Consider the following 288,358-nt stretch of genomic DNA (forward strand, 5'->3'; position numbering starts at 1 on the left):
AGATTTTACAAATGACTTCTAAAACTATGGATAACTGTAAAGAAAAGTTTACATGAATGAAAGTTGCACTTTCTGTGTTATGAATGAGGTTTTTTATGAATATGATGAATGCATGTACAAGGAAGTAGGGATAATGTTTATGGTGCAAAAAATGTACTTGCTTTAAACTGCGTTATGAAAATAAAGCATTACATGAATGAAGCTATTTGCCTCTGAACCATTTTTTCTCCTTTAAAAGTAGTCTTTAATATTTAAATACTGAACTAGCATCCTTATTCAATGCACCAGAACAAACATTGCCATTGATGTGAAGTCACTTAGTTGCAAATAAGGCAGATTTGGTATGGTTCAAGCAGCTGCTCCTTTTTGACTCATGGATTTTGGAGATCTTCTTAATGGGCCAGCATGGTTGCTTTTTGCTCTTTTGGGGGGTTTTCGTAGGGTTTTTTTTTCTCTGTTTGGCCATAAGGGCAGAAGTACACAATTGTGTTATTTTGCCCCTCTAGCAGGGCCTCTAATTGGCTGATTTTATCTGGACTTTCTGGTGGCCAGAGCATTCCTTAATAGCCAGCCGACAAGTGGGCTTCTGCTGCTGGGGATGGTGGGTGGGGCAAAGGTCTGCAACTGCCACCCACCTGAGAAGGGTGAGTGGCCATTATAATCTCTCTCCTCCCCTCCCCCCAGCCCACACTTTCATTTAAATCCATGCAAAATAGCACTTGGTTATTTCTGGTTGATTTTGAACAGACAAATTGACTGAGACAGAAACAGTTAAGCAAACCTCTCTCCTGGTTCATCTTGACCCATAAGGCATGCACATGAGTAACGTAACTGTTTACTGAAGAAATCTCTCAGGTAACAGAGATAAACAGGCTCTTCTCTCTTTACCAATTATATGGACCGTCCAGTATATCTGAAGGAGCATCTCCACCCCCATCATTCTACCCGGACACTGAGGTCCAGCACCAAGGGCCTTCTGGTGGTTCCCTCACTGCAAGAAGTCAAGTTACAGGGAACCAGGCAGAGGGCCTTCACGGTAGTGGCGCCCGCCCTGTGGAACACCCTCCCACTAGATGTCAAAGAGAACAACAACTACCAGACTTTTAGAAGACATCTGAAGGCAGCCCTGTTTAGGGAAGCTTTTAATGTTTGATGCATTACGGTATTTTAATATTTTGTTGGAAGCTGCCCAGAGTGGCTGGGGAAACCCAGCCAGATGGGAGGGGTATTAATAAATTATTATTATTATTATTATTATTATTTATTATCCATCCCATCTCACTTTCATTTATCTTCAATAGTTAGAGATGAGGCTGAAATATGAAGCAAAAGGGTGTGGCTATGGTAACCTAGGTCTATATAAACTGACACAAAATTGTAAGAATATAAGAATTTACTATCCAGCAGGGTAAGCCCTGCTTAACACAACACACACACACACAGCGGTTAAAAGCCATCTTTGGGGAACTTCCCAAGTGTCCTCCATCAACCTAGGTTGTTTGAGGAGCCAGTACTTCCACAGGGCGGCACATGAGGAGTTAAAGCATGCAGCGGGGAGGCAACAAGGAAGGTTGTCACCTGCAGAGGGTTGGGCTGGTTGAGACAACAGAGGGGTGGGGCAGGCTGCAGGGAGAACTGCATGGGGCTTTCAAGGCAGAGCCAGCCCCTGGGTGACTCATCCCCACCCCAGCGCACCTGTCTAGGGGTCTCTCATAAAGAGGAAGAGGTAAAGCTGGCTGAGGTAAGTAAGTGCCTTTCTCTTCTACTCTGGGATTGCGTATGTTTTGCTTTCCTTCCTCTGTGGTTGCCCTGAGGTGCAAACTGCTCAAGTCTCCTCTTTCTCCAACTTCCTCTTCATTGCCCGAGGGAGGGAGCGAGCGAGCGAGCTGAGGTTAGGCAGCCAGGTACTTTCCAAAGAGAGCAAACGAGTTGAATTCCGCTTTGATAAATTGCCCTTCCTGTGCACCTGAAATTGAAGTGCTCCTTCCCTCTTCTCATCTGCTTCTCCTGCATGAAGTGTTTAAAGTCCACTGACTTTCCCCCTCCTTTTGCAATCACACACAGAACTTTCTTAGATTATTCCACTTCCCACGTTCCATAACAAATAATTCTGCAGCTGTAGACTCTGAAATATCTAAACACTTTAAAAACAAAAAAACAGAAGGATTTCTCACAAACTTAGCTTTTGATGGTGGTGGTGGGGACTTTCTGTAAGAGAGATCAGCAATAACAGTCTCCTACTATGCAACACACAATTCATCCTTCGAGTGTGGAGCTGCCCTTTCTCCTGGCAAGTTTCACATCCCAGTGCCAAAACAACAGTCTTGTGGCAACTTGGAGACTAATGGATATATTATGGTACAAGCTTTTGCAGACCTAAGTCCACTTCATCAGATGCATGAAGTGTTCTCCTAAATTGGCAGGAATAGGTATATTTTTTATATACGTGCATGGTGGAGGAGGGAAAACTGTGAGACAGGTTAAAATGGGAAATGAAATGGCAAAAAATACACACTATGACAAGATTAATGCTGGAAACATATATAAAATGGTTAGATACAAAGTAGTCCTTATGACAAGTTAGTTGTGCTATAATGTTTGCTTTAATTGACACTTGAAGAAGAATAAAAGCCCATTAGTTCAAATCAAGCCACATGTGGGGAAATTGGACTTCTTGGTCAATTAGGTAATACTTAAGGTGTCAGAAGGCTCTTGTGTTTCCTGCAACAGACTAACAGAGATATTTCCATTGCCAGTAGCTCACTTGTGTGGGGCGGGAGCAGGAAGATAAGTACAGCTGCTTTACTTTCCTTAGATCAATGACTATTCCTCAAAATTGATAATGGCACTGCACTTCCCAGAGTGGCAGTGGTGCCCTTGGGACAAGACTTTATCTAACTGCACCACTGCTGCGTGGTGAGAAGTGTTGGTGCAAGGAAAAAATACATATATGTGAATGGAGAATTGCTGGATGCCAAGATAAAGTTTAGGGCAAATACTCTTTGGTGAGAGAACCCCAGCAGATTTAAAATAACAAAATATGCTGCTAAGTAAAACGTGGAAATATAGACTGTTAAACCTTTAAAATAGGTGATTGGGAGTTCTAAAACGCCCCTCTTCTCCTAGCATAGAAAACTACCACATGTTTGGTAAGTTAAAATGGTTTACTTACAAACTCTCCAAAGGTCAGATTCATGTGCTTTTCCATACAGCATTTAGAAAAGGTTGCACAGGCAGTAAAACTTGGCTTAGTTGCAGTGGTGAAAGTTCCTAAATTATTAATATGTGAATATGAGTGTCTTGAAAGAGCCATGCGGCTGAGCGGGACCAGCGCAAGCTCTTCACATAGTGAGCTTCTCAAGTAGACTGCAGGGAAACAAAAGTTTGATTACCTAGTCGCTTCTAAGGTGAGCTAAGCCCTCCATGCATTAATTAGACTTAAGCATGTCGATTATATGAGATTGGTTATCCCACAAAAAAGTATCAAGGATATGGCTACAGTGCCTGGGTTTGTTGGGACAGGAGAGTTCTGGAGGGTGCCCTCATAATATTTAGCTTATTTACAAAGCTAAAAGCAAAGCAGAAATGAAGGCAAACAGGTGCTCTCTCATAGCATTATCCATTATCTTACATCAAATCTCCCATGAGAGTCTGTACTTCAAGATTCTTCAGCCAACTCACAGTGCTCTCTGACCTTTCAGCTGCAAATCTGTTTCCAGCCATTCTCTAGCAAGAACACACAGCAAGCACAGAACTATTTCTTCTTGACAGTCTTGTATCGGCAGATTCTCTCATTTTTGAAAACTCTAATGTATTTTTCTGGTGATATCTATTGCATATAATGGAAATGTGAAGATAAGGAAGAAATCTGTATTATTTGGAATTTTGTTTGCTTGTGTCTTTTGTTATTTGGAAACATGGGCACAAATGAACAATTTGAAATTTGCATCAGTATATTTTAAACCTGAAAGTTCCATGTTTTCTATATTGATATCAAATATAGGGATCTCCTAAATATATAAATATGTCTTTGTTTTTTAAAAAATGCCACCATCCCAGTCCATTTAAGTTTTTGTTTTTGTTTTCTAAATACATATTTACTGGATAAAGTTGTCCAGCTCTCTCCATATGCAGAGAATCCAAAGCTTAATGCGTCTGGATATTGGAAGATTGTCCATACTATTAATGGAATGGCATGTGAACAATTTGTCAGATGATGCTTGTTGAAGTGCTTGTGAGTTTTCTTGCATCTTCTGTTCAGGAAAAACCACAAGGGCAGCCTTTTCTTGAACAGCCTCCGTGCTTCTTCCCAGTTTGAACAGACGTGGCAATTGATGGATTAGCTGAAATGGATCGCTACAGATATTTCATCTTCAATCAGAAAAGTATGGTTCTGTTGGGGCTCCTCCAGATAGCTTGTGCTACAGTTTGTATCATCGGTGGATTAATCGATGGTGCTTTCAGAAGAGACTCGGCACTGAGCAAATCTAGGATACCCATCTGGGCTGGAGTGGTAAGCTATATAAATTCTACCCCCCATACCCCTTTTTATTAACAATGTATAAACTATAAAGCTATAAAATGAAACTTCAATTGAAATGCCTGCTGCAATAAAAAAAAGTATTCAGTAGATGTCGGAAGTACAGCAGGGAGGGTTGTACAATTTGGTATAATACAGGGAATTTGTTCACTGTTCTAGAGAACTTGTGGTTCTATATTCCACAAGCCAGCAGATCTCCCTGCTCTGCTGGACAGTGTGGTGGGGCTTTGCCCAGCTGCTGGGAGACCCCTGTTGCTAAGAAGAAGCACTTAAAGAGTCTCGCCCCCATAGCAGGGGTGACAGCAGGGCATTTCGTCTCAGGTGCTGAAACACCTTGGGCTGTCCCTGAGTGCTGGCCTAGTTGTTTTGTGGTAAGAGCCTAGAGCAGGCTTCCTCAACCTCGGCCCTCCAGATGTTTTGAGACTACAATTCCCATCATCCTCGACCACTGGTCCTGCTAGCTAGGGATCATGGGAGTTGTAGGCAAAAAACATCTGGAAGGCTGAGGTTGAGGAAGCCTAGCCTAGAGAGCAAGTGTGACTGCAGCTGCCTTTGATTTCTGACTTGCATCTCCTTAATTTGGAAGTGGGGGAGCTAAGGATCAGGCTCACAGAAGGAATGCTCTGGACTGGTCTGGATGAGAGAGGAATGAGGACTTTTCTTTCTCCTGGGAAGCATAGGAGAATTTAATGTTTTTTTGGAGGTAAATTAACTGGAAGGGGGGATTGATTTATGGTGTTTGCACTTCATATGGCTTGTGGTCTTAGGCTAGTTGCTTATCTCCATCTTCTCCAGCACTCTATTTCCAGCTGCGGCCAGTCAAATGCCAATGGGAAGTTTTTTCTGTTTATGTATTTAAACTATTTCCCACCTGTTCTTCAAGGCCAAGGCAATCCCTAAGCAGGTTACATTAAAACCAACAGAAATCCAAATCAACAGTGTAGTAGATGCCTCCAAAAGTCTGGGCAAATAAGTGATTCTTCACCTGGGGCTGAAAACTCAAATTGTGAGTTAGAAGAAATTCCATAATTGTGGGGCTGATAACAAGAAGGCCCTGTCTTACACTGTTGCCTGCAGGAACTTACAAGGGGGACATGTTTGTTTTCCACATTTGATATTCAGAAATATATTGCTTTTGAACATGGAGATTTCATTTAGCTAGGAGGGGGCATCCATAGGTAAAGCTGGTGTTTTGAGTGGGTGGGGCTAATTGGGAGAGTGGATGATATTTGTAGGACCTATACTTTACTTCAGGAGGGGAGAACAGGACTGAGAAAAGTGAATGATTTCCAGGAGAAAATTGCATTGCAGAAGCTGAACTGTTCTGATTCTACTAGCTGATTGTAGTAATTACAAACACTATTTGGGGGTACATGGGAGCTGTGGTGGTGAAGCTGCAAGCAAGAAGCAGCTGGGACTGTTAGTAGTGACTTCGAATAATTTAGTGGCAGCATTTTACTATGGTACAATCACTTTGCTGTAATAATTTTTTTACTTTTTCTTTTCTTGGGTCCCAAGCTAATGTTAGAAATGCAATGGGTGAAAGTATGATTTACACTTAGAAAGGCGCATGTCTAATATGCCTCCTTTGTGTGTTTCACATACCCAACTCCTTGCCCTTGCCTAGTGATCTGATAGCCGTCGATTACATTACTATCCTCATGTGTCAATCACATTTTCACCTGTATAAGAAAAAGCATCTGGTGAAATTGACCAAGAATCTTGAGCCCACATTTAACAGCCAGCTGAACATTTACGTTCCCTCTCTGGTATCAAAATGACCTTCTCTGAAATCATGCCTAAAGGAAAGATGTTTACTTATTATGGAATAAACCACGTTCAGCCTTTGTGCTTCATAGATCTGCTGGTTGTTGATCGGGAGCTGGTGTCTTAGAAACCACTTGCCAACCAGTGTATTTATATTTATACGCTGCTTAAGTACAATCATATCTATGTGGTTTACAAGGATGTAACAAAAAAGTAAAAATCAGTTAAAACTATAAAATAAAACCTGTAGTTTGTTTTCATCTTCCTGAAGTTAATGTTTTTTCACTTCTTTTTATATGCTAAATTTGGGCATTCCCCAATTTAATCACCTTTACCTTTTGTTTTGTAGTTTATGGCTATTCCTGGAATTATGGCTTTGTTTTCTTCACTGAGAAAGAATCCTGTTTTGGTATGTTTCTATTGTATTTTGTTTAAAGTGGATGGGGACAAATCATACAGCCGACTTTCTATAAGTAATAAATACATACACCTTTTATTTACACAACTTTTACTTCACGTCTGAGGGGCAGATGGGGCTCGTCAATGTGGGAAGGTAGCCCATCTAGGAGAAGGAAATCTCTGATCCTAAATGCCTGCTGCCTTGCAGGGTATATTTGGGAAAAGAAAAGGCTAAAGAGTAAACCCTACAAAAATCTGGAGTGGAGTCCCTAAGATGGTTGGATGGCACCTTGTATGCCTCCTCCCAGCAACTCCTGCAGCCAAGCTGGTGCCAAACATATTGCTCTACTTTCCTTTGGGACCACATCAACAAGGCCGAGATGGAGGTTCTTATCATATGGGTAGCCCAGGACCCCTATACACACTGCCTAGGCTTGTACCCCTGGGAGGTCACTTTGGTGCTGCATGGTGGTTTGACTTCACCCCCCAGAGGCGCACTCCATTGTCCCTCAAGACAGATGGATGCCAACAAAAAGCAACAACAAACTTTAACCTCTCCCCTGAAGTGTTTGGAGATATATATCATAGGCTACAATTAAAGTGATCATACATGTATGATTTTGGGGTTTAGAGTTTAAAATCCACAACAGATTAAAAGTCTCAAGGACTTTAACAGCAGTTCAAAATTTCTTCAGTCTGTCTCTAAATTCATCAGTCATTCTCTCTGTGTTGCTCCAAATGGCTGGATTGCAGTAACACATTACAGTTGAAAGGTAAGAATATACACGTTTTAGAATACACGGCATAAATTTAATCTATACATATATAAAATTATTACTTATGTTAAAGGGGAGGGAATAAAATTCCTAACCACCTTTTCCACCTTTGGCCTTCAATGCCCTTTACATAGCAAGCACAATGGTTGTTTTTGGGCATTCTTTTTAAACACCCATAATTGGAGTTCCCAGACATGGATGTTTAAAAGATCCATGCACATCATCCATACTTTGAGCATTAACTGACCTTGGGTGATGAGTGTAATGGCTGAAGTAGAAATGGGTCTTAGTTAAGCCTAAAACCTGCTGGGAAAACACAGCAGCTGACCATCTTTTTTCTGCTGCAACTGGTCACCATCACCTTCTCAAATCTAGACTAGATGGTAATGTCAAATTGTGTGATTTTGTGTGATTCCTTTTTTAAAAAAATAATCTTTATTGCTTTTAAAACTTACAAGAAAAGAAGAAAGAAGAAAATAGGCGAAAGAACAAGACAAAATAGAGCAGAGAAGAAAAAAAGAGAAAAAAAACACACAATACAATACAATACAATACAATACAATAAACAATACAAAACACAACCTTAACACACTAAACTAAACAAAGCAGAAGAACAACAATTTAAAAACATATATCATACCATTTCATTACTCTATCTTTCATTCCCTTATTTCATCGACCTCCTCTCACCTCCCTTTTTGTATTCCACTTCTATTACTTGTTTCAGCAATTCCTTTCCATCTTTCTCTATTTTTATCATTATGAATATCTTAACATATTTTGTACCTTATTTTCCATGAATACTGAAATACTTATTTATACCTAACTCCTTATAACATTTCTGCTAAAGCCATAAAATTTCATTCCAACAATTTTCTAACACTCATTAAATTTACAATATTTCTATATATAAACTTTAAACTTTCCCAATCTTCTACCACCATCTCTTCTCCCTGGTCTCGGATTCTGCCAGTCATTTCCGTCCATTCCATATAGTTCATCAACCTGGAGATCTTCTGTCCGAGGCTCTTAAATCTTTTCCAAGTCCCTTCTGCAGTCTTTCTTCATATTCTTTGATGCTGAGGGTGCTGAAGCGCAGGTCTTGGGGGGGCCCCGACCCAACCATGCCCCCATTCCCTCTCGACAGACCAACCAACTCTCCACAGCTAAAACCAGTGTCCATACAATATCTCAAATCATGTTTCAAGGCTCCCCCAGATCCAAAGGCCCCCACAACTCCAATCACCTCCTGACCCAGATTCAAGACCCAAAGGTCAGTAAATCTCTGCATGAAAGAGTCTATCCAACCTTCCTTCTTCAATCCAAACAGGGCTCCAATCTTCAAATTCTGACTTTTTCTATATTCATAAAAGGCCTCCACTTATAGTCCTCAGTTTGCCTCTGTAAAACTGGGGCTTCCGCTTGTATTATTTTAGGTTTAACAACACCAACATTCTCCTTCGTCTTCTCCCCAGTTTGTCCTGTCAAAGTAGGTTCCTGTGTCAAATCCTAAACGATTTCTGTATTAATGGTCACTTTTTGTTCCAAATTAGTCACTTTTTGTCCCAAGTTCTCAAGTTTGGTATTCATAGCGTCCGTCTTCTTGTGGAGCTGTTCCAACGAATAGCTTATCTTACATAATACAGTCACTAAGGCTCCTTCTGTCAACATTCTTAAAGTCCAAAGTCGATCTCTATTTCACACAGTTCTTATCTTGCAACTGGAAAAACCCCAGCTCCACTCTTGTAACTGTTTCAAAAGCTCTCTCTAGAGGGAAACAGTCTCCACTTGTATCAATCCTTTCAAACACAGTTTAAACTATAAAGATAGTTTCTTTTACTACTTTTTAAACGCAGATGAGTACAATGGAAACAATATATTTTTCTTATTGCTAGCTGTCAAAAAACGTCACTCTTTCTGGCAGCCCGTTTCCAGGTTCGGAGCAGTGGTAATTTGGTTTTTCACTCTCTCCTGCAGGCTCACTAGGTCCAAAATTTCCCCCCTCTTCTCTTGCTTCCAAGGGGGGTTTAATAGTTTTAACCAATGGAGATTTAATCCTTTACAAAAATAAACTTTCCAAGGCTTTAACTTGCAACTTCTTTGCTTCAATCTGTTTACAAAAAAGGAAGGCGGACTTCCTGTTTAGAACCTTCCCGTTTCGATGCCAAATTAATGAATTTAAGGATCTAATTTTCCGTTCTACTCACGGGTAGTTGTTTAAAATCCAATTGTCCACAGGAAAAAGTCAGCGCTCTCCGGCAACAGCGATGCGGCTTCACTCCGTGAAAGAAGCAGTCAATTCGAAGCACCGCGCCACTCACCCCACTTCACTCCGGATCCCCAAATCAGGGTTTCCCTGCAAGTAGGGGAGGCGCAAAGGGTGCCAGCCGAATCCCAAGTTCATAGGCTTCTCCCGCCTGTGATTTCAGTGGGTCTCCGCCTTCGCCGTGGCGGTCAGACCCTAATTTCCGCGGAGCAAATTCCTCCCAATCGGAGGAACTCCGCCATTGCCTGGAGGCGCCAACCTGGAAGTCTGATTTTGTGTGATTCCTGGAGGGGTCCTTTGCTCACTCAGTAGCGGAACAGACCAGACCAGCAGCTGGGTCAGCCAATCTCTTTCTAATGAATGCAGCACAACATTCCCCACTTAACTTATTTTGATCCACTATGCTGCTTTCCTAGAAAATCTAAAAGGTTTCTACCTATCTGGTTTCTTGGCTGCCTTGGTAACATCTCTTCTGTTGATTGCCCAAAGCCACAGATATCTTTGCTCAGTACTTTTTGCTCAAACGTATTCTTTCTGGCAGCTTTATTGCTTCTAAGAAAGTCCCATACATTTAAATGGATCTTGCTTCCAAGAAAGGCATGTGTGGGAATGGGCTTAAAACAGCAAACACCTGCACACACTCCCTAAAAACACAGGATGAAATATAACACAGTTAAGTATGCTGATTTCCATTTACAGCATTTAATTAGGAAAGGAAAGGTTTGATTTTCACTGATTCGTACCCACATTTCGGAAATTGTATTGTGAATGCATGTTCCCCCAAAGACACTCTGGAAAATAAATTACTGTAGTGTACAAAGATTGCATAAGAGGCATATGTGGAACTATTTTTCCTCCTTTGACTTGAAGCCCAAATTTAACTCTGGTCTTCTCTATCCCCATACCTTTTGTACAGGTGAATGCAATGATAATTGCTTCTGTATTTTCCTGCTTCGTCACTCTACTTGTAATCATCTATACGTCTATAACATTAGAGTATGGTGAAAAATATGAAGAGTTTGACAATGTGTCCTCTTACCATCACCCAGCCGTTGTAAGTATCAAACTATCTAGTTTCTGCCCTTTTGAATACATTGCACACAGTTTAGGAGCGACAGAGTAACTAGCACACCCAAAGGTCTGTCACTCACATCAGTTAGGGCAGAAGATGGTGCAGGAAAATCTCTCTGTGTGTTTCTTTACTGAACAAGGTCCAGGCTGGCACAGCAGAGGCAAAATCATTGGATGGCTCAACTCTGCCCCCTTCTAGGTCCTGAAATGCCTTTTATGGCAGGTATTGTTGGGAGTTCCATAGTAAAGGATGCCTCCCACAGGCACAGGCACTGGGGCAGATCAGGGTTGGGCCTGCCTTTTATATATTACTTTCATTTTATCCATCCAATTTGAGGATATTAATTGACACCATCAGTTTGTATACATGCATAGATCATATATGTGGTTGCTCAACTATTTATCAGTTACTATTTATTGTTGTTTTTCACTTGTTATTCCTTTTCATGTAAAATAATTAAAATATAAAGAAGAGAATTTACAGGTGCTTTAAAAACAATACCCACACCGCTCCTAAGGTTGAATTGCATTTTTTTGGATAAAGGGTGTGTGTGTGCTCATTTTCTGTGTTGCAGGCATTTGTGCTTGGTAAACTTGTAGAAGGAGCCAACATCACACTACTGATTGCATCGCTTTTCAGTGCTTTTATTGTGCTGATTATTGCTTATTTGAGTTGCCGAAGTCTTCCATGTTGTTCATGCTATGACAGTGTCACTGGACTTGTAAGTAGCAACATTGCCATTAAATATGGTGGGTTTACTTGTCTTGTACTGGGAAGGAAAGCCTTTTGTGATTCTGCAAAAACATTTTTGGACAGTTTGATATGAGGTTGCCATATTTCCTTAACTCCCCCTCCCCTTCAACTAGTTAAGCCCAAAATGCCCACAAAACTAATTTTTTGAATTGTCATTTGGAAACAAATGATTTGTGGACACCTCTTATTATAGCATTGTATACACTAAACAGCTATGAACCTCATCAGTGCTGTGATGGTAAATAACTGCCATCCTTATATAAGCTTCTGTGCACTTCCTAAAGGAAGGGGTATAAATTGTATATAACTGCCCCTTCTGCATGTTTTTCTTGACAGGTGTGTGCATAAAATGTTTTTTACTAGGTTCACAGTTCTATGGGTGGTATTCAGCTAAGTTTAATTCAGAGTAGATCCTTTGAAATTAATGAACATGACTAAATAAGTTCCATGAATTTCAGTCAGTGTAACCTGAGTGAATACCACCCCTTGTGTTTAAGGTTTGCCAATTATGTAGCACTTACCACTTCTAACGTTGACTTCTCATTGTTTGATAACTGCCTTATTTATGCATCTCTTAGATAGATATGTTTGTTCAGCTTCTTATCTGGGTTATTGAATGTGAATGGTTTGAAATAAATCTCTTAATTATGATAATGGTAGCTGCAAAAAAATTAAGAAATACTTTTGTAAAGGAAAATATGGTAAACTGTGGTGGGCATTATATGATGAATAGCTTCTTTTTCTTGAACTCCAGAACTTTTTATTTTTAGTCTTGTTTGTTATTATACCATTGCAATTACTTTTGGTTAACCAAATTACAAAATGAAACCGTGTTTGTCTCGAAGACTGCACATTCTAAGATCAGTGCTATTCTCAGGTGAACCTTTTTAGCAATCTCATGCTCTCATTCTTAGGAACGGCTAGAACCTAATGAAGACCAGCTACAAATTGCAGAATTAGTTTGCATTCCATCTGGTATGTAGGTGTTCTCACTGTTTTACTTGAAAATTAATTTCAGATTTACTAAATATGTAAGTCAAATAATGAATATGTAAGGAAGACATTTGGGCTATATAAATATTATTTAAAATCATAATAATTAAAATCCATTTCCATAAAAGCAATCTAACTACAATTACAATAACTAGGCAGTAGTGGTTAAAAATAAAATCCAGCACATTACTTTACTGCTGGTTTTAGTTTAATTTGTTCTTATTAATATTGAACTGTAAAACCCAACATAGCTCTTTTAATCAATAGTGGGTTAGAACAGAAAAAATTAAAAGATAATAAAGAAGCCCTGGTAATATTCCTTGGGAGGAAGAAAAAAAAATCTGTGTCATTGGTGCCCACAATAATAGATATTGATGGTAGACCAAGGCCAGGCCTCTGAAGCCAATGTTCCATCCTGGGCAGATTTCTGAGAGTGTAGGCTGTCCTTCAAATAAAGCCCTACATTGTCTAGGGCTAGGTTAAGTGTCAAAACCAGTCCTTTAAATGGGGCCCAGAAACGAAATGGCAGATAATGCATTTGGTAAAATATGGGTATTATGTGTTCCCAATGCTTGATCCCTGCAAGAATCTGGGCAGCTACCTTCTGCACCAGTGAAAGTTTCTAAACCATTTTCAAAGGCAGCCCCATATATAACCAGGGTATTACAACAGTCTAGTCTGCATGTAGCCAGCACACATAATCAAGGCAAAGTTTGCTTTCTGCAGCTACATATGCTCACTGTGTGTGTTTTCTATTCTAGGTCAAGTGGATACAATTTTTAATTCTCCTGTAAAACTTTCAGATTTAGATATGGAAGCTGATGATGACATGCCCAAACCACCTCCATATATCAGGATGACTTAAATATAAATTCTAGGAGAATTTTTTTTTTAAAGCTCTTTATAACTTAATAATTTTACTGAAAAGTTTGTACAATTCTTAAAAGAAATGACTGACCACTCTGAAGAGATCCTCAGAATTTCAAGACTGGTGACCTATTTTCTGTACAGTTAATAAACTTAATTCTATTTTCATAAATTTTAATTTAGCCCCATAGTGTTTATTTGACTCCTGCTGTGTAATAGAATCTTCAATAATAGCAAGCATCCTTTGAACCAGAAAAATTGTCATGGGCAAATGAGTCTTCCAAATGCAAATTTGCTTGTTCAAATGGGAATGGTCTGCAGAAATCATACGATTCCGTGTGAAATCTGCTAGCACAGAAAGCAAAGAGTGGGCAGACAAATACTGTGAATATTAGCCAATGCACTCCACTCCAATGATTTCACCAATGCCCCATGTTAGAATTGATGGATTGCATTTTGTATGAAGTTGTTGTTGTTTAGTCGTTTAGTCGTGTCCGACTCTTCGTGGCCCCATGGACCAGAGCATGCCAGGCACTCCTGTCTTCCACTGCCTCCCGCAGTTTGGTCAAACTCATGCTGGTAGCTTTGTGAACACTATCCATCCATCTCGTCCTCTATCGTCCCCTTCTCTTTGTGCCCTCCATCTTTCCCAACATCAGGGTCTTTTCCAGGGAGTCTTCTCTTCTCATGAGGTGTCCAAAGTATTGGAGTCTCAGCTTCAGGATCTGTCCTTCCAGTGAGCACTCAGGGCTGATTTCCTTAAGAATGGATAGGTTTGATCTTCTTGCAGTCCATGGGACTCTCAAGAGTCTCCTCCAGCACCATAATTCAAAATTTCATCAAAGAGGCATCAGCTTTCATATCATATGCTTCATCTGGCCTAAACTAAAGAAATCAATTTGAACATATCCAATCTTGCCCATTGGTCTTCTTCCACAGATTCATTTTTAAAAGCCAAATACATATATAACTCCAGCAATAAAACACTTTTTAAATAGCCATAGGTGTAGCTGCCTGAGGCAAGCAAGAATCTTTCAGGACATGGAAGCTTCACAGCACTCATAACAATGTGAATGTTTCTAACTGACAGGCAATTACAGTGGGGAAAAATGAGACGAAAGCAGAATTTTACTTGCTAGCATTTATTAGTTTAAGACAGTGGCACGTACTTGTGGTAATTTAAATAAATCTTTCCTTTTGCTTTTAGAAAGAACAATTGACATTTTGTAGGTAAAGCATTATTAAATGGGGAAGCATTTTGGATTAACAACACTCTGTTTAAGATACTATCAACGTAACTGATGCCGATAAGATGACAATGCTCAATGTTATTTTGCAATAATAAGATAGAACAATTCTATACTATACTATAGCAGTTTAAACAGTTTCAAAATAACCATTTCATCAGTATTTATGGGTGAAATCCAACATTAGTTACCAGACCTATCCTGGGAGCAATACAGGGATGTTGTCCTATGTGTTGTGGCCACATGATTAATTCTTCAAAACTCTCTTCCTTCTGTATATAGAACCCTGGTTTTTATTTTTTACTTTCTTTAGGATATGATTTAATGCACACATTATAATTACATTTGCATTAAAAGCTATCTTTTACTTAAATGGGTTAAGAAAATGAAGTAAACAGGTGAGTCCTCTAAAGAGGAGTGTAAACTATATTTGAGAAATATTTTAGAAATATACATTTATGAACATTTTTTCATTAAAAATCACTGAAGAGTCTTCGTATTAAATAAATGGTTTCTAGAAAGTGCGTAAACCAAAAGTAAAGACACAAAACAGAGTAAAAAGAACTTCCCTTTTTCAAGTGTTGTAGAAAAACTAAACAAGAAAAACCCTGTCACTTCTGGTTCTAAGCAAAATAATAATAATCCTATATAAACTTGGACACAATCCTCTCACACATTTGGCCCACAATGCAAGTGGATTGTGTTCCTTGCATTTTACTGATTAAGGTGCAATCAATAGATTTTCCTAAACATAAAAGCTAGTGTTTTATACTTCACTATGCTAATGTACGACAGAATAGCACCTAGTATTTGGCAATTACAATTACAGTAATTGTACTAATATGTCTGCCTTCAATAGCATTACAGTAAAGGTTAAAACTTAGTAAGACATTTAATAAGCAGCACACAGTAGATATAAGCAAATTGGATTTGGAATATTAAGTAAATTGTTCTTTAAGTGTTAGCCTATAATACTGATACTCCATTCTCTTAGAATAATATGTAACGGTATCTTGAATTTCATTGCTTTCCCTTTTTATGTAACCAAAACTTATATGCAAGCTAACACGAAATGTGAAATGTAGGACACATGTAAAATAAATGAAGAATGAGGATCAAAAAGGTTACAATATGGTACTGAACAACAGAGTTAAGATCAACTCCTACACAAGGTTCACTTATACTAAGGTTTGTAATGCTTACTTCCAAAACAGCCAATGTGGTAGCCTCCAGATGTTTTGGACTACAAGTACCATCATCCCTGTTCACTGGCCAAGCTGACTAGGACTGAGGGCAGTTGTAGTCCACAACATCTAGAGGGAACCATGTTGTCTCCTGCTGTCCTAGTTGATTAACATTGATTGATTTGTAAAATATTTTTTAATACTTAAGAAACACCAGGTGGCAGCCAATGCTAACAGGATTCTAACAACACGTTACTGTTAGCAGCTTGAGCTTTCCGAGTGGAGGGAAGAGCAAGAGAACAAAGATTAAACATAATTAAAATCAATCCCCATTATCTGTCATTCACACAAATTATGCCATTTTCTACAGAACTGTTTTATCCCTTCCTCAATATTTGTAGCTTTAATATTTTATTAGTCAATAAAAGCTCAAATTTCTTTCTTTAATGGGTGATGGTCCTAATTAGCAACAATAGATATACAAGGCTGGAGCTATATTTGTGCAAGGAGATGAAGATAGGCACCAGGATTTCTCCACTTGCCAATTACTCAGTACTGGAAGGCTGAATCGGGCGCTTGTGCCGGTAGTGCATGTTATACAATGAACACAGGAAAGCCCACCTATCCCTTACACCTTTAGCTTGAGCTGCCCAGAGGTGGAGGCAGTTATTATAGCAGAAATGTCTACGCAAAATCAAGCAAGAAATCTTGTAAGTTCAGCTCTAAACACTCTGTGCTGCAAATAGATTTGAAGATACCTCTTAACTGTTACTAAAAACAAGCTGCTAATATTACTAATGGAAAACAGCCACTTTCATATTTTATGTATTTATTTTTGATACTATGGGATGATACAGACCGCCCCTTCCATATGTTCATAGCTAAGGCACACAAGTAGTTATTTTTTTACAAATTGTAGATTCTGAAGTTCAGTTGCTCCTACTTTATGCTATTTCAAAAGCAAAACATAGCGAGTCAACTACACAGAATAGCATATGATTTTCCCTATATTATTTGCAGTCCACATTTGAATTCATTGTTTGTTTTTAGTAGGATAAACCATGCATTCCTAAGACTTTTACCTTGGCCATTTGCTTCATAGTATTCCATTGGGGTACTAAAAATACCCCAATCAAGTCTCACGTTTTGGCATTTTGTATGTTGTGTAGGTTATAACCACTGCTAATAATGAAAGTCAAACAATACACCTTAAGTTACATCATAATGTTATGAATATAAATGATACATTTTTAGAATTTTGTTAGAGCTTTTTAAAAAGTGTTACAATATTTAGGGAGAATCTGAACTACAAGATCTGGCGTTCCTATTGATGGCTTCACCTCCAGAGCAATGCCACAATTGAGTGGATACTTTCTGATCTCCTGCGGTTACATCAGAAATAAACAATCCACTACAGCTTCAGTTTTCAATGCAATTTCCAATGTTCCATGAGATTCACATGATTTCATTTTATTGGGCAAAAGATAACCCTAGATATTTTTCCAATGTCATTTCTGTCTCACATATAAAGAAGAATACAAAACTATGAGGGCCATCAAACATAACTTTTACACAGAAAGTAAACTCCGTAGAGCTTCACTTGCTTTCAAAATTAACTAACCTAGAGTTTAGATAAAGTAATGAGATGAAGGCAAGAGGTGACTTAACACTTGTGCTCAAGTCGAGTCTTCATTCCATTGCATGATTAAGACATGTGATAGAAGTACAATTCACAAATCAATTTACCAAATTATCTAAAAGTAATTCACTTAAAATTAGCAAGTCATACTACTCTTTGGGTTTCTATAGAACCGTGATCTGCTCAAATTGAATGCTAAAGGCATCAGTGATTTGACCTAACCTACACATTTCTATTTTAGTGGAGAAAAGATCTCAGAACTAAGCTACTTCAATGGAACCAGAGTCAAGCTTCACAAATCTAACTTCCATAAATCTTCAGTAATTTAGATGATACAGTTAACAAAGTGCAGAGATAAGAGTGGCACACATCCAGATGTGAGGACATACAATAAAGTGCCCAGCAGATTCAATGTAATTTCTACTAAACTGGAACATTACCAATACCATACTCTCAAAGCACTGGCAAACAGACCAAAGTGATGACTGCAAAAATACTGTGAGCTAACACCAACATGGCATGGCGGGTTTTACTGCAGGTTCTAGGTGAATTGTGTTATCGGGTAGCTGACTAAGCATGAGTGGCTTGTGACTCTTGAGCTTATGAGCCAGCGTCATAAATATGGCTTCCACATGATCATTGTCATTAGGGTTTTTAGCAGATGTTTCAAACAGTGGCATGCTATGAGTGTCAGCAAATTTCTGAGCCATGTCCGTAGGGACCTGAATTGCACTTCTCAGATCGCATTTATTTCCAACCAAAATCCGGGGTATATCATTGGTGAGCAAGTGTTGTTTGCATTCCTCGATCCACAGTGGCAAACTATGGAAACTGGCAATATTTGTCATATCATATACAAAAACGACTGCGTGTACATTCCTGTAATAGTGCTGTACCATGCTCTTCCTGAATCGCTCCTGCCCTGCTGTATCCCAGAGCTGAATCTAGATGTACCGAGAAGGGAGAGAAACAAGAAAAAAAATGATTTCACTCATGCTGGTGGAAAGGCATAATTTCAACTTTAACTCAACAGTACTTTTATATTGCTATGATTTCTGTTCATGAGGGTCTTTGAGGTCAGTGGTTTTATATCTCAGCAACAGCAACAAAACATAAATGCAAACTTTTGCAGTGAAGCTTCCTGCAAATACCTTTTTATACATCAGCTTTTCAAAAACAGTTATACTAAATATTAGTAATTGTGTGTCTTTCACTGTAGATGAAGGTATTACAGGAATTAAGAGCTTGCCAAGAAATTGACATTGCAACATGAGTATTAAGTTTAATTAGGATCTACGTGATTTAAAAATCAGCATGCTTACATTTCAATTAAAAAGCAGAGTTGTCATTGCTTAACATAACTGTACATGTATAAGGATGACACAACTTTCCATTTAAGCACTAGCTGGTACCCAAAGGTAACCAGGAATTCCATGCAGCTGGGTTCATGGAAGCACTGCCTCTCTGCACCCAGCACAGAAACCACATGTTGCTAGAGGTGGGATGAAGAATTCTGCAAGGCCCTAGCAATCTAGCGTTATGTGTTTGCAAACTTTTGTGAGCTTATTTAAACACCGGAATAAAGAGATACAATAGGCCATAAGTTTGACTAAATATGAGCACATCTTCAAAACTGTGTGATGTTAATACATGTTCAGCACTCAGCACATGAACAACAGATAGACCAAGGGGCTCAGAGGTGCAACTAACAGCATGTTTACAGGTGCAACTATAGGGCTCAGCGATGAAGCTCACCGGGGGACTTCCTCAAGTTACCGCACTCAGATTGTTGCAAACACAAATCTTGATTCAGGGGAAGCAGCTGAGATACAAGTATAACAAATGACCTCCATATTTTTGGCCTTGTGTCAGCTCCAGGCAGCATAGATGAGCAACAGGACTGGAGTTGCCCACTCCAGTCCTGCCAGGTGGCCTGGTGTAAAAGAGGTCATAGATCATAGAGTTAGAAGGGACCACGAGGGTCATCTAGTCCAATGCGGCAATGCAGGAATCTTTCACCACCTGCACCTATAACAGTATTGCAGCAGAGGAAATCTCAGCAGATGTCGCTTGCCGAGGCAAAGCACCTGCCTTTTCTGCACACACCTGTTAAAGGACTCCCTGCCACTTTGCATCTACTACGCGCCAGCTGCAAGGCAGCCGGCAGAACAGCCCTGAGCCTAGCAGAGGAAAAGCAGCCCGAGGAGGCGACCTCGGCTTTCCGCACCTTGATGCGCTCCCCGTCGATGTCGACGGCGCGTTCTCGGAAATCCACCCCGATGGTGGCCTCGGTGCGCTCCGGGAAGCGGCCCGCGCAAAAGCGGAAAGTGAGGCACGTTTTCCCCACGTTCGAGTCCCCGATGACGATGATCTTGAAGATGCGGGAGCGCGCGGGGGGCAACGTCCCCGGCCCCGCGTAGCTGCTCGACAGGCTCAGCTCCAGCGACGACTCCACCTCGGCCGCCGCCGCCGCCATCGCCTCCGGGCCCGCCAAGGCGCCTTCCGCTGCGTCGAGTCACTCGCGGCTTAGTCGCTCAGGCCCAACCTGGCGGAGGGATTCGCGTCGCGGCGTGGAGGCGAAAAAGGCCCGCGCGCCCCCGTCGCTCGCTCGCGCGCGCTCATTTCCCCCCTCCCGGACAAGCCGCTTCGCTTCCGCACCTGAGGGCGGCGGCTGCCGCTTCACGCGTGTTAAGCCACGTAGGAGGAACAGCTCCGCCCCTTTCGCGGCATAGGCCGGGCCTGATAGGCGAAGAAGGCGAGGCCATGGAAGGGGGCGTTTCCGCTCGTCTCAGCGGGGGAAAACAGGGACGACGGGAACACGAAAGCTCGCGAGAAGTGGGATGTTATGGACGCGTCTTTAAATGGCGGGTTGGGGCGGCAGCGGCCATCTGGCTGTCATTGTTCGCCAGCGCTAAGCTCGTGCTAGTCTCCTCAGTACAGGAGCGTCTCACACCCCTGGCTCTCTCTCTCGTCCCCACACGACAAGCGGGAGTCACCCGGCGAGACTGATGGGCAGGAAGTTCCCAGGAAAGACAATCCCCCTCCCCAGACCAAGTCTTCAAACTTTCAGCGCCTCTGGCAGTAGCTGTGGGGAAAGCCGTGAACATCAGCTTCCGGCTGGGCACTGGACCAACAGGGCTCTTCCTAGCCAAGATCTGTTGCTCCCACAACAGATGGGAAAGGGTGAAAAAGTAAACCGCGCTCTTGCGCCTTTAAACAGCTGGGTAGATAGAAGACTGAATTTCGGTACTGGTAGGCAGCTGCCAAAAAGGAAACTTCAGGCCAACCTGCTGAAACGCCCTTCTACAGTTAGCAAAGATGCAGGAACAGTGTCTTTATTTTTTACCTGCAGTTCCAGTTCATGGCAAAGATCAGCTGTCCTGGGCAATACATGAGCCTTTGAGCAGTAGCTTCTATTTATATATTGTTCTCTACTTTCCTGCTGGAGCCAGTGCTTTTCAGCAGAAACCCTCCTCCAAACACCTCATATTCCTTTTTCTAAAAACCCAGCAACTTTGTCCATCGTCACTTGTTTTGCATAATTAATTTTGCTTCTCAGGGGGTGCAAAGTGCAATGGAGCACCACCCCTTGCTCAGCTCCTCTGCCTGCTTAAGTGGACAATATATTTTAAAAAACCTAACACAACCCTATATTTGCTTACAACGGAGCAAGTACCACCAAAATCAGTGAAATGTGTTTCCAAGTAGACCAGCATATGATTATTATGCCTCTGGGCTGCCTTGGTTTTGCCTTCCTATAGGTTACACTGATCATTTTTTAACGACCCACTACGAAAGGTGTGCATGCGTGCTGCTTAAATAGTAATGACCAGATTACTGTGTGAGTTTTTATGTGTATATGATGCCCACTATATACCTACCTCCAAAATGTATGTCACTGCAAGATCACACAGTTGTAACTATAATGAAACATACTATCCTTGCTAAAAACAAAAGCCACAAATGAGTGATCTATGTTGTAGGATCTCAGCACTTAAGAGAGTTTTAGTTGACCAACTATCACTGGAAGAGGAAAAAGAAAGGTGTAAATTATTAACCCAAGCCCATCTCCTCTTAGCAGAGCACTCTAGAAATAATGTGGCATCCTGAAAGACAATAGGGCTAATTCTAGAGTAGTTTCCATGGAACATCATGACTACAGCAAGTATTTCCTGAAGGGTTGCTGGATAATAAAGTGGCTAAGTTAAGGGGAAGAAAAACAAGCACGTAGGATACTAAGGTTTCCAGATAGATAACACTGAATATTTGCAGACTAGGTGTGATGTTCAGCTCTTGGTTTGAATGTAATGTAGCAGAGTGTCTCAGTAGCAGACAGCAAAATTATTTTCTTGGAAATATTAGTCCATGAAAATATTGTAGTACATTTAACACAAAGTTATGACAAACTTCTTTTGTTCAGAGATGTATATATGCCAAAAGGGCAAGGCTCTGGATGAATGACAAGTCAATATTTCCTTTAACATTTTTTTCTTATCACAGAAAGAGTAATGATCTCTCTAAAGAGATGTACAACAGTGAAAACCATGAAGTGTCAACTGTCAAGTTTCTCATAATGCAAATTATTTTTATCATTTTCTACACTGTGCCTTAGATTTCTTATCCCAAACTTCATAGCTTATAAAAGTTCTCATTTAAATTTGTAGTCTTCATAAAGATGTTGTATTTTGCAGAGATATTTACTATTAACTCTAGGAACGGAACCATTACTGCCAAGTTGCAAATTACTGTTCACAACAGCAGCCATTGTGGGTTAGCTTTATTGGAGAAGAGGGGCAGGAAGGGGAAATAGTGTCTCCAAGCACTGCTGCATTATGCATTGTGGGATTTCACCAACACTAACAAAAAGCTATTATAAGTAATTCATGTTACACTGATCTTGCACTACATCTCTTTTGACAGCAGTTTGCAAATTCTATAGCCACACAGCTCTTTTTCAAAACATTTTATTGCATTATATTTGGTACCTTATGTTTGACAAAGGAAATTACATCTGTAACTGCAGGAATAAGAAGCTTGTCTGTTATTGAAAAAAAATCTCGGGCCCGTTAAAAGTTACAAAGTCATGGGCTTGCCTGAAACAACTGAGCAAGAAATATATTCTTAGAAATGTAGGGCTTCAAGTATTACAAACCTGTGACACTGTGGAAAAGTTCCAGAGGTATCTAAACTGCAGCACTTTTTTCTGCATAACATGAACAAGGCCTGCTGAGGTTTTAAACAATTAGTCTCTCGATCAGTCACAAATTGGAAGTCAGGAGTTCCACTCTTTGAATTTTCAAGCCATAGTTATGTTCATTTATATTTTCACTGTACGTGAAAAATACATGCTGTCTTTTTAATGAGTTGGTGCCACATCACAGTGCATAATTTCATTTGGTTCTTGCATTACAGTTTTAACATGTACAGCCAAATGATGCTGTCATCATGCTCATCTCCTGAACAGCAGTGTTGATTTCTTTTCAAATTTTAATAAAAACAAAGTATGTTCTAACTGGTTCCTTCATTTAAAAACTGTGGTGCAAGAACACCAAACTGATCACGTGCAGTGAATTTCGGAGACACAACAAGCTAATTGAACACCTTATGTTTCGTTATTTTGCTTCATATTTTAAATCCCAGTCTCTACAACAGCATTATATGTGTATTGCAGGTTTGTCTGCAAATAGTGATTCACATTGCATACTTCCAAAGGGTAGAATCATCTCTGTATCAAAATCAGTCAGATGTTAAAGCCCCAACAACTCTTTGTGCTCAGTGAAAAGGATCCAGTGCTAAAACAGCGTTTTTGCTGTCTGAGATAGTCATCTCAACAAGACAAATTTAAAGTAATATTTCTGCCACACACCTGCTCCAATGGGTGTTAAGCCTTCAGATTCCATATAAATTAGTTTAAAATGGGGTATGTAGATAAAGGATACTTTTCAATTTTAGCAGTGCTTAGTTTTTCTTTTAACTGAGCCACCTATATCCAGTAATACGTTACTTTATATTATATACTCGTCAGCAGGATAAAAAAAGTAAAACTTTGAAGGCAACCATTTTTACTCCTTCCATTCTGTGTAGGTTAGAACAATTCAGCAGGTGCGTGACAAAAATATTATACACCAGATACGGTCCAAAATCATTCCACTCCTTTAAAAAAGTTCATATTTCATTGGCCAGTTCTTCAGTTTCTGCAGATATATCTCCATTAATTGTGATCTTCATATCCTCTTCATATCCAGGGGGCATAAAAGCCAAAGCATAAGGGAAAAGCTTATGACAATTTGCTCTGTACATTTCAGCTGCTTCTTTACAGTCTCCAAGGCTACCATCAGTCAATGCTTCCAATACCTCGATACAAGTCTAAAATGTGAAAACACGGTGTTAATCCTTTTAAAAGATCCTGTGTATCAATTCACATTACTGCTAGTTCTGTTTTCATTATTTTAAAATATTATTTTCTTACTTGAATGTTTAATATTTACATGTTTCTTACCTTACATTAGAATACTATGAAAAGGATGCTTTTTCTGCTCCCTAGAGATTTACAAGTTCCACTAACTGCGGAGCTCTTTTAACCAAGGGTTTGTTGTATCATTTGGAAAAGGTACACCTGATGCCAAGATAACAAATCATTCTGTATATCAGACATATTTACCTGAAGATTTCTGTTTGTGAGGGATTCATCAAGGCAAGTTGCCAGCTCCACAGCTCTTTTCTGGCTAGTAGAATCCAAATAATACACCATTTTGGCAGCTAGGAGAGAGGGGAAGTCATTCAGTTAATCATAAAACTGAAACAAAAAGGCTGCGATCTCTTAAAGTTACTTTCAGATGTGGCCATTTTTTGCAAGTGGGCATTTCCATTTTGTAAACTAGATGTGCCCTTTGGGTAGAATAAGCCCTGAGTATGTGGGTACCGTATTTTTTGCACCATAGGGCGCACGGGACCATAGGGCGCACCCAGTTTTTAGGGGGGGAAATCAAGGGAAAAAATATTTTCCCCCCCCAGCCCCAAAGAGCAGCGTACAGGCTGCACACAACCTCTCCCTGCCAGAGGGGTTGTGCGCAGCTATGGAAGAAGGCAAGGCAGCGAGCGGGATGGATCCTGCTCGCTGTTTTGGCTTCCCCTTTAGCCCCGTACAGCCTCTCCTTGCCGGGAGAGGCTGCGTGAGGCTAAAGAATCCATAGCCCCGTGCAGCCTCTCCTTGCCCGAGGGGTTGCGCGCAGCTATGGAAGCAGGCAAGGCAGCGAGCGGGATCCATCCCGCTCGCTGTTTTGGCTTCCCCTTTAGCCCCGTGCAGCCTCTCCTTGCTGGGAGACACTGCGCAGGGCTAAAGAAGCCATAGCCCCGTGCAGCCTCTCCCTGCCGGAGGGGTTGCGCGCGGCTATGGCACAAGCCTGCATTCGCTCTATAGGACGCACACACATTTCCCCTCAATTTTTGGAGAGGAAAAACTGCGTCCAATAGAGCGAAAAATACGGTAATTGCAGCAAGGCCAATGAGTTTAGGATCAAGATAGGAATCTTATACCCTGGTCTGGCATATGGAATGGGAAATGAAGTGCTTACTAACTCTCCCTCTCACTTTGCTCTATAAACCCTGACTTGTATCTGAAGTGTTCTATGAATGAAATGGCTTTCAATTGAGCAGGAGCAACCACTGACTGAAGTGGCAGAAGTTTCCGCAGAAGGATCCCGCAGGTGAAGGGTTTTAACTCAATGGCAGAGCAACTGCTTAGATGGACCAATAGTATATGACAGTTTCCTACGTCCTAACTTTGCACGAAGTCTTCGTAGCACAAGGGACTCCATGGGCTGGGGTGCACTTCTGCCAACTGGATTTGTCTGTTTTGAGAAATTCAGGATCCAAGCCTCTATTTGTAAATATGGAAATGTGCATGCAGCATTGCGAGATCACAACCTAGAAAGGTTACATTTTAACTACAATTTCTTACTTGACAGTAAGAGATAAGCTAATCTATCAAAGAAATCTATCAAAGTTGCTAATTTTGCCTTGTTGTTGTTTGGAAAATTTATAAATGGGACTAACTGTAATATCATCAATCACAGATTGCTACCCAGGGCTTAATGTCAAGTAATAGAAAAGGTTAAGGCAGCCTTTTTAAACAATGGTAAACTGTTACCATTACACAGTCTAAGAATCCACCCTGTACGATGCTTTCAAAGCCTCCTTTACATATGTTATGAAAGAATCATCAACCTGCTACTGGGTAAGACTATATAACTTATCTTAGTAAAACTAGTATCATAATACCAATATCCCATTACTTTGATAACTGCCTACTACAAAACACTCCTCTCATTAACTAGTTATGCTTAACTACTAAAGGTAGGATTTTAATAGCATTACTTTAAGGTCTAGCTTGTCTTTCTGCTACTTTTGCTGAGCCTGTGACAGCAACTGTGAAAGTCATTTGTTTATGCCACCTCCTTTGCTCAGCTACCTCATTACGAAGAATTAGTTCAAAAAATCTGAAACACTAGAATCATAATATTATGAGTCTGTATATCTGTTATGCAACGGAACAGTCAAGACATCCCAGCTCTAAGATGGAAATAAGCAGCAGTGTAATACTGGGTTTCAAATGTCTAAACTTGATTAAAAAGAAAAACATTGCACAGGGATGTTTATTTTTAATATGAGAGAGCATTCAAACATTTGATCCCTCTCACAAAACTGAACATGTACCTTGTCTCTAGTATCCTGACTCTTGACTTTTGAAAGAAATACATTCTAATGTTTTTGGATTGATCAGAGCCATCTTGCCATAAACTGGCATGAATGCAATTGGTATGGTAGACAAGATCTCATGTGTACGACCAAGAGTGGTACATTACTAGGCAGCAAAATTAAAAACTGCCAAGATAAACTTGGAATATGCAGCAAATTACATACCGGATAATCTGTGTGGTAGTGAATCATAGTTCTGTTTAAGGAAAGTTTCATTGAAGTTCTTTGGATTAGTTGCACCAAAAAGCCGATTCATTTCTTGATTCAACACTGTTCTGACTGTTTCTGGTAGATCTTTGCTTTCAGAAACTGTAATGTTAGAAAACACAGTTAACTGCTGCAGAATACGTTACGCTTTAATACACTTATTAAAGATTGTAGTTGCTTCTTCTATTAAAGCCCCAAGATGGCCTGTGTGAGTTAAATGAATAGTAGTTTTGAATTTAAAGCAGAATAAAAAAGGTAAAGGGACCCTTGACCATTAGGTCCAGTCGTGGCCGACTCTGGGGTTGCGGAGTTCATCTCGCTTAATTCAATATGCTTGCTTTATTTTATTTTTTTAAAAAATCAATCATTTAAACTCATGAACTACAGTGGTACCTTGGTATACAAACTTAATCTGTTCCGGAAGTCCGTTCTTAATCCAAAGGTTCTTAAACCAAGGCATGTTTTCCCATAGCAGCGGGGGATTCAATTTACAAATGGAATACACTCAACAGGAAGCGAAACATGTTCTGCTTCCAAGGCAAAGTTCACAAACCAAAACACCTACTTCTGGGTTTGCAGCATTCTTAATCCAAGTTGTTCATAAACTAAGCGGTTCTTAAACCAAGGTACCACTGTACTTTATACTGAGTGACAGAAATGGTCTGTCTAGTTCAGTGCTGTTTATTCTTACAAGTTTTGGTTCTCCAGGGTGAAATTTGATAATCACTTGGAAGTAGATAAGCCCTGCTTTACAATGAGAAACCAAACAGGGTTGTGGGCAGAGCTTTCCTGCATTTTGTCTATCTCCAAGAACACTGCCCCACCCCAATCCCAGCCATTCTTTTCTTTACTGCTCATGTTATTTCATCAACATATTGATTCTAAAAAAACACCAACACTCTAGTATTGTGCAATTTCCTCCCTTTTCTGAAGAGGACCATAATGATAAAAGGTAGCATACTGAACCAGGCATTTTAAACTTGCAAGTATTATGCAGTAACTGAAAGATTAAACTGAGGGAGGAGAGAAAGAAACTGGACAGATCCATGCACTCCTTTTAAAGAAGTATCAAAACAAATAAGAAAATATAATGAATTTTGCTGTTTGTATTTGAGTAAACTGCTCATAGTCCTTATCAGGTATAAGGTATGACTGACTATAACAGCGTCTGGAATTATGATTGCTAGGTTCATACCACTGCTGAAGAGGTGAATCATACACTCATGGAGCCATGGATGACTAGGGTCAATAGCAAATGCTCTCTTCACAGACTGCAGCATAAGGAGGAATTTTTCTGCAGGAGACAAAATAAATTGGCACCACATTACAAGATGTTCTAATGTACTAGGGAATTAGACTCAGCAAAAAAAATACAACAGAAAGCCTCATTATACTTTAGATGTTATGATCAAGAGAATTACATTTGAAATTATAATGATTAGAATAAATGAGATGAAGGTCATTATGTTTATATGTTCTACATTTTCAGCAGAGGGGTATGCCATGGTCATGCAACCTATATACCAATATAACAAGTTTTATTCAACTTAAATGCAGTGAGTTCTGGGAACTACGAAACGAAATAAGCTGGCTTGGACCTAAAGAGCCTCTTGTGCAAGTGGAAAACATTTCTGCTAGTGAGCTGAAGATTTTCTAGCACAGCACTCCTGCCTTCTAAAGGTTTCTCCTAGAAGTTGGGAGACCATTATAAGCAGTGTCTGATAATGCAGATAGTGCTGTTGCACTTAGATCCTGCTTGGAGGCTTCCCGAAGGCATTTGTTTAGCGACTGTGAGAAGCTGCTGGACTGGAAAGCTATGTAGGGGGGGAAATGTTCTATTATTATTATTATTAATTATTGTTTATACCCTGCCCATCTGGCTGGGCGTCCCCATGTGTACAGGGCCTTTGGATCAAGACTTAGCTTCGTGAAATATTTTAACTATGCTACGGTATATTTAGGAAATTCTTTTTTTTATTTATATGGCTAATACTGGAAAGTTATTGGTTTTATAAAGATTACTATTTTATTCTCATAAACCTGACATACTGCAAGAGGCAGCAATGCCTTTTAGCTTGCATACCAAATGCCAAGCAGTGAGAGAGTTAGATTTTTTAAAAATGTAATCTAAATACCGGACGTCAACATTTCTTCCAGACTGTCAGTTCTGACAATCAATATTTGTTGATATAGACCACGGAGTCCTCAAGTCTTGGCAATCACAAACAATGCATAAAACAATTCTGCAAGAGAAAAAATTTGTAATCTTCTGAAACACGTGTTTCCTTTTGTGCAGGGTTCTCAACTTACTTACAAGAGGATTCTTTGTTTATAAAAAGAACTCCTAAGAAAATAATAGCAACTCAATACAACTGATACCCAAGTGGGGAAGGTGTCTGAACACTCCATCCTAAGGCCCAGTCTGGAATGGAAGAAAACAGGAAGATTCCTGATCCTTCTAACATCTGTATGAGTCTTGCTTTTGTACACTGGTGTATTTCCACTTCATTCTACCTTCCACTTACCTTTCCTGAAGTAAATTTCAAAGGCAAAAAGATGGGTTTCTATTTTGTTCTTCACCAAGTTCTTCAACGGAGTTAAAAACTTAATAGCTTCCTCCAAAGGAGCTTCAACCTAAACATGCATTTTTTTTGGTGACAAAACAGAAAAAGTTGCAAGAGGACTTTTCAGAAAAACACTTGTCAGACAGAAACACTGCTTTTCCTGACAAACACCAATGAAGAAACTAGAACTCTTTCATTCTTAGTGCCCAATGTCAGTAGAGGCAAGGAGCAGATTTACTCCTGGCCACAAATACAGTCCATATCCCCTATAAGTGGCTGCTATTCATTTCTACAGGCAAAAGTAAAGCATTGCATACAAATCTTGTGGTTTTAAGCAAAATCTGGCCTCCTGGTACTAGATATCCCTGTCACTAAGGTCTGGGCTACACAGGTGGAGCAAATGTGCATTATCTCTATACTGAGTTCCTTGCAATATATAAGGCCTTCATTCATACATCCCAGATAAAACAGGTGTATGTGTCCTTATATGGACCCAATTCAAATGCTGATAAAGCACAACATTTGGCCCTCAAACTCATCTTCACAGAGGCATGCCCACTTACATGATGCTATATATGAGGCAGGTAAAGTCGAAGCTGAGCCAAAAAGGAGTTTACAGACAACACCAATCAGCTGACAGCTGCTGCCTGCAATACCCTTTGAAAGGAGCTTTGAAGTCCCGCTGCTTGGAGCACACCATGCACAGCCCAACATCAGTTCCCTTTGGGAACTTCCTAACGCAGTTGAAGGGGCTGAATAAAGTGATTTGGGTTTTGTCAAAGCGAGTCTCACCTGCCCCAAGAAGCGGTTCAAATTCAAAGCCCTTGAAGAAGCACAAATGATTCCGTTGTTTCTGGTTTCATTCTTCAGTGCAACAGAACAACAACTGTGAAAATGCCCTGACAGAAGCTGCTACTTGTGATTGAGTCAGCATGCAAGAGTCACTTTTAGAGTGATATGCTTTTGCGTGGGAGTCTCTTTAAATAGTTCTGTGTAAATGGTTGCTCAAACACAATTTACATTCCCAAGTTTCAATACCTTTGCTAGTTTTTCAGGAATAAGCTCTTCCTTTGGTCCTCCAATTTCTTCATCGTCGTCATCTTTCTTCTTTTTCTGGTTTCGTTGCTGCTTCTCTTTTTCAGCGTTCTTTTTCTCCTCCTCCAACTGAGCCTTTTTCTGAGCCCTCCTCTGCTTATTACGTAGCTTCTTTAGCTCCTTATCTGACATATTTGCTATACAGAAAAAATACTTTGTTGATTATGAATAGAACGATTCCTTAAAAATAACAAACCCTAGATTCTTGCAGCTCAGGTTATTAATACCATTTCCTAAACAAGTCTTCTCAAATTCCAAATCATGGACCAAACCTGGATGACTTCCGTTAGAAAAGGCATAGTGGCTTATCTATAATGCAGCCTCACCCATAACTACTTGGATTGCTACAATATACATTTTGTAACTTATCCCAGAAGATCAAGAAAATAAGCAGAACCCTTAATTTGTACATTTTCAGAATATGAGGTCCATGTGAATGTATAGTTAGGATGTTTTTAAAAAGTTATTGGATGGCCAATATATAACACTGCAACTCCTTAAACTGTAAACTATATATTTAAATTTTGGACCTGGTTTATTTTATTAAAAAAAATACAAAAAACAAGCAAGCATAGCACAGCATTCACCTTTTACAGCATCACAACTCCCCCCACCAATTTTGTGTCTCATGGCAATGGAAATGACACAAAAGGACAATATGGCTCAGTATATACAAAAAGCATAGTTTAGAATAAACTATGGTTCAACTTGCAAAAGCCCTTTACTCCTCATTTGCTCCTGGCTATGCTGCTCTGTGAAGGAAACAAGCTGGGAAACAAGACCGCTTTGCAATGTGCAGACTTGGTCTCATGGTTTGTTTCTCTCCAACAAACCATGAGCAAAGGCCAATCTTTGTTCCTCCAAACAAACCACAAGCATTATGACCGGCCAGATTCTGGCTTGTTTCCTTTCCGACATGGCACAGTGAGGAGCAGGGAAGGAGCACAGAGCTTGAGTGTGTTAAACCATAGTTTATTTTAAAGTGTGGTTTAACATTGCGTGAGAAATGAGCCATAAAATACTAGAAGCAGCTTCTACCTGTGTCAGCCTCATGCTCTTTGTTCTCATCTGTCAGAGGGTTATCATGAAGCTTCAAGTATATTTCTATGGCAATTCTTGCTGCCTTAAAATAAAATGGGTGCTGTCGAAGTACATCTTCTAGCTTCAACAAGTCCACATATGATCGAAGCGTGATTTTCCTCATACAGTATGTGTGGAAGTCAAATTGGTCATCTGTGATTTCTACAAAATGCTAACAAAATATCATGTTATTTAGTAAGCATGGGAAGTACAAAGAGAAAAGTTCCAAAACTAAACTTCAGAACCATAAACAGAAGCACTGATAACACAATCAAGCAGAACCCAAAATTTAGCATAAAGAGGCCATAATTCAGTGATAAATCATGCACAACAACCAGACAGAAAGTCATGATTCAGTCTTTGGTATCTCTAGTTCAAAAGGCTCTCGTAGCAAGCCAGGATTGAACCTTTGCAACTCTGAAGGCCAAATTAGATATGGCATTATGCAAGCACTGCATACAGCAGTCTTACATTGGAACATATTTCAAAAACTAGTGTCAAATCAGAGGCAATTCCGAGTAACAGTTTGGCAAATGAGGAACATTCTCTATAGGCTCACATGCTCTCCTCTTCTTTTCTGTAGTTTTCCATGCTATCTAAATGATGTCTTTGATTCCAAACAAGGTTTGAAGTGGGTCTGCAAACTGTGGTAACCGTACTTTGCTAATTCAAATGCCATGGTAAGCTAGGGTTAGCGAAACCAAAAAAATGGGGAAGGAAACCTGAATGTGACAGGGGAATAGGGAAATGGAACGTACGGCCCCACAGATTATTCTCCATCATCAAACTATGTTTTGGTGTTATGTCGGAATTGAACACATTATAAATTATGGCCTTAAGCAGTATAATGAGAGATAAAGCACAGCCCATGTTTAGATACTCTTGAGGTTCAGAACAATACACTTAAGAGATTCGTCAGACTTGATTCCTGAGAACGGACCACTAAGAAATATTAAATTGGTCATCAGGTACATACTCTCTCAATTTCATGGCATTTTTTAAGTGCTTCTCCAAATTTATTCATTGCTTTATAAGCTTGGGCACATTCTGTCTGGAACCACATGCACTGCATTTCATTCAAGTTTTCCACTGCTGAAGTCCCTTCCTAGAAAGGAAAAATTAGAAAAAATAAATAAATACAAGATAGCTGCTACAAATATTCAGCTTATACATATACAGTTAATTAAGAAGGAGATGCAATATTTTGACTCTGAAAGTTATTTCTAAAAAACTTTTAAGTTTTTCTTACAGCAAGAAAAACATGCCTACGTAGTACGGCCAACATTGCAGACAAGTGCAACAGACAAGAAACAACACATCAATACTGTGTCCAAATGCGAGTTTCAAAAATTTGAATGTGCAAAAAAGTCAAAAGGGGCATTCTAATACACGCTGACTGCTTTGTTGCTGTGACTGGGGGACAGGTAGGAAAGCCAACGTGCATAAAAGGGAAAACCTCATCTAGAAACTGTAATGCTTTACTTTAATGACAATAACAGCTTCCTTCAGACCAGGAGTAGTCAACTGTGGTGACCTCGGGATGCTGTGAACTACAGCTCCCATCAGCCTTGACTGTTGGCCATGAGAGCTTGGGCTGACGGGAGTTGCAGTCTAAACCACCTGGAGCGGGCTAGTTACCCCCAATTCAGGCACTGATTTACTTACATACTTTTATCCTATGCTTTGGCATCCACGTAACCCCTAAAACTCTTTTTAATAACTGAATATGCAGGACTGTTCAAAGCAATGGCCTACGAAGAGCACAGTAAGCTAAAAAGTAGAGTAAGTCAAACAAACCCTTGTAAATTTGGAACACATTTCTTCTGCTTCTTTTATCAAGTTGGCTTTCAACATGTACTTTGCACATTTGGAGTTAATAAACCTGTCCGCTGTGTCCAGAGCTTGAGCCTCATCCATCCATCTTGCAGCTTCTTTTATGTTTCCAGCATGCTTGAGAAGACAAGACAAAAGTAAGCTGGATAATGCAGTAAACTCTAGTTTGCCAGGTTCAATTCAGTGCAAAGATAAAAGTATGAAAGGGGCAAGTAACATACTCAGTACTGCTTCTCATTCTCAACAGGCCGAAAACAAATCCCAACCCTAACAATACAATTACGTTTACTCTGAAACAAAGGTCACAATGCTCAAGGGAGTTTATTTCCAAGTAACTGTGCAGGGTTAGCCAACATGGCGTCCTCCAGATGCTCTGGACTTCAACCATTATCATGCACAACCAGCCATGCTGGCTGAAGGCGGCAGCAGTTGTATTCTAAAACATCTGGAGGGCACCACACAGGCTACCCTTGGTTGAGATCAGGGCTTCCCAAACTTTGGTCTCCAGCTATTTTTGGACTACAACTCCCACCATCCCTAGCTAGCAGGACCAGTGGTCAGGGATGATGGGAACTGTAGTCCAACAACAACTGGAGACCCAAGTTTGGGAAACCCTGGTCTAGATCATCTAAGCTATCCTTTCTTATTTAATAACCAGTTATCCTTCTCCCCCCCCCCTTTTTTTTTGAGAAATGCATCCAGATCCTCTAAAATTGGTATCTGAATGCATGGCTTAAGTACCAGGAGACTGGGTATCATTGGCCAATAGAGCAAAAGAGTAATAGAAAGATAGCATGCTGTATGATACACTGAAGTCCCAGTCTATAACAAAGAGCAGCCAAGTTCTCTTCTGACTTGCAATCCCTGTCAGGCACATTTCCAAGTTCTTCTCTACAACCATGATGAGTAGAACAACTGGTGCTAGCAGCAGCTGTACGGATGGTAGCAGAGACTGGATTTTTAAAAAAGGGAAAAAAACAACAACCCAGATATCCTGATACTGAAGTTCTGTGCCAGACACTGCTATGATGATTATATACTACCTCCAGGAGCAGAGGTAACATGCCCCTGATTTTCAAGTGCTGAGAAACAGAAACAGGAGAGGAATTTTGCCCAATTGTCCAGCTTGTGGGCTTCCCAGAGGCATCAGGTTGGGAAACCAAAAAAAAGCTGGACTAGAGAGGCTTTGGGACTGATCCAGCAGGGTTCTTTATGCTCTTATGAGCCCTGACCGACAGCCAAATCATCTGTTCATTCTCCAAATACAAGGATGAAAAAGAATCAAGAAGGGTAGTGCTACGTGGCAAAAGCCTGCTGCAATAATAAAAAGAGTTACCTTATAGATTTTAGCTTTCACAAGGAAGAGTTCTATCAAGGTGGGTGTGCTTTCTATTGCAGCATTTATATATTCCAGAGCTATGGATGGCTGCCCAATTTTGTCATAGTGTTGTGCCAAGTAGTACTGGACCCAGAGTAAAGTCGTTGGAGGTTCTTCTTTACCGTCATCTATTTGGAGGAAATTTCACAGGGTTTTTTTTTCCTTTCCATTTTATAGTAAGCTGCACAAGGAAAAACCCAATGGCATGCTATTTGCTACTGACTGCTGAGAAGCTATTATATAGAAAGGGGGTGGACTGGTCTGTGAAGCTTATTAAGACACAGATGGTTTAAACTGTTCCATTTCGTGCTCATGCTCCTATTTTTACCTTTAAGAGTATCGCATATCAGGTTATATAACTTAACTAGAGGTGTTCTACAAAGTACCCAGGTATTCTACAAAGTACACTTCACATCTTAATGTGAGCTGGGCTGAGGACTCTGTGCTGAAGCTGCAGCTCTAACAAAGGAATGAAGGGCAGGCCCAAGTCACCAGGTGCAGCTCCACGGCTCAGCTGCATCACGGCAGCATGGAGAAAGGGTGCTGAATGTGAGTATATGTGAGTGATACAACCCTTCATTTAAGCCACTGCCGTCTAAGCATGGAGCAGAATGAGCTTGGCTGCCCAAATATGGCTCTACCCGTATGATGCAAGGCTGTCGGCTATGGCACACCCTGAGTTCAATTGATCCTAAGACTAGATAAGCCTGTGATAAAGGAAACTATGGGCAGGAACAGGTATGGGAGGTACAGGTGAAAACCAGTCTACATGGATTGTTTGATGCCTATTCTCCACCCCAACCGTTTTCTTGAGGAGCATATTCCTAGCTACAGAATAATAATATAACATGTGGCACTCACCATTTGGGTTAAATAATCTGCAACTTTTCAGAGAGGTTTCATAACCTACCACTAGCTCTTCTATGATTGCCACCTATAGACACAAGACAACAAATAAATAAAGTACCTATTAGTAGTTTAATTCAGCAGACTGCAAATTCAGAATCAAACCCATCTCCATGAAGTCCTACTTCATAAATACAGTGGTACCTCTGGATGCGAACGGGATCCGTTCCGCAGCCCCGTTCCAGAAGCGAACGCAACCCATGTCCGCACGTGCCGCCGCTTCTGTGCATGCGCGTGACGTCATTTTGACGATCTGCGCATGCACGAGCGGTGAAACCCGGAAGTAACGCGCTCCGTTACTTCCAGGTCGCCGCAGCGAGCAACCCGAAAATACTTATCTCGAAGCTACTTCAACCCGAGGTATGACTGTAGAAGTATAAATCAGAACTGGAAGAATGAAGTGTTCTGTCCACATAAGAGTCTGGTCAGTAACTACTTTTACAGGAGGGTTGCTTTACTTCCTACTCAAGAAGTGATGGATGGGCTAGGTTGCAGCCAAACATCCCACAAAGTGGACTAGATTCTTCTAAATCATTCTATTGCCACTAGGCTAACAACTAGGGCCCCATATTTGACAAAGGAGCTTCCAGATCCTGAACCTAATTCTAGAAAATACTTCATGGTTTAATTGCAGCCAATAGGTTAACAGCAGTTACTTTATATAACATTACACTGCACTTTTCAAGGTATGACATTAATCAATAGTTTACCACAGACCCTCAACAGAAGCCTAACTTGTAACCCAAGAATAAATTACCTAGACCTACAAAACACATATAGCTTTGCGAAACTAGCCCATCATAATCATCATTTAAGTTTCAGCATGTAAGAGGTCTGTTTTATAGCTCATATTCTACTTCCCTATACATAGGGGCTCAGTCAGTTCACAAGGACTCATATTTCAGATGCACACATATACTGCCTGATTACATCCCAGACTGGGAATGCATTCAGGGACCTCTGGGGAAGCTGCAAACACACTGGCAGGAAAGAGATTTTAGCCCATGAATATTGTAGGGATCCTGGAACGAAATTGTTGTATCTGTTCTTGCTTCACCCAGTTTTTCCATCCCCAACAAATTTACATCCTTAACCTGGTTCTATGAAAATTAACATTCATAAAGGACATTATTGTGAATCTCTACAGAAGTTTTTAAGGTTCCAGATAGGCCTGTTCAGCATAAGAAAACATAATGATACACACTTAGTGTCTGATGGACTTTTCTAAAAGAACATTAAAAAGCAAAGCACACAGATGTTATAATGACCTTTTCTTTATCTTTGTATAGTGATCTCAAAGTATTGAAGACCGGTGGGCAGCCTTTGCTGAAATTCATCCTCAGAAATTTATCCAAACATTCCGTAAATTTTTCACCTACAAGAAAAATGTCACAAATGTTACTTTGTATGCTGGCAAATAAAAAAAGTTTAAGTCAAATGAAGTGCTACATTAATCACTCTCTTTCTTAGGCTAAATTAGGGTGAAGTTTAATATCTCCTGCAGTGCATGGACTTCCCTCTTTGCCTCTACGTTTTTATGGGGTGGAGAACCGGAACACAACTCTGCCAATCACTTCAACAATGCCCCAATTGAAGCACCTGTGACTCTAACAACAGATCAGTCTTCTCCAACCTGGTATGCTCCAGAAGTTTTGGACTACAACTCCCATCATGCTAGACCCTGGGTGAGAACCCAGAGGCCGAGAAGGACGGTGTGTAAGAAGGAAAATGAGCTGGCATTGATTTCTATACATTGGTAACTCTGTATTAATGTAACATTTTTATATGTAAACATTTTGTAACCGTGTATTTTTGCAATATTTTGTTTGGGTTATATGTTGTTGCTTCATTTTTTTGTACACCGCTTAGAGATATTTTTAATATATTAAGTGGTAGAGAAATTAAATAATCAAATCACCATGACTTATGGCAGTGCTGGCTCAGGCTCTGGCTCAAGTAACCAGGAATTAGGAACTATGCTTTCTAATGTTTAAAGCTGGCTAAAAGAAAGCAAAAATTTGATGCAATTTCTAGGTGGCTAATAACAAGGTGATGCAGCAAGAAAAGGAAGCACTCTAATCTTGTAACTCATTCTCCTAATTGCCAAAATGCAACTCACCGGACAAAAAGTTCAATGGTAGTCTTCTTGGAACTAGTCCCCTTGGGTACTTAGTCCAGGCTTCTTCGTAGATCTTGAACCGTTCTAACATGTTGGCTAAAAGAACAAAAACATGTCATTTGGGATTTAAGGTGGCCAATAATTTTCATGATTCCAAACGTAACTGAAACTACATTCACTTGGGTAACTTCCATGGACAAAATCCAGAGTGTCCCTTTTCATACGCCTGGTGTTTGAGTAGTAGCATTTTTCCCCCTTTACACAGGTTTCACATGCTGAATTGTAAACCACTCTTGCAATATTTAAAAAACAGGTTCCTACACTGCATGAGAGTATTGGGGGGGAGGGGAACATTCTCACATGAATTTGTCTTAACCCCCCTTCAAAGCAGTCCAAGTTGGCAGCCATTACTACATATTGTACAAGTGACAGATGGCATACTGAAAAGAAGAAACCAAAATAATTTTTGGCTTGCATGCCATCATGGAGGGATTGTGGATTGTGCTGCCTTCAAGTTATTCCTCTGACACAAATGGTACATCAACAGTACATTAACAGTGCAACCTTATTCTGAGGAATAACGTCCCTTGACACAAACATCGTTCATCCGCAGGCATGGACCCCCCCCCCCATGGTATTGAAAGGTGCTTAGGAGTTCCAAAAGAACTGACAGGATCACACTTGCTCCCTACATTTGCAATGGGAAAAGGCTGCTTCTGTTCCAAAACCAGGCCTGAAGTTTGACTGGAAATGATCTGAATAGGATCTTCCAACACTGACTGGAGTTATTCCATCACCACTTGCTCTGCCGCCTTGCCAAAGAATACAATAATCTCTCAGGCCAAAAGATCTAAATTAGGCTTCTCAACAAGTCCCGCTTTAAGGGCAGTAGAGACAACTGCATCCCTCAAGGAGGCATTCACAACCTCCAAGGCCCACATGGACAGGTCCATTCTGACAGAGTTCAACAGCCAGGATGGGCAGGGATCCAGACAAAAGCCTTACCCCACAGATCACCTTTTCCCAGTCCAATGAAGAAAACCAGTCCACTATGTGTCTTGCCATGTGTGCTGGTCCAAATACAATTGAAAGAGGCCCAAAATTGTCATGGAGGCCATCAAATCCTGAGCTACCTCCTAATGATGTATCTTCAGTGTGAATGCTAAAGTCTCTGAAAATAATCAGCCTTGGGGTCCTTTATACTACACTCAGAGCTGAAGCAGGAAGTGTTTTTGGTAGTGGCCATGTTTCGAGTTCCCAACACCAGCTGCAGAAACTTTATCCTGGCTACCTGCTCAATAGGGTACCTGAGCAGGGGAGCAAATCATTAAGGATCAAACAACCTTGCTGTCCCTCAAGTGTACACTGGTGTCTTGAAACCTAGAGAATATATCTGGGAAAAGTAACTTACACCCCACTTCATCCAACCAGGTTTCATTGGCACAAGCGTGATTGATCTATTCTTGCACAAGGGGGCCAGTAACAACTGACTCCTCGTCTTGACTGACTTGGCATTCAGCAATGGAATGCTTGAGGGTAAAGCAGGTAAACCTTCCTGATTACCAAGATTGGAGGGTGGGCAAGATGGAGAGCAAGTGCAGAACTGTCTTGTTCACCATCCGCTCCAGTAACTCTGCCCTCCACTATCTCCGCTACTGCAAATTTTAGAAAAAGATCTTAAATTCATAACACACTAGCATATGAATACCCCCTTCCAAAGAATGACAAATCTATGAGCTTAAAAAGCAGTGGTGGATTTTGAGTCTGGGATAGCACAGTTGGTAAAACATGAGACTCTTAATCTCAAGGTCATGGGTTCTAGCCCCACGCTGGGCAAGAGATTCCTGCATTGCAGGGGGTTGGACTGGATGACCCTCATAGTCCCTTCCAACTCTACAATTCTATGAATACAATCATCACATTGTGCATAGACTGAATTGTTCCAAGTGCTCCCCTCATCATCAACGTACACAAGAACCAACCTGATCACACCTGAAGAACTCAAATATGCAATGTTGAAAAAGTTGTGTTGACCTCAGTTTTATACTACTATGAACTTCTTAGAAAAGTGAGACATAAATGGATAAAGAAAGAAATGTACATTAACTCACTTTTACTGAAATTCAAAATACACTGCAATTCTTGAAGCATAGCCTACATAAAATGAATTCGTCTCCCATCACTAATTTGTGTGTACGCTTACACATAGAGCACTTCTCAGCCATCATACACAAGTTTTCTTCAAAAAGGAAAGTAAATTCACCGCAATTCAGCTTGCTGTGAAAAGTAACTGAGGATTATGACAAAATATATGCTCCTATCACATATAAAAATCAAATAAGGGCTTTGTTATTTACAGGTTCGCACCTAACTTGGTGCAAGCTATATTGTTACCTGGTTTGAGTGCCTTTTCTAAACCTTTGTAATAAGCCCAGTTTTCAGGATTTCTTTCTTGCAATCCTCTATATATCTCAGTGGCTTCTTCCAGCCTGCAGAGTTGTAACAGAAGTTCGCCTGTTAAAAATGCAGAGTTATAAATCAATCGTGAGAGGGTATTTAATATATACATATTTATATATATTGTGCCAATGAAACAATGTTTTTCTAAGTATCATGGAGCTAACCTTCAACGAGCTACATTTCCTACTTGTGTAGGGCCCTTTTCTATCAAGCAAAGCCTATATACTGCCACAGGCAAGGGATTTACTTGTCTGAAGCTACTACAGATCATATGCGTTAAGATACAACAGTTGTCACTAACAAAAAAAGAGAGTCTTCACAAAGTTGCTGGGTAATATCTAACAGACTTCTGAGTGTCCAAACAGAACAGACCTTTTCCCCCTCACCCCCTGCATGCCCCCAAGATTTGCTATCATATTTTGCACCAATGTAACCTAATATACTTTTGTGTGAAGGGCACACAGACTACCAATATGTTCCAAATTTTTATTCAAAGCAAGAAAGGCCTGAAATACGCTTTAAAAAGAAATAAAAATACAACCAAGGAATATGAAGATGCTGAATTCTGTACTTTTGAGGACTGGAGGAGATGAAAGTAACAGCAACAATATATAATATAGTCCTGCTAAGGTTTAAGCCAATTATTATTAAATTTCATTTATGAATCATTTCCATTGGGGCATCTCAAAGCAAATTACAATAAAACGACACATTACATATATAAAACCAGTTAACAGCAAAACATTAAAAAATATAGAAAGTTTAAATCACCACCACATATGGAAAATCAATTCACATTCAGGACAGGTACCAGCTGGGATAAAGATTTTAGAAAGCTTGTTGAAAGAGCAATGTCTTTAGCAGGCACCAAAAAATAAACAGATAAGACGCCTGTCTGATATGCAAATAGGAGAGTTCCAAAGAGCAGGCACTGCCACACTGAAAGTCTCAATGCCTGTAGCATGTGGAATGGACCTCCTGATAAGATGGTTATCTGCAGGATGGCCTCTGCTGCAAAATATAGCTATTGTTTGTGTATGTTATCTGTGAGAAGTGCACTTGTATGAGAACATCTGCCCTTTGTTGTTGAGACTCAGCTCTTTCATCAAGAATTCTACGGAAGATAGTCAACATAGAGTTAGCAAATCATTCCAGCAGTGCAAGCATTTCTGTTCTCTCTTCACCCCTGTCCCTCCCACTACTTAACCCAAGGTACCACTGTATAATATATTCAATTAAGTTCAAGACTTAAGGCCAGCTTGCCTCCAACTTTTCTTGCTTCCTGGTTACAATACAAAGTCACACCCACTTACCAGATTGTTGACAGCCTTTAAAAGAATCAACTCTGTTATTAATTTAACATGTAGAAAAATATATAGCACTACCAAATTAATATATAGTACACTTTGAACTTACCAATTATGTAGTAATTGTAAGGCAACTTATTTCTTATTCATTTAATATTTCTCGTTGAGAACAGGCTTAGGAACAAAAGAATCCTATTGGCTCATTTACCTTTAGTTTCTTCAACTGCTAATTTGTCACAGATTTGCTTTTCATAGGTACTAAGATGGTCCAAAGCTTCCTTATATAGTCCTGCTTCCCGGAGGACTTGATTTTGATACAAGAGTAGCTCACTATACTCGTAGTCTACTTTATCAGGAGATGTCTGCATAGGTAAGAAAACACTTCAGTATTCATCCTTTTAATGTTAACATTGCAACCAAAACCCCACATAAACTGATCAGGGTGACCTGTATGAGAGAAAAGGGCTGACCATCTGGACTGTCAGATGTGACCCATGTATGTATAGAAAAAAGAGGGAGATTTTGAACTGGTAATGCCACCTGTATGTGGCTCTTCAATCTCCCAAACATTGCCCTTTGCTGAATCAAGATAGCACATGTACCAGCCAAACACATGGTTGACATTGGTAGTTCTGAAAGAAATGATCACTTATGGAAGGATGGGAATACTCAACCCATGCATGTTTTCTACTTTTGGATGATAGATGACATCAACCATCAGCTCCATAGGGAGAGTCTGATAAGTAAATGTTTTTACTTAGCCCCTTAGACACACAAAATATTATATTTTATTCTTCCATTTCGATTCTGATTATTTTAGTTATATACAAACTTGGTTTTGTTTTTTTCATGATACCTGTTGAGTCTTCCTAAATTCCTCCAAAATCTTTGCTGCCATTTCATAGTCTTCCAGAAGATGATAAGCAATCGCATAGCCAATCCATGATGCTCGCTGTGCAGGTCTAAGTTGAAGTAACTGATACCTAGTTTCCTGCATAAATGTAATAAAATGGTAGCTTTCACATTCCAGTCTACTAGATTCAAAACTAAATCAACAGTATTAATCAAGAAATCAATGACAAGAGTTCAAAATTTAAGGTTTCAACATATAAAAACCTTCATATACATGTTGTACAGAATCTCTGAAAAACAGTTTGATCAATGTGACTATTCCAGACTGTGTTTTTAAAGAAACCTGAATGGTGCTGATATAGAACTAGTATATTTTTGTAGTAAATCCTGAGCACTATCAACTATGGCATCAACACACTTAAGGATAATAATGACTAAATCCGTGTGGAACTCAGCAATGAGATGAGTTAATTGCAGCTTGCACAAAATACTAATACTTGACAACTTCACTACCATCTCAGGTTTCTAAGAAGAAAGACACTAGGAAGAACAGCTGTTGAACTACAACACAGAAATGTAACTCAGAAACCAGTTTAGAAATCAAACAATCCAGACAAAATAAGGCCATCACTATTTTAGGATTGCATTATAAAGAGAGAAGGTGGACAATTCTTTCTGCAGAACCAGTGCAACTATCTTGATCTTCCAGATCAAGAGATGTAATAGTATTACTCTATTCTGCCTTGGCCAGACCACAGCTGGAGTACTGTGTCCAGTTCTGGCTGACACAATTTCAGAAGGATATTGAGAAGCTGGTACGTGTGCAGAGGAGGGCAACAAAGATGATCAAGGGTCTAGAAACCAAGCCTTATGAGGGATGATTGAAAAAGTTGGATATGTTTAGCCTGGGTAAGAGAAGACTGAGGGGGAATGTGATAGCCATCTTCAAATATCTCAAGGGCTGCCACATGGAAGATGGAGCAAGCTTGTTTTCTCCTGCTCAGGAGGGCAGGACCTGAGGTTAGGCTTCAAGTTACAAAAAAGGAGATTCCAACTAAACATCAGGAAGAACTTTCTGACAGTGGAAGACTCCCACAAGAGATGGTAGACTCCCCTACTTTGGATTTTTTTTAAGCAGAAGTTAGATGGCCATCTGTCATGGATGCTGTAGCTGACATTCCTGCATTGCATGGAATGACCCTCAGTATCCCTTCCAACTCTACAGTTTTATGAATCTGTCTTTGATAATCTGAACCTAGTTCTTCTACAAGTCAGCAAGCAGAAATGTGCATTATTCTAAGCACTTAAGAAAGCACTATATGTGAAATCATTTTGTACTCAACTAAATCCCTACCACATGCTCTGGTCCATGGGGTCACGAAGAGTCAGACACAACTAAACAACAACAACCAAATTATTATGGTAGAAAGCAAGGCAAAAAGGTTTTGCTCTCTCATACTTTTCATAGTTTAAGAACTATTTAGAGTTACTGCGCTTGTAAAACCTTCCTGAGGCTTGTTCTTGACTTACCCTGTAGCCTTCAAGATCCCTCATTTGAATTTGTAGCAGAGAAAGGTCCCTCAAAATTTGGAGATTGTCCTTATCCCATTTCAGTGCATTTCTATAACATTTGATGGCTTCATCATATTTCTTGTCTGATCGCTGGAGGAGGCCATAGACATGCCAACCTGGAAACCTCAGTTAAGGTCATCCATTTTGCAACAATTGAAAATGAGAAACAACTCATTCAACTATTTCCATGAAAGAAGTCTGTAAATGCTCCCCCCCCCCTCAGGTAGAGAAACCTTTAACTAGTATACCAATACAAACTAGCATAATACAATGAAATATGTGTAAGTGTGTAAGGCTCCTCGGAGTATTAGAAGTCAGCCCTTAAATACAGTTAATTATGTGGCCCAGATATTTCTAAGACTCTGCTGTTCAGGCACTCACTTGAATCTGGTCTGTAAATAGAATCAGTAAGGTACATTACGGACTAAAAGCTAGGATGGTTGCTCCAAAGGCAGTAATATAACTGTTCAAAAAGTTTCAAGAAATGCCTTTTAGAAGGTACATAATACGAAGGGAGAGGCTACATTTATGTTCTAGTTTATATATAATGTTTTCTATTTATTTTTTATCATTTTCTTTGTTTGTCAATCTAATGTGCACGTTGAAAAGGATACAGACATGACTCTTCAAGTCATTTCGTAGGCCCCTTCGCACCAATTCATATGCCTCTTCTTTTTTACCTAGGCAGTTTAGCGTTAGTCCTTTCATAGCCAGGGTTTCTAAAAAGAAAAAGAAAAAAATCATTACCAGCTGTGCCAAGCCATAGTAATAGTGATGCATATTTTGAAGTTTTATGAACAGAAAAACTGGTAGCAGAGACTTCTATCAGTAGATTTTGTTTTAAATTCCAAGCAGCATGTCTATAAATCTGAAAGCAGGGATATGCCTATTACACAGAAGTGCTTCTGCATCTTTAAGAGCAAATCCCTTTTCTGTTGGAAGATGCCCTTAATTTTGGTTCAAACAAATAATTCCTTACTGATTGAACATTTATTTGTAGTAGATTCCCAGAAGGGTAACTGTATGTACTATGACTGGCAGGTTTCAGTGGATCTTAATTGTTTCAAATGTACAGGATCTCAGGACCAATTTATCTCTCCGCAAGAGATCTGTGACTGGATGTCGTGCCATACCTTTCTTTTATTAAAAGCAGTGGGATATGGGATGGGGCATGTTTTGTGTGGAAGAGAAGAATGGGATAAGATTATTTATGGTCCAATCTTTTTAGGATGAAAACAACAAAGTGTCCATCCGCAGGTAGAACCATACACCCCAAAGTCGGCTTTGAAAGGTTGGGAGACTAGCTAGAGCAGATGTTGGGAAAACAGCGGATAATAGAGAAAGGAGAAATCCTATGCCTGATCAGAGTCTATTTGTGCAACTCTGGATATCACCCATAGGTTTTTAAATCTGTATTTTAATTGTGCTTTTAATTTTTAATTGCTTTTATTGTTCTATATTACATTTTAATTGTTGTATCTGTTTTGTGAGCCACCAAGAGAACTTATTTCATGAGATGGTAAATTCAGTTAATAAATAAAGTTAGTGCTCCTCGGCATAGATTCCCAATACAATTCCCTCCATCCCTAAACCTGCTGTGCTTAATTAGTTAGTGCCCATTTTCTTCTCTGCAGCTAATAACAACTTGGGGCAAAGGGTCAATTTGTATCATGGAATCGACATTAGGGATGGGGAGTGGGGGAGAGGACTCCTTCTTCAGGTAGTGCCAGATAGGCAACAGCATTTGTATAAGCTGATTCATTAAGTTTAAGATAACTCCTGAAGAACGAACTTATTCCAAACCTTGTTGCGCTACAATAAACATTCAAAGCTGGCACTGAGAATTTCTGCATTCTTTTTGTTTCTTCTGCCTCCCTCCTGGCTTTGTGTGTGTTCAAACACACACAAAGATTGCGTGGGGCAATCTTAAGCCAGAAGAGCTTTAAGCACAGTGGTACACCATGACCTGTTGCATGCAGAAGGCCTCAGGTTCAATCCCTGGAATCTTCAGTTAGGGCCAGAAGAGACCCCTGCCCATACTACTGGACAGCCACTACCAGTCAGTGTTGACAATACTGAGCATAATGGACCAATGGTCTCTGACTCAGTATAAGGCAGCTTCCTATATTCCTAAGCTAAGAAAGTGGGGTGTTCTACCTTAGCATACCGCCTCTTCCCAAAGTCACCCTCCCCAACCCCACAAGCCTTGAAAACAGAAATGAGTTCATTTAGAATAGCAGCCAGGGAGAAGGGATTGTGATTGTGGGGATGTAGGCAAGACTGAAGAAGGGTTCAGGGCCTGTCTCTTCTCCATATGCAATCACCCACTCCACTTTCTGTATTTCAGTGCCGAATGCTGTTTCAAGGCAGTTCTGTCACCATCACATCTACTACCACTTTCAGTTTTTCTTAGCGGTTTACAAGTCTAAGAAATGTTCCAACATATCATGAATGTGGATACACAGGAGAATAATTGCCCTTCAATTACAGACCTTTGTATACTTGCCAAAATCATTTTGGCCATTTTTCAAAAGGTCTTTTCATTTGGGCTTTGTTTTCATGACTGGAATGAGGCTGAAGTTTTTTAAAAATTCAATTTCATAATTCAAACTGAATTGTAGACATATATTGCTACCCAATCCAAACCATAAGGAAGAGGCAAACTATAAATATAAGCCAATTTTAAAACTTAACATGTTCAGAACCGGTACTTGTTTATGTAGAAGTCTGAAGACTCACCTCCATGTTCTGCAAACTTTGGATTGGAAAGAATTTGTTTGCAAAATTTCAAACCATTTCTGTACTGTTTATGTTCATAACACCTCTGTAAAGACAAAAAAAATCCAAAGAAACTGTAACAAATGTGATAGAAATAAGCTACACTCATAAACCCCTAACCTTATCAAGCAAGAATGAATCCAACCAACCAAGTCATTGCATGAGCAGAGCAATTTTTGCTCACGCAGCAGAACTTCCCCTCCATCCCCTGTGCACCTCTACATCCAGCCAATTTGCTCTTGGGGAGTGGGCTAAGAAAACCAGATTTGGGGTTGTTCACAGGGACAGGAGAGGGAGGGAAGTGGCTTTGTGTGAGCTAAAATTGTCAACTCATGGAAATATTTTGTTGGCTATAACTTAGTTTTGAAGGGATATGTGGGTGGCAAGTTTAAACATGAGGGATCCCATTAGTCGCATGTGTTAACAGTTCCTAGCACAAGTGTTCTGTATACAATTAAAGGTTGGGAGAAACAAATTTCAGGAGTAAAGAACATGATTCTTCCAAACTCTTCAGCAAAATGATAAATAGATATTAGTAAGAAGAAAGTTATTCCTAGTCTATTCCTGAAAATGACTTGCCCCATTGCAATTCACTGTTAAAAGCCCAATGATTTATTACACAGGTGGTATATCATAAAGTTCTTGACAGTTACATCACAAGTTTTGCTTTCATCGCAGAATGTGATTGAAGATTTCATTTTTCTGAAAACTAAGGAGAATTAAAATAAGCAAAGTATCTTCTAGAGCATTAGTGTTCACCATTCAAAGTCCAAATCAGAAACCTGGGAATTGAGGGGGGGGGGGAATGAGTCACCGCCAGAATCCTAACATCCTAACTTCTTGTTATTTGCCCTCCTGGCCCCCAATTTTTTGCAAGTTTTAACCCCTTCCGTACAAATTTTTGTTCATTGTTCACAATATAGTTAAGTGAAAAATCATTTCTTGTTGAAATAAATTCCCTATTGCTATTGAAATGCAAATTATACAAAGAAATCAAGTATTTTCTCATTTATAATTTCTATCTGTTGATTTACAGATAAGAAGCCATCTCATTTTAAGTGAGACCACTGGTCAGTGCATCCAGCACAGCAACATCTAATTGAAGAGCCCATGTCAGTCCAAAGTCTCAGGTACTCAAGATTCTTTGGCCACATTTGTACATCACAGAAAATCAGAGTCTGAAGTTAGTGTGTTTCAGACAAAGCATTGTTACTATTAGCAACAGTTTGTCAGTTCAGGTGGAATGACAAACAGCATTTCCGCAGAAATGAAGCTTCTGAGCTTATCCTCCCAGCTATATAACAGGAGGGTAGGGTAGAAGCAAGTGAGCCTGAAATTCACATCACATCAAATTATGGTTTAAAGTGTGAACTCAGCCAGTCTCTGGAGATGGCATGGGGAAAACTGGGACTTATATATGGCAAAGCACATGCCCTGAGTTATGGCTCATCCCAATTGTATAAGTTTCACAGTAAAAATAAAACTGTCCACATAAGAGTGATAAAACAGCCATAAAGGCTGCATGCTAAGTAGTATGCAGTCATATTGAATGTTAACTAACTTATCTTAAGAACCAACTTTCTTTTTTTTAAACAACAACCCTCAAAACTAATTTACTCTTGGGGAGGATGCTATTAAAGATCTTAGGTTATTCTACATACACATGCTTGGGAAAGTATGTTCGTTAACATTCATTTCTGACTACATTAAGAGACCCATAAGTAATTTCAAAATCATTCTGAAGCTCCACATTTTCTGAATCAATCGAAGTCCATCTGTGGCACTATCAATAGTTCTTCAGCCCAAAAGGAACATTATTGTCTATGTATTATAAAAATTAGAATTAATTTATAAAAGATCTACAGTGCTCAGTGCTCAACAGTTTGGCACAGTAGGTTTCTTCCATCACAAGCTGCCTTTGAAATTTGGGAAATGGTGTGTTGTGATTTCTCTCCCATACTCAATTTTGTCTTTTTAGATATAAGGGCAGAAAAAGAAAAAGAAATAATAACACCCCATGGAGCATCATCTCTCTAATAAGCTGTCTTTAATAAGGAATTTATTGCTGGGGCAAGTCATTTATTCTTCACATTGCTAAATTAAGAACAGCCCATTAGCTGCTCCTGTAGCTTAGCTATAAACTTGTTTACACAATCAGAATTCAGAAGGTCACTTTCCCAAGAGAGTACCCTTTGAACCACCTCTCTGCATCCTTATTAAGAACTTCTGGCTGCAGCAGCACAAATCATCTGGGCTATTATCAATGCAATAGTGAACTGATGCTGCAGCTGAAGCCAAACCTGCAGTTTAGGTTGCATATACAGATACTCTGTGGCTGAATTCCATGTACTTTCACTCCTATTGACCTATATAATAATTACATCCATAAACATTTAATGTCTTGCCTATGACTGATCTTGCTTTGCCAAAACAGCAATAACTTGAATCTAGTTAAGATGCTTCATTACTCTGTTGAGTAGGGAGCTATCCTACAGATTCTATCAGTGACTCTCCAGGGTGTGTCCTAAAGTGTCATGCTGAGCTGGAAAAACAGCCCCGTGTTTCCAAATGTCTACACAAGATAACAACCACATTGAGACTACTGTCTTCTTAACTCACTTCAGATATACCAAGGAGCAATATGAACACTGAGAAGCGAACAGTCACCTTTATTTGGGCTAGTGATAACTGTGGTCATCAACTTAATTTGCTCTCCATATATATAAATAGCCCTTCAATTCAATAATTAACTCCAAAAGTCATTCAGACCACCAGGCATTTAATGTACTAGCACAATGTTGCACAACCAGGTTTATGCAGCATAGTCTATGGCTAGCTTATATATACCGTATTTTTCGTTCTATAACACGCACCCGACCATAACACGCACGTAGTTTTTAGAGGAGGAAAATCTGTAGGCATGCCACCCGCAGGCATTCCCCCCATAACACGCACAGACATTTCCCCTTACTTTTTAGGAGGAAAAAAGTGAGTGTTATGGTGCAAAAAAATACGGTATATATTGTATGTAGGGCATTTTACTTCTAACTCCAGGGTTCAAAACCATTCTGCAAATAAACAAACTACTAAATAAACAAATAGTGCTGATTCTCCCTATGGTTATTGTTACCTCTGAATGCGAGTAAACATTTTAATTTAATTATTGCATTTTTACCGTATTTCACCTTTCCTCCAAGGAGCTCAAGGTAGTGTCATAGTTTTACACTCTAAACACTACATCACACACCACTGTGCCACACTCCCTTTTACATATATGCACTGGGAAGCATGTTTTAAATTCTACATTTTTTCATGCAGTGACCAAGTGACTGTAGCTTATTTCTGCTAAATTGTTTAAGTTATCAGCGCTATTATGAAAGGAAGGATGCTACAGGCAATATTTGAAAACAAGACATTCAAAGTTTACTTAGTAATTAGTGCAAATTTCCACAGTGCATAGGCTCACTATACTGGTTGCTTACCAGTTTGATTCTAGCTAATCTAAACTTATTTAAAGCATTAATCTACCAACTGGTGGCTTGAGGATTTGGTTACATCCAAGTTGAAGTGGGTTGTACCAGTTGCAGCACTACTACCTTTTTTGTTTTGCATGCTATTATCTCAGAAGGAGAAAGAAGAGAACAGGGAGCATGGAGAAGTGGGGAGAACAAGAAAAGAATAGAGAAGGAGAAAATCCAAGAGAAAGATGGACATCTATCAGAAAAATGAGAAGCAGAACATATGTTGCATGCTGGGTCTGAAAAACCGAAGACTACTGGCGGAAGGGGTACAGGGATAAGCAAGTAATAGAGTACAGATATAATTCCTTGCAATAAAAATGAAATGTTAATGCAGATGATCAGTTATAGAGAATGCTAACCATGAACCTATTGGCAAATTCATGATCTATAGTGACACACAATACGTTTCTTGCAGTAGGCATATAATCATGCATCCACAGTAACACCGATAAAGGATTTATGCAAAATCAGTGGAAAGCTATGCAGGAGTTTATTTGTGTAGTTTTGTATCTTGATGACAAAGTTTTTAGAGAAAAACTGAAAAGAGAGATACTGTATTCTGAAGGCCAAATGTCTCAATCATTCTTTCCAAAGTTTTCCAATCACAGTAAGTTTTCATTGGCCAGGTTCACATGTAATGCTAAATCACAGTTCAGTTTAACAATGAAGCCTTAAAATCATATCCACCACCCTTTCTTCAGAACAGCTTCAAGGATATTAGAAGCTTCTGCTCTAGACTAACCACAGTTTAGTTTATCTCTTAACCAAAGCTAATCTCAACTATGGTTTGTGGAAACAGAGCAGAAAGAAAGCAGGAGTCTTCCATCTCCTCTAGGGAGGCAGACGGAAGTTGCTAAAGATTATTAATCAGTTTGTAAGCTGCAGAACAGCCTCTTCAGCTTCTGAATGTGTAAGGCAACCCTACCAATGCCCACACAGTCTCTTCTTACACTGGAAATTCTCCAGAGGATGCTAACTGGTGATATACTACTTTAGAAGTGATATCTGATGGCAAGGAATTATAACTGAGATTTGAGCCTTGGTTTAATTAATGATACATAAATGGTATGATACAGAGCTCTAAAAGCAATAAGGCTTCTTAAACTACAGATGACCCAAAGGTGAAATTCCTATATAATCCTTACTTATCTATGGGAAATGAATAGTTAGTATCTAATTAACTTATCACCATTCAAGCAGGTAAGTTTAGAGAGACCCCAAATACCAGAGTTTTCATTTAAGATTTAAAAAATTGAAAATATGCCTACCAAAAGAAAATTATGAGGACACTAGGGGGATATTTGCCTTTCCTATTAAAGGTCACCCACCTGCCTTAGGTTTCTACCATTGGCCTGGTTCACACATCATGGTAAGCCACAGTCTGAAACAAACTTTGGTTTACTGTGAATGAGCCATTGGCATATGCTTCACTCCTCCCTTTGATGAGCTGAAAGGCAATAAACCACAGCTCTGTTTTAGGTTTATGTGCAAACAAGAGCTTGTGATTTATTTCTCCTCAAACCATGGCTTCTTCTCATGGAGTGTTTTGAGAAACAGAAACAAAAGTAGTGCTATGCCTTCCTTCCCCCCCAACTGGCAAAAGCCAGAGTTGGGCAGGTGCAATTTAAGAAACTTGTTTAAACACACTGCACATTTACAGTAAGTCATAGTTTATTTCTAACTATGGCTTACTGTGACACGCAAATGGGGACATGTATAAAATTTCCAAAGCTAACACGGCCCTTTTTATTTTGTAAATAGCCTGCATACTTTTCAAAACCCATTTAAACCTTCATTAGTAATCTGCAGTGGGCCCTGCTAGACCACTTTACCTTTGCTTTAATGCCTACTCGTGGCAATAGCAAGTGCATCTCAACACGCATGCATGTGAAATATGCAGTGCTTACTTTATGAAAATATGAAGTGGTAAAGATTACACATACCAAGCATACATGCTATGGGGTGTGTGCTGATCATAATTAGGTATGCCAAAGTTTTGGAGGTGGGGTAAGCATACTATGCCACACATCCCACACGCACAGCATGCTCCACTTTCTAGCAGACCACTTGGATTGGCTAACATCAGTTTCTTGAAGCTGAGCACACATGCATTTTCATCCCAGTTAACTACACATTGCACTGATAAAAGAAAGTCCTAGAAAGCAAAGCTACAGGTTCAGTAATCTAGATGGGAAAAAGCAACTGGCATTAGCTGGCTGTAAACTGGAATGGTGGCAACTGTTCTAAAGATGTAGCTGCATAGCTGCATTTATTTGATTTGCCATGCATCTGAAAACCTCAGCATAAGAAAGTAGACAAGTTTAGCACTTTCTGAGGATAACAACTAATCTGGGTGAGTCCCTTAAATGTGCTTGATAAAAGCATTTTACAGACCTGTTCATTTGCATAACAGTGTTAAAATGTACACAAGCAAGCTGGGGCAAGCAAGGAACATTGAATTAAATTCCTCATCTTATGCTGAACTGGTTGTTCCAAAAGCATGCGTCCAATTGCAACAATGAAGCAATAATCACTCCATGCTTTACTATGGCTCAAAGCCCCATGTTAGTCATGGTAATGTCTAGGTTCTACACTTCTGGAGTACTTGACCTCATTACTGAAATTAAGCAGGTGCGGATCTGGATCGGTGCCTGAAAAGAAACCACTGGAAGCACTCAAACTAAGCCACTCTAAACAATTCAGAGAAGAGTAGGATAAAAACAAATAAATAAAATTGCTACTTTGTATACGTATAACATATTAAGTACTGTCATACCTCTTGTTACGTTTAGTTCAGGATACGTCTTTTCAGGTTGCGTCCCGCAGTGACCCAGAAGTACCAGAAAGGGTTACTTCTGGGTTTCGCCGCTCACACATGCGCAGACGCTCAAAATGACGTCACACACAGGTGCAGAAGCGGTGAATCACGACCCACGCAGACGTGCATTGCGTTCTGCTCATGTTGCGAGCGGGGCTCCGGAACGGATCCCATTCGCAACCAGAGGTATTCCATAAAAGTTTTCACCTGCATAACTTATGAGACCACATAGATAACACAATCCTTTTCCTTATCAGTTTTCATGTTGTCCATAATATAATTGTACCCCAATTACTTTCAGTGAGGCTATAGTGTGCTACTCATGCAAGTCCGCAGGCTCAGCAACCACACAATTTGAACACAACAATACTCTGGACACAATCTAGCAGGTGTTCAACTGTATTCTGCCCTAGTCAATGGGACTTAAAACACTTTAATCAATGGCTAGATTGCACCCTGTATTATTTACAATTATCATTTTAATATCAAGGCCTTATAACTACTTGGGAACAATTCAATATTTCTTTTTCCTAAGTTGTTTCTTGAGCACAGATTGTTCCACAGAGGGTATTATTAACAGAGAGCCATCAAAGACAATCAAATAATTTAGGAATGCAAAGCATACCAGATAACCAACCAACACGTTGATTAACATTCTCAAGAAAGAAATCCATTTGCTTTTAAGTTTTAATAGATAAAATGTAGGGCACCCTTAACTACAGTTTCTTAATAAACAATGTTTTCAGTTGCCCACTTCACCAGTTGTTTCAATTAAGAGTACAATCCTAATCTCACTTGCCTGGGAGTAAGCCCCAATGAATTTAATAGAATTTATATCTGAACAGACATTAGTGTTGCGTTGTAAAGCATCTGATCTATAAAAGATTGGTGGAGGTATTCCCCCCCCCTTACTTATTGATTTAATAATAGGATTAAACAGACTAAAAGAACTATACAAATCAGCTTTGTTTTATTTTGGAATTGTAGTATGGACTACATTATTATGACAACTTGGCTTAGCATCCTAGGTATCCTTAAATGAATGCAATGAGACTTACTTCAAAGTAGCCCTTAGTAGGATTGTTTCTGCCTACCACTACTTCGTTGAATGCACATTCTAACTCTGCACTTTTTAAAGTACACAAACACACAGGATTATTTTCAGTGGCGTGTGGCACAACTGAGTCCCCTGAGCCTATTCTACATTAGGAGGCATGAACTAGCAGAGCGCGCACGAGCTGCTGCTCTCTCCCTGTTCCTCACCGGTCTATTCTCAACCCTCTTAAAGGAGCGTGCAGTTCCCCGGGAATCTGAAGTCGATCGCCGAGAGACGCTGCGCGGATCACTTTTCAGAAGCCCCACGCGCTCAGGAGGGCAAGGGCAGAACAAAACCTTAGCGCGCGTCCCAAGTTGGAGAAACTCTCCCCAACTTAAATGATAAACGCTGCCTTTCCAGCTTCCCCGCAGATCCGCTGGATAAAGGCCCCTTCCCAGCCGCGCGCCTTTCCTCCCCCACCCACCACGGTCGCCAATGCTATTTTTAGGACACCCTGCTGGCGCACGCGACCCCCGCCCCCGCCGCCACCCAGCCCCCGCCAGACAAGAATCTCTTCCCGGCCGCGCCTGGAGCGGGGGATGCCCGGCGCGTTCCACAGGCGGCTCTGGAACGAGGAATCCCTCGAGCTCCAGGGGGCACCTGTCAGCGGCGCCCGGCGCGGGGGGCACCCGGGGCCCGAGCCAGAGGCGGGCAGGCAGGCGGCCTGGGGCAACGCCGCCGGGGCCCGCTTCCGAGGGGCAGCGAGCGAGGCGCCGCCGCCTCCCAAGCCCGTGAGGGAAGGAGCCGGGCGGCCTTTCTCCGCCTGTCCCCCCCACCCCGACTCACCAAGATGCGCTTGAACAGCGCGTTCTCCTTCGGCGGGAGGCTCACGGACGGCATCGTCTCCGCCGCTGCTGCCGCCACCACCGCCGCCGCCCTTCTTGCTGCTACCGGGCCGGTGAACCAGCTCCCTCCTCCTGCCGAGGCTTGAGCGCTGCCGCTGCTTCCGCCGCCACCTCCCGGGAGGGACTGCCCGCCAGGCCGCCGCGGCTACCAGAAGCAGCAGCACCGCCGTCGCCTGTTGCTGCTGCTCCTCCTCCTCCTGGCGCTTCCTTCCCAAGCGGCCTCCGCAGCCGCCGTGCCCGCGCCCACTTTACCCCTGGCCCCGCAGCGAGCCCGAGGCGGCGGGCGGTTCACGTGGTTAACTGAACAGGCCGGAGAGAGGAGGCGCCGCCAAAATGGCCGCCGCCGAGGGCTTCCCCAGCCGGGTCACCGAGCCCCGCGCGCATGCGCCACGACCCCGGCCGCCGCCACCACCTCCTCCTCCTCCTCTGCCTCACGTCTTCGCCCTCTTTTCTCTATGTAGGCTTAATAGCCCCTACAAGGTAAGTTGGGAAATGAGAACACCCTCCCGCTGGGAACTGTTGGAGGAGTGCGCCTGCGCGGGCTGGGGGGCGGGGGGCGGGCGCGTGAGCGGGATGCTTACTAAGCTTGCCAGTCGCGTGCAGCTCAGCAGGTAGGTGAGCGCAGGAGCGCAGCAGCCCGGGCTGGTGTCCTGCAGCCACTTACCGTAGCTGAGAACTCGGCGGGACTTACTGTCAGTGTACGTCCCCCATGAGCTTCTCCATAGACATGGGTAGTGCTGTGAATTGTTCAGGAGGGGCGAAGGGAATGGTCTCTAGAGTGGCGCGAGGCAGATTTCTGGGCACCACTACAGAAATCCGAATACCTGCTGGCATAGTATTAGTCCAAAAATCCACAGTGGCAGTAATTGTATAGTCATTTAAACTTTTATCATTTGTTTTACTTTGGTGGTTACATGGTGGTGGTTGTAACCCAAGGGGGTTTCTTTATAAACAAAAATACTCTACATTTATTCTTATAAACAAGTATACTGTTCATTTATTTTGTTTGTGTTGGCTTTAAGTACGTTTGGAAGTGGTTTGGAAATATTGTATCCAAAAAGCTGTGCCTTGTAACTTGGCTTTGTGTATCAGCCCATTAAAACCAAAATAGTCACAAGCGTTGTAATGTTGTTGACATCATCGCACTATGATTGAGATTCCTGAGTTGGACTAGATGACCCTTGGGATCCCTTCCATTTCTACAACTCTATGGTTCTATGATTCTATGAAATAAATATCATTCATGATCTATACTCTGTATATTTGTTTCTGCACTAAGTGCCAATTTTCATGTTCATCCAGGATATGCTACACAAATGAAAACCACAATGGCAAGCTTAATGTTAGGATTAAATTATGCTTAACACAAGGAGAACAAAGTCCCATAGAGCCCACTGCCCTGTTTCCACCAGTAGCCAGCCCAGATGCTTCTGGGAAGTCCTGAAAACGTATGGTACATCAAAAGCAAACACAAGGACCTGTACTTCTACTGTAAACAGTTCTAGAATATTATTTAAAACATAATCAAGGATGGGGAATAAGTGGCCCTTCAGATGCTACCGGACTCCAACTCTGCCCACTAGTATGTTCAGTGGTCAGAGGTAATGGGTATTGTAGTTCAGCAACATCTGGAGGTCCTCAGATTCCTCCTCCTGTTATATTTTCTGAAAATATAGTAATGAGTTCTGCATCCTGGAGAAAAGTTGCCCCAAGTAGCTACATAAATACAAGGAAGGTCCATAGTTGTATACCTTTAGAGGTATAAAGATTTTGTGTAGCTGTCAATGTTAAAAGCCGTTTGATGTTTAATCCCCTTTTGAAGCCATCTTCACATCCTGTGGCAGTGAATTCCATAACTTAATTATGTGTTGCTGTACACTTCTTTTCTTTCTCACCTCTGTCTGCTTACTTCCTCTTTTGTCATCCCTGCAAGAGCCAAGTTCTGCTTCCACACCTACACACACTTCTTGATGGACCTCTTGCAATGTTAAACTCAACACACTGGAAGAACCAGTTTGTGATACTGCCTTCCTGCAACAATGGCAATGCCTCATTAGCCTTTGGCACATTATTGCAATTATTAAGAAACAGTAAATTGGTCTGAGGATGACAGACAATTTTCAGATTGTAAGGAACCGCCTTTTCATAGACATGAAACTTTGCATGTAATGCTGACAAATGGCTTTTCTGTCTTTGCTGTTTAATTAGAAATTAAGTGTGGCCAATGTTATTCAATGTAAGTCCTATTGTGGGGCTTTTTCCAAAGATAAATGTGCATATAATTGCATGTAGCCTTGCAGCGCAACCCTGTGCATGTTCAGTCAGAGTTCCCACTGAGTTCAATGTGGGCTTATTGTCAGGCAAGTGTGCATAATACAGCATAAATAGCAATAGCACTCCAGGCAGTTGGACTGTCTCAGACTGCAATCCTGTACATGCTTACCTGATAGTAAGTCCCATTGAACTCAATGGAACATAACACTTCTAAGTAGACCTGTATGGATTACACTCTTAAGGTATGAAGCACAACAGTAAGATCTAAGACAGTAATACTGAAAGTGGGCTGTTGAGTACCCTCATGTCAGTTGCAGTACTTTCCAAAACTTCTGACAGAAACATTCATCTTTAGCGGGTTTCACTGGAAGTATTGTATATTTGAGATATGGACTACTTGTTTGCATAGTCTACAGCACTTGTTCTGAAACAATCACCTATTAAAGTTCATAACCTATTATACAATTTTGCTTCTGTCGAAATTCTCACAAGTGGCCGATTGGCACAGCCTTCCTGCTGTTAATTACAATATGTATCCTACATAAGGAATGCTATGATAAAGGCAGAATAATATCTACTTTTATTTATGAAAATTCTAACGTTAGCATGCTGCTTCCGCAGTGTGTGTTCTAAAGTCACGGAAACACAAAACCACGAAGTTTTTTATGTTCTACTATCTCCTCACAACTCTCATGACTGATTGATGTAAAGGCAGTTTCGTAGCTGCTGAGCCAGCGTCTGGCTTAATACTGTATGTTTATAGGGGAGAGCGTTCCGAAGCAGCCACTACCTACGGCCATGTGACCAGGAGGGGGCGCCCTCCCTGCCTGAGTTCTCTCCTTCCGGATCAGTTAAGAAGCCCCGCCCCTAGCGCTGTTTGATTGGCGTGTTCGCACTGTTGCTCAGGGAACCTGCGTGGAGGAGGAGGAAGCAAAACAACATGGCGGCGCCCTTGCAGGTTGCGCGGAGGTTTTTGCGGTTATCTGGGAACCCGATCCGAGGTGAGTCACCGGGGCCCCAGTGGACCTCCCTCTCTTTTCCTAACCTGGGCAGGACAGAGGAATGAGCTATTTCCCCATCTGCCCTTCCTCAATACCACCCTCGTTGAACGACCGTGGGAGCGCTTCATCCGAGTCTCCTACGTGTAACCTTCAGGGTCTGCTGGTTTTTCCTGCCCCATCTGTTTCCCACTCTCCGTTCTTTGCTGTGAGTTTGGATGGCCTGGGCCTTTCGTGCCCAAACTGCTAGTGGCGCCCCATAGCAGCGGGCTAGAGCATCGCCTTGCAGCATCGGCGATATCGCTGTGCGGGAAGGAGAAGGGTTGCTGTGGATGAGCTGAATGGACATCAGTTACCATTTTCCTTCCCTAAACTTTCACACCCTGCCCAATTTTCAGTTTCTTACAAGTTCCTTGTAAGAAGCTTGTACAGTATGTTATTTCTTTAGTAGCTGGTTCAATGCACGCGTTGTTTCATTTTACTCATTTTTTTTCCCGACTCCCGAGAGTCTCCTTCGAAGAGTAGGGCTGAGAAAGATGTATGCCAGAGATCCTAGAGCAGTGGTTCCCAACCTTTTTTTTTTTTTTTTTGCCATGCCCCATCTAAGCATCTCTAAAATCCTGATTTCCCCTCCCCCATATAATTCTTATTCAACAAGTGAATTCCTATTCATGTGGAGGAAGCCTAAAAGGCCATTAACTGTTTATAACTCATTCTCAAATCCCCCCTCCCCTTAAAAATCAAATTGCCTCCCTGTGGGGCATGTGCCCCACGTTGGGAACCGTGGTCCAAGAGAGTCGGCATAGGGCAGAATGGGTAGAAGGTAGATTGGGATCTACTGGTAATTGTCTGGGTGACCTGCAGTATTTGACAAGGCTTTCTACCTGTCAACTGTCTTAAAAATAGTAATAGCAAAACACTTTTTGCATCTAAACTAGACTGCTAAAATTAAGGCGGCTAACCAGGAGCAGAATTCTGTGTGAAAGGACTCTTAGCTCAGTTTAGTCTCTTACTGAAAACAAATTCCTAACCTCGGAATGTGCTCAAGTGGCACCCTTTTGTAACTCTATAGATACATCATTTGTTTCTGGCTGTATTTGGTATGTATTTGGGTTCCAGTAAACAAAGAAAGTGTATCTGACCTGTCTGAAATCTGGTGATCCTTGAAGTAACTAATGATACAGCAGTAGCAGAGGCTGTTGGGAGTGTAGTCCAAAACAGCTGGAGAGCACCAGGTTGGAGAAGGCTGGGCTAGATGGTCTGATGCTAAAAAGCAGTTCTTGTGTGTTGCATTTGCATGTGCTATTTCTTTGTATCAAAATGAACTCAGTTCTTTACCTCTCCTCTCTTATAATTAGACAGCCATTTAAAAATACAATAAACTATCTTAGTCACATCTTCCCTGCACCTGCTCCCAAGTACCATGGACCGTTTTTACTCTGATCTTCCCTAATCCTCTCCATGGATGTTTCTTCTTCCTTGCCATGTTTACTTTTCCTCTAGATTATGATTTGTGTGGAGATAAGAAGTGACTGGAACAAAGCATGTATTGGTGCTTTGTCTATAAAAGAACTTAAAGCTTAGAAAAAAATCTTTTCAGGGTTTGGGTGAATTAAGTGGGAACAAAGTAGCATAATACTGAAACTGTCAGAATAGCAGTAGATTGTTTTTGAAAACATAGCCTAGATTAGAACAAAAAATAATTTTTGCAAGCAAGCCATAACGGAGTCAAAAAGAACAGTGACTTGTTCTATATTGACTGAAGCAGAGACATTAGGGAACAACTAGAGTTGTCTCCTGAAATACTGAATATTAAAATATCAGCGCTTAATACTGTCTCTTTCGTTGCCCTGATATTGCTAAAAGAACTCTTTCCTATTACCTCTTCCATCCCCATTAGACAAAATCCATTCTAAAAACCCTGTTATGTATTCTTTCCTTTAACGCAAAATGTTACCACATTGCTGTGTGATTCTTTACAAATATTAATTCATACAGTAACTGCTATGTCAATTCATCATACGGAATAAACATTTCCAATTTGTACAGTTTCTGCCATTGTTCTTATAAGTCAAGGTGATCAGTGACTGACTGAAGAATTATTCCAACAGAATGCAGTGAAACCCCTTTTCATAAGTAAACTGCTCGCTCTCTCCTCTAAAATTTTGTCTCAGAACTAACATGTTTCTAAACTCCTTTATTTCAGAACCATCTCGTTCTGCATTCAGGGCACAGCCTGATGATATAAGCAGACCGAACTGGGTTAAAGTTGGCCTGACTTTTGGTGCCTCCGTAGCAATATGGGTGCTGGTAAGAATTACACTGTGGATGTGATTAGCAGTGTTTTCAAAGTAACTGTTCCTTAGTCAGTTACTTTTGTCAATAAAGGAAATGTGATAATATGTTATGCTTAGTTTGGGTCCACTAATTACTAGTCATTTGAAAAATTACAGTTCCACATTCAAGGCACATTGGCTTGGTTTGCACATATACCAAGTCATTGTTTGTTTAACAAATCACAAGTTAACCACAAGTTGTTCCATGAATGATCAGTCAAACCATTACTTTTTTCTTCTAAAGTTTGGTTTGTTTTCCCGCTATTCTTGTTTGGTGAGCGGCCAGGCAAACCATAGTGCTGAAATCTCAAGCCATAATTAAAACAAGATGAGTGTTATAAACCAATAAATCATGTCTTCAGATCTTGTTTTCTTGGCAAACTATAGTTAAACCTGGGCAAGGTTTGCACAGTAATCATAAGCCATAGTTTAATAAAGTGTGGTTTAGCTTTATGATGTGCAAATTAGACCACTGAAAGTGTTTATATGAGTGGAAATGCATTATTTAGCAGCATTTTAAAGTATAAGAATGAGTAAACTGTTCTTGCTACAGCTTTACAAATTGGGAACTAAAATTTACACCCACTCTGTTCCCACTCAGCCTCCAGAAGGTTCCCCACAAAGGAATGTATTCTTCCAGCTGAAAAAGGTTGCCTACCCCTGCAATAATAAATATTTAATTTTGAATGTATAATTAATCAAATGGTTTCAGATCAGCCCTTAACACTGATCACTTAATGCCTGTCCACACTAAAATAATCATTTTGACTCTGCGTGTCTCATGCTCTTAAACCATGTGTATTTATTTTTTAGCTCCTAAAGCAGCATAATGAACATCAAGCAGAATATGAAAGGCGAAAAGCAGAGAGAGGTTCATAATGGAGGTGCTAAAATTATGGTGAGATCTGAATAAAGCTATAAACCTCACTTTTTTCTGGAAATTGTTGCTCTTCTTTACATAATAATCCAACTTGTAAGATTGTTGCCTGTAATGAACAGCAGAGATCACAAATGTTGCAGTTTTGTCATTAATACTCTATTGCTGTTTTCTTCAGTTTTTTAATGTCCTAGTTGACTCGTTTCTTTAAAAGTATTACATTTCTGCTATATTTCAAAATAAGTGCCTTGGTCTGCTTATTGTGTTGCTGTTTTTAAGTTAAGTGATCTGTCCAAGTTACTTCTTATGGTGCCAACTAATGGCTGACTTCCCCATCTGCCCTGCACTCTTCAGTTCCACATCCATTGTCCTTACAGTAAAATATAATGACTGCATTCCAACATAATGGTAAACCATGCTAATGGTTTATAATTATGAAAATGAGCCTAGGGAAGCCTCAGGCTCCTCTACTCTTCCTTTCACCCTTCTTTGTCATGTGAGATGGAGGAGTTTGGAAGCTTTCACTTCTGATTTTGGTTAATCACAGCTTAGCGATATGTCTAAACCATGGCAAATTGTAGTTAGTTGAAGCAGACCAGTTTTAAACCACGGGGTATGAACCTGGCTTGATTCAATTAACCAGAGTTAAGATTAACCATGTTTCAGGATTTTCTAACCTATGATTAGTCAAAATTATAAGTCGAAGCTAGATTTTGCCAACTGTGCCTGTGGGAGAACACATGAGCCTGAGGCTCACCTGCACTCATTCTTAGAATAAAAAGTAATTGTGTATCATTATATCCAAATGTAGGCTACAGTATATTCTCAATTGTTGCTCAGAGCTCCTGTTCCCCATTATTTTAAATAACAGGACAGTAGAAGACAGAAAGTGAGTCTCTTCTTCATTGTATTATTAGCAGCCATGCAGCTGCTAATTATAGATGTGTAAATATGTATTCTTGGCCTTGTCTTCTGTCATCTCCCACTAAAGAGCAGAAAGCAGGACAGCTATGATGATTGCTGCACCTTTGGGAGATGCAAATGATTGATTTTGTGATATGGTTTGCATTCTGCAAATTCTCAAACACACTGCTATTTTCATTAAAGATTGCCTACTGGACATTCACATAGCACTGTCCCTGTGCTGTACTCTGCTGACAGCATGGAATGGATGGAGGCATAGCATGCTGCTCAGTTCAGCATTACACTGTTTCTATAGCAAACTCATTAATCCTGGTATTTTGTCCATTGTTTCCCTATTAGTATGTTCCTGGCTTTTAAACTGGAGTAATCACATTCTACTTTAGCAGCTTGTGATTATTTAACAGACTAAATATTGATTAAAATACTGTTTATCTGATTAACTATCATCAGTCACTTAGTCACATTAGGCACTTAGTTATTAGTTTTCTGTGACAAAAGAGACAGACCAAGAGTACAAAGAGTACTCAGGCAGGGTTAGGCAATCACTTTCCCCATTGTTAATTTTGCATCAAAATCCGTAAGACTGTCATGTTTCCTGACTTTGAAAATACCCTGTGGGCCATGTAAAGACTGCACTTGTACAGTCTTATAGTATGACTTAATTACCTCCTCTCTTTTCTAGGTTGAAGATGGTCTCCATAGAAACTGTTACAGCCAATGCATAGTCTACAAGGATATTTTTGTGTTAGTAGATAACCCATTGGTTGTTGGATTAACTCCAAACTAAATCTAATTTTCTTGAAATAAAGCAAAGAAAGCATGGAAGGTGGTTGAAATCTCTATGCTTCACATGGTTGCTTCTAAAGTCTATGAATAAAATATATTCCATCAGAAAAAAAGTTTCTGACCCTATTTTGTATAGAAAAATAACGTATGACAGTGCAATCTTGTATGTTGAACTCAGTAGGACTTTGTCTCACAGGTGTGTAGGATTGCAACATGATTTACTGACTTCACTTGTGCATATTAGCATTTGCATTTCTTCTCAGCATTTTTTGTTCATTAACACCAACCCTAATTATATTTACTATCAAAACTTTGAGGCTACTGCCACTGTAGCTATGGCTTAATTGCAGATCATATGAGAAGATGCTGCTGTGTTTACATTGTTTACTTGGAGTAACAGTGCAGTAATAAAGAGCATAAGGAGAATATATGGGATATATTGGAATTTGGTTCAACTCTTCAGCTTTGCATTATTTAACAGTTTCCGTGTTCATTTCATGTCAACCGCAGTGGGACTCCTCTGTTCCTCTTTAAAAAATGTATAAGAATCTTATGAGGGTATTCCTAAATATTTCCTCAACATGTAATACTTTCACAGCAAGTGGATGATTCATTTCCCTTATGGATCATCCACACTACTCTTTCATATTCTCAAGAGTTGTTTCTAGAATTAGAGTGGATTCTTGAATTAAGTTATATTTCAAGGTTGATTCACCTACAGCACATTTCTGCGCCTCTTCTTTTCAAGCTGAAGATAATTGGCTGTGTCACACTACTATATTTTCAAAGACTGCAAGGCAAACTGGCATTGTAATTTAAAATAAATTGGCTAGATTTCACTTGTGTATTTCCAAATTTATTTAACAGCCCTTCCTAATGTGATGCTTCCTTTTCTTTATTTGTCCTTTGTTAGGTTATTTTTAAAAATATTTTGCTTCCCATTGATCCCAAGGGGAGAGAAAATAAGTATTCCAGCTCTAGGGTAGGAATACTTTCCCACTCCCTCTGTTCTGAAGGCATGTCAATTCTAGCAGACGGGGATCCACAGCATTCTGTGTCCACCAGAACCTCCCCAGAGACCATAAGATTGCAGCCCTAGTCACATTATTCAGTTGTAACTTCATTTATATTCATTAATCTGCAGCATTGTGTGTGGCTTCTTGTACATGTCATGCCATCCTGTAGAAGCTATGCAAAACAATCTTATGCATGTTTATGCAAAATTAAATCTTCAGTTAATTGAGGCCCAGATTACCATACATAGGATGGCAACTTAATGCAAACACTCAATACTTTAAAGAATATATTTTGATTCATTTGAAGGTTTCCTAGAAGGTTTATAGGCACATGTTATTTTACAGGCATTTAGCAGATTTTTTTGCAATGTTTTTTGTTCTCTTCCCATTTCCTACTTCTTGTAGTATGACTGTTCAAATTCTATATTTTTGAGTGTGAAAAAATCATAAATAAGAGATGCTTTCATATTATTAAAGTAAGAGAATTATTATAAATAATAATAAATAAATAAATAATTTATTTATACTCCACATTTTTCCCCTGATGGGACTTGAGGCCACTTAGATAAAAATAAGAACCACTGAAAACATAGATAAAACAACTAGCCTCTGAAGAAGTGGAGGGAACGAAAGCTAACTAAATGAAAAATGTCATTATGTGAAATGTGTTTCTTTTATAGCTCATCTGGAAACTGGATAAATGGTTGTGGGTTCTACACTCACCATTCTACTGACTGGCAACAACAGAACACATTCAAGCCTAATTTCAGTGGGGGAAGGGGTCCAGGAAAGCTGCTGCAGGCAGACACGTGTACCTGGGAAAGTTGGCTTGGAATTTAAGGCCATGCACATAAGTGACATTTCATAGTATCATCTAATCCAACCCACTGCAATGCAGGGATATTTTGCCCAACCCCAGGGCTTGAATCCATGACCCTGAGACAAAGAATCTCATTTACTATGAAATTCTGTTATAAGCCATTGGCATTTTAAAACAGAACAGAGGTACTCTGGTCACACAGAGAACTTTGCAGCAAGGTTGCAAGCTTCCCCCTATTTTTAGTGACAAGAAAAGTGCTATATTAGCCTGGCCCACCCTTGTAATGCCAAGATGGGGGAGCAGCTCAAATTGCTCATTCGGGGTGATGAAAACATGGTGCTCGGAGACACTACTGTTTATTAATCCTTTACGTTACAACACTCAGCTTTGCAAATGGGTTAGAGCTCGGTCCTACCTCAAATTAACCTATATTACCATGATCCTAGCTAAACAGCACTGGCCTGTCTTGCCAGTTTATTGAGGTACCAATATTGGTGTGTGAGCGCCTGCAGCTACTTCCTTGTAATAAGGGGAAGAAATTCTGGGGCTGCACCTTTGTTCAGGCAGGAAGAGCCCCCTTTTCCAGCCAGTTTGGGGGTGGGCGTGGGAAACCGCACTTACCCATCCGTCTTAAATGCCCCCCAGGTTACATACAAAACACAGCTAAGCTCCAATTCTGCAAATACTGTAACGCCACTGGCGTCCTGGGGCGCGGTTTGCATGCATGTGGTGTGTGCGTTCCGTCGGGCAAAAGCCTCCTGCTGCAGACACATTCCATCACCTCCCACTTCCCCAGTTCTGCAGGCCCTTCTCGTTGTCCTAGTCCAGGCTGTTCCGCTGAAGGTGAGGGGGCAGCGGGGAAGGCTCCCGCCCCCTCGCAGGTCCCCACCGCCCTGGGGGCCAGGCCAGCACGGAAAGGCTACCGCTTTGAAGAGAGCCGCAGGGCAAGCTGAGCGCACGCACGCACGCACGCACGCAGGCAGGGCGGAGCCGCGGCGCTTGGATTGGCCGAAGTCTCGCCTTTCGTCGCCGCCTCGCTCTTCCCCGTCTCTCCCGCGTCTCCGCCTGTCACTCTTGTCTGAACAGGAGAAGCTCTCCAGGCGACGAGGCGAACCCTTGCGCGGCAGCCCACTCTGCGCTGCTGCTGCTGCTGCCGCCGCCGCCACCACCACCACCACCATGCACCTCTGCAGCTTCGCGTGGCGCCCTCTGGTCCGCCGCCTCACGCAAGGGGCTGCCCCCTTCGTCCGTGGACACGGTGAGTTGGGGGGGGGGGAGGAAGGGTCGCGCGCGTGGCTGCGCCGTCGAAAAAGCCCCCCAGAAGCCCGCCGAGGCGAGGAGCGGGGGCTGGTGACGAGCCGCGTGGCTCTGCTGGGCGAGGAGGGCGCGCAGAGGTTGAGGGCGCCGGTGTTTGCGTTGGCTGCCTGGGAAAGGAGACACGAAGGTCACGGCGCTGAGGCAATGGAGGGGAGCCGAGAGGACGCGGCTCCTGGCGCTCAGGAGAGCCGCTTCGCGTTCGCCCAGCCCCTCGGCGCCAGCGAGACCCAGGAGGCTCTTCCTGGCGGCGGCGGAGCAGCAGCATCTTAAGCCCGGCGTGGGGGGGGGGAGAAGAAAGCCACAAGAGCCTCTTGGTGTTTTTCTGTTTCCCCTCCGAAGTTATTTTGGCTAGCGGAGAACAGGGTGGGACTGTTTGCCGGAGGGGAAAAGATGACAGCCAGAATCACACACACACATACCCCGGGCCAGTGTGTAAGCAGCTGACAGAAATTCAGGCTGAAGGGAGAGAAAACGGCGCAGGGTGTTGGAGAGGGAGAGTCCGGGAAAAATTAATAAAGGGCTGGGGATTTCCCTTCTTACTGGGCATGTGAATGTGGCTGAGGTAGCACAAATTGGCGAGAACTTGCTGATTCTGCTCATAAAATAATCCGTCCTCTATCTGCACAGTGTACGTTCTTATCCGCGAGGATCGATCTGGGCCTTTCTAGGTTAGAAAGATGGATCCTGCTAGTTAAGGACTGTACACTGGTTATACTAGCCCATATCTATGTCTAGTAGTCTGTTTTGCCCTCAGGGGATGGATTCGGATTAGCGGTGCTGCAGGTGAGATAGCCACACTGCTCTTTAATACCGAGGGTGTCAGTGGGACAGACGACTGTGTTTGAGGATATTTTGTCCAAGCAGTATGATTTCTTCCCTGAAAGTTTTGTAAACTGGCAAGAGTCAGATTGGTGCTTCCATTGTTTGTTTATTATTAGGTTTGACAAGCATATACTTAAAATGCTAAACATACGTTAATAAATGGCCTGGGCAGTGGGATAGGGGAAGGTTGTAGCCCCATTACTGACATCAAATAGGAGTGTATGGCCATATTCCACATGACTGTGCATTTTTCCTAGTTATATAATAGTATGACTTGTGTAATGTAGGAATGCAGTAGCAGAAGTTCTGTCTTGAAAGATGCCACAATTCTCCCAAAACAACGTAGTTTAAATCTGCACCATTTATTGATTGAAAAAACACTACAGGAGTGCTTATATGGGGCATTGCGGTAGGCAGTGGCGTAGCGTGGGGGGTGCAGGGGGGGCCGGCCGCACCGGGCGCAACATCTGGGGGTTAGGGTTAGGGGGCGCAAATCCACTGGTTAGGGGGTGCAAATCCACGGGTTAGGGGGCGCAAATTACTTGCCTTGCCCTGGGTGCTGACAACCCACGCTACGCCACTGGCGGTAGGGACTGTGTGATGAGGCCCTCAGGTATCTTACATTATTAATTTCAAGACAAGATGGTTAGACTAGAGAAACTCTCTGGAGCAAGGGAGAAAAATCCATGTCCATCCTTTTTAAAACATTTGCGTTATCATAGAATCATAGAATTGGAAGAGAACCTGAGGATCATCTAGTTCAACCCTATCTAGTTCAATTCCTAGACACAGGAATATGCAGCTATCCCATACGGGGATCAAACCTGCAACCTTGGTGTTCTCAGCACCATGCTCTAACCAACTGATTTATCATGCCCCATTCAAAAAAACAAATGAACACCAGGCTTAAACTTCATTCTGGTCAGCATATTCAAGTCCACATTAAGAATGTCTTAAAATTATATTTTCACTTTGTATTACCGGGTTATTCTGTGCCAATCATCAGGTGCAGAAACTTTTCCTGGGATTCACCTTCTCACGTGAAAGGGCATTATGTTGTTGTTATGGGGAAAGACTAGCTCAGTGGTAGAGTACATGTTTTGCATGCTGAAGATCTGAGTGTCTCCAGGTAGGACTAGGAAAGGCTCTGGACAGCATTAACAACTGCTTCTCCTGTTAATAGGTCGGTTTGATCTATTACCAATAACTTATGAAAATGCTAAGTGCAACAGTGGATTTGTATGATCCAAAGAACTATTGATCCTGTCTTTATCTTAGATTATGAGATTTGTAGCTGATATATTTCTTTTAAAAGATCTCTAGATTATCTCAATTACAGCATGTTGAGCTTACTGATTTGTTTTGTGTTTTTAGTATTATCACTAATATTATAGCTTTCGTTTTCGAAGCACCTTTCCGCCAGATGTCATCTGGAAGCGTTCCTGGATCTTCTGGGGAGAACTTTATTTATTATCTTCTCGTTGCTGGTGCTGCTGCAGCAGGAGGTTTTTTAGTGAGTGCTTTCTTTACACATCTGTTTACATTGTCCAAAAACTCCCAATCTTCTCAACAGGACAGAGAAATGATAATGTAGTCAAACCAAAATTTAAGTTGGAACTTCACTTACAATGTTTTCTGGTAGCAAGCTGCTGACTTTGAGACCAAAATCCTATACATACCTGCTTACCTAGAAATAATCCTCATTGAACTAATGGGATTTGGGTAGACGTACATTGGGTTGTGTTGCAAAAGTCAAGTGTTTAATCCAACATTTTACGGCAGAGGTGGGAATTTACAGCCTTCCAGATATTGCTGAACTATAACTCCCATCATTCCTGATCATTGACCATGATGGCTGGAATTGATGGGAACTGGAGTTCAACAACAAATGGGGAGAGGCAACAAGTCGCTCGCCTCTTATTTTATGGACTAAATTTATGTCTAAATTTTAAGGGGGAAAATAAGTAATGATTGTGAGAGTGCTCCATTCCAAAATAACTTTTTGATGATAAACCACTAAAGCTGGAGTCTTTACTGGGGTTGGGTGACTTGTTTCTGCTTATTGCTATAATGCAGTAATATTAATGCACATTTTCCTGTCAAAGCAGACTGCGAAACTAGATTTATCCAGAAAGAAAATACTAGAACTACAGGCCAAGGCTATGCACATTTACTAGAAGTAAATCCTTCTTACTTCAATGATGACAACTTAAAGTTAAAATTAGACATATCCTAAATGTCAAGGTGATTGTACATAGCAATAGATGGGTTTTAGGATAGTTTTCCAAGAAAAGTTTTCTTGGAAATTGGAAGCAAATGTCAGTGGCAGTTCTAGTATAGTCTTTGTGTCAAAGATGGGCATTAGAAATAATAATTGTAAAGTTTGTTCAATCAATATGATGAATTCAAAGAGCCTGCAGTCTCAAGTATGTGTGTTGGTGCTGGGGATAGTTATGCTTCCCAGTCCCATGCAGCTACCAGTATTTAACTTAAGATTGTATCATCCATAGCTATGGATTGTGTAACGAAACAAACCTACATAAAAAATCATGGTGAAAAGGCTGCATGAACTCATTGTCATGTATAGTTTGATGCTTACACTGATTGTTCCTACTGACTGATCCTACCTGTTCTACCTTCTCAATATGTAAATGTAGTAAATGGACACCAAGACATTCTTCCCACCAAAGGAAATGAGCTTTGTACTACTTCCCACCACTCAGGAATGCAATATTTTAATATTTAAACACACACACACACACACACACACACACACACACAGTAAATATGTTATTCATCTTCTAACTAGTACCTAGGAGATTAACCAGCTGAATCGAGCATTCAGTTGTCTTTGTCTAATCTTCATTAGTTGCTACACATTTCGGCTTTGATTTTCAGAACTTGGAAATTATATCAATAGAGCTTAATTCTAAGTAATATATGTTTGAATAGCAGTGCTTGTTTAACCATTGTTTATTGCTATCATAAGTTTTATTACAAAAATAACACTAGTCGTCAAAATGTTATTGCAAACATTGGCTAAATAAATAGTAGAAGATATGCCATAAAACTTTTTGTAAGGTTATACTATAACATTTCTACCTGTTTAAGCAAACAGAAAATAAAATACAAACAACAGTCTTACATTGCCTTAACCTTACCTTTAATGTAGTGGAAAAAAGTAAAACTCTTTTTTTGGTTGGTTGGTAAAGTAGAATCATTTCCCCACCCTTAAATTTCAAATTTCATTTTTAGTGTGGACTTCCAGTTCTGGTTTGCATGTCATGCTGAGCCAAACCATGGCTTAGTGCAGATGTGCAAGCTTTTGGAGAGGAGATCCTTGCCCATCATTCTGCTGTTGTGCTGCACTTGTTGTAAGCCAAGAATGGCTTATCTTCTGAGTTACGCCAATAAAACTCAGAGACAAGAGGAGTTAGACTCAGTTTAGTATGCCATGAGCTCAGGCCCTTGGGTTAGTTCTCTCTAGACTAACCATGAATTGAAAGCAAGGATTGTCCACTAGTTCATGGTTCATCCAGCAGAGCTAACTCATGAGCCCAGGTTCAGGGGCGTAGCCAGGGGGTGCAGTAGGTGCACCTCGGGTGTCGCCACTGGGGGGGGGGAACAAAATGGCAGGCGGCACTCACCGTGGGGCCTGCAGCGTGCCCGAGCCACACGTCTCTGGCGCCTGCAGACTCCATGCTGTCTGCCTACTGCCTCCCCCCCCCCCAGCTGTAGGGCGGCTGAGGCCCCATGGCACCCCCCGTTCCTATGGGTGCCACATGTCCCGTCCTGTCTCTATGGGTGTCATGCGCCCCGTCCTGTCCCTATGGGTGCCGCCCGTCCTGTCCCTCCCTATGGGCACTGTGCCTATGGGTGGGTCACCTCGCTCCTGGGCACGCTGCCCCAGGTTCATATAACATACAAAACCATCGCTTAGCTGAGTGCAGCAGCAAAACAAGCAGCTGCTGCCTGAGAGTTTATACATTTTTGCTAAGCCATGGCTTGGCTTAGCGTGATATGCAAGCCAGGTCAATGTGTTGTCGCTCTTAATAGAACTTTGAATCTGACTCTAATTAATAGATCATTTCGTCTGATTTTAATATTCTGAAGAGGGTTTTAATCAAACCTTAAATACTTTGATACACCGTATTTTTTGCTCTATAAGACTCACTTTTTCCCTCCTAAAAAGTAAGGGGAAATGTGTGTGCGTCTTATGGAATGAATGCAGGCTGCGCAGCTATCCCAGAAGCCAGAACAGCAAGAGGGATTGCTGTTTTCACTGCGCAGGGATCCCTCTTGCTGTTCTGGCTTCTGAGATTCAGAATATTTTTTTTCTTGTTTTCCTCCTCCAAAAACTAGGTGCGTCTTGTGGTCTGGTGCGCCTTATAGAGCGAAAAATACGGTAATTTTTATAAAGCTGGAATAGGGTGTTAGTTTAATTTATATATTTTTATCTCTCATTTTAATCTATTAAAGGAAATTTATTAACATTCCTGTGTTTGTATGCATATATTCATATATTGCATTTTGGTGATAGAGTTTATATGTTTTATTAATCTTTATTTATGATCTGTGTTTGTTCTTATTTTATTCCTGGTTTGCAGTGGCTTTTGGCTATAAGCAATTACGTTTGATCGTTAATGTTTAATCTGACCCTCTTCTTTAAAAAGGCTAGCCTATGTATAAAAATACTCACTGTGATCTCTATACATTTTACTCACCCCCCCCCCCATATCATGTTGGCTGAAAAGCAAATCCTGGAATTTGGGAGACATTGGAAAGTGACTTTAACGCAGTGCAAGAAGCCAACTAGTAAAAAAAGGACACTTTATCTAGTAGAGAGCAGCAAATCAGAGTATGAGTTATTTGGAGACTGCCCATTCATGCCAAAAATAAATATACGCACAACAGTGTTTCCATGTGCCTAAGAGGCCCTTTAGAAACTAGCCTTGGAGTAAGCACTAGAAAGATCTAAAAGTTGACATGCTGGATTATTTGTAGCACAGTGATTTTGTTTTGCATTTATGGAAAAGTTAGTAAAAGCTGAGAGTCTTACATGGAATATAAGAAAGACACATTCTTCATTGATTGGTGCAACTTGATTATGTTTATATGTACAAAGAAAGTGGTAGAAGTCCACCTCCACATTATAATTTGGAATGCTATTTAGTCATTTCCCCCACTTGTCCCTTGGTCAATGATGTCACAATTGTTTTTTCCCCAACCTGAACTTTATGTGAACAGTTTTGTATGGAATATTGGTTTGTTTTTTTCTATCCCATGTTCTGACACTACAAGCATTCCCTAAATGGAAGTGGGTGGAGCTACAGATTATGTGGGATTTGGTTCATTTCCCCCCTTGATGATATGTATTATTTTTGCAAACTATAAAAATTAATAGGAAAAGCAAAGAACACAGTCTTGGCATATGGAGATAAGTGCAATTATTATTTTTAGGCCTACAGAACGGTTACTTCTGACAAATCCAGGTACAACGAACGTATCAGTGATATGCAGCAAAGAACTGTAGCAGAATGGAAACCAAAACCGTGGCCTCCTCAGTGTAAGTTGAGAATTTATGCATTTACAAATGATACTTCAATGTTAATTGTCTTAAGGGCATTTTGTTTTGTTTTTTAAAACAGCAAAGACAGGAGTGGGGGGGTGGAAATATAGAAGCTGCGAATCTGTTGAACTTTATGTTAGACTTTACATGGCTATGTATCAGAGTTCTGTTTAATTTAATTATTTTTGACAGGACTACAATGGTTCTAATTTAATGGCTCCTAGGTCCTAGAATATTATTGGTTGCAAGGTTTATATGCTACGTATGCATACATTGCTACTGTTACCATGGGCATAGCCAGGATTTATGTTAGGGAGGCAGACTTTATGTTGAGGGCCCCAAGAACTTCAGTTAGTTAAGTATTTTTATTGATTTACATGATGGGGGGGGGGGGCAGCTGCCGCACTTGGCTACACCCATGATTGTTAGTTTGCTCAGATACATTTGATCATTTTGTTGCAAAGAAAATGCAAAGACATTCCTGAAAGTGATTCAGTTCATGTAACACATAGTCTGGGATTGGTTGTTGGTTTTTTTTTTTTTTTAAAGATTTCATTAAGCATCACAGAGAAAAAATATAAAGCACTGAAGGTTGAACGTTTAGTGAAAGATAACTAATTACAGAACTCATATAACTAAAATTACAAAAGTGGTTTTGTTTGAGATCATAATTCCAGTCAGTCAGCAGCTTGATGGCTCAGGAATTTCAGAAAACTCTGAATATAGTGCTCAGCTAAGTCATTGATAGGGGAAATTCTGTACACAAAACCCAGGGAATTGTTCTCTAGTACTGCTTATTATAACTAAATGAGCACTGCCAAATTGCTTCCTGAAATGACTGTTTTTATGTCTATAATTTGCTTAATATTTTAAATAAATTAAAATATTTCAGTATGAAATAACTAAGAAGGTATATAGATGGAACTCAGTTTGAACTGTAGCTTAACTCAGGAATGAACCAACATGTTTTCACTCATACAGTTCATACCGAAGGATCATTAAGATAGTGCTGCTGAGTATATAGAAATGTGAAAATCTATTAATTAATCTCACTGAATAGTCCGTGAGTTAGGCTCTGTTTCTTTGATGGAAGCTGTTTCATCTTAGGGATGAAGGAATGTTTAGAAGGCTGTGACCCTATACCCAGTATCCTGAGAGTAAGCTCTACATAGGATGTATTTTTAAGTAGGCATGTATAGGATTGCCTAGTAAGTTAATGCAATAGTACTTCCAACACAGTTAAATTCTAAACAGTTTGCTCCTGTGCATATTTATTCAGAAATAAGTTTTTTGTGTGTATAGTGAGACTTATTCCCAGGGAAGTACGCAAAGGATTGCTGCCTAAGATTGCAGTTACAGGGCTAGACATTACAAATAGCTATCAGCTCAGCCACTGAACGCATCCTCAGACTACCTGGGCACTATCCACTGTTACATGAGCACGCTTCTTTTTCCTTTCCTCCTCTCTCCAGCCCCCTGTGAACCTCAAATCTTTTCTGAAGGGTCCCCTAAAACCCTCCAGGGAGTACCTGTTCCCCCAACGGTTTCTGTTCTCTGAAAAATGTGCACTGTTGGATCTCACCCAACACATGTAGCTGCTTTTCTTTTCCATACCTAGACGCAATGAATGCAATCAAATTGCATTTACCTGACCTGGTTTTTGTCCCACCCCCTTTTAAAAAAATTATATTGAATGATATGTTTGGGTTTTGAAAACCATTAATTCATACGTTACATGCTATTTTTCTTTCTTCTTGTCTTTCTGCCTTCTTTTCATGTTCCTTGTCATGAGAAGAGTGCAGGGTATTTGATATTCTTCCTTCCCTGGCCCTTTATTGCCTTTCATAAATGATCTTACCTCCATCTAAATTGTATGCTTAAACTATCTTAACAAATGAAACATTCAGAAAAGCAAGCATTAGATTTCCCTCAAGTTTTTAAATATTGTGATGCCTTTCAAATTCACCTATGATTTGGAAAACCCATAACTTGTTCTATACTTTACTTTTTTTAGACAAAACCTCTAACCTCTCAGCAGAAGACTTTAGGCTACTTCACACGTTATATTTTTTTCAGCTGTACACCTATAATGTGTTAAGTGTACACTCAAAATTGTAAAATGTATGTGACAAACATGGGTATCACAGAAAAAATACTGCATGCCGAAGCTTCCTGTTAGGTGTGCACTCAAAGGCAAACCCATGATTTTTTGTTGTGAAGCAGCTCTTTGACATTGAACTGAATGGGGAAATGTTAATAGAAATAACCTGCAAAATTCCAAAATGGTGTTTATAGTGTACGCTAACGTTCCAGTTTTTGCAATTTTCTGAGTGTGTTCATGCAATTTCTTGTTCCAATTTCTGTTTCCTTCTCTTAATCTTGTTTCTGATCTCCTTTGCTGTATTAATCTTTCTTGCACTAGAAAGGTTGTATTTAAATCTTTCTAATTGTTCCTCTGCTTTTACACTTTCAGAATAAAATACAAAGGAAATCTTTCCAAAACCGAGGAATTAATTTTTTTAAGGACAGTCCATCGTTGTATACTTCGCAGCCAAACTTGAGAAAACCATCTCTTATAGAACTCCATTTTTGTGAGAATATTCCCCAATAATTATATCTTTTCAAGGCCAAGATAAAACACAACTTAAATACATCCTATAGAAGATAACTTGGCACTCTTAAGACACTGGCTGTTTTGAATTAATACACTTGTAACTGACTGTCCAATAAAGGGTCCTGAACACTTATCTCGCTTGTCAATCTGTGTTTTGTGTGAACAGGTTAGTTTTCTAGAAATTTGTTATATCCCATAGAGGGACACAGTTGGGTAGTATGGTCTCTGTTTTAGCAGGAAAAAGAGGAGCTGGATCTGTTTAAAAGTCAATTTATTCAAGTCTTAAAAACACATTGCTGTACCAATACATAAGAGAATGATGTGACGTAAACCAAAAACTTAAAATAATTGTCCCTATTCATGTTACTATCAAGGTTAAACGAAATACCTACTTCTCAGTACAAACTTAGATAATATTTGGATGTTTTGATCACATCAAATAATTAATTATATTCTTTGTAGCCAATCATTATTAAACCTGACAGTGTCTCTCTCCCTTTGTTCACATACCTACCTTTGCATGTCATTGTCTGTTAATTTCTCCTCAGCTTTGTTTGCCACTTGGGCTGCTGTCTGTCAGCTAACAAAGCTTGTGGGTCACTGTTCTCATCTGTGTGGTGCTGTGCCTGTTCAATTACATCTTCATTTCCACGCCTTCTTACCTAGAATGTTACAATCCCTGTTTGAAAACATGTCCTCTGGTTTCTAGGCTGGGGTGTGCATTTCTGTTTCAGTGGACTTCAGCATTTATTACAAAAAGACGGATAATAATGGAATGGCAATTCATGAACGGGGGAAAGCTGGGCTCACAAATAGCACATGTCTTATTCTTGCATTTTGGTCTTATTCCTGCATTTTGGTGTTTTTGACGTTTGCAGCAGTTTAAACATTCACATCAAACCTACAATTTATTTCTTATTTCTATACCGCTTGCTTGTAAAATAACAAAAAACCTCAAAGTGGTTGGCTCGCGATCTACTTCAGTAGAAGGAATGTGCAGAGCCATTTCCTCCAGGTGAAAAGGACAGAGAATTCATTGCATTTCAGGACTTCAAGTATGACAATACTGTTCCTGCATACACAAACTGCTCTTTCATCCAGGTGATAGTATAGTTTGACCTGTGGCCTGAGCAGATTTGTTTTTGCTGTTTCTTAATTTGCATCTCTATAGCATGATGCTATGCTCCACAGCAGCTTCTAAACATAGCAGCCTATTAAGGTTGGCTTTAATAATATCATTCATATATTAAACATATAATATGAACATGAACGGAGCCTCTTTTCAATGGCATCCTTGCCATTTCCCTCTCGATGGCTGCAGTCTTTAACTGCTGTACATTTATAAATAATTCTCTGTTATCGTAGCATGTTTCTGTTTGTTTTGTTATGTACTTCATAGTAATCCTTTGCTTCAAGCTATATATTCTTTCCACATATTAACAAGGTAACAGGCTAACCTGTTTCACATTGCATGTTTGTGCTTCATGATTTCTCTGTTATGTTAAATGAAGCCTTAGAAAACGATGAAACAGAAGCAAACGAAACTACTGATGCAAGTGAAGAAGTAAAGGATGCAGTTGAAGAAGAGACTGCAGCAGTAACTACTGGTGAATCGGAAGTACAAAATGAAAAGCACACTGAATCTGCAGAAGCACAGAGAGAAGACGAATCGCCTGTTGAAGAGGCATCCTCTGGTGTGCAAGAAGAGCAAGATGCTCCTTCCAGCTCAGAGGCAGCCCAAACGCAAGCTTAACATTACAAATGGAAATCTGTAGGCATTTTACCTTGTATCACAGGAAGCACTGCTTTGCTCGCGTTAACATAGTATTCCACACGGAATAAACTTGTATTTTAAAACCTTAATTAAATTTTAATATAAATGAGATGTGATTTCAGCTGCAGTTTCCAAGTTTAATTCATACAACTTATTTTAGGTAGCTTGTTGCAAAATATTTCTGGAAGAAGGAGCCCTAATTTGCCATTTGTGGTAGAAGGCTCCTGGTTTTGTCCAGAAGAAATAGCTGAACATGCCTAGAGAGTGTGTTATAAATAGAATTGAGTGCAGTTCAGTGTGCTCTTTCCCTCCTAAATGCACAAGCTGTAAGATGCGTAGAGAGGCATTTTGGCCCATTAGAAATATATTTACTATTACAAAATCTTGTGTGGTTTTCTTCTGCTGCCAAATCCATTGCCTTTCTGAATATTTTTTAAAAAAACAACATTATTATTATTATTGGCGTATTTCCAAAACCATCCATTATTTGGAGGGTTGTATTCAATGTTTCTCTCACTCAGGGTAGATACTTTGAAACGAATGAACCCAAGTTAAACATGTCCGTTAACATCAATGTTTCTACTTTGAGTAGAGACAAGCAGAGAATACCACCTATAATTTTGAGTGCTTTTCAGACTTCGTTATGCAAAGAATGAGAATGTGATTTCTGATTAGCCCTAAAAACAATGACCAAATAAGACCATTCCAAAATAATTTTGATGGCTGCAATCCAGGAAGTGAGTAACATGAATGCATTCTAGGCTCTGTTTCATTGCTGGCCATGGAAATATATTTACTTGCAACTCTTTGTCATATGTAGTGGACAGTGGAACCTGACACTGTTCAGCATTCTCTTAATCACAGATAATGCCTTCAGGATTAAACTGGTAAAAACTAGATGAATAAAACATAGGCCTTTATTAGGAACGGCTCTATAGTACCAGCACACCCCTTAGTCATCTGATTTGTATCCATCATTAAGTAATTTGTAACGTGAGTTCAGTTTTGTCATTGCTGGCGATGTTGCAGTTAAAAAGACCTGATCTTAAATAATTTATAGAAGCAAGCCTTATTTGGACAAGTCACTCTTGCCAGAGGGAAGGGGGCGGGGAGGTGATTTTTGCAAATACCCAAAGCACTCTGTACCTTCCCAAAATCTGTTTTGGAGGTTTTTAGGGGTCCTCTGGAAGAGTATGGAAATTGGCTTTGGAGACCGCAGAAAGAATTGGAATGGGTGGAGCTTAGAGGAGAAGGATTTAAATCCCCACTTGGCTATGAAACACACTGGGTGACCTTGGGCCAGCTACTGTCTCTCAGCCTAACCTACTTCATAGGGTTGTTGCTGGGGGGATTAAATGGGGAGGAGGAGAACCATGTATGCCACCTAGAGCGCCCTGGAGAAAAGGGTGGGATATAAATGCAATACATAAATTACAATTTTTTATTAAAAAAACAAACCACAACCTTCCTGCGGTAGAAATTCCCAACTAAACTTCCAAGTCTGTTTGGGACTTTTTACATTCTTGCAACATAACTGTCCCATTTTATGTAAATAACTGCATTATATTTATCTAGCTAGCTTAGTTTTGTTTATCAATAACTAACTGGGATGTCAAGTTTTCCACAGCCATGAAGCTTGAAATGCTGTGAACGGCATTCAGCCAACTGAACTCCAGACTTTATAGATGGAAATAATTGTCTGCTACTGTATTGCGGCTTTCCCCGGCTTCATGAGAATGCGGATTTGGCTTCCCAAAAATAGCTATTTCTGATGCTGAAGAGAATGGAATAAAAACACTGATATAATGAGATGCAATACAATTAAATATAAGCAATAAAAGTGAAAACCACAAGCAGAGTTGGAGAAATTCCAGTTTTAATATGTAAAAGTACTCAAGTTGGCACAATAAACTTAAGTTAATTTTGTTTTTTAACATAGGTGATTTCCATTACTGTATCTCCAAATGGAACTGCTAAATTCATTTAAGAACATTAGGAGATCAGATAGAAATATAGCTGCTTTATTTCAGCTGAAAAATAAAGGGGTTCTCAAATTTTCCTTACAACACTTCAACTTTTGAGGGGGAAACACCATTCCCCACACATACAGTTGGAACAACAATTACCGTAGTAAGCACAGTCGTAATGTAGTATTGCACTGAAATATTTTGTATTAACAGAATTGAAGATCTGAATTCCTAATTACGATCATTTTCACATGGAATAATGATACAGGGAAACAGAATGCTGAAATTGGTGTCTTGCCTACCTCTTAATAAAGGATTTTGTTTTACAATTTTTGTTTGCATTCTTGTGAAACCTGTAGTGCTTCCTTGAATTATGTTTATGTCTATTATGTTTCTACAGATACCAGTATCTGCTAAAAATGAACTATTTTTGTAACAGGATAATATTTAGTATGGTGTCACACAGTGAAAGGGTGCAGTTCTATAAATATGCATATGGGTACCCAAGGAAACTTTGCACTATCTATTGCAGTCTTCCACACAGCTTTAATAGGCTAACCGTTTTCAGTTTGAAATTGGCTTGCCTGTTGAATTGTGTAGAAATTGCAGATACCTCTGCTACAAACATGGTTCTGACCCAAGTGTAGCATCAGAGGTTGTCAGAACTGGGCAACTGTTGGACTCATGTGACACCATGTGACATCCTGCCACTCACAAAGTTTTTTTTTTAATAATAGTTGAGTTTTTATAATTGATGCTGTTATCAAGTTTGACTAACAGCAAACTGCAACGAAAGTACCCCGAGATTCACAAGCCAACCCTGAGCTGTGATTTGTGGTCCCGATTTGTTGAGCTGAACAGTGTTAGTGAATTTGGTCCAGAAACTAGTCAAAGTTTAGTATTAAGTCCAGTTTTCAATGTTTGTCCGTGTGTAATGTGTATGGGGTATGTGCAGATGACAACAAAACCTTAGAGCCTGCCATGGTACATCCTATTTAATATAAGCAGGCAGTTTTGTAGGATTCCATTGCATATGGAGGATGGCACACAAAGGCAGAGGAAAAGCAACCAGTTCAGAATTCTAGAGCAACACTTAATTTAAATGTGTTTAACATGCATCCTTCTTAAGTTAGTCTAATGCCCTAGAGATGCTATTGTTTCTTTCATGCTACATTTGCCTTGAGAATTAGGGTTATCTTATTTCATTTTGGTAATGACTGATAAGCAGCCCATATGCCTTTGCTAATTGTTTGCTCTTTCTTTTTTCTTTTAATTCACATTTAAATGTTCATGGAGCATTAATAATTCACTTCCATTAGTATAGTAAAAGAAAAATGCATGCATTGATATTGCCATTTACTCGAAGATTCATATGTCTTTAATTGAGATATTTAAAAGGATTTTGCAGACTGAACTTTTATCCCCACTCAGACTTAACTGTAATGGACAGAAATGTCTTTTGTTAATCCCAAACATCAATTAGTTACTATGTATTTTAGACTTTGGCACTTCTACTTTCTTCAGATTATTTGCAGAGTAGGGCTCAATGGCAAATGCAGGCAGAGCAGCTATGCTTTGCAACACAACTGTTGACAGTACAAAGGTCCAGCTATTAGTTTTAAAAAACCATTTGTCAGAGCATTCAGTGGGTTTTAGTTTTAGTCATAACTATGGCATTTTAAATAAGCATGTGCCATGGATGTTAAAGTTAACTAACAATCTATTGAAGATAAATATTATGGCTCTTTGTCATAAGGAAATAAAACTACAGACGTCTTGTACACATGTGCTCCAACTGTCCTATACCAACCCTTCCTTCTCTAATCAATCTCTTATTGATTGATATGCCATTTTTGAACTTCACAGTTCCCAAATCAATTCTCACAATTAAAAAATCCACAAGACAACCCCAACCCTCCCCTCCAAAAAAACTATTGTTACCATAATATAAAAGACATACCAAAAATTCGCAATGGCAAACAAAAACTGATAAAATCAGCTAAAAACTGTAATTTGATCACAGAGCAACCGAAACAGTAAATCTAAACAAGAAAGATGATTAAGATCATTGAATAAAAGCATAATACTATACTTTCATTTGGACACGATATGAAAACCAAAGTAGGGACCTCCCTTGCTTAACAAATGAGGTATCTCCAGTTTCCACATGCCTCGCTTTTGAAGGTGGGGGCACCCAGAGAAGAGGCTCTTCTGCAGATCTTAACAACTGAATAGATACTGAAACCTGTAGATTAAGAGTTACGTTGGAAATGTTGACCTGAGAATTTGTGTCTGTGTGTGTATTTGCAGGGGGACTTGTTTATAATAAAATCTAACATGGTTTATAGGAGTTTTAAAGATGAAGTCAAGAACCTGTGGCTCTCTATTAAGAATGTAAGAACCTGTCGGATCTAGTCCAGCATCCTCTTCTCAAAGTAGTCAACCAAATGCCCACGGGAAATCCACAAGCAGAACCTGAGTGCATCGGCACGGTCCAGATTATGTTGGACTGTGGTGATATTTAGACATACTGGCTGGGGCTGATGGGAGTTGGAATCCTTCAACATCTTGAAGGTAATGGGTTCTCAGGATCCAGCTCCTCAGGCCTCACTGATGCGATCCAAAGGAAAGCAGAGCAGTATGTTCGGAACCAGCTTGACTGCAGGAGTTGCCAGAAGGAGGCATACAAGGCGTCATCCAACCATGTTAGGGACTCCACTCTGGATTCCTGTAGGGTTTACTCCTTAGCCTTTTTCTTCTCCTAAGGATGTCCCACAAGGCAGCAGAGGTTTTGGATCAGAGCTTTCCTTCTCTTAGATGGGCTACCTTCCCAAGTTGATGAGCCCCATCTGCCCTTCACTTCCCTCATAGCACATGCAGAAACCACCTTCTTGACCACTGGACCTACTAGTGGTCTCATCTGCTCAATCTGCTGGAACCTGTCTTTGCATGCATAGGAAGTTCCTAACTCACTGAGTGTTTGAGATCCATTGGCTACTCTCACCTGGTTTAACTGGCCAGTCAAAGCCATTTCCTGGGGTGTGGCTACTATCACATGCTGACAGCTTCTAGGAGCCACAGGTGAGAGCTGAGTGCATGTGGGGACCAAAGCTGGAGAAACCACCCCAGGAGGAGCATGACATGTCCCTCACCAGAGGTACTACCCCTCCCCTAAAACCCCATACACCCCTACCTGTGAGTAAGCTTAATTTAATTCAGTCACACGTCTGAGTAGACCCTAAATGTAATACTTGACAATGGCAATGCAACAGCTTGTGTGCTTATATGTTAAAATTACTGTGCGTTACTCAGTACCACTGATTTAACATGCACAATTTAAGAGATGAAATAAATTGCAGTGGACTCCAGCTTTTGATCATGCTGGTCCACAGCTCCAGGCAAATTCCAAGTTGTGTTATGCTAGCCATCTGCTATTCTTTTAGCTCCATAGTTTTTAGAAAGAAGTATCTTCAGAAGTATTTGAATGTGACATTCTGCATTAGAGCGAACAATGTCTTGATGGCTGGGTTAGCTAACAGAATAGTTCATTAAATGAAAGATGAAGTTCATAGAGAACTAAACAAGTCTCATTCACAGAGATTACTTTGTTTTCTTAACACAGTTCAAGAGACTTAGGCAGTGTAAATAGTTCATTGTACATGTTTCTGGGGAACAAGTTCTTCCTCACGTAAATGCAACAACGTATTTCTAACATAAGCATAAAAAATAAATATTTATTATTCCCATGCTGTTCTTCGTAAGAATTTTCAATGGCCTGTCCCCCCAAATACCCCTTTCATGCTGGTGGGAGGCAAGTCTAGGTAAGCCACCCAGTGCATGGGAATAACTATGGACTTGGAAATTACTTTTGAGCAAACATTTACAGCAGTATGCTGTAACTGAGTCAGAATGAAAGATGTATAACCAAGTTAGTAGCTGGAACATAGTTGAGAGTGACTAGGGGTGGTGTGAAAAGAGGACTCTTTCCTTCAGACATTATTTTGTTGTAGTCTGGCCACTGCATCTAAAACCCTGTTGCAGGGTTGCTCTGCTGAAAAGGTCTGTTTTCTCTTGCCATTCATTGACCCTCTTCCAACAGTTGCTTGTCTCTCCACCTCTCATTTCATGCTTCAACTGGTTCATGATCCAGACTGATTTGACAGGTCATGAGCGCAACTGGAATCTTTAGAACTTGCAAGAAGGCTCACAGCCCTCTCTTTTTTACATTTTTTTGCTCTATCCCATTATATGAGCAGGGGAGACACTATACAGTCCTACATATTATGTTTATAATGCAATACTAATAATACTTTAATCAGAAGCAAGTCCCACTGAACTCAATGTGGCTTACTGGCCAGTAAGTGTGATTGAGATTGCAGCCTGGCATTACAACCTGGTTAGGCTCCACCACCCATTATTTGCCTCGGCATTTGAGCCCAATGTCAGTGTTGGAATGAGACAAGAAGAGAAAGCAGAGGAGGTAGCATAAGAAGAGAAAGACAGCACAAATAATTTTTCTATGAAGAAAGTAAAGGATGTGTGCACACTCCCATTTATTCCATCCAGTGTGCTCCTACTGCTAGTTTTGGAAGTGGTATACACCCATTAGCCACAATCCACATTTATCCTCTTGTTTCTTATGGAATACTGTGTTTGGATGCCATTTCCCCCAAAACAGCTTTGACCCCAGTTGAGATAAGGAACAACCTAGCTGCATTTTATTTTTATTTTTTTATAAGATATTTATTGAGATTTTCCAAATGTTACAATATAAAAATGAAAAAGAAAAAAAAGGAAAAAAAAAGAAAAGGTACTATAATGGTATGGGGTTGCTCGTGCGTAAGTTGCCGCCTCTCCTGGCTATGTTGCCTTGTTAAACCTTTCTGTCTGGACAGCCCTTCAATTCGTGGCTGCCTCAGTCGCTAGCAGAATCCGTCAGTGGGCGTTTCTTAAACCTTTTCCAACATAAAAGTTGTCTGACACCCAGTCTCCTCCTACTTTCTCTGCGCGGAAGTCTTCTGCGCAGGGAGGGCGTGGGTAACGGAGGACCAGTGCTCTCCCCGCTGGTGTCCGGTGAAGAGTCTGGGAGCCCTCTCGCCGATTCCCCCATCTGCCCCTCCTTATTCCTGGTGTTGCACTGAATTGCTTCCCCATCTGCTGAGCTGCCTCTCTCCCTGCTGGGCCCTTCTCCAGCATCATTAGAGAGCCTTCCCTCCACCTCTAGCTCCGATGTCAGTTCCCTGACAGGTACAAAATACAAAATAAAAATGATTAAAAACCACTCAATTTTTCCATTACTTATTTTTCCTTAGCTTGTTTCCCGGACCTCCTCATACCTCCCTTTTTTGCATTCCAGTTCAATTTGTTGGTTCAGCAAATCCTTACCCTCTTTGTTTATCCTAATCTTTGGTCTTAAAATAGTAACGTTAGATTTTTACCTATTAACAACCCATTTTTCATAATCCCTTAAAGCATTACAGCTGGAAACCACTTAATTTCTATCCAACATCATTCTAACATTCATTAATTTTACAATATTTCTGTAGATAGTCTTTGAATTTCTTCCAATCTTCTTCCACCGACTCTTCTCCCTGGTCTCGGATTCTGCCAGTCATTTCTGCCAGTTCCATATAGTCCATCAACTTCATCTGCCATTCTTCCAGAGTGGGTAGATCTTGTGTCTTCCAATACTTTGCAATGAGTATTCTTGCTGCTGTTGTGGCATACATAAAAAAAGTTCTGTCCTTCTTTGGCACCAATTGGCCGACTATGCCCAGGAGAAAGGCCTCTGGTTTCTTCAAGAAGGTATATTTAAATACCTTTTTCAATTCATTATATATCATCTCCCAGAAGGCCTTAATCTTTGGGCACGTCCACCAAAGGTGAAAGAATGTACCTTCAGTTTCTTTACATTTCCAGCATTTATTATCGGGCAAATGATAAATTTTTGCAAGCTTGACTGGGGTCATGTACCACCTGTATATCATTTTCATAATATTCTCTCTTAAGGCATTACATGCCGTAAACTTCATACCTGTGGTCCATAACTGTTCCCAGTCAGCCATCATTATGTTATGTCCAACATCTTGTGCCCATTTAATCATAGCAGATTTCACCATTTCATCCTGAGTATTCCATTTCAACAGCAAGTCAACCTAGCTGCATTTTAGGACAGTAATATGTACACAAACAGGTTCTACTTCTCAGCCATGGCATTTGTCCTATCATTCTACCCAGATCCTTGTTGCTGTGTGTCCAACTCCCTATTCAGTGACTTCATTTTAATAAAAATAAACACAAAAAAACCAGGTGAGAGACCATCCCTGTGTTCTATATCTTGCCTAGTTTAGCCTTGAGGAAGCAGTGATTGATTGGCTGTAACAGACTTGAAAAATAGATGCTTGTTCCACCATACTACTCTCGATCCAGGGAGAAGAGGAACACAATATGGGCATTTTCCTGTCTTCACTCCCACTATTGACTGGGCTTAACATGGGCCTGCAAAGACTGGAAAGGACCACCACAAAATAGTCATTTAGAATTACTACAAAGGATTGCAAATAAGCAGGGAGGGGCCTATAGGCTGATGCTGAACATGCCTCTGTTATGACCTCACAACAGTAATGACAAATATTTCTTGTGAATAGGATGGCACATTATAATTTACTGGGAAATTATATTTTCCTCCCTGATACAACTACATGCCTTGTTCCAATATAAGACAGTAAAAACAGATCTCTCAACAGAGGCAAGATTATTCTGACCAAGTGTTTTCTTGAATGCAGAAAAGATCTCTGCAGTAAGTCCTATTGGCTTTAACATAATTGATTTTTAAGTAAAGGTGCTGAGAATGACAGTTTTTGCTCTGGTTACCTATAACAGAGCCATTTATCAAAACATAGCTGGGCTTTAAAAGGGATATATAATGTTCAGTCTACAAGGAAGACACTCTTGGAAAGATTACAGTACCTCCCTTAGGGCACATTCATGGCAATTTACTATTTCCTTTTGCTTTCAAATGTAATATCCTGTAGATAACCTGGTACTAACTCAGAACAGAATAATGTGATCATACTGCAGCTAGCCCACTGTCGTCTTCATCAGTGTGTTTTGCTGACATATCTCATTCTCCTGGTTTGGAGCATTCTTTATTAGTTTGACAGCGCATGTTGGCCAACACACTTAATGTTATTCCGATGTTGTGTTCGCATCTGTCATGTCATGATTTTTGGAGATGGTCTGAAAGAATTTGTGCTTCAGATCCCTGTTTTGTACAATCCAGTAGTGCATCTGGGATCTTTAAAATGCTATTCATGAATATGAAGGGTGGTTTCCTGATGGACTGGAGGTGCCTCTATGCCTTGGATCTGTGTGGTTGTATCACAAAGCAAAGGTACTGTGATTTCCATGAATAACAGCTTTAAGTAGGCAGTAGAATTTTGTATCCTTGTAATAATCACAAAGATTCATCAGTGAACAATTTAACAATTCATATATTAAATGAAGCGTTAAGTTCTTTTGGAAATCGCTGATAAAAATTCCAGTAGAGAAGTATACCGACCTTGGCACTAGTGGCAAACATGATTTGTGTAGATTATTACTTCCGTTCAGAACTATCTACTATTGTCAGTTTGCATCAAGTTGTTAACATCCATCTAGTTTCACCTTTCGGGGGGAGTAAGCCTTTTTTTCATTAACTGCCATTGGGATTATGGCCTTATTCAGGATCATGAACACATTGTTAAGGTTCAGAATGTGCTGAAGAGAGATATCTCAAGTTTTATTTTTCCCCCAGAATCTGAACTAGCTTGAAGTATAGCCTGTACAGTGGTACCTTGGGTTAAGTACTTAATTCGTTCTGGAGGTCTGTTCTTAACCTGAAACTGTTCTTAACCTGAAGCACCACTTTAGCTAATGGGGCCTCCTGCTGCCACCACGTCGCCGGAGCACGATTTCTGTTCTCATCCTGAAGCGAAGTTCTTAACCAGACGTACTATTTCTGGGTTAGCGTGAGTCTGTAACCTGAAGCGTATGTAACCTGAGGTACCACTGTACAGTCATACCTTGGGTTGAATATGCTTCGAGTTGAGCGCATTCGAATTGCGCTCTGCGGCAACCCAGAAGTAATGGAGTGCATTACTTCCAGGTTTCGCCGCTTGCGCATACGCTCAAAATGACGTCACACGCATGCGCAGAAGCAGCGAAAAGCGGTGCGCGTGTGTGCAGACGTGCCATCGCTAGTTACGTTTGCTTCTAGATGCGAACGGGGCTCCAGAACGGATCCCGTTCGTATCTAGAGGTACCACTGTATTGGCATTAAGAAGGTAGTTTTCTACTAAAGAAACACTCTTTTAAAAATATACATACACAACTAAAGGAGCGAGATCACTTCAAATTAGGTTGATATATTTACCCAACAGATTGGATTCCACACCTCTGCAAATTCACCCTCTGCTCATCAGTTGAACGGTTATACTTGGGTAGGGGAAACTTACACAAAGCCTAAGAGCAGAAAAGGCTGTGAAGAGCAAGGAGCATGGGGAGGCAGGAACATACAGACCAGGGAGTGAAGAGGACAGGAAGAGAGGAAACCAGGTTGTGTTATCTGTAACACATCCTCAAAGAATTGCGGGCACTACAGCGTATTCACAGACTTACAATTCCCAGCAATTCATATCAAACTATGGTACCCAGAATTCTTTGAGGGAAAGAATATGCTTCAAATGTAATTCAAAGGTATGCTGTGTGTGTGAAGGTGCAGTCTAGGAACTGAAGGGCTTTATGGTGTTGATGTTGTAGAGCACGCAAAAGAGTCAAAATTTCCATTTCTGGTTTCTAGTTATATGGTTATTTATACCTCTTTCCCCCTATAACACAGCATACATATTTCTTCCTACTTGCTTTATTTATTCCCTTAGTTTTCTGTCTTACTCACTTTTCTTCTGTATGGGACCTAAAGTGACATTCATGTGGTTCCTAGGAAATCTCCCATCCAAACACCGACTAAATCCAGACCTGCTTCATTTCAGCAAGGTAGTAGCCTCAGATGCCTTGAGAGTTCAACCTTGGGACCCAGTACAGTGGTACCTCAGGTTACATACGCTTCAGGTTACATAAGCTTCAGGTTACACACTCTGCTAACCCAGAAATAGTGCTTCAGGTTAAGAACTTTGCTTCAGGATAAGAACAGAAATCGGGTCCGGCAGCGCGGCGGCAGCAGGAGGCCCCATTAGCTAAAGTGGTGCTTCAGGTTAAAAACAGTTTCAGGTTAAGAACGGACCTCCGGAATGAATTAAGTACTTAACCCGAGGTACCACTGTACAGACATTTCTGAAGCTTTCTGTTGCAATGTTTAAGACGATTGACCAAGTGCACTATTTTTAAATAATTTATATACCGCTTATTGTGTCAAAATATCTTCTTAAGCGGTTTACAACTGTAAAATAATTACATAATTAAAACACAATTCCACTGGGCATTAAAACATTCTTAATTAAAACATATAATAAAACAATAAATAAAAAAGCATACCGTTAAAATAAAATCAGAAGCTTACCTCAGGGGAATGCTTACTTAAACAGGAGTATCTTCAGAAGCTGGAAGAATGGCAACCATGATGGGGCTTATCCTGTTTCAGAAGGGGGGACATTCCAAACCAGTAAAAGAGCATATTCAGCTGCCTTATACTGAATCAGCTCAGTACTGTCTGCACTGACCAGTAGTAGCTCTTCAGAATTTCAGGCAGGATTCTCTTCCAGTCCTTTGTGGGAGTGCCAAGGTTTGAAACTGAGACCTTCTGCATGCAGGCAGATGTTCTACCACTGAGCTACATCCCTTGCCACCAGAGAAAAAGTCTCCCTCTGTATGATCGCAAACCAATAATCTGAACTGGATTCTGTTAGCTGACCACTGTGCCTTTTATCTAGAGTTTTGCATGCAAGTAGCAGAAACTTAAAATTGGCTTGGTGACTAACTGGCAGCCAGTTGCTTTGAGTGTAGTGACATGTGTCAAACAGAAGAGGGCACTAAGTCAAAATCTGTAAGGTTGCTGGAAGCTCTTGAACTAAAACAAACATACAACTAGCAACAGATCTAACATTAAACAACAACATATACGGGATCACTTAATGTACTTTTCTTTCAGTGGAAAATAGTGGCTTTATTAAATATATTTTAAAGAAAGCACAGTTCTTCCTAACAGTGAACTGGAATGATTTGCAGCGTAACTGGTTGGTCATAATTTTGTTCTGTTTTATTGGACAAGAGTCCAAACTGGGGCAACTTTACCTTCAAAAACCCATTTACGATTCAGATAATAATCCAACACCTGGATAAGAAGTGTTCTGATGTTCCCCCAGGCACAAATCTCCACAGTTGCAAACTTTTCCACTCAGTGTTCAAAACTCCCATTGTTTTTTGCACATTTTGCGACAAGGAATTTCATTAGAGCGAGCAGTTTCTGAGCTCTGGGTGCAGTAATGCACCTAAGATTTCAAATTAAAACTGCAGAGTGGAAGGAAAGAAGGATCTTTTTCTGCCTCCCCACTTCCAGCTACTCTCTGAAGAAGAGACCCTCTTAAGAATATTAGGGGGGAAGGCAAGGGAAAGACTAGACCATATGAAAAATGAACATAATATTTTAGCTGAAGTTCATTCATTTTCAGCTTTGTAGTCTTTCTATAAAAAAAATCATGCCTAGACATTCTGTTGTTGTGCCATAACCTAGGTTTAAGGTGCCATTTAGCTCCTAGCTTTCAAATCTCAGTTTCTAACGCTGTTCCACTTGTCATAGATATAAAAAGTGTTTGTTTAACGAGAGTAAACCTCATAAGCCTTGTGAAGTGTTGAATTCCTATAGTTTACAAATAAGGAAAAATCTTTGTAGAACTGTTATGATGAACAGCTCATTATTCATTGGTGCTTAGATCATTTTGTTCATAGACAAGTTCTCCATATTTAAAACAAACTCACAACCCACATCACAACATGTATTGTTTGTGGAAGTCCATATCCAGATATCTCCTTGTACTCTAGCTCCCATCTGCCCTAGTCAGCATGACCAATAGTTAAGGATGATGGGAATTAGAGTCCAAGATAATCTGGACAGCCACAGATTCCCCATCCCTATCCTAACATACATACCCCATGAAACACAGCTCAGCTCTTCCTTGTTTTCTTTTCCTTTCACCTTAAACAAATAAGGCTAAAAACTAACAAAATGTTGCATGTTCCCAATTAAATGAAAGGCACTTTATATAGCAGCATCACATAACTATGCAGCTTTTCCCCTGCCAATTTCTCCTGAGAACTGCCAAAGTAATCTGAATTAGGAAGTTTTAGGATTACCTGTACATCAACAATGAATCTCATACTGAAGAATGAGGGAAAACAGGGATAACATGGTGAAAAAAAGTGAATCTCTCCCCCTCTGAGGATAGACTGACTGGAAGCAAAACAGAAAAGGGTTCCTGTCTCTTTTAACAGCTGTACAGACAAGGGACTGCAGCTAGTGTAGCTTTTCGACCTTGCAAGACAAGTTGCCTTTGCCAAAATTTTCTATGAACTCTGCACAACCATTAAAGGCACAAGAGCCTTCTTTTGGAAGTGATCACCCTGGCAATAATTCCCACCAGGTTAGTAACTGATACACAGAACATCTGTAACCCTCAGCTTGTCATCTGGACTCTGGCAAGCAAACAGGTGTGTTGATGACATGACAGAGAAAGTCAGGTGCGGAAAATGTAACAAAGGGCCTTTGATTTCACGCCTGAGGCTGGGATCTAGGAAGTCTTGCATAATCAGAGTCAACCAGACTGAGAGAAGTCTACTAGATAACTATGTGATGATCAGGATATTGTCTTTCTAAAATCAACTATATCTCCAGTTCCAGCAAATAATACTTTTCCTGATATAAAGATAAGTACTATTGTTTGAAAATCAACCTGCTGTAAGAAGCATAGGAGAGAGGTAGTGGGGGGAAATGACTGTCTTGAGTTTAGGTACTATTTCAGGGGGGGGGGGAAACAGTAATCCCAACTGCAATGGGAACTTACTAAATATATATCCCATCTTTCCTCCAAGGAGTTTAAGGCAGTGTGTTATAATCATCATTATTATTTATAGTATTTATGAACTGCTCTCCATAAAACACCTCAAAGCAATTTAACAATGAAAACATCAATAATGAAAGCGTATTAAAAACAAGTCCAACACAGATACAGACTGGGAAAGAAATCTCTACTTAAAGGTCTTGCTAGAAAAGAAAGGCCTTCAGCAGGGTAACAGATATTATCAGATAACAGAGGTGGCAGCTGTTTGATATTTAGCAGGAATGGCATGGTTTGGCCCATTTGTTTTATCCTCACAACAATTTTGTGAGGTGCTGTAGACTGAGAGATATTTTTTACATAAAGTGAGGTCTCCCTGGTCCTAGTTCAACACACTATACAGCCTCTCTCATCTTTGGGTGCCCAGATGTTGTTGGGCTACAACTTCCATCATGCCTGGCTATCAAGACCAGGTAAGGGATGATGGGTCTTGTAGTCCAACAACACTTGGGGACACAAGGTTCAGAAAGGCTGCGTCTAACAACTACATCAAACTTCCTAGGAGACTATTTAAAAAGGATTTTGCACACAGAGATGACACTCAAATCTCTGAAAGGTTCCAATTCTCTGCAGATTTCCTGGTTTAAGGTCAATGTCCTTGACACCTTATCAGTTGGCCTAATCCTTAAACAAAGAGACTGATGAAATATTGTTCTGTAGATAGGATGTAGGTAGATCAGAAAGCAGATGGCAAGGCCACAGGAAGAAACTGAACTCGTAGTCAGAGCTGCAAGCTCATCGCCCTGGAACAGTACCTGAACATATAAACACCTTTCAAGGAGCCTAGGCACTAAGCAAGGCTGCAACTTGCAGTGTGGTATCTGAGATCTGAATCTTGTAATGCGATACAATCTGGAGAGAGGGCTCCTGCCTCTTTAAGAGCTTTAAAGACAGGGCTCCTGCCCCTTTAACAGCTGTGCAGAAGAGGGGATTTCAGCAGATTTAGCTTGAGTAACAAACTTCATCAACTGAAGCTTCCTCTTCTGTATAACTATTGAAAGTGCAAGAGTCCCATCCTCTTTCACTTGGCCACCCAATCTCTCAGTCACAATGGGCCACTCATCATTTTTCAAACAAGCTTCTTTTTATGGATGAATAAAAATACTTTTACTGATGTGTGATCTTCTTATGTGCCACTGAGTTCAACAAGACTTACTTTCCGATACACCCCCTTACTTAGGAGTATGCATCTTTTTTAATTTCTGAATAGGCAGGTGTAGAATTGCGTGAGACAGTCCTCAGTAGACAATGGAAATGGTTACCGCATAGGGCTGACTGCAATTCAAACCCCAATTGGGGAATTGTGGGACTATAAGTGTGTCGGGACTGTTGCCACATCTGCAATATACAACTCATGCCAGCTGGGACAGGCAAATCACCAGGCTTGATGCCATCAGGAGATGATAGTGGGGCTAGTTTGGGATCCAGGGCTGTCTCAGCCCTTCCCTGCCCACCCCCTCTCATTTGGGGGCTTTCTGCAGGCTGATGCCAGCGAGGATTTGACATCATTCCACAGGTGGATGGCCAACACAGTTGGGAGTAGGTCCTCTGCTTAATGGATGACTAGCATATTGACCTCAAACAGATGAAGCACTTATGATCAAAACGAAGAGAGAGTAGCAACTGTTAAATGGCTCTAGTACCTTTTGTTATTTTCCCTCTTCACAACTGCCCAAAGTCCAAATTCTCTACACAGCTGTGCAGCCAAAGCCTATTCATGTTTATACAGAAATGTGTTCTGCTGGGACCAATGGTGCTACTTCCAAGTAACAGCATATAACCAGAGCCTTTTTTTACCCTGAGGGTGGGTAAAGCATGGTCTTGTGGGTAACTTTCTGGGGATCAGATGCCTACTATGGGTAGGGCCAGAGACAAGAAATGGTGGAGCCAACAGATGCGACTCTTACATTTGAACAGTAGATCATACAGCCCAGCCATGTAAAAGGCAGATGTTTCTATACATCCATTGCTCTACCCATGAGGCATTATCACAGCTCAAGGACACATTCCAGCCAAGCAAAAGCACCCGAGGGCATGGATCAAGCTCTGAGGGTGGGGTGCTTCCTGAAGAAAGTCTCCAGGACTAGAGATATAAAGGCCTGGAGGACTGCATCCAGACCCTAGGCCTGAGGTTCCTCATGGATTTCAGCTATGCAGTAGGATCCTAAACCTGCCCACTCAGACCTAAGTCCCATACAAGTTTAATGAGACTTCTTGGTTATTGTTATTGTGACAGGCATTTTGTGTTCTCATTGCAGTAAAACGCCCTGGCATCTTTGGATGAAAGCCGGTATATAAATTCAATAAATAATTGAATAAATAATAATCATCCCAAGCATGCGTGCTCTAAATCCCACCCCCTGCAAACAAACGGGTTATCTTCGCCCTTAAAGCTGCCTTGTGGGTTGGGGGGCAGTTGGGCAATTTTAGACGCGGCACCTAGATGGAACCTGCATTTCCTCAGGATGCAGCAAGCTAGTCAGTCAGTCAGTGTGTGCGAGACAGAGAAGGATCATAAAAGCCTACCAAGGCGGGCCAGTTTACTGCTGCTGCTGCTGCGCGCAAAGAACAACAGTACATACAGGAGCGGCGGTCGCCGCCAGCCAGGCCACGGGGCGGGCGCGAGCTCCCCTCGCGCCCACGCCCCTTCGGCGGAGGCGCCTCAGGTGCGCGAGCATGTGCAGAAGGGGAGGCCGAGGGCCGCCCTCGCGCGCTGCGCCGGGGAGGAGGAGGAGGGCGGGCAGCCAAGGCTGTATCGCTCGGGCGCAGATCCCTCCCTCCGTCCCTCCTCCGCTCCTCGTGTCTCCTCCCCCGGCGTTGGGCGGCTGCTGCTGCTGCTGCTGCTTCGAGCGAGCTGCCCTCCCTCTCGGTCTCTCCCTCTCTCCCTCCGCCTCCTCGCGAGCTGGTTTTCTCCTGGCTGTTGCTGCCGCTGCTGCCGGCTGTTTTCCTCCCGCCGCTGTTTCGGCCTGAGAGAGCGGCGGCGACGTGACGTTTCCCTTTGACACATAAACAAGGTAAGGCGGGAGGGAAGCACTGGCGGGGGGGGGGGGAGGCGGCGGTAGGAAAGCGAAGGGCTGAGCCCCGGGGGTCACTCGGCTGTTCCTCGGCCCCCGACGCGCTCCTGTCCGTCGGAGGCGACGTTGCGGAGCTCTTTCGGCCCGCGGAGAAATGGCAGCGGGAGCTCCGGGGCTGAAACCCGGCCTCGGCGGCGGCTGAGGGGCACAAACCTCTCGCTTCGCCCGCCCCGCTTGAGAAGCGGATGGGCCCGTAGATGGGAAGTCGAGGGACTGAGGTCTCTCTCGCCCCCCCCCCATCATTAGGGTCGACCTCATTGGGAAGACCGGAGTTTTTTTGGTTGGGGGGGGGAGGGGAGATAATTAGTCTGGCACCCTTGTCTTTTCCCCTCTTCACGTTTGTGACCTGGAAGCACGAACAGGGCAAGGCGGGCAAAGGGACGCCGGGCGCAGGCTGGAAAATCCCCGAAGGGACCCCCTTCAGTTGCGTGGGGCGGGGGGAGGGGGAGACCCTGCTCTTGTCAGTGCCATCCCTCCATCGGCTTATATAAGTGTGTGTGTGTGTAAATGGAAGTCTTCACGGGTCAGGGGAGGGAGGCTGGGCATAGACTGGCCCTGGAAAGTCCCCTCGGAGTCCTTGCGGGACCCCTCCCTTTCCTCGCCGAGCGATTGTGCAATTGTGTATGCTGCGTGCAAGTGGAGGGGAATGGCAACGGGGAAAGGAAATCCTCTGAGGGATGTGCGATTAAACCAAGGGAAAGCTGGTCTGTCAGGTTTTTGTTTTTTTTGGTCTGTCTGGGGCTGGAGTGCAGAAACAGTGTCATCTTCTCTCCCCCCCCCCAACAAAATAATCCATTTGAATATTTGCGGGATACACGAGTCGTGGCGGTGTTGGGGGGGAGACATCGGAAGGAATTGCCTACAAAGCGCAAAAAGGATATTTGAAAAACACTGTACAGTACTCGAAAGTCGTCCCCTCCCCACCCCCACCTCCCCCCACCCCCCGCCATCCGTGCTGGCTCGGCTTTGTTGATGGTTCTGGGAAGGGAGGGGATGTGTGGGGTAAGCGAGGCCATCGCCGCCGCTGCCTGGAAGGGAGGCAGCTCCATCCGCGCGTCCCCTGTCAGTTGGGATGGCTCTGCTGGCCTCTCCGCCCTCCCCCGCAAGCCTTTACTTTCAGTTTCTGGTGTCGAGGTTGCCTCCCTTTCCCGGATAAGACTTGCATATGCACATCCTTGGTGGAGCGTCGGTTAAGGCTGCTTCTGTTATCAGAGCGCTTTCTTTCGTGGCTGTGAAAGATAGATTGCCCCCCCCCCCCGTTAAACAAAACAAAAACAACCTTGTACCCGCGTGGTTTACAAATATTTTCCACGTCTACGAAGAACGGATGTGGAGCACTGGCCTCTGCACGTGACGGTATTTTAAGGGAGGAGCTGCTGTAAATATGTCCTGACATGTTCTCTTAGCTGTTTGATAGGGGTTCTTTATTAGTCGAGTAGCTCGATGAAGCGATGGCTTGCCTTTGTTGTTGTTGGTGGTGGTCATGGGACCTGAGAGGGAAATCTCACTTCTTCTAAATGACCTAGCGCTACTGATAACTAAAAGGAACCGGTAGTCCTTCGTTTCTGGAAGGAGGTGGGAGATTCACACCTCATACCGTTGCAACTCTTTTCAGCTGTCATTATTTTGTGGGACTTGTTTCCTGGAATTACTTACTCTTATCCACATGTTGCTGAAGTAAATTGTAAAGGATTGAGACGAAGAAATCATAATGAAAGTGGACCTCCTTATTGTACATTTAAATTATATTTTAAAGAGGATGGAAAGAAATTTTTTGAAATAGATGTAAGATGACAAGAGACTTGAATTTCAAAGTAATTATTAGTAGTTTAGCATGCAGGCTGTGCTAGAGATGTACAGTATCAGCTATAGCATATAGACATACAAATACTTAGTGTTAAATTTCATGACAGTTGTAATTGTGGTGTTGACAATAGAGATCAGTGACATCTCTATTTAAATTTTTCAAGTGCTACTGGAATATTTGGATGGAAGAAAATGCATTTGTCACTTAAGGATATTCTGCAAAATCATGTGTCAGCATGTGTATAAAATTGTATTGCTGAGGCTGATTTATCAAGCAATTAGAGCAATTTTTAAAGAAACTTTAAGTCCAATTTTCTTGTCCTTGTTCATGTGATTCACTTGTTTGCATCTTTTTCTGTTGCTCTTGTGTTTGTATCAGTATATGCTTTTTTTTAAAAAAAATATTATTAGTTAAAACAAACCATTATGCACATTATCTGTATACCTTGAGCAGGAATGAAGCATAAATTGAGTGTTGGATCCAGACTTACACTTGGGTCCCAACAAAAGCATTTAGTCATGGTATAATTCTTATTGAAATCAATGGAAATTGAATGCAGCCCAGCTTTGGTACAGGAAGGAGTGGGACCCTTCTGTCTGGGGGAGCCATCTCTCTCCAGTCCTTGGGACTCTCCCTAGGTCATGCCTCTGACTGGCCCTGCTATTGGACCTCCCCAATTGCTTTACTTGATTGGAATGTGTCCTTGAACTGTGAGGAAACTTACTTGTTTAGACGGGGTTGGAGAGAAAAGTTCATAGAAACCACTGACTTTTGTGCAGCTTGAATGCAGCTTAGTGTAAGGGTTGCATCTGTTATGCTACCCATTCCCCACTCCCACCCATGCAAGTTTGCCCACAGGGAAAAGAGCCCCACTCTTGCTTCCGTAGATACCAGCTAAATGTTAACTTTTTCATCCCAACCGCAACTGATAGTAGGTGTGTGCATGTACATATGATGACCTTTACCAGAGAGCAGGACAAGAGTTCTATCTTTCTCCTGCTTCCTGATCTCTGTGGCTTTTGATACCATTGGCCATGGTACCCTGCTGGACTGGCTCTGTGGAATGGGAACTGGGGGGTGGGGAGGTTGGAGGTGACACTGTATTACAGTGATTCTGGTCCAACCTTCGGGACAACGTACAGTACTGGGAGAGTGCTTTTCAGCCACTTGAAAGTTACACTATGAGGTGCCACAGGACACTATTCTGTCTCCAGCACTGCTTAATGTCTGCATGAACCTGCTGCAAGTGGTCATTGGAGTTTTGGCCAAGGTACCATCAGTATGTTGATAATATTAATCTCTGTTTCTCTATAACACCTGAATCAAGAAAGGCTGTGTGGGCCCTGGACTGGTGCCTGGATGCAGTGGTGGGAAGTATGTGGGGAAATAAATAGAGCTTGAATCCTAGCAAGGCAGAAGTATTGGTTGAGTGGCTCCTGTGGCTGAGAAATCGGACACTTGACTGCCCTTGACAGGGTTGCACTTCTCCTGAGGGAGCAGATACGGTTTGGGGGTGTTTCTGGATCCAGTTTTGTCACTGGAGGCATAGGTAGCCTCCGTGGTTAGAAACACCCTTTACCAGTTGCAACTGGTGCAACTGGACTGGGAGAGCTTGACCACAGTAGTTCAGGCATTGGTGACTTCAAGACTGGATTACTGCAATGCAGGCAATTTGGAGCTTCCCTTGTGCTTGATCTGCATTTAGTGCAAAGTGCTACAGCATTGTTGTGGACAGGAGTGAGACCCTGACAGCATATAACATCTCTGCTTATTAATCTGTGCTGGTTACCTGTTGCTAAGTTCAAGGTGTTACTATTAGGATTGCCTTACTCTATATATGCTCACTGAACCACTATGATATGCAGAACTGGCAGTGTTAAAGGTGTCATGCAATACCTGTTCCACACTTGGATATTTAGGTGTGCAGATCAAGCACACCTACATTTGGAACTCTTTGCTTATGGACATCAGGTGCCTTTGCTATACTCTTTTTGGCAGCTGCTTAAAACATATTTGTTTAGGAAAGCCTAATCAGACATGTGGAAATTATACACATTTTATCTATTTAGCCATTGTTGATTTTAATTCATCTTTTGAATGTTTTATATACTTGTTTGTAACTTTTTTTGCAAACAAATTTAATGTTTTTTGTGAACCTCTTGGAGGGTTTTTTTTTTAAAATAAAAAAAATCAAGCAGTGTGTCTATAGATACTGTACAATTTTCTGAATATTAAAGTAATCATCAGACAGTGTCTGACACTGAAATGCAATTCTCCTTGTGTTATATCCATACAGTTTTGCAATTCTTTTGAAATACATCTTTATTACATTGGTATATCATTGTGGCAGTATTCTTCAGTCTTAGCATACCCAAGACCTACCTTTAATCCCAACCTGTAATATGAGACCCAGTTTACATTATTTATTGCATATGCCTTTCTTTTTCTCTAGGATGATCAGGTGCAAATGAGAATAGCAGGGCTCCTGCAACTTTAACAGCTGTGTAGAAGGGGGAGATTTCAGCAGATGTAACTTGCAGGGATGAGAGACGCTGCACTGCTGAAATTATCTCTGCTCTGCAGCTGTTGGAGGTACAGGAGTCTGATAACTCTTATATTTGTTAAAAACTAAACAACAACAAAAAGGCAACACTACAGTTGCCACTGGTACAAGCTGCCTTTGATTCCTGAACCACCAGTCATCTGTAGGAATGAAAACAATAGCTATTAATTTGAATACCCTGCATTTAGAAATGAGAAACAGAAGACTGCAGTGGGCCTTAACTTTTTATATCAAACCAAATCCAAATATCTATAGTCAACAGGCAGTACACACACACTCTCTCTTTCTCTCTGTGTGTATGTCTTTAAAGTTTCTGTGTGGTTAAGTTTGACCTTGTACGTGCAGGGTACATACTGCTTTCAAGTTTTTAACAAAAGATAAGGTATATATCTAATAAAAATGATTTGACTTAACAAAAGAGCTAAAGTCCCACTGTCTTCAAAAAACAAGCTACTGTACTTAACTGTCTTTTGGGGAAAATTAATCTAAAGCAAGGGGAGGCAATGTTATTTCTATCGGTTTTATATAAACCTCAATGTCATTTTCTTTGCTTTTTTGCATGATAATTGTAGCCAGTTTGTCAGCTGGTCATTCTTGGGGAGAAGTCATAATGATGTGTATATGGACTATGGACTTAATTTTAATTTACCGTATTTTTCGCTCTATAAGACGCACCAGACCACAAGACGCACCTAGTTTTTGGAGGAGGAAAACAAGAAAAAAAAATATTCTGAATCTCAGAAGCCAGAACAGCAAGAGGGATCACTGCGCAGTGAAAGCAGCAATCCCTCTTGCTGCTCTGGCTTCTGGGATAGCTGCACAGCCTGCATTCGCTCCATAAGACACACACACATTTCCCCTTACTTTTTAGAAGGGAAAAAGTGAGTCTTATAGAGCAAAAAATAGGGTACTCTTTATTATTTCATTTACATTGTCTTTGTCAGAGATGTGAAATTTCTGGAGAATTTGAATGAGTGAACAAACTTGTTATTTTTTTGTAGAAAAAACTTTCTATGTGGTGGTATCAAATCCTCTGTTTCTTATCTCAAGGATATGAAATTCATTGTTCATAATGTATGTAGTAGTTGCCATGTAAAATACTACTTTGAAAGATCTGGTTTGTTGTATTTATGGAATAAAGTATACTTTTTTGGTGGTACAGTGCAATCCAGTTTAGCCCCTTTAAATCCCAGTGGTTTCAAAAGGATATAAAATCCTTTAAATATTCCATGTATAAAACGTTTGTTTTATTTGAACACTTAGTTACAAATATACCCAGTGTTTGAAATAGACCTGCACAAGGATTCCTCCTAACAGCCCCAAGCCTATGTGTATTTATTCAGCAACAAGCCCTGCTTGACCTGTAATCTCTGCACATTTACATGAGAGTAAGTCCTGTTGAGCATAGTGGTAGTTACTTCGGAGCAAAAATGCATGTCTTTTGCCAGCTGGCAAATAGGAAAAAATAAAATGTGCAAATAGACACACTCATTACTGTGGTAAACAAAAAGGAAGGTCACATTCTTTTTGGCTCAGGACTGTCGAGCAGAAATGAAAAAAAACCCTCTTTTTTCAAAGAGAAAAACAAAAATGGAACATCCATTTATGTAATGTAATTACATTATTCCCCCCCTCCAGCTATGTACCTTCCAAGCTGGTATAACATGCATCTGATGAAGTGGACTTTAATCCACACGTTTGTTAGTCTTTAGGGTACCACAAGACTCTTTGAAATTTTACTCTAAATCATCAGTAATGATGAAAAAATGGCTCTCTCCTCCAGAAGCTCATGTCTTTGTTATTCTTTTGCTTTAGCACAGTAACAAAGCTACCCCTCTGAAAACAGCTATACTTTCATTCTGAAAGAAAAAATATTTGAGTGTTCTTTGTCCTCACTGTCTCACACAGTTGGACCATAAGGAAAAATGTGTGTTCTAACTTTTCTCATCCCTGTCTTGTTTTTAGTATCTTCCTCTACCAATGTAGATGAAAAGTTAAACCTAAAATATTATGCATATAGTGATAGCAACACATTGTCATGATTGGTTCTGCTGATTACTGTCTTCCTGTGTAAAACAGTCTTCCACATCTTCAGATTGATGGGGGACTTATGGAGATGGTCCACCATTGGAGACTGATCCACTTGGGTCAACTTCGCTGTTTGGTTTAGTGAGGAGTAGTGTAAAATTAAACTTCCTGAGCAGTGCTGTTGAAAGACTGGCTGAATGTGATGAAGCATGCAGTGGAGTCTGTTTGCAGGCCCATGAGCTGAGTGATGTCAGCAATGAAACCTTCCTTTTTGGCCACAATTATATCCCCTGAATCACATCCAGTGGGTTTCTTCTGGTTAGTGAAGGGTCTTCTATGCCAATAATGTTCTCTACCAAAAGGTGAGCCGGTGATGATCTCTGTCCTTTCTTAGTTCTATGCTGTGACTTGAACACAACAATTCTGTTAAGGGTACTGGTTGCCTGACACTGTGAAGGCCACCCCACATACCTTGACTCTCATGGATATTAAAGTCAGTTAGGAACAACCAATAGATTGTGTAATGTCTCCCTAGAGAGCAGGATAGTGATCTATTAGTCCTTAAGAAGGTAGTGGTTTGTCACTTTCTCAAGAAGTCATCATTATTTGTATTTGGTTTTTATGCAGGTTTGTGTCTCAAGCAGTACAGTTTAACTGTTTATGTTTATTATGAATAATGTCTAGATTAGTGGTTCCCAAATAGCTAAGTACTGTGGATGCCCTGTTTTTAAAAAGCTAAGCCATGGACCGCATATTTTTGAAATTTCTATGGTAGTTTTTGTTATATAAATGGTGACACAGATCCCCTAGGTGGGTTACATGGACCACCAGTTTGGAACCACTGGCCTAGATAATTTAATTTACAAGGCATATCATAAACACAGGAAGTAAAATAATAAATATATAAGTATGCAGTGATGATTTAACTACCTTAAGACTTGTCTGCATCTAGCTTCCCTTTTCCCGGAGAAGCACTGGGAGTATGTGATTGCAGTAGGAGAGTATCTTCATCTTGAGGCAATGCAGGAGTGTTGATAGTAGTCAAATGCTCAGCAGCTTTTGGTGTTGCAGATGCTGCTAATTATGCTGTTTTGCAATGGCTTCAGTTCTTAAACGGGGTAATGAGTCTTTTTCTCCAGTGGTTCAAATCTTTTGTGTCTGTTAAATGCAGAATGTGGTTACCAGGGATGCTACCTCAGCCCTCTAGACATTTTGTTGCTCAGTCCCAAGTGGATTGGTGTTGGTTCTGATTTTGTTTGACATCCATATGAAACTATTGGGTGAGATAATTTGCAGTGTTGGAATGATGCATCATTAACAGGCTGACATCTAACACTATATTTTAGTCACTGAACACCTAGGTGTTTCTATGTCTGTTCAGAATCAATGTCTGGAAGCAGTGCATAGTGGGTCAGGTGGAGGAGGGTACATAGTATGAAATTTAAACCAGATAACTCAGAGGTGGTGATAGTGATAGTATGTCTTTGGAGGGAGTAGCTTTTCCTGTGATGACTTCCGGGTTGTAATTTTTCCATGGGAACAGCCTTGGAGTCTGGCAGGAGTTTTTGATCTGTGCCTAGTTTTTATATACAGGCAATTCTTTATTTGTGCACATTCAGTATTTGTGTGACTGCTGACATGTGTGCCATTTTCTGCACAGCAAGGGTGCTTATGTGCGTCCCGCTGATGTGCATGGTGCCTCTAAACGCAACCCATGCATAAACGGAAAGTTGCCTGTATTTCCAAGCAAACGTTAATATTACTTTTACTCTATTTCCCCTATAGAGTGTATGATTTCTTAGTGGAATTTAATGGCTTATGCAAACTGAAGCCTATGTGAGTTACAAAAAGGGATTTAGTCTTCAAAAACTAGTCAAAAAAATGTTGTTCCCACAAATGCTAATTACACTTACTGGGAAAACAGTTGTGTCTGACCTTGAGGGACTCAGCTTGGGCTTTGCATCACTTGGGGCAACCAGAAGCCATAAAAGACATCTGATTTGTATCTCTTCTGCTTCAACAGATCTTGTGTAGTGTAAACAGTATGGAGCTTGATAACTTCAGTTATTTTCCCTTTGAGGGTATTGCTCAGGAAAGGGGGAGAGGAAAACGTCTTGTCTTGTATGATATATTGACAAAATTTAATCGCTCACACTTCAGAAGAATCCAGGATATGGGTTAATAACCACTCTGAGTCCCAGCTGCAGGGATCATTCCTTGCTAAGACTCAGACTAACTGTAGAGGAAGAAAAAGGAACACCGCATGCTTTTCCAGCAGTATGTGAAGTTGTCCCTCAGGCTAAGGAATCCAATAGGCTCTTGTATTCAAATCTTTACCTGCCTACTGATAGTCTGATCGTATTCAAGTATACTAAAAAAAAAAGTCAGTCTGAGTTCAATGGGCTTACTCTGTGCATATCACATGCTAAGATTCCAGCATAGAAGCCACCTTCTCCAAGTTTCTTTCTGAGTAGCGTTTGGAAGCACATGTTTTTAAAATTGCTATTTCCTCTTTAGGAGCAGATTTTGCACAAATAAAGTGTAGCCATAACTCTCTCCTCGGCTAATTATCCATGCAAACTATTAAGCAGGCCATTAAAAATTAAGCATACCTTCAAAGAATCATCCTTTGTTGCTTCAGTCTTCCTGGCCTTACAACTCCAGTCAGGCTATAGATTAACATGTGACCCCAAAATTTTGGGTCCCCTCCAGACTGATGCCAAAGTTTTGTGCTACTTTTGTGCCGCCAATCCTACATTTTGTGCTGCTCCCAAACTGAGTAATTGACACTCAAACTGGGGCCAAAAGTATACCTCAAAATACATTACTGTATGTTCACATTAGCAGCTTAGAACACAGTGAGGTAATTTCCCCCACACTACATTTCAGGCCACATTTGCATGGTGGTGGTGGTCACATCAGAGATGTTTGTCACATCAGAGATGGGGCAGATATGTTTTCACCCAACATGGATGATGTTTTGGGTTCCCTAGCTGTTGCAACTCCCTCAGAACTCACATTAAGCTGTCACCTGTGCATGTGTGACAGCTGCTAGCATAGCTGTCAACTTTTCCCTTTTCTTGCGAGGAATCCTATTCGGAATAAGGGAATTTCCCTTTAAAAAGGGAAATGTCGATAGCTATGGCTGCTAGAGTATTTCACATTACTGCTTGCTTCTCATTCAGTTTTCTAGCTGGATTAAAGCTGGTTTGAGATAAAACATATCAAACAACATTATTTGTTAATAAACTACAGGATTGATATAAATTGTGGGGAATGTGTGAATGCAGCTTCAAAAACTAGCAGTTCGAATGCACTGCTGATGTGAACAAAGCTACTTAAATTGTACTCCCACTACCTTCCAGCATGTGTCAGACAACAAAGCCTTGTAGAAACTTAAAGACTTTTGTGGGCTTTTGTGGACTTCAGATGTACTTTATGCAGTGTTTTTTTCGGGGGGGGGGAAACGACGCAGGGGTATGCATACCCCTAAACATTTTGTAAATCTTTGAACTTTTGTCCATTTACTGTATTTATTTTTCCAAATTTGAACTATAAAGTGGTGATTTTCTTGAGTCAAAATGAGAGTACCCCTAAACATTTTCTTTTAGAAAAAAAACACTGACTTTATGAAGTTTTATCCTGAGTTACAGGTAGGGTGTGTTTGTGTGTGTGTGTGTGTGTGTGTACACACACATACACACATCTCTGTGAGATTTTCTGGATGGAGATCGTAAACAGTGACGTCAGAGGAAAACAGAAATCATTCCCCACACCTTTCTGAAAACAGTGACTAAGAGGCTGTCACAAAATGCAAGATTCAGGCAGTTCCACTATTGTTGAATGCTGGGCAGTTTTCTTTTCACAGTTTTACATATACAATTCTGCACTGTACGTAGGATTCAAACTTATGCAGGAAATTCCCATTCAAATTTGATGCTAAATGCTTGGTCATTAGAGTTCTTTATCAGTAACCCTTTCATTGCTTCCAGAAGTACCCAACTGTCGTGAGTTTGTCAGGAGTTTGTGGAGGTATGATGGAGAGTGTGGTCTGACCCTGAAGAGTGGGAGGAGCTTGAGGAGTGAAAGCTAGAGGATGCTGGAGAGGGTCCAAGTAGGGTGGTGGTCATGGATTCTGAATCCCAAGAGACATCTGATCCATTAGAGGGTCCCAATTGGTTAGGGGGTTGAAAGCTGCCCTTTGAGAGTTGCTCATGGAAGCTCTCAGAAGTCTCTCCTGTTACCACTGGGACGGGCACCTCCTTAGCTTCTGCTGCTGAGGGGCACCCTCCAGTGCCTCCCCCTTCAGGGAAGGGAGCTGGGGGTAAATATGATGCCAAGCTGGCACCGTCCTCATCTCTGTCACATAGAACACAGGGACATCAGTGTGCAGAAACCTCAGCTAGCCAGCCCATGAGAAGGAATGCCCATTTGCTTGCCACGATAAAGGATGTGCAGCGGGCATTCCTTCATTTAAAAGGAAGGTGTAGGGAGCTTGTTGCTTGTTGGTTCAATGTCTTAGCTCTTGCCTAGCAATGCCTTTGACTTCTCATGTAACTTCTGATCCTTGCAACTTGTCACTTTCCTTGTGTACCATTCTAATCTCAAAATAAAAGCAGGAGAACAACCTTGCAAGGTGTTACGCTTTTTTGTTTCTGGTTTGGTGAGGGGGCGATACACACCAAATTCACCCTTTCCAGCTCCTTTTAGCCACTCTTCTTAAGTGCTTTTGGTTTTCAGTTTAAGATCTCTTAAAAAATATTGAAGATAAGATCTCAACATTCTGATTTGTAGTGAGCCCAAGGTGCTTTTTCAAAAAAGTTTTGTAACCAAAGAATTGTGCAAGATTACTTGTACAAGGCAATAGGCTATGTCATTGCTACTCAAAGTGGTGATCCATGGACCAGTGATGGTTCAGGAGGCATTGGTTGCCGGTCCACAACTCCATTGCTGCCCTGGCTGGATGGGACACTTCAGGGACCAAATATGATACTAGTCCCTGGCATATTGGGGTTGGGGGAAATGCCAGTCCACCACATCAGATAGTCCAGTGCTTCTCAAACCATGTGTCTTTTCATACATACCCTCTAAAATGTATCACAGAGGAGCTACTTTATTCCACAAGATTGCTTGTGTTCGTAAACTAGAAAACATTTTGGGATGTGTAAACAAACTGTTCATTATATAGCAATGTTGAGGACTTCCCAAATAATTCATTATAACCAGATTTGATACAATTCTTGTTGTTGAATTTTGTAGAAGGGCAGTCATCCCCATTAACTATATGCTTTTATTAATTTGTCAGATATGGAATCAACAATTGCAACAGAACACTATAAGTTCAAAATCTGGATCTTAATTGTATAGGAAGAAAGTGACTATGTGAAAGTGAGATAGAAAAGAGAAATTTAGATACATGTTATTTGGGAGTTGGGGAACTGAACTGGAACAGTTCATTCTGATTAATGTATACTTATGGAATTGTATAATACAGTTGTCAGGGGTTCAGGGACAGAGGCACAGGGTAGGGAGGAGATGGAGAGCGATGGGGATGAATCCCAGGACAGCGAGGAAGAGGATGACAATGACTCGAGATTCCATGAGTCTTTCCAGCGAATCAGAGGATTCCCAGAAGGGGGCGCCAGTGGTCAAGGCCAGGGGAGCCGCAGGGGGGACGTGTCAGGAACAGGGGGCCAGCGGGGGATCCCAAAGTGGCAGCTGGGCGTCAGGACCAGCCTCCCCGCCAGAGTGCAGCGAAGGGAGTGGAGGTTCCAGTGTATCAGGGGAAGCAGCTCCAGCAGCAGAGAAGGGAGGGAGGTCGGAGCAAGCCACCCTCCCGGAAGGGGAGGGGAGTAGTGAAGGGAGTAGTGTAACTGTCAAAAGGAAAGTTAGAGGATGGGCGCGCGCGCCAAGTTCAAATGTAGAGGCGCGCGGAAGTACAGGGAGCCCGGAGGAAGGGCCAGGTCCTAAAGCCCGCAGGAGGGGGGAAGAGCAGTCGGTGGATAGCGCGTCAGGGGAATCCAGGAGGGGCGAAACCCCGGCGGGCAGGAAGACCCTGAGGAAAAGGAAAGAGAAAGAGGTGGAGCAGCGCAAGGCTCTTAAACTGGTGCAGGGGAGGGACTGACTCAGAGGGGACTTCAACGGTCTAAGCGTACAGACGTGAGGCTGCGCGCCTCGGATATGAAGCAAACAATGAACTGCAATAAACACTTTTGTATATAAGAAGAGATTGGCGTTGGTCTTTTGTGAGCTGAGACCTGAGGCAGCCTTGACAACAGTATTCTTAAAATTAGTGAAATCTGCATACTTATATAATCAACTGAAACATAGTTGTTAAATAATGTTTCCACACAGACATTATTATTATTAAATTTATTATTATTATTATTATTATTATTATTATTATTATTATTATTTTGTTTTGTAAAGTAGGTGTCTGCTGTGGGGACATTGAGAATATCCATATGGAGGAGAAGCAGGATAGGTGATAGTCTTTACTCATTGTAGTATGTTTCATAATCCTGAGTTCCCTTAAACAAGGAGTGTGCATATACAGTGGTACCTCAGGTTACAGACGCTTCAGGTTACAGACTCTGCTAACCCAGAAATAGTACCTCGGGTTAAGAACTTTGCTTCCGGATGAGAACAGAAATTGTGTGCCAGCAGCACGGTGGCAGCGGGAGGCCCTATTAGCTAAAGTGGTACTTCAGGTTAAGAACAGTTTCAGGTTAAGAACAGACCTCCAGAATGAATTAAGTTCTTAACCTGAGGTACCACAGTACAGCTTCATGCATGCTACCAAGGAATATGCCTGGCAGTAAAGGGTAGTGCACAGACACTAGCCCTGGGCCTGCTGTGACAGGAAATTGTCTTGCACAGCATGCTTCTCCTCTAGTCAACACAGTAAACTGTCAGATTGGACAACAGTGGGAAGGATGTGCTAACAGGCTTCATGGGAGCCTCTTGGCCATCACCTTTAATTGCTTCAGCAGCAAGAGGCAACTAGCTTCTGCTCCTGAAGCAAGTAGGTGAGGAGAATTGGGTTCAGAAGAAATTCCTATTTCACCTGCTCTTTCTGAGCCCAGGTTTGCTTTCCCTGTTCCTTTTTAATACTGAGGAGACAGCCTCTCTTTGCTGCTGACGCAGTTGCAATGGGGGTGGCGGGGATTTGTGTTGGGAGTCCTTTATCCTTTACCCTTTTGTAAATGACAATCTTTGTAATTAGAATTTCATTGAAGACAGTGAGGTTGGTATTAAAGTATTTTAAAAATATGTAAGAATATAGGGGAAATCTTATGAAGTATATCAGTAGTAGATCCAGCTCAGCGCTCTACACCAAACAGTAGCTAGATAAGATTGCTTGGTTTCATGTGCACAGGATATGAATAATTTGGCATTTATTTATTGAAAAGTCTGCAGGTCAGGTCGCAGCTACTGTATGACTTTAATAAAAGCAACAGTTTATGAAAATGTCGCTCCTGAAATAATAACAAAGCATGAAAAACATAAGCTAAACATAAGTATAAACATAAGTATAAACTTTGGAACTGTCATGTGATGGCAAACAGATGCAGGCTTCCTCAGCCTTGTGCCCTCCAGGTTCAACTCCCATCATCCCTGACCTTTGGCCATGCTGGCTGTGGCTGATGGGACTTCTTGTCCAAAACATATGGAGGCCACCAGATTAGGGAAGGCTACATTTTACAAATGACAGCTGTATTATTTGATCATATTAGTGTCAATCAATGCTCTATTTTCATGTACAGTTGTAACACATTTCTATAAGCAATAGCATTAAAAATAGTTGCATATACCAATGTTTTTTATGCTCCCTCTTTCAGGATTTGTGGCACCAGAAGGGAAGAAGGTTGATTTTGCAAAGATTCTACTTGGTTTACGAAGTTCCTGTATCTCAAGCTTTCTGTGTTACCAGTTAACATCACTGAGAAGATTTACATATTTTGCTACTAGCCTTCTAATCTTCCCAGGGAATGCACCATGACATCAGCAGCAGTTGACAGTGGAGGCTCAGGTCTTGAGTTTGACAGCAATGGAGTACAAATTCAAGGCCAGGTCAGAAAATGATGTACAGCTTTTCTTCATGTGATCTTTGTAAATGCTAATTGTGGATACAAATGAAACATGTAATGGGAGAGGATCATGCCCTAGTTCATGCTCAGAGAGAAAAGAGAACTGTTGTGTCCGATAGATTATAGGTTTTGACTTGGGGGAATGTACCTCAGAGCATTTATTTGAATGTAAGTGCTAGATTCATTAAAATAACTTGGTATTTAGAACTGAATACCTGAAGCCATATGCGGGCTATGAGAATTACTGCAGTTTTTGAAAAACAAGAATTTGCCTACCTTGCTTCCAAGCTAAGTTGGTAATTACACACATCTGTTAAAAACATTCAAATACGTGGGCAAGGTAAAGGAATGAGCAGTGATGAAAAGCGCAGATCTGAGCTACATGTTTATCACATTGAAACTGATAGGACTTTAAATTGTGCAATTTTGGACTAAACCCTTAATGTCATTTCTAGTTATTTCTGTAATAATATATCTTGGTAAGTGCCAAAGTTCATGGAAATGATAGGCCGCTTGTTAATTAAATGCAACAATGTTTGCATACTGTGGCTCATGGTGTGTTTCTGATGAGCCTTGCTATAGTGGTTGATATATTGTATCTGTCTCTATCCCTCTCTCCACACCATTCTGCCTACAGATATACCCAAATTTATTTGTAATCCTTTAAATACATACTTTTTATTTAATATTCTATGAAAGACATCAAGTCACTAAAGGGAAAATGGAAGGGATTATTTGAATTCGGATGGCAACACTTTTTCTTACTGTGCTCTACAGGAGAACGAGCCAGTCTCTGAATATCCAGCAGTGATTGTAGAGCCAGTACCAAGTGCCAGAGTCGAACAAGGATATGCTGCACAGATCTTTGTTTATGATGATGAAACTTACCTTCTTCAAGATGTTGCAGAAGAACAGGAAATCGAGACAGAAACTGTGAAGACAGGTAAACTTCTTTTCTTACTTTTTTTTTTTGCTAAGGATGCAAACATTAATCAGCTGGTATGCATCACTACTGTTTTAATTGCACATTATGATTCCCCCTTCCATTTAATGGGAACAGCTAATGAAAAGGAGATGGGAAGGTGGCAGGTCACTTGAAGGGGAAAATTTATATATATATGCTCAACCAAGTAACATCATTATTATATCATTTTACAATGCAAGTAAATTATATGGATACAGGGTATCATTACCAAACACAGCAAAAATTGAATATGTAAGATTCATTAGTGTGATGAGGTTCCAGCTTTTTCAAAGCAATCTAAGTTTGGCAGTGCTATAGTCTTCCTCCTTTGCCATTTACCGTTTCTGCTGCAATTAGTAGATCAACTGTCATTTCCAGATCTGATTCAGGAACTATACCTTTCAAATAATTCCATAATAATACATTTAGTAGAAAATATCCTGTCTTTAGGCTTGTTGCTCTGCATATTGCACAAATGTGCTAACTTATCTTTCCTGTATAAAATCTGAATAAGCTTAGGATATGCTTTTCTTTACAGTTTGTATACTGTAGATAGCTGTAGATAGTCCAGTAGATAGCTTGCCTCTTAGGGTAAGATTTATGAGGTTTTCCTTTTACTAATGAAAACAATGGCTATCAAGCCAACAGTTCTCATTTAATCAATGCCAATATGGTTCAACCTGCTTTTGGAGGAGGGCAAGGGAAGGGGAGGTGGAAAACTAGTTGGTGTTGTTACTATAGTAGGAACTACTTCACATTCCCTTACGACACGAAATGAAAATGTCAAATATGAACTCTTAACTATGAGTGGAGATTTGCACTTCTATAAAGAAAGTGCTAAAAAGCTGTTTCCTTTGGTATCCTCAATACACCTTCATTTATGCTTTTCAATGTGTAAGCAAGACTTAAATTAATAACTCAATGTATTGTTTAAAAGCAAGGCAGTGAATTGATTAGGACTATAAACTAAACTGTAACAAGATATTTTTAATCTTTGTTGCTCTCTGATTGATTTTTAGCACTGTAAATATACTTTATGGAGAAGAAAGTTCCACTGGCATTTGTGGCTTTATTTCTATATTATGCTTCTGTTTTAAATGTGCTAAAAGACTACTGTACTCATAGAAAGTATGGCTGGCTTATAAATCTATTTTGACTTAGTACAATGAGTAAATAAATCTGCATTTATTTATTCATGAGTGAATTTATAAATGGCCAGCATTTTAAAAAATTGTGTAGCAATGTACAATAAAATTCTTATAACATCATAAAATACAAAATGAATGACCAACACAGAATCAAATTAATTCTTTATAAGTGCTTAACCAATGAAATGCAGGTGTAATGAAATATCAAAAATATAGGTACCTGCCTGATTTCAATTAGAACAGTGTTTTATAGTACTGATGCTACTATGCTAAAACTTTTTGTAGAAATGAAATGTTTAGGTTAATTTGTGATAACTTGAACAGTCAGGAAGGATTCTCCAAGTGACTTCTGTAATCTGAGTGGTGTGTAAGGTACAAGGTACTCTTTCAGGTAACTTGGATCTAGGTTGTTTAGGGATTTGTAAACTAACAGTAATACCTTGAGCTTAGCTTGGAAATGTATTGCCATTAGTAAGATTTGGATTTGTTCTAGTACAACAAAGTACCAACAATTTAATATCTGTTTAATTCCTTTCACTTAGTCGTGTGATCAGTTATGGTCTCTTGATAGAATAAAAACACGAGAATTGCTTGTTGGATCAGGCCAGTGGCCCATCTGGTCCAGCATTCAATTCTCACAGTGGCCAACCAGATGCTTATGGGAAACCAGCAAGCAGGATTCAAGCAGAAGAGCATTATTGCCTCCTGTGGTTTCCAGCATCTGGCATTCATACGCATTGCTGGTGGATCTTCACCAAAATGGCATACTCCAGATTCCACAGTTAGGTGAGATTTGTAATTTACTCAAGGTCCAGCAACAGTGGCGGACTTTGGGTATTATGGCGTCTTGTGCAAGGCCAAAATCCCACTCCCAAAGGCAGGTAAACAGGCACCCAGCTTTGAGAAGGAGGATCCAGTCAGAGCCTCATACCTCCTTCCCAAAGTCCAGTGCCTTGCTTACCAGGATTTGAGTTGGCATCGCCTTGGCTCAGCTCCTGGTGTGTGCGCACCACTCACACAATCCTAAATCCACCCCTGCTAGCAAGCCTGGTCCCAGCCAACACTCTCCTCGTCCCATCATGCAACGTGCCATGCTAATTTCAAAAATTCTCGAGACATAAAGAGGAGCTTGTGATATATGGAGAGGATGCTGCTAGAAATGAGGTAGAGAGAAAAATGGCTATATGAACTAGCCATGCACAACTCTAGATTGTGGCCTTGGACTGGAAGACAGAGGCAGCACACCTTTGAATACTAGTCATTAGGGAGCAGCAGTGGGAAAGGGCTGTGGCACTTGTGTCCTTCCCATAGGTATCTGGTTGGCTAGTGTGGGAAACAGGATGCTAGACTAGATAGGTCTTTGGTCTGATACAACAGGGTTGGCCTTTAAAATCTCTCTCTTCCCGTCCCTAAAGTTCCATCACTTTAGTTCCTGCTTTGAGGTAAGCTAGTAAGAATCCTGAAAAACTCGCTTGAAGGAAAATACTTCCTTCTATCTTTAACAGCTACTATTGTGCTTCACTTAGGTCAAATGGTGTTACCAGTTTCTTAGAGTAGATTTCTTCTGCCTGAAGCAAGGTTATAGGTTCTGACATAACTGTGGCCAGCGTTTAAAGAACTGCACACCCAAGAGAGCCTTTGAGCTTCTCAAGCAGCACTTCTGCATGCTGTATTGAAAATTTATTATGAAACTGAGAGGGAAATATCAAAAGTAGTTTGTGATATGGCATGGAGTGGGTGGCTCCTTTTCAAAGAAATACATTCCTTTGAAATACTGGGTGTGTACAAATGGTATGCTTGGGGTTTCTTTTTTTTTCTATAGTAGGTTTTCTAAAAATAATTATGTTTGAACCTTAAGTGGGTTTATAAAAGTTCTTCCAAAAGTTAAAAATGTATTTGAACATGCTGTTTTATTGTATAGAATCATAGAATAATGGAGTTGGAAGGGATCCCAAGGGTCATCTATTCCAATCCCCTGTAGTGCAGGAATCCTGTCCACAGCCATCCCTACCTAGGTGGGCTTGAACTACCAACCTTCTGGTTAACAGCCAGATGCACTGATCCACTGTGCCACTGGGGGCAATAAAGGAGTATTCTGTAGCACATGCCCAAAAGACATGTTCATATTAGAACATGGACAGTAAAAAAAATTGTGAGGCATTAAAACACAATCTGCTTTTAAGGTTTGAGAAACAATCTTTAAAAATTATATTAGTGTTTTCCCTTTTGAATACTGAACATAATCAAAGTAACGGCTTGATGCAGTGAAACATACCTGCCTACTTGAAGCTGTGGGCTTACATAGAACTGAGAATCATGAATATCTCAACAAACAGGCTGGCACCTTAAGACTAAAAGATGAGTTGAAGCTTTCATGGAAATCTTAATCAGGGAAGAATGAAGTGCTTTTGTGAGTTACAAGTATGGTTTGGAGGCAGGGGATTGTAAACATTCAGGACAGAGGGAAATGAAATGCAGAAAGCAGATGGTGAAAATTGGCATGTATCATTGATAATACATTGACACAGACATTATGACACTAATATGCCAATTAACACTTTTAGTGTGATAAAAATCCATTGTCCTGATTCAGCAATGAACTTCATGATGAATTGCAATTAATCAGATTCATGCTGCTGTTTTACTCCAGTATGGTCTCCTTAAAAATTAGTTATTAACTTTCCTGTGAAATTGAAGTGTTCCACCACTGGTTTTTTACTATTTCATTTTTGATTATGATTTGTCTTGATTTATTCTTTTGCATTCAAAGCTTTCCTGGTTAATATGAAATAATTGTGAGTAGAGCTTATTTAGAGGCTCAGAAGGCAAATATTTTTCTGACATACAAAACTTAGGCCCTTTACTTTTTTGCCATTGATATAATTGTTCCTGTCCTCTCCTCTGACTCCCTCTTTTATTTATAAGTCCTAGCAAAGAAAGTCGCAAGTTCAGGACAAGTAGTCAAGCATGTTTTTAACTTCTGTTATTTGGTTAATTTAATTTGAACATGGAAATTATTATTTGAACATTTGTTGGTTTGAGTGTAAATGAGCACACTTGATGCTTCAGTTGTTGCATAATAAATATAAATTCCAATTCTATTAGTATTTTGTGCTGAGGGCAAACTGTTATTTTAAATTCCTTTGTAGTCATCACTAATAGGAGGATGTACATATTTCTCTTAAAGAATTCAGTGGCTGTGATCCAGTGATCATGTGAGCTGAACTCAGCTCATAAAATGCTTCTACTGGAAGAAAGTGGTAGTGGGATGGCAGTTTTTGCTGTTATCCAAATGGGGAAACTTTCTTCCTAAAGTGAAGTAAATGTAGTTTGCAGCTTCTTGGAAAATGTCTTAAGTAAGGATATTCTAGCGTTTGGCTTCCTATTTGGGGAGGCGTTCATATGGAATGCAACTCTCTGCTTTCTCATTAATTGTGCCAGAATTGGTGTCAATTTGATATTTTCAGAGCAATGAGATGGGAGTGGTGACTTATTTTTGGGATGCCATTCTTCTCCTGTGTTTTTCACATTGCATCAGAAATCCTCCCTGTGGCATAAACAAACTTTTACCTTTATAAATGAATATTATTGCCACAGGGAGGTAGAAGACCTGCATGAATAATGGAAATCTAAAGCAAGAGCACCTTCTTTAGTTACCTCATGATGGGGGAATAAAATTGATCCAGAACAGTGTTGGTATGTATAGCTTTTTGGTAATATTATACATAAATGAATAATGCATTTTTAAATCAGGGGTGGTATCGCTCTAGAAAAGCCCTTAATCCCTTTTAGTAAAAAGTGTTAACTTGTATATTCTAAAAGAAACTTCTTTCTTTTTCAGATTACTACTTATACCACTGTTATGGAAAGCTAATCTTATAACTACTTCAGACTTTCATTTGTTTGCCACTTACATAAACACAAATTTCAAATATCTTCCTCTTTCAAATATCTTCCTCTTTAAACTTTCTGTTTAAAAATAACAATGATTTTATGGCTGATGTAAATAACTGGTTGCCATCTGCAACATCAAGTAGTGGATAGTTTACTGTATTATGTTTATCTATCAGGATCCTACTCTAAAGAATCTTTCAGGTTAATTTTTGGACTGCTGGTGAAATATGTGATTTAAACCCTTTAATCTGGAAATCTTGCTCTTCATGCTAATTTTGTTTCTTCACAGTCAAGATTTTTAAAATAGCATTACAAAAATATGTTTGTACCCTTGATCCTTGGGGGCTCTCAGAGAGCTCACTGCTGCATCAGTTCTCCCTGCCTCTTGTTTCTGTACCATGGTAAACCAAGGTTTGGCTTAAAGTGTTTTTCAAAGTCAGACTAGTGGTTAACCTGTCTCCTTCATCAGGAGCTGTAGCCAAGGTTTCTTCAGTCACAAAACCTGGGTTTCTCAGTGTTTGTAAAAAGCAAAAAGGAGGAAAGGGTTCTGACCTCCCTTTGTCTCCTCAGCCTGGTCCTCGGACCCTTGTTGGCATAAAAGAGTCCACGAGAATATCCTTGCAGAGTTTTATTCTTAAAAGACTTTGTGCAAAACACGACTGAATAACTATACACACCAGCACTAACCAACCAACCAACCAACCAACCAACCCAAACACCAGCCTCAGCACAAACTAACATTTCTCACTTATATATACAACCTGCTGCAGGCCGCTGAGTCATGCTGACCCAGCTTTATTCGCATTAAAGAAACAGCGGCCATTTCAGCCGTGACAGGATTTGACAACACACTAACCCAAACCTAGGTTAGTTGTCATGCTGTGCTAAGTTACAAGGACCAGGGAGGACAAAGTAACTGCCCCTTCCTCCCTGGAAGAGCACATGTTCTCACTAAGCCATAGTTTGGCTTAGCTTTATGTGTGAATAGCACACCTGGGTGTGCTAATGCAACTGAATTAGTTTATTATTTATTAAATCTATATCCTGCCCTTTCTCTCAGATGGGTCCAGGGCTGCAAACAATAAAGAAATAAAGACACTGGACTCGCTATCTTGATGACTGAAAAATTTTCAGTAAGCTGGAGTTCATGTCTCCAATTCTGGCCTCAGCTCTACCAAGCCACATTAGCACCAAATTTGTGCTGTTCAACTGCAACAGTCCTTCTGCATGTTACTGAACACTTAAAAGTGTAGAACCAAATGGGATGGGACCATAAGGGAATATAGCATCTTCCCAGTTTTTGTTGGTATAGATCTGTGGGTATTGCATCCTGTCTGCAGACAAACAACGGCTCCCTCAGCCTATAGAGCGAGATGAGTGTGCAACCCCAGAGTCCGTGACTGGACCTAACAGTCAGGGGGTACCTTTACCTTTACACCCCTGATTTAATCCTAATAAATAGAAGCAGACAGCAGTACTGATAGCAGCAGTGTGTATATAACCTCATAGCCTATGTTTTCTCTGAAATGTCATACTGATTTCAGTATCTTTCAGATAAATGTGATTTGGATCGCAGCTATCATCTGCTCTTGAGTTCTACTTGTTGCCGAATTTTGAGAAGTGGTTTTGTTTATTGAATGTCTATTAGTTATAATAGTTTGCCCTCTAATTTGGTTGTGATGTGCTTATGGCACATTGTTTATAGTACAATACATGCTTATAAGAACATAGTTTAAAGAAAAGAAATTGTGGGATAACCAATCACTTCCATTTCTGCCTGCATATTGCTGCTTGAAACTGGATCACAGAGAAGTTTGCCATTTGCAAGACAATTACTTGCATCCTAACGGACAAGGTGGGATTCATCAAGGGCAGTTTGACAACTTATGCAAGGCCTCTGAAATGGAAGGGGGTGCGGAAATGATATTCCTCCTCTTTGGCAGCTCTGCTTATGAATAAACTTTGACCTTAAGGAAAACTACACAATGTGGTTGAGATCAGGGCAGCAGTTGCTCCGTTGACAGGACCGAATGCATTTCAAGCAAATCCGGTCGGGTTGTCCAAAAAGACTTCGGGTGCCTTTGCCCTCTAATTTCAGAAGTCCTTTTAAGGCGGCCTTTTCGGGACTCCGCAGGAACCAATGCAAGGCTGCTCATCTCACCGGAGAGAACACGGGGCGCTATCTCCATTCCTCAAGCGGTACCTTGGAGAAAGAGAGAGAGGCGTCGTTCAGCCCGGAGGGGGACGCGCGGGAGGCTGGCGAAGAAGTGGCAGAACGAAAAGCGGCTCTGGAGGCGGCGTCGATTGCCTTGAGCCACGGGCACCTCCTTTCTGTTGGCATCCCTGACACCTAGTTGCATGGAAGATAACGGAAGAGGCGAGAGATTTTGCCTTCCTCCAGCTGGACCGACTGAAGTAGGATCCCTCCGACCCAAGAAGAACGGCATCTCGTCGTGACTGCGGCGACCGCCTCCTGTCCCTGCTGTAGAATGGGAGAGCAGAAGAGGGAGGAGGGCGAGAGGGAGAGCGAGCGAGCGCCCGCCCGCCACTTCCTGTCTGCGAGGCTGGCGGCGGAAGGATCGTGTGCGCCCCGCTAGAGGAGGAAGCGCTGCTGCTGCTGCTTCGCCGCCGCCGTTGTTGCCGCTACACGCGCGGGGGGAGGGAAGGAAGGAAGCCGAGCGGAACCTTTTGCGTGGTTGGCTGGCCGGGCGCGGGAACGAGCGCGCGGAGATAGATCCGGCCGAGGCGCCCGTCGGGTTGGCTCGGCTCTTAACGCGTTCGGGGCGGGCGGGAGCGCGCACGCAGGCGCGCGCCGGCCAGCCGCGGGGGCCCGCGCGCGCGCGCGGCCGAGCGCCAGGGAGCCCCTGCGGGTCAATGCGAAGCCGCCGCCGCCGCCGCTCGCTCCAGCGGCATAAACATGGCGACTTCCCTGCATGAGGGGCCCACGAACCAGCTCGACCTGCTCATCCGCGCCGGTAAGCGGCGCCGCGAAATGGCGGGGCGGGAGCGGGGTGCTTGGTAGAAGAGAAGGGAGGCGCTGGGGGTGGGGGGGGAGAGAGAAGCGAAGGGCGGGTGATGCGGAGGGAGGCGCGCACGCCGCTCGCTCGCTCTTCCCGGGGGCGGCACTGGCGCCGGAGTAATGGAGGAGGAGGGCGAATCCAGGAAGTGATCACCTTGGCGTGCTGGGCGCGTTAGCAACCTGACCGCGCTGCGCCCGGGGCGAGCGGGCAGCGGTTGCGGGCGGCGTGCTTTGGCCGCTGCTGTTGCGGCGCTGCCGCCGCGCTTCTTTTTGCAGCCCGGGACCAGGAAGAGCGTGTGGCGATTGTTGCGCTTGTCCTCCTGCCAAGCAGCAAGCCACGCCGCGCTTCCCGAGCAGGGAGAGGCGGCTCCCCTTGCAGCGCCTTTCCTTCCCGGTCCCCAGCAATTGTTTCCTTGCGCCGAGGTGCCTCTGGCGGGTGCAGGAGCCACGACGGGCTCAAGGTCCTCATTTTTTGGGGAGGCGCTTCTTGCCCTCTAAACTTTGCTTTGCGCTGGGAAGGGTGTGGGAGCAGCCGGGGCCGGGGGGAGACGGGGGCATCGGTACTGCTGCTGCTGTTCCAGGGGCGAACGGCATGTGCCGCCTCCAGCGAGGATATTTAGCTCATTTTCTCCCCCCCCCCTTCAACCACCATAGCGGAAGCGCCGAGCTCCCTCAGGAGCCCCTGTGCGCGGGGTGGGGGGGAGGGAGTGACGGGCCTGGCCGGCCAATCAACTGTCAAGAATGTTCGAAATCAGAATGCTACCGTCTTTAATGGGCGGGGCTAGGCTCCTTCAAGCCAGTAGCAGCGAGGGAGAGGTTGAGTGGCAGCGCTTTCTGGCTCTGACAATGCGAGCACGGAATTGGAGGGAAGAGGAAGGATTGTAAATACGGAAGCGAGGGCGGGGCTGGTGTGAGCGCGGAGGGGGGGGGGGAGGAGCAGAGGAGAGTCGCAGTGGGGTTTACAGCGTTCATAAATGTCCTGCGCAGGAAGCGCTGATCTTCCTGGATCTGATAACAGGTAACGGGGATTTTTTGCACATTTAGGACCAGAACGTTCTTGCCTCTTAATTTATTACCCGTCGTTGATGATACAGAGAGAGCTTCAGCACTACCCCAAGTAGCTTTTGTGACTGCATTTCCACTAACCACTGCTTTTCGCACAAGTTTTAATTGAGTTTCTAGCAATAACACCACAAAATTTCATACTGTTGTGCGAAGGACAAGTGTTGGGTGTAAAGGTTTTGTTATCCCAACATAAAAAATTATTATTCGAACACTATGGTCCTCCAAATAACCTCAAAGCTGTGGTTATTAATACTTTTTTAGCTGTATTGTTTTATGGATCCATTTCATTGGAATGAGATTAAAAAGGGTGAAGTGTAGGTGAATTTCAAGGATGTACAGGCCATTGTTTTTTCTTTGCCTTCTTCAGCTACTTTTTGTGTATCTTATTTAGTCAGGAGACTCTTCCTGTGAGGCAGTGTGGATATGTTCGTCTCCTATTTCATGTGCATGCTAGTGTTGAGGACACCAACAACATTGGTGTTCAGTAGAAGTAGTTTTCTGTTCTGGCTGGCTGGGGGTTTATGTCTGTGCACTGCTGTTTGCTACTGTGGTTCCTTTGTAGCATGAGGATACTGTACACGTAAATGGTGTTTTTTTAATCAAAGGTAGATGTGGTCTTTTCAATGCCCTCCCCCTGGCTTGGTTTCCAAGTGTATCCTCATTCTGCATACCCAGTTGCTACTACAGAGAAATATATAGTTACTTGCCTGCTGTTTCACTTTGCTTTTTGTCGCAGATAAGCTACTTCTACTATGATGTTACAGAACATTTATAAATATTTTGAACACTAACGGGGAAAATTCAGTGTACAGAATGATGTAGCTTCCACAATGGAAATGACTGGTTACTTGGACTGGAGAAATCTTACGCTAGATCTAGATATAAAGGAGTTGTGTGCTGTTATAATGAAAGAGCTGCAATCTCTTCGAAGGAAAGAGAGAGAGGGAGGGAGGGAGGTGGAAAGAGAGAGGAGGAGGAGGACGCAGGGAATAGAGGGAATGAGAATGAAGAAAGGTAGCCTGGGGGTGGAATCTTTGCATAGAATGGTACAGGGATACTTGCCTATGGATGGGGGTTGGGAAGCAAGCTAGGGAACAAAGACCCAGGAGTGGGGTAGGGTTTTATTTTCTATATTTGAAATAATCAGCCAAATAGTGGCTTCAGGGCTCTAGAACTTATTAATATGGCTTTCTAAAGCAGTTAGTTGACGATATTGTGTTCTACCTGCTTTATAAACATGTGTGTCTCTTAGGAAGTTGAAATTCTGGCCATAAATATTAGTGAAGAGATTTTATCTCACTAAAGTTCGTTCACAGCTTAAAATGCACCTGGTGTATGATGTAATATGGACTAGATATTACTGACCTATGTGCTGCCTATCCCCAAATACCCAAGAACACACTAAATTTGTGCTGAGAACCACACTGGCAGTAGTTTAATAGCAGAATCCAAGCTCCTGGAAAAGCCATGAATTGGACAAGCCTGCACTCAAATGCTCTTGTGCCACCTAGCAAATTTATGGCTGTTGAATGATTTGTATAGAATTTGTGCTGTGTCTTTTTTCCGATGTGGGCTCTAACTCCACTGCTTACTGAATCGATCAGTTTGATCTGGTGTGTCTGCTGGTTACCTATAACTTGGGAGTACATATTCACAGGTTTGGAGCTCAAGTGAGGGACTTGGACTATAGCTTCACCCAGGAGCAGAAATCGAACTAGTGTTACCTACTTCCTAATGCAGCACCCTTGACCACGAGCCACCCCATAGAGCAGAGATTCTTCATTCTGCACATGCCCGTTTCTGTTTTCAGTTACCACCATGTCACTTCCTGCCTCCAGTCCCTCCTACTGCAAAATAGTTACTACTGTAACAAGAGCCTATGCAGATAAATTGTGAATTGTACAGAAACATTGTCTTTGGACAGATGTTAAAGCTCAGAATAGGGAATGGTGCCATCTACTGGGGAGCAGGATTTGAACAAGTCTCCCAGTTCCTAATGCAATATCCATGGAGCTGAAGCATGGGGCTAATTGTCATGAAGGAGTAGTTGCTCTTTATATTTACCAACCTGACAAGTTAGGGTTGGGAGAAGGAACTGGTTGAACATTTGTAGACATAATTGTTGCACTGCCTGTGCTAGTAACTGGTGCCTTCTGTACAGCAGGTGTGGCTTTGCTGAAATGCCCTTGCAGGTCTAATGGAAAGCCCGGTAGAGGCCTGGTTTCCTAGCCATTTATGTAATTGCTGTGGATTTAGAAGATGTATTTCCTATTGCATGTAACCCTGGGGAATGTTTCAACAAATATGTCCTTGGGTGATACTCATAGAAATTAATGAGCTTCATGAGTAAAACTTAGTTGAATTCCATCCATGATACTGAGTTTCTACTAAGTAAAGTTGCTTTGGCATGACAAGAAGATATGAATGCCAGTGTAACAAAGTGATACTACTGCACGCACTCTGAGATATCAAAATCAAGAGTAAAAATGCTATGAATACTGAAAGGTTTAATAGAATAAACTCATACTCAATTTTAAGATAAAGCTGTATATTTTAAAAAATCTGAGTATTTTTGCTATACGTGGAAAAGCTGTCATAAGACAGGAACTACAGGTCTATGCTTTTCTATGGAATACTTGTATTACGTCAGAAATAACACCTGCAGGTCCAGCTGGGCAAACAATATCTGTGCATCTCCCTCCTTGCTCTTCCTCTTCAAATGTTCCACTGTTATTTCATGTTTTTGTCCAGCTTTCCACATTTCTAGATAAATATGAAAAAAAATATTACCACCATATCTGGACATATGTGGCACCGGTGGAACACTTGGAATATTTATGGACATCAGTTTGATTATATCACAGTGATGCTGTGCAGATGTGTGTTTTGTACATTATCATTGGAGAGTATGGTATAATACTACTGGCTGGCAGCAAGAATGATTGATGACTGTACCAGGAGTGATCCAAAGGCAGGGTGTGGTGGGTGGATGAGCAGTAGACCACAGCCTATCAAGTGATTTAATTGCATAAAAAGCTGCATTTGGTAGGATTTTTATTTATTTATGGTAGTTACATACCACTTTTCAGGTACATCTTTCAAAGCAGTTTACATAAGAGCATTACACCAAGAAGCATCAATTTTTAAACAAAAGTTACAATAAAATGGAAATGACGTCTGTTTGTTTAGATTAGAATAAGCTGTAACTGCTGCTTCTTTACTCCCCTCTGGGCAAAATGGTCCTTCAGAATCTCTTCCAGTGACAGTTGGAGGAGGAGGGACACCACTGAGAAGCTGGGTGATGGCGGCTCACCAGGTTGTTCTTAACAGTTGTGATTTATTCCATGTTTGAATGAAGTCCCATAGCTTCATTCAACTAAATCAACTAAAATAAACTAAAATAACAAGTATTGGAGATTTGAAACATTGCACTGATTTGGAAAAATAAATTCTTAAAGATATTTAACTTGAGTTGAAGCTAAGAGCAAGTTGTCAACTTAATTTTTTTTAAAAATGTTTATTGGACCTTGGAGATGCCTTCTGAATAATGCCACCTTTTAAAAAATAAAAAATAAAAACATTATTTGAACAACAAGTTCTCTACAGGAAGGGTCAGCCTAGGGCTTAGGCTTTGTTTTCAGAAAACAAGTCTATATTCTTATAGCTCTTCTATGTCTGCTTCAGTTGTGATACTCTGTTACTAATTCTATAAAACATGTTCTTGCCAGGTGAGGTATTCGCTAGCTTTTCACAAGTACAGTAGTTCATAATTACCTCATTGCTGGGGAACTTTTAATAGGAAGGTGGAGCACTTTTGGTTCTCCAATTGTTGCTGGACTACAATATTCATTCTGGGAGTTGGTAACAATATATGGAGGGCCACAGGTTCTCCTCCCTTGCTTTAAGGTGTAACCTATAAGAGTGAGGGTCAGATAGTAGTCTGAGCTGAGCTGAGAGCCTGAGCTGTAAACAAGGAAGTTCACTGTTCAGGTTTTGTGTTCTTGCCTAATGCTACCTAGTGAACAAAATGGGTAGGTTATTTTGGACAATTTGGGGAGTGGGGCGAAACTTGCTGCTTCCCAGAGCTCTGATGGAGTGGGCACTATTTTTCTTTTCTAAAACACGCCAAGAGATGCAGCACTTTTTTTTTTGTTGAGGATGCGATGGGTGAGTGGGGGAATTTGCTGCTGCCGGTGGCTGTCAGGAGAAGATATGCTCATCAGTGAATTAAGCCCCTCCCCACACTTGCCAGTGCTTTTTGTCTTGCTCATACCCATGAAATTCTGCTTAAGTATTAGACCCCAGAAATAGGCTTTTGAGTAGCTCTCCCGTGTTAAGAGAAAGAGCACAAAGGTGTTATGTTCCCTTTCCACGACTTCCAGTCTATGCTGTCACTCTTCTCACTCTGTTAGAGTCTGCAGATAAATTTCTGCAAGTTTCCAGATTGTGTGCAGAATTTGGCTTTGTTGGTGCAGTTTGTCTGTTTTTATTGTGGTTGGGTGTACTACACCTGATTTTCAATTTTTACACAAATTGTTTGCCAGTGCTTCAAACTGCCTGGGTCAGTATAGTTTGAGGATGTGTATATTGGAGAATTTGTACTATAGTTTAGTTTTGAATGTTTTATAATGTTAAGTCTTCCTGTTCTCTCTTCTTGAAGACGCTTTAGAAAGGAGCGGGAGGGAATGGAATTGTGCATGTGCTAAATTTGATGGCAATTAACTTCAAGGTTGGTTGATTTCCACATATTTTACAGTTAATTGCAGTTTATTCCTTTGTACGCTGTCTTACATTTAGTAATAGCTGCTGCTTAGAGAAAGACTAAAAGCAATCTGAAGGTGAACCTCTTTCTTAGTGCAGTATCTGAGAAGTAACCCATAGCATGTGCCTAAAGCCCTATCTCATTCCCAAACCCTACAGTAGAAATGGTAGGTTTTATGAAGCATTGCAGTGTACAGGCTAATGGATGTCTTTGTCTGGGACTAAGGGCACTGTACTTGAGAGATCTTTTGCTTTCCCATTTCTTGCTAATTAGCTCTGGATGCACAGGGTAATTGATTAATAATTACTGTGGTACTTACAAAAATACTTTATAACCTTTGCAAGCGCCCGGTTTTAAAGATGGGGACTCAAGCAGCGCCATGTCCCTTGTTACCAGCAAGCTTAATAGGTGTGCTGGAGTTACGTTTTCAGGTCCCACAGTCAGGCTGTGGCATTTATCTGATGACTTAGACATGTATTCCTGGTCTCCCCCCCACCCCCTTTATTATTGTTATGTGTTTTTCCAAGCCTTTCCTGTCGGTAGTGCTACGGCCTGATTCACACAGCCAGTTTTCCTTATTAGTGGCGGCTGGGTCATGTGGTGAGCTCTTTTGAAAAAAAGGTTGTTGCTATTTTTGCAATGTCAAGCAGCCACCCATATGTGTGAATTGGGTCTTGGTGACTGAAGCATTTTTTAAAAATGTTCTTCCTCTTCCCTAATTTAATTTTGAATATTGAAGTAACTGGATAGCTTTCAGGAACTTCCAGTGAAGAAACCGTGGTTTGAATCCTCGTTAGCTTACTGGCACTGCAGATAGGTGACTGTAGTTATTCTAAAGATAGATTAGATGCTGGCAGCGGAGCTGGAATGGTTTAGCTTTGAGTAGATTTCCATAAATGGAAAAAGCAACTGGAGAGAGAGAGAGTGTGTATACCTTAATATGTGTGGATGATACTCAACAGGTGGCTACGTATTGCTGGTTTATAAAATCTTCATGGGGAAAAGAGAAAATGCCTTTTTATAAAATCACAATCACTACTTAAAAATCTAGCATTTCCCCCTGTTGTGTTTTCTGGGCAAGATCCTATTACATACATCTATGCAATCACTTTAAGGCTTCTTTTATTGCGGAATTTATAAGGTTGCAATATTAATTTGAATGAGAAATACCAAACTCATGTCAACAACCATTCTTTTCTTGCCCTTTATGGAAAAAAAATAAGAAACATATCATGTATGAAGCATAATCCTGGAGGACCAGCTAGTGGGAAGGTGGGATACAGATTTAGCAGCAGCAGCAGCAACAACAACAACAACAACAACAACAACAACAACAACAACAAATAATAATAATAATAATAATAATAATAATACTACTACTAATACTTGACCAGACATTGCTGGGAAGTAGAACTAGTATGCAAAATAGCAATGTAGCGGTGTTCTCACCTCCCGCTTCTTTTGCACTTAGAAGCATAGAATCATAGAATTGCAGAGTTGGAAGGGACCCCAAGGGTCATCTAGTCCAAATCCCTGCAATTCTGGAATCTCAGCTAAAGCATCCATGACAGATGGCCATCAAACCTTTGCTTAAAAGCATCCAAGGAAGGAGAGCCCACAGTCTCCTTTGGACTAGCCCAGACCTCCAGCGACTCAAGCCTCTTCCTTCCTTGCCCTAGAATGCCTCTGAGCCACACAAGGGCCAAGAGGCATCCAGAGGAAGGGAAGGAGGTGAACATAAGAAAAGCTGTGCTGGATCAGGCCAAAGGCCCATCTAGCCCAGCACTCTGTTCTCACAGCCAGCCAGTTTTGCATGGGAAGCGCAGAAACAGGACCTGAGCTCTGTTCACATGTGATTCCTAGCAACTAGTATTTCCTCAGATGTGGAGGTGGAACACAACTATCAGCATGTCTCGTAGCCATTGATAGCCCCATCCTCCATGACATTGTCTAATCCTCTTTTAAAGCCACCCAAGTTGGTGGCAATCACACTATGAACCATTTTGAAGTTGTGTGCCATGATAATTTTTCAGATTTTCAAATGGGCCCAGGGTCCTCAAATGTTAGTGACCCTGTATAAGTGGCTTATAGGGGGTTAATAATTGGCTGCACAGAAAAGAAAACAAGCTTTCTCTGGAGTTGATGTTAGATGAAGCTGTAAGTAGTAGTGATGCCAGCTGATTGAAGACTCAGGGGTGGAGAACCTTTTTCATGCAGTGGGACAGATTCTTATCTTTCCTCACCATTATGGGCTAACTTTCACAAAGCACTGATTTCTTGTTAATATTTTGACTATCAATACCTTAACTAAATGGAACACACAAGTGAATTGGTAAGAATGCAAAGTCTTAATGCAGATGGTTTACTAGCCAGATTGAAAGGCACAATTGTAACTCGTGTCCAAGCTCCTATTGATAGGACTGTAAGGTTTCAACAAATCTTAAGGCCAGAATAGAAAAAAACAATGAACCAAATCTACTTGTGTGATGGATTGTTGTTGTTTTTTGCACAGTGGAAGCATCTGTACATGGCAGCAATGTGCACTGTTCGGATAAGACAATTGAAGCAGCAGAGGCCTTGCTTCATATGGAATCTCCAACCTGCTTAAGAGATGCTAGAACTCCAGGTATGTCAATAATAACAAATCAATCTTTTGCCCTCTTTGAAACGGTGGCTTAATTTGCATTAACTGCACCTGAGGTTTAACTTGCGAGTGTGCTTCTTTCAGGGCCAAGAGCTGTCTGCTCCCCTGAAGGATATATTCATAAGCTTTTAATACTCTTAAGGACTAGTCTACAAGTTACATATTGCATGTGTTGGCAGCAGTGTTGTGCAATCCCTACACAAAAGTGCTTCTCTATATAAATAATTACTTTAATCTGTTTGAAGCAGCCACCACTCTGAGCCTGATCCAGGTACAGTACTTTCCAATACTAAGTGACCTGGGAAGGAAAGGCATGTAGGTCACTTCCAAACTATCTTAGTGATTTGTACTGTACGGCTAACTAGTACTCACGGTTTTATTATGATGATTATTTGTAAATTTAATTTGGTTGCATAGAATGACAGGGCATTAAAATTGTCCCCCCAAGCTAATCAATCGGTCCATAAAACCTGTTGAGGTTGATGGTGGTGGTGGAATAGCATGTTTTCAGGTGTTTTGGGTTTCTTTCATTTACTGAAGAGATTTTGAACAGGCAGGTTTAAATTGAATTTGGACATTGGAAATATAATTGTCCTCTGGCATGTCATACTGCAACATTTTTTGCGGATCTATAATTTCAAATTCACATGACAAAGCTCAAAAAAGATGGGAAATGACTTATTAAAGAATTGTACTTTACAATGGTTATTTGAGACTGAGACCTAACCCATGTAATCGTGAACTGGGTTTCATTCTGAAAAGAAAACCAACTACTTGCTTTTTCTCAATTTACAAATCATATGCAAAGTATAATGGAAACAATGCAGAAAAGTACAGGGTTCGGTCATTTCGAAAGTTGAATTTATATGAACATTTCATATAAACGAACATTTATGGGAAGCAAGTGTTTAGTAATGCCTAAAAAGCAAAGAAAAAACTCCTCCAGTTCTGTTACTTACTGTATTATATCTTATTCTGTATTGTGATACATGTGGGAAACTAGTTTGTTTTTGTTCTTCAAATGATACGGCAGTTTCTTTGTTGGATTTAAGCCAAAGCCTAATCTTATTTATTTATTTATTTATTTGCTTTCTTTAGTGGAAGTTTTTGTCCCACCTTGTGTGTCAACTCCAGAGTTCATTCATGCTGCTATGAGGCCAGATGTCATTACAGAAACAGTAGTGGAGGTATCAACTGAGGAGTCTGAACCAATGGATACATCTCCTATTCCAACATCTCCAGAGATCCATGAGCCAATGAAGAAAAAGAAAGGTACATATGTAGTACGTAATTGATCTCATCCAGCCTCGCAACAGATCTATAAAAGTCTTAGAAATTTTGTGGAAGGGGTTTATGCCATAGAAATAACATTTATGTTAATGGATGGATCATTGTCATATAATTCATTTACACAAGGGGAATGATTATCATGTTAGTTTAATTGTTTTAATTCTTTTAGAACATGTAAGTGTGACGGAGATTCTGCTTAACTCAACATCAGATAAAATTATGATTTGTGAGACATGTTGCCAGCATCTCAGTGTAGCGCCAGATAATGGCCCATTATTTAGATTTGAATGAAAACCTAAGCTGTGAGAGGACTCAAGCTGGGAAACATTTCTCTGTGCATATTTCAGTCTTTCCAACTGTTTTTGCAGCTGGCCGTAAGCCAAAAACCCAAGTGCCACCAGCCATTTCCAGTGCGTCTCCAGACCTGAGTATAAAGAAGAAGCCAAGAGAAGGCAAAGGTAATTTAATTTTAAAAATAAATAAATATATTGTTTATTTTATTTGTGTATTAATATTTTCAGTGTTTTGATTACGTAGCAACAATACCTTAATGCTCTATTAAGAATGGTTGCAACCTTTCTTTTGAATGTAAACGTGTTGATGTGTCTCATGCAAGCTCTTGAAACTGTTTATTTGCTGCTAGATTTCTGGTGCACCAGGTACCTTCTATAAGTAGGAATTGAACATACACTCATTCAAACATGCTGGAAGGTGTGCTGCTCACTTCAGATTTGCCACTGCAGCTAGAGACATGCAGAGTATTTGTGTTCCTGTTCAGTCGTAGTGGGTTGAATAGCTGTGCCTAGGGAAAATATGTGGCTTAAAACTTCTCAGCAGACGACTGAGGTAGTCCTGTCTTAAGTTTGGGAGAGTTTCTTCAGATATTTGCAAGGCACAGGACTGCTATTCTTATAAGATACCGTTCTGTTGTGGCTTGCTTCTTTTTTGTGCTGCTAAAAACGAGAGTGATATTCCAGAAGCCTGACGCTGAGCAAGTGGGAGGACTTGTGGTCCAGTCACCCCATCATCTTTGAGCATTGACCACGCTGGCTGGGACTGATGAGAGTTATCTCAATCAGTCATTTTATTTGTTTGCTGCCTTCCCAAAGTTAAAGCCACGCTCGAGGCATTTAAAAATTACATAATTGCAAACATAACAAATCAGTCATAAACAATAAGTAGGTAAAGGTAAAGGGACCCCTGACCATTAGGTCAAACAATAAGTAAAACATTGAAAAGTACACAACCATATCAAACAATTTCCACATAAATCATAAGAGCTAAAATAAAGATACAAAAATTTAGTATCAATAATAGCAACCCAAGCCCAAGAGTTGTTCAGCGACATATGGGTGGCTACAGCTTTCTTGCCACTGGCCAAAGGTGGTGGTGGTTGTTTTTAAAAAACTTTTTAGGGATGGAATAACATTTATAATGTGATATTAATGTTGATCTGTGATGGTGTGTTAATCTCACGTGATGACTTGTCATTGCTCCCTTTAGCTAATGCCTGATTATTTTCCTCTGTAAGGTTGCTTGAGTTGCTACTTGGTGATTCTCAATGCCCAGATGAAGTTAATTTTGTCGTGTTTTGAATATCCTCTTAGTGCTGGAGCGGTATGAGGGAGTAAGAGTGAGTGTGGACCAGAATGAACATTCAGAAATTCACAAACAACTTTTCTTTGTTAGTTGAACCTAAGTGGTTCTGAAATCACATTTTGCTACCATCTCCCTAGTAGTGTGTGTAAAAGTATATAATATGTATGCATGCCCTCAGTTTATTTGAGGTGACCTTGCACAATATGTTCAGCTCATGGAAGCAGAACTCTTGTGTATTCAGAGACGGACTCTAGTGGTAGATTGCCCCCTACTGAACTTCCAGTAAAAAGATGATGTTCTTATTCACATGCATCTCAAAGTGATTTACAACTATGCCATAAACACAAACAACTAACTAACTAGATTTAAAAACAATACAGACTTAATATGCAAGGCAGAAACTTGCTTCTAGCTAGAAAAACTTGTCTGAACAAAAATTGTTTCTGGAAAGTACAAAGCGTGAGCACTGGTTGTATCTCAACAGGGATACTCTTCCACAAAATAATCGGCCGCTACACAGGAACTCTGAATTCTGATATTTTAGGGACTTAAAAGAGAAATTTATGTAAAATTCAAGTGTATAGTTGTTTGAAATATTTTTTTCTAGTATGTAGAATGTCTAGAACTTCAAGGTGGTAATTGGTTATCTTAATATTTATCTTTCCTTGACAACGTCCTGCTGCTTAGAAGTCTTGGTTAAAGTTGGAAGATGTAAAACAAGGTTAGAGCTGGAAGTTTAACAAAAATTAGAAGAAGAGTGAATTATATATTGATTTCAGAAAAAAGATATACTGGTGATAAACTATATTCTTCAGGCTTTCTAATAAAAATCCTTTAAGAAATATTTCAGAGCTGAGCCAGATTAGTTTGTTCTTGACGAACACACCATTGCCAGTAATCCTGCTTCATTATCACCAAAAGCTCCTGATAAGATCGTTAGGATTGGCTATTGGGGGAGGAACAGAGTTTGTTTGAGACCCTTTGAAAAAATAAATGCCCGGAAGCTCGGAAGTTCCAGTACTAAAAACCACAGACAGGAGGGAAGAGGCATTAGTGTCTGCAAAGAACTTGATTTAGCATCATGTGGACATTTTTGGCAACCAACCCCACTCTTTACTTTCTTTTCTACCGGAATTTAGTTTAATTGTGCTTCCACAGCTGTCCTCCTTACATATGGGCTGAACCCATTCTACAAGTTTCAAAAACAAGTGCTCACATACCATAGGCCAATGTAATAGCTAGTTGTGTAAGAATATAATGCTCTTCTTCAGTTTTAGAGATCTTTAAAGAGATTAATGGCCTGTTATTTATATTTTTATCATAGGAAATACAACCTACTTGTGGGAATTCCTTCTAGACCTTCTTCAGGACAAAAATACTTGTCCTCGATATATCAAGTGGACTCAGCGGGAGAAGGGCATATTTAAGCTTGTAGATTCTAAAGCAGTCTCCAAACTATGGGGAAAACACAAAAACAAGCCTGATATGAACTACGAAACAATGGGAAGGGCTCTGAGGTAAAAAGAAAGAAAATGGGGGTGGGGGGGGATGAAGAATGTTGAAGTTTTTTGTTTTAAACAAATCACTGTGTTATAGCTGATTTGAAACTTTACTTCAGGCTTTTTTTTTTGAGAATTTTATTTGATAAAATGGCATTTCGCTTTTTAAGCCAGTTTGTTTCTAGTTTTTTTTGTGTGTGTGGCAACAGCATTAATTATTAAAACAATGTTCTGTTTTTTACCTTGCATGCTTTTTATTATCCCATACGTAGGGGTATTTATTTATTTTTAAAATATATATACCGCTTGATAGTGTTTTTTTAACAATCCCCACCTCAAAGCTGATTACAAAAAGATAGCTAATTTATGATGGGGAAAACAAGACTGGTCATCCCAACAAGGGTTTCTTGATGGTTATAAACTTAAAAGGTGCTTCATATGAACGTCATATAAACCTTTATTGTACTTCCCTTCCCTTCAGATACTACTATCAAAGAGGAATTCTGGCAAAAGTTGAAGGACAAAGACTTGTATATCAGTTCAAGGAAATGCCCAAAAACATTGTGGTTATTGATGACAAAAGTGAATGTGGCAGTGAAGATTTATCAATCGCCACCGATGAGAAGTCATTGGAGCGAGTGTCACTTTCTGCAGAAAACCTTTTGAAAGCAGCAGCCTCTGCTCGTGCAGGAAAAAACGCTTCTCAGTTGAACTGCACAAGAGCAGAGAAGCCCATTACCAGAGTGGTGAATATCTCCTCACCTGGGCATGAAATGACATCTTGTTCCACAACCACCGTTCCAGCAACAACCGCTCCCAGGTTAGTGCTGCATGATTTGCCTGTTGGTGAGGCCAAAGCTTGAGGAATTAGTACAGTGTCATTGACATTGTACCTGTCTTTCTGGAAACATTCTCAGTTTGAATATAGACAGACAGATGGTCTCAGTACAACATCCATAATACAGATTATTCAAACACAGGAGTTTGAAATGGGATCTGTTAAAGGTGAACTGTTAATCTAGTCTAGTCCTACAGTTTAAAACAAACCTTTTTGGTATTTCTCTTGTGAATCTCAAGCAGTAGAATGAGTAGAAACACAAGCAGCCTTCACATTTTAAGCATGAAATTTGGCCTGGGGAAGTCTTCAGTTTTCAATTCTTATTTATAGGTATAACAACATTTTTCTTTGTACAGTGGTACCTCAGGTTACATATGCTTCAGGTTACAGACTCCGCTAACCCAGAAATAGTGCTTCAGGTTAAGAACTTTGCTTCAGGATGAGAACAGAAATTGTGCAGCGACGGCAGCAGGAGGCCCCATTAGCTAAAGTGGTGCTTCAGGTTAAGAACAGTTTCAGGTTAAGAACGGACCTCCGGAACGAATTAAGTACTTAACCCGAGGTACCACTGTATATATGCAAACAGGCCTAGATTTGTGGCAAGTAGTTTATTTAGCAGATTTGTCCATGCGGCTTGCTTGATCTTAATGCAATGTTTTGTCCTCATCCATTTGACAGAACTGTTCGTGTGGCCATGCAAGTGCCTGTTGTAATGACGTCTCTGGGACAGAAAATATCGACTGTTGCAGTGCAGTCAGTAAATGCAGGGTCACCGTTGATTACCAGCACAAGCCCAACCACAGCAGCAACCCCAAAGGTCGTAATCCAGACAATCCCTACAGTGATGCCAGCATCTGCTGAAAATGGAGAGAAAATCACAATGCAGCCTACGAAAATCATTACCATCCCTGCTACGCAGCTTGCGCAGTGCCAGTTGCAAACAAAAACTGGTTTGCCCGGGACAGGAAGCATTAACATAGTTGGAACGCCACTAGCCGTGAGAGCACTTACTCCTGTGTCCATAGCCCATGGGACACCCGTGATGAGACTATCTATGCCGGCCCAGCAGGCAGGTAGCCATACCTCTTCTAGAGTTATTAGCGCAGTCATAAAAGGTCCAGAGGTCAAATCTGAAGCAATGGCTTTGAAGCAGGAGCGGGAGGTTAAGACGCTGCAGCTTGTTCAGGAAGAAAAGCCTGCAGATGGAACCAAGACGGTTACGCATGTGGTTGTGGTCAGTACGCCATCGGCTATTGCCCTCCCTGTAACTGTGAAAACGGAGGGGATGGTAACATGCGAGAAATGAAGAAAAGGCAGCTATGGACATGAATTACATAGACCATTGTGGAATTAAGTAAACTGACATATTTAGGGAGGCAGGGAAATGGACACAATCAAGAAGTTAACAAAACAAAACTGATTTTAAAAATTGTTAATAGTTATGCATACGTTTGAAACTTACTGGAAATGAATTGATGTCCCATGTTTCAGTGGGAATTGAACCACATCCTCACGCTGACACAATTGCCTCTTGCAAAGTGGGAAACTGCTAAGCTGATAAGGAAAAATTCAGGGGTCGAGTGGGGCTCGAGGCTCACTGCATTATCAAGTTACACTAAGGCATGGAACACTAAGCTGGTTCTGTGAAGGGTTCCTGGTTTATGTCTCTGGGAAGGGCGGCGGGAAAGAGTCTCACTGTTACATGACAAATCTGATGCATTCTAATGTGCATACCAGCAATTATTACTGTGTCTTCACAGAATTCAACTGGTGCTATGTGAATAACTCTGCTACTAGGTATTTTAGAATGTGAATTAAAGGAGAGGATTAAAAAGCTTCTAAAAGAAGACGAAGATCTAGAGGGATTTTTGTATCATACAGCTTAAGCAGATTTAAAACGAAAGCCTTAGACTGATTTTCAGTTCTCTTTCTTGAAATAAGCTAATGGCTTGTTTGTGTAAAGCATTTTTTATTAAAACAATTTTTTAAAGATCTTATACCTAGCACAGTATTGTTATAGGATTACATGTAACATATTTTGTATGGTAGTTAAGTCTGTCAGTTTCTTAATTGTGGACAAAGTGGCCATAGGGTTGTGGTGGCCTTTTGCTGCCGCAGGCCTGGGTCACCCACTTAGCCTCGACATCTGTGCATACATTTCAATTTCAGCTTCTACTCTGTCACTTGAAAGGTCACGCTTGGCATGAACTCTTGTCAGGTAGTTAAAAGAGCCTGTACATTTTTTTTAGTTAAAGTTAGAGGGAAGTACCAGTGTTCAGAATGAACTATAATAGTTTGTATATTCAACATTTAAAGTATATTCTATTTTGTTGTACTCTTGTTTCAAAGTGTATTCAAGTAGGTTTTACTGAAATACAAACATGAAATTTAAGTTTAGTCTCTCTTTTTTAAAAAGTCTCTGGTGTTCATGCAGATAACACAGTATAGCAGTTTCATTCTTCCATTATTCTGATACTATAAATTCATAATTTGAAGAAGTGTCAAGCAGTGGAGTAGCTTAGCTTATTGTGCTATGAAAAATGTAGCAAGAGATAACAGGTTCCACAGTGTCTTGCTTCTGATACGTGAATTGTGGCCTGTGTGTTTACTGGCTTGGTTTCATATTAGTAGGGATAATGTGGTGGTGGTGGTGGAGGAGGGAGCAGTTAGCCCAAAACATTTACCGCTAACTGTGAAAGGAGGGAAGAAAATTGGGTGGTTTGGCGGCAGACTGGAACAGAATCAGTACAGCCGTAATACCCAGTTCATAACATGAGCAGGAGGCATCAGTGGAAAACTGCTGCAGAATAATTTTAATAATTTTAAACGTAAGAGACAACTATTTCAAGATACCAAGGACCATTTGAGGAGGTTTCTGGTGTTTCCCATTCTTCTGTGTGTTTTTCCAGCAACACTTGACCACACAAGCAGCATTCGTTATAACCTGTGAAGGGAAATCATTTTGGGAGCGCAATGTATTTTTGTTGAAAGTACCTATGTACTATAGCAGACATGTCCAACCCATCGATCCTGATCGATCAGTCAATCACGGGCTTGATCTGGGTCGATTGCGGGCCCAAGGCAGCCAGAGCACAGGGTGCTCCTCAACAGCCAGAAAGACAAGGGCTCCAAAGCGGGCATGAAAGAGCTCCCCAGCCCAGCCGGTTTGAGGAAAGATGTGCTGGGGGGGGGGCGTAGAAGGAGCCGGGTCTCTGATGAGGGAAGGCGGGATCAGGACCAGCAACAGCATTGCCTGTGCAGGGGTGGAGGGAGGCAGGGGGAGAAGACAGGATCGGCATCAGGATCGCCTGAGTGGCTCTCTTTGACTGGGGTGGTGGTGGTGGTGTAGGGAGGCAGGATCGGCATCGCCCGCCCACCCTGCACCCATCCATGGGTGGTAGATTACTGCCAGTTTTTATACTGGATCGTAGATCACACCCTACTTCTTGTTGGACATGCCTGTACTACGTCTCACTGAAAATGCTACTTGCCATCTCCCTTTCTAAATGTGCCGAATCCAGCAGCTGCCCTTCTGGCATAAGGAATATGTATGTATGCTGGGAGCACTATATGAGAAATCAAAAAGCCAATCTAACAATATTTTGCAACTTTTTGTGGATGCATGTACGAAACCTGCCTTGCACTGCATCAGCTTTGGTGCAAGGTTTTCTACAAGCACTGGTGCCATTCCCAATGTAAGTGAGGGAAGGGGGCGAATAACAGGGCTAATAGTGACTATTTCAGCAAGCCGTAGCAGAGGGAAAGGCAGAGCCCAATCGCCTGCAATTTGGTTCCTTCCCTGTTTCCAGTCAAACTGGCCACTTTTAAGACTGGGAGCCTGAGTTTGCTTGTTTTCTTCCCAGCCCTCTTGTAAGTCTGCCGGCAGGGACTATTTGCAATACTTTAGTGGCTTTTCAGCAGTTTAGTAGGCCTGGACAATCCTACTTTACTTTTAAAAGGGAAAATAATTTAATCTAGTTTTCTTGCTTTTGCAAATTTAATTGAAGACATTCAACAATCCATGGTTCGGAACTACACAGACAAGCTTGAACTAAGCGGAGAATTCCCTTCCCTTGGAAACCAAGCAATACATTAGGGCAGTATCTTTACTAATGGAGTCTCCCTTGAAGGATTTTCCCTTTTTTGTAAGTAACTCACTGTTAACTGTGCAGTTCATGTCTTGATTTTTTTTTTTTTACTGTTGGGCAAAGAGAACACACATCATAACAATTCTTTGACACCATTGCTAGAGTCAGTTCAGCAAAATCCCAAATAGCAGATTTTAATTTCTTGTTTTAAAATCAAATGCACACAGGCCAAGACCCTTTCTTTTTTGGCTAACAGCCTTACGCAGATGTTAGGCAGCATCAAACATGCTTATTAGATGTATATCTTATTTCAAAAGTTCATCTTAAACATGTATGGTCTTTCCAGTGTCTTCACAAGCAGCCAATACTCCACGTTAGCACTATGAATTCCCTGAATTACTTGGAAGTCAAGATGTAAGCCCCAAAGTTGTTACTACTGGCAGTGTAATGGGCTAATAAAGATTTTGTGTTAGCTGTAGTGGTTTGTTAACACAATCCAAAGGTGATTTTACCTTGGTGGAAAGGGCACCTGCTAGTTCAAAATTGGGGTCTTAAGTGGGTAGCAGGGATCCCCAAACAAAATATTGTTTCCTGCCTTGCAACAGTAAAAGTACTTTCCACACAGGCAACGCCACCCCTGGACGCAGTCCAAAATCTTCAGCTGTAATTGGCTCAACTGCCCATCTGTGTCACAGGGTCTCTGGTCGCCATTCCGACTCCTGCACTAATTCGAAGGGTTGCTATGCAACGTTGACAAAGTTACTCGGGTCACAGACGGAGTACGAAAAGGAAGTTGTTCAAGAGAATGAGGGGAAAGTAAGAGACAGGCACCTGAAAGGGGGAAAAAAAGGGAAACCTGGCATTGAACATGGGTGGGAAAAGACTTTGGGTTGGGCAGACGAGCCACAGTCCTTCGTGTATGGAGAAGAGAGGACATCTCCTTTCCTACCTATTTTTGAGGGCTGCCTTCCCACTTGGTAACCTGGCATTAAGAGGAAACAGCTTTGTCCCTGTTCACATTCCCTTCCATAAGACCTTCAGGGTTTCAGAAGGGATTAAGGTTTACAGCTGCTATTGTGGCTTTGCCAGCTTTGGTGATTGTGGGTTGACAGCACATTCCTAGGCATATTAAGTTGAAGGCAGATTCTCCTGAGTTCAACAAGACATGGGGACTAAAAGCAGATGGAGGTCTCTCAATTCAGGTTGGGACTGTGGTAGCCTAGGGAATTCTTGCTGCCCATAATGTTCTGCAAAGAAACTTCTTCCCAAACAACTTCGCTGTGAAGCAGAGAGGAAATTGGCACGTTCTCCCTTGAATAGGGCAGCTTCAACACAGCAAAGGTTGCAAGCTCAATAGCGCTTCTAAGGTTGACCAGTCTTGCCTCAATTTACTCAGGAAAGAGACATCATCCAGTGCAAGTTCAGGAATATTTTAATTAGCTAATACCAGTGCTATAGTCCTTTACACGTTCAAAATGTAACAGGTCCTACACTACCAAAGTTTGGTCATTCAGCACATCTTTAATTGCAATATTGAAAAAACACCCTATCGTGTGTGATACCCTTTTGGCCCACTTCGTTCAAATACAGAATAACCATGCTACAATGAGGGCAACTGCTCTAGCAAAGGTCTTCAAATAAAGATCTGCATTTGTTACAGAATCAGTCCTCCAAACCAGGGGACGGTGAAAACATAAAGCATGCCTCAAATTTAAGTAGCCATGTTTTTTGTTGGTTGGTTTGTTTTTTCTTCTAATATCACAGCAAGGTGTTTAATGACAAAAGTGTCTTTCGACAAGAGAGTTGAAAATAAAACCATTAGTTCTCCGTTCATAAATAACCACCCCCCTGAAGTCTTCAGAAGCCCATTTTAAAAGGCCACTGCATAAACACAGTACATCTTTTTAAATATAAAAAAAACAACCACACAGCCACACATCCAGCTACTTGCACCTATTTATAAAAGCCTGTCAGGATCTTCATTAAATGTGAAGTCACATACTAAAGACAGGTGATCTGAGGGGTAAGTGAAAGACGGTAGCCTGTTGGGTCCAATTTGCTCCTCAGTCAGGAGACTGAGAGCAGCATTCACGTTTAAGGCATGTTGAGAGTACCAGATGTAATCGAGGGTGTGCCTGCACTCTCCAGAGGGTCGGATCTTCCACGTCGTATAGGGAGGTTCTGACAGTCCGTCTGCACTCAGCAGCTTGTAAGCACTGTTTAGGTTCAGGCTAGAATTTGAGAATTCCTTGTACACCTCTTCGGTGGGCTCCGCGTTGAAATCGCCACAGATGATGAGAGGGACCTCTGCCTCCCGGGTGATCTTCTTCAGGTTCTCCAGAAGATCGGCCCCTTGCGCAGACCTAAATCTCTCCCAGCCGTTGCGAGCTTTCAGGTGAGTAACAGCAGTGCAGAACAGTTTGCCGGTTTCGTTACATTTCAGAATCTGAGCAATGGCGACTTGGTTGGTTTTCAGCTTCATGGCGGTCAGCCTGATGTTGGTGCTGTTGACGAGAGTGAACCTGTCCTTGAGGAAGAATAAGGCACAGCCGTCTGGCCCGTTGTTACATTCCACGTCTAAACATGGAGACCACGGTTTAGGGAAGAAAGTACATTGGTAGCCCAGCCGGTTGAGCAGAGGCTGGAAGGTGTCAAAGTAGTGGTCCACTTCCTGTAGGCACAAGATGTCTGGCTGATATGCCAGGATCTCTTCTAGAATGAGGCATTTCCTTTCTTCCCACCTCAGGGCTTCCCTCGGGCACTGAATAAAGTTGTCCTTGCCTTCTCCAAGAGCTGGAAGGAAAGCAATAAATCCATAGCATTATTTTCCCTTCCAAAACACACTTGTGGGAAAACAAGTAGCCTATTCCATTTGTTAGAAAAGCGTTGCAATATAAGCCCACAAAAGTTACTAGCCTGCTAAGAGGCTAGAAGCAGTTTAAGCATGTGATGAGATGTGTGTCTAAAGAGCATCTCAAGCTTCTAGAATGCCCAGTAACTCCTAAAGGTTTTCAACCTCCTGTTTTCTTTCTGCCATGAAATCATTCAAGGGACCTTACAAAAACAGAGCAAATATATATATATATATACCCAAGGCTGTGTCTACCACATACTTATTTTTAAAAAATAAAATGGGTCAGAGTTCTGTAGCTTGCAAATGATGCAAGGTAAGTAAACTTACATGCTGCTCATTTCACAGAGCTACTTTTGATGCCCCCAGTTCCCCCCATGATTATGTATAGAGACAGAAACCCTGCCCTTTTGAATCCTCAGCAGACGCTGCCCATAGTTTTTCAAGTTACAAAAATATTATATAACCTGATGCTGTTTAGATGCCACAGTCCAAGGTCAATACACCAGATTTTCCATGTTTTCTCTCCTCGATTTTTGCCCATTATACTCTAGGAGAGCGATCAACTGTATTCTGTCTGTATTTTCCCAACCACAACCACATTTGGACTCTACAATGACTCAAGAATCAGGGTTTATACCTTGTGCAAGGATGTTCCACTGCATGACCCTAATAGGTCGGTGGCTTCTGGAAAAGCTGGTCCTCAGGTTCACAAAGTCCCTCTGGAACCGGGCAGGACGTTTCTGAAGAACCATCTGGCATTCTTCAAGCAGATCCTTCGGATCAATGGGATCCAAGAAGTCAGGATCCGTTTGTTCCAAGTATTCCTGGTGTTTGGAGACAGCACCAGTACTCAGAGTCTTTGCAAGAGCACTATATAGCCTGCTGGTACTGTTGCCCATGGAATAAACTGAAAACGAAGCAAAGAAGAGGCAAATTCATCAGTAAACGCCCATCCCTGATTAGCTAACACAGAGCAAGGTTTTCTGCACATAAATCAAAGCAAATGAATTCACCACTGCACTTCCCTCCATAATGCAATATATGTGACCCAAGAACCAGTACAGGACCAGGAGGTTCATATCTCCATGCCGCCATGAAGCTCACTGGGTGGCCTTGGGCCTGTCCCCATCTTTTAGCTTAAGCTACATCTCAGTGTTATTGAAAGGATAAAACAGGCAGAAAATTCTTGGCCCAGCTGCTCCCTTGCCCTACAGTTCCCATCATGTGATGGGGAGAGCAAGGACAAATCCATTGACACAGCCCCTCTCTTCTCCTGTAGATGATTGAGAACCCTGACTCCACCCCCGCTGCTGCAGACAGGCCCCAAAACGGGGTGGTTGGTTTTTTTTGCAGGAATGACAAGGGGGCATGCAGGAGGGCCAGAGCCAAGGGGCTCATCCCAGTTCCCCACCTCCTACAATGGGCAACCGAGCCAGATGGACAGGGTATAAATAATAAAATTATTATTTGGGGTGGGGAGCAGAGAGCAACTGAACAGGGCTTTTGTGACTACCTAGGGATGCTGCCCCCCCCCAATTTTTTTTCTTTGTTCAAGGTTTCTGAAGCCCAATTATGAGTAGCTCTGAAACTGCTTCTACTTTTACATCACAAGTTATTTCTGTGGTTACTATGTAGTTCAAAGTTTAACACATCAAACGGAAGATAAAATTCAGGCAAGCTTCTATATAAGCATAATGTTAATCCCGTTGGGTTGCTTCACAAACACACCCTGATTCAAAAGGCTTCCAACTCTTTTACGTAACTAGAGATGCGAGGTACTGGGGTTTTTAAGGCACACCAGAACAAAGAAAGCCAGAACAGGTGTTGCAGAGCAGCAGAGGCAGATATTAAGTTCAGTTCAGTAAGTTTATTGTGCTAGCCGAAGGCCATAACGAAAGCACAGAAACAGAAACAATTTCAAATGCAAAATATAAAGCAAGGCATCTACTAAATCAAACAGAAGCATCAATTTCTAGTGATACTGTAACCAGAGAGCTTCCACCACCACACCAAGTGTATTTCAGATTTAGACTTCTCAATCCCACTTACAGTTCATGGCTATTTTTCCCTATTCCTTCTTCCTAATCTTCCTTGCTGCCAACACAAAAAGGGCCACTTTTATGAGTCACTAATATGCTGGAGTCACTCAGTAATCACTGAACCCACTCCACTGGGAAACGGCTGCTTCCTCGAACAAACAAGGGTTTTAGAAAGCAACTCCTTGGGTCAGCATATAAGGGGCAAAATAATAAATAATGAATAACATTTTCTACTGGCAACGGCCTGCATATACACCGTCTAGCAGTTATTAAGACACTAGCTACAGACATGGAAACCTTTCAAGCAAGATATATTTTCTTCCAGTCCTGCCATGCCTTCGTTTTCCAGAGTAACTTGAGTAGATAATTCTTAATGCTTCCCTCAAGGGTAAATCTCATTGTTAAAAAGCCAAGAAGAGCGTATTAACTTTACAACAAGGTCAAGAACAGATAAAGGAGTGTCCCACTCCCCACACCAAGCTAAATATGTGCAGTTCCCCCTCTTAAAACTTGTAAACCTCAGCTCACAATTTTAGGGGTTTTAAACTTTATATTTCACAATCTGCCCAAGTCACAAGAAACTGCTAGTTTCCCTCTCTCTCTCTCTCTCCCTCTGTGTTCTTTTTACTCAAATTCAAAAATGACTTTATTGCATTGCTGGGTATTTTCTGCCAGACTGCATAATGCAACTACTTATGCTAGAAATAGCAAAGCGACCCCAAAGTGCGGCAAAACAAACATAGAAGAGCAGGCACTTCTCAGTAAACTGTCTGGTTCCTTACGTAATCGCCCATGCTTGCCAGGTTTTGCAATGCCTGACTTGACTTCCCAGCACCACAGGAAGGCCAAATCGGTCACGAATGTCCTGTGCTGACCATTGCCGCATCATTGATATTTCGCAAACAGAGAGACAAAAGCTGTGACTACCACTGCCTTTCATTGTTACCCACTAAAGAAAAGGGGAGGGGGAGGGAAAGAGGAAAGGATGCCTCTGGAAGAAAAGAAATTTGCCTAACAGGACGTTTTTACCAATTAAGGCTGTGCAGGAAGGTTAAGAGCTCTGACTTTCAAAGACAAGTTTAGTTAAGGGGGGCGGGGCGGAAGTGTGAACCCAGCGATTGGAGTTACTGCACAAAAAGCACTACAACATACTAACATTGCGTACTAGCATTGCATTTTAAATTTGTTATCTGAAAACGAGTTACCGTAGTTTTGTTTACTTGATTTCTCAGCAACATCATTTCAATTCTGAGAATAAGTGTGTAAGATTGCTCTGCTGAGTTCTATGGGACTTACTCCCTGGTAAGTGAGCACAGGGTTGCCGCTTGACCCCCCCCCCCCCCCATATCAATAAATGCAAGTAATATTGGAATTTTCTTGAATTAAAATCACGCTAAGTCATAGGGGCCTCAAATCGCAATCACAGCACCCTTCGAATAGGAAAGGCAAATCTCGCTGCCGATTTATAACCATATTTCCAAAGACATGACCAGGCTGATCTCCTTTGTTACTCTATTCCTGTCCCAACAGTTGCTAGACAAAGGTTAAAACTATGTGAAGTAGAAATGCAAACGAACATCCACACAAACTCGTAAACACTTCGAGGGTTTCTAGAGTTCTGTTAGTCTCAAGCACTAGGCTTTGCAATACATCTCTAATGAAAACACAATACTGAACGAGGCCGTTAATCTTGCATACACACCTGAAAAGCCGGAAGAATGCATCAACGTGCGGAATAAACAACTCTAATGGTGAATCTCGCACAGAACAGCCAGCCTCTGACGTCATGTGAGCAGTCTCTCTTTCTGTTAACCTTGTCCTCTGGCGACACCTAGTGGCCCCTTACAAAATTGCGCCCGATGTAACTTCCATTGTCACAATTAACCCCTAGCAACTCCAGAAAAGACGAGATTTTTAAAATCTGCTCTTGCACGGCAAGTCAACGCCGCTGCATGCTGAAGCGCTGGTCCCGAGACCAAAGGAGGCTACCCCGTGGTAGCTTAGCTGAACGAAGCTCTTGTGTCAATGCAAAGTGATTTTTTTTTTTTAGGGGGGGGGACGCTATTTTCGTTCCCTCGCCCACTCAGTAATCCACCAGGAGATTGAACAGTGTCGCCTATGAAGAGAAAAAAGCACACAGGCTGCACTTCACACTGGCCTCCTTGACAGGAAATGCACAGCTCCTGCTTGCTCTTTGTACCGTGCAACTCAGATCCCCCTGACTTATATAACAAGACAAGCACTCCTGCCCGTTAACGCCTTAGCAGTCCCCTTACGCAACCACTTTCTAGCATGCCTTTAGTGAGTAAGCAGATTTTCTATCATTATTGCCCTTTCAACTAAATTCCAGAAAGTTCATTGGCTCTTGCATGAGATGGTGCTTTATGAACATGTTAAAACTTTAGCAACACACCTAGGCTTGGAATGTGCACGCTGGAGAGGGAATTGCTGGTTCACAGCACAACTCCAGACACTTCTACTCACAAGCAAGCCCCACTGAGTTCAAGGGGCCCCAGGAAAGTGGGTACAGAGTCCCAGCATTTTAATGTCTTCAACTTTTCAAATATGAGATGGCACTTTTGCCCCAGCTTTGACCTACTTTGGCAGAGAGTGTGTGTATTTCCTTCTCTCTCCTCTGCATTTTTCCATCTTCCTTCCTTCCAGTCCTACACAGGAAGCTGCCTTTAAGTCAGATCATTGCTCCACCTAGCTCAGTATTACCTGCACGACTGGCAGCAGTCCTACCTGGAGATGCAAGAGACTGAACCCAGAACCTTCTGCACGCAAAGCAGGGAGTCCACTGCTGAGCTACCAGTCCTTCCCCAAAGTTACAAGGCTCCTTCACTTCTATTTTTTATACACCCACCACAAAATGACCCAAAACTCAGCAGTGATCCACTCTGGGAAAGTGGAAACGCCACTTGTGGGTCCCAACTCAAGAGCTGAAGACTAGTGACCTAAATGGCGGGCTGCTTTTTTCTGATCAGGGAAAGTAATGAAGGAACTTTGAGGACCTATTGGGGTTCCCTAGAAGCCAAGACTACACATAGCATTCCATACAGCAGGTATTAACTCCAGTTAGGGCCTCTTTATTTAACTTGGCCTTGTTGGTTCCCAATGCCAGTCGTTACAAGTTCTGATTTATTTGGACTACTGATTGCACTTGGATTTTAATTTTATTGCATTTGTGCTGTAATGTTTTATACTGCAATTTATATTGCTACTGCAATGCTGCCTGGAGAAGCTTTCAAGACAGGCAGTATATAAAATATTCAATCAGTAAAGAGACAGTATGTGCATAATACTATCCCAGCTTGTTTGCATTGCTGAAGTAATCCTGAAAGGTATAAACTGCTTACTACCCTGGGTGCCTGCAATGGGTTGTTCCCAAAGTACAGTGGTACCTCGGGTTAAGTACTTAATTCGTTCCGGAGGTCCGTTCTTAACCTGTAACTGTTCTTAACCTGAAGCACCACTTTAGCTAATGGGGCCTCCTGCTGCTGCCATGCCGCCAGAGCCCGATTTCTGTTCTTATCCTGAAGCAAAGTTCTTAACCCGAGGTACTATTTCTGGGTTAGCGGAGTCTGTAACCTGAAGCGGATGTAACCCGAGGTACCACTGTACATTGCAAAGCAAATGACAAAAACAACCAATCCTGTAGTTCCGAAACATCTTGTGCATGTTGCCTGGACATTTTCGTCTGTGCTTCTCCCTCATTATCTTTTGCCTGCCTCCTTCCCTTTGTGCAGAGTCTGTAGTTAATATACACATTTTCTGGCAGCAACAGCCCAAAGAGGATCTTTGGAGCAACAACATACACAGGATTGCACACAGTAGCACAACCGTCCTTCCTCTCCTCCTCAGACCAAGAATTTGCTTTTGTAACTGCAGGTAACAGAATCATGCTGAATCACCCTGAGTTGCTGCAATATCTTGGGGGTGTTTTTCTCCCATTTGGTGTAGCCGCACAACCTGCAACCAGAATCCAATCCGTTTTCTGCAAATCATGGTGCTCAGCTCAATCATACAAATGGACACAAATCTGACATAAGAAATGGCAATAGGTGTGTGTGTGGGGGGGAGGGGCGTTTCAACCTCCTAGGACAATCTGCATGCGACCTATGAGTTGCCTTCCTGAGGCAAGCGAACTTTAAAGGAAGACTCCAATGTCTAACTGCTTAATTACTACTTCAAGAGGGTCTGTGGAATCACTTGTAGACTGGACTGGGGCAAAGGATTTGTAGGAAATTGTGTGCGCAAATTAGCTAACCAACGCCAGGGGTGTAGAGTTAACCACTGTACTGCAAAGCACCATTAATTAAAAAATTATTGCCACCTGTACTTCTGTGCATTTTGTTTCTTTCTTGACATTGCTGTTTGTATTTCCCTCCTCCTCCCCAAAGTATATACCTGTAATGTAGGGAAACAGTTTGAGCATCTGGTGGCAAATTGGACTGAAGTCCATGAAATCTTGCCAGGCTTTAAGGTGGCTAACATGGCTTCTCCCCTGGAAATAAACTGCTTGGGAAATGCTGCTGCATTGCAACACAGCACGGCTGCAGCAGCAGCTTCCCTCAGTAAGCAAAGCACAGTGATCTTCCTAAGAACATGCAAGTTGCCCTGATAGGAGTAGATTCCACATAGCTTGCTATCTGCTCTTCGTTTTGACATTATTATTACTGCTTGCTTTGTTACAACTCGATATCTGGGTAGCCAGTTATGAGCAAAGCTCTAGAGGGGAACCTAGGAAATGAAAAGTCCACCAGGAACTACTGAGCTACTTCTATCTAACCTTGAGGCAAAAGAATTGGCCAGGCAGGTTGTGCAATCATGGCTATGTCAGCTACAGCAAGTCCATCAATAATGCTGATGTAACGACAGTAGATTCCGCGCAGAATGCCAATATCAAGAGATTGACCCAGCACTCCTGCGCCCACACCGGCAGCCGTTAGAGCCACATGACACACTGTGTTTAACACTGCAATCAGCATGCTTGCTCATAAGTAAATACAGCTGAGCTCAATGGGGCTCTTCCCCTAGTAAGTGGGCCTAGGCTGACAACCTAAGTCATACCTATAATATGCTATGTATGTAAACACACACACAAACCTCAAGTTGCAATCAGTTCAACAGCATTTCCAGATAAGGGTGGAACTCTAAACCTGAACATGCTGGTCCCAAGCATCATGGATTGCCAGGGGATGACAGAATGTCCCAAGGATGGGCTTGCCCTCCTAATGAACATTGGACCATAAGGAGATTCTCTAAAAAAGGCATAGGCAAGCTCGGTCCTCCAGATGTTTTGGGACTACAACTCCCATAATCCCTAGCTAACAGTACCAGTGGTCACGGATGATGGGAGTTGTAGTCCCAAAATATCTGGAGGGCCGAGTTTGCCTATGCCTGATCTAAAACCCTGGAACCAATCAGGACTCTCTCTGTTTTGTGGATCTTACTGGGCCCAATTGGACCCAGCCATACAACAATTTGGCTGGATGCAGTATCTTAAACCCAAGAGCATTCCTAGCCTTCACTCTCCCTTTTTGGGGGGAAACTGGTGAATGAGCTGCTTGACCTCCAACAGCCCTGTTTACATCCGCAGCATGGCACGGGTAGAAAATATGTTGAACCACTACACAGATTGTAGCTCTGGGAAGGGAATAGGAGCCTCCTAACTCCTCTCAGCACCCTTAACTAACTACAGTACCCAGAATTCTTTGTGGGGAGCAATGACTGCTTAACTTGCTTTAATACTGCTTTAAATGGATAGTGCAGAAGATGGCGCCTAAGTCATACTCAAGAGTAGACCCAATTAAAACATGGACATCGTGGCTAACTGATTTCAGTGAGTCTGTTCCAAGTACATTTTCGTCACATACCACTCTGTGTGTTTTTTTAAGAAACAAAAAGCAAATCCATTGCTTCCTGTCTGAAATTGAAATGCTGTATTGCACTTTTGTCTCATCCTCTCCCCCTCACATGCTTTCACAATGAGCAACTCATGTTCCACGAAACCAAATCACAAGACCTCTGCAGATTTCAAAGGACTTCATGGGTTTTGAGCGTGAAGATAATAAATGTAGGGAAATGTTAGGATATTGATGTCTCTCTAAAACACCTCTCGGTTCACCCTCTCGTACCAGGTCAGGCTATTCAATTGGACCATCGATTCCAGCATTGTCTACAGAGACCACAGCATCGCAGGCAGACCACCTTTCTCGCCACTACCAAATACTTTTAAAACTTGGTATGCTAAGGACTGAACCTGTGATCTTCTGCTTGCAGAGCATGTACCTCATCACTGAGATATGGCTGTGGTCATAGTGATCTAGTGATTTATAACAGAGGGAAATAAGGAAGGAAGATAAGAAGCATAGGCTGATCCACAGTTCTCAAACTAAGGTAGTTCAAATGGATATAGGTAGGACTCCTCTGTGGTTACATAAATGGCACTATGATTGCAGCTTTATTGAGGATTTTTCAACCCTCTTCTCTTACAACATTTGTGAGAGAAAGTGGCAAATTCATCAGGGGAAAAAACCCTCTCCCTTGCCAACAATGTGGGTGAGAAAATGACAAGAAGCCTTAGCTCCAAATAGCTAGGTTTTCTCAAGTATGACTCAACTTCGGGGGAGGGGGGACGACAACTAAGAAACTTTCCAAACGTAAGTTACAAAAGAGGCAGACTTCCAAAAAAATTGATGAAAAACTGCATACATGGATTCAGGGCACTCCTGTTTTAAGCATCTTTTTCTGAGAATGTTAGTGGCCAAAAAGTAGGTCCATTTTAACACTACAAAGACCCACATTTCAGCAATGGACTGAAGTGGCAAAGGAAAAATAAAAAACAGAAAGGGAGCAGGATTCTGGGGGAAATGACTCTGGCAATCCCACCCGCCATTGAACCCAATGGGTTTTGACTATACGCGATTCTGGCTGCAAGTGCGATACCTGGAACATAATCCCTGCGTAAGTTGTGGGCTTACTGTACACAGAACACAACTTTCTGAGGATCACAAGTTGAAAGAATGCTGTTGCCCTTGAGTCCTACTTGAAAGCTTCCCATTGGCATCCGGCTGGCCAATGCTAGAACCAGAGTACAGGATCAGATGGGCCTTTGGCTGAATTCAGCAATGATCTTCTTATATTAGATGCATTCTCAGTGAATGATTGAGGTACCCTAAGAAGCTTACCAACACCTAGACCCAAGCAGGTTAAAGAGAACCCAAGATCTTTCTGCTTAGGTTGAATGTTACTGGCTTAGCTGGCATTAGTTAGCACTAAAAGGTGGGGGAATCTTCTGAATTGCAAATGGAGGCTGCAATCTATACACACTGATCCACAATGAACTTAATAGGGGCTTATTTCTGTGCAGACACGCATGCAGAGGACTGCATCACAAGCCTTTTAAAAAGGTTCCATTGATGGTTATGAGATTTTTCAGAGTTCAAGTAACAAGGCTAGGGTTTCCCAACCTGGTGACCTCCAGATATTGTTGAACTCCAACTGCCATCATCCCTGACCAACTGGGGCTGATGGAAACTGTAGTCCAAAACACTGGTGGAGGAAGAGGAGTGCGGGGGGAGCGCACCGCCCCCGGCAGCAAGATCCCAGCGGGGTGCAATTACGGCTGCTCCCCCCGCCTGTGCTGGGCGCCAAACCCCTACGGGTGGGGCACCCAGCCCCCAGGACGCACGCCAGCCCCGCTGCCTGCTCTCCGCCCCTGGTGCCGGAGCATGAAGCTCCACCGCTGGTCCAAAATAGGGAATGCTGAGCTAGCTGAATTGTAGGCCAACAACAGCTGCGGTGATGGAAACAGGAGCATCTCCTGTGCTTGCGTACACTTTGCCCCATCCAAGATATCCCAATGTACATTGGACTGTCCCGCAGGCAGATTACTACGTCAGACAAACTATTTCTTGCTCAGCTTTCATGTAGACCATCTGAAAGGCTGATGAGCTAAGAAACAGTAGTAAGGGAAGTGAAAGGCAGATGCTTGTTGTGAAGCAGATTTTCAAGCAGTCTCAGTTCATCATAATTTATATAGTGCAATTGCTCTCACTCCTCAGTTTAAATACCAAGAAAGCCAATAAGAACCTAAAAGCATTCCTGCTGGGTCAAACCAAAAGCCCATCTTAAATCTAGTAGAAAAACCAGACACCTCTAGGAAGGAAATTCACAAGCAGGACATGATGCCAAGACACATAAGAACATGAGAAGAGCCTGCAGGATCAGGCCATTGGCCTATGGGAAGTCCACCAACAGGATTTAAGTGCAACAGCACTCTCCCCTTCTGTGGTTTCCAGCACACTGCCTCTGGACGTGGAGGTAGAACATGGCTTTATCCTCCATGAATTTGTCTAGCCCTTTACAAAAATCCATACAAGCTGGCCGGCCATAATTGCCTCCTGTGGGAAGGAGTTTCATAGTTTAACAATGTGCTGTGAGAAGTACTTTCTGCTGTCTGTCCTGAATCTTCCAACATTCAGCTGCACTGGATGTTCCATTGTTATCTATGAGAGAGAAAAACTCCTCTGTCCACTTTCTCTACCCCCTCATGTGTAATTTGATATACCTTCATCATGCCTCTTCTTAATCACCTTATCTCTAAACTGAAGAGCCACAGGCGCTGTAAACTTTCACCTGTAGGGGAAGTTGCTCCACCCCCTCGAACATTTTGGTTGACCTTTTCCGATCCTGTTCCATCTCTGCATTTTTAGCAAATACTTTTAACAACCCGTAGTGAGCATCGGCTTTCAAGTCAAGACGAATTTCAGTTCCTTAAAACCATTAATCATTGTGCACATGGAAAGGATGACATGCTGTGCACAAATGAGTTGGCAAACTACAGCAGAGGAGAACACGTTATAGTTTCTCGAAAATGTTCTCCGAAGCATCACATTACTTTTTACAACCCAAATGTGCACCTACACTCAGGTACGGCACCGTAGATTTCCTCAGCGTCTTTTTGAAAATTAAACAAAAATATTTTCTGTGGGGAAGGAGATAAAGAGCAGGATATGGCATACTGCTTTTCCCTGGGCACAAATAATGATTAATAGGAACTCTGGCATAGTTAGAGGGGTAATATGCAAAAAGCACTCCTTGAAATCCCCAAGCAGCACATGCTTTTCTCAGAGCAGAGGTAACTTGGAGAATTAATCAAGGATGCGAAAACTTATCTCAACAAGGTGGTAAAACTGAGAGTGCTGCCTACAGGGTATGTAATATATGCCTGGCATAAGATCCCATTCACTGACTTTCTGGAAGCAGCAGCTTTTAATGAATCAGCTGCCAGTTTAAGGCTGTCTTGAGTTCATTTACTCATTTACATAAATGAGGCTGACGGCTGCCTCCTCATTAATAATATATTTTTTAAATAAATCAGAAGCCTTGTATCTAGCATGTGTCCAGCCTTCACCCAAGACAAAAGTAGAGCAAAATGTACTCTGGATAATTTTTTTTTATTTTAAGAAACCATCCCAGAGCTTAGCATAGTGGAAAGCGTGGTAGACCGTGGGCTCCACAGATCTGGCTTGGAAAACTCACTTCAAGCTATCCATGGGTAAAACGGAACAGTGACCTACCTCACAAGGTTACTGTAAGGATTGATAAGATACAGACAAATGATGATGCCACTTAGAGGTAAGGCCCCACACGCCCCCACTATGCAGGAGACGAACTCGTTAGATTACCTGTACCCCTTTAGCAACCATCTCTCGACTGATCAGCCCCCACCCCGCGTCTTTATTAGAACGTCCGAAACCCAGCGTTCCATCCATGGAACGTTCGGCGCCCCCGAGGGTTCTAGGCACTCACCTGCTTGGGAATTCGCAGCCCCCGAGCTTACAGCCGCAGAGCAGCCGTAGTGAGGGGCGGCGGTGACGGCGGCGGAAGATGCAAGGATGGCAGGCGGGGAGAGGGCTCTCTTGACTGGAGCCGGAGACCGGAGCAGCAGCGTCGAGGAGGTGGCGGAGGAAGGTGCGCAGCAGAGGTTGGAGAGGGCCGAGCACAGGGACCGAGCGGGGCTCTGATACATAATAACGCTGCCCTCGGGGAACCGGGCGAGGACAACCGGAGAACCGGGGAAACGAGCCCCCTGGCGAGAATGAGGTCCCAAGCTCAAGCGGAGCTGCCGCGCAGCCTTACGGAGACGGAGGAACAGGGGCGCACGAGCACTCACACACACCCTCGGGGAACGAGGAGCAGCAGGGGAATCCCAGCAGGGCGGCAGCTCACACCAGCCTCCTCAGCACACGCACGCGGACGCCGCTCACTGCCGCAGACGGGAGCTCAAGCCGGCACAAGGCACGGCTCACGCCTTCAGCCGGCACTGACGCAACGGGCAGCTCCAAAGCGCAAAAGAGGGGGGGAGAGCGCGGGAAGCTCAAGCCTCCTGCCCGCAGAAGAGTAGCTCTTCCTCCCACGTTCAGTTCAAGAGACGAGATGGACGCTGGTGGAAGCCGGTGTAAGAATCGCCGGCAGAGGGACTCTGGAGCCCAGGCCGGGCTGAGTTGATTCTGCGAGCTCCCCCCGCGCACTGCATGGTATGCCCCAGTTGTGCATCTCTCCCTCCCTCCCCCGCCGCGCCAGGGTTCCCAGCAAGCGGTTTCTCTTTGCTGACGTCACCACGGACGTCACTTCGCGAGCGGGGGCAGGGGGCGTTGGCGGGAGCCGCCTCCGAGTCAACTGCGTTACTGCGGCTGGAACAGGGGCGGCCTCGTCGCAGCGATGCCCCCGCCCTTGTCTCCTGGTTCTTTTCACGCCTCGCCCCCCCGCTTTCCTGCGGGGGGGGGGGGGCAGCGCTTGTCAGAGCAGGTTACAAGACTAGGCTTTTAAAAACAGCTGAGGAAGAGCCCTGTGGGGTCCTCCGGCTTAAAAGTCCCTCCCGGCGCCGCGTCCTGCTTGTCCCCACAGTGACCCGCCAGGCGCCTTTGCGTAAGAAACAGGACGTGCTAAGCAAGCAAGCGCCCTCCCGATTCCTCCCCGTTGTATGGCAGAGAGGCAGTGTGGTGTAGTGGTTAGACGTTACAGTGCCTCGCTAGGACTTGGGAGGCCAGGGTACAATTCCACGCCTCTTAGGCCCTAACCTAACTCTTAGGGCTGTTAGGAGCATAAGAAGAGCTTGCTGGATCAAGCCAACATCCTGTTCTCACAGTGGCCAATCAGATGCCTGTGGGAAACTAGCAAGCAGAAGGTGAGCACCCTAGCTGATATTTAGAAGGCATTGCTGCCTCCAACTGTGGAGGTAGCCGTTAATAGGCATGAATTTGTCTAATCCTCTTTTAAAGCCATCCAAGTTGCTGCATCCTGAGCAAGTCCCATAGTTAGTTAGACTATGTGCTGCATGAAGAAGTACTTTCTTTTATCTGACCTTAACATCTTCCAGCATTCAGCTCCACTGGATGCCTAGTGTTATGAAACAGAGGAAAACCATGCATGTCCCCTTGAGCTCCTTGGGAGGAAAGGGGAGGTATAGATGCAACAATAAGTGAATATGTGCCCAGGGATCTGGTATAGGAGGTACACTGCTCCTGAAGATGGATGTTCTATTTACCGTATTTTTTGCTCTATAAGACACACTTTTTCCCTCCTAAAAAGTAAGGGGAAATGTGTGTGCGTCTCGTGGAGCGAATGCAGGCTGCGCAGCTATCCCAGAAGCCATAGCAGCGCTCCCTCTTGCTGTTCAAGCTTCTGGCTTAGCCCCTCTGTCCCTTCCCCTACCTCCCGGAAAAGCCCCCAAGAGCCATGCTCCCTTTAAAGAGCCGTGCAGAGTGTGTGTGCGGCTCTTGGGGGCTTTTCCCATAGGAGGGGCTTTTTCCTCCTCGGGGAAAAGCCTGCAAGCGCTGCACACATGCTCCACACGGCTCATGAAAGGGAGCGCTGTGCAGAGCCTGGGATGCATACAGGCTCTGCTCAGAACTCCCTTTAAAGAATATTTTTTTTCTTGCATTCCCCCTCTAAAAACTAGTTGTGTCTTATGGCCAGGAGCGTCTTATGGCGCGAAAAATACGATAGCTGTTCTGTCTCATAGCCATTCCAGGGCCTATTTTCAGTGCAGTGGTGTGTAATCCCCCCTTAAAGGGGATTTGGTTTTACTGTACTGTTACTGCCATTTAAAATTTTTATTCTGGTTTTAACAAAGGAAGACTATTTGAGGAGAAAGGGTTTTTTGTTTTTTAAAAAGGCATTGCTTAGCTAAGGTCCACATGCAATGGTTACATGGGAAGAATAAAATAATAAATATGAAAAGGAAGGCCTCTGTGTATTTAATGATATAATGGGGAGGAGCTACCTTTTCAACTTTTTTAAAAGGTTGATCAGGATGGTCACCGAAGGGCAGTGCCAAAGGACTTTCTGCCTTTGGTCTCCGGCTACTTTCAGTACATGTAACACTGGAGAGCTAGGGTCAGAGTTCACTGCGGCTCTTACTACTTTTTTTCGTTCTTCCTTTTTGCTTGAACACAAACATGTTTATCCCAGTTTACAGAGCCCCCTGAAATATTGCTGAAATACATCTTTCACAAACCCCCTTCTCTTGTTTCAGCTCAGCCCTTACAGATACCCATAAAAGGGGGGGGGGGGGGAGGAATGGGATTTAAAATTGTCACTTCCCACCATGATAAGAGTCTTTGACTGTAAACTGCCTCACAGCAGCCTAAAGTTTGACTTGTAGAATTATTTATTTATCTAAATCTAAATTTGTGTTCAGGGTAGCAAATATCAAAAAACAATTGACAACCATCTAAAAAGCAATCACGAACTTTTACAGTTATTAACGTTACAGTTGTCATGGCCTGTATCTGTCAGTATCTAAATGCCTGGTTAAGCAAGAATGCTTTCAAATTTCTCCTGAAAGTCAATAACAAGGGAGACAGATACACCTCACCGGGAAGGGCACTCCACAAATATGGAACCACCACTGAAAAGGCCCTGAAAACTCCCACCTTCAGGCCAGGAAAAACTGCACATGTTATGCCAAGTTCCACACTTCTGTCCAGAAAATGAGGTGGCAGCTCTAAAATAAATGCATATTTAGAAGCTGGCAGTATGGTGCAATGGAGACCTTCTGGCAGATGAGTCACTGCCACTTACCAGGAGGGTGGCACGGGGCAAATGCTAAGTGCTTCCACCCCACCCCACTGCCTGCTGCTGCTGCTCACACTTGTTATGCGAACTCAGTACTTAAAGGGCTGCATTTACTGTGTGAAATTATGTGTGAAAAGGGAGAACCTGGCTCAGATTCAGTTGGTGTCCAACCTAGCATTTACATTCATGTGAGAATTGTAAGTCCCACTGAATGGACAGGAATGGACAGCTCCATTAATCTGGTGCAATAGTTGAGGCCTCTAGCTCTCGACTCATCTGTTGGGCATTGATGCCAATTTAGTTCCAGGAAGGAACAAAGAATGGGAATTCTCCCTCCCAAACCTTGCTATTCAGATACTGTATATGCAAAAACAAACAAGTGTAACCAGGCTCCGAGGGATGCTGAGAAAATGAGTCATCTATACACAGAACATGGAAAATTAGGAAATTGAGATCACGCTTCCTATTTATTTTTAATAAATCCTTCTAATCCCACCATGTGATTTTGATTAATCATCTTGTAGATGAGTGTTTTCAAGTAGGAATAATGCTGGGAAACAAGGAGCTAAATTGTAAATGGAATTGTTGTTCAGAGAGGGAAGGTGGCCTTTGCAGATTAAAAGAGGTATTTTGGGACTGCTGTAAGTGAGATTGTTTTGGCACGCTGGTGTGATAAATGTGCTCCACATCCCACATGCATGTGACATTATATTTTACACCTGCATGTATGTGCGGTATTTGTTAGTGGATTGGTATAAAGTAGTAGTTAAGAGGCTGAGTAAATGAATGGGGAAGCCTCCAGTTCAGATCTTACCTCTGCCATGAATTCACAGGGAGCCTTAGGCAAACCACTCTCTCTCTCTCTCAGCCTTGGGTTGAGCAATATGGGGAGACAACAAGCCTTTTTTGTAGTAGCTCCTGTCTTTGAAATGCTCTCCTTGGGGAGGCCTGCCTGGCACTAACTTCGAGACAAATGCATGGTTTTTTCCTGGGCATTTGGACAGCATCAGTGATAGGATGCTTTGGTGTTCGTCTTAGGTTGGGTAGTGTGGTTATGATGGGGATGGACTTTTTTATTTGTCTTTGACACACTTATGATATTTCTATATTGTGCTTTTACTCTGGTTTCAAATTGCTTTAGGGCTTCTTGAAGCAGGAAGCATTGTATACATTTAATAAACCTAGTAACACTGACTTGTCTTATGGAATTGTTATAAGGATGCTACTAATTAATATATGTGAAGCACATTGAAAGCACCATAGTATGTCATGTTGCCATTACATACTGTTATTAACTCCCTGCCAAATATGGCAACTGAGTTGGTGAGCTGCTTGGAAGGGAAAGATGGATGTTGTGTCTCATGGTAAGGTCCTCTCCCATTGGCCTTGGCTTGGCTGTTTCTAATAGTGTCAAAGGTCAGCGTAAAGGTTGTTGCAAAGTTTTGGTTTGGTTTAGGTTTATTGAATTTATATTTTGCTTCTACTAAAAAAAGCCCAAAGCAATTTACAATCAAGTAAAATACTGATGGGGACGCGGGTGGCGCTGTGGGTTAAACCACAGAGCCTAGGACTTGCTGATCGGAAGGTCAGCAGTTTGAATCCCTGTGATGGGGTGAGCTCCCGTTGCTCGGTCCCTGCTCATGCCAACCTAGCAGTTCGAAAGCACGTCAAAGTACAAGTAGATAAATAGGTACCACTCTGGCAGGAAGGTTAACGGCATTTCCGTGCACTGCTCTGGTTCACCAGAAGCGGCTTAGTCATGCTGGCCACATGACCCGGAAGCTGTACGCCGGCTCCCTCGGCCAATAAAGCGAGATGAGCTCCGCAACCCCAGAGTCGGTCACGACTGGACCTAATGGTCAGGGGTCCCTTTACCTTTACCTTAAAATACTGATGATGATGACGACGACGACGACGACGACAACAACAACAACAACAACAACAACAACAACAACAACAACAACAATAAATACATATATTTAAAATATTTTCAACAACACTATCCTATCTCTAGTGCTCCCCAAATTCCCAGGAAAACAGACCTTGCTTTGCCTGGTTCCAAAGCAATTGGTAAAGTATTTACATGCATTTGCTGAAGAAGTGGCTTGAAAGAGAACAGCACACACATATTTTCTTCAGGAAACGTCTGTTTGCCTTTATTGCTTTGTTTCACACCTGTTGAAGACAGTGTATTTATATTCAATATATACAAACCTCGGTTGTCAAACATAACCCATTCCGGAAGCCCATTTGACTTCTAAAACCTTCGACAACTGAGGCATGGCTTCCGATTGGTTGCAAGAGCTTCTTGCACTCAAGCGGAAGCCGCGTCGGACGTTCGTGTTCCGAAAAATGTTTGAAAACCAGAGCATTTACTTCCAGGTTTTCGGCATTCAGGAGCCAAAATGTTTAAAAATGGAGCTGTTCAGGAACCGAGGTTTGACTATATACGAGAACGTATGGATGGAAATAATGAGAAAAGGTCACTTGCTATACATAGTGTGTGTGTTATTTAAACAGTCTGTTGCAGCTGTTATACATTGTAAGTTGTTTCCATTTTTCCATTTTAAGCTTTGATACCTTGGTTTTGATCATCTTTACTCAAAAATTCATTCAGTGATTTCACTGGGATTTACTTTCAAGCAAGCTTGTTTCGGATTGCAGCCTTAATTTGTCATGTAATTTGGATTGTTTCTGTTGTAACTGTCAACGACTTCTGACAACTTCCAGCTCTTAATGCAGTTGTCACATATCAGGCTTTTGGATCTTTTCCCTCCACACTGATGTAAGATAGTGCTAATTGTCCTAGGAAATTCTCCATTAAGTGGCTTTCAGTTCAGGCAGATATTTCTTATACTTAATTGCAGTGCCATCAGGCTATAGGGAAATGTTTTGCGCTGCAGAACCAGATCTTGATCTCTCCCCACCTCGCAAGCCAACTTTGACAGGTGGGCAGGACAACCTGCCTATCTATCATCTCCCATCACATGGCTGGCCCCACCTATCTATCAGTGCCTGCCTGTGGGAGTTGTAAAGTTGATGACCAAGCAGGGTTGAACTTCCAGCACATCAGCTGATGTGTTGGGAGTTTGGTCCTGCTTCCTGCAGGGATTGACTGTGTGAGGCGGGTCTCTGCCTGTCATATGACAGGTGTGGGGCAGGTGAGGATGATTTGGGGAAAACAGCCTAGCTGGCCAATGGGGGAGGCCAAATTTGGCCTGCAGACTGGAAGCTCTCCACCTCCAGGCAAAGGGAGGGAAAGCAAGAGCTCCTCCATCTTCCTTGCTGAGAAGCCAGCAGTGTTTGACTCCTCCTTCCTATGAATTCTTTCCATTAGGTTGGTGCTCTTGCCAGCCACAGCCTCAAACCTTTGCACGTTAACCAGGAAGTTCTGAAGAAGAGTCTTCACATATTCAGCTGAATCCTCTATGTGTTTCTTCCCCAATCTGGTTCCCTCCAGGTATTTTGGACTACAACTTCCATCAGTGCTGGCCAGCATAACCACACGGTCAGGAATGATCAACATTGTAGTCCAAAACATCTGGAGGGCACCAGGTTGGGGAAGCCTCCTCTTCTGTGCAGTCAGAAAACCTCGTTCACATGGAGGATGCTAAGCACATTCACTTGGCACACAAACATTCCCCCTTCAGACCTTCCTGCTCAATCTTGAACAAAGATCCCTTCCTGATTTGTTAAGTATAGCTTGTTTGGAACATCTTGAGATGTTCCATTTGCTCTTACAGAAAGACAGCTGCATACGTGCCTAGCTGGTGTAAAGGAAGTAATTATTTGAATACTTTGCATAGATTGTCTCTTTTAACATTAGGAAATATTCTTGTGACCTATTTCCCCCCGGAGCCAGTTTTATTTCTTAGGATACCTTTAATAAGCTGGCACTGCTCCTCTGTTGTTGCTTCCCAGATAATCTGTGTTGGCCACTTGGTGTTTTCCATTCTTGCTTTGTAGTAAGCCTATTATTCACTCCATGCCAAGCCTCATAAACAACCAACCTTTTATTCCTCTGGCAGTATTACCTCATTTGATTGGTGGCTATAGCAGTTGTAAAGGCACACAGGTTGGAGCTTGTACTTCTATTATCCTGTTCTGGGTTCTTAGTCATGATTTCTTTGTTAAGTCAGGGATGGAGAACCACCAGCCCTCTGAGTGGCATAGCAAATGGTCAAATATTACAGGAGTTGTATTCCAACAAAATCTGTAAGGTCACAAGTTTCCTGTCTCTGTCTTAGGTTTATGATGATCAGCTGTTCCTCATCACCTTAGCCTCTTGTGCAAAATCCATCTGCTTCCACTAGGGCAGCCAAACGCCTAATTTAATGGGCTTGCCATTCAAGTTTATTTTTTGCAGGGTTGGTGGGGTGGGGTGGAGAAGCTCATATTTATTGCAAGGCAATTTCTCCACCTCACTTTATAAGCAGCTAAATGTTGTCTTTGTCTTTCTCTGTTAATGCTGATCGTACCCTTAAGATTTCATTCTAAAGCTGTGTTTCCCAAACTTGGGTTTCCAGCTTTTTTTAGACCACAGCTCCCACCATCCTTAGCTAGTCAGTGGTCAGGGATGATATAGAATTGTAGAATGGGAATTGAACAATGTTACTCTGTCCTTTTCTGAACCCCACTTGTTTTCATATTGCTGTTCAACCTGTAAGAACATTTCTGTCTTTTCACACCCTGCATTTCTCCACTCACTCTTGCAGATTCATTTGTAGGTATGCATTATATTAGAGGACATAGAGTCACTGATAATGGAAAGTGGTGTTCGCTTTCTGTTCATTCTAACTTTTCAAAAGTGTTCACAAAAGTGAATAATGAAGGAGAAACTATAATGTGTTCGATAGCACTGTCACCATATCCATTCAAGTAACTTTACTGACCCTTCAAAATGTTACAAAGAGAACCATCACAAGAGGGAGGTCGGATATAATTCACAACTTTGCATGCTGTCTAGAATTATATAATAAACTGACCCAAATGAAGAAGTACCACGCTCTCCATTATAGAAAAGTGGCAATTCTATGGGCTGTTTCAGATGACTGACATCCTTCTGTATGTAGCATCCCATACAGAGGAAGCAACATCCGAACCACTAAGGCTACAATTATGCACACCTCTTCCAAGTGGCAATTAACATGAAGGTGGCGGCATATTGGTCAGTTACCTGGGCGTGCTGGAGCTGTCACTGTGAAGCAGCACCTGCAGCAGTGGACAAATTTGGCCAGGTGCCATTTAGTCAGAACATACAGATTTATGATTTAAATACATGTTGTAATAAGTATATCCCCACCCCCACAATATGTACTGGAACACATTTTAAAGGTGGATATTTGCAATGTCAGTTCTAAGTTTTGGAAGAACTTTAGGTGAGATGCCCTCAGTGGAACGTGCTGAGGTGATGGGGAAGGGGGCAGAGTGATACTGGACCCATAACCCTTTGGAATGTAACCCACGGCTACTCTTTTCAGAGGAATTAGAGAGATGAACTTAAGGTAGCCTATTTATTTCTGTTGGGGCTACTCTGAGTATGACTTCTCTGGATATCACCCCACACACACACAGACACACAAACAAACAAACACAAATACAGTGGTACCTCGGGTTAAGAACTTAATTCGTTCTGGAGGTCCGTTCTTAACCTGAAACTGTTCTTAACCTGAGGTACCACTTTAGCTAATGGGGCCTACTGCTGCCGCCGCACGATTTCTGTTCTCATCCTGAAGCAAAGTTCTTAACCCGAGGTACTATTCCTGGGTTAGCGGAGTCTGTAACCTGAAGCGTCTGTAACCCGAGGTACCATTGTACACACAGGGGATGAATGAAAGAAATAATATGTGTGCAACATAATCAGTGCTTCTCAAAGAGATTCATGAGCTTCCTTAGTAAGTCCAATCCAAGTTTGTCTTCAGCAGTACTTAGTGCATCAGAGTAACATGCTTTTATTCCTTATCCAGGCACCAGTTGTGATTCTGCTTTTCGGTCACTTTTTCATTGACTCCACTTATAATGGGAGCGCTAATTAAAACCCATTGCTTCCCCAGATAGGAGAGATTTCTGGACTTCATCTCTTGTGTGTGTCTGTTTGAAGATGAGAAAGAAGTAAAATATTTCCATTAACAACCCCAAAGGGTCCCCCCCATCCTAGTCTTTCATTCTTTTCATCTCTCCAGATCCACATCTGTGGAAATTGGGTCCCAGATTCAGCACAGCAGAGGAAAATTCTGCCTTTTCTCTCTGTATATCTTTGATACCTTGGGATTTTATTCTGCCTTAAGCAGAAATCCATTTGTTTTTCTGTCCAGATGAAAGGGAAATCCTCCACGGAAGTGTAAAGGCCAGAAACCAAGCCCTTCGAGTATTATGGTGTGAAAATGTCGCATTTTGCATGTATTGACTTTTAAGGTATCAGCTCCCCAGCTGGGACTGGATCTGGACTTTTCTCTATACCTTGTTTCTGTGTTTATTCTCCAAATCCCCTGTCCCGTGGCGTTTCCCTCTAGTCTGTCAGTGGCGTGTAGAGAGAATTTTCAGACCAGCTTTTCAAAGTTGTCAATTTGTCAGGAGCCTCTTCAGGGCAAAACATGACATGGGGTGTATGGAGGCCTGTAACACTGGATGCTGTTACGGTGGCAGCGGCCCATGAGGAAAAGGCTAAGCGCACATCTCCTACAATCTGATCAAATTTGCAGTTCCCTGTGACTGTATTTAAATAGGAAGACTTCCTATCGGAGTTCTGTGAACAGAGCTTTCCGTGTCAGATGCTCTGAGGCAAGATCTCTTAAAACTTGACAACCCCCCTCAACTGCTGACAGGTGATGTGTCTTAATGGGAGCTTTTATATTGAAAGAGACCCTCACCCCCTCTAAAATGTTGCTACCTTCCCCCTGTGCATCACAAAGACCCCACAGCTGTTACAGAATTGAGTTGCTGCCATCCTGTTCTCAGAGACTTTACACACTTGTACATACACCTTCCTCCCCCTGAAATATTTTTCTTCTGTCTGTGAAGGGTGGAATGAGAGAGGCAGGAGCATCACAGGGCCTTGTGGAGGGCACCTTTGCCAGGACCTCCTCAAACTTGACATCACCGCTGGAGAAATAAATTATCACCACCACCACTTACTCTTAAGCATAAGGTCCTAGAGGCAATTCTATGATCTCTTAGGGTTTGGCCTCCGTGCTTGTTGTGCTTCCAGGTGTGTGGAATTAAAGCACCTTTATTCCTGAAAGTCGTGGGCATAGGTGGAGGATGCAGCAACCAGAGAAAAAAGTCAGCTGGCTTTATCTGATAATGACTGGTTATCTTGACCTTGCACTCAGATTTCAGCAGGCTGGGACTTGATGGGACTCAGGGTGTACAGGGTTCTTGTTTTGCTTAGAAATCACTGATAGGCAGATGAAGAGCCTGAGAAAATGATGCAAGGAGCAACATTCTGTGCAGTCAAGGTGAACATGCTTATCATGGTTTATCAGAAGCATTAGCCAATCATATTTCATCACCAGGCAGGAGGAGCCGTCTTAACCAGCAGAGACTGGAGCGGGCCTTGGATAGTAAAACCCTAGTTAGCATATGACTTCTAGGCAGGCATGAACTCTCACACATTGCACTGGAGAAGTTAAATATTTTCTGCAGGCATGGGAAACTGGTGGCCCTCAAGATGTTGTTGGACTCCAGACCTGGGCACTAGGGCAAAGTGGAGCAGAGCCCTACTATTCTTCCCTCTCTCCAGCTCCAAATCCAACTGAAATATACTCAATGTTGAGAGTGGATTTCATGCTCTTTATACAGCTCATAGTGGTGAGGAGGAATGGAAGTTCCCCCAGAATGCCTGCTTTATATACATTATTTACACAATGGGCCCCACGTGATTGGCTAATTCCAGGATTCTCCTGTAGGCCAATCAGTTTGCGGATTCCCTTCCACCTGGAGCTGGATTGGGTGGCTCCTGTGGACCAATCAGACTGCTGCATTCTGAATCCTATTGTTCTAGGACCAATCAGACTGCTGCCCTTTGGATCCTATTCAACTCAGTACATAACACCAACACTATAGCTCAGCAGCTCTACGTCCCCCAGAGCAATGCTCACAAATTTCCTGCCAATAAGTGACTCCCTGGTGACACTTCTGTCCATCTTCCTTAGTATAAGAATCTAAAAACTGCAGATACATCTGTGTAATTGCTTAAAACCCAGTAAGGCAAACATGGATGATAGGAGTTGTAGTCCAACAATATCGGAAGGCTGCAGATTCCTTCCCCTTGCATTACAAAGACCTTGTGGCTCTTGAAGAATTGAGCTGCTGTCACCCTGCGCGCAGAGACTTTAACAATTTGTACATAGGTCTTTTGTAGGGGGACGTGACATCTGCCGGGTGGCATAGTAACTCCCACTCATCCCCAAGCCTTGCATTACTGAGGCTTGGGAAGAGCTGCAAACCCCTGCTTTCCCCCTTTGCAGACACTGGAACGTGTCAACTGCTCACTTCTTACCCTGTCTGCAAGTGAACTGCTGTGCCAACGAAAAACAAATGATTAGGCAGGAAAGATTCAGAAACGAGTACTAGAGAATGAATTCTGGTACTCTTTAAAAAACCTGAGACTGCCAGAACATGCACTTCACTCATTTGTTGCAAAGGAACACCCAGAGTTATTTTCAGTAAAGGTAATGATTACAGTGGAGGGGGGAAAATCCAGTGTTTTCTGGTTGGTTGACTCTGTCACTTAGCTGTACGTTGTTCACAGGCAGTTTGACTTGTTTGTTGATCATTAGTATTCATGACCTGGACGGGTGGAACCAGCAGTGGTTGCTGCCACCTCTTCAATCTAGTGCAGGGGTAGTCAGTGTGGTTGTTGGACTACAGTTCCCATCAGTACCATTCAGCATGGCCAATGGTCAGGGCCGATAAGAGTTGTAGTCCAACAACATCTGGAGGGAACCACATTAGGTACTCTTGCTCCAGAGAGATACAGGGACATCTGTTCACCACCCAACTATATCCCAACCCTAAGAGTCCCACACAATTCTCTTTCCCATCTGCAGTTTATATCTGTCCTTCTGCCTACAATACTGGTTTAATCATTTGGTCCCTCTCTGGAAAGACTGCATTTATTTGATTCCTGTAGTCAGTACAGTGGTACCTTGGTTCTCAAACGCCTTGGTACTCAAATGCCTTGGTTCCGAAATGCCGAAAACCCGGAAGTAAGTGTTCCAATTTTCGAATGCTTTTCGGAAGCCGAATGTCCGATGTGGCTGTCAGCTATAGTTTCCGGGTGCCTGCACCAATCAGAAGCTGCGCCTTGGTTTTCGAACATTTCGGAAGTCAAACGGACTTTAATTTTTATCATCTACAATACTGTCTTATTTATTTTATAGTACAGTACATTGATTATTGCTTTCATTTTATGGATCAATGGTCTCATTAGATAGTAAAATTCATGTTAAATTGCTGTTTTAGGGGTTTTTAAAAGTCTGGAATGGATTAATCCGTTTTGCATTACTTTCTCTGGGAAAGCGTGCCTTGGTTTTGGAATGCTTTGGTTTTGGAATGGATTAAGTTTGAGAACCAAAGTACCACTGTATAGACATAGGCAGAACTACATAGACCTATACTAAGTCAGGATCTAAACTTTCCTAGGCATCCAAAGATAGGGATCACAACAGAAAAGGCTTTATCCTGGCTCATTACCTGCCTTACCAGATGGGAGTCTTAGTGTTGTTTCATGTTGGAAGAGGTGGTCTTGGAGATATCCCAGTCTCATGCTGTTTAGAGCTTTAAAAGTTAAAACAAGCAGCTTGAATTGAGCCTGGAATCCAACTGGAAACCAGTGCAGACTAGTGACCAACCAGAATATAATTTCTGAACCATCTTCCCGGGTAGCTCCACATAAAACACATTGGAGTGGTCCATATGTTATCCATGTTGTTATCATTTTGGTGGATTTAGCCATGCTGCAGAACTAATGGATGGTTCAGCACATCGTCTGCAATCTAAATAAATTTGTTCAGCTCAAGGACGCTTTGGGTTCAAGTTTCCTAAACAGCAGGACATTGTGCTGCTCAGTGAACCACTGCTGAACTTGAAGCTGGTATGTGATAAGGCATGGGAATGTACAGTTTAAAGAAAATAAAATAACCCAATTAAAACAAAGCAAAAGCTGTCAGGCATAGCCAAGCCATTAAGAGTGCCTAAATTAGCTATTTGGATCCTGGCCATTGTCCAGATCATGACATGTCACATCCTAGTTCCACCCAGTTTTTAAAATTTATTGAGGAAGTGGTGAGGTGAAGTTTGGTACATGGGGAAGAACTGGCAAGTCTAGTTCAACATCCCCAATTGCCTGGGGTAAAAAGAGTAAAATTATATGGAATTACTTTTTTTAAAATGGTGGCTATGGCTCAACTCTCAGTACTGAAGAACCTCTTTTGTTGCTGGGACAACAAAGCATGATGCTGTCCCAGAGGTGAATTGTGCTCTTTTGCGAGTCTTTTAAAATAATGTGCAAATTTAATGAGACATTGAATTCAGTAGCTGGGATGCAAAGACATTAGACTCCCCCCACCCCTTTCTTCCTTTGAATGACAAGACCATATGACAGATCACAAATGGCTTTTTGGTACTCTCCTCAGTTTAGAACTGTGGTTTGCCAGGCAGTATGGAAGGCTGTTGTTCAAGGAACATGTGTCTATGCTAGTGGCACAGATCTTGGGATCCAGGCCAACTCGTTTCTGCTGGGGTTTTGTTTTACTGAGTAAACAAAGATCTGCTGGATTGCACCTAGTTATTATTGAATAGAGTTTTTTGATTTTTTAAAAAATTAAAAAATGATAAGTAATGCTTAGAACCCAAGCTCTCATTTCAAAACATCCATTCTCCTTCTCTGCTGCTGTTTAGTTCATTCTCTGAACTCATATATCCAACCAAACATTCAAGTTTTTCTCACTAGATGTCACTGTCTATACATAAAATGTGCATGCTGATGACAGTGGTGTTTCTAATTACCGGGGGGGGGGGGGGAGGGAGAGAAAAATGCTTTACTCTTTGCAACCATTTCCACCTTCTTTCAACCTCCCCAAACCTATTTAAAATTACTTCCCAAGAAGGCTGTCTTTCCCCCCTCCAGCTTGTGAGAGATGTTAGTTTTTTGCTTTGGTAAATTGAAACCTTTTGAAGGCCACTGAGAAGCAAAAGAATAAAGCAAGCGAGCTTTCTTTTGTCCCCAACCCCTTGGCAATCTTGGATTAGACAGGTGTAGGCTGCTGGATTTCAAAACATCAGCGCCGGTTATCTCCTTCCCCTGTCTGCTGTGTGCAGGTGGTGGGATTGATTGTATTTTAATCTTTTTTCCTCTAGAGGCAGAGACTAAAACAAAGCCGCCTAACTACGTGTAAAGTATTGACACAATTTCCATCTCTCTTTTTCTTGATTTTGATCTGCTCCTCCTCCTCCTTTCGCAGGGAGGCATTTCTATGGACTGTTTAATTAAAGTGAGAATGTGAGCAAAATTCAAAGCAGTGTGCTGAGCCCAGGATTCTCTCTTGGAGCAAGGAACCCGCAAATAGAATGTCTTTCAAAAAGAAATTGCACATTAGCTTTTGTTTTTGTTTCTTACCTCGTAGCCAAAGCAATAAACATTTATTTCATGGCTCAGAGACATTTTTAATTGCTCTTAACCTAAATGGTAGATAGTTTTCTGTGACCCTTGAAAGCAAACAATTTTCTCATTTGTGTTATCTGTTATACACGAAGAGGTGTATCGTCATTACAGTCGCCCCCTAAATTGTAGTTTTTGCTTCCATTTTGCATTGCATGCCAAGGAGTAGCGCCTCTCTTCAGTTCTGTCAATCAAATAAATATAATAGAAACTAGTTTTGTCTTTTAAACTTCCCTTTTGAGACACCTGGATGTACTGCATTGGCTTCTTGCTTCACTGTGTTAAGAGGGAAAGGGCCTTGGATGCAGATCTCAGAAGTACCTGAGATCAAAATATCCAGCAAGGTGAATCAGAGTGACAAGCTGGCACCTGTACAGTCATTCTGATGCAATGCCTTCTAGCAATCTATTGCTGAACCTATCTAGGGCTGCCCAGTTGCAATCCTGGAGATCTTCTTCAGCAGCTCCACAGCAGCCAAGCCAAAGATGGAACAGTAGCTATATTGCTTCTTCCATGGCACCCTCATCCATTCCACCCCCCACCCCAAGTGCCATGAGGCACAATGAAAGATCTGCTTGCTTCTACTGTTAGAAAGTGGGACGCGGGTGGCGCTGTGGATTAAACCACAGAGCCTAGGACTTGCTGATCAGAAGGTTGGCAGTTCGAATCCCCGCGACGGGGTGAGCTCCCATTGCTCGGTCCCTGCTCCTGCCAACCTAGCAGTTTGAAAGCACACCAAAGTGCAGGTAGATAAATAGGGACCGCTCCTGCGGGAAGGTAAACAGCGTTCCCGTGTGCTGCTCAGGTTCACTAGAAGTGGCTTAGTCATGCTGGCCACATGACCCGGAAGCTGTACGCCGGCTCCTCGGCTAATAAAGCGAGATGAACGCCGCAACCCCAGAGTCGGTCACGACTGGACCTAATGGTCAGGGATCCCTTTACCTTTACTGTTAGGAAAGTGGTTGGGTGAAGGAACCAGAGGAAGAGCAGGGCATGAAAATTTATGGCTGAATCATTTCAGTCGCTTTGGAACTGTAAAAAGAGACGAACCACTTTCTGGGGGAATGCATGTCCCCGCCTGGCCCCAGGCACCATGAAGACATGTGCCGCTGCCTGCATGTGGCTTGAATGCGGCATATCAAAGACAAACATTAAATATTACAGGCTGAGAAAAGCTACCTTTCTGTGCTATGAACAGGTGTATGTAGCTGCTCTCTCTCAGCCTAGAATCTACCTTGCAAACTTGCTGCGAGGCCCCAAGTGGGATGCAGAGGAGAGGAAATATGTATGATTTCTTCTGCCCCTTGGAGGAAAGATGGGATTAAATAAAATAAAAATGAAGGGGACTAAAAGAAATAAAGCAAACAGTGGCTCTTGGCTGCATAATTTTTGAAAACTATCAAGGGGTGAAAGGTGTTTAAAGCAAGGACATAAGAGGAGAGAAAGACAACTGTGTGTCTGTGATTTGTGTGAATAAGACTCCTTGTACCTACTCTATGATAGAACTGTTCTCTTTTCTTCATGCTAGCTAGCGATACTGGGCACGCGCTAGATCAAAAAGCCTCATCGCCCACCAGAGGGTGCATGTGCTACATCCTATTTCTAGGCAGGAAGGGCGAATAAGTGAAGGAAGGCAATTCAAAGTTAACCCTACAGTTTTGAACAGTGTCTGTTTGATTGTGTGCTATGAAAGTATTGATTCCTTTTAATGGCACACTGGGACAGCCGTAGGACAAAAATATTAGATGTTTGAAAATTAAAAGGCCCCTTTTCTCTCCTGGAAACAAAATTCTGATAGAGTGGTACCATTTATAGAGTGGTATCATTTAGGATTAAACACTCCCCCTGGGGTCTTTCTCACCTTCAGCAGGTGAATGTAAGTCCTACACAGCTGCTGTTCTCCCTTATGATACCTGTAATAAAGACTGACTGAAATTGTGAGCATGTCCTTCATGGAAATAATTTCTTAATAGCAATCAGGTTCTCCGTCTCCTTTTCTGTTCTCTTATCTTGTTTATGAAACTATATTATGTGAGACAAAACTCATTTGTTGGCTGAGAAGGGACATTATGTTTTCTGTGCCCCTCGGGCTCCTAGGTATAATTTGTCCTCCTTACAGCAGGATCTAAAATGAATGAGATTTTATTTTTAATGTACTGAAGTAAGGATGGAAGGGAGGCGGGAATGTCATCTTATTTGTAATCAATCCTGGTTTGGTTTTGGCCTCTCAGCACAACTGTGCTTTGCATTAAGTGATAAATTAGTTTCATCTTCTTCTTTCAACTGTTGGTGTTTTTAAACCACAGGTGCATAGTTTTTTCTTAAAAAACACACCAAAATAACTTTTAGTAACCTCTGTATTCCAACATCTGTGCACATTTCTAGGGAAAGCACTTAAACTGAAATATTGCTATTTAAAACAGAAAAAAGCTTGCCTAATGGAGTGACATACTTGATAATGGTAAATAAGAGGTTCAAAATAGAAGGGTTATAATTTGGCTTAAGTCAGTAGTGAGGCAGACATTGATTTATCTTCCTGAAGTGGGTCATGATTGAATTAGCATTGCATTTCTTGGTTGATTTCCACTGGGAGCTAGATAAGAATGGACTGAATATCTTACTGTTGACCATTTCCAAGGTAATGAACAAGCAGTATATATATTGAGAGCTCCTTAGTTGGTACAGTGATGGAGAACTTCACCAAAATTAGCATATTTTGAGCACTACTGACATACAACCATCATTTCCCTCCATCAGAAATGCAAGTAACTTATTTGCACAAGGGTGACACCTGTTGCTTTTTTAAAAAAGTGTGACAAGCAGTGTGACAAGCTCCCGCAGTGAAGATGAGAGTGGGGCAACATGCCTGAGTCTGCAGTGATTTAACCTTCATCACTCCCTGGCTAGAACAACTTAGAATTCAGGAATTATCTATATGTGGCAGCATATAAAATAAACCGGCAGCAAATAAACTTACTCCCTGAACTAGGTATAAATTAAAGCTGAGGCATGATGGAAACGAAAACTGTATTTTTATTAAGAAACACTCAATGAGGAATAAAGTGTGAACGTTTCACTGTTAAAGTGTAGCTCTGTGAGGGGAATAGGGGTCTCCTAACAATTCACAGAACCTGTAACAAGCTACAGTACCCAGGATTTTTTGTTTGTTTGCAGGAAGTCATGACAGTTTTTATAGTGGTTCATAGTGCTTTAATTGTATGGGGTAGATATGACCTGAATTTGAATGGACGTTAGCATTGCTGAGGTTTACCTTTGTGCGTGGAGTTGTGTAAGTCAAGCTCCTGCACCACAACTGAGGTGGCTGTGCAGTCACCACAATCTTCGGCCTCGGAAAACAACTCTTTGCTCCTTCATGCTAAGGCACTGTTTGGCTCAGTGTTACCTGTGAACTGGGTCATTGAGTAAGAATGGCTTAACCTGTGCTACACTGAAAATGTCAAACTGTGTCAACATCAACAGTTATGAGAATTTGTCTGTTGCTAAGCTGACAGCTGGTAGAATATCCGTGTGTCCCGTTTTCACCTTCCCACAATACGTGCATTGTTTTCTTGGATAAAAATCTCACCACTGTAAACAGTATACAAAGGTAAGCATTATTAGGAAGAGGCTGTGTGCTGGATGTCTTCATGTTCCCCTCAAGGGGTCTTCAGTTTTCACTATGCTTCACACCCCATATTAAATCTGGACTACTCACCATTCCTACTTCTTGTATTTGAATCCAGGCCATGATGTGGGGAATACAATTCCATGTGCCTTACTCCGGAGATGTAATGAAACAAGAAGAAATACGTTGTTAATACAGTTCTGTGAATGGATTTTCTGAGCTTGTGAGGTAATTCAATAATAATAAAAAGTGCTATGGATTGAGGTGTTTGTGTTGTCAAAGAGGGGGCGACATTAAAAAGAAAGAAAAACGCTAGGTGTAAGTGTTCATAAAAATCAGTTGGATATGCCACAGGGAGAAAACATATATACACACAGGCTGTAATATATCTATGTACATACACTTAAGTCCCGCTGAAATAATGAATGAAAATGGGATTACATATTGCTTTCATGCATCTACTAATGCTTCAGAATAATTATGATGTACAGCCTGATCCCCAGCTCAGTTAAAGCGAAAGACTTATATTATAGTTTATTTACACTTAGACCTTAAGCAGACTTTCATAGAGATGAGAGCCATCGATTTCACTGGAATTACTTCCAAATCGGAGAGAAAAGGCAGATTTCCTTGCCAATAGGCACAGACATTAGGCACAATGGAAGGAGGAAGAATCCCTTAAAATCAATACGTAGCAAAATTGCAAAGAGCTCTGGGCCCCAGCGCTCAGCAGAACAGCAAACTGCCCGTCATGAATGTCACTTTCCCTTTTCTACCTACAGGCACTTTCCAAACTGTCAGCGTGGAATATGTGCATGGCAGGGAATGTAATTCATTTGATCATTTTCCAAAATACACGAAACTTTTCACTCTAATGGCCTGTTTTATATAGCCACCTCTGATGTAAGCTGTTAAAGCTTCACTTCCAACTGTGGTATATTAGGCCACATGAGATACGCCCTTGACATAAAGACATTGCTACTCTGTGCAAAACTCTGGCTTCTCAGTTGCAGCTTTGTAAAAATTGCTACTATCAATTTCAATTGGATGCTGGATGCCGGATAACTTGATAATAAAAACTTGATGGTGGTGCTGGGGTGGAGACAGGAGAGAGCGGGAATGCCAGGTCACCCTCTTGCAGTTAGTGGTAGCGGCAGGGGAGCAGGATCCATTGGTGTGTGGGGTGTGTGTGTGTGTGTGTGTGTGTGTGTGTGGATATGGTCCATTGATGTCCTCTTGGTCACTAACACCTGGGGCTAACCCTGAATATTGTAGCTTTGACTTCTGAGAATGTTAGTAATAATGAAACAGAAAATCATTAAAAAAACATAGATTGAGAAGAGACAAAAAGAACGTGCTTCTTCCCACAGCACATAGTTAAACTATGCAGTTTGCTCCCACAAGCGTTAGTGATGGCCACCAACTTGGATGGCTTTAAGATAAGATTGGACAACTTCGTGGAGGATAAAGCTATCTGATTATGAGCCACAATGGCTATGTTCTGCCCCTACTGTTGGAGACAGTATGCCTTTGAATGCTGGGAACTGCAGGTGAGGAGAGTGTTGCTGCATTCAGATCCTATTTGTGCATTTCTCTTTGGTTGGCCACTGTGAGAACAAAATGTTGGACTAGATGGGTTTTTCTGTGTTCCCACAGTGTGTAAGATAGCCAGCTCCACTTTACCGAAAGCTTGAGATGCATCACCAAAAAAAGAGAACAACAGGAAATACAAATCTGCATCTATATGGCATATGCCAATTTAGATGAATTGATGCCTAATTGGAAAATACTGTCTTAATTTAAATAAAAATGCGGTACATCTCATATTCAGCAGAAGACTGTGACCAGGTGATCTGTGTACCTGCTGAATTCTTCAAATAAAGGATTCCTATATGTAGAGGACTGCTCTAGGTAAAATGGACACCCTACTACAGCTGCAGACATGCCATATGCAAAGAGAACGGCTGTCAATTCACCGTTTGTAACACTGTGCAATCTAAAGCCTTATTCTTACAGAAAATAATTAAGGCTGGGAATTTCAGTTCCCAAGGAATTACGTGCCTAAATCCCATTGAAATCCAGGTGGAATTGAGTCAATGACCAGCTGCCTTAAAATCCTGGTGCTCATGAGGTGAATCAAAAATAAAATAAAATAAAAACAAAAACATAGCTTTGAAATGGTAGAAAAGCAAAACAGGGGTTGTGAACGATGCATACCATTCTAGCCAGGAACACTGTGGAAAGTCCAAACACTCACCTGGTACTTAGGTATAGTTCCCAAGAGTTCAGAATGCCCATGTTGCACATTGCACACAGACAGTGACTGGGGAAGGGTCCACCCATGCCCATATATAGAGATAAGCCGCCAATATTTCTTAGTTCAAATGTGATGTGCAACACATGGTGTGTTTTTGATTAGCGGTGCTAGGGCCAACTCTTCCATTAGGCAGCTCAGGTCAGAGATTATGGGAGTAAGGCAGCAACAGTGAGGAGTTGGAGCACAGAACTAGGTGTGCTAGAGTCATGTGTAGGTCAGTGATTAAAAAAACAACAACCACAGACAAGACAATGACAAAAATCCACCAACAGTATGCAAATCAATACGGCTAACCTGATCCAAAACACCCACCCACCCCACTCACACATGAAAACAAAGATCACCACAGCCAATCACAAACAAACAACCATACCCTAGGCCAACCCCAACCTCTCTCACCACCAAAGGAACACAAGTGAATAGCAGAGAACCTGCACAAGTGATGCTGACACAAACCCCCACATATATTAAGTAAAATAGAAACATTGCCACCCGACCCCACCCCATTCACCTCTCCCCCCTCTACCTCTCACCCCCTTTTCTTCCTAATGTCTCAACAAATGAAACTGATCTGTAAAAAATGTTACTTGGAAAAAAAGAGAGAGAGACATTGCACATACTTTTGTAAACCAAGAAAATCTTTAATAAAAATACATTAAAATAAAAAACAAAAACAAAAAACACAGAGTCAGTGAAGCTAACTCTTTATTCAAAGAAACCAAAGCAGCACAGGCCTAGTGATCCCAGCAACTCTTCCCAGTTGCCCAATGAGGAAGTTTTGAGGACTGAACATCCCCACCCTTCCCCTAGCTGCCAAGTCCCCTCCTCTACAGGTTCCCCTCCCCCAAGCAATTGGAGACTGTGTCTGCACACAACCAATCTCTCCACTGCTCTTTTAATTTCTCTGCATGTTCTGGGAGACTGGCGGGGGGTGGGGGGTGGGGTGAGGCTGGTCACAGCAGGAGGGGGAGACTCCCTGGACTCTTCAGCAGCCAGCTTCCTCTCTGTCTTCTCGCCCCCCTCCTCTCCAGCCTCTTATTCAGGACTGCTGCTTCCTGCACCTTCTTTCTGCTCCCGAAACCCTGTTGCCTCTCCAGCTTCCAACGCCTCCTTCTCCCAGTCTCCTCCCTCTCCTCCCTCTGACCACTCATCACCATCCTACCACCAGTTCCCTGGCTCTGAGCCTTCTTCCCCTGAGGCTTCCCTTGGGGTTCACCAGCTGGTGTCTACCATCACTGCTCTGCATCCGGCCAGACCATGACACCTGGACTTCCTAAACCAATCTGCTGCCCTTAGATGTGGCGAAAGATGCTGAATCACCACCAGTGATTTAATTACCTGTCCAGTTGGCCTTCCTACATAGAATGCAGAGAAGGACACCATCCTGCCCTTTGTCTCAGCAAAGTTTCCATAGGAGGATCATACCTGAGCACAAAAAAGTAATACTGAGTCAATCATTGGGTGTTTGCTTCAGGGTCACATAACACTAGGGGACAATAACCCTTCGTGGAATAGCCTCTCCTGTCCACCGAGAACTTTTTTGAAAAATAAATCTGAATGTTTGTTTTTGTGATCTGAAATGAAAGAGGAAAAAAGACCTTACCTTCAGAATAACTAAGTCCTTCTCTGTGACACGTAGCTTTGCCAACAGGGGATTTGCTAATGGCCAAGCTGTATTTTGAGCAGAGATTTATGATCACTTTCCCAGTCAATTAAAATTCCTGATATTGCTAAGGCAGAATTCAATCAAGGTTAATTGGGGCTTCTGAAAACAGCTTTTCCAGAGGGAAAAGACTCTGAGACTGTAGTTCCTGTGGGTGGGGGTTTGTCAGCTTTAAATAACTTTGAGAACTGCATGTTGCGGGCACAAATAGAATCCTCCTTCAGACCTTAAGTGCCTGTTGTTTTGTGTTGCATTTCTTTCTATCATAATTTATCTTGTTGACTTTTTATATCTTCTTCTTGTTCTTTTTATGTCTTCCTCCTGAAGGGAAGAAATAAAATAAAATACTAGACCCCAACTAAACACGGATTCTCTCTCCCTCCCTCCCTCCCTCCCTCAACAGGGTTCAGTGATTTGATGGGAAATAAATGGGTTCCAGGATTTGATATTTCAGCGACAATTATCCACATAACTATGTTTTTATATATTAAAAACAAAAAAATAAAAACAAAATTCCAATATTAAGGGGAGTGATTTGTATTTTTAATGACTGGTCAAGATTGTAGTGCTTTAAAAATCATAATGTGGAGAAAGGAAAGAGGAAATGCAAATGGCAAAAGCTATTAAAATGCAACTCAGGTTTGCTGCTCTTGCCTAAATTTTATTTTCTTGGTGTCAAGGACCACTGTGACAGTTTAGCAGCACACTTGATTGAGTTGCGAAAGCACATGGGACTGTATCATGAAATGCCAAACGTTCACTCAGAGGGCAATCTCAGCGAGGGATGAAGGGCCATCAGTGTGGTTTGTTTTGTCGGAATTTTCAAGCCCCTGTTTACTGTATAGGGGCTAATAACCCAGTGCTATCAAGGAATTTAAAAAATAATTATGAAGAAAAACAGTAAGAGAGGAAACTAAATGGTAACTGCTTGGCTTCAGTTTACTTCTCATACAAATAGCTGTATTGCAGGCTGATTTTTTTTTTTAAGTTACTGTTTTCTGCAGCTTTCAAAGATAAATTATAATTTAGCTTTGCGGGCAAGCTATGTGTGTGCTTTTATTTATTTTTTAATGAGGTAAACACCAATATCGGAATCTAGGCTTTGGTTGCAAGTGACAGAGTTTTCCCCTCTTTCTAAGAGGTAGATAAAAGCGATACTGTAAAGAAGATTGGGGGGGGGGGGATTTTACTGTTCAGAACTGGGTGTGTAATTAAATAATGGAAGTACGTAGAAGGAGTCTCCGGTAATTAACTACTAATTAATTCTCTGTATTCCTCATGGAAAATAGGTACATTTATGGGAGACAAAGAAGTCAATGACTTTTTAAAGGAAGAATAGCTAGCCACCGATGTCCTGTATGAGGCATGGTGTGTGCTGGAAAGGTGAGGAATTCAATCTTCCCTTTACTATTATGTGCATTTATTTATTGTTTGCAGCATTTGAAATGTTTTGCCACAATAAACATTGTTTGTGGCTGGAAAAGGCTTGCATATGCATGCACGCATACATGTAAAGGTTACCACATATAGCAGATAGGCTAGAGAGAAAGATCAGAAGGCTACTCCACAGAAAACTGGAGTAGGACTTTTAGTGTGACTGCCCCTGTTCTGTGGAACAGCATTCCTGCTGAGATAGGACAGGCACCCAGTACCTGCGCTTTCTGGAAACAAATGAATACTTTTTCTTTGCTCCGACAAGCTTTCCCAGCTGGGAAAGGTCTGTGCCACGGGTGTCTCCTTTTATTGTTTTTCAATTAATCTGCTGTTATTTTTCTCTTCTGTTTTAAACTGCCTTTATTATACTGTGAGCATCGCCTGGAGACACCTATGTGGAAGGCAATTAATAAATAGCAATGAATAACAACAGCCAGCCAGCCAAAAATAAATAAATAAAACGCTGGATTCACTAATTTGGATGCACTGACGGATGAAGAAAGGGTTTTTAAAGCTGCAGTTCCATACCCTGTTACCGGGGAGTGATTCCAACTGAATGCAGCGGGGCTTACTTTTGGTAAAAAATATGCATAGTTTGCTTAGAAAATGGCAAAGTGGGTAGCTAATTCAGAAACAGTTCTGTATGGTTAAGGAAGCTCCAGAATACACCTAGGGTGTAACACATGTTGACTTGGCTTACTAGTCAGCCATTATTTGTGATTGCTGCCAGTCTCCTTGCCAGCACCCTCTGGCTTGGGAAGAGAGCTTTTGTGTGTGGGATACGGAGAAAATAAAAAACAGCAGCTGCTTGAAAGGGACCTCTGCTGGTCCTTACCTACTTAGGAAATATAGTGGAAATGAGACTTGTGGAGTAGGGATCTATGGTGCCAAGGTGTCTTGCTCGGAGCAGTCGTCCCTAGAGAGCTGGCAAGTGGATTTGTGGTTGCCTGAACATATCTCTGATTTACTTTTTCATGTTTTTGCCCTTCCCCCAACGCTCAGCCTTTCGTGTATATTCTCATCTTCCATGGGAAGCTTAACAGCTTCTGAGCTTAAGTTGTCTTCTTTATGGGATAATAAAAAAAGGTCTGTCTTGGTAAACCTGTCCAATTATGAAATATGAAGGAGTAGGACTTTGCTAGCAATGCATGGTGTCAGCCCTGCTAGAAGGGGCTGTTGACTAGATAATTCTATACTGGAACTTGAAGTGCCTATCATAAAAACCAGGAAGCTCTGCTACAGTGTCTGCCTCTCCTTACTTAAGCAGTCAAAAGCAAGCGTCAGCACTGTCAAAGCCCTAATTTTGAAACCCAGCTAGGGAATACCTGGGAACAACCAGAATGGGCCAATCTGGAACTGGAGAGAATTGTAAACATCCCTGCCCAGTGCTTTTTTTCTGGGGGGGATGCAGGGGTACGCATACCCCTTAAGATTTTGTGAATCTAAGTTTGGCATCATTGAGGGGTAGTATTTCAATATGAGTAGGAAAATGAGAGTACCCCTAAACATTTTTTTAAAGAAAAAAGCACTGTCCCTGCCAACTCTTTATCTCTGACTAGCTATCTAGATTTCTTTAGGTGCTAGTAGCTGTATTGTGAAGTATCTTCAGACCAAGCAACAACCTTTGACTATATTTGTAGCATCCAAATTAGCTTCAACTTTATCTCCAATATGTGAGAATGTGCAGTCATTCTGGGAGAGAGTCTTCGTTGAAATAAGCCTTCTCGGTAGTGGCACCCATCCTGTGGAATGCCCTCCAACCAGATATCAAAGAAATAAACAACAACCTGACTTTTAGAAGACATCAGAAGGCAGCCCTATTTAGGGAAGCTTTTAATATCTGATGAATTATTGTATTTCAATTTTTTGCTGGAAGCCACCCAGAGTAGCTGGGGAAACCCAGCCAGATGTGTGGGGTAGAAATATTCTTATTCTTATTCTTATTCTTATTCTTATTCTTATTCTTATTCTTATTCTTATTCTTATTCTTATCACCACCACCATCATATACCAAGCAATCAAAATGTATTGAGAATATTGTACAATGTACAATACAAGGAACTTACTACTTTTCTTCTGGCGGTGGCATGGCTACTCATAGAGCAAAATCTGAAAGAACTTGACCATCTGCACATCACATGATGGTGACAGAATTCATGGATAATTTATTTATCTGAAAAACTGAAAAAAGGGTACATGCTTTGAACAGCACACGTGACATGGATGACTTTATTGAAATATGGTACCTTTTCATAAGATTTCCCATTGAATGCTCTGATGACTGGCATCCATTCACAAACAAGACTTGATAAACTGATCATCTGGGGCAGGAGCAGGGAGTAGGACTTCTGTGTTATATTTATAATATATTGGAAATCAATTAAAATAAGATTAAAAGATTTATTGGGCTGCCATACCTCTGAATCTTAGATAAGTCAATCGAAAAATTGCTTTTTTAGCTTTTTTGTAAAAAAAAAGCTGAACAACTTTTGGGTTTTCCTAAAAAAAGCTCAACATCATAGCAAGCAGGGCTGGTCTCTGGATAACAAATACAAGAGAAAATGGAGAATATTCTGTTTTTAATGCAGTCTGCTCTGTGTAGGAGTGCTGTTAAAAGGTTGTAAAGAGCACCAAGTTCATCCTCATCAGCAATGCATCTTTCCTTTTGCTCTTTGAAGGCTCCTCTAGTAAACAGCTCTTCAACAGGGTAACAAGCTAGGAAGGGTTTTCTCCATAGCAAAGCAATCTCCCACCTAGTGCATGGAGATAAGATATTGAGCCACTGTCACTGAAGGGCTGCTTGCTTGTGAAAGCACTGTATTGCATAATAGCTAAAATACACTTGTGGTACACTTCCGGTGGCTGTTAACAAGGTCTGTAAATCTACAAATTATTTCCAAGTTTCTTTTCAAGGCTTTATAAAGAAAGGCCACTAGATGGCACTAAATGCTTATGCAAAACTCTTGCACAGATTTTTGTTTTTGTCTCTGAAGGTGCTTGTTGCTTTGAGATCTCTGAGAAAGACCTTGACTATAAATCCCACATGCACTAATGATTTCATAATACATCCTTCCGACTAGGATGTTGCATTTCTATCTTTCTTTCTAATCCTTTCAATAAGAAAAGTTCACATGCAATAATGGAGGTTGTTCATTTCTGTCTTGTCTGCTGCCTATGTTAAAATTCCATTCAAAGAAGTGAAACCCTTAAGCGTCTCACGTGCACAGATTCAAATATCCATATGATGTCAATAGTGAGTTCCAGAAGAGGTGGCACAAGGGATTAAAAAGCACAAGCTGAAACCGTGGAGTTCTGGCTATATGACATCCTTCTTCACACCAAAAACTGAAAATGAGTTGTTTGAAATGCGCATTCACTGTGCTATCCTGCTACATAGTGCTGAGGTCAGTGAAAGGGTTTGTCCAAAGGCTGCTCCTGTTTGCAAGTACTTGCATGAGGAAATAAACACCGGATTCTGTCTTATGATTCGTCTGTAGAATACAGAAGGGTTTTTAGAAGAAGTATCGCTGAAAGAGAAGTTTCCTCTTCTTTCTGACATGTTGGTCCCCTGATAATAACACTAGAGAGAGAGACAGAGAGAGAAAGAGAGAGAGTGAGAGAATAGATGACAGTAATAGAGATAAGAGATGATTCTTTTGTAACATGTGGCTGGAAACCTGTCAGTGTATCCGGCTTCTCTTTCTCTGACCTGTGTGTGGCTTTCACCTACGACAGCTGCAATGGAAGAAAGCTCAGTGAGTTCAGACTTGCTATACAGTAAGCATTAGAGAAACCTAGAGGTATCCTGCATCGTATTCTTGATTCAGTAATAGTGGATTTGTTCTGCTTTAGCGTGTTCTGTTGTGTTCCCCACAGTGCTACCACATTATTGCAATCCAGAGGGGATACAGTGAAACAAAAGCAGGCCAAAAATAAGCCAAAAACATTACAGTTACAGGCAATGCTATTTTTCTAGAAAAAGAGGTACCAGAGCTCACTGTGAACTTCTCCCTTGTCCTCTTAGCATGGCAATGGTGCCCACCTGAGAGGTGCCGGAGTTGAACTCTGGTGAGCTCCTGTTGAAAAAAAAGCCCTGCTTACAGGATATGCACTGTTTGGAAATGAAGTAGCGTGGCTGCCTCAAAACCTTTGCAGTTGCAAACAGCATTGAAAGTGCAGATGCGTGTGACCACCCTGATAGCATCCTGAGTACAAATAATTGGTGCATATGTAATAAAAACTGCATCTGATGGGACCTTTAGAGGGATGGGCATTCAGAACGCTCCACTCTTTCTATGGGATGATGATAAAAGGAGCTCACTGTATGATGTTTGTTCCAGGGACCAGCTGTCCTTACTGTGATATTACACCAGTAACAACTTTGCATACAGGTTACAGTTCTTCACACGAAGGACATTTTTAAAATTAAACCTACCAAAAATGAATGAAGAGCATTTTGCACATGCTGTGTATTTCATATTCATTCCGGAAGTAACTTGCAGTTCTTTGGATTATCAAATTATGTTTTGATTAGATTTATATAAGTCACTGTTTTTTTTAATAAAGGGAAAGATTAATTCCTGGATTGCCCTTTGCCTTCCTTTACACCTCCTGCAAAGTTCCTAGTATCCAAGGCTGTTGAATTTTAAGCCACAGTGCAGAGTCAATACACTTCTTATTTGCTGAGGGATATTAATTTGGTACTGGGACTATTTTCATGTTTTATTCCTCTCATTTTTTTTGGAGAGCAGTTGGATTTATTTGGCTTGTCCTTTTAATGTATCAAAGTGCCCATGTGTTAGAGGCCTATTTGTTAAAGGTAGAGATAATAAAAAAATGGAAATTTAAAAATATTTTAAAAATCCAAACCCCAATCAACAGGAAGAAGATCCCCCCCAAACACCTCAACAACTCTGGGCCATTTCCCCCCTTTTTCTTAAATTGGAGTCCCTAGAAATAGGGGTCATCTTATACACGGGGTGTGTGTGTGTGTTATACATGGAAAAAGACGATACTTTCACATACACACAGAGAGAGATGATGATAGATAGATGATAGATATACTTACAAACCCATTGAAAGTATAAAATAGATCTGAATGCGCTTAGGATCAGAGTATTAGTCACCGAGTCTAATGGTGAACCAGTGAGATGGAAGGGTATCCCATCCTTTGCCCAACATATCCATAACTCACCAGCATTTGAAATCTGCTTGGCAGAACTGCCTAATATCTCACCATTTCCAGTTTGCATGGCAAATATCCAGGACTAAAACTCTGCCCTGAGGTAGTTATTTAAAAGCTGTGCATTAATTTAAATTCAGAGGGCAACACCCGTCTACTTCAGAGTGCACACCTTTAATAAAATAGTGTTGACTTTCTACACCCTCACCTAACCTTCTCATTTTGAAATGAAATGCCACACTTTTATGCTCTCCCCCCTGCTATGTACTTTCATTTTGCTTCATCGTATAATACTGACTCCAGGTTTCTCTTGAGCCTAGTATGTATTCTGTATATTCTTTTCAGCCTGGAGGAATCCTTAGAGCTGAATTATTGCTTCTAATTTATTCCCTTTTTTATACATTCCCAGCCCATATTTTATTGACCCTTTCCAATATAATTGGCGATACTGTGCTCTGTGGAATAACACCCCCCCCCCCAAGTTGCTGCAGGCCTTACAGTTTTTGTGTGACACCATCTTTGCTGCTACCTGATATTGCAACTGATGGATGCCTTAGCACCTTTCTGAATCTGACACACAATTTGTTCCCAAACTATACAGGATGTTCTGGTAAACAATTTCATTACTTTCCTCCGTTCTCTGCAGAGACAAACCGTTCTGTAAAATGGAATTGGAGTTTGCGGTGGAAGTTTGAAGAGTAGGAAGCTGAAGGCTATTTCTCCTCTAGATATGTGTAATCCCACCTTTTGGCCCCATAGTCAAATGTTGTTAATGATTACTTGTCAAAAGGGATTCAACAGGTGATGTCTTTGGCTGCTCTGGAGCAAGAGGGAAGAAAATTATGTCTGTGCAATTGTTTTATCTCATAAGTACAGTACTGTGCTGAAGGATTTACGCCCCTCCTAATGATATGTTTCCAAGGCCAGCATGTTTATTAGGCAAATGGATGCAGCAGAAACCCATTATTTCCAAAGCCATCATTCTTACAGGACTGGTGTCAGGTTTGAGGGCACTCTGGGCAAGTCCCACCATGGTGGATCCCTCTGCAGACAGGCAAGGAGATGCTACCACAAGATGTAGTGACTGTTAGTAAATCAGTCCACCAAGGTTGCATTCTGTGATTGGTATAATTCACATGACTGTCTGAGAGAGTGTGAGAACAGGGAGAAACATTCTTCCTGCTGCGTATGTTCTTTGTAACTGTACTTTTGCTTTTACAGTACCTGTCTGTTCTCAGAGCTGAAGAGAACGCTAGTCATTATGCTTTCTCTGTATATAATCTGTAAATAAAATGTAGAATAGAACTACAGAGCCTCCTGCTTATTGCTATACGATGCCAGGAGATTAGTGTGCACAAATCATTATGATTTGTGTCGCTGGGGCGTCTGGAAAAGAAGGCAGTAGCTTTTCCAGAACCACACTCACTGGAGGACGCCCAGAGGAATGGGGGGGGGGGGGGCTGCTGATATCCCAGGGCATTTTCCGACAGTGACAGCCACCAGTTTGGATGGTTTTAAAAGAGGATTAGGCAAATTCATGAAGGATAAGGCTATCAATGGCTAATAGGCACGATGGCAATGTTCTGCCTGCTGTCAAGGCTGGAGTCATGTGTAGGCCAGCAACAATGATGCTCCCACATTAAATGGGGGCGCCTTTTGCATGGTCGCGCGCAGCCCCCAGATCCCAGTGTGGCTCCTGATAGTTCGGACTGACTTCATCCTCCCCAGGCTGGATACCTGGAGGTCTCTGCCTACCTCAGTCAATCTCCCAATCCCGCCTGGGGAGGCGTTGCCAGGGGATTGGCCAAGTAAGGGGAGGGACTGTCCTGCCCACACGACAGAAGGTCAAGGCTGGAGTCAGGTGTAGGCCAGCAACAAAACAATAAATCAACCAAGGGCAGATTTAGGGAAACAATCCACAGCTCTGGCCTTGTGGTCTCAGCAACTCTTCCTAGGAGGTCTTGCCCTGATGAAGCAGTTGTGAGGACTGAAAGTCTCCACCTTCCCAGTGTCCAATTGGACTCCTCCTCTCTGAGGTCTTTCCCATGCAGTTTCAGGCTGCGTGTGATGGCCTGGGAATCCGATTCAGAGCCTGAACCGGAGGAATCCCAGCCTGCACAGGAGTCCCCGCCTCCAGGGCTGGCTGAACTGGGGCAGGGCCTTGATTCTGAAGTGCCTGCACCTGTGCCGGATCCTCAGGAGCAGGCACCAGGTGAATCCACTCTGGCTCCGGAGGTGGTTGAGGACTCAGTGCCTACAGGTGGGAGCCAGCACAGTACTGGTCCAGCACAGTACTGGGGGGGAGGTTACCGTGGGGTGAGGTCCAGGACCTGAGTTGAGGGTCGGCAGACAGTTCTCCACGGGCGAAGCGGGGTCCACAGTGAGGAGCCGGGCAAGGACAGGAACTCTGGGGGAACCGGACTGGGTGCTGGCCGAAACAGCTCTTCAGCGACGTTGCTCCTGCAACCTGGGACCAGGCTGACTGGCCTTTATCTTCTCTGAGGCCAGGGGCGGTCCCGGCCCCCAGGAGACCCGCCTCTCCTGGCCTTAAGGCGAGCACTCCTCCTGGGAGAAACCAGTTCCCTCCGCCTCTCTGCCCTGAGCCTCTGCAGTTCAGGAGAGGCTGAAGGGTTACTGGGCCCAGGGGGAGACTCACCTGTAGGCACTGAGTCCTCAACCACCTCTGGAGCCAGAGTGGATTCACCTGGTGCCTGCTCCTGAGGATCCGGCACAGGTGCAGGCGCTTCAGAATCAAGGCCCTGCCCCAGTTCAGCCGGCCCTGGAGGCAGGGACTCCAGTGCAGGCTGGGATTCCTCCGGTTCAGCCTCTGAATCGGATTCCCAGGCCATCACACTGCGTCTGGGCACAGCCACCCTCTTCTCTGCCCCTTTCATTTCTTGGTGTGTTCTAGGAGACCAGCGGGGAGGAGAGCTGGTCGCAACAGGAAGGGGAGACTCCTTGTCATCTGCTTCTGCCTTGGAGTCTGTACTGTGCTCTGCTGCAGCATCTTCCTGTTTACTAAACTCTGCCACCTCTTTTCCTTCTGACTACGCATTGTCATCCCACCACCAATCCCCTGGCTTCTTCCCCTGGGGGCTCCTGGCCAGTGCTTCCCACCACTCCTCTGCATCCAGCCAGTCCATGACATGTCCATTGTCAGAGACAACAGGCCTCTGAATCCTAGCTGATGGGAACGACAAGTAGGGAGAGCGGTGCTGCACTCACTAGAGGCTTCCCATAGGCATTTGTCTGGCCATGGTGAGAACAGAATGCCAGACTACATGGGCCCGTGGCTTATCTTATGTTTCTTATGGTGGTGGCGGCAAAGTGAGAGGAAGCAAAGACAGGCAGTAATGTGCAGATGGTTTCTGCAGAGAGAAGAAGTGGGAGAGGCAGCTGCAGTCACTGCTTTCTTTCCCTAGAATGCCTTGAGGCCTTATGTCCTTGCACATCACTTATTTTTGGAGCACAGAGCCATTAACAAAGAAAATGATGGGGGTTTTTTAAATTAAAAAAATGATGCTCAGTAATGGGCCCTCTGGGGCGTGGGTGGCGCTGTGGTCTAAACCACTGAGCCTAGGGCTTGCCAATCAGAAGGTCGGCAGTTCGAATCCCCGCGATGGGGTGAGCTCCCGTTGCTTGGTCCCAGCTCCTGCCAACCTAGCAGTTCGAAAGCACGTCAAAGTGCAAGTAGATAAATAGGTACCCCTCCGGCGGGAAGGTAAACGGTGTTTCCGTGCGCTGCTCTGGTTTCGCCAGAAGCGGCTTAGTCATGACCTGGAAAAACTGTCTGTGGACAAATGTCGGCTCCCTTGGCCAGTAAAGCAAGATGAGCGGCGCAACCCCAGAGTCGTTCGTGACTGGACTTAACTGTCAGGGGTCCTTTACCTTTACCTTTAATGGGCCCTCTAGGGTCTACAAGTGTTGACATTTGCCCAATCATGTCAGCTGGTGGTGACACCAAACATGGGGTGGTCTTTTGCTATGTTTTACTTAGAACAAACCCATTGAAATTAATGGATTGAATGTAGCCATGTTCATTAATTTCAGGGGCTCTACTCTGAATGAAACTTAGCTGAATAAAATCCTGCTGCCATGTTGCATGTTGCTATTCCATTGGTTTTATGTCAGATTTAGTTGACAAGATCCAGTAAAAACAACAGGATTTGTTACCATATGCAAAACCTTATGGGGAGCTTCAAGCAATTGGCTGCTTATATGACACAGGTGTTTGAAAACTTTGTTTTTAGGTTTACACGTGTGAAGTGACTTCTAGGTTGCTTTTTCATAAGTCCCAGTCTTTACCTCCTTTTCATACCCAATGTGAACAAGGGAAATGCAAGACAGGACAGGTTTTTTTTACCTTTAATAGTTGTGTGGAAGAGGGAATCTCAGTCGGTTTAGTTAGCATGATATGCTGTAGAGGCTGCAATTCCTGTCTTTACAGAACTATAAAAGGTGTAGGAGTCCTGTTTTCTACCTGGCACCCAATATACAATACCATTAAAGTAAAATTGATACCCCCAAACCTTCAGAATACTGCATGCAAGTTCAGTAAACTAATTATTTGAATAAGTCACTAAATGGGCATTTTCTGGACAAATACTTTATATTTATAGATAGAGCAGAATTCTAAATTCTCCCTGTTTTTTCTTAAGTCAGCTTTTCCACCCTGTGGATTTATGAAAGAAAGATGATGATATACCAAATCTCATTTAAATGTCTTTCATTCCATTATGGATCTCTCTATCTGTATTGTTTCTGTCTAAGGGAATACAATTAAATATCCTGATCCTGTTTCACAGTGATGAAGGCACAATATCTAGCGGTGGGTGAGATGCTATTAACGAGACTCGGCTGCTTCCACATTTCCATTCTGCTTATTTTACTCTGCTCACGAATCCAAGGTCAAGTGCTGAAGCACAGAATTCAGTCTATTTCATGCTGTTACAGGCTATTGCCCTTTCTTGAACGGGATTGAGGGAAGTCACAAGGTAGGTCATGAGATGGAAGATCTTTTGCAGGGAATAACTCATTCAAATATGTGAATAAACTTAAGTAGGTTGGTTTCCCGCGTGGCCAGTTGCTTAACCTTTCCAGCTCTACAATAAGTTGCTTGTAGGTATCTTCAAAAGGCGAACGTTATTACCGGACCTTAGAAAGAGCTACAGAAACTGTCACCTTTTTTCTGAGTGCCCTGACCTGAGGCTACTAAGATGCCAGCATAAGCTTTCTAAGTTTCTGGACATGAAATAGCAAGTTGATGATCAGGAATAAGTTCCGTTCAGTTTGTGTTTAAAGAGGAACTTTTTAAATTTTCACTTTCGAAAACAATGCACGAACCAATACACAGCCATCCTTTGAAATTCGCACTTCCCAGAATTTCGCAGTGCCATTCTCCAGCCAAGTAATGCATACAAAAAGGTAAAGCATGCGTAAAATATAAGGGAGAATAACATACAAAAATACATTAGTTTGTTAAGGGTTCTGAGAATTGTTAGGAGGCCCCTATTCCCCTCCCATAACTGCTATTCCAAGGGTGGTTTAACAGTCAATCCATAAAAACCTGTGAAAATGAGAATCGAACTTTTATATTTTGTTTTTGTATTTTGCATTATGCAAATTAATAAAAATTATGCATGAAAAAAAAAAAAACAGTCAATCCAACATCCCACGGAACTCTCACAATTGTAGTCTTCTGAGGAGAATTGGGGTCTCTTAACAATTCTCAGAACCCTTAACAAAGCCTCTCCTCCTCACAGAGGGGAGGTGTTGTGGGCGGGACACGATTTCTGCGTCACGCAGGGGGTGTTATGCCCCCTGCCCCATTCACCTGGCTGGCGCACCACGCCCACAGGTAAGCGCCCAACCGGGCGTCTTGGAGGGGGCTTGTTTTGCGGTTTAAGATACCGCTGCCCCAGCCATTCAGCCTCACTCTTCTCCATCTCGTCGCGAGTCACCCACCCACCACTCCCTTAGGGCTTAGGGCTTAGCGTTTCACTTGACCTTGCTATGGACCTTTTGGTTGGTCACCCAGGTTGCCCAGGGGGCCTGGTAGGAGTTTTTCCAACTGGCATTAGGTCTTTTGGTTTTTCTGCCTACCTCGTAGCAATCGTCACAACTTTCTTGGTATTTGGCGGTTAGGCATTGGAATGTGTTGCTTATGTGTGGAAGGGCTAGGTGTGGCCATCGCCTACACCTTCAAATTTGGGTATTCCGTTAAAGGAATCCGGCGGTCGTGGATTCTGTCCGATGCCTGTGGGGCGGGGGGCCATGGCACGACCCTCGGTGACATCAGGGGAGAGCTTATAGTTGTATTAGCATCAACAGGCTCCACCTACTGGTGAATAAACCCCCTTTAGGCTCACCCCTCTCTGAGTGGGTGGAGTCAATCTGTCGTGGTCCAATGCCTAAGCCAATACCTTCTCACTTGCTGTAATCAATAAAGTTGTGGCCTTTCCTTGCCCATTAACCTTATACACTGTGTCTGTGTGTCTTCATTCCACAAAGCAGGGATCGGGTCCTCAAACCACAAAATACAGCTCCCATAATTCTTGGTGGTGGTGGGGAAGCCACGACTGTTTATAATGGTATCATAGTGCTTTAAATGTGTGATGTGAATGTGGTAATAAAGGGTTCCCTCTTTTTTTGCTGTATTCCTAGTCATGAAGAAACAGATGTAAATACAATACCCTTTGGAAAGGCTGTCAGCATCGCCCTTGAGCCAGTGCCACCAACTGGACTCATCCACTTCAGCCCCGACTGGGCTAGGCGAGCTGGGTAGCACTTCCGGAGACCACCTTCTGCACAGGAACAGGTCAAAGTGCTGTGGACTCACAGCTTAGAGTTGTGAGCACCGGATTCACTCCCACAAGAAGACAGTCGTCGCACAGCAGAGTACAGCAGACTCTAGCAGAGTATATAAACAACTCAGAGAGCAGCTCTGTAGAATATCTTCTTTATTCTATCTACAACTATACAAACTATATACACAGCTTAATAGGTCTAAGCATAAATGAATGCTGCACTGCACTGAGTGTCTGCAGCTGCTCTTAGCAGCAACCTTATCTCTACACACGATCTCTAACACTCAGTCTCTCTCTCTCCGACACTGACTGACTGACTGACTTGGTGCTGGAGCAGAATAAGTAGAGAGCAGAACACGCCTCCTCCTCTCTGGAGAATCAGCAGACTCCTCAGGAGATTATTGGATATGGGAGGGGTGAAATCTCCTCAAAGGCAGCAGTTAAAGAGATTAAACTGATTCCTAGATAGCAGACCACAGAGAAGAAAACAACTAGAGCAACTTTTTCAGCCCATACTGAGCCAGGAAAACTATGGAGCAGCTTGTGCAGTGGAGCACATATACCTAGGGAAATCAGAAAGTTGTTCCCTTGTGTTGAATACATTTCCTGAACTCTGAAAAAGCAGAACAGAAGCTGAACAGAGAAAAACATGGGAGGAAGATCTTTTGAGTAGAGCCATGCCGATGCCCTGGAAAAAGCGATGTTGTTTCTCCATAGATGACCAGTGTGGAAGTAGCCTCAGTCTATGCAATACAGCAAGCTCAATTTGTGTTACAGAAGGCCACAGCCATGGAGCAGCCATTTGATTGATGTGGCAAGGGACCAGATTGATTTTCAGCTGCTATGGCATTGGCAATTCCCCGACCATGTCAGCTGACTGCTTTGTTGCACAGTGAGCTATAATGTGGTATGAACTGACAGTATGATCTACTCTCTGTTGTAAAAAGAGTCCATAATGGAGAACCAGAATCTCTGAATAGGGGAACCTCTTTCATAGCTGAGGTATAGTGGTGGAGGCAGGTTCTTTGCATGTGGTGCCATGGATGCACATCATGTGCTCTCAAAGGCCTTCCTTGGCTTTGGTCGGGGTGTTAGACTGGAACTGATGAGATCCTGGTTCAGATCACTACTTAGCTCTCTGGATAAATATAGGCAGTGCCTCTCAGTCTAGGTTCCCTTACACAATTATTATGAGATCATAGGGGGAGAGGGAAGAGCTCACCTGTATCTTTCTTGTAGAGTTCCTTTGAAGAAAAGTGAGATTAAAATGCTCAGTGAACGTGCTCAGTTACACACCTGAATCTTCTAGTGACTTGGTATCTCTGCAGTTGGGAGAGTGTCAGATTTTTTTCCTTTTCCTTTTAATTTCCATTTTTGAAAAGCAGATATATTAACAGAACTTGGTTTATGCCTCTATGTAGTCTCACAAGGATCCACTTTTCAAACAAATTGCTGCCACAGTCTTTAACCTGTGACAAAGAACTGTCTCCAATTTCCTGCCTGTATAAAAGACTGTACAGTAATTGAAATCCTTAAACCTGCCCTCTGGTGTTGTGGTTCCAGATGTAATACCCAAATGGATACTTTTAATTAACAGCGAACATTTCAACTTGTAGAATTGAACCGCACAGATAGATGGGGTTGGCTTGCCCTTTAGACACAAGTTCTGTTTGGTACAGCTCCATTATCTACTCAGTCAATCGCATCTTAGCACAATGAAGTGTTTAGTCTATTGCTCTAGAATTCCTTCTGTAATTATTTTACAGTGTAACCTTGTTGACTCGATTAGTTCTTTGACTAATAAAACAAAGAGAGCAGAGGAGAAGACCAGTGGAAGGGAATCGCAAGAAGGTGGCAAAGGCTGTGAAAAGGGCACAAGTTTCAGTTGGTAGGGTAGATCCACACTCATACCCAAAGGCCCAACCCACCTGTGCTCTTTTTGAAGGAAATGTGTCTGCCAGGGAGAGTGGGCTGTGGCAACACCAACTTGAACAATTGCAGGTAGTATGCCATAGGTAAAAAGGTAAAGGACCCCTGGACAGTTAAGTCCAGTCAAAGGTGACTATGGGGTTGTGGCACTCCTTTCGCTTTCAGGCCGAGGGAGCCGGTGTTTGTCCACAGGCAGCCTTCTGGGTCATGTGCCCAGCATGACTAAACCGCTTCTGGTGCAATGGAACAACGTGATGGAAACCAGAGCGCATGGAAACGCTACACTCATGGCTCACAGAACATGCCAAAAAGACTCTTTTAAAGCAATAATGTAGAAAAGCCTTCAGTTTCTGTTTCTTGGTCCTAGGAATCATCGTGCTGTGTGATAATTGCATAGTAGCTTCTGTGTGCTGGTTGGCCAAGAAGTGCCACTTCAAGCACAATAAGAAGATAATCAATCATGTTGCTAGCTTTTTGTCTCTGCAAAGGTATTTAGATTTCAGCCAGCTGGTTAACGGCCTTAGGGCCATCTGCTTGAATGAAACAAAATGCCCCCCCTCCATAAACAAAAAGGGAGTATATTTGACTTGTGTGATAATTTGGGTGGTGGTGATGATTAAATTTGGCCTCTTAGGCTCCAGCCGAAATTCAATTCAGATGACTGGTTATCTTTTCGTAGGCTGTGGAATAACCTCATTTGCTGTCATCACTAATGTTCCCAGTGTTTATTGTCCTTTCACATGAACAAAGCACAGAATGCCTGGCTTTAGGCAGTTGAATCATGGTGAGAAAACGGTGCTGAGGTTCAAAGCACAGAAGCGACCCTGATGATATTATTTCAGCCAAGAAATTATGTGCAGTTCTTGCACATTTCTCTGGGGCATCCTGATATCATTACTCCCACAATGCAGCATTTCTGTTGAGGAGGAGGTATTATATTCTCACAGTGCTCAAATCACAATATTCTGTATTGTGAATAGGGATGTAAGGAGGCAGCTATTTCTATCCTGTTCTGCATTTGTCACATTCAGTGCTGTTTCCATTGTGCTACAGTTCAGCTCCTGCTAAAGCCTATGTTATTCATCTCACTCTTTGCAGTGGCAGAAGCTAATGTAATTTGTTACATCATTAACTTCAAAGCATTTTAATGGAGGGGAAATGTCAAAAAATGACACATAAAATAATGCAATTATGTAATGTTCTTGGACTTAAAAAGCCACAGTAGCATGGTTTCTGTTCCTGACCTCAGGCAAACATGCAAAGTGTGGCAGTTTCCATATCCATTTCCATTTCCGGTGGAATTTGCCAACATCCCATAGTGTGAAATGGCGATTTTCCGGCTCTGCTCCCAGTGAGAATGTCCACTTCATGTGCTGCATAGAATGTGATTTTTTTTAGTGTTGTGGACATGTATCAGACAATACTTGTGACATCAACAGCAAATACATTTCAAATGTTCACATACCTTACATCAACCCTATAATAGCATTATTCATCAATTCATTGATTTTAACCTTTTTTTTTTTAAAAAAAGATCTTTTAAAAAAAAGATCACCCTTGACTTTCCACCACATCTGGCCTTCTTGGTTTGAATACCAAGAAGAAATGCAATTCCTTTCCCTGTGCCATTTTACAAACTTTTTTTTTCTTGGGAAAAAAAAATCTTACTAAACTTTTTATGGCAACTGAATGCTTCCTTGAAGTACCACTTTAGTCCTGTATCCACAAAAGTGATGGACAGCAGCTATTACAGATGACTTGATAAGTCATTTCATTCACCCAGTGATAAATGACTGCTGCATCGCTATTTAGCACCCTAATCCCAGATGAGCCCCACAGCTCCTCAGATGGGCTTCTAGAACAATGTGCCCAGAGTCAAAGCCATAGAATAAAGTCATAATGAAACAAAGTTGGTGATCACCACTGTTCCTGGATGCTTCTTAATCTTGCACAGCTTTGATATTAATCTCTTTTTGTAGGTTAGCAAGTAATATTCTGAGTTTATTGACCAGCAGTCTATCCTCCCTTTTATGCTGCTTTGGAGCCCAGTTCACATTTTCTTTTTGTCTGTTTTCTGACAGGCGGCGTTGGACTAAGAATGACGGATGTCACTGTTTCCACATCTGAGGAAAACCCTAAGATTCAATCTCAAGATTGTCATGATGAGACAGGATAAATTTCCTGCCTTCACCTCATCACAATTTGCAGTACCAAAGTGAATCAATTCCATACCATGTGGTGCTCTAGTTGCAGCCTTTGTTGCTGGAACTAGATCACATCACAAAGAAAATGATACAGATTATATCAAATGTCCCGCTAAGCCGGTAAGGCTAAGACCATGATTACATGCTGTGTTTACATTAATATGTCAGAATGGGGAAAAAGACGTTTTCCAGAGGGAAGCAGTTAAACCTAAATTCCTTTGCAACACCTTTTAAATATTCAGGATTAGGACCATTCTCTTAATGGGCAAAACTGTGGGGTTTTCAGCTTTTGCCTGTGCCAGATCAAACAATTCTTAATCCAGTTAATATTCAAAACTTACTGCAGAGTTTACACTTACCCGTCTTACTTCAGAGACAGCAAAGGCTGACAAAATGCCTTTGTAAGTGGGAAGGGTGGTATCTGGCATCTCCAAGTAGGACTGGGAATGTCATCTGTTTAAAATCCTGGAGGGCTACTAGCAGTCAATGTAGACAAGACTGAGCTAGCTGGACCAATGGTCTGATCTGGAATAAGGCAGCTTCTTGTGTTCCTAAGTGCAATTGACCCTGTCTACTCTGTTGCCTTTCTGAATGAATTCTAGTCTGAATTTGCTGAGTTGTGAAGGTTTGCACCGCTCCTAGCGTTTGATTCACGCCATCATTTTGCCTTCAGATTTTGCAAATGATTCAAATGTTGCACTAACCACTTTTAGGCTGTTGAACTGTATGGTAAGTGTCAAATGCAACAGCTGCCCCTGTGTAGCACTTTTCAGCGATCTTTCCCTGTGTGTTTGATCTCCCTTAACAGAAAAGATGGGAGAATGGGGAAACAGAGAGTGAAAAACCACATTGGTTAACATGCTCTCTCTCTCTCTCTCTCTCTCTCTCTCTCTCTCTCTCTCTCTCTCTCTGTGTGTGTGTGTGTGTGTGTGTGTGTGGCTTGATTAGCTGATATTCAGATTATTTGTTTAGTTTAGGTCAGAAGGACTGATAAACATGAAAGCAGTGACTTTGAAGTATGTACAGATCCTTTGCGGGGCAAAGTAAAAAATGTGCCTCCTCGGTCTACTGATTTTTGTTTTTAATCTATTTTTCCCAGGCAAGGAAACAAAATAACTGATAGAAAAGCAATGCATTGTTCTCTTAATACATGTAGGTTAATAGAACTGCGGCCATAAACACAGGATGTCGTTCTTGTATGATAGGCCATTTTGCCTTATTCTCAACAGCTGTTTTAGTGGTTATTTGGAATGGGCTTCTAAATGGATTGGAAAGAGTTGATCATGTACAACCAGAGAGCAGAGTGTATCTTCAGATATGTTTACTGTAGGGACTGTGTGATCTTGCTTAATTGCAGGACATGATTACTTCTTCGGTAACAAAGAAGCAGGGATGTTTTCAAGTCAGGTTGAAACAGGAAAAACTGTGTTGTATTATTTACGGAGGATTTGAGAACAATGTTTCCCCAGTATAGGTACAAGTCATTCCTGTGTCTGCTAGAAGATCAGTATACATTAGCTGTCTCACAAGTGCCACTAATGCATACCATCTCCTTCCCTGCAAGATTAAAATAACAGAAAGCAAATGGCTAATTGAAGCTGGAACTTCACTTTCTGTGACATATGCTGGGTGATTATACAATGGTGAGGTACATGTTTACTATTCATTTGGGATTTTACAGAATTCTGATGGGCAGGAACAACTCGTTGGAAAAAAGAGAGTGCTGTGTGGGGAGTGGGGGGGGGGGAACGTTGCTTTTCTCTAGCTGAAATTTGAAATGTTTTAATCATGATTTCTTTTGTGCAGCTGCAAATATGCTGCAGAGAATTCATTGTTAATGATATTGGCTGCGATGGATCCGTAGTTAGAGCAGACACAAGCTCTGACTTTTTTTAATGCTGTGCCTCAGTTATCAGTCTATATAGAGAGACTAAAGGGATACTTTTCTGAATTGGCAGCCCTTGGAACCACTTTGCCTGCAGCAAGTACAAGGTACAGAGAACCAAACCCAGATGCTTTTGTATTAAACCAGCTGGACTAAACTCTAAAGGGCAGCAAAGAACATGTAGCTATTAATGTGAAGAATCTGTACATGTGTCCCACATGGCACCAGTATGCATGATCATACAGTTAGACAATTGATGCGGGTCTTGGGTTTCCCTTTCCCTTTCCCATTTATGTACATCTCTGCAGGAAGAACATCATGTGTATAGCAGCTCTGTGGTGATACAGGTAAAGCAGCTGAAATTTAACAAGGACACTTCACCAATCACAGTCTGGTGGTGGTCCAGCATGAGATGCCTGGTTAAAGGCAGCCTGCAGTCAAAACACAGGGAGCCAGTGAACAGCTAGAGCAGAGCTTTCCAAACTTTTCATGTTGGTGACACACTTTTTAGACATGCATCATTTCGTGACACAGTAATTCAGTTTTACTAGCAAACCAGAGGTTAAACTAACCCCTTTCCAGCCCTGGGAAGAGAGCAGGGAGCGTTCACACGATACACCCACACACCGCAGCTGACACACTAATGTGTCATGACACACAGTTTGGAAAGCTCTGAGCTAGTGATACACACGTCAGCAAGCTGTTGCAAATACATTGTTCAAACACTCTGGGCCTGGAACTGAAGCTCTGAGCTTTCAGAGCCCCATCTGAGTTAGGGAATTAATATGATAATTGCAGCTATCACATGAACCCAGCCTTAATAAGCAGCTGATGAAGCGTGGCAGCTCAGAGGCTGAGCTATGAATCAGGAAGCCCATGGCTCGACTGCCCTGACATGAACTTGCTAGGTGGCTTTAAGCAAGCTATTCTTTCTCAGCCTCATCCAAAAAATAAGGGCAGAACTATGGGTCAGTCTGACAGAGATTGTAACAAGATAATGTAAGTGAAGCACTTTGCCCATGCAACAATGCTACTAAGTGCTATGTACACTATAAGTCCCAAGGGCCAGATTGAGAAGCTTGAAGGGCCACATTTGACCTGAATTTACCCACCCCTGGATTATTGCCTCAGCCTGTTACCGTTCTTTTCATTGACTTTGGTTCCCTGCTTCTTTCATTTCACATTTCCTAAACCATGGGAGAGTGCACCCAGCTCAAGGCTATATGACTTGGTAGTTATCTCAACCTGAATACCATTAGTTTAATGTACAGTAGCTGCCAGTTTCAGCCTCCATGGCTGTTTAGGTCAAAGCCTCTCTGCCCAGCTCCTGACAAACACTTGTGATGTTATATATTAGTCTGTGTCACATTCTTCCTTAAGCATTACCTTCTAATTCTCTAATTTTGTATACACCTCCTAACTTTTCTAATTTTCTTGCTTTGATTATATTTTCTTTTATGAACTTTCTACCCTTTTCTCCATTCCCCCCCAATTTCAGCAAACCCTTTAAGACAGAGTTAACTTACAACACAATATTAGACTTGTGTAATGAACATTATTTTCCACACTGCGCATCACTGAACATATTCATATTGTTAGCTGACAGTTTGTGGCCAATTTTGTTGAGGGCTTTCTTAGTTCTCCAAGAAATATGTATAATGCTTTTATGCTTTGCTTACTTTATTCCCTCAGCATTAGTGGTTGAGAAAGCTTGCTCGCCTATGGCGTAAGTTAAGTTCTGAAGATAGATGTGCAGCATTTCAATATTCTAATCTCTCCATGGGTGAATATGTATAATATCAATCACCCTGTGTGCCAGGGGTGGGCAACCTGTGGCCATCCAGATGTTGTGGGACTCCAACTCCCATCAGCACCAAGTTATAAAAATACCAATTACATATCCATATTTAGTGATTTCTCTGAATCTCCAGACTTCCCACCATCCCGTCCATGGGTCTTATTGTCAACATTTTCAACTGCATATTATTTCATATTCAATATTTTGTATCTCCCCATATTGTCCATAGTGATTGTTACATTACAAGTGTTATTAAAACCCTGCTAATGTTTTCATCTGCTTACAGTGGTCTCCTAAATAAATTATAATTTTTTCACATTCTTTCTCGAAGTTTTTGTCTTATTGGTTCCTTAGCTTTCCGGTCAGTTTTGCCATTTCGGCATAGTCCATCAGTTTAGTTTTCCATTCCTCTCTTGTAGGGACTTTGTCTCCTTTCATATTAGGAAATATTTGTGATGAAGAGAGGTTGTAATACTCCAGGAGTAGCCAATATAATGCTTTCCAGAAGTTCCTGGACTGCAGTTCTTATCATGCCTGGTTATTAGACATGCTAGTTGGGGTTTGATGGGAATTGCAGTCCAATAACTTCTGGAGAGTGCCACTTCAATTCCCTCTGCAGCAGTCTTTTAAAAGACGCAAAGAAGATGGCAGAGAGGGAGGAGGGAAGATGAAGACCAGTGGGTCTGGATTCAGGCTTGGAGGAGAACCTGGGGAAGTTGCCTGCAGTAGCTGCTCCAGTGGCAAACTACTGCCAGCTAGTAGTTGTTGTTGGTGCGCAGGCTCCTGTTCCAATAGGATGGTTCTGGCTATTACACATGCACCAAGCACTTACTGTATTTACCCTTTTTTCCAAGGCACTCAAGGTGGCGTGCATGGTTCTCCTCCTCTGCAATTAATCCCCACAACAGCCCTGTGAGGTAGTGACTGGCCCAAGATCACCCAATGGGCTTCATGGCCACGTGGGAAGTTGAATCCTAGTCTTCCAGGTCACTCAGACCACTACACCACACTGGATCTCTTGGTGCAGCCACTAATTAGCAGTTGAGTTGCACCAGCCACAATGACAGCTCTGCATTGGCCCCATCCTGCTGGGTGCTGGTCCTGGCAACTGAAAATAAAGGCAGAAAGATGTTGTAATTCCAAACTTATTTGCATTCTGGGAAGCACTTGGTAGGCATTTTGTTCTGATGTCATCACCCTGGGGAGGTCACTAGGACTAGAGCACCACAAATGGGAAGTAATTCTCACACTTGAGATTATAACCAGCCCAACATAAATTATCCGGTTCTATCTGGGGAGCGGTACACGTATGCAAATTTTGCTAGTAGTTCATGACCAACAAAGCATGCATGGTTATCAATAAGCATTTGTGTAATTGTTATTTATGTAGCACCTCCAAATGTGCTGCTCCTCTTGTGGGAACTGCAAAATGTGGCAAGGCTAGCCTTCTCTGGAATTTCTTTTGCTATAATGATTACAGTCTTATTACGGGACTCATGGTAATGAATTTTCACAGAAACGCTTCAGATTATTTCCAGCAAAGCACTTAGGGATATTCACTCATTCAAATTGCCTGATTGGCTAGATACATCTAACCTTTTGCATTCTGAATAGGCAGTGGGCCTCCTGTGTAGGAATAGACCTGCATAACAATGAGCCGCAGCACTGTAATTGGGCAATAGGAGCTGTTGTTTAGTAGTGACTCTGTGCATGATGCCATTACAAATTTCTTCAAGGGATGTGCTCATCGGAACTGGAGTTATGGGGAGCACACCGAACTCTAGATAGCGTTTTCCATATTAAGGGGAAACATTTCTCCCAAGATAGATGGTTTGCATTTTGAGGACTTCTACAAATATAACCAGAACAGGTGCTGCAATTCAATGCTGGAAGGGTAGGAAGTTAAAATGTTTAGTATTAGCCGGGCTGAGGTTTGCAAGAAACTTAGGAAGAAACTTCAGGCACCCTCTAAATTGGTACAATCACCTAAAAAATTCTGCCTTCCCTCTCCATGATAAACTATGCATGGGAAAATTATTATTATTATTATTATTATTATATTATTATTATTATTATTATTATTATTATTATTACTACTACTACTAATAAAAATTTATACCCCACCCATTGCAGCTGCCAACAGATTAAAAACAGAATAAAACATCACACATTCAAAACTTCCCTAAATGTTACTGTGTATTGTTGCTGCATTCATTGCTGGTCTCCTCCTATGTCCTACAAGCACAGTAATTGGGTCACATTCAGGAGAGACAGCGCAGATAGGATCCCAGGGCTGGAAGTAGTAGGAGCTACATTGAATAATTGTCTTTCAGCTTTCAAGGGTTTCCTTTGTCCTTAATTATTTATTTAACAGGATTTATCATCCATAAACCACAGCCTCTAAGTCGTTTATATATAATATGGCAGTTTACATAGAATAGTCTTCCCTAGATGTAGACTGGGCACATGGACTTGTTTTTTCATTTATTGAGGGCCATTTATTCCCTCTGGGGTAATCTGTCAGGGGTCACATGCCAATAGTGGGTGTGGCTACTGCATGAGTAGATGGAGTTTGCAGGATTGCAAAGCTTCCCCTCACTCTCCTTGCCTGGTCTCTCTGCTTCCTGCCCTCCCTTAATCTCTCAGCCCATTTCCACCTTCTTCCAATCCCTGCCTCTATCAACTGCCCTTCCATTACTCTGTCTCTTTCTGTTCTGAACATTTCTGTTTTCCTCCTCCCACATTCCTTTCAGAGCAGAAGAAAAGCCCTGCTAGATCAGACGACCAGTCCATCTATCTCAGCATATTGATTCCCACATTGGCCAACTGGGTCCCCTTAGGAATCCCACAGGCAAGAAGGCAACAGCCCTCCTCCCAGCAACTTCAGAGATCCTGAAGGCTCTATATAATGTAATAGCCATTGGTAGATCTATCCTCTATGGATTTGTCTCAATTTCTTTTTAAAGCTAACTGAGTGAGTGGTCAACACCATATCTTGTGAGAGTGAATGTTTAAAAAACCAATTATTCATTGTATGGGAAGAACTGCTTTGGTCTTTTAAATAGCATGTTGCAGATGCAAGCTGGTTGAGTGCTGGAAAGAGGGCAGGCAGCACTTTTTGTTTATGGTATGAGTCCATAATAAAGTCCTTATGAATATGAAGCCGCAATTTGTTGCTTCTTTCTCTATTAGGTTGTAGGCGTTTTGAATATTCATATCTAAAGAGTAGGATAATAGAGGGTGTTCACTCCTGCACAATGCAACTTATAATTAGGATTTTTGAAGTCTGAGAAAATACTCGCTTCTCTGGAAAAAAACACACAAATAGGCTGCCATCATTTTTTTCTGGATGGCTGAGATATTTAACCAGACAATAGCATCTGTTTTTTTATCCTTCTAAACAAAATTAGTTAGGAAAACTAATTTGTTGTTTTTATATAATAGTGGTAATTCATCTGCCATGATTGAAATGATCACATATGCAGCAACAACCCCTAATTTTATGTTGAGTAAATGGTTCTTTTATGTTCTGTTAGCGGCAATAGATGACACAAAGATAGGATACAAAAGGGAAATCGGGCTTGAGGCTCTTATCAGAAAGGTGTTTTGTGATGGATTAATGGAATATCATAAATTATCAGATAATAAGTGTGATAATTGTTCTTATTTATCACTGGGCTAACTCAGACAATTCGCCTGTCATACTTTCATTCAAGCCATCCCTGAGGATCCAACACGCAACAAATGCAGTCGAAAGGTCATTTCAACAATCTTTAGGCATAATAGCTGACTGATTATCTTCTAATTGAAAAATGTAAACTAGAGGCACGTGAGGTAATGGAAGTGACCCTTCCATTTGAGATACAGTGTAGGGAGACATCATGTCTCCTTTATCTTCCAGCAGAGAACAACATGAGTTTCTATAATATCAAAGTCTCTTGAGTTATTATTTTTTTAAAAATACTTATACTACTTGAGTTTTGTTCTCAGCACATAGGGAACAGTATTAAAAAGAAAAGAAAAGAAGCAGTAGCAGACTTTTGTTTAGTTTTGTCATTGCCTAGGCTGAAAGACAGAGACAAGTTTGGCCCAGAACATCATCTAATGAAGGGAAGGTCTCCACTGCAGATATGTCTCTTTATGTGCAATGGCTTGGTGATGTCTGCCATACATCAATACTAGACAATTGTGGCTTTCCTGAGGTTGATTTCCATATTCTCCAGGAGGCATGAGCAGTATGGTATATAAGAATATGAAAAAAGCCCTGCTGGATCACACCGAAGACCCATGTAGTTCAGCTTTCAGTTCCCACACTGGCTAACTAAATCTTAACATCTTCCATTACTTCCTGAAGCTTTTGCCAATTTCTGAAGGCAACTTCTGTTCCTCTTTGCATGTGGCAATGATGTCATGGTCTGCAGGGCATGGGGATATGTGCCAGGAGTGACGCAGCTACACGCAGTGACTGCAAGTGACTTGAATTCAGAAAGTTTTGCCAGGTGTTTAAAAAACAGCAGCTGTAAGCTACGTCTAAATTGACACGTATATAATAAATGGTCTGTGGCTGATCTATATACTGCATCTGGGCCAAATTGGGTGTGCCCATCTTTATTAAATGCACATACTTGTCTGTTCAGTTGCACAGTGGTATGGGGAGATATTAACTTCTTATACTTTTTAATTTTTATATAATGATATATATTAACGTCTCTTTTCTGCTAATTCAAAACACTTTTAGATGTCTGTTTGCGTTTCATAGAAGCCCATCAGTGTGAGCTAACACACTCACTTCAAGCAAATGCTACAGAAGCTCTGAACATAGCAGAATGTGCTTCATATAAGAAAGCTTAGAATATGGTGCCTGATTCATAAATCAAAATATAGATTTAAGTGATATGTTCAGTGCTAATGTCAGATTTTAGCCTCGTGGCTGGATGAGCTATTTATATTTAGTATACTTTTGCATACAGTCTGTTTTGAAGTTTTGAATATATTATTTTCTTATTATGATTATTTATTCAATTTAATAGTGCATCCAGGCTAAAATCTGACATTAACTGGCATCCTGTGACTGGACATTAGAAGGGTTATTTATTGGGACAGAGAGATTATTGTAACTGTTGTTAAAGTTGCAAAATAACAAAGCATGGAACGGAGCAATGGAGATATTTCTGGAACAACAATGGGATATCAGCTTTGCCCAATGCATGATGGATAACAGCAACAACTGGGGGAAAGAAAGACATAACATCTTACAAGGAGAGGAAGAAGCATCACGGACAAAATAAATGCCACACACAGGAAGAACAAGGATATAGTTTGACTTCTTCACTTGTAGTTTTATAAATCATTTAATGTAAACATGAATATAAGTTATTAATATTGCAGTTGTTGTATAAGGGATTATGATGATGACCTGAATGTAATAGAAATTAATAAGATTTTGGAACACAGAAATAAATCAAATAACCAAGCCATCAATTCTAGCATGTGGGGGCCATTTTATCTAAATTGTATAATTTGGTATTTGAATGATTGGTATTAATAATTGTATTATAAATTGGTATTGCTATAATGAGGTCATTGTTGGATTGTAATTGAAAAATAATACAAATTATTATCAAAAAAGCAAGATTTGTCTGTCGGCTGTGGAATTCTGTCTAGATGAGGGATGGGGTATTTGGCCCTCCAGATGTTCTTGGACTACAAATCGTATAACCCCTGCTGGCTCAGGCTTAAGGGAGTTGGCAGTCCACTAACATCTGGAGGGTCACAGGTTCCTCACCCCTGGTCTAGACCCCCAGATTGCAAGATAATGTTAATGACAATGTGGTATACTCCATATTGCATATTTCCATATCTGAGGCGGGGAGCTGTTCCCCTCAACATCCACAATAATTTTTGTCAGTCAGAATTGTTGTGCATATTTAATGTTCACAAGTTGACCAAATATCATTTCTTTTCAGACTCTGCATGGGAATGGCATTTATACAAACCTACAGGCAGTGACTGTTTTAGTGTGCCTAATATGTGTGTGACTGCGCAGAACCCAGAAGTGACCCGAAAACATTTGGGTGGAAAAGTCACAAAAAGGGGCTGAGTGGGCCGGGGCAGAACAGGGTGTTTTCAGGCTTTTTCAATGGTATTTCAAATATACGCCTGGTGCCTTGGAACATAACTCCCATGTAAATTGGGAGTTGCCTGTACGTGGTCTCCAAGCTGTGTATTAAGAGCAAACCAACCCTGAAGGACCCAGGACTTCTATGGCAGTCTTTTTGACCTTGTGGTGGTTGGAATAACAGTTAGGTCCCCCCCTTGAATACAATGTTTCATCTTAGATAAATATTTGAAGTCTATGGATTTGGTTAGCATGTGAAATATACTCGGAGTCAAGTGTGGATTTCATGCTCTTTATACAGCTCATAGTGGTGAGGAGGAATGGAAGTTCCTCCAAAATGTCTGCTTCATATACATTATTTACACAATGGGCCCCATGTGATTGGCTAATTCTGGGATTCTCCTGTAGGCCAATCAGGTTGTGGATTCACTTCCACCCAAAGTTGGATTGGGTGGCTCCTGCGGACCAATCAGACTGCTGCATTCTGGATCCTATTGTTCTAGGACCAATCAGACTGCTGCATTCTGAATCCTATTGTTCTAGGACCAATCAGCATGCTGGATTTTGGATCCTATTCAACTCAGTACATAACACATGTGCAAAAAATGTAAACAAATAAATGAGAAGGAAGGCAGAGAAAAAGAAAGATAGAAATAAGAAACAAGTGACCTGACCAACTTCAGCTTAAGCACATTTATAGGTTTCAGCTTCAGTATTTTTTTATTTTATTTTACTCAAAGCACTCTCAATCTTTCATCAAAGAGATTTCCAGGACCCTCCCAATGGGTTAACACAGATATTGCTCTTCTCTCTCTCTCTCTCTCTCTCTCTCTCTCTCTCTCTCTCTCTCTCTTCTTTTGCCGAGCCAGCTCTTGTGTTACTCTTCCTTTAAATCTTTTATCCTCAGGTTGCTACTATAGGCAGTATGGATTACATAGTGGTGGCTCCAGATATTCCACAAAGTCCCTGCTTGTTCTCACCCTGCAGTGCTTACAGTCTGAAAAAGTGATGTGATGAAAGAAATTTGAAAGGCACTGTTAGGCATTCCTCAGGCAGGCTTGCCACATCCCTCCCTTTTTCTTTCTTTCTTTCTCTTTCTCTTGCAGCTTATTGCTTTCTGAATGTTTCTTTTGACTGGCCATCAATCATATATTTGAAACTTCCAAGGGATCCCAGAAATATCTGTTCCGTATGATAAAAGTTACCCATAGCAAAAACTAGACAGGGAAAGAAAAGTCCTTTGGACTTCAGCTTAAACAAAATGCTTTGTTCCAGCTTGGGTCTCCCCCCCTTCTTCTCCTTTTTTCGCCTGCTTGTCTTTCATTTTCAGAAAGATTCTCCCTCAGCAGGGCCCTGATGGTTAGCCTACGACAGACCTCTCATGTGTGCTTAAACTGCAGTCAGAGCAAGTAAAGAGTTGGGTTTGAAGACACATCCTAACATACAAAGAAACTGAACAAAATGGAAGAGATTCAGAAAGTAGGGTGCTGCTGTAGGATTTTATTCTATCTTTCACACACACACACACACACACACACACACACACGCAGCCCTCTAACTTTCCTGTGATTAAAAAGGTCACTTTCTCAAGTCCAGGAAGTTTAATAAGAATGGGGGCTTATGACACAGTACCTTCAGCCTTGTAGGGCGAACTTTTCAAAGTTAGAGCAGGCTAGCGAACTTTAAGAAATACAGTCAGCAGGGTTTGGTTCTCGTGCATTTATTCAGCCATAGTTACTAGTTTAGTCTTTAGATGCTATTTAATGTATTGCTTTATCCTTTCACAGAAACAGATGCAACATGGTATCAATGGCATGCTTTAAACACTGACACATACAGCTAATCAATATGAGTGCTTGAAATATTTCTAACAAGTGAAAGTGAGCACTGCCTCTCTCCTGCCTGCTTCAGGAAGAAAGTTCTTTGCTGTATGAGTTGATTTCTTCTTCCTTTTTCTTTTTCTTTGCTTGGATTATTTCCATTTTAAGGTCTCTTGCCCTCCAGAGCGAATCATCCTTGTAATTGAGCTGCAGGCTGTGAAACGTTCCACCTTTTTTTGATTAGTTTGGACCATTGATCAGAGTCATTTCTTGAGAAGGTCTGCCAACTCTGGAGTGAGTCCCTTGGAGTTTCAGATACTACTGCACTTTTGATTAGCTCAAAGAAGGGAGTTCTAATAGCTGGATTGATGCAAGTCTTTTGCTCCAGGAGTAACACTGATGGTTCATTCTTGTCTGCTAGTTTACCCAAAGGTTGCAGATACAGAAAATTTATAGATAGTGGGGGAAAAGGAATGGAAATGAGCCCAGATTAGTCAGACCTCAAAAGCTATAAGAAGCACAGGGCAGGAAGTTGTCCTTTAAAAACGAAAATCCCATTTTTGATTGTTCAGAAGATGATGGAGGAATCAGTCATTCACAGCTGAGCTATAAACTGAAATTCTTTTCTCGTGTTCCTTGACTGGGATTAATTGATTATACTGTACAGTATATTGGCACTGTAGCCAGCGAAGCTTTTATATATCCCTCTTCACAATTATTGGATAAAGAACTTGCCAAATTTATATTCCATTAATGTTCCTTCCCATTTATGCTGTATATCTATGAATTTATTTATGCTGTATATCCATAAATTTCCCCCTTATTTATTTATAAAAATACAAGCCTGCCCTTCATCCCAATGGATTCCAGGCTGGTTAACAACAACAACAACAACACAGATAATAAAACATGAGATCAACATTACGCAGCATTTGAGGTAATAAAAGTATAACGAGGGCAGAAACAGCAAAACCAACCTTTGTAAACTGCTTGGAGTGGTATACAAATTGTTTAAAAATGAATAAAAATAACTGGGCAAGTAAAAATGTATCGACTTCATACTAAATAATTGTAATGTTGTTGTCATTCAAACTTTCAGAGGGGAATAATCCAGAGCAAAGGTGCCACCTCAGAAAATACCCTCTGCTTTGAACATGTATAACATTCTTTCCAAATTGATGCTACTCACCTGATACTTTTGGAATTCCTCTCTTTTTCTTGATGTGTGTCTATCAATGGGTAGGAGTGCATGATTATATATCATTGTATATAAGCAGAATTATATTGGGGATCCCAGAGTTAAACTGTCCTGTAACCTGCAGCATATTGAAATAATCAGGAAACTTCCTTCCATTCTTTATATTAAATCTTGTTCTTTTCCCTAGTAGTGAATCTTAAAGCTGAATTCAATTCTAATGAACTGCCATAGGAGATGGGGTAAGAAATTTGATTAAGTTTGTATTTAAAACTGAGTTTGTGGTTCGAGGACCCGATCCCCGCTTGGAGGAATAAAGACACATGGACACAGTGTATAAGGTTAATGGGCAAGAAAAGGCCGCAACTTTATTGATTACAGCAAGTGAGAAGGTATTGGCTTAGGCATTGGACTACGGAAGATTGACTCCACCCACTCGGAGAGGGGTGAGCCTGAAAGGGGGGTTTATTCACCAGTAGGTGGAGCCTGTTGATGCTAATACAACTATAGGCTCTCCCCTGATATCACCGAGGGTCGTGCCATGGCCCCGCGCCACACAGGACAGGATCCATGACCGCCGGATTCCTTTAACAGAATACCCAAATTTGAAGGGGTAGGCGATGACCACATCTTGCCCTTCCACACACCAACAACACATTCCAATGCCTAACCACCAAATACCAAGAAAATTGTGACGATTGCTACGAGGTAGGCGAAAAGAAACCATGGCAAAAAGGTGAGGAAATGGGCTGAATGGCTGGCGCAGCTGCACCTTCAGCAGCAAACCACACCCCCACCAAGCCGCCTGGTTGGGTGCCCAACTGGGGGCGTGGCGCGCCGGCCATGTGAGTGGGGCAGGGGGCATGACGCCCCCTGCGTGACGTGGAAATCGCGTCCCGCCCACAACACCTCACCTCCGGAAGGAGGAGAGGCCTAATCAAATTTGCACTTTCTGAAACAATATGAGAACAAAAACACAACCATCCTTCAAAATTTGTACTTGTGTGAATTCTGCAATGCAGTTCTCGAACCAATGCTTACAAGAAACCATTTATTATGGAAAAGTGTGCGTGAAAATGCATATATTAGTTAAAATAACATACAAAAATGCATTTTAATACAGGAAATTGCTTACAAAATGTGTACATTAGTCAAAACCGCATACAAAAATGTATTTATTATGAAAATTCACACAAAAATGTTGATAAATATCGACAAGGATATATATATATGTGTATGTGTGTGTATATATATATATATATATATATGTATATGTGTGTGTGTGTGTGTATATATATATATATATATATATACACATAGATCACAGATTGCTGCAGAAAGGTGGGGAACTGATTTTCAGATTGGAAAATTGAGAAACCGAAAGAACCGAAATTGACAGATTGTTCCATCTGTAATTATCACTAATTATTCAAGAAAAATGCAGAAATATAAGAACACAGGTTCAAAAATTCTCATGGTTATTGGGTTTAGGAAACAAGACTTGAACAGAATAAATGTGAGCAGTGGAAATCAAAGTAAAGGTTACAGCAAGTGAGAAGGTATTGGCTTAGGCATTGGACTACGGAAGATTGACTCCACCCACTCGGAGAGGGGTGAGCCTGAAAGGGGGGTTTATTCCCTGAAAGGGACCATTAGGTCCAGTCGTGACTGACTCTGGGGTTGCGACGCTCATCTCACTTTATTGGCCGAGGGAGCTGGTGTACAGCTTCCGGGTCATGTGGGCAGCATGGCTAAGCTGCTTCTGGTGAACCAGAGCAGCGCACGGAATCGCCGTTTACCTTCCCGCCAGAGTGGTACCTATTTATCTACTTGCACATGATGTGCTTTCGAACTGCTAGGTTGGCAGGAGCAGTGACCGAGCAACGGGAGCTCACCCCATCGTGGGGATTCGAACCGCCAACCTTCTGATCGGCAAGTCCTAGGCACTGTGGTTTAACCCACAGCGCTACCCGCGTCCAAGTACCATAAACTTAATGCCAAAGTATTTTTTTTAGCAATCAATAAGCCATAAGTTCTTATGACCCATTTCTTTCTGAAGAGCAAAAAAAGGTAATGTTTAAGAAGATGCCAAAAGAAGCAGAACGCATCAAAGCAGAGCGAGAGCAACCAAATAGTTTGGCTATATCTTTGTTGACCGTCCTTTATAAATTTTTATTTATAAAAGGAAGGCATCAAGATTTCAGTATAATTGCTGTTTCAGGATGCACACACATCGATCATTGTCTATATTGTATGCAATCCAATGCTCTAACAAGCATAAGAATGGGATGGGGGGGGGGGACAACTGTAACATTTGCCAACCTATGATATAATTCAAAACGTAACAGTGATTATATGGAGTTAGGTAAGTTTATGCATACACTGAGTGCTTTCTATCTGTTGCAAAAATCTGGGAATGATAAGGGAGCGAGTATACTAATGAAAAGAGAAACCCTGTTGCAATTTGTTCATTTTCTGCTCTGTTTTCCCCACACATTATTTCTTTTCTTTAATAGTGAGGAGCCTGAAAGCAGAGCTGGAAGGCAGGTGCTAAACAGCAAGGCCTATTTTTTTAGGTGCTTGTTGGGCTATGGAATTTTGCCATTCCATTTGTTAACTGTATTAAAAAAATGGCCCATGTGTTTCTATAAAGTGCTGATAGTTCCTCTTGAAAAACAGAAAGAAGCTTTATTATAACTATAATGTTCTTGCTCGATCACCATAAATTGTTCCATTGCCTCATCCCCTACATAAAAAAATGATGTGGTTTCACCCTACCCCCAAAAGATTTTCCCAGGTTGACTTAGCTCTGTACTAATCAATTTTCTCTAGTCAGGCCCATTACTTGGGGGTGGGGAAAATGAGTCCTTAGTAGCATGGACTGTATACTTCCAACTGAGCAAAGCAAATGAAATGTTTAGTCTTAGCAATGTTGACAGACTAACTCCACAAAAAGGAAGATTATTGCCCATGAAACTCAGGTGGCCATTACTGTATCCTCCTTTGGGATTTATTAAAAATATACCATAAAACCAAGAAGCTTTTACTGGCAACTTGAAGAGTAACAAATTTATTATGGCACAAGATTTCATAGTCTACTTCATGAGAAGTATGAAGTGTTGCAGGTATAGAGACACATAGTGCTCTTGTTTGCAGCAGACTAACACAGCTACCTTTCTTATTTATTTATTTATTTATTTTTTTAAAACCAACATAGGGATATTTCTATTGTTGGAAAGTATAGTTTCTTCCTGAACTAACTTGATAGGTCCAAGAATTTCTGAATGTCTTGTATTTTGTCCCTCAATTGTATAAATAGGCTTTTATGTCTCCTCTTTAATCAAGCCCTCCAAAGGGCTACTCTATAGATCTGACTGAAGCATTGAAGTCTGGCAGGCTTAATTCTTTCTCCTCTCTTTTTGGGTAATGAATAGGGGTGTCGTCAGCTGCCTGCCTTGCGTTCATCACTGTCATGGTTGGCAGTGTAACAGATAACAGGATGGATTCAAGGCCACCAAGGGACTGAAGCCTGACAGGACCTCATTCATCACTTCCCTTTTAGGGGGTCTCTGTGGAAGAACCAAAATCAAAGAAGTAATTGAGGTTCATAGGGACACATGGGCTTTCGGAGGACAGTTCTGCATTGCAAACAAACTTGAGCTGTCAAATATGTTTTGTAAATGAAGTGTTTTCCTGGAAGCAGTGAGTTAATAACAGTCATTTATTTTTCCATAACATACATTCGGGTTGCTGAAATTTAGGGTTCCTTTCTCGTACTGTGTTGAAACCTGAAACTGCAAAACAGTTGTTTGGGGGGGGGGGAGTGCTGAGTGTCTTTGAACAATTTATGCTGCTGTTCTTGTTTCTAATCAGCTCTCTTCCATCTATTTCAGCATTGTGTGGTTGGTGAAGTGAGAATGGTGCCTTGATTTTTGATTGGCTCTCTGCTACATGGCTCATGACAAAAACTGTGATCGGTATAAAGACTTCCTGTCTTTCTGGAATCAAGGAGGAGTGGAAGGATGACTGCCATCTTTGGCTAAGACAGCCGGGCTTCTCCTCAGCATGAAAAAACCCAGAAGTGATTGCTTTTGAGCTTCAGAATAAGTAACTGCCTCAGTCTGACAGATGACAGACAGCACCACTTTATATATTAGAAAATTGGGCCCTACATAGCCTCTTGGATTTGTCTGGGGAACATCTTGCTGACCATGTTTGACTCTTGCCTAACTTCATTCTTACACATTGTCTATCAATCTCTGATTAGCCCCAACACAGCTTCATTGCAAAATAGCAGAACAGATGGATTTTAGTCAACTCCATTCTGTGCTGAAAAGTTCACTTGTGCAAAGGTGCCAGCAGCTGGGGCTCTTCCAATATGCTGGGCTGGACCACATGCAATAAAATATCTGAGTACTGTACTTTTCCGTCTATAGGACACCCCCATGTATAAGACTACCCTGATCTTTGGGGACTGAAATTTAAGAAAACGGGGGGAGATGGTACAAAGTTGTTCAACTTTTTTTTTGCAGAGCATTGCCCAGGGTTGTTGAGCTTATGGGGGGATTGCCAAAACCGCTCACCCACACGTGTTGCGATATCCGCATCCCGTCTGTCCCATCGCTGGCAGAAGCTGCAAATCGCCCGCCCAACTGCTGGAGCATCAGCCAATCACCAGCATCCATTGATGCAACAACCAATAACATGCACAATAGTTGCTGACAGCCACGGCAGCAACCAATCAAACGTCCACCCTATGCACTACCCATGTATAAGACGGCCCCCACTTTTTAGCATGATTTTAAAAGAAAAAAACATAGTCTTATACACAGAAAAGTATTTGTGTCAGGTGTGCGTGCAGGAGCCAGACCCTGTGACCAATAGGACTTTGCAGGACTGGGGCCTTCCTAAGTTTGTTCTGAAGAGGCAAGGCGTGGCCTCACAGGTGGGGCTGATTGGTAACTCACAGCACCTGGTGGCAAGAGCTGGGAAAGGGATATACGGTCAGCATTTCCCTTTGGCTCTTTGCCATAGCAACACACTTCCTACTTTGCTGCCTTTGGCTTCTTGCTTCCTGATCCTCGGACCCCTGACTTCGTGACTCCTTGCTTCTTGATCCTTGGACCCCTGACTCTGTGACTCCTTGCTTCCTGACCCTCGGACCCTTGGCTTCTTGACTCCCAGCTCTCTGACCCTCAGACTCTTGGCTTCCTGACTCCTGGCTTCTAGACCCCCATTCTGGCTCTCACCCCACCATCTTTCCCCCGGCCCTGACGTCCCCTGCCGGGACTTCGATCACCTGTGAACCAGACCATGACAATTTGTTCAACAAAGAGGCTGCTGGCATAGGCTGTGGCTGTGTGCAGGACCTGCTCAAAGACAAGATGGCAACCCCTCACATCACATACAGATGGACACCAGGATTCTATGGCCATGAGACAGTTTTACTTAAGCTAACAAAGGGTGCAGATCAGGTCATGTTACACACACAATCCTCCAACACCTTTCCATCACCCAAATCTGCTGTACAATGCATCTCCCTCACTCTCCCAAATGGGAGGGTTGGCTCCATGTAGACCCATAGCATGCTCCAGGCCTGAGTATCTTATGTGCCCAAGAGAGACACTAAATGGATGCTATTCAGAACTATATTTCGTATCTCTGATGTAACAGGGGGTGGTGACACCATAAAACTGCTGCTCCTATAGGCTGGATTGGTTGGTGGGCAGGTTTCTGTCTGCCCCATGGAACTTGTCTGTGGCACCTCTGCATCTTTTTCTCTCAGTGCCACTGGCATAGAAGAGATTGCCTCCCTTATTTATGAACACAAGTTTAGGAGGCCCTACTTTTCTGTGTAAATTATGGCTTCCCTTGAGCAGTGTATTCCTTCGCAGTATCGTTAATTTACTATTTACCCAGACAGAAGTGTGCCATCAACATTTCTTACCTTAATTAATTTTGTTCTGACAGTAAATAGTTTTGCAATGAACTTCAATTCCTGCCAATTGATCATATAAATGAGCTGAACCGTAATATTCTGATTGCCTTTATAAATTACAGACATTCTGGGGAATGTGGAAGAAGGGATTGTTCAATTATACAGAAAGGAGGACTTTCAGGCTAGCACAGGTGATAATCCTAAGTTTGAAGAGACTTCAAAGTTTACACACTTGCGGGTGGAGAGCACTTCCTCCAAAGCGGCTCTTATTTACTGCCATGTGACTGTAGTACTAAGTAGCCTAAAATTACTTTCTAGAGTTTCATATGGTGCAATGGAAATCTGTCAAGTGGGAGTTGTGAAAAATTATGAGTTAAAGTGAGAAAAATGAGTGCCAAAGCTTGCTGGAGACAAATGAAGCTGGTGAAGGAATAAATGATAGGAAGAACATTGAAAAGAAATGCTGGTTTTGATGGTGAAGGACACAGAACCTTCTTCAGGGGCTCCTGCAATCATATTGTTAAATGAAGAATTTTCTTTGGGCCAGCTGCTGCAGTGATGGAGTTATAAACAAGGACACCGAAGCAACCAAGACAAATGATACAGTCCTGATATACTGCTCTAATATATGGTCATCCTGTTCAATTAGCTGATCAGCAGTGGTGAAAATTAGTAATCTGCAGATATACAACCTTTTATAGTTCATGAGGTTGCCATTTCCTGCAGATGAGTGCAAGATACGTTTGAATCATTTTCCTCACTTCTCTTATCACTGTTTAAATTTGTGTACCATATTTTTCACTCTATAAGATGCACCAGACCACAAGACGCACCTAGTTTTTGGATGAGGAAAACAAGAAAAAAAATATTCTGAATCTCAGAAGCCAGAAGCTGCGCAGTGAAAGCAGCAATCCCTCTTGCTGTTCCGGCTTCTGGGATAGCTGCGCAGCCTGCATTCGCTCCATAAGACGCACACACATTTCCTTTTACTTTTTAGGAGGGAAAAAGTGAGTCTTATAGAGCAAAATATATGGTAAGTTGCTTTTGAATTAGAGCCGAACTTACTCCATATACACTTGAATCTGTAAAGAAGAATGTACTTTGCTCTTGTCCCCTGATGAAGGTTGGGAGGGAACAGGCCTCATTCTTCTACTATATGAGGAGGAGGATTGCCATCTAGGTAAGCAGACCCTCCAATATGTTGCAGTGGGAAACCAGAACACCTGTCTCCCATGGTGGTGCCTCACATAAGTCATGGGACCCTTGTGAGAACAAGGCACCCCAAAACACGCAATTTGGGGCACCATGATATTGCTTTAATTGGGACAGATATGGGATATGGGTAAGTGTGTGACCTATCTAGAAACCAGCTTTTTCACATTATTGGGTTTTTTAATAGTTTTAATATGGTTACACAATTAATGTGTAGAACAGGTATGTTTAGAACAGGCCCTATGGACAATTCTGGATAATATGTTGAGACATCTGGCAAGCTTCAGATACCAACCTTTATATTTCTATGCTAAAATGAAATTCTTTGTTCTTATTAGAGCTTGAGCTTGGCTGCATAAAACACATTATACAGTAAGCAGGACTGGTGTTAACAGGATCCTCAATAACGTTTTGTGGGGTAATGGCGGTGTCACAAAACAAATATATTTGGGTCTTGTGGTTTATTATGATAGTTCTAGAGCTTCTTGAAGGATTTACAGCATTTGCAATATGCTTGTTTCATTTAGAATTGGCACGAAAGCCCCACAAATGATTTATATATGGTGAAAATAAACCCAGCCTTGCTTTCTCTCTCTTTAAAATATACCTCAGCAGCACCATTTGGAGTCTAATGATATAGTTTAATTGCTATGTGTGACTGGCTTCCTGTCAGGCGACTTTGCTTGAATTGTCTTCCAATGTACTTGGCTATATATTAAAATATCTGAGTGCTCTGGCAGCGGAGGAGTGCCGCTTGGTTTGATACAGCCAACAGCGTGTGGAAGAATTATTGCAAGCTCAAGGTCACTTACAACTTCCCATCATACAACTTGAATAGTGTCATTTGAAATCTTACATGGCGGCTCAACTTGCTAGAGCCAGGAGGGTAAAGACTTGATAATAGCATTTGTTTAACTTTATTCCTCAGTTGTAATTGAATTCTTCAGCTAGGAAACATTTGGAGGATTGCTTCCCATGGTTGGCTCTCCAGTGAACCCCAAAACAAGCAATCCAGTCTGATAATAAATGGCCTGGCATAGGGAGACTACTGTGGAGCTCCATCTGATTGTAATGCAACTTTCCTATAATGACTAGTGACATTACTGTTCATTTTGAACCATAGGCATCATTTCACTTCTAAAAGGCTCTCCTAGACCTTTCCATCTGAACAAATTTTTTTTGTTAGCATGTTACTGGAATAATCATAATGGGAAGGGAGAGAGGAAATGGCAAAAGCAGGTTTAGGAATTGCTTGGGCATAAGAATCTAAGAGCCTGCTGGATCACACCAATGGCTCATCTAGTGCAGTATCCTGTCCTCACAGGGACTACCCAGATGCCTGTGGGAAGCCCTCAAGAACACTCTCCCCACCAGTCTCTAGCAACTGTTTTTGAGAAGCATTACTGCCTCTGACCATAGAAGCAGAGCATAGCCATTGCAGCCAGTAGTCATTGATAGTCTTATCCTCCATAAATTTGCTCAATCCTCTCTTAAAGGCCGTCTCTTATGTGAGGGAGTTCCGCAGTTCAACTGTGCGCTATGTGAAGAATTCTTTTCTTTTATCTGCACTAGATCTAGATGAACAGGCTTCAGGAATGACAGTTATGGACCAGCAGCAGCTTCTAGGACTTACCATACTTTAAGGGATTAACCCTGAGCGGTGTCAGTTTAAACCTGGAGATATATTCAACAAAAAATGAGCTCTATAGGAAGCAATATTAAGAAGAGAGCAGAAGATCAGTCTAGGGATAAGTTCCAGACTAAGTTATGATGACGTTTATAAAGAACCAGAGAGGAGATATGCATTAAGGCAGCCTTATTCAACATCAGGGCCCATCCTTGAGGCGAATTATTTTTCAGGAAATTTACTGAATTTATTAGTAATATTTTCCTGTGGAACCTGAATGTGATGCATATTGGACGGGGACAGTGCAAAGCAGATATGCTGAAATATAACACCCACTCGTCTAAGAGTGTGCTTTAATCCACCCTTTGCTAACCTGCTGACCTCTAGATATTTTGGACTACAACTCCCATTATGCTGATTGCGGCTGATGGGACTTGTAGTCCAAAAAAGGGTACCAGGCTGATGGAGTTTGCTCTAACCAGTGCACTCACTGCAGATTTAACCACATTTTTTTCCTGTCTAGAAAATACCCATGCAGCAGATAGAGCATCGGTGCCCCTTTAATCCTCACTAAGGCCACAACCCAAACTGTATCTGAAGCCCCTGTGGCTTTGTGGAGCTACTGCCTCATTTGCAGCCTGGCCACTTGTGGTGGCAGAATGGAGGCAGGCAGATTGAGTTCAGATCAGGCCAGTTGCTGGCCTGCACTGGCTGTGAGAGCTGCTTGGGATCCAGTCCAATAGTAGATACTGTCCAAATGCCCAGGAAAACAAAAATGATGACCCATTTGGCACCAGGCAAGCTCTCTGTAGACAGGAGCTACTACAGAAAAGGCCTATTCTCTCACCACCATCCTCAGGAGCTCCTCTGGATCAGACACACAGAGAAGTGCCTCAGGTGATGGTCTCAGGGTCTGGGTAGGTATATCTGAGGAGAAGCAGTCCTTAAGGTACAGGGGTCTTGAGCCATATAAGGCTTTAAAGTTCAGAGCTAGCATTTTGAGTTGGGCCCTGCCTCCTGCCTCCTGGTTTGCCTTCTGATCCTGACTTTGCCCCCGTCATGGCTCAGGTTCCTGCAGGCTTGCCTCAGACTGCTGCTTGTGGCCCAGCCCTGACACCTTCCTATCTATTTCACAAGGCTTATTTGCTCAACTATTTTAATACCCACTATAGAAAACAACGATTGTTTGGAAGCACCACCTTGGCTTTTGTGCCCAGAAGGGCCGCAGCTCATTAAGGCCCCAGCAAGGTGTGAATTGTGCCCTGTCAGGATGGTAGAGGAAAGCATTGTTCTCCTTCTTACTTGCTACTGTGTATTATTTTGGTCACTGAGGTTGATCTCTTTTGCTCATAGCTTCACAATGACTGCACAACAGAGATGCTTTTGCTTCTGGCGCCGTTTGAATAACACGTTTGCTGTGAGCTGGCCGCATATGCCCTCTGATATTTATATAAAAGGAATACTTGTATTTACACCTGCCGTCTAGTGAAGGGGGCAAAAATAAACTCATCACCAGCAGCTATCATGAAAATGTCCTGGCAGTTGGTTTTCCTTGCCCATATCAGATTGATTTAAAGAAATAATTTGTTCTCCCTCTCCCCCCCACCCTTTTCTTCCTGCCTGAATGACATGTGATCCATAGTTATGATGCGCTGAGGGTCAGCTGTGCCACTGTGCAATGAGGTAATAAACACAAAGACAGAAGATGAACTGTCCTGTACTGCCCACTCCCCTCAATCTTTCCTACGCAGACTGACTGGAGGACATGCAAGGACTATCAAGTAGTTAATCTGCTGAAACAGAGTGCAGCTGCAGTGATTGGCTTGTCCTTTAGTTAAAAACATATCTGGGCCCCTTAATTACAGTCCTGTAGGGCATACACATTTTAAAATAAATAACCAAACAGTGGTATCCATATAGAAAAATAGATTTAGCTGAGCTTGTGCACTGAGTGGTGGTGAAAACAGAGAGAGCTCTGTTTCCCCTAGTTTTTAGAAAGGATACAAGGAAAAACTGAATGGCAGAATGAAGTCCCTGATTGTTTTCCGACAACCTGTTTATTGAATATTCATTCTCATTCATTTGTGGGAAGGTTAAATGACATTAGCTATTTACTGAGCACGCATTCTGATTTGTTTCAAGCAAATGTTACCCCACACTTTCCAATGCATTTTTCTGTCATGTTCTTTTCTGCAAAATAAAAAAATATTAAAATCTGAGGTTTGGGAGAAGTGGGTTTGTTGTGTAAGAGCTCCAAATCGAGTTTAATTGTGAAGCCTGAATTTGGCAGTATGGGATTGAATTGCGCCCCAGAATAGCAACATTCTGTAAGTACCCTAGAATATCTGTTCTGTTACTTTTGATCCTTTTTCTGTTCAACAAAGCTGTACTTTATATAACACAAGAGTGTCACTGTTTTGAATAGATTCGAAGGTGGCAGGTCAAGTTTTCACTGTCTAAACAAAATGGAAAGTTAATAGTGTACAAATTAAGGCTATCTGGTGATTGAAGCTTTATAAAAACTTCCTACTTAGGGGAATCCACCTCTTTGTTTTTATGTTTTCCCTATGATAACATATCATAGCAAACATACCAGAAGCTAGACAAAAGACAAGGAGCTGAAACATCAAGTTATTTGCCTGTCAGTCATTGACAGAAAGTGTGAACTTTGATCCGGCCAGAGGTTTCAACCAAGTTCATTTTCAGCAGCTCCTGTGCAGAATCCCCAAACTGCAGTGCTTTTAAAATTAAGGGAATTTACCAAAATCTGAAAGTCCACCCCCCCGAGAATCTGAAATGGAGAGGAACTGCTTGGAAAACTTTGCTGTGCTTGTGAATTTTTCTGGTTTGGGAACTCAGAAATTAATAGTTGATAATTTTTATTCTGTTTCTTTCTACACACTTTAAGCAAATGTCAGTTCTGAATAGTGTAACTGAGATGATAGCGCTATAGCAATCCTTTGGATTTGTTGGTTGATAGGACTTCCATGGTTGCAATCATTCAGGGCAACTGTGCTATGCGATGAAAAGCAGAGAAAGGGAGGCAGCAGAGCAGAATGAAATAGTGGCCTTCTGTAGTCTATTTGGAACAGCTGACATGAAAATGGATGTAATATCAATAGTATAATCAAGGCAAATTGGATTATAACCATGTGAACTCTTTTTATTTATTTATTTAGGCTTTATGACCCATCATTACCTATACAAACCATCTCTTCTTCATTCAGCACTTTCTCTAGAAATGTTGCTTTCCCCTGCCATGTTGGAGGGCTTCCTTTTGCATGTTAATGCAATATTCTGTTTCTAACCTGACAGTACTAGATTAAAGAATATGTAAAGTGCTCATTTCTGCCCTAATGTGATTCCAGCCATGCAGACAGCTTGAAAGAACATGTCTAAACAGACCAGCACCTGAGCATTTTTTTTCATGCAGAATCCAATTGAAATAATTTCAAATGTGAAGTGTCTGCTCCATTTTCCGCCTTTTAGCTTTGATGGAATTTTCTTTCCTGCAGGAGGACTTTGAGGTTTGTTCTCTTTAGGGGAATTAAAAACAAAACACCAATCCTGCTGTTTGCTTTAGTCTGCTAATTATTTCAACCTCCCCCCCTCCCCTTGAAGATGAGCCATATTTTAATTGCTATATGAAAGTTTTGTCTTGATTAGATGGGAGGCTTCGGTGCCTTTTTAAAGGATGCAAATGGAAAGTTCTAACTTTCCCCCTCTCCCTTTTGGCTCTTGTTCCTTCCTGCGCATCTGTGCAACAGAAGCAGAGGTACAAAAGAGGAGACAGGAGAAGAGCAGGGTACATACTGAAAACTCGACAAAGTAGCAAGCGTACAGCGCCTCTTCTGAATTGCTAGCTCCCTTGTGCCTGGACGCCAGATGGTGCGCCGCACTGCAAAACTCTTTTAACAACCTGCATGTCAGGTAGGCATAGTGATGGAAACAGATTGTTTCTGTCTTCAGGTGCAGGCTTGTAAAATAATCGCACACATATTCACAGTGAAGTCTTTTAAAGGTTCATGGTTGTGGTTTTCTTAGGCCTGTAAAGCTGCCTCTTGCTCTTCCTATGCAATAAAAGTGCAAATGTTAAGGGTGCAACTTGAAGCGACATAGGTGATTCATTATCAGGAATTACAATAATAATTCCATTGTCCCACCCCAAATTGGATCAGGGCTGTGGAACGGGGTATTTGACACTCCCCCCCACCATTTCCCACCTTAAAATCACCCCCTTCCCTGAGCTGCTATTGGAGGATTTTAAGCAGAGGTTGGATGGCCATCGGCCATGAATGCTTTAGTTGAGATTTCTGCATTGCAGGGGGTTGGGGTCCCTTCCAACTCTATGATTCTGTCCCATGAGAAAGAGAGAGAAAATGCAATGAAATACATTTTGATACAAGCCAACATTTACTGCTTCACTAAACAGCAGCTTTCCAAGGCATTGCAAGCTGGCCTCCTATGCATAAAGAAGAGTGTGCATATAATTACGGTATATAGCCTTTCTAAATCCACTGCCACTGCACATTTCCTTGAAGGCCTGGAACACATGCAAAGACATGCTATAGAGGAAATAATGACAAGGATGCCTTTGGATGAGAAGTGGCAGATTTGCTAAAATTGGAATGCAGTGGATGATGGGGACCAAAATTGGAGAAGCAGGCTAAGGCTTTCTTTGAGTGCACTGGTTTGCTAGGAGCATATCCCAGAATGTCTAGGACTGAAACTGATCTGGTCCCAGAAGGTTTTATTTTGGGCAGGGATGGGGAACTTGTAGCCCTCCAGATGTTGCTGGACTCCAACTCCCATTGGCCCCAGCCAGCACTGCCAATGGTTGCCCATTCCTGATTTAGGGATTCAAAGCAGCTGAAGTGCTTGGCAGTGGGCTTACAGTTTCTTGAAATGCTAGAGAATGAGGAGATGCCTCTAACATTTCCCAGACCTTCTGTTCTAATTGAGGCATTTCCACCTGGACCCAAAGAGGCAGGTTTCTGCTTCTGTAGTGGTCAGACATTGATAGACAGCTCTTCAGTGCTTCCCTAGATTCACTGATTCAACCACTGACATTTGGCATTAGTTTGTAAAATTATCCAAGGACTGATCACGTGAACCAACCCCTCAATGTTGAAAGAATGCATGAGGGGGGCCACATGGGCTAGTCTTGTCTCTGGTCACTGACACATGCCATGGCCATGATCCCACTTACATATCTGAAACACGACAGAAAGGATTCTATGCCAGCACATTAGTACACACATGGAGTTTATTCACATGAAGGATGGAGGATCACCTCTCATTTGGAAGAGATCTATAGGCATACTGATGTACATGTGCCGAGTCCTTCCCACTTTGGATGTATTCTGAATGAATGGGTGTGTGTTGGGAATGGAGTGCAGCATTGGATGTGGGGCTAGCCCATGCAGGCCTATAACCCCTTCATGCATTTTTTCAACATATGTATGTGTGTGAGAACCTCCCTAATGTTTTAGGGTTTTTGGATCCATTGGATTTGTTGGTCTAAATCGTTTTTACTGGAGGTCCTGCTGTCACTTTTCAGGGTAGTGGCTTCCCATTGATTGTACAGGGATTCAAATCCCATATGCAGAGATGCACTCTGGAGGAGTTCTTCTCCACATGCTTGGGAACCCAAGAAAAGTAGGATTACTGAACATGCAGAAAAGCACCCCCCCCCCATGTAGAGTTGAATCTTTTTCAGACAGTGCAGTGAGCATGGGTCAGATGTGATTATGGCCCTCTTTATCTGTGCTTTAAAACATCTGAGAAATGTTCATGTGAGTGGCTATGCAAATAAGTGGCTATAGAAAGAAGGGGAATGATTCTGACTTTGCCCCTTGGACACAGCTGATTTGGCCCCTGAACAGTAACCCCAGCAGAGGTTTTGGAAGGGGAGAAGCCCCAGCAAACAGTGAGGTCTCCATCCCTAGTTTTGGAGGGGGTGGCTATGCTCGTGTCCTTGCAGTTGGATGACTTCTCCCCTGAACTAGCACAGTATTATCTACACTGACTGGCAGCAGGACTTCAGGGTTTCAGGCAAGGTTCTCTCCCTGCCCTACCTGGAGATGGCAGGCATTGAACAAAGGCAGAGGCTTTACCGCTAAATTATGGCTCTTTCCCAGGTGAGTCTGCTCTTTGAGCTGATCCAGAAGTTCTCTCTGTGGGGAGCTCTCCGTGGTCCTGATTCTCAGCTGCCTGACCTACAGCATACCAGTGGTTCCCACCCAAGCAGCATATCTCCCACAGGCTCCTGCCTGGAGCAGGAGAGACTGCCATAATGTGTAAATCCTGCTCATACCCCTGTTTTGCTTTTTGTTTTTCTGAGTGAAGTTAAAGCAGAGAATTTCTCCCACTTCAGATAGGCAGCACTATGTTAGCTTGCCTTTCCAATATATATTTTTGGTGATAAATCAAGTGCACCTTGCATGTACCTCAGTTCATTACCGAACAGACTAGGGGTACAGCAGGATCCTGAGCTTCCACTTTACAGCTTTTGCCCTAGCTTACAGAAATACCCAAACCTTTAATGTGACAGACCATGGGAAACAGACTGTACACTAGTCCCATGATGGCTTCCTAGTTTCTGGCTTTGCAATTCTGGCCTTAGAATAGAACACATGAATGTATTGAGACTTAAGCTGGAGAATTAAGGCCTTTGCTGAGAAAGTTGCTATATATCATACCATCTGGACTCCAGAGGGAGAAGACCAATCCGTTTAGAGCTAAGATGCCTGAGTGGGAAAGTTGAGGAGGTCTCGGAATGATTGACGCTGATAGATATTTCTCTCCGCTTTGATGACACCTGAGCAGTCCCTTAGCTCAGAGCAAATAAGGGTCACAGAGAAGACTGCTTTTGCCATATTATCTACTGGTATGATAATGAGCCCTAGCTTTCTAGAGGACAGGATGCTATATTTAGATAAGCAATTCCATTCATAAACCAGGTTTGTTACAGCAGCTTATTTTTAGCAACTAGGCAGGAAGATTTCCTAGGGTCTATTAGAAAAAATAGAGGAGAATTCAGATTCATAGTTCAACAGTTGCACTGAAAGACTTTGACTTTGACTCGACAAACTGACTTGCTGCCATGTAGGCCAGGGGTTCAGGACACTAAGCCTCCATTGCAGCTATGCAGGAAAGTAATTGCGAAAATTACACATGAGTGACCCAACTACTTATTTTAACTGCTTTAATTAGTTTTGGTGGGTTCATATCTCCACACAGTCTTCTTTCTCTTCATAGCCATTTTAGTGGTTTGTAACATACACCCCCCCTTTACCCATATTGGGACTCAGTTGTTGTTTAGCTAATTCCATCTGCTAATTAAACCACAGTGCAACATCAGTGGGGCTTGTCACAACTCTGGGCCCATAATAGAAAAGTTGGATCCAATATACTAAAATATCACACCTCCATGGGGACGCTTGCTTACGTAATCAGGAACATCACTAGGCCTGGTAACAAGTCCCAAAGCAACAGGACAGTAATAAAAACAATGGAAGGCTTATCAATTGCAACCTCAATGAAATAGCCTTTGAATAAAACGCCAAATACAATTCTTAATATTAGATATCTAAAAACCAGTTTTATCATTTACAAGGTGATTGCAGTCCAAACATACTATTTAGCTTCTAGGCAGAACTACTGTAGCTAACTTTATCTCTCTCTGCCTCTCATTTTAACTTTTCTTTGAGGGACTCCATTTTACAGGTATAAGCCAACTAGTTCAAAAGGTTATGCTAGCTCAAATGCCACACCTCCTTAAAGGTGAGATGCCCAGGTTTGCTTCAGGTGGCTATGCTCATTATTTGTATGCTCTTTTCATAGCAGCTGGCTTCATTTGAAATTTCATAAGATTTGTGGGTTCTATCAACACATTTTACCTCTTCATCTGGAGGGAATAAGAAACATAGCTGTGTTCTGTTGTCTCCTATGTTACTAAGTAATGAAAATATGCATGTTACTTCTCTACTTCCTTTCTTCCCTCCCCTCCAAGATGAAGGCAAATTCCTGAAATAGTACAAGATGCAACCAGTCCCATCCTACATTCAGATTATACATAAATGGCAGTATAGGGGGTGGGGAACAGTCAGTATGTCATCTCCTTTGTTTATTGGCAAAATGGCAGATCTTTGTGAGATTTCCTGCTACTGTTGCCCAGAATTAAACTGTGGAAGAATAAACTGTGGCAGAATCATATTTATTTTACCAACATTATGGAATAATTGATTGGTCTGACATTAGACATACAGACCAAGTGAAATAATAGATAATCCTAGAGACCATAATGTACAGAGGTGATGTATGATTTAATAACTTCTTCAAAAAGAGTACATTTAAACAGCTGAAACAAAGAAAATAGTGGGATTCAACTTTATTATATTAGTACTGGTAGTGTCTACTCTTTATCCCAAGGAGTCACATTTGTCAGAAATAATGTCAGGACAATATGACACATATCCTCCAGCAATGTCGAATGGCACCAGGCATGACCTCTTCTGTCTCTGAACAGCATACAGATCATCCCAATGTTACATGAAATGGAAGCCCAAGGCTAACATCTTCACATTTTTTATATTGATCCATTTTTTTGAGACTTGGTGGAGTCTCTGGATCAGACTTTTAGGGTACAACATTTTTGATAAAGAAAACACATCTGGTGTGAAGAAATAGGCGCACCTACTATTTATTTAGTAAATGAATGCTCAGGATCAAGTCTTACCATTCTGATATAATTAAAGAGAAGGCTTTTAAAACTTAGTTATAATGTCATATGCAAGCAAAAGAATAAAAGGTTTCAATTTCCCTAATGGCAATGAAGAGAGAAAAATAGGACAACTGGGAGAGCTTACTCTTACCTGTCTAGGAAGCCAGGTAGCAGATGGCAAGAACCAGTGATAGAGTGGCTGTCTTGCTTGCCGAGAGCCCAAAGTTCAGTCCCTGGCATCTCCAGGTAGGGCAAGGGGAGACGTCTGTCTGAAACCCAGGGGAGTCGCAAAATCCTTATAACTTTCAGCGCTGTCCTTTGCTGGTGCCAACTGTTGCTTTCTTGCTTATGATGGTTACAATGGGCGGTATCCAACTAACTCATTCCATCAAAGCAAGCATTTTTGTTATGCAGTGGACCCCCCATGGCCCCCTAAAACTGTTCTGGGTTTTGCCCCAGGTTGCCACAGCATATCTGAGGACAGTGTGGGTGCATTTGGAGAGATAAGAAGGGGAGTTCTGGGCCCAAGCAGAAATTCTTTCATGGAGGCTGGTCCGTTAGGGCAACTGCCCCACCAGCCTCATGTCTGCCCTCAGCAAGTGCCCACCTGCCTGCTTTTCTGTAACCAGTCCCAGAGGTGTCACCGGTTGTCCTTTGCCTCTTCCTTGTCAGTGTTGCCCTTGTAGAACACAGCAGGAAGGAGGAAGCGGACAAAACAGGAAGTGTTGAGCTCTGTCTGTCTTTGGCTCCAGCGCCACTTGCTGTTGGTCTCTTTGCCTTCTGCCCTATTAGCCCCAGAGTTAAATACCCTGGGTATAATGGGATGTAGGTGGCGCTGTGGTCTAAACCACTGAGCCTCTTGGGCTTGCCGATCAGAAGGTCGGCAGTTCAAATCCCCACAACAGGGTGAGCTCCCATTGCTCTGTCCCAGCTCCTGCCGACCTAGCAGTTCGAAAGCACGCCAGTGCAAGTAGATAAATAGGTACCTCTGTGGTGGGAAGGTAAACGGCATTTCCGTGCACTCTGGTTTCCATCATTGTGTTCCTTTGCACCAGAAGCTGTTTAGCCACATGACCTGGAAAGCTCTCTGTAGACAAACACCAGCTCCCTTGGCCGGAAAGCAAGATGAGCGCCACAACCCCATAGTCACCTTTGACTGGACTTAACCATCCAGGAGTCCTTTACCTTTACCCTTACCCTGGGTATTTGAAAATGAATGAGGGCACTTTGCAAGAACTTTGAAGCTGGAAACATTGTGATTTCTACAAACATGACTCCATTGAGTGATGTATGTATTTTGTATATATTGTACCCTTCAGACAACTATGGCTGCAAAAAATGAATGTGTATGCACCCTTTAGGCACACTACTTTGGAAATCAAGTATTACTGATCAAAACATGGAAGGCTTCACTTGGACTCTCATTGGCAGCATTTCAAACTGTTTCATTTTCAGCAAGCATTTTTAAAAAAACTTTCCCCTCTGTTTCTCTGTTCTGTTTCTGATGGTTTGAAACATGTTTTCTCACTGTTTGTTTATTGCTTGATTATATTGTGTAGTGGGTTGTTATATTATAAGATATTGTAAGCCGCCTTGAGTGGGTGTTTTGTTTAGAAAGGCGAGTTTTAAATTTCAATAGCAATAAAATAGATGAGACAGAAGCTGCTGCACTTCTATTCTCTGCAAGCTTTTTTTTTTAGACTGCAGCCAATTTGCAGTAATTAATGTGATAAGGACAGCAGCTGCAGCCTTCTTTAATTCCTCAGTCTTAGAGCAGAGATAGAAAATGGATTAGTTAGAGATAAATATAGCTTTCAGCATTTTCTCATGAGAACAGACCCTGCCGAAATATTGCATTTTTTGTAGCATGAGTTGGATGTTGGTATGATGAAAGTAATTCGCCTTTGCCTCAGGGACTTATCCAGTTTGAATTGAATGGAAACAAATAATGCTGGTTTATTTTAAATAAAACAGGAAATAAACTCTGATTCAAAGAGTCCACTGTGGGTTGTTTCTGATGAACCACAAACTCTGTAACCAAGACAGTTCTATATTTGAATGAATGTAGACTTTCATGTATCTTTCAGAAGAGTTAGGAAAAAAGCAAGGTTTCAGGTGGACAGGAAAATCAGATCTAGGCTATATTCATGTTTTAGTATATACTGGTTTACTGTGTCAGGAATGAGCTTTAGGCAAGTCTCTGATTCACACACCTCCCCTCCCATCTCTTCTTCTGGTATTAGCATAAGGAGATCAGAAGCTTTCTCTTTCAATTTCAATTAACTACAGTTTATTGTTATGTCGGAACACTAAACTGTAGTTAATCTTAACTATGGTTTGTTGAAACCAGTCAGTTTCATTACTCATGGCTTGCAGTTGGCTTGTTTCAAACAAATTACAGCTTAGAGTAACCACAGCATGTTAGATTTTGAGAACACAACAAGTTCTTGTTAATAAAAAATGGAAATGAAAGCTTCCAAATTCTTCCTTGCAGCTGTACCAGAAATGGAGGGAAAGGGAGTTACACAACTGAAGCTTGTCTAGGCTAACCCTTGACACAGCCACCTATGGTTTAAACATGGTATCTGAGTGGAACCACACAGTGGTGAATGGTGGTTATAGTATCAAAGGAAGATGTAAAACTCTTCAAATAAAACAATATGAACCTGTTCATTTTCTTCTCAAACTATAAGTAATTTCCCATTAGGAGGTGTGTATTTGTTCTGAATTTAAAAAGAGAGGGAAATATGAGGTCTATGAGATAAGTTGGTTGTTCACCAGCTTTTGTGTTGATCAGTGAACAAAGTCTTAAGACTTCATTTAGTTATGAATGACTGACTTTTTTGGGGACACAAAGTGGGATACATACCTTGGAAGTTGAATGGAATCCGTTCCGGAAGTCCGTTCGACTTCCAAAATGTTTGGAAACCAAAGCGCGGCTTCTGATTGGCTGCAGGAAACTCCTGCAGCCAATCGGAAGCCTTGGAAGCCTCATAGGATGTTCGGCTTCCAAAAATAGTTCGTAAACAAGAACAGTCACTTCTGGGTTTGCGGCATTCATGAGCTAAAACATTCAAGAACTAAGCTGTTCGAAAACCAAGGTACGGCTGTATAAGGTGTCTTAAATTAAGAGAGGGAAAATAGGTAGGGAGAGTGTATACATTGTGTATACTGCAAAGGTATATTCTCAAAGGATATTTTAGTGTGACTATAGATTATTATTATCATCATCATCTTATTATTTATATGCTGGCCATCTGACTGGGTTGCTGCAGCCACTCTGTCAAGGCCTTAGTGTTTGATAGTATGCCTCTCTCTCTCTCTCTCTCTCTCTCTCTCTCTCTCTCTCTCTCTCATAGAAGCCATTCCATTTGCTTCATGCTGTGTTGGAGGAGCAGGAATGCAATGCACAGACACACAGCCTGATTTTATTTAAGGAAAGTTGGTTACCAAAAGCATGACATTTGTTCACTTAATGTTTAGTAATCTGTTGTGTAATGTATTGTGTTACAACGATTTCCTTCTAGACTAGCCACTTTTAATATTCCATACACTTGGATTGCAAAAGAATGCAGCAATGAACAACAAATGATGGTGTGAAACATAAATAGGTATATTTTAAATGGGTCTACTAATTCAGCTGAATCTCATTTTGAGAAATGGTGACATGACTTTGCCATCTTACCCTGCAGTGAAACATCAGATTGAGATTTCCTGGCTCCAGTTGTTTGTGATGCAGACCATGTCCAGTTATTATAGGAAGCTCTTACAACCAGCATTGCCTTTATATAAACCTCCATATGGCACTTCTAGGAAGTGCATAGATGTATGCAGTTTTGTTTTTGGTCATTTCACACTGAAAATACAATTTGACTTGGCTGTCAGACAGACACAATCTGTCATATTCCTTCTATAGGAGCTGGACTTGATCCAAATGGATACATTCAAGAACATTATCCCATAAAATTGGAGGCTAAGCTTCCAATTTCAATATATAGGAAGGCTACAATTCTGCGGGTTTTGGCACCCTCTGCTTTTTCAACTGAACAGCCTGTTTCTGTGATTAGTGCAGTTTATTGCTTTATCACAAAATAAGGCTGAAAACAAACTCAGTAAAGGAGCAGATGGCTTTCCCACATTTCCTAGAAAGGGCAGTTCCCACTCAAAATGGGACATTTTGCAGATCATTAGGATGGTTTCTGTAACATTTCTCTGAATCCAACCTATACAAGCAGTAAATACTCAAGTAAATTTGTGAGAATAATGCTGCAACACTTCCTGAATAAAATAACAACACACCACTGGTTAGAATAATAGAACTGTAGAGTTGGAAGACATCCTGAGGGCCATTTGGTCCAACCCCCTGCAATGCAGGAATCTCAACTAGATCACGCATGACAGATGGCCACCCAACCACCAAGGAAGGAGAGTCTGCCACCTCTCATGAGAGTCTGTTACACTCTTCAACAGCTCTTAGTGTCAGAAAGTTCTTCCTGATGTTTAGTTGGAATCTTTTCTTGTAACTTGAAGCTATTGGCTCAGGTCCTAGCTTCTGGAACAGGAGAAAACAAGCTTGTTCTTTCTTCCACGTGACAGCCCTTTAGATATTAGAAGATAGCTATCATATCTCATCTCAGCCTCCTCTTTATCAGGCTAGACACCAGCTCAACCATTCCTCACAAGCCTTGGTTTCCAGACCCTTGATCATTTTGGTCGCCTTCCTCTGGACACATTCCAGCGTGTATATATCTTTCTTAAATTGTCTCCAGAACTAGACACAGTACTCCAGCTGTGGTCTGACCAAGGCAGAACAGAGTGGTACTATTACTTTCCTTGATCAGGAGACTATACTTCTGTTGATGCAGCCTAGAATAGCGTTAGCTTTTTAAAAAAAACTGCTGTTAACTTTAACACTGTTGACTTGTGTTAAGCTTGTGATCTACCAAGATCCTTTTCACAAGTACTACTGGCAATCCAGGTGTCTCTGATCACTGGCGGAGGAAAGGGGGGGCAGGGGGAGTGAACCACCCCTGTCACCATCGGGGAGGGGGGTACCATCACGACTGCCCCCCGGATACGCACCGTGCACACCCCCACTGTGCTGGGCGCCACGCCCCTGCAGGCAGCACGCCACTGCCTGTGGGTGGCATGCCACGCCCCCAGGAAGCAAACCACACCCCCACGGGTGACATGCCATTCCCCTGGGATGCATGCCATGCCCCCAGGGACACGCAGTAGCCACGGCCCCACCTGCGCTCTGCCCCTGGTGCCAGAGCATGCAGCTTTGCCACTGTCTCCGATCTTATACAGTTCCAGGTATCGTGTGCCACATGACCCAGAAAGCTGTCTGTGGACAAACACCAGCTGCCTCGGCCAGAAAGGGAGATGAGTGCCACAACCCCATAGTCGCCTTTGACTGGACTTAACTGTCCAGGGGTCCTTTCCCTTTTTTTACCTTACTTACACCATATATTATTCCTGCATGAACGGGGGGCCTGTAAGCGCATTCAGCTGAACACACTTACATCTCTCTTCAGTTCTTTCCACTCAGTGTAAGAAGATTGGGGGTTAGACTGGCATATGTGGCCTTGCGCCCCCTCCATGGATAGAATTAGAAGCACCTGAACGCATCTGTCGTCTACTTTGCAGAAGCATCAGCAATGTTATAAATAAAATAAACAGAAAGAAGCCTTTTATTCTTTTGCACTGACAAGATCATGATCTTTAGAGAAGATTTTATTTGAAAGAATAAGTAGGCTGTAGCCCAATCCATCAGATGCTTGAACTGAGACTATTTACAGACAAGCTACTAAACTGCTTTCTTAGTGGGCTGCAGTCACTAGAATATCAGGCTATGACTTTCTTGTAGCTTTAAAACTCACTAGTTAGTTTTGGCCAAATTATTCTCTCTCAGTCTAGCTTACCTGTTGTGATGTCTTGATGTATCTACAAGTTGAAATGTCTTGTAGGATGCAGGATAAATAGAGACTTGACTTCACACACACACACACACACACACACACACACACACACACACAGCGAGGTACCTGCACATGCCATGGTTCAAATGGTTATGCATATTAATACAAAAAAGCAGTTTAAAACAAACCAAAGCCTTCAGTGAGAAATGCAGTAGGTGATCCGGATTGTGTGGAAGGTACCTCAAATATCCTCAAATCAGTTACGGCTTGGGGTGCAATTAACACCACACTGAATTGTGTTGGAAACTAATTGGAACTTGGAGGCTGATGTCAATGGCAGAAAACTGGTGTGTCCTGCTTTGAAAAGCAGATTCTAGAAATCACTGTGGTCACTTGCATTTAGCACCAGCTGCTTTTCAAAGGCAGACCCACCAAGACTGTGCTCAGTCAAGCCAGTCTTCTTGTGTGCTACACTGAAAAAATACTAAGTGTTCACTTATTTTATATTGTATCAGTCTCAGTTTTGCCATGAATCTTCCACATTGTGTGTGTAATTAATAGCTTCCAGTAAAACACTGAAATGTCTCTGCTCCTCGCACAACAGTTTAGGTGCCACTAGGTAAAGAGCTGGTGCAAGTGTTGAATAAGCACTGGGAAAGAAGAAGCCAATGTACAGTGTAATAAATAAAATCAAACAAGACTTACATTGTTAGCAGACTTTTCATTTAGGCTTCCTGGCAAATAATACTAAATAAAACATTCTGTAAATGGTCCTTTGCTCTTAGCTTTTAAAATATGGTGCAAATAGAGAGAAGAGAGAAGGGGGGTGGGGAAGAAACCCAGGCAAGAGGTTGCTGGCTTCACTTGCTTTATGCTGGATTTTTCAAAGAGATTACTAGTCCAAGAGATCATTTCAAGATTCAGATATCCATTGCCTGCACCATTACCCATTTTAAAAATAGAAAGTCTATTATAACTATAAGGGCAATGCTCTGTGAACGAATGGACTATGTGACAGATTGTGGACTTTTGCATAATCTTCATACATAGAAAAGCATGCCCCCCCCGAATGCCTTATGCTAATAGAAATGTGCTTAGTTTGTGATATGTTCTGGGGGAGGGGGGAGAAATTACTACCATACTGATTTTCTGTGGGGAGAATAGATAAAATAGGATTTGCATGAACAAGAAGAGCAATATGCAATTAACTTTTCACATCACACATTTTGACATAGAAAAGCTAACTTAAAAACACCATAGTACAGTGGTACCTCGGGTTACATACGCTTCAGGTTACATACGCTTCAGGTTACGGACTCCACTAACCCAGAAATAGTACCTCGGGTTAAGAACTTTGCTTCAGGACGAGAACAGAAATCGTGCTCCGGCGGCGTGGTGGCAGCGGGAGGCCCCATTAGCTAAAGTGGTGCCTCAGGTTAAGAACAGTTTCAAGTTAAGAACGGACCTCTGGAACGAATTAAGTTCTTAACCTGAGGTACTACTGTATTAGCTGCTTTATATCACTGTTCAATTAAAGATGGAAAAACCTACAAAAAAATAATAATTCTTGCTAGATAGGAGTTCGTATCTACCATAGAGGCTCAAACTATGTGTAGAGACCTACATTGCAGGGAGTCGGGAACTTAGGTAGAGCACTTTGCTTTCATAAGCTCTATTGACCTACCATTTCCCCTCCTCTCTACCTCAGCTGAGAAAGTGTGGGAAGGGGGCAGGGGAGAGAGATCTGACCTCTCTCTAGAGCTGAGTCTTTTGGACCTTCAAAGCTCTTAGAAATAGGTCAAAGCACCCGGAACAGGACCAAGCTCCAGACTCTAGATTCTAGGATCTGGAACATTTTGTGCGGAAGTGGATCTCCCAGTTCTAAGAATCACACAGCTGAGGGAGTGAGAGAGTAAAATACAAAGACAAAAGAAGGGAGAGTTGTCTTTGCTGCGTGTGTTTGTGTGTTGGGAGAATGAATATTTTCTTGTAATCTAGTGTACACAATTCATCAAAAGGGTATTTGATTTTGGCTCTACAATTTCATCATCAATATTTTGACATAGCAACTTAAACATTCCTGGGGCAGGGGAAACAAATACACTTACACTGAAATAGCTCTTCTCTCCCTCCCCCATTAAAATTAGTCACTAGATTTCTCTTATAAGTCAGTTGTTGTAGGTTAGGTTTACAACTTCACCATCTGCCAGCTTTATCTGCACGTGGGCAACACACATCATATATTGCACCCTGCACATGGTGTGTGTAGCAATCTGCCTCATGAAGCTGCTCATAACTTTTTTCAACTTTCTCTGTAGTTGTTAGTTTCTTTAATTTCTACAAGCAGCTGACAACCTAGGCTACAACTCCAGCTTAACTCCAAAATATATATAGCAGTTCCTACAAAGCATTCATCAGCTGAAAAAGAAGAAGAAGCCCTATATGTCAATTCAGTGTTGATGTATACCTGCAATACTTGTTGCCTTTGTTTCTTTCTATTAAAAATAAATGCAGACGTTCCCCTCTGCCGTTAAGAGATCTGTAGCTTTTAATCTAATTGCCAGTTGCCTTTAAGCCTTGAGCTGGTCAACAGAGACACAATGCTATCAGGGATAATTTTCCTTCCTGTATTCCTGTGGCATGATCTATACTGCTGTGCTGAGAAGGGTCCTTGTGGGTGTCAAATGCTGTTGCTGCTTCTAATGGAAATAAAGGGGGGGGATTAAGTAACCCCCACAAGTAAATAGATGTTTCTCTAAACGTAACTTTTAGTTTGCAAATGGCCCTGAGGCCAAGATGTCACGTCTGCTGGGGTAGGAAGGAAATAATAGGTCACTGGATAAACCATTTCCCATTTGAGTCATTTATTGATTGAAACCAACAAACTACAATTGTTCTGTTATAAAAGATTTTGTTTCGAAACATTGAAGCCTATTGTTGTATAACAGCCTGTGGTCTGTTCATGGCTGTTCGTTTGCTCTAATCTAGCTTTCCCCATCACATGCTATGTGCTTTGCAGTGACAAAGAATCATAAAGTTAGGTTAAGACCTCATAATCTAGTCCAATTCTTTGCCAATGCAAGTTGTCTACTACTTCACCATCCCTGATACATGTCCACCCAGCTTTAAAAACCTATAAAGGAGAGTCTAACACCTTCTAAGGTTTGTCTTCTTCACTATCAAACTAAACATACTGCCTGGAAATTATTCCTAATGCTCATCTGATATCCCTTTTCTTGTACTTTGAACCTGTTGTTTCAGGTCCTACCATTTGTAACAACAGAAAATAAATTTGCTCCATCCCGGGTGTGAGGGCCCTTTAGATATTTGAAGATGACTACATATTGCCTCTTAGGGATGCAGGTGGCGCTGTGGGTTAAACCACAGAGCCTAGGACTTGCCGATCAGAAGGTCGGCGGTTCGAATCCCCGTGATGGGGTGAGCTCTCGTCGTTCGGTCCCAGCTCCTGCCCACCTAGCAGTTCGAAAGCACCCCTAAGTGCTAGTAGATAAACAGGGACCGCTTTCTAGCGGGAAGGTAAACAGCGTTTCCGTGTGCGGTGCTGGTGCTGGCTCGCCAGAGCAGCTTCGTCACGCTGGCCACGTGACCCGGAAGTGTCTTTGGACAGCGCCGGCTCCCGGCCTCTTGAGCGAGATGAGCACGCAACCCTAGAGTCGGTCACGACTGGCCCTGACAGGCAGGGGTACCTTTACCTTTACCTTTACATATTGCCTCTTAAGAGTCTCTTCTCCAAGACAAACACACCTAGCTCTTGCAACCTTTCCTCATAGAATTGTCTCCATATCTAGGGAACATATGCTGTCTGCTGCATATTTAGAGTTTGATCTAATATCAGCTGACATGTTTGATATCCAATTATATCAACAGGGCTGTAAGTCAGTACTTACAAGAGGCTGTATTCCTTAGTATGCCTGCCCAGAAGGATGTACTATTGAAATCAACAAATTGCTGTAAACCAGAGAAAGTGAAATTAATGGCACAGTGCTTATTCTCCATTAAGTTCAATGGGAGTTCAGTGTACATACTTTTATATTGATAAAGCCCAATGGCAGACAGAGTTGCAGCCATTTTGAACACTGGTTTTCCAGTGGCTTACACATATATGCAGCCAGAGTCTACGATGTAGGTGTTTACAGCATAATCACCCCAAGAGGGTCTTTGTTCTCCCATAGGAGAAGCCTTCGATTCCATCTGACATCAAACACTGTGTCCTGCCTGCTGCTTTGCTTCTACAATCATATATCTTCTAATGCTCCTCTAAGCTTCTAATGCACATTGCTTCTAACTCTTTACTCTAAACTCTGGCTTCATCTGTTGAGGAAGGGGCCCCAACCATTTGCTGTCTCACACTGAGACCCCTTGATCCTTTGTTGTCTTAATGGCCCACCTCCCAGGCTATGACCTCACAAAGAAAGCTAGTCTGACTTAATTAGCTATTACCACTTGCTGATTCCAGGGTATTAGAAGTGTCTAGCACATTGCTTAGCACCCCAAACCTTAATTAAATCCTAACATTTGCTCTATCTAGAGATTATAATGATCTAGCACCAACAAACTCATAACAGTATGTTTTTTGGAATAGAGAATGGATTCCCTGTTACTTAAGTCCCCGAAAGCTGTATTTCAAAAAGCACTCAAAGGCACAGGTGCAAAAACGTTTCTACAATTTCCTCTTGGGAAGCAAGGTAGATGAAATGAACTTATACCACTTGCCATTTAGTTTTATCTCATTCTCTGACATCAGATCCATGGTGAGAGCTTAGTGTGGCAATGGAGATTGTGTGTTGTTTCCATCCCAGGAGGATGAATGCAGCATTATAGCAATCTCTGCCAAGCTGGTCTGGCTCAAAGTGCTGCATTAGCAGAGTCTGGTGTTTGTGGCATATTGATACTCTTGGGATAACAGAGTAGCAACAAGCTTTTACTTTGGGAACACTGAAACAGCTCTCTGATATTAGATCCTGACTGCTTTAATATTTCACAAACTCCATAAACCTTGTTGGTCACTTACTAATTATGACATTCCCAGCGCCTTACAATAAAATGCAAATTTGCATCACGTTAAGATATCCTAGGATTAGTTTCTATTCCCCCCCCCTTGTCTGAACTATGCCAACCTGGGCTGCTTTTATGTGGCAGTTTACTGTGGACTCATTGCTGCTCTTGCATGTATTTTTTTTGCAGCATCCACACAACATTGTGTTCATCAGAATGCCTTCACATGTGATTTCTGCACTTAACATTCTCATGGAAAATCTAGTAAATGAAAACAACAACCTGGAAATGGTAAATCAGGATCAAACGGGGAAGCAGGGAGCATGGGATGGTGTTTTGATGAGGTTGACGTTGTGTACTGTAGATGCTGCATTGAGTCAATAATAAACTGCCCTGTGGAAGTACATTTGGTGCTTGTCAGGATGAGAAGGATGTGAAACTTCTTGTTGTTAACAGAGAATGGCAAAATGGCAAAGCAAAGGCCATTTTGTATGGGGACATGATCATATTCTCTACCTCAGCTGTAGGAAGCTCTTTTCATTGCAAGGGCTGTATTCCCTTGTGGGGAATCTACTGGGGGCACATGCCAGAGACGAAAGTGGGTGAAGCATGGACCTCTGCACAGTAGGCTACATTCTGGACAGAAATACATTAAAAGGTTTCTCAATATCTCTCTCTCTCTCTCTCTCCACACACACACCCACACACCGTCAAGGAAGAAGCATTATCACAGTGCTAGAGAACATTCTAAAATCCTCTAGTCAAGTGAGCAGATGTGTTGGCAATAAAATTACATCATCTGGAGACAGCCTAGAAAAATGGACTTTAATATTATTAATAATAATTAAAATTCTGCTGTGTTTCTGCTTCAGTTGTCATTGTCAGTGGGGTCCAGGCCTAGATATAACAGAGACTTGAACTGAATCCTAGCTCCAGTATGCTCACTGTGATTTACTAAGTTCTTTTGTGTATGTGATTTGTGGGGCCGCAACTGGCAAATCTTAACTGTACCATATTTCTATTAAAGGTCATATAACTAACAGAAAAGGTATGGAAGGTGTATTGGGAGCAAAAGAGCGAGAGATTTAAGTGTTAGATTTTAACAGCTGGACTGGCTAAGCAAAAAATTTCAAAATTGTAGTGGGGATAATAGTTAGTGCTCCCACTTCAGTATGAATCACCCTTCTTAAAAGGCTTCCATGTCTAACACAGTCAAATTCATTTGTTCTGCTGAAGAGATCTGTGTGCAGAGAACTTGTCACTCAGATATACATGGGTAACATAGGTTTATAATGAAGCTTTTTTTTTTGCATAACACATCATTCATATAAAACAGCCATTGTTATAGGAATGCACAGAATGATATTTCTGAGTTGTGTCATACAGTTCATGTGATGAAAGCCTGAGCAATGTTGTTTAAAGGCCCAATTCACATGCTGCCTTTCTTGCATGGTCCACAACCCATCCTGCCAATGCGGTTCTTCTTTACTAATGTTAACTTCCTTCAGTGATGTGGGGCTGGAACATGCCACAGTGGCCCCCACTTTGCAAAAACAAAATTAGAATTGGGCCACAGGGTGCATGTAGGCATCATGCCCTCCATTTTGTGCTTAAAGGACTAGTTTCAAGGAATCATAGACTTGTAGAGTTGGAAGAGTTGATTACATGTCCAAAGCTGATGGAAATGTCTCATGGCATTCCTTTAACATAATCCACCCCAGAGCTGGTTGAAAAATTCCTAGAAACTTCCATCTGTATCAGCTTTTGGCTCATACACTCCTGCACACAAGGCTATCATCTTCAGTGAATGTCCAAGGATTATGGACCACTCTACCTGTAATGGCTAATGATGGGTGATTTGTCTAGAATTGGGCTCAGGAAACTAAGAAAGTAATCCTAATCCTCCAATCTTTGCTGTTAGGATATGGTTGAGGTGTCTGTCCCCTGAACTCTGCTGGCCTCTGCTACCACAGAGGTTTGTGGTGGACTCACAGAAAGTAAAGTGAGTGGAGAACTACAGCCAGCTATGCTCCTTCTGGTGATGGCAAGAATAGGGTCCCCAAGATGCCTTATATACTACTCCATCTACCTCAGGGTGGACCAACATACAGCCTGAGGGCCGCATGTGGCCCTTGAGACCTTTTTTGTGGCCCTTGGCAACATTTGAGGACACTGTGCCCCACAGCCCTCACATTGCATTCCCAAAGCCAGGAAAGCAAGGTACTGGGCTATAAGAAGCTGTGAGGGCTTTGGCAGGGGACTAGAGTCCTCTAGCCTTCTTCCCAAAGCCTAGTTAGTGGTCCCCCAGCTTTGGGAAGGAGGTGGGAAGGCTCTAGGACCCTATCAGAGCCTCATGTCTCCTTCCTAAAGCCCTGGACCTTATCTGACTTTGCAAAGGCAGTGCAAGGGGTGGGTGGGTGGGCGAGTGAGTCAGTTTTTGGCCTCACTCCTCCCGCCAAGCACAACATGATAGTGTGTGGCCTGCAGGTTCCTTGTCAAAGTACTTTGTGGCCCACTTTCTATGAAAAGTTGAACCACCCTGACCAGCTCAGTATTTTCTATACAACCTGGCAGTAGCTCTGCAAGGCTCCAGGCAGGGGACTTTCCCATCTGAAGTTGCCAAACATTTAATTTGACAGCTTTTGTATGCAAATAATGTGCTCTACCACCAAGCTACAGGCTTTCCCTTAAAGGGAATTGAATTAGATGGACCCTTGGTGTGAACCAGCAAGACAAAGAAGAGTTTTTTTCTTAAAAATGTAATGTATGAAGAGACTCTTGAGCAGCTCACATTTGCTAATTTATTTGCCAGACACAAATGGGTCAGATAATTCATATCTCAAGTTTATTTCCTCAAGCAATAGCCTGTGTTTGTTATTATTGAGAAGGGTTTAATCTCCTTAGGTGAGAGATGGTCTGAGGTTGTCCGTATTGCCCCAGGTTAGAGATGGGGTGGAAATGATTGTTGGGCTTGTTTGTTTCTGACTATTTGCCTGCTGTAGGGCTGGTATATAAGTATTGGTTGTTGAAAGTTCAAGTGTTTTATTGAAGTAGGAAATGAGTGACTGGCGTGATGTAGTGGATGTTTGAAGAGTATGATTGCCGAGTGATTGTATTATTACATATGAGGACACTTTTTGTTTTGTAATACTTATTGCCATCTGATGCAGTATCTTGAGGTTTGTTTTTAATGATTTGCTTTAGGTTTTTATTTTACTTATGGATACTTATCCTACTTTAAATGCATATTTTTAATACTATTATCAGTAGCAGTTGTAATGAATATAGAAGTTGCATCTTCTTGTAACATGTTTATTTTTGTTGAGTTGTAAATTGTTTAAAGATATCTTGAAATATAAAGCTGTACACAAGTTTGGTAAAGAAATAACAACAAATAATTTGAGACAACAGGAAGGCAAACCATACCTAGCAGTTGCCACCCCCTTTTTGTAGTGAAGTTCATTCTAAAGATAATTATGAAACAGGTGTTTTAAAAGAAGCAACTTTATTATGAGTGAACCCTGGTGCTGAGATAGCGTTAGAACCCATGCGCTTGAAGAAAGAAGCTTCCCTGCTCTGTGCTTTCACTTCATCAACTTCTCTTTTCCAATTATAGCTTAGATTCCAATATCTGTCCTTAAAAAAGAAACACTTATGTTGTGTAATTCCACACCATTAATTTAAGTACAGTCTGTTCTAAGCATGGATGAATCTGTTGCTTTTAGTTTCTCTCAGTTCAGAGGCACCAGCTTGTGAGGGTGATGGGGGGGCGGAGGGAGGGAACCGACATCAAACAACATTGCAACATTCTGATGTCATGCGTGTGATGTCAGGACATTGGGAGGAGCCGAGGCAGAGCTGAACACAGTGGCCGCACAGCTCAATGGCTGGCGGCTGCTCCTCTTTATTGTCTCCTCTTTATTGGTGCCGGCATCAGCAGTAAGTGGCTTTGACCCTCCTTCCCCATCACATTGCCATTATCAGCATGAAAAGTCAGCACGAAAATTTGTAAGCATTTTTCATGCATATTCATCCTAATATATGTATATTTGCAGGTGACGTCCACTAATACAATAGATTTTTGTATGTTATTTCCCCTGACATACAGAGTGTGTGTGCACTTTCTCCTAATATACACATTTTTGTATGAATTCCTTGGCTTGAGAACTGCATTACAAAATTCAGAGAAGGGTGACTGTTGCAGCATACCTGTGTTTTCACTCATGGAAAGGTTAAGGAAGTGCAAAATAGGTAAAAAAAGGGTAAAGGTAAAGGACCCCTGACAGTTAAGTCCAATCACGAACGGCTCTGGGGTTGCAGCACTCATCTCGTTTTACTGGCCAAGGGAGCCTACGTTTGTCCACAGACAGTTTTTCCGGGTCATGTGGCCAGCATGATTAAGCCGCTTCTGGTGAAACCAGAGCAGTGCACGGAAATGCTGTTTACCCTCCCGCCACAGTGGTACAAATTTATCTACTTGCACTGGCGAGCTTTTGAACTTCTAGGTTGGCAGGAGCAGGGACCGAGCAACGGGAGCTCACCCCATCGTGGGGATTCGAACCGCCAACCTTCCGATTGGCAAGCCCTAGGCTTGTATTAAATTGTTGAACCAACCAAATTTGTTCCCCATCCCATCTCTTCACTGTCTTGAAATCAAAGCATGATCCATAAGAAAATTAACTGTTGTCTTGAACTCAGTGTTTCAAGAATTCTTTTCAAGTGAGCTTTCTTATAATGATTTCAAAGGAATCATTTATATGGAAGGAATGTGAGACTACTTTTGTTTTTTAATGGATTTCTATAAAGCTATCCAACACTTATTTTAAGGGATGGTTTCATAATGATCATCAGTACTTTATGCTATAGTGTTTGGTACCCTCAGAAATAAAGGAGGTGACTCTGTTTGAAGAATCAACTCAAAACTTGCATTGAATTTGGTGGCAGTTCTGAGCTGTACTGTTTTGGGGAAACGAACTGTCGTCCTTTTAACTCCAGGGGGCAGCATTGCACTGTGAGTAGGTCCTTCCTTCAAGTAACTCCGTAACAGGAATACAGAAAAATGAGCTGAGCATCCCCTCCCCCGCTCCTTCAGAGGCAGACTATTGGTGAGGACAAAGAGAATGAAAAGGTTTCATTACATTGGCCAGGCCTGAAGTATGATGATTCATTGGGTTTAATATAAAATAATTAGAATCCTCTAGGAGGTCCATCATGACACCTCTTTTGGTATTGACGGTCATTCCAACCCTCTGCTTTTGAGGCTGGGTTTCCTGTCATATTCTTCTTCCTTTCCCTTCATTCTGTGCAATTCAGGCCGTTGGACTGCTCTCAACAACATGTTTAAAAAGGCTAAAATAGCTGTGAATTATGCTCCCAGTTCAGTTGTGATGACTGCAGCTGAGCTATATTTCAAGACATGTCAGAGAAGCAGGACAAGGCTCTAGAGAATTATGAAACTTCTGTTTTTTCTCATGCCAGGCTCAGTGGTACCCCTCCAATTTCCCTTGCTGTGAAGCTAATCAGCTGTTTGTTTTTATATTTTAAGAACTTCCCTCTTTGGCTTTGCAAGGTCCCATGTTTCTCAGCTTTGAAGCATTTGTCAAACAGGTGGGATCATGTTCCAACACGCGTGTGAGATTAATCCGGCCACCCTTCCAAATGCCACTTCAAGGATTTCAAGGCTACCACTATTATTAACAATGTAAGATTGTTCAATTTTGCATTTCACATCTTGACATTAATTTGCCTTCAGAACAATCCCATAAGGTGGGTCATAAGTATTTCAATTTAACAGAAAATGGAGGCTGAAACCTAACTCTGAGAATAATAATTTAACACTGATACAGCATCTAACATTTTCAAAAGGATATACACATAGGTTAAAACGATAAAACAGCCCCTTCCGGTAGGTTCATAATCTGGTAGACCCAAAACAAAGATGGTCAGTGGATGGGAAGAGGAAAGCAAGCACTGGGGCAGCTGCTCCTTCAGTGGCTGTTCAATTGAGCCAGGATGGGGGGGGGGGGGCAGTTATGCATTGCTGAGAATGAGGATTTGCATCACCAAAAAACAGGGGACACCAATTTGCTTAAGATGTGCAGGTGTTATTTTATAGGCATGCACAAAAACTTAGAATTAATTGCTGTAGTTTAAATAAAAACACAATGTATCTCACAGTAGTGAGGAAGCCACCAGGTGATTTGTGTGCCTGCTCACTCTGTTGACCAGGTCCTGCTAATTGTTGATGGGCAACTTCAAAGCCCTTGCTCTCCTTTTTATGCTTCCTTATCTTTCAACCAGACTCGGACCAGACTGCCCCCAAGCAGAAGACATCTTCAGACAGAGGAACAGGCTGGTCCCCCCCCCTCCTTCCATTATGTTCTTCTAGAGAGGCAGGAGGTGCAGCCTCCTAGTGGCCCAAAGCCTGTCTTCCCTCAGCTCTTCATCCTTAGTTAACAGGGAGTTGCAGAAGAGTGTTCTTTCACATGGGATGTGAGGAAGTCAGGTCCCTGCAGTAACTCCTTCTCTGGCTGATAGATCGTGAGATAGCAAGGGCCATGTGGCAATCTAATGACTGAGCCCATGGTTTGACCCCAGGTTTTAGCATTCCAAGCTGATGTCCACATTGTCATAAGAGATTGGCCCAAAGGCATGTTAGTATCTAGTCTAAACCACGAATGTTGAAATGATATACTAGGCTATAAGCAACTGTGTCTGTTCTTGGGAACATCATCATGAATAGTACAGCTGCACCTAAGATAACTATATCCATGGGATGAAGGGATGCTAGATATTTCTGATGCGATGTTACACATAAGGCACTCTAGACCAAATGGAGGTGCCTGTACTTTCCAACTTCAGGCATAATTTAAAAGTATATTTACAGTACAAATAAGTCTTAATGAGGATCAGTCTGTTTGCATGTGATGGTGAGATCAAGACAAGCTGTGAATTCTGATGTGTCGCCTCTGTCCATGCTTAATTAATGATCGTGCTGGAAATGTCTATGTTCGGAACTGTTTTATTTAGAAATCTTTAAAAACAGGAAAGGGCATGATTTCTCTTTTTGGCTTCAGTATGTACAGTGATGCTAATACCAGGTGCTCAGACAAATGAGTAACTGAACAGCCTGACCACACGACACTTAGGTCTTAAGCGTTTTGTCTCCATTTTGAGCATGGGTGTGAAGGGAATCTTGTCATGTACAAAAGGCTCTCCCCATGATTTGGAAGTCAGATCATGCCTATATGTGCCACACAGGGTTCCTTTTACAGACTTTCCCTCCCATGCATGGATGGAAATGGGACTGAACCAGTAGTGGATGCGATGGCAGGGTTGGGCCAATGGGCACAGCTCTACTCTCAGGATGTAAGAAGACATAGTTGGTTGCCTGCTTCTTCCTGCATTTATCACATAGAGCAGTGTTTCCATTCTACCATAAATTACAGTGTAATGCCCTTAACATGTCATTTACCTTGCTTAATGTTGCCTTGAGGCCTATTTCATAAGGTCAAGAAGAGTAACAATGGGGGAAAAGACAAAAAGGAAGATAACGCCCCTGTGATGCACTGACTGTTTCCTGAACCAGTTTTCATCATAAGCCCTCTTTAGGTGTTTACCTGAACATGCTGAAGTTAAAAGTGTGTGCAAAGATCTAGAAGGGGCTTCCACATGTGTTCAGCTGAATGAGTTTTAAAGTCCCTACAGCACTGGAAATCCTGGCTTATAAATGGCCAGTGTTGTTGTTGTTGTTGTTGTGCTCTTATCTTTCTTGCGGGTTTCTCATATCTACTTGGTTTCAGTTTTTCCATGATCTTGTCTCTCTCACACACTCATCTGCAAAAAGTCAAGCAACAAAAGATTTTTTTAAACTGTTTGAGCACAAGAATGCATATGGCAGGGCAGGAAAGACCAATATAAAGATTAATTGTTCCAGGCTGTTGGAATTTAACATGACTGCACAAGGTGAGACCAATTATTTAATCATAGTCCTGCTTTCAGCTTCGAAGGGCAGGAATATAGCAATTGTGCTTCCATTTCTATTTAATTTATATGAGTTTTGGAGCCCAACCTTATTGCTCTCCCAAAGGAGGAGTGCTGCAACATCTTATCATGGAGAGTAGGTTTGTTGTCACACATTTGGATCTGGAGTCTTATGGTTAGCTAGCCCCATGGGAATTCCTCAGTAGTCAACACTTGCTGTTTCTGAATATCTTCTTCACCTGCCTTTCACCCTAAGGTCCTAAAAATGTAACATTAAAAGCAATGTAGAAACTCATGATTATGAAGATTACAGTCACAAAAATAGGGGTGGTCCTTAAAATACCTCTTAAGTGTCAAAAACCAGGTGTATATTCAGAATTTGCTGAATCCTATATAATGACGTTGTATAATGCACCTCTGTAGAAGTATACAATAAATTCAAACTCAGACTGGTGTTGGACTTGGCTATTTATGGACTCCGAGGCAATATGATGTAATGTTCTTTTGCATGACACAATTTGACATCAGAGTGTAATGTAGAGGCAGTCATTCCTCCCCTCCTTTCCTTGACTGAAGATAGAAGCTCAATTTATACATTACTGGCATAGGAACTAATTTCCATTCCTGCTCCAGTAATGTCTGGCTGAAGACACAGGATGGGCAGAATAAATTATATGGTCCCTTCCTATGCAAGTGTCACTCAGGTCTCATGAGCCTTTTCAGATGTCCTGAGTATCACCAGGTGACAAATTATTTTACCTCACTGTGTGTGATTTGAGTCCCTTTATCCTGCACCAAGAACAGCTTTTGGGGCTAGACTAGAAACTTACCTCAGAATAACAGTGTGTTCATAAGTTCAAAAACCACAGGGTTTTGACAGGAAGAAATTCATCTTTGTGTGACTGTCTATTTAAATTCTGAACATACTGTAAGAATCTGAAAAGAAATAGACTGTACAATTTGGAACCAATTGAGAACCTGCAGACAGCCTTTACAATGTTATACTGAGTCACTATTAAGAGGATGAAATGAGTGTTTTACATTTGGCAGTGAATAATCAGGAGAAAAAAAGGCAAATCTACCATTTCAGTGGTTCCATTTAGGCTTCATGGAAATCTGTTTCCAAGTCTCAGCACAATCAGGGTTTTAAGGCATTTTCCTGTGCGGCTCTTTTGTCTAAGAGAATCACCAGCAAACTTTCCTCATCTGTTTACCTGTAGCATTTTACCTGGAGGTTTTGGCATCTCAGTGAATCTGATGGATCAATCTACATTCAACTTCGGGGCACTGAGTCTTTTGCTGAATCTCTGTGGTAGGGAAGATAAACTAAAATCCTATTAGTCAGCCCACTGTACTGTGGTGGCAGTTTCCTTTGAGCCTCTTGGCAATATAGCATTTACTTTAAAACTGTACATCACATCAGAATCCACTGAGAGCCATTATTTGTCTGGCAGGATATTTATAAAAGGCAGCATTAGTTTCAGGCCTTCGTCAATACGTTTTCTTCTTATTGATGCTCAACCAGGCCAGTCACTTTGAAATATTTTAATGTAATATGCCACTTCAGGATATCATGAATATTTCTATCACTGCTTGATGTGATAACTTGATGAAAATCAGTTCCAAATGGAACAGCAGGAATGGGGGTGGGTGGGGAGAGGAGCTGGTGCATCAGCTCACTGCTGAATCAGGAATAACATGAATATTTGTTTGTGAAGCCTAGAATATGGTTCTAACCCTAGTGAAGTGATTAGATTTCCTGTCTGAGGAGCTTATTCTTGCCGTTCATTCACCTTTCTGCCTTATCTGAGGTGTTCCAAGTTTAGGGATGGGTGAATCTGCCAATTTTTGTTTCTCTCAGTTCTTCATTTCCCCTCAGTTCTCCACACTTCCTCATCAGTTTGTGATTTTTTAAATAAAGTCCTCATCAGCATTTTAGTGCAAATTTATCATTATATACACATCTTTGCAAACTAATTTCAATAAAGCAGTTTTGTATGTTACTTTCATGAATATATGCATTTTTGTGTATACGTTACTTTAGTATTTGGAATTTTGTACACAACTCTTGGCTACGGAACTGCATTGCAAAATTCAGAGAAGTACGAATTTTGAACCATGGCTGTGTTTCTTCCCCATCCCCTGCCTGTGTCATGATTTCAATTATAAAAACAACAACAAAAGTAAACTGAAGCCTCATAGCAGTATTTGGCCATTCAAATCAAATCAAATCCATTTATTGTGAGGACCATGCCTGTACACAAACATCAACACAACAATAGTTAAAAAATATTAAAATTCATTACATACTACGCCAACAAAACCTTCATCCCACAAAATAGAAAGAGAGGGAAAACAAGCAACGAGTTAAACAGACGATGAAGGGGTCTTTACATTGTCATCCATAAATCTTTCCCTGGCTTTCATGGCCTTCATCACAAAAACCGCTACCACATGGGTAATACGTGGGTTTGCATCAACTAACAAAAATTTTACTGTATCTTCAGGATTGGTTATAGAGTTGGGTATAATTTGCAGCAATGCGTCTCTAAAGCCCGAGTAGATGGGGCAATAGAGGAGGTAATGTGTAAGATCCTCTTTAATTTTCATAAGGCAAGGGCATAAACGATGTTCTACTGGGGTTTTTGTGAATCTACCGGTCAGATATGCAGTTGGCAGTGTTTGAAACCGTGCCATAGTAAAAGCTCTCCGAAGGGTGGGATCAGTGATCTCCACCAAGTAGTTGGCACAGATTTTGACTGCTTTTACTCGGGGAAACCAGTAGGAAAACCCAGAGTTTTTTATCTTTGTGGAGTCCAAAAAGGCGTCTTTTTCAAAGATCTGTTCCCGAACTTTATCAGGGCTCCACAATTTGAGGGTATTAAACTCAGGTAGATTGTATCTGGATAGGATATCTAGTAGGTTTTTATGCCAAGTAGTATTATTTTGTAATGATACAAAGGCTTGTTTAGCCAATAAGGTGTTCGGGGCATCTGTGAGGTTGGTGAAAAAACGCAGGAATCTTAAGTGGGCCCTGGCAGACACAGAAGGTAATCCTACTTCCACTCTTAGGAGAGCTGCCGGAGTACTCTGAGGGAGGCCTAGAATTCTTCTGAGGTAAAAATTTTGGAAGATTTCAAGCCGTTCTAACAGCTTCTGATTCCATCCCCAGAGTTCTACTCCATATAGCATCTGGGGAATCACTTTTCCAACAAAAGCTTTTAGTGCCGGGATCACCAGTTGCCCTCCCCTCGAATAAAAAAAGCTGAGCAGAGCACCGATTGTCCTACGTGTTAGAAGGGCTACAGTCTTGAAGTGGGCAAGCCAGCTAGATGTAGCTTGGAAAGTGATACCAAGATATTTAAAAAAAAGACACTGTTCAATTTTGTGTTCATCTAAAGACCATCTAAATGTGTGGCGAGCTCTAGTAAATACCACAATTTTTGTTTTGTCATAATTTATCTTTAGAGAGTTTTGGGAACAATAAGCTGCGAGCCCCTCCAGCATGCTATGTAGGCCCCTTCGAGTAAGTGCCATGACAGCCATGTCATCAGCATATAGTAATATATTCAGGTGTTTGCCTTCCAGGGCAGGAGCTGATGACTTATACTTTGCCATATGTTGAACAATGTCATTTATATAGAAATTAAAGAGGAACGGCGCTAACAAACAGCCCTGTTTAACCCCTTTCCCCAGTGGCAGTGGGTCAGTATAGTTGCCTGACATCCCAGTTCTGATTTTAACTGTGGTGTCTGAATGTAACTCTCTAAGTATTTTGAGAAGTCGTCTATCAATATCTGTTTCATATAGTTTTTGCCATAATTTGTCCCTACAGATTGAATCAAAAGCGGATGTGAGATCTACAAAAGCCACAAAAAGTTTGCTCTTATGTACCTTTGTATACTTATCTATCATTGTCTGTAGTACCAAACAATGGCCTGTTGTACTATGGCCCTTTCTAAACCCTGCCTGTTCCGGATTAAGCAGGTTAGAGTGGTCAGACCAGTCAACCAGTTTATTTAGCAGGTAGCGAGTATAAAGTTTATACACAATGTCCAGGAGACTTATGGGGCGATAGTTTGAGGGGTCTTGGGGGTCTCCCTTCTTATAGATGGGGGCTACCAGGCTCAGTTTCCAGTTTTCTGGGATTTTGCATATATCATTTATTACCGTAAAAAGTTGGGCCAAAATAGCAGCCCACCACTGGGCATTTAGTTTAAACACCTCAGGAGGAATCATATCCTCACCGGGAGCTTTGCCATTCTTGAGTGTTTTAATTAGCTGTAAACATTCTGATTCGGTAACAGGATCCCAGCCCGTTAATAGATCGTTTTTAAGAGGAGGGAACTGGCTCGGTTTAGCAATGTTTGGAGCTGTATATAGCCGGGAAAAATGTTGGTACCATAAGTTAGATGAAATACTGTTGGTTACAATTTTCCCTTTGGGTGAAACTCCCTGAGCAATTATTTCCCAGAACTTTTTGTCGTCCCGCAATTTGATCGCTTTGTCAAGTGCCTCCCATTGTTCCTTTCTGTAGAGGGATTTCTTAAATTTTAGAGTATTTTTATAATGAGAACGCCACCTGTGCAGGTTTTCCAATGAGGACAGGGTCCCTTCCTGTTTTACCTTATTTTGTAATTTCCTAAGCAAAGATCTTAGATTCCTACAGTCTTTGTCGAACCAGGCCCTCAAGTTGTTTTGTTTTTTGGGAGGGTTGGAATTCGTGAGTAGTGGGAAGAGCGACTCTGAGACCTGCTGAAATGTTGAAAAGGGGTCAGAAATAGATGAGATACACTGGTCTCTCAAGGCCAGTAAGTCTGATGAATGCAGGTGTAGTTTGATTTTAGATTCCAGGTCGCTGTTCCATTTACGCCTACGAAGGGCCAGAGTTGGAGGTGGGTCTGCACAGTGATTGCGGTATTGCGGATCCTCCAAACCACGGGGAATTAGTGAAATTGATATAGGAAGATGATCACTCTCAATTCTATTGAAAGTCCTGAAGCCCTGTGACCTCTCCAAGAGTTTTGGGGAGACCAGGATATAATCAATAACGCTCGCACCTCTAGGTCCAAGAAAAGAAAAGAAACCCCCTGACCTGTCCATATGGGTACCATGCAAATTATACAAATTATGTTTGAAGGCAGTCTCCATTAATGCAATGCCTGCCTTATTCAAGACCTTATCGTCAGAGGACCAGGGAATAAACCAATCTGCCTCTGGCAGGAACTGAGATTTAGAGCAGTACGTATTTGGCCATTATAAGGGCCCCAACTGAACTTTCACCACCCTGAAAAGTCAAGCTTAGGGACAAACTTTAGACATTTTGTGATGATACACACACACACTCTCTCGCTTTCTCTCTCTCTTTAAATTGAAACACAGTCTGGGAAGGCATCTTAACCCTTGCACCCCCTAAACATTTTTCAGTTCAAAATTGGCCTCACCTGTTCTTTTTCATACATAAAGTCAGGTGGCAACTGAACTCTGATAAGTGTAGGGACAGCTGAACTTTGCAAAATAAAGATGTCAGAAGTAAGTTCCATTTGGTTCAATGGGCTGACTTCCAGATAAGTGGGTGTATCAGATTGTGGTGTTTGAACCTCTGAAAAGATGAAGTGTTATTTCTGGCAATGAATCATACTGAGAATGTGTACATGGGTCTCTGAGGTAGCTAAACAGGTGAAAAATGAAGAAACAACATCTAGGTAGTTTAAGTTATACCCAGACAGGCTTTGGCATGTTTTAAAGAACAGTTCATCCAACGGAGCAGATTATTGTCCCCACCTGCGTCATGAATCTACAGAGTGGCCTTTGGGTGTGGCATTTTCTCTCATCCTCAATGTCTTTACAATGGAAATGGTAGAACTATCATTTACCCTTCTATGAAATGGGAACAGTTCCTTAATACACACACTGCTATAAGGAGGAAGATGATAAAGATTTTATAATCATTATCAAAGTTCAAGTTCTGTGGTAAATACCCATGATGAGCTGTAGCTGTATATTCTTGTATTCCCTTAAACCAGGGTGGGGAACCTGTGGGACTTCAGATGTTGCTGAACCACAACTTTCAACACGCCTGACCATTGGCTATGCTGGCTGTGGCTGGTGGGTGCTGGAGTCTGATAACATATGGACGGACATAGGTTCCCCAGCCCTGCCTCAGACAAATTAATTTCAGAATTCTCTTTCATTTAGTATTCCCACAAAACTCTTGGTCAAGCATGAAAAGGCCACATGTAAATAATCCTGGCTACATTTATATTCAAATGAAGAAAATTAAAATCTGTAGAAGTGTATAGTCATTTTCAAGTCCAATTTTGTCATCTATTTTATTTTATTATTATTGTGGTCTTAAAAGTGTAGCTGGCCCCTGAATTTACACTATCTCTTTTATTTTGTCAAAATGGAGGTCTCAGGTCTCCTTTGAAAGGTAACATTTGCTCTTTTTTTATTTAAACTCATTAGAATATAATTTTAGACTGAGTAAGTCATTTTTCACCAACGAAGGTGACAAAGTCATTTGTGCTTTAATTTTTTTAAACTATTAATCTGTGGCAGCTGGTGAAACGAGGGGTTGATATGATTAACCTGAGCAATCATTTATCTTCCTGCAAAATTAATGTGGAGTCTTAACTTTAGCTTTTGAATATTGATTTAGCCTCATAGGAAATGAATTAATAATCGACTATACCTGTTGTAGTTATGATAAATATTACCTACCTGCTTCTGTTAAAAAGGCATTTGTATGTTGGCTACTATATTCATTTACACAGTGTTCTGAAATGTTCAGGTACTATATCCCCAGTGTCGTGATCTTTTCACCTGCAGGGGTCCAATGTGGAATTGTGGATATGCTACTTTGCAGAGTGGCTCTTTGCCTCCACGTATGTTATCCCTGCATATTTGCAAATAAAGCACATAGTATAAAGAAAATCAAAGTCTCTAGTACTCCCTCATCCGAAGTTCTACCTCTTTAACTTCACACCATTTGGAGGACAGAGGAACATCAAAGGAGAGATTCAGAACTCTCTCTTTGCTAGGGATGAGTGAATGTGTCAGATTTGGTTTCTCTCAGTTTCTCATTCTTCCCATCTTCAAGTGCAGTTCTCCACATTTCCACACTTTGTGATTTTTCTCCTCCTCCTCGTGAAAATCACCAGCATTTTACTGAGAATTTCTCCTAATATACACATTCATATACAATGTTTCCTAATATACACATTTTTGCAAAGCGACCTCCCTTAAAAAATGCACCATTGTATGTTATTTTCACTAATATATGCATGTTTACGGACACTTTACTCCAGTGTATGCACTTTTGCACCTATTACTTGGCTGGAGAACTGCATGGCAAAATTGAGATAAATGCAAATCTCAAAGGATGGTTGCGTTTTGGTTTTCGTATTGGTTCAGAAAGTGCGAATTAGGTAGATTTGCCTTTAAATGAGAAGTGAAACCAAATGTACCCTCCATTCCCTACTCTTTGCTCCCTCTTGTTTTTAAGTCAAATACAAACAGCATGTCACCACACACTCCTCTCCTCCCTGACTCCATGCTGTATCATAGGAGGGTGCAGGCAGGGAGAGGAAGATGCACAGCACAACGATGGTATGTCATTCATTGCTTGTATCAGCTGCTGCAGTGAAATAAGAGCAAGGGAATAAATAGCAGCAGCAGCAGCAGCAGCTCAATGCCTCTTGTAACATCCAATTTGGCTCTCGAAGTGTTGCAAGGTCTGGTAAGCATTTCTTCAACCTTATTTGTTCAGCAGGCTAAAACTGCAAGCCCTGTGTGCAACCATAGGAGGAGCATCTGATCTTAGTCAGCCACAGGTTTCCATGGCACCAGGTTATCCTGTCCCTCTTGCCTTCTTCATTTCTTTATTGCCTTCAAATCTGACTTGCGAACATATCTATGAATTGCTTCTGACAATGTGCCAATGGCCAACCTACACACAAAAAACTTGTGATTTTTCTTTTAATAGACGATGAGCTGTTGAGCAAGTTCACTCCTCCAGCATTCTACTGTTTACATTGCTTGACAGCTTACATGAGCAGGTTTATCTGGCTTACGTTTTCTGCTGATGCATCACTGGTCTCTAAAGCTTAGAGCAGGGGCAGCTCCCCCTTTTTTTTAAAGCCTGAGGGCCACATTGAGAGATGGCCACCCTTCTGAGGGCTGCATGCCAGCAGCTGGTGTGGCCAAAGTGGAAGTGGCCACATGCACACATATCTCTCTCTCACAGGCAGGCGCGCGCGCGCGCACACACACACACACACACACACACACACTTAGCTGAGGGGGACTTGCATACCAGCAGAAGAGGGGAGCTCCAATGTTTCCCCTCCTCCTTACAGCCATTTCTCCCTCTGATGTGGCAGCATTGCAAGAAAGTTTTAGGGTTCTGGAAACAGGAAGGGTTTTTTCCTGTTTCCCGAGCTCAAAGACTGTCTTGCATTCTGAAAGTGGTTCTGTCGTTAGCCTCCTCCTCTGTCAGGTCCTCCTTGGTCCTGCTCCCTTAGCCAGCATTACAATTCCTCTGTTTCCTTCCTGGACCCATAACAGTCCCTCCATCCTCTGAGAAATTATTCTCTTTGTTTCCTTTGTCCAGGATTAAAGGTTGTCTCTTCCTTTCCCTCCTTCTGCATTGCAAAAGCTTGTTTCAAAGGTAATCATGCTAGCTTACTTCCCTCCCTCTTTAATCAGGGTTTCTTTGAGTTATAAAAACAGAAATATCTGAGAAACAAGAGTGCCCTACACATAGTGGTTAAAAGATTGATCCAAACCCAAGAAGTTATAAAACAAGTTTATTCTTAAACTGAATGCAGTGTAAACAGAGAGTGCATGGAAAATACCCTAAAGGGTTTCTGCAAAAATAAAAAATAGATCAGCTCTTTATGAAGGGAGGAGTTTAAGCTCATCTCAATTTTGGTTTAAACCATCCTGAAGAAAGTCCACTGTATTTCTCTTTAGAAACTGGATAAGCTTCATGTGCCATTCATAGACACAGAAAAAGAGTTCTGTAGCCTCTGTCAACCTGGTACCCTCCAGATTTTGGGGTCTACAACTCCCAGCAGCCCTGTCTGGAGGGCACTTGGTTAGAAAAGGCTGGTCTACAAATTCTTTCCTTTTCCATTTCTGTATTTTGGATGGCAAACATAGTGTAATGGTTCTAGGGGTTGCTCGTGCGTAAGCAGGTGCCTATCTCCCTGGCTGGGTGCAAACACCTGGCTGGGCTGCCAAAGTGAACCTCTTCTGTCCGGACAGCCACTCACCCGTGGCTGACTCAATCGCTGGCAGAATCCGTGAGTGGGCGTTTCTTAAACTTCTTCCAGCAAAGAAGTTCTTTGACGCCTAGTCTCTGCCTACCCTCTCTGCGCGAAAGCCTTCTGCGCAGGGAGGGCGTGGGCAACGGAGGACCCCTACTCTCCCCGCTGGTCCCAGGCAAGGAGTCATGGGACCGCCTCGCCACTTCCCCCACCTGCCCCCCTTCTCCACTGGTGCTACGCTGATTCTCTTCCCCAGAAGATGGGCTGCTCCTCCCGATCCCTGGACGCTCTCTGGAATCCCTCTGGCTTTTGCGCTTCCCCTCCAGTACTGATGGCAGTTCCCTGACACATAGCTTTGGGTATTCTAACCTTTTGAAGAAGCACAAGATTTTGCCTGATAATTTTGCTACAAGAGAATACTTTTCAATTTTGACACAAAGGGTAGAGATGAAACAAAACATTATTACTTTTTAACTTTTGGAAACTTTTCTCTCTGCTTTTTCAACCTTTTATTTTTGTTGCGGCCAGCAGTTACTGAAGCAAACATTGTTGAATGCACGCTATGATGCAAGATCAATAATGTGTATAGGGTACCAAGCCAAAGAAACTCAATATTTTGTTGTTGCTTTCCCCCTCGTCACTCTTCAGTCAACAGCAAAAAATATTTCCCCAAAATCTGAGGAATAAGCAAAACACATATTTGTTCATTATTCTCACCCTGTGCTGCTCACAAATAGTATTCAGTCCTTAAGAACCAGTTAACATTTTGTTTTGTTTTGTTTCTAGGCTTTCTCTCCTGCAAAGATAAGGAAGGAATGTATTTTGAGCACCATTTCAATAATGCATCAGAAACTGTGTTGTTTTGTTTATCTTGCTTTCTTAATTTGGTAATTGTAAAAGCTGTCCATGCTCACGGGTGGTAACAAATTACTGTAATGAAGCGGCACTGAAACAGATAGCTGCAATTTATATTTTACTAGTGCTGGCTTTATCCAACGGGGGAGCATTTCAGCCTTCCAGGATATTCTACATAAATCACACAATACCCATCCACAGAACACAAAATGGTTGCATATTCATTCTCTTGGCAGATATGGGGGAATCACATGCTGTATATGAATGGTGTTGCACATATTGGCAGAAACAATCATATTGGCACATTCTGCATTGCTCCAGTGTACATCCAGTGTGATGTAAATACATTATATTTTTCAGCTACTGCTTTTCACATTTCCAGCTCTGTGCTAAAGGACAGGACTCAAATATAATTTGGCAATATGAAAATTCCAAAACATGTTCAAATCAGGCATACAGGCAAACCTAGGATAAACTGGTGGGAATCACTTGCACATCACTGGTTTTAAGATGGTGCTATTAGTGTGTGAATCTTCAATGTTTATCCATACAAATTTAGAACATAGCATTACCAGCAAATAATGAAGCATGCTGGCATTGGCTGTCGATTCGAGCCCAATTTTCACACCAAGGAGCAGAGGGAAGCTATTTAGGTTATTTATAGCATGGGTAGGCAAACTAAGGCCCGGAGCCCAGATCCGGCCCAATGGCCTTCTAAATCCGGCCCACAGATGGTCCGGGAACCAGCATGTTTTTACATGAGTAGAATGTGTGCTTTTATTTAAAATACATCTCTGGGTTATTTGTGGGGCATAGGAATTCATTCATTCCCCCCCAATATAATCCAGCCCCCCTACAAGGTCTGAGGGACAGTGGACTGGCCCCCTGCTGAAAAAGTTTGCTGACCCCTGATTTAGAGGCTTGTACTATATTGTTGGGAAAGGGAAGGGTCAAAAAGTTTTTCTGGCTCCATTTATTTATATCTAGCAATTCCTTTGGGGTTTCCAGTTCCTGAAACCTAAACGATTGTGTGAGCTGGCCCAGTCAGTGAGATCTAGCTACCCTTCTTGCTTTAAAAAACCGATTACACAAATGTATGAATGATAAGGCTATCAATTGCTACTAGCCACAATGGCTATGTTCTATCAGTGTCATAGCATGCATTGCCAGGGCCCGGGCAAGGAAAGGACTGCGAACCCTAACCTCATTGAGGATGTCATGTAGGACAGGCTTTTCTCACTGCACCCCTGCTACAGCTGTTTCTCATGGAGTTTGCCTGCTGGCTCCTGCATTCAGCCTCTCAGCTTGGCGAGCTCCTGATGGGACAGTGGCTGGAGCTCCTTGGCGGGCTTGGTGGAGTCCCGGTGGCACTGGAGCCAGAGCTGCAGTCTAGGAGGAGGGTAGCAGAGAGCAGGCTGAGGCGTTGAGTGCAGCCCTTCCCTGGCCATCTCTCCTTGGCCACACAGCTCGAGGGCGGGTGCCAGAGGGTCCTGGAGAAGTGGTCTGCTCTTCTCTCTGCAGTCCCGCTATGGGGTGCCTACCCAAGAACACACACCAGGAGGGAGGCCACGGAGAAGGATTGACCCAGGCCAGGAAGCGTCTGGGCTCTAGCCAGCAGGAGTTCCGCCCGGGGGGGGGATCCCTTTGCTGGCTGTGAGGAGAAGGAGCTGTCGCTACAGCCTCTAAGGCCCAGATCTGGTGAGACTCACCTCCCCACAGCTCTGGAAGGCAGCAGCCAAGCAACTTCAGTGAGAGAGCCTGTTGTGGGGGTGCTGGGTTGTGTCCCCCTTGGAATTTTGTGCCTGGGGCCATGGGTCCCCCTCACCCCCATGCTACACCACTATGTTCTACCTCCCCTGTCAGAAGCAGTGTGCCCGTGAATGCCTGTTGTTGGGAATCACAAGTGGGGAAACGGTTGTCTTGTGCTCATGTCTGCCTTGCAGGCTTCTCACAGACATGTGGTTGGCCCCTGTGAGAACAGGATGCTGGACTAGGTGGGCTTTTGGCCAGATCCAATGGGCTCTTATGTAAAACTCTTGCGCTTGTATTCTTCTTACATTGACCAAAATGAAAGTTCCTCTAGGCCTTTAAGAAATAAAACACATTGCTTTAAAGGTGTCATGAATTCTGCTCAGATTGCCAGTATGTATTTATTCACAAAGGACTCAAAATAGCTACCAGCTCTCTTTGCTGAAAGGCTGCTAAGACAAGGGGCATCACTTTCCTCCCCTCATCTCTGGAGTTTGTAATCTGAATTCTGTAAAAACAGAGAAACAACTTGTATTCTCCAACAAGCCACTGATTAGATCAAGTTTGATTAATTTTGGATCTGCTTGTGGTTTTGTCCCTGTGTGAATTTGGTTTGAGCCTTCTCCATTGTTGCCAATGTTTATGCGATTCTATCTTTATGGGGAGACGTTTATATGGGGTGGCGTCTGTCTCCTGGAAAATGCTTTTCCAGCTCCTGTCGGTTGAACTTAAGGATCTGTGGCAGGGGGTTTGAGATGCCGGGCATGTTTATATCAACAGAAGTAGAGAAGGTTTCTGTCCAAACTCTTTCCTAAATTGTCATACCTTGAAGGAAAGCAAAGCAGAAGACAAAATTTATTCTCAGAGCTTGACGGACCATGCATTATTTATACTTTAGAATCTTTCACTGTTTTGGTGAGAAAGAAGATATGATCCCTGAAAGCAGCTGTTGTTTTCTTTGCATATTTATAGGAGGCAGCTTGAAACTAGCAGCGAAAAAGGTGAATTCCACGTTAGGATCATTGGGAAAGGGACTGAAAATAAACCTGCCAATATCGTAATGCCTTTAGACAAATCTGTAGTATGGCCACACTTGGACTACTGTGTAAATTTCTGGTCATCTCACCTCAAAAGGGATATTGTAGTGCTGGAAAGTGGAAGTAAATAGAACAAGGGGCTGGAGAAACACCTGTATAAGGAAAGGTTCCAATGTTCTGGGCTATTTAGTTTAGAAAAAAAAGGTGAGTAATGGGGAATATGGTAGAGGTGTACAAAATCTGGAAAATTCAGAACAGACAAAATAATATATTATCTCCAGAGTCAGAAGTAGTTATTGGCATCCATTCGTCTTGAGAGACAATGGAGTGCACCTCCGGGGGTGAAGTCGAACTGCTGTGTTAGCTGCACCGAAGTGACCTCCTTGGGGTGCAAGACTGGGCAGTGTATATGGAGGTCCTGGCTTGCCCAGACAACAAGACCCCACTCTTGGCCTTGCTGATGTGGTCCAAAGGAGAGCAGAGCAATATGTTTGAAAGCAGCTTGGCTGCAGGAGTTGCTGGAAGGAGGCTCCACCCTGGATTTGTGTAGGGTTTACTCCTTAGCCTTTTCCTTTCCTGAAGATGCCCCACAAGGTGGTGGAGGTTTAGGATCAATTTTCCTTCTCCTAGATGGGCTACCTTTCCAGACTGATGAGCCCCATCTGCCCTTCACTTCTTTCATAGCACATGCAGCAACTGCTTTCTTGACAGTTGGACCCATTATTGGTCTCATCTGCTCAATCTTCACATACATAACTCATCAAGGGCTTGAGACACTGGCTAGCCTCACCTATTTTAGCCAACCAGCTGAAGCCAAGGTGTGGCTTCTGTCACCTGCTGAAAGCTTCTAGGAGCCACAAGTGAGAACTGAGTCCAGGGTGGTGGCCAAAGGTGGACAAACTACCCCAGAAGGAGTGCAAAGTGTCCCTACCAGAGGCACTACCCTTTCCCTAACACCCCATACACCCCATCAGAAGTAGTATGCCTCTGAATACAAGCTGCTGGGAACACAAGTAGAGGAGTGCTATTGCCCCCATGCCCAGCTCATGGGCTTCCCAGAGGCATCTGGTTGCCCACTGTGAGAACTAAAGACTGGACTAGATTGGATCCCTGATCTAGTAGGGGTCTCCTTATATTAGCTACTTACAGAAGCTGGATGTCATCAAACGGCCAATGCAACAAGGCCATAACATATCAAGGAACAGCCAGCTATGGGTGAATTGGGGATCCTTGTCAGTGCCAGATTTATGTATAGGCTAAGTAGGCTGAAGCCTAGGGACTCTAAATCTAGGGGGCCTCGCCAGCCTGCCACCTCCCCTCTCCCAAAATTGCAAACCCAAGACTTCATGCAAGGGCAGGGCAACTCAGGCCCAGCAACTATGAGACTCAGGGCTAGCCAGTGAGGGCCAATTTGAAGCAGTGGGGCGCAACTTGAATTTTTTTTTTTTGGCAGGGCCCCTGTTCACAGCCAAAGTCTGCAAAATCTTATAGATATAAATAAAATCTATCTAGCTTGCCCTGGTGCAGGGGCTCCCTTCGGAGCGGCACGCGGGGCCCAATTTGGCCAAATTGCTCCAATTGCCTTAAGGTCAGCCCTGATGAGACTGCAGGGGTTGGACTGACAAGCCCTACACCTTCTAGGTCCCTGGTATCACTATTCAGAGTACAGACTCAAGGACTTGCTATGTAAATAAAGGAGGAGGCACTTATTGAAATCAGTTTTGTCACCTCTCCCCCCCCCATACCCTGAGACAATGAGCCCAGCCACCTTTTATTCACAGTCGCATAAGCACTACACTACAGCATGGCCATAAACCTGTACGTTCAACCACTGAAATATACACCCGATATGTAGCAATGGAGATTTATGTTACTGCTTTATGAATGAACACTGTGTTTTATGAATGGACTCTGTATTTTGTGAATTACCTAAGAGCCACCAATAGGGAGCTCTAGAATCTGACAGCTAACCAATTGGGTACTACCAAACAGCGATCCCTACTGCTGAAAGCAGGTAACCAGCAGGGAATGCTTCAGGTCAGCCTTTGCACTGTTTACTGAACACCCCCTGCTGTGCAGATAATGGAGAAAGCTTGTAAATTGTATCCCTTCTGGCATCCTGGCCAACTCTATTATGCTGGTGTAAACCCTGGTGCACCAGAAGCCCAGAATAGCAGCAAATAAAATCCGCTCATACATCAGTGACTGATAAGACTTGTCAACCAGTTCTTCCAAACTCTTCCTAAATTATAAAGTTCCAAAGTACAGGCCAAAAGAGAGCAGGTCTGCGAAGAGCGAGGCATACAATGGGCACCACCAGTGAAAAGGCCCTGCTCCGTGTAGCTCCTGCTCTGTTATTTGATAGGGTGCCTACTTGCCCTCCTTCTTGACATGGAATGCTCTCTATTGGAGTCTCCAAGTCTAGTACAAAGACCATAAGAAGGGAGAGCAGGGACCTTGAAGTTCCCAACAGCTGTTAATCATGCAAGCAAGCAAGCAAGCAAGCAAACAAGCAAGCAAGCACACAGGTCACCTTTGTCACAGTCAGGACGCCTATGTCCTGGCCAGGCCTGCACCCAATCTTGTTTTTATACAATCTTGTTTGACCTCAGTAACCAAAATTATATTATCAATATATACAAGCAGAAAAGTTCTTTTCTTTTTTTTTTAAATGATATTTATTGAAGTTTCAAAAAAAGGTTACAAAAATAGGAAAAAGAAAAGAAAAAAAGAAAAAATACAAAATACAGAAAAGTAAAAGCATTTAAAAACAAATCAGTCTTTCCATGTCTTGTCTTTCATTTACTTGTTTCCCTGACCTCCTCACACCTCCCTTTTTTGTATTCCAATCCAGTTAGCTAATTCAGCAAATCCTTTCCCTCTTTGTTTTTATCCTAATCCTTTAACTTAATATATTGTAACTTTAGATTCTAACCTGTTAACAATCCATTTTTACATACTCCTTTGTAATATTGCTGCTAAAACCACGTAACTTCATTCTGACATCGTTCTAACATTCATTAATTTTACAGTATTTCAGTAAGTAGTCTTTAAATTTCTTCCAATCTTCTTCCACCAACTCTTCTCCCTGGTCTCGGATTCTGCCAGTCATTTCTGCCAGTTCCATATAGTCCATCACCTTCATCTGCCATTCTTCCAGGGTGGGTAGATCTTGTGTCTTTCAATACTTTGCAATAAGTATTCTTGCTGCTGTTGTAGCATACATAAAAAAAGTTCTATCCTTCTTTGGCACCAATTGGCCAACCATGCCCAGGAGAAAGGCCTCTGGTTTCTTCAAGAAGGTATATTTAAATACCTTTTTCATTTCATTATAGATCATCTCCCAGAAAGCCTTAATCCTTGGGCACGTCCACCAAAGGTGAAAGAATGTGCCTTCAGTTTCTTTACATTTCCAACATTTATTATCGGGCAAATGATAGATTTTTGCAAGCTTGACTGGTGTCATGTACCACCTGTATATCATTTTCATAATATTCTCTCTTAAGGCATTACATGCCGTAAACTTCATACCTGTGGTCCATAACTGTTCCCAGTCAGCCATCATTATGTTATGTCCAACATCTTGTGCCCATTTAATCATAGCAGGTTTCACCGTTTCATCCTGAGTATTCCATTTCAACAGCAAGTTATACATCTTTGACAAAATCTTGGTTTTGGGTTCTAACAGTTCTGTTTCCAGTTTTGATTTTTCCACCTGGAAGCCAATTTTCTTGTCCAAATTATATGCCTCCATTATCTGATAATAATGAAGCCAATCTCGCACTTTATTTTTTAGTTTTTCAAAACTCTGCAATTTCAATCTGTCTCCCTCTTGTTCCAAAATTTCCCAATATTTCGGCCATTTGGCCTCCATATTGAGCTTTTTCAAAGCTTTCGCTTCCATCGGTGACAACCACCTTGGGGTTTTATTTTCAAGTAGATCCTTGTATCTTATCCAGACATTAAACAATTTAGCATGGCCCCTGCGCAAGGATGACACGCAAATTCGTGAAGTGCTCGCTTCGGCAGCACATATACTAAAATTGGAACGATACAGAGAAGATTAGCATGGCCCCTGAGCAAGCAGAAAAGTTGTTTTCCTTCATTTGCAAGGAATTGTACAAAACAAAGTAGCACTGATATAGAAAAGTTCCAGGGTGGCAACAGAAAGCAAACTAAAAATGCTTTTGCAGTTCATCAAAACTATCCAGCAATATCAAGTTATAGGAAAACTGGTGCTATTAACAGTAATCCTTCTAGTTGGTTAATTGGTTCGGCAACTTCCATGCACATGACATGCGAATTATTTCCCCCAAGAGTTAAATGATAATTAATCAGAGGCAGCTACAGTTGCAAATCGCAACAAAATATCTGTGAAAGGAAGAGGAGCAGATTTGCTCAAGTGTGTTGCAGGTAGAAATACTGTTTGTAATGAAGTGAGAGCAGTAGTTTATTTGCTCGAATTAATAAATAAGAAAGTTTTGAGAATTTAAATTCTAGATTAAAATTGATTACTTGAGAATGGAATTGTAACAATCTGGTGGGCAGACCAAAGCACTCGTCAGGAGAGCTATGAGATTCAGGTGAGGGTCAGATGCCTTGTCAATCCCAGCAGGTATATAACAGGAATACCCGGCGTGTCCAGGATTATTATTAATATTATTAAAAACTTCTTAAAAGCTGTAGCAAGTATACTTTCAAGGTTGCACTCTTTTCTACTTGGCTCATAACTTACAAGAAGTGCAAGGTATGGAGATAGCAAAAGCTAAATCAAATGAGAACACCAAAATTGACCACAAAATGCTGTACGTTAGCATTTTCTCAGCATTTTTTTGCTGACAAGTCTCAGCACTCCTGGAAAGAAATACTAACAAAAATCTGATTATAGGGTTCCTTCCATGCTGCAGCAACTGTTTCATCTGAGGCAGACAGACTTTGAATTGGTCATTGTGGTACATTCTCTCCATCCACCAAGTTTGATTTATGGAATAAGAGATGGGATAGTAAGATTTTAAAGTGAGTTGCTCAAGGTATTCAGGCTTGTATTAGGAACTGATGAAATACTATGAAGCAAGACTGTGCCCATGTGGTTGAGGAGTTATTGAGGAACTTATTCATTATGTATTGCTTTGCTGCCTTTACAGAGCTCAGAGAGAGGAATTTCTGGGACTCTTTTTATCCAGAATGGAAGGCTGTCTATTGCTGTATAAGTTAGAAGTTGTGGATAAATAACACCTTTTGAAAGTGGCCCAGTTTGCTGTTCTAGCAGTTTAACTTAGGAAGGACTTTGTAAACAGGAATGTAGTAGACAGTAGATGTGGTTTTCAGAATGCCCCAAAATCTGTTTCTTTTCTGTCCTTTCTTCCCTTTCTCCAAGGGAGCCCCAAATCTGAGGTCCAGCGCTGGCTGATCTCACCTTCCTTCCCTACCTATGCTACACAGCCTGAAATGAGAACATAGACCTCTTCTCCCCACCTGAGCAGAAGTGAATTAATAGTAAACTTAAGCTGCCTCTGGCAGTGGTGATGGGGATAAGCAAAGCAAATCCAATGTACAGACTTTCTTCTACTCGTCACAACACTCAGCAAATCATGGGAGAAACTCAGGGAAAACACATTCAATACACTACTATTGCTGTTGCCACAATTGAGGCTGGTGAAGAGGACTGGGGTGGTGGTGAAACCCGGCCTTCCATGGGCTTTGTGTACTATCTCAACAAGAACAGCCAGATTCTTTGCCTCTTCCCCAATAAACTAGACAAGACCATAAATGAGCAACTTTCCGATGCTTCAAAGGTATAATAATTAGTTGCTGTTAGAGAAATGATGATGGGGAAACTGAAGGTTTCAAATGGTTGATAGGATTCTGGTTATGTGCAAGAGCACCTGAAACTGTTGTCTACTATGAGTTTTCAAGGGGAGCTCAAGTTAAACAGGTAAATAAGCAGTATATTAATTATTCTACCACTGCTGCTGCTACTATGTAAAATAGTTCATAATTTACATTCACTATCTGCGCCAAGCTGACTGAACAGCTGCTTTAAAGAGGCATTTTACTGTACAAGTGACGCTGGCTCTCTGCCTAACATGTCTCACAGGGTTATTGTGATGATAAAATGGAGGGGCAGGAGAACCAGCTTCCATTTGCTCCTTGGGGAAGACTGGGATATAAATAAATAAATGAGCAAACTAATACGGAATTCCTGAGGTTATGAGTTTTTAAAGTGTGGTAACTATCCTGGAAATTATTGTGGGTTGTATCTATGTATTTCTGAAAATCTACCCAAAAGCGCACTCCTCTATTGTCTCCTGAGACAGACAGATGCCAACATGCTCATGGACATGTTGAAAGTAGACATGTGTCTACTTAGGGGAAGGCAACCTATGTAATCCAACCTGTCTGTCAGACCACACTGATATTAATTATTACAGACTTTAGTTATCTTTTAGGCTGATGCAATTCGTATCTAGTTCTTCCATTTACCCATCCATTAAAAAAATATTTTCTATTACTTTGACATCCCTTAAAAAATCGCATCACGATTTCTTCAGGCCTTAAAAGAATTCATTTCCTAAGAGTGCCTAGTTTTCATGGTGTGGAGATACATGTAATTGTCCACAACAGAAACTGGAAAATAAAGCTCCAGCATTTATGTCCAGTGTTTATAGAGGCATTTGTCACACTTTTATTTTCCAGAACTTGTATTCATCCAAGATTTTAAATCACACCAGCAGTGATACTTGCTGCTGTCTCGGAGGCAAGTTGGAATGCGCAGTAAAGGAGACAGACTATTATGAAGAGTGACATAAAATATAATTTAGGCTATTATACCACTGAAATTTGAGAGGTGAGGTCACCAGAATGGAACTGTGATCTTATTTCTGTTAACATTGTCAGATATCTAGGAGTCAAGAAGAAAGCTGCAACCTAGAAGAAAATAAGTCTTCCAATTAAAAACTACAAATTAAAGGAACAGAAGCATATGGCTGTCTACTGTGATAACAAATCTGGCTATTGTAACCCACCATGGCATGGAATGAGTCCCCTACTCTCCAGCAGCAGAATTATAGCATGGAAAGTGTGTGTGTGTGTGTGTGTGTGTGTGTAACTGAGATTAGTGACAGGTTTACTATCTGAGGCCAAGGTGTAGAAACAAAGTGAAACAATGATTTGAAGATAGAGAAAATGGACAATAAGGAATGACGAAAGCAGTAAAAATTGGAAGGGAAAGTCTAGTTGCAACTTTTGTGATGGGATGAGGAGAGAATTCTCTTCGTATTATCATCTTCTCTCAGGTGGGGATAAGCCATAGATGAGATTTCATTCTTTTCAAGTTGTTCCTAACAGCTGGAAAACCCATTTTAAATATTATGCTCAAACAGAGAAGGGAGTTGATAGTCATACATCCAAACTTCACTGTGGTTTTTGCCCCACAACACACAACAAAACTTTAGGACAGTTCGACCTGCCTCCAAGCTACATCTCATGACCCGGAGTGTGCGTTAAAGCTGAGGAAGGTTCTTCTTTGCTTTAAAAACATGCATTTTTTATTGAAAAAATTCAAAGGTCTCTTTGAAGTTTAGGAAAACAGACACAACAGGCAGAAGAACAGCTGGCAGTGAGCACAATGAGTGACTAATTATCACGAACAAAAGTTCTCACAGTATGAATAAAGCCAAAGGCTACATGCAGAGATCTGTGTAGCAAGTTTAAAAGATTTGCGGAGGGGGGAGGCAGGAGAGTAAAGAAAAGAAAGAGATTAAAATCGACCTTAAATGTGCAAAATTGACAGAGCAGTAAACACTTTGTAAGCAGGACATGCAAAGCCAGATGGTAAATATTGTACAAACAAACCCTATCTTTTTATCCCAAAGCAGTATAGCGGTTCCAATCCTATGCTCACTTTCCTGGGAGTAAGCACACTGAATGCAGACTTATGCTGAATAAACATGCATAGGCAGTGGCGTAGCACAGGGGGTGCACAGCCGGGGCATGCTCCTCATGTCGCCCTCCCCAAGCCAGCCTAGCACAGCTTCATGAGGCTGGATTCTGAGAGTGGCATGAGAAGGACCCCGGCCACAGTGCATGGCTGTTGCATCCTTTTCATGTGCCCTCCCTGAGTGGAGTGTTTCCACTGTGGGGCGTGTAATTCAACTTTAGGTGGAGATATCACCAAATTGTAGTTCTCTAGCAGCCAGCTGAAATCCAATGAGGTAGATGAGTTCCCTATTTGGCAAAAAATATTGGTGCACCTGTAGTTCTGCTTATATTGAAAATGGCCATATAACTGAGGAATCTGTCTAAAGGTAACTTCCACATTCTGAATTTTAATATTTGTTTCCCAGCTTTTCTGAACTCGATGGGATCATACTCTAATATGCCAGAATAATCTCTTAAAAGCTCTATGGAGGCATTAAATAGAGCTTCTCCTGTCCTTGGAAAAGCCTTTACCACTGATCCCATAGAAACAATATTGTGGGGTGGGGGTTTCTGCTTGCTTTACCTTTTGACCCCCTTTTGGCAGCTGTAAGAGGAAAATATCTTTTTCGTTCATCCTAAATTTAAGTCAATGAGGTGAAAAGGGATTTGAGTTTCAAATCTAGCTTGTAAATGCTTTTTTTCTTGAAGCGTTACATAAAAAAATGGAACAGTGCAGGTATATTTGATAAAAAAATATTAAAAAGTGTCTAAAATCCTTAGAGCTTTATATGCATGGTTAGAAAACACAGGAAGCCTGTCTTTTTCACAGCAGGTAAAGTCGGCCAGAAAATGAAAATACTTAACAGAATGGGCAAAAGAGAGATTGACTCTGAAATCCCCAAGATATTTTCTTTTTGAGCTATCTTAAAAAAAAAAAAAAAGTTGTTAGCTAAAGTTATGGTAGAGGACAAGTGATGTAGAGTATACTCAGTAACTGAATTACGTCTTGCTTAACATGAAGGGCATCTAAAGGGTAGGAGACAGTACCCAGAGATATTAAACTTATAAGATTTCTTACCTGAGGTTCACCATAAGGTCCCAGGATGGATTACAGCACTTACATACAGTATCTGTTATAAAAATAATGATGCCTAAAACTCTTCCAAATGGAACAGAGCAAAATAAACTGAGCAAAATATAGGTGGGTCCTAAGAATAAATGCAGGTAATTTGCATCTTATGCGAGGGTTAGGTTCCAGGGGTCCACGTGTAAACACAAAAATGTGTAAAGGCAGGAACCACTAGAACCCGCCCCCCTCCCAGGTGGAGGGCTGCTTGTCTGGTTTGGGGAAGGTGGTGCAAGGACTCTGGGATAACAGCTGTTTGTACAGGTGTGTATGTGGGGGAATAAATAACTGTAGAGTGGGCTTTCTCCACTCTCAATTTATTTATTTATTTCCCCCACCCACGCAAAACTGTGCTTGCATAAGTAAAATAAGCACAAGATGTGAGTCACCTGTACGTCAAGTGTCAAAAGCCAGGTAAAGGGAAGATAGGACATGTGAGGAAGGACCTGGGTCTGGTCCCACCATTCCTCCAAGCCAGGCTCTTGCATATCTCCCAATAAAAAAAATATTAAAATAGTCCAGCAGCACCTTAGAGACCAACTAAGTTTGTTCTGGGTATAAGCTTTTGTGTGCATGCACACTTCTTCAGATACACTTGCTGAATTACAACTTATTACTAAACTGAAAACTATGGAGAGACCTGGTCTGAATAGAGATATTGGATTCTTGTCTCATTACACATGCTAAAGCTATTTTTGGTCATCTGCATACTATCCCTTGCTTTTCCCTGTAGGACTAATTGCGGTCGTTAACAGTTGTCAACAGGTTTATCATACCCATTCAGTCAATCACCCATCTCCTACTACCTTTCTGAGAAAAACCCCACCCCACCCTCCCACTATATATAAGGGTCTGGTGACTTCTGTTTCAGTGTATCTGAAGAAGTGTGCATGCACGTGAAAGCTTATACAGTCGTACCTCATTTTGCGGCCGGGTTCCGTTCTGGAGCCCTGGCCACTAGCCGAAAAGGATGCAGGGCAAAGTGCCACATCTGGACACGCGGAACAGTTTGCGCTTCTGCGCATGCGCAAAGTGCGATTTAGCATTTCTGCACATGCGTGAGCGGCAAACCCAGAAGTAACCCATTCCGGTACTTCTGGGTTTGCCATGGACATTCGCCAGAATGGACACTAGACAAGGCAGACATTCGCAGAGGTATTACTGTACCCAGAACAAACTTAGTTAGTCTCTAAGGTGCCACTGGACTATTTTTTAATTTTTTATTTTGACTGCGTCAGACCAACCTACCTGAATCTATATCTCCCAATAGTTCTAGTCAAATGCAAAAAGGGTACTTGGGATACATGACATTCCTGACCGACAGACTTTGGCTCTCATTTGTCAGAAAGATTCTACAGACACTTCCTCCAGGGAGACGGGAGCGAGCCTTTAAAAAGCAGAGTGGTCTTGCAGCTTGTTTCCTCTTGCCATCAGGGGTCCAGTCTGGGTCTTCCAGACCATCATTGCTGCTTCACTGTTCGTAGATCTCTGCATTGATATGTGTGTGTGTGTGTGTGTGTGTGTGTGTGTGTGTGTGTGTGCAGCCGGTGGGGATGGAGCAAGCCATGTTGCCCCACTTCCTGGTCATGACCTGCACAATTATAATGTGAAAGGCGCTATTGGGTCGTAGCTATTGGCAGCTCTCCCTTTTCTCCACCTTGAAGTTAAATAAGAATTTGAAGGTATACAACGCAGCAAAAATAATGTTTCAAAGTAGCTGGCACGATGCAGATTTTTGGAATGGGTCAACTAGCTTCTACTCGCAAGCTTGCTGCTAACTCACAGTAAGCGTAACACTCAAATATCAAAGCAATGAGAATCAAGGAGAAAATAATAACAAAAGTGCCAATTTTGTACGTGCAACCAGTGTGCTGTGTAAAACAACTTTATAGCAACAACATATCTAATAAAATGCTGTAATCTTTTGAAAATACAATAGAAAATATAGTTGCAGTAAAATAATTGCTTTTGATTGATTTTAGGCACGCTTATTACTTGCTCTGTGGGTGTTCTGTCACTCGTAATATGAGCTGGACTTCCACAGAGAAATATCCTGGAGAGAACAAATTGTTCAGGCTCAGAGACAGACCTGTTAAAACTTTGTTATTCCAGTCTTTCCACATGCTTTCTATGCAGACTTGCTGACTTCTCCAGATTTGATTTTTTTTTTTAAAAAATTGGCTGACTCTCAATGGAACATTAAAAAAAAGAAGATAAAAAACCCACCTTCTTGAATTGGAAAGGTTATCTCATAGCATACAATGTTAGAAATAACCTTTCCATACTCTAACTTTAAATACCAGTATTAGATATGCACACTAATTGGAAACCTGTCTTGCTGATAGTTTGGAAGTAAGTGTTAAATAATCAAGTATTGACTAGAATATTATTTAATTTCTTATTTTAATTTTTAATGTCAGGAATGTAACTATCACTCTGCTTTGCGAAACATGAAATAATCTGGACTTCTGAATTTTAGTGCGTGATCCCTAACAGAGGCCAGAATGCAAAGAACAGAACAATTAATTCCATGTTTCCTAGCAGACTTTTGGCTTGTGTTTCTCAGTCAGCATTTCTTCAGGACACGTGGCAAGCCACTTATGAAACTCAGGAAACTTTTTAAAGTAATGTGTGATAAAGGCACAGAGCCTATTTAAATAAAAAGGCCAAAATCCTACTGAGCATTCCCAAGTGGTGAGCATTCCTTTGGATACCAGTTGTAGATTACAACTCCCGTTTCACCTGAAAAAAGGCGATAAGCCCACTCATTTACCGTTCCTTAATTATCCTGATTCTGGGCACAACTTACACTACAAAGTTTTCTCCAATGCAAAAATGAAAAATTAAAGCCTGACCCTTGGATTACTTGGATGGGAATGATAAAGTTACTATGAATGTGGTGGATCTTATCCACGCAATGAGCTGCTAAAATTACCTTCTCCAAAATGGCAGCAGGAAGTTAAGGCATTTGGGTAGCTGAGGGCTGAGGCAGGTGCCTCTGGAATTTTGCCCTCACTAGCTGCCTAGTTTACCTCAGTGGTTGAACCAGCCTGCATACAATGCAATTTTAAGCAAAGTTCTCAGAAATTCAATAGTCTGGCTACAATTGCGATGCATTGGCCAATGTACTATTAGAAATCTAGGATTAACAAACAGCCAAGACACAACTTTGGGAAAGGTAAAACACAACTTTTCCTGCTTGCAACTGCTGACCTCACTGCACAGCACCACCTGCTGGCCCTTTTGCTAGCACCACAGCAGACATTCTTATTTTCTAATGCTCATAATGCACCAAAAGGTATTATTTAATATGTTATGTGTGGCATAAAGGTTGTGTCTGTCTTACTTTTCAGTTGTGGTAAAATGGGTGAATTTAGCAGTATGGAGATATATTACTTTGGCACCACCTGGCAGAGTATTCTAGTTTTTGTAGAATTATCATTAAACTTTTTTTTGTTTTTTGTTTTGATGAGCAAGACATAAAAACAAAGCTGCTGGCATCTTAAGATAGATGCTTGCATGCTAAATGAGTGCACAGGTTATGAGTTTTTTGCCACAGATTATTTCAGAGCATCATGTTTATGTTAATAAATGGTTCAAATTTTATCACAGGAGTGCAGTACAGTACCTGGGAATTGCTTGGGCCAAACACATGCATATGTTCTAAGAGTGGTAGAAAGGATTTGAAGAATGCATATCTCTGCATGGAAAACAATTTTCTTTGGGATGCTGGAGTGCTGTGTTCAAACTCCTTCTACCACACCTGGAAATATTTGGGCACATTCCACATTGTTGCTTTAAAAATCCAGGAGGTCGGATGAGGACTGTTGTATTTCTAGAGGAGGTTTTGTTGTTGATGGGAATTTCAGGTATATGGTTGTGATAGTATTTTATTCTCTTGCTAATTATGCTGTTTTAAATGTGCATTTTATATTTGATTTCCTTTGGTAATGTTTTCTTTTGAAACGTTTAAGATAATTTTTGTTGTTGCTAACTTTGCTGCAGTAAATGTGCATTCTGTAGTTGACCTTCTTTGCAAGGTTTTGTTTTGAAATCTTTGCGATAATATTTTAGTTCCGTGTTTATTATGTTGCTTTGAATGTAGACTTTATATTTGCCTTTCTTGAGTAATGTTTTATTCTCAAATGTTTTATTGATGCTTTAATATAGGCTGAAAATTGCCTTGAGATTTTTTTTTCTTAAAAAATATAAAGCGGCGTAGAAATGAAAGGAAGAAGAATAAAAAAATGGACCATCTCCTTTTATTTTAATGAATTGCTGGTTAAAGTGTATTACGAAATAAATCTGAATTTTAAGCACACTTAAAAGTGCACAGGAAACCTTGACCATTTCAACAGTGGAGAAGTGAAGCATAGTCTTAACATTTCTGAACCCCTGATGCTATACTTGCATCAAACTCTAGCACAATTTGGGCCTTTTGCATTGGTGTCTACTCCTTGACTTCCCTGGCCACACTTCAACCCTTTTAGCTCTATCCGGAATGTTGTTACCAAGGTAATTTCTAACAGTTTAGACCAGGAGTTGCCAACCCTTTTGGACTAGTGGAGCATTTTGAATTTTGAGAGAGTGCTATTACCGCCAGTAACAAAATGGCTGGTATAGCATAACACAACATGGCCACCATGAGAGGCATGACATGACACAAAATTAGACATCACAGTCATAAGGAAGGTTTCTCCGTAACTTTGTTAACCATCATTGTATTTCTATTCTAGAAAAGGTTTAACCTTTTCTGCCTCCCATGCAGCAATGAAAGGCACAAGAACCCTGTTTTCCCCCTATGCCAACCATAAACCAAAGCCTAGGTTGCTTCAATAAACACATAGAGACTTAATTCTGAGTAGACATGCATACAATTGTACTGTAAATTAACTATATAGTGAATTCTTAATAAGTGCCCGGTGTTCAGCTCCTGCACAGCAGAAGACATGCTTACGTCTCTTTGTAAAGTTTTCCGATATGTGTTTTGGGGAGAGGGGAGATTCTTTAACATCCACTCATGATTATTGTGCTGTAGAATTTGCAGAAAATCTCAGACAAATCCACTGCAAGAATTTTTGTTGTTAGGGGGAAAGGAAGAGCAAACTATGGAGAATCCAAGGACTATAAAATAAGACAGAAACAGGAAAGGTGCACTAATGGGAAGGGGGAAAGAGGAGATCTTTAGGACCCCGCATATCCCTATTGCTTTGTGTCCAAACAAGTCAACCCACAGCTCTGACTTCATTCATTGGATAAAAACACTGAAAGGTGGGAGCAGGTGGCCTGATTTATTTCACAGAAATTGATTAGAATGGTATCTGCACATTTTGCTTGCTAACTTTCTAGGAGGGCTAGAGACTTATTTAAAGAGTGGCTTAATAGTCAATCCCTCCTCCCAGGGAACACTGGGAATTGTATCTCTGCGAGCTGAACAGGGGTATCCTAACTACTCTTAGTCCCCTTAACAAACTACACTTCCCAGGATTCTTTGAAGTGAGCACTGATTATTTAAAATGGCATGATGCTGCTTCGATTGTGTAATGTTTTATATGGGGCTATAGCGCAACAGCAATGGGCAAAAATAATCCAGAACATGTATCATATTGAAAGTTACAGGATTTCAGCAGGAAGTTGTGGGATATGCACTGACTGGAAATGAAGCAGTGTGACCATGCCAACACTTGCAGGTGCGAAAGGTACTGAAACTGGGATTGCAGGTGACTGCCCCAATAGCATAATGAGCAGAAATAATCATGAATGCACAATAAAAAGAAGGTGTTGGAGGGGCCTTGTGTGAAATATTTTAATACATTTCTCTCCCCCCCTTTACTTTAAGGCTAAATTTGTTAAAGCTACTTTTAGTAATTTATTTGAGCTGCTATGACTGATTATCCACCCCTTTAAAATCCCCACTATTTCAGAATCCCAGTACTCTCTCATCAGATTCTATATACAGACTTTATGCCCTGGGATCTATTCTATTGCACAAAACCTTGTGAGTTTTCTCATATTTTTAAACCACAGAGCCCAGGGCTTGCCGATCAGAAGGTCGGCAGTTCGAATCCCTGCGACAGGGTGAGCTCTTGTTGCTCGGTCCCTGCTCCTGCCAACCTGGCAGTTTGAAAGCACATCAAAGTGCAAGTAGATAAATAGGTACCGCTCCGGCAGGAAGGTAAACGGCATTTCCATGCGCTGCTCTGGTTCGCCAGAAGGAACTTAGTCATGCTGGCCACATGACCCGGAAGCTGTCTGCGGACAAACGCCAGCTCCCTCAGCCAGTAAAGTGAGATGAGCGCAGCAACTCCATAGTTGTCTGCGACTGGACCTAATGGTCAGGGGTCCCTTTACCTTTACCTGCCCCCCACATTCCTAGGGGACCTATTTACAATCCAGGAAGTTTCTCCACACTCTTACTCCTCTGTGTCTCAACATGAAGATGAACAACAGCAACAGAAAGTAGAAATGCGATTCAGCTGCTTTTATATTTTCCTTTCATGATGCTTAAAAAGAAATCCAGTTAATTTGAAATCCATTCATTTTAAATATCTGATTAAATAATTAAGTGGTTATGCTGAGACTGGGGTAGGGATCTATTGCAAATGTATCGTAGTTGTATGGGCTTGATTAGTTTGATTATTTTTACAGCTTTTATTTCTGCAACTTGTCCTGGATGCTAGGTAAAGAGGAAATTGCAGCATCTTCAGGACATGTGGAAGATACACTCCACAGCAGCCTTGCCAAAGCTAAACAAGCCTGTGTTGGGTCAGTGACCCGATGCGAGACCTCATGGAGGGCCTTACGCATGCTGCCCTGAGCCCCTGCATTGAAAAATGGTGGGAGATAAAACAAGTAAGTAAACAAAGACTACAGATTAGCAAGTTCTGTTGACAGAGAAAGCGACATGAAAAACACGCTGTCATCAAAATAGATGACTGCTGTGTATACCCAAATGCCAGTGACGTGCCAGAAGAAAATAGATGTTCCCCTGGTTTGCTGGAGAACCTTACCCTAATGTGTGGCTCATGCAATGCTTTTACTAATAAAGAAGAGGAAAATTCATTCTGCATCTGCCCTGAAAGCACCTCTATATATAGTATTGTTTCCTGGAATTGAAGACAACCTGGAGTTGAGCCCCAGAACAAATTATGCCATGCACATTTATCCATATTTATAACAAAACGTTGCCGTGTGGAGTACTGCTATTTAGCGCCAGCCAGCCAGCCAGCCAGCCAGCCTTTCAACAGGATACTATTACATACCCCTTCTCCATTTCTACCCCTAACAGTCAATCCGTTTTCTGTGCCTAGTCATAGAATTGCAGAGTCGGAAGGGACCACAAGGATTATTTAGTCCAGCCCCCCACAATGCAGGAATCTTTTGCCCAACATGGGGCTTGAACCCACAACCCTGAGATTAAGAGTCTCATGCTCTACCAACTGAGTTATCCTAGGTTCAGCTAGTGAGTATGCTTAGTCCTCACCGACCCATTTATGAGCCCCTTTCTATTAGGTAGCCCCCAAAGTTTTTCTGTACTACTTCAAATCTTGGGATGCCCTCAGCCTGCTAACAACAGTGTGGATGGTGTCACTTTTGCTACATAAGGATCAAGACTTGGAAGATGAGTACACTGTTAGTATATAGTACATCCTGTCAATTCAAGGCAGTTTACACTAAGGTCTTATCCACAATTCCTCTTGTTCTGCTGCTTGCCCCCAGGGAAAACCACTCTATAGCACCCAATGGAAACAAATGGCAATTCAGGTTTCCTCTGGATTGCCATTTGTTTCGATTGATGGTTAAAGAGTGTGTTTTCCACTGGAAAGGAGCGGGGTAAGGGGGAAACTGCTCGGCCCCAGCTTTCCAGGCATAGCCCAAGTGGAAATGTGTTTCCATTCTAGTCTTCCATCCATTCTAGTCTTCCATCCAGTCCTGGTTTGTTTCAGAAATGTAGGTCCATCGTAAGCTGCACCAAGCACCAAATACACAGATGACAGAGGTTTGGTGCAATTGCTCTTTAGTAATGCACAGGTGTTTTATCTAGGACAAACTGCAATTAAATAAGCCTGCCCCCCTCCTTTCTTCCAAAGTTGTTTCAGTGATTTCTGAATTGTCCTAGTTAAAGTTGGCCACTGGTTTGAAACAGCTGCTCTGTGTGAAAAGTTGCTGTGGTCAGTAGGAATGCACCTCAAAGTCTATTAAGGCTCTAGAAAAGAAGCGCATTTTTGAAATGCCATGTTTGCTTATAGTGATAGCTCTAGTGGCAAGGAATGCTGGATTTGGTGTCATTTGGACACCATTATGCTGCATCAGTATAAAAGCAATTACTCTAAATCTGGGATGCTGGGTTCACATGCATTAAGGTTAACAGCGTTCAGGAGATTTGTGTTGACTTCAACAACGAAACTAGTTGACCTTTTCATCCACAGCTGCCTCTTTCGAAAGCTGAAGTCTCTGCCATTTGGCTGGATTTTCTATCCCATCCTGTTATATCTCCGCCTTAGATATGCTGAGTTGCACAGCGGTTTTCTTTGCTTCTTAAAACACAAATTACTACCCCCCAAGTGTATACCAGAATGGGAGGAATGAAAAAGGAATTTGCTTTGGGTTTTACGGCCCATTTAAGGCACCGGCCCAGACAGGTGGAAGACCAGGGATAGGCATATGTTCTACATAACGATTATGTAAAACATAATGCATCCACTCCAAATGCATATTCACACATAACAGCTGTCTCAGTTGATTCTTCCAACTGAAGGAAGGACAGGAAAGAATGCACAAGGGAGGCTTTCATGCAGGGCTAGTGCCAGCCTTCGGGGGCTCACAACAATGCTGTCGATGTGCCCCCGAGCTTTTACCCGCCACCACGTGCAGGGGCAGCAATACCTGCACCAACCTCCACCCCCAACCAGAGCAAGAGATCTGCCCTGTTCCTTGCCATGCATAATGGTGGCCACTGGCTGAGGAAGAGGGGTGCGGGGGGAGCGCACTGCTCCCGGCAGCGCGATCCAGTTGGGGTGCCATCGCAGCTGCCTCCCTGCCCGCACTGGGCGCCACATCCCTGCAGGCGGCGTCCCACGCCCCTAGGATGAGTGCCACACCCCTGCAGACAGCGCGCCATGCCCCCGGGACACGCGCCAGCCCCACCCTCGTCTGCTCTCCGCCCCCCCCGGTGCTGGAGCATGAAGCTCCGCCACTGATGGTGGCCACCTCACTCTTCTCCCTCCTCCTGGGCCGCTACTCACCACACTTCCAGGTGGGTCTCTGGAGCTGTTTCAGCACTGGATGTGAATGCCACCCTAGCTTGGCTCTCATTTACAGCAGCTGCCTGGCATGTTTAATTATCCACAATGCGCTACCCAAGATCTATAAAAATCTATAGTATATCAATAGATTTTATAAATCTATAGTTCCGGTAGGACCAGAATTATAGTTTTTATAGATCCATGGGCCTGGGAAGTGCAATTGTGGTAATTAAACATGTTTTGAGTTCATTGTAGATTCAAATGTGGCAGCATGGCCTTCCCTGCACTGAAATAACTCAGAGGAATGAGGTCTGCTCGGGGAGTGGTGGCAGGGCCTTGGGACCTTCGGTCTCTACATAGATTGTATGCATCCTTTGCCACAGTCATTCCAGAGGGCCCCAGTAGTGGTCACGCGGTGGACTACAGAGATCATTTGTTCTCAGTTAAATAAAAAATGCTGACTAGAATCTGCTTAGAGATGTTAAAGAGAGAACTGACTCCCCCCCCCCCCGGCATGTATCCTGTAAACGTGACAAGATTGTTTGTTCACTCTGGGTCAATAGCAAGTCCTATTACTGTACTGTTTTGCTCCTACCCTTTTATGCAGCCAAATGTTTATCTAAGGCAAAATTCTTCACTCCAGCTCTCAGAAGGGGATAGTGCGGTGACCCTTCAGAAGGAAAATGCGAGGATGCATGCAGCCCAGCTTGAGACACCCTTAAACACCCCCAAATGTAGGTAGGAATGGGTTGGCTTGCTGTGCTGACCAAGGAGTGAACAACAGGACTGGAAAAGGATTAAAACACTGGATAGTTTGTGCAGCTGTGAGAGTGAAAACAATGCAGTTGGGACTGGAGCGTTTCATTTTTACGATGACTGCCTTGGATTGCTATCCCTGTGGTCTCTTTCTGCAGTTATGTTTAGTAGTGTATGTATGATATGAAGTGCCAGCATGGTGTGGTTTTGCACTAGGGATGTGGAGATCCGGGTTCAAATCCCCATTCAGCCATGACGTTCATTGGGTGACCTTGGGCCAACGACTATCTCTCAACCTCACTTATCTCACAGGGTTTTTGTGATGATACTGGCAGGGGGAAGTTGACAACTTCTTATGGGAAAGTTGGGATATAAATGTAGGAGTTGTCATCAGCACCAGCACTGTCATTTTCTTTTTATATTCCACAAAATATGCTCATTTTGTTTTAACTCCTTCAAATTTAAGGAACGTTAATTCTCCAGTTTCCCTGTAACCACAAGGGAGAAAAATCCCAAACAAAAATAAAGTCCAAAATTAGATTATTATCCCCCCCTTAAAAAAAAAAAGGATTGTAAGGTAGGGAAATTATCTGCATTATGTTTATGTCTTTTTGAAGAATACTTTAATCTTAAAGATGCTTTAATATAAGGTGCTAGAATGATTTCGTGGTTGTACTTGGCCTTGATTTTGTAATACCTGGTGCTGTCTGGGCAAGATCTCAGAATCCACATCAAGTATGAGCCTGTGATGCCCTTTCCATCTAAGCTAGCTAGAGCCCATTAATAATAGTCTCATTAAAGTTGGGTGTGTTTTATGCAATAGGCCCTGTATGTTTGAGATTAAGGGATTTTTGTTCTCAGCAGATTAATGCCTTTCAAAAACGCTGGTTCAGTTCTGGTTTTCTAGAATCATTGGCTAAAATATCTTGACATCTGGAAGAACCTCTGAGCCTTTTTACACAATGCAAATCCTACACAGAAAACTTCCACTCAGGAATTGATGCAGGACCCATCAGTAGATCATCACTAACTAATTGCACACATTGAATTTTCACTCTTGACACTGAATATTTATTGATTTCAATATTATATTTATAGATTGCCTTTCATCTAAACAGCTCAAAGTTCTACCCACAGTTCTCTCTCCACATTTATCCTCCCAGCAACCCTGTGAGGTAGGTTCAGCTGAGAGAAAGAGTGACTGCTCCAAGGTCACACAGGGAGCTTCAAGGCAGAGTGAGCATTTGAAAGAGGTGTGCATGCACTTTCCCCCTTTCTGTCTCTGGGGACAGGGGAGAAATGACCAAATGGCACTCATGGCACTCGCTCAAAAACCCAAACTTGGTTTGGCACATTGGCAAGAACTAAGAAGATGGAGAGCAAGGGCTTATGTGGTGGTGACTAGCGGTGCATGTACTTTGCTTATTTTCTGAAACCATCATAGATGCAGCAAGTATAAGAAGTGTTGCAGCTCTGGAGTTAATAGTCTTAATTTGCAACCAGAAAGGGGGAGTATCTTACTTCAGTTATTCAGATGGGCTGACCCCCCCCCCCACTTTGGATTTGTTTTTTTCAAAAATGTGGTAAACCACCCCTGATCATTGTGCTGGTCTTCTGACTCAAAGTCCTGCCTTGAGGGCACCTGGCTGCTCTGCTGAAATAAATGGTAAGAGGCGCCAGCACACTTAGCCTTGTTAAAGAAGTTGAGGACTTTTTGGACACAAGGGGAACTACAGCAAAGGCAAAAGCAGGGGGAAGATGAGAACTATTACATGAGTGTTTGTGTGAATGAAAGGAGCAGGAGAGCTAGAAGGCACTCTCAACCACTAGGACTAAGAAGTTACTTTCCATATATTTCCACGCAAGAGGGCAGCAACAGGCTACAGTAGATGGGAAGGAAGGCCCAGAAAGACTACAGGTGACTCAATTCATCCCTTACAGGAGGAGGAGGAGGAGAAAGATAGTTGTAGTGGCTGGGGACTTGCTACTGAGGGGTACAGACTATGGACGCAGCTGCCTGCTGACTGGATGAATATCTGTGGCTCTGGTGTGCAGATCCAGGGCATAATAGACCAAAAAAGTTGACTAAATTGTAATACTTACTCTTCTGTTGTCCAAAGTTGTGAATTTGTGAATCTGTTTCAACTCCTTTAATTTCTACGGAATGTGGAAGGACAAAAGACTGTGCTCTCAATATATCTGCCAGGAAGATTGCCAGTTGCTGATCTATGTCTTTTTGGTTCCTGGCTTGTTCTTCTATTGGTTTTCAGACCTATTGCATTTACTGTTTGAAAGTCATTGCTGAGAAGTGATTGATAAAAGAGACATGAAATACATGGCAATTATCCACCATTTGTAAAAAGAAAAATGGCAGGGATATAAATAATGAAAATGTTAAAGCGTTTTGTTTTCGTTGTTTATATCAATATTTCATGGGGAAATTTTCCTTTAGGAACTTTCTGTACTTTGAATTTTAAAGTTGATTTTAATAGAAGAACATGGCTGACTGGAAGAAGTAGGTATCGATTTCAAGGCAGGGGGCATTACTGACATAACAGCCTTCTCTTCCAAGGAGGCCATGAAATGTCTTAATTTTTGTTCTGACAAAAGAATTGTATAGGTCTAGTAATTTTTATCATCAGTTTGTTCTTAATGTGTGCTGATAACTTTGATATTCTGGTTTATGACATTGTAGTTGAAGTGGAAAACAGGATGAACAAAATACCAGGCTGAAGGTGTAGAGAAACAGTGTCAAGTCCTGCTTGTCCTTATAAGTTAGAACCCACTCCTCAAGATAGCCCTAAATACTAAACAAGCAATCATGTCTTTTCAGAATCTTTGGCAAAGCACGTCTGTCCCCTATTGACCAGCAAAAGGTAAAAACAAAAAAGTAGGAAGAAACTACCTGAAGAGAATGTCACATTTCATGACATGGCTTTGACAGGATTTGGCACATGAGCATCTGGTTTAAGGAGTAGGCCAGCAACCTCATACCAGAAAAGTGTTTTGTTTTTTGCTTATCTAAGTACTTGAGCAACTAATGTCAGGTAGCACCAGGCCTTTGGCCCCAGTTGCTCAAGTGCTAACTGTTGATGAGGCAGCTCTTGACTCATAATTAATTTCCTAATCATCACATCAAACAAAAGAGGAGGAATAATGATCACTTGCATGCTATAGATTGTGAAAGTGCTATTCTTAACTGATTTTGAGTGAACCTCTAGATTACATGTCAAAAGTATTTCCTTGAAACCAGATGTCTCTGTTTCCTAGCCAGCAATGAAGAATATATGGCATGATGTTTGACAGCTAACCTGTAACAACTATCTAGGATCACTTGAAAGGTTTGGGGAGTTACAGTACTACCTAATAATCAGATAAAGGGGATATTCTAGCCTCTTTACCCTGGCTCTTGACAAAGTTATATTTATCCTCTGAGGCTGGTGTTTGTTGAACAGAGGTAGTAATTTTTCTTTTTTCCAGTTACAGTAATGTGATGTTTGAATGTATTAGGGCTTCTTCCGTGATTGATAGCTGCAAGGACTTGAAGTACATGCTTTTGGTATTCATAAAACACTGGGAATGTAAAGTGCTTAAGGGCTAAGATATGCTAAGATACAGGGTATAGATATAAGATATATCAATGGCGGTCCTCTTCTGAACGGGAGAGGACGCTCCGCAGACAACGGGTCGTCCGCTACGGCGAAGCGGAGACCCACTTCGGAAAACCCCAGGCAGCAAGAGCCTGGGGTCTTGAGGCTCGGTGGGCGCCTTGAGCGACCCTCCAAGCGCGAAAGGAACCCCGTAAGGGGCTCCGGAGCGTGGAGGGGGGTTGCGGCGCTGAGAGCTGCTTCACAGTCTGTGGAGCGAAGCCGCGCTGCTGCTGCCGGTGAGCGCTGATCCCTTTTCCTGTCAAATTACGGATTCGGATGAAAAGCAACTTATTTGTGAGTAAAAGACTGAATCACCTGAAATTAGAGATTTTAAACGAAAAATCTTAATTGGCTTGAACTTGGCTGAAAGCGGAGAGACGTGGAAACAGGAAGTCCGTCTTCCGCAGCCATTGAACTTGAAAAAAGCAACTAGCTGGAGGAGTGGAGGCTGAAAGAAAGAGATTTTAAACTTTACAGATCTAAGCATCTACTGAACTTGCAATTTAAAGTAAAGACTTTAAGTTAAAGATTTGGAATTATTACTTGCACTTGACTTTCCTCCTTTTATTGGATTACAAATTAGAAGGTGAAACCCAGAGTCAGGAGCTGCCTGAGCATTGAGAGATTGAGCTGTCAGTACTGCAGATTTGGATACTGTATATTGGAACTTGCAACAATCTGAGGGTATTGAGACCTTTTAAATTTGAAACATTCTTTTTGGAGACAAATAAGCACTGTCTGTAACAAAGTGACCATTTATAAACTCTGCTAAACATTTGTATCTGAAGGTTCTTGGATATTAAATTAGACTCTGAAAGACATTTTAAGCTCCCTCTAGAGGATTGGATTAAAACAGTGACTTTACATGTACATTTACTTTCGATTCCCTTGTTGTTTGCTTGCTCTGGGCCTTTCCATTCCCATGGGAATAACTCAGTGTGACCTTGACTGATAGATAACGTTGGAATGAGTGGCACAAGAAAAAGAGGGAGAGTTAGACAAACAACTTTAACAACTCTAACCTCAGCCTCGCAGACACGTAGATCATCTGTACCTACTCTGCCCTCAGAAGTAGAAGTTGAAGAAGTTGCCTTGTCACAGGCAAAAGAGGGAGAGGGTGAAGCAGAGCAGTTACAATTGGAAGATATGGCCTCAGGAGTATCTGTTTCTGTTCTAGACAAAATCTTTGAAAAATTGGAAGCTTTGGACAAGAAAGTAGATGTGCAATCAGCAAAGATTGACAAAAATACAGAATGTCTAAATAAATTAACCATACAAGTGGTACAGAATACACAAGCAATTGGACAGTTAACGGAGGCCTCAGCAGAAAATCGGAAATTGGCTGAGGACACCAGACAAAAATTGGAAAATTTAGAGCAAGAGGTAAGACCACTCACTAAACAAGTTGGGGAACATCAGATTTATCTTTCTATGATAGAACTGCGAAATCGTGAGAATAATTTGAGGATTAGATCATTACAAGAGGCAGAAGAAGGAAATCTAACTGAGTTTTTGACCAAAGAATTCTCCAAGTTCTGGAATTTGGAAGAAAAGGACTTTAAAATTGTGTCAGCTTTCAGACTTGGAAGATTCATAAAGAAGGAGAGGCCCAGAGACTGTTTGATAACATTGAGATCAAAGGAGGAAAGGGATAAGATTTTGGGCCTACATTACGGAAAGTCACTGGAGGTTTTGGATAGAAGAATTGAAATTTATAAAGATATTCCAAGACAACTGCTGGATCTTAGAGCCGCCTATTCTGAACTTGCTAAACTACTAAGGAGCAACGCAATTCCATTCAGGTGGGAATTTCCCCAAGGAATATCTTTTACCTTTAGAGGGAGAAAGGTCAAAGTTAGAACATTGGAAGAGAGAGACAAATTTTTGGCTACATACGGAGAGGACCTTCAAAAAGGAATTGAATTACTCTCTGGGCCTGGGGCAACGCCAGCATTAACACCAGCACCTGGGGAACCTGAAGATTCAGAGAAGATACCACCCCTGGAGAAATAACCAGATTGATCCAGGATGTCTCTGCAATTGCTGAGTTGGAATATTAATGGTTGTAACATTCCGGAAAAAAGGAAGAAAATATTTCACATATTAAAAAAAGAACAATTGGACATTATCTGTTTACAAGAAACACATGTGACGAGGCTCCACAGAAAAGTGTTAATAAATAAAAGATTGGGCCAGGAATTTGTATCGTCGGACAAAGTTAAGAAGAGAGGCGTGGTGATATATGCAAAAGAGAGCCTGTCACCTAAATTCTTATTTAAAGATGAACATGGAAGAATTTTGGCTATTGAGATACAATATCAAGGAGAGAAACTGTTGATATTAGGAATCTATGCACCTAATGAAGGGAAATCGGAATTTTACAAGAAGCTGCAGGAGACAATGCTGGACTATCTGGATTACAACAACATCATAATGATGGGAGATATGAATGGGGTCGTATCAACTAACATGGACAAGTCACAAAGTCAAAATGTTACAAAAGACGGCAGACTACCTAAAACCTTTTTTGAAATGACTGACAATATGGATTTGATTGACATTTGGAGGACAAAGAACCCACTAGGAAGAGAGGGAACATTCTTTTCTGAAGCCCAACTGACCTGGACAAGAATCGACCAAATATGGATTTCTAGAGGCCTGGCACCTAAGGTCAGAAAAGTGGAAATCTGCCCAAAGACCTGCTCCGACCACAATGCAGTAAAGATGGATATGACACTACTACCAACTGGATCCTTTAGATGGAAGATGAATGACAATTTGTTTAGAGATCAGGAAATTACCAAGAAGGCCCAAAAAGTTTTGAAGGATTACTTTGAGATAAATATGAATACTACGGTGGAAAAAAGAATCGTCTGGGACGCAAGTAAAGCTGTAATGAGGGGATTCTTGATACAACAGAATGCAGTAAAGAAAAGAACACAAAATGAGAAAAAAGATAAGATCTTGGATAAAATAAAAGAATTAGAGAAGAAATTAAGAGTGAATCCGAAGTCACAGCCAACTCTGAGAGAAATTAAACTTTATCAAACACAATATTCTAAATTGATAAATCAGGAAATTGAATGGAAGGTTAAATTAATGAAACAAAAAACGTTTGAGTCGGCGAATAAATGTGGAAAACTGCTAGCTTGGCAGTTGAAGAGAAGACAAAGATTAAATACGGTTACAAACTTAGAGGTTGATGGAAAAAACATTCAGAATCCAGTGGACATTAGAAAGTGTTTCCAGAGATATTTCAAAAAACTATACACCCAAGGGCCTCAAGACGATGTTGAGATTAAACAATTTTTGGCAAAAAATGGACTATCTAAATTGTCACAAGAAAATAGGACAATCCTGAATTCTAAAATAACACGACAGGAGATTGAACAAGCCATCCAGAACATGCAACTCGGCAAATCTCCAGGGCCAGATGGGCTGACCTCCAAGTACTATAAGACATTAAAAGACTATTTGATACAACCTTTGATGGAGGTCAGCAATGAAATTATGGAGGGGAGGAGGGCACCGGAGTCGTGGAAGGAAGCGTTCATCACATTAATACCAAAGTCGGAAGCTGAAAAGACACAACTTAAGAACTACCGTCCCATCTCCCTTTTAAATGTGGATTACAAAATATTTGCAGACATTTTGGCAAGTAGATTTAAAAAAGTTTTAAATGAAGTAATTCATAAGGACCAGGCCGGCTTTCTCCCAGGTAGACATCTGTTTGCTAATACAAGGAACATTATTGACATTTTGGAACTTTTGCAAACAGATATAAATACAAAAGCAGTTTTAATTTTTATAGACGCGGAGAAGGCCTTTGACAATATTTCTTGGAAATTTATGATGGGAAATTTAAAAGAGATGGGAGTGGGACGGGGTTTTGAGAATGGGATTGAGGCGATATATTCAGAACAGAAAGCTAAATTGATAGTTAATAATGTGGTTACAGAAGAGTTCAAAATTGAAAAAGGGACACGACAAGGTTGCCCTATCTCCCCTTTGTTATTCATTTCGGTTCTGGAAGTGCTATTGAACATGATTAGAGGGGATCGGTTGGTGGAAGGAATTCAGGTCGGTCAGAAACAATATAAATTAAAAGCTTTCGCAGATGACCTGGTTTTGACCCTGCAGAAGCCAGAGCCCAGTACGAAAAGAGTATTACAACTGATTAATGACTTTGGTCGGGTGGCTGGATTTAAATTAAATAAACAGAAAACTAAGGTTTTGGGGAAAAATTTGACTGATACAGAGTCAGAACGGTTTCAGAATGAGACGGAACTTAATGTGGTTAAAAAAGTAAAATACCTAGGGGTAAACATAACAGCAAAAAATCTAAGTCTATTTAAGGATAACTATGAAAAATGCTGGACAGAAATTAAGAGAGACTTAGATAGTTGGTCAAAATTGAAACTTTCTTTGTTAGGCCGAATTGCTGCTATTAAGATGAATGTATTGCCAAGGATGTTGTTTTTATTTCAAACACTTCAGGTTCTGGACAAAACGGAGTGCTTTCAGAAGTGGCAGAGAGACATTTCTAAGTTTGTCTGGCAGGGCAAAAAGCCCAGAATTAAGTTTAAGATATTAACTGATGCAAAACAAAGAGGGGGCTTTGCCCTGCCAGACTTAAAGTTGTATTATGAAGCCGCAGCGTTCTGCTGGCTAAAAGACTGGCTACTTCTTGAAGACACTGATGTGTTAGATCTGGAAGGGTTTAACAATGCTTTTGGATGGCATGCATATTTATGGTATGACAAGGTTAAAGCAAATAAGGCCTTTAAGAACCATATTGTCAGAAAATCACTGTTTAATGTCTGGACAAAATATAAAGACTTGCTGGAAAATAAAACACCAAGGTGGCTTTCACCTCTGGAAGCTAAGGCCCGAAAAAGACCCAATATGGAGGCTAAATGGCCAAAATATTGGGAAATACTAGAAAAGGATGGAGACAATTGGAAATTGCAGAGTTTGGAGAAAATGAAAGACAAAGTGCGAGATTGGTTACATTACGCTCAGATTAAAGAAGTTTTTAAAAATGATAAGAAACTAGGGTTCCAGGTGGAGAAATCGAAACTAGAAACAGAATTGTTAGAACCAAAGATTAAGGTGATGTATAACTTGCTGTTGAAATGGAATACACAAGATGAAACGGTTAAATCGGCTATGATAAGGTGGGCACAGGACATTGGGTATAATATCATGTTTGAGGACTGGGAGAGGTTGTGGAGTAATGGATTGAAATTTACTGCATGTAACGCTCTGAAAGAAAATGTAATGAAAATGATTTATAGATGGTATATGACCCCAGTCAAACTTGCAAAAATTTACCACCTGTCTGATAATAAGTGTTGGAAATGTAAAGAGTGTGAGGGAACGTTCTTCCACCTCTGGTGGACTTGCCCTAAAGTGAAGGCGTTCTGGGAAATGATTTATAATGAATTGAAAAAGGTATTTAAATATACCTTCACTAAGAAACCAGAGGCTTTCCTTTTGGGTATTGTCGGCCAAGGGGTGGCAAAGAAGGACCAGACATTTTTTATGTATGCAACAACAGCAGCAAGGATACTTCTCGCAAAACACTGGAAAACTCAAGATTTACCCACACTGGAAGAATGGCAGATGCAACTGATAGACTACATGGAACTGGCTGAAATGACCGGCAGAATTCGTGACCTGGGAGAAGAGAGGATTGAGGAGGATTGGAAGAAATTTAAGAATTATTTACAAAAGCATTGTAATTTGAGTGAATGCTAAATAAGATGCTAGACTAAAATAACTGAGCACCACTAAATTTAGAAGTTTTTAAGAAAATAAGTAAGACTGTGAAAATTTAACTCCTTTCGAGAATTATAAGATTATGAAATATAGAAGGGATATAAGAATTTAAATAAGATGATAAATTGCTGACAAAATGTTATAACGATGAAAGTGGAAGCGGGAGATGTGAGGAAGTCCAAAGAAAATGTGAAACTATGTTAAGACAAATGTTATATTGTTTATTATGTTTACTTCTATTGTAAAATCCAATAAATTGCTTTAAAAAAAAAAATAGATATAAGATATAGGGTATATAAGGTATAGTCACCATATTGGTCAACACTATTAAGCCTAGATAGGCATTGTCTTCCAGAATGGACAGTCTGATAGTTCCAGCGCTGTTCAGAAATATCTTTTTGTCTGCTGTTGCAAGCTGGCTGGGAGGTGGTTGCCTTTATTTTTAAGAAAGTTAATTAAATTTAATACATGTGGGGGGCAGTGATGAATAATGGTAATTTATTAAAGGAGACTTGGGTTTTGAGCAGGGTTCTGGGTGGGAAATAAATGGAGAGTAAATTAACTAAAGAGGGATGACTGGGTCATCTGGACGTGGAGCGATCTCGAAGTGTGGTCCCAAGTAACTGAGGCATTTATTTTATTTGGGGTAATTTTGATTTGAATGGCAAATTAATTTGCTTGCCTTCAGTGAGATTTAACTAAGTTCTCTAGTAATTAGTTCTAGAATTCTATCTCTACATAAATATTGCCCAATTCCAGTGTTATGCGAATCTGTGTCCTCATTTGTCTTCTATTTTTGGTTATGTGTACGTGGCCATCCTGAATACAGCCCAAGGCATAATGTTTCTACAGCTTCCAGCCTGCCTTCATATAGTTTGTGGCCAGTTATGCAAAACAACAACAACAACAACAACAACAACAACAACAACAACAACTTTATTATTTGTACTCCACCTATCTGACTGGGTTACCCCAGCCAAAAGAACTAGTATCTGTAACAGATGATGAGATACTATGAGCATGTGTCAATTAAGGTGTCACGTGAAGGAATTACTGTTCAAGACATCTAGAGATTGGTCTGCCAGTTGTCAAATTCTGATCCATACTATAGGAGAAGTAACTTCCAAGGGACTATAGCACCTGAATGAACTGAAGCTATTTCCAGTTATAAGTTTAAATTAAAACAGAGATACTGAATTCGGAAAGAGAGAGAGAGAGATCACAATGTTTTGCAATTTGTTATAGCTAACTCTAGTGCCAGAATGTAGAGCACCCTTGAACACTTAGTTTCAAACTTGACTAGATGACAGTTTGGTTCTGAATTCCAGAACTATCCACTTCTTGGCAGAAAGCTCTGCAGACTCTGGCAAAGCTCAGAATGCATGCAGGAAGCTGAACCCTCTCCCTTCTCTTGTTAGCCAAAGCTGAGGCCAGGTGCTAATGGTCTAACTCAGTTACATATTGTCGTCAATCCATGCCTTGGGATTGTACTTAGTGAGGCTTGGTATGCTGTCACATGACAGAAAGAAAACTTCGAAGGCACTGAGCAGGTTTTGCTAAGTCTGGTATGGATCTAATGAGAAAATCTGGTTCAAAGACAACCTGGAGCCTATTGGATCCCACCCACCCTCAAACATCTAGCAAAGTAGACCTCCTTTTCTTCATGCACTCTGGAAGAAATGTACTGGTAGCAGCTCCATGTTATTCTGCGATTTCAAAATTTCACCACAATGACACCTTTCCTGCCCCAAAACTTTTTGCTTTTGCTGGACCTCATTTCTACAAGTACCACTTAAGGACAGAAAGGTGCACCCTACCAGATGCTGGCATGACTAATAGACAAAAGCTGGGGAACTGACTACAATAAAAATATAAAATAAAATAAAATATATGATTGTCTCCTCTCCCATTTAGCAGGTAATTTTTGTCCAAGTCTCTTAATATCATGAGACTGTCTTGGGTCATGGGTTGCAGAACAATTATGATGATAAATGTTAATAGTCCATTTAACTGCAATTAAAATTTTCTGTGTCATAAACTTTAAATTAAAGGCTAATGCCCCCCTCTTCCATCACTTTCTATAGCTGTTATACTACTGTTGCATTTGCCAAAATAGGTTTTGCCGAGGTGTGCATTGTGGGTTGGTGACAACAAATGGCTGCAGAAAGCAGATAGTGGCACAGTGCTGTGTTTTCATGTGTTGCCTACAATGTCTTATTAGCTTTGAAAGAAGGTGGTCTCTATGCATGTGTGGGGCATGACCTTGATTAAGAGCCAGATGCCAGAACAGCCTGGTGGCTCTAATAAAACCAGTGAACCATATAAGTAGCTAGATCTGAGGTTAATTTTTTTCTGATGTTTTTAAACCATTGAAAGGTATTGCAATTAATTTCACATCTCCCTAAAGTGAATTTACTAGAAACCTGCATACATTCCAGGATCCAAAACACTGAATGGGTTGTTTGTGTTCAGTATGGCTTCAGGGGATTCCCTTTTGACCAGCTTACCCACAGAAGCCACTTGAGACTCTAGTGACAAGTTGGGATGCAGGAGTAATCCCAATCCTGTTCAGGGGAAGTGCTACTCTTTCCAGAATGGGCTGCACACCTAATTTCTGGATACAAAAGCCACCCACCCACACCACTTCCATCTTATCAGGATTCAGCCTCAGTTTATTGGCCCCTATTCAGTACATCACTACCTCCGGACATCTATTCAACAACATCACAAGTTCCTTGATTCCTATTCAATGGAGATAGAGAGCTTGGTGTCATCAACGTACTGATGACACCATGATTCAGATATTTGAGTGACAGTTCCCAACAGATTCACGTGGATGTTAAATAGTGTAGGAGGCAGAATAGACCCTTGTGGGATGCCCCAGCCCCAAAGCCATGGAGCCAATCAACAATTTCCTAGCAGTTTACAACGATTTCCAACATTTTTTTCTGGCAGCGACCTTGCAGGTAGGAGTGGAAACTGTAATGTGGTCTATCCAACTCCCACCTTCTTGCCTTACTCCAGAAGAACACCATGGTCAATAGTGTCAAAAGCTACTGAGAGGTCAAGGAGAACCAACAGGGTCTCATTTCCCTGTCTCTCTCCTGATAGTGGCCATTAGGGTGGCAAATGCTGTTTTGATGCCCAAACCTAAAGGTGCTATGTTGCCACCTAACTATTTTTTTTAATTTTATTTCTATAGCGCCCTATACCTGAAGGTCTCACTATATTTCCCCAGATTAAGGGGAAGCTTCAGGAACAGCCTCTGACGCCATACAAAGAAGTTGCAGTCAGAGTATCGTTTCAAATAAATGATCGGAAAGTCAATCATTATTTCACTTTGAGACTGCTCATGCATTGGTGCCAAATGATTAATGCCATGTGAACTAATTTTGCATCTGATCTTCCCATTTTCACCATCCAGTCAAATGGAAAGCCACCTCCAGAGCATCTTTCCAGGACTAGATCTTATTGTTAATATTGCCCATCTGCATGCAAGGAGTTTCAGTAAATAAACAGCAGTGTCAGCAACAGGAAGTGAGAAAGTGTTGTTGCAGGGAGGGTTTTAAAGGAAGGAATTATTGCCTCTTTCTTTTTCCAGTAATTGCTGTTCTAGGGAAAAAACTACACAGAACGTTTATTTCTTCTTACAACCAAGGGCACCAGATCAGGAAAACAATTGCTCCTTTCCAGTGGTGTGGGGAGAATTTCATATGGCAAGAAGAGGGGCATCCAATATTTGTAGGGGCTTCTGCAAACATGTTAATTCAGAATACATCCTGATTTCCTTGCACAATGTTTTTGCAGGGGTTACACTATGCCTAGTTTTTATTGAGCATTCATTCTGATTTGTTTACAGGGTGGTTATACAACAAGGAGCATTTATCCTGCATCCATCCAGATTTGCTTGTGGGATATCTACATTTTTTACTATTAATTTTTTATTCATCCCATGCTTTTTTTAGTGCATTTCCCCATCACTTTCCTAACTGCAAAAAGTTATTCTTAAAAAACTGGATTTGTTGCACTAGGGCAACAGAGCACTTCAATCCACTCTCATTGTGCAAACCTTAAGTTCTGGCATGCACCTGAATTCCTTGTACAGAATAGGGACAGACTGGGTCATTCACATTGGGAATTTGAGTGGGGAGGATTCTGATATCTTTAAACTGGACATTGTTTTCCAACACATCTGGGAATCTCTGTGCTGAGGAAAAATGTATAACTTGTAATGATGTGATGAGAAACCTGTGGTCCTCCAGCTCCCATCAGCTCCATCCAGCATAGTCAATGGTCACTCAGGAAGGTTGGGCAATGCGGTTCAACATCTGGAGAGCCTTAGGTTCTCCATCTCCATTGTATTGTACAGAAAACAATATGAAAAAGTCAGGAAAACGTTAAAATACAAAGTAATACAATGTGTTGATCCTTGCTTTACTGTCACATATAATCAAATATTTAAAACCAAACAGAGCTAAAATGTTTGAAATGCAAATATTTTTGCACATTGTTTGAGTGAAGGTGATATCCTTAACTGAAGGCAGGAAATGATAAAGGATATCGTTATGGTTTTAGATTGCAAGCCCTGAGAGGGTAGGGACTGCCTTGTTTTAAGTGAATGTATGTGAAGCCACCCTGGCAGCCTTTCTTGGTGCTAAATAAATAAATAAAACTGGGGTATTATATCCTGCTGTGCTTGGCCCTATTCAAGCATTATATGGCAAGTTAAAGAAATCTTCACCTAAGCTCATTTATCAGAAACCAACAAAGACTTTTCAGTTTCGTGGCAATAACTTGGCATGCTGTGGGTCCTCCGACATGCCTGATCACTTTATGAAGCTTGTCAACTTCCTGTAAATCTTACCCCCCAGGACTTTATCATGAAGTAGAGCACTGTTGTGGGAGGTGTTTTTCTGTAAAGCGAAGTCATATCTGGCTCCTTTTAGAGGAAGTGTGAGTGCCAATTAACAATGTTGATAAGGGCGATCTTGCAGCAATTGTTTAGTTGGAGTTTCATAAAGCTGTTGATTAGAGAGATGGGTGAATTTTGGTTTCTTTCCGTTCCTCGTTTTTCCCATCTAAAGTTCAGCTATCCACATTTCTTCATCAGTTTGCAATGGAAAAACAAACAAAACAAAACAACAAAAAACAAAACAAAACAAACAAAACAAAACAAAACAAAACAAAACAAAACAAAACAAAACAAAACAAAACAAAACAAAACACACAGTAGTGTTGGAAGGGATGCTGAGGGTTATCTAGCCCAACCCCTGCAATGCAGCAATTTCAACTAGAGCATACTTACCTGAAGGTGTTTCTCCACCCTCATTGTTCAGCCTGGACACTAAGTTCCAGCACCAAGGGCCTTCTGGTGGTTCCCTCACTGCGAAAAGAGAACCTACAGGGAACCAGGCAGAGGGCCTTCTCGGTAGTGGCGCCTGCCCTGTGGAACACCCTACCATCAGATGTCAAGGAAATGAGTAACTATATAACCTTTAGAAGACATAGGAGGCAGCCCTGTATAGGAAAGCTTTTTAAGGTTTAATGTTTTATCATGTTTTTATATATGTGGAAGCTGCCCAGAGTGGTTAGGGCAACCCAGTCAGATGGGCAGGGTACCATCCAACCTCTGCTTAAAAACCAGCAAGGAAGGAGAGTCTACCAGCTCTCGTGGGAATCCATTTTACTGTCGAACAGCTCTTACTGTCAGAAAGTTCTTCCCGACATTTTGTTGGAATCTCCTTTCTTATAACTTGAAGCCATTGGTTTGGGTCCTAGTCTCCAAAGCAGGGGAAACAGCTTGCTCCATCCTGTATGTGACAGCCCTTTAGATATCTGAAGGTGTCTGCCCTCTCTCCTCTCAGTCTCCTCTTTACCAGGCTAAACACCCAATTCCCTCAACTGTTCCTCATAAAGCTTGGTTGGGAATTGCTTCCTTCATGCAGGCTTCCTATGGGCATCTATGGGAAGAACAGGTTGCTGGAACAGATGGACCTTTAGTCTGATCTGATTAGCTCTTCTTATTTTATTAACTTGAATTAATGTGGCATTTGTGAAGTAAGGCATAAGAATTTGGTACTAAGGAGGATTTAGGGGCATTCTCTTTCTTGGGTTTATTTCTGAAATACCATTGCTTACTATGGGTATGCTTGGAAGCTTTTTGGCCAGAACTTATAGTTACACAAACAATTTTGTCTGATCACTTCCACCTAAGAAATAAAGGCCACCAGGAGATATGAATGCTTGGCTTCCGGTCCTGCCTGCCTTAATAGAGGCAGCCCCCATGATAGTGGGGGATCGCTGGTGAATGAAAAACAAGGATGACAAATTCCCCAAGGGACGGGGGAATGGGCTTCACTCGCAGTTCGTCTTGGTACCTGGCTCTCACCCTGGCATGGAATGTGGGAGGCAGGTAGGCGCTGAGTGGAAAAGCACTTTGCATGGTGAAAACCCTCCTACTCCACCATTAAGAAGCAAAGGTTCTCCGTTTAATTGGATCTTTAATTGGCTTTAAGATCCCGGCGCATGCTGGAAAAGGGTTGCAACAATATACTGCAGAACATATCGGCTACATGGATCAAAGATTGGAATTGAGATAAGATTTTCTTCAGTGTGGGAGTCAGTTGGAGAGAGGGAAGGCCATGGTTTGTTTATTTTAAGTTTCATTTATATATTTATGGTTCAGCAACCCCTCTCTTGAATGCAAGACAAACAAATATTTACAAGTGAGGAAGGGATGTTGGAGTAATATTAACAAGCAAAAATGGAAACTGCTTGTGATCTGAAATGAAGAAAGGAGGGGGGAGGGGAAGCTCAAGTATGACTATGTTGGAAAGACAGAGTAATTCCCCTCACCTCCATTTAAATACAACAGACAAGGAAAAAGAGACTGAGATTTGTTTGTGCTACTGATGGAATGTAATCTAAGATAAGGTTTAATTGGGCCATAAATCTCTAGCTGGAATTAAAAGAATTTTGGGGCTGTGATAAGAATGCTGCAGAGATTCTGGGAGTTGGAAAGGAGTGTTAAATCATCAGTGCGTTTGAAAATTACCTATCTTTTCCTAGGCTAAGGGGAAAATGACGAAGTTCTGCTAAATGTTTTACTAGTGAGACAGAATGGTTTCTAACAGACTGTCGCCTGTTCTGAGACACAGATGCAAGGGACGGAGAGATAAGACTTCTGAGAAACTTCAAGATTCAGTTCCGCCCCAAGCTATTATGGGAAAAAACAATAGCAGGGAAGTGAAAGAGACAACACCATATATGGACAGGAGGAATCTCCATGGATATAACAGTTTTCACACACATGGCAGAATAACGATAATAGTTTGAGTTCCTCACTTGAAGCTTTATAAATTTATATATTATAACATCACAAATGGAAATCATTAATTATGTTGTTGTTGACTAAGGGATTATTATTATAACTGAAATGTAACTGATATTAATTAAGATTATGGAACACAGTGATATAAGATCGGAAATGCACCCAAACCACCATGTGGGGAGCCACTAAGATGTATTAATTGGAAGTTGATTGGCATTTTGATAATTGTATAATTTGGGAATTAATTGGTGATTGTTATAATTTGGCTATTATTGGGAGTATATTGGAAAACTAATTTTAAAAATTACAAAGAAGAAGAAGAAGGAAATAG

The 288,358-nt window shown here is 41.8% G+C and overlaps 7 protein-coding genes and 2 long non-coding RNA genes across 17 annotated transcripts; 5 read left to right on the forward strand and 4 right to left on the reverse strand.

Annotated features, from left to right (window-relative positions):
* Positions 1 to 765: 765 nt before the first annotated feature.
* LOC308485865 (uncharacterized protein) lies at positions 766 to 13,611 on the forward strand. 2 transcript variants are annotated; one of them, XM_081022101.1, is made up of 7 exons: positions 766 to 855; positions 4,262 to 4,513; positions 6,657 to 6,716; positions 10,665 to 10,802; positions 11,395 to 11,541; positions 12,488 to 12,548; positions 13,328 to 13,611. In XM_081022101.1, exons 2-7 carry the CDS (start codon positions 4,349 to 4,351, stop codon positions 13,429 to 13,431), a joined length of 675 nt encoding a protein of 224 aa, XP_080878227.1. In that variant the 5' UTR covers positions 766 to 855; positions 4,262 to 4,348; the 3' UTR covers positions 13,432 to 13,611. The 2 variants fall into 2 exon arrangements, with proteins under 2 accessions (XP_080878227.1, XP_080878226.1); XM_081022100.1 differs by lacking the exon at positions 766 to 855 and adding an exon at positions 1,592 to 1,741.
* A 948-nt stretch (positions 13,612 to 14,559) lies between these two features.
* On the reverse strand, positions 14,560 to 21,869 carry RAB33B (RAB33B, member RAS oncogene family). The gene is made up of 2 exons (XM_081022099.1): positions 19,731 to 21,869; positions 14,560 to 18,447 (listed from the first exon to the last, which is right to left on the reverse strand). Exons 1-2 carry the CDS (start codon positions 19,977 to 19,979, stop codon positions 18,007 to 18,009), a joined length of 690 nt encoding a protein of 229 aa, XP_080878225.1. The 5' UTR covers positions 19,980 to 21,869; the 3' UTR covers positions 14,560 to 18,006.
* Positions 21,870 to 22,451: 582 nt separating this feature from the next.
* NAA15 (N-alpha-acetyltransferase 15, NatA auxiliary subunit) lies at positions 22,452 to 54,891 on the reverse strand. Its single transcript, XM_081021933.1, has 20 exons — positions 54,633 to 54,891; positions 46,373 to 46,457; positions 44,248 to 44,352; positions 43,592 to 43,749; positions 42,066 to 42,200; positions 41,418 to 41,571; positions 39,837 to 39,956; positions 37,443 to 37,538; positions 36,592 to 36,698; positions 35,279 to 35,351; positions 34,376 to 34,545; positions 33,004 to 33,156; positions 32,183 to 32,311; positions 31,165 to 31,378; positions 30,070 to 30,263; positions 28,993 to 29,101; positions 27,663 to 27,761; positions 26,426 to 26,569; positions 24,165 to 24,262; positions 22,452 to 23,869 (listed from the first exon to the last, which is right to left on the reverse strand). Exons 1-20 carry the CDS (start codon positions 54,684 to 54,686, stop codon positions 23,669 to 23,671), a joined length of 2,598 nt encoding a protein of 865 aa, XP_080878059.1. The 5' UTR covers positions 54,687 to 54,891; the 3' UTR covers positions 22,452 to 23,668.
* A 167-nt stretch (positions 54,892 to 55,058) lies between these two features.
* NDUFC1 (NADH:ubiquinone oxidoreductase subunit C1) lies at positions 55,059 to 62,999 on the forward strand. 2 transcript variants are annotated; one of them, XM_081022131.1, is made up of 5 exons: positions 55,059 to 55,171; positions 57,872 to 57,966; positions 60,170 to 60,273; positions 61,113 to 61,197; positions 62,783 to 62,999. In XM_081022131.1, exons 1-4 carry the CDS (start codon positions 55,074 to 55,076, stop codon positions 61,176 to 61,178), a joined length of 363 nt encoding a protein of 120 aa, XP_080878257.1. In that variant the 5' UTR covers positions 55,059 to 55,073; the 3' UTR covers positions 61,179 to 61,197; positions 62,783 to 62,999. The 2 variants fall into 2 exon arrangements, with proteins under 2 accessions (XP_080878257.1, XP_080878258.1); XM_081022132.1 differs by having other exon boundaries at positions 55,066 to 55,171; positions 57,729 to 57,966.
* Positions 63,000 to 65,541: 2,542 nt separating this feature from the next.
* MGARP (mitochondria localized glutamic acid rich protein) lies at positions 65,542 to 79,114 on the forward strand. The gene is made up of 4 exons (XM_081022039.1): positions 65,542 to 65,980; positions 68,271 to 68,374; positions 72,322 to 72,427; positions 76,556 to 79,114. Exons 1-4 carry the CDS (start codon positions 65,902 to 65,904, stop codon positions 76,795 to 76,797), a joined length of 531 nt encoding a protein of 176 aa, XP_080878165.1. The 5' UTR covers positions 65,542 to 65,901; the 3' UTR covers positions 76,798 to 79,114.
* A 14,501-nt stretch (positions 79,115 to 93,615) lies between these two features.
* ELF2 (E74 like ETS transcription factor 2) lies at positions 93,616 to 133,568 on the forward strand. Of its 2 annotated transcripts, XM_081021975.1 has the most exons (9): positions 93,616 to 93,906; positions 108,206 to 108,437; positions 109,232 to 109,397; positions 125,819 to 125,932; positions 127,049 to 127,222; positions 127,609 to 127,698; positions 130,164 to 130,356; positions 130,820 to 131,158; positions 131,855 to 133,568. In XM_081021975.1, the coding sequence occupies exons 2-9, from the start codon at positions 108,363 to 108,365 to the stop codon at positions 132,480 to 132,482; spliced, it is 1,779 nt and encodes a 592-aa protein (XP_080878101.1). In that variant the 5' UTR covers positions 93,616 to 93,906; positions 108,206 to 108,362; the 3' UTR covers positions 132,483 to 133,568. The 2 variants fall into 2 exon arrangements, with proteins under 2 accessions (XP_080878101.1, XP_080878102.1); XM_081021976.1 differs by lacking the exons at positions 93,616 to 93,906; positions 108,206 to 108,437; positions 109,232 to 109,397 and adding an exon at positions 117,290 to 117,435.
* Positions 133,569 to 136,678: 3,110 nt separating this feature from the next.
* NOCT (nocturnin) lies at positions 136,679 to 150,463 on the reverse strand. Of its 3 annotated transcripts, none has more exons than XM_081022024.1 (3): positions 149,977 to 150,463; positions 138,756 to 139,025; positions 136,679 to 138,057 (listed from the first exon to the last, which is right to left on the reverse strand). In XM_081022024.1, the coding sequence occupies exons 1-3, from the start codon at positions 150,194 to 150,196 to the stop codon at positions 137,222 to 137,224; spliced, it is 1,326 nt and encodes a 441-aa protein (XP_080878150.1). In that variant the 5' UTR covers positions 150,197 to 150,463; the 3' UTR covers positions 136,679 to 137,221. The 3 variants fall into 3 exon arrangements, with proteins under 3 accessions (XP_080878150.1, XP_080878152.1, XP_080878151.1); XM_081022026.1 differs by lacking the exon at positions 149,977 to 150,463 and adding an exon at positions 149,745 to 149,874; XM_081022025.1 differs by lacking the exon at positions 149,977 to 150,463 and adding an exon at positions 141,860 to 142,030.
* A 34,415-nt stretch (positions 150,464 to 184,878) lies between these two features.
* On the forward strand, positions 184,879 to 187,188 carry LOC308485909. The gene is made up of 3 exons (XR_013990850.1): positions 184,879 to 184,986; positions 185,793 to 185,832; positions 186,369 to 187,188. It is a non-coding gene; the product is annotated as an uncharacterized lncRNA (long non-coding RNA).
* A 49,027-nt stretch (positions 187,189 to 236,215) lies between these two features.
* On the reverse strand, positions 236,216 to 274,040 carry LOC308485890. Of its 4 annotated transcripts, XR_013990814.1 has the most exons (8): positions 273,992 to 274,040; positions 273,370 to 273,567; positions 249,296 to 252,007; positions 246,030 to 246,204; positions 245,091 to 245,222; positions 240,137 to 240,242; positions 238,943 to 239,159; positions 236,216 to 236,422 (listed from the first exon to the last, which is right to left on the reverse strand). It is a non-coding gene; the product is annotated as an uncharacterized lncRNA (long non-coding RNA). The 4 variants fall into 4 exon arrangements; XR_013990815.1 differs by lacking the exon at positions 236,216 to 236,422 and having other exon boundaries at positions 238,327 to 239,159; positions 249,296 to 249,374; XR_013990817.1 differs by lacking the exon at positions 236,216 to 236,422 and having other exon boundaries at positions 238,327 to 239,159.
* Between the last annotated feature and the right edge of the window lie 14,318 nt (positions 274,041 to 288,358).

The sequence above is a fragment of the Podarcis pityusensis genome, assembly GCF_964106645.2.
Source record: "Podarcis pityusensis genome assembly, chromosome: 9".
Taxonomy (NCBI): domain Eukaryota; kingdom Metazoa; phylum Chordata; class Lepidosauria; order Squamata; family Lacertidae; genus Podarcis; species Podarcis pityusensis.

What these genes read in the sequence shown, in the direction of transcription:
- NOCT (XM_081022024.1), bottom strand. Translation starts at nt 150,196, where the DNA reads ATGTATCAGAGCCCCGCTCGGTCCCTGTGCTCGGCCCTCTCCAACCTC. An exon ending in GGCTGCGAATTCCCAAGCAG is followed by an intron (nt 139,026 to 149,976) that starts GTGAGTGCCTAG and finishes CTTCGTTTTCAG; the next exon opens with TTTATTCCATGGGCAACAGT. An exon ending in GTGGAACATCCTTGCACAAG is followed by an intron (nt 138,058 to 138,755) that starts GTATAAACCCTG and finishes CTTTCCTTCCAG; the next exon opens with CTCTTGGAGAAGGCAAGGAC.
- MGARP (XM_081022039.1), top strand. Translation starts at nt 65,902, where the DNA reads ATGCACCTCTGCAGCTTCGCGTGGCGCCCTCTGGTCCGCCGCCTCACG. An exon ending in CCCCTTCGTCCGTGGACACG is followed by an intron (nt 65,981 to 68,270) that starts GTGAGTTGGGGG and finishes TCGTTTTCGAAG; the next exon opens with CACCTTTCCGCCAGATGTCA. An exon ending in CTGCAGCAGGAGGTTTTTTA is followed by an intron (nt 68,375 to 72,321) that starts GTGAGTGCTTTC and finishes TATTATTTTTAG; the next exon opens with GCCTACAGAACGGTTACTTC.
- LOC308485865 (XM_081022101.1), top strand. Translation starts at nt 4,349, where the DNA reads ATGGATCGCTACAGATATTTCATCTTCAATCAGAAAAGTATGGTTCTG. An exon ending in TGAGAAAGAATCCTGTTTTG is followed by an intron (nt 6,717 to 10,664) that starts GTATGTTTCTAT and finishes CCTTTTGTACAG; the next exon opens with GTGAATGCAATGATAATTGC. An exon ending in ATTAGTTTGCATTCCATCTG is followed by an intron (nt 12,549 to 13,327) that starts GTATGTAGGTGT and finishes TTTCTATTCTAG; the next exon opens with GTCAAGTGGATACAATTTTT.
- NDUFC1 (XM_081022131.1), top strand. Translation starts at nt 55,074, where the DNA reads ATGCGCCACGACCCCGGCCGCCGCCACCACCTCCTCCTCCTCCTCTGC. An exon ending in GGCTTAATAGCCCCTACAAG is followed by an intron (nt 55,172 to 57,871) that starts GTAAGTTGGGAA and finishes ACTGTTGCTCAG; the next exon opens with GGAACCTGCGTGGAGGAGGA. An exon ending in CCGTAGCAATATGGGTGCTG is followed by an intron (nt 60,274 to 61,112) that starts GTAAGAATTACA and finishes TTTATTTTTTAG; the next exon opens with CTCCTAAAGCAGCATAATGA.
- ELF2 (XM_081021975.1), top strand. Translation starts at nt 108,363, where the DNA reads ATGACATCAGCAGCAGTTGACAGTGGAGGCTCAGGTCTTGAGTTTGAC. An exon ending in GACAGAAACTGTGAAGACAG is followed by an intron (nt 109,398 to 125,818) that starts GTAAACTTCTTT and finishes TTTTTTGCACAG; the next exon opens with TGGAAGCATCTGTACATGGC. An exon ending in AAGAGATGCTAGAACTCCAG is followed by an intron (nt 125,933 to 127,048) that starts GTATGTCAATAA and finishes TGCTTTCTTTAG; the next exon opens with TGGAAGTTTTTGTCCCACCT.
- NAA15 (XM_081021933.1), bottom strand. Translation starts at nt 54,686, where the DNA reads ATGCCGTCCGTGAGCCTCCCGCCGAAGGAGAACGCGCTGTTCAAGCGC. An exon ending in TGACTTGAAGAGTCATGTCT is followed by an intron (nt 43,750 to 44,247) that starts GTATCCTTTTCA and finishes TGAGGTTTCCAG; the next exon opens with GTTGGCATGTCTATGGCCTC. An exon ending in AGAGCATGAGGCTGACACAG is followed by an intron (nt 30,264 to 31,164) that starts GTAGAAGCTGCT and finishes TTTTCTGTATAG; the next exon opens with CAAATATGTCAGATAAGGAG.
- RAB33B (XM_081022099.1), bottom strand. Translation starts at nt 19,979, where the DNA reads ATGGCGGCGGCGGCGGCCGAGGTGGAGTCGTCGCTGGAGCTGAGCCTG. An exon ending in TCGACGGGGAGCGCATCAAG is followed by an intron (nt 18,448 to 19,730) that starts GTGCGGAAAGCC and finishes CGGTACATCTAG; the next exon opens with ATTCAGCTCTGGGATACAGC.